This window comes from Cyprinodon tularosa, unplaced genomic scaffold (genome assembly GCF_016077235.1).
Source record: "Cyprinodon tularosa strain WSP-4 unplaced genomic scaffold, ASM1607723v1 ctg116, whole genome shotgun sequence".
NCBI lineage: Eukaryota > Metazoa > Chordata > Actinopteri > Cyprinodontiformes > Cyprinodontidae > Cyprinodon > Cyprinodon tularosa.
This window is the reverse complement of record NW_024037959.1, coordinates 762,501-977,019: the sequence shown is the minus strand read 5'-3', so window position 1 is coordinate 977,019 and position 214,519 is coordinate 762,501. Positions and strand designations below refer to the sequence as shown.

At 37.7% G+C, this 214,519-nt stretch overlaps 12 protein-coding genes across 18 annotated transcripts in view; 3 read left to right on the top strand and 9 right to left on the bottom strand.

Annotated features, from left to right (window-relative positions):
- Positions 1-2,663: 2,663 nt before the first annotated feature.
- On the bottom strand, positions 2,664-18,126 carry rrbp1a (ribosome binding protein 1a). Of its 5 annotated transcripts, none has more exons than XM_038306886.1 (26): positions 17,894-18,126; positions 15,044-16,052; positions 14,242-14,402; positions 14,024-14,146; positions 12,583-12,735; positions 12,322-12,440; positions 12,049-12,202; positions 10,311-10,449; positions 10,045-10,226; positions 9,932-9,969; positions 9,766-9,841; positions 9,634-9,671; positions 9,471-9,552; positions 9,340-9,377; positions 8,873-8,945; positions 8,701-8,790; positions 8,526-8,612; positions 8,351-8,440; positions 8,174-8,266; positions 8,041-8,091; positions 7,875-7,955; positions 6,560-6,658; positions 5,647-5,730; positions 5,472-5,570; positions 3,256-3,390; positions 2,664-3,154 (listed from the first exon to the last, which is right to left on the bottom strand). In XM_038306886.1, the coding sequence occupies exons 2-26, from the start codon at positions 16,032-16,034 to the stop codon at positions 3,116-3,118; spliced, it is 3,315 nt and encodes a 1,104-aa protein (XP_038162814.1). In that variant the 5' UTR covers positions 16,035-16,052; positions 17,894-18,126; the 3' UTR covers positions 2,664-3,115. The 5 variants fall into 5 exon arrangements, with proteins under 5 accessions (XP_038162814.1, XP_038162834.1, XP_038162843.1 ...); XM_038306906.1 differs by having other exon boundaries at positions 9,932-9,966; XM_038306915.1 differs by having other exon boundaries at positions 6,560-6,643; positions 17,894-18,125.
- Positions 18,127-26,734: 8,608 nt separating this feature from the next.
- On the bottom strand, positions 26,735-33,583 carry snx5 (sorting nexin 5). Its single transcript, XM_038306876.1, has 13 exons — positions 33,425-33,583; positions 29,680-29,784; positions 29,470-29,580; positions 29,190-29,311; positions 28,968-29,091; positions 28,544-28,639; positions 28,329-28,434; positions 28,174-28,249; positions 28,058-28,097; positions 27,865-27,951; positions 27,470-27,629; positions 27,290-27,375; positions 26,735-26,877 (listed from the first exon to the last, which is right to left on the bottom strand). Exons 1-13 carry the CDS (start codon positions 33,455-33,457, stop codon positions 26,827-26,829), a joined length of 1,197 nt encoding a protein of 398 aa, XP_038162804.1. The 5' UTR covers positions 33,458-33,583; the 3' UTR covers positions 26,735-26,826.
- A 2,248-nt stretch (positions 33,584-35,831) lies between these two features.
- mgme1 (mitochondrial genome maintenance exonuclease 1) lies at positions 35,832-43,387 on the top strand. The gene is made up of 5 exons (XM_038306824.1): positions 35,832-36,377; positions 37,869-38,106; positions 38,184-38,316; positions 38,408-38,538; positions 42,028-43,387. The coding sequence occupies exons 1-5, from the start codon at positions 35,864-35,866 to the stop codon at positions 42,062-42,064; spliced, it is 1,053 nt and encodes a 350-aa protein (XP_038162752.1). The 5' UTR covers positions 35,832-35,863; the 3' UTR covers positions 42,065-43,387.
- Positions 41,843-44,449, bottom strand: si:dkey-76k16.6 (uncharacterized protein LOC566817 homolog). The gene is made up of 5 exons (XM_038306847.1): positions 44,301-44,449; positions 44,065-44,175; positions 43,873-43,981; positions 42,786-42,912; positions 41,843-42,673 (listed from the first exon to the last, which is right to left on the bottom strand). The coding sequence occupies exons 1-5, from the start codon at positions 44,370-44,372 to the stop codon at positions 42,274-42,276; spliced, it is 819 nt and encodes a 272-aa protein (XP_038162775.1). The 5' UTR covers positions 44,373-44,449; the 3' UTR covers positions 41,843-42,273.
- A 1,070-nt stretch (positions 44,450-45,519) lies between these two features.
- si:dkey-76k16.5 (uncharacterized protein LOC566887 homolog) lies at positions 45,520-49,749 on the bottom strand. The gene is made up of 5 exons (XM_038306834.1): positions 49,558-49,749; positions 49,328-49,435; positions 47,928-48,042; positions 46,631-46,763; positions 45,520-46,550 (listed from the first exon to the last, which is right to left on the bottom strand). Exons 1-5 carry the CDS (start codon positions 49,630-49,632, stop codon positions 46,151-46,153), a joined length of 831 nt encoding a protein of 276 aa, XP_038162762.1. The 5' UTR covers positions 49,633-49,749; the 3' UTR covers positions 45,520-46,150.
- A 3,610-nt stretch (positions 49,750-53,359) lies between these two features.
- LOC119797690 (cystatin-C-like) lies at positions 53,360-54,393 on the bottom strand. The gene is made up of 3 exons (XM_038306865.1): positions 54,068-54,393; positions 53,804-53,914; positions 53,360-53,681 (listed from the first exon to the last, which is right to left on the bottom strand). The coding sequence occupies exons 1-3, from the start codon at positions 54,266-54,268 to the stop codon at positions 53,607-53,609; spliced, it is 387 nt and encodes a 128-aa protein (XP_038162793.1). The 5' UTR covers positions 54,269-54,393; the 3' UTR covers positions 53,360-53,606.
- Positions 54,394-58,287: 3,894 nt separating this feature from the next.
- On the bottom strand, positions 58,288-59,201 carry LOC119797682 (cystatin-like). The gene is made up of 3 exons (XM_038306854.1): positions 58,944-59,201; positions 58,651-58,761; positions 58,288-58,482 (listed from the first exon to the last, which is right to left on the bottom strand). Exons 1-3 carry the CDS (start codon positions 59,142-59,144, stop codon positions 58,390-58,392), a joined length of 405 nt encoding a protein of 134 aa, XP_038162782.1. The 5' UTR covers positions 59,145-59,201; the 3' UTR covers positions 58,288-58,389.
- Positions 59,202-65,298: 6,097 nt separating this feature from the next.
- ephx5 (epoxide hydrolase 5) lies at positions 65,299-75,120 on the top strand. 2 transcript variants are annotated; one of them, XM_038306779.1, is made up of 11 exons: positions 65,299-65,445; positions 65,564-65,626; positions 65,728-65,947; positions 66,121-66,162; positions 66,781-66,961; positions 67,042-67,251; positions 71,564-71,693; positions 71,903-72,114; positions 72,227-72,335; positions 74,468-74,593; positions 74,690-75,120. In XM_038306779.1, the coding sequence occupies exons 2-11, from the start codon at positions 65,604-65,606 to the stop codon at positions 74,889-74,891; spliced, it is 1,455 nt and encodes a 484-aa protein (XP_038162707.1). In that variant the 5' UTR covers positions 65,299-65,445; positions 65,564-65,603; the 3' UTR covers positions 74,892-75,120. The 2 variants fall into 2 exon arrangements, with proteins under 2 accessions (XP_038162707.1, XP_038162715.1); XM_038306787.1 differs by lacking the exon at positions 66,121-66,162 and having other exon boundaries at positions 65,300-65,445.
- LOC119797640 (MAD2L1 binding protein) lies at positions 74,919-77,180 on the bottom strand. The gene is made up of 3 exons (XM_038306800.1): positions 76,774-77,180; positions 76,023-76,288; positions 74,919-75,936 (listed from the first exon to the last, which is right to left on the bottom strand). The coding sequence occupies exons 1-3, from the start codon at positions 77,135-77,137 to the stop codon at positions 75,415-75,417; spliced, it is 1,152 nt and encodes a 383-aa protein (XP_038162728.1). The 5' UTR covers positions 77,138-77,180; the 3' UTR covers positions 74,919-75,414.
- A 365-nt stretch (positions 77,181-77,545) lies between these two features.
- On the top strand, positions 77,546-109,145 carry kif16bb (kinesin family member 16Bb). Its single transcript, XM_038306631.1, has 19 exons — positions 77,546-77,678; positions 77,757-77,820; positions 77,902-78,012; positions 78,091-78,207; positions 81,299-81,396; positions 84,328-84,443; positions 84,534-84,676; positions 84,843-85,011; positions 85,897-86,022; positions 86,167-86,342; positions 86,437-86,490; positions 86,567-86,626; positions 94,717-94,836; positions 96,231-96,282; positions 96,366-96,503; positions 97,846-97,928; positions 98,839-98,927; positions 104,887-104,965; positions 106,658-109,145. Exons 1-19 carry the CDS (start codon positions 77,632-77,634, stop codon positions 108,821-108,823), a joined length of 4,008 nt encoding a protein of 1,335 aa, XP_038162559.1. The 5' UTR covers positions 77,546-77,631; the 3' UTR covers positions 108,824-109,145.
- Positions 109,146-161,918: 52,773 nt separating this feature from the next.
- Positions 161,919-192,111, bottom strand: LOC119797600 (high mobility group nucleosome-binding domain-containing protein 5-like). Of its 2 annotated transcripts, none has more exons than XM_038306750.1 (7): positions 192,010-192,111; positions 191,558-191,590; positions 188,853-188,999; positions 188,610-188,675; positions 166,776-166,811; positions 165,211-165,279; positions 161,919-163,110 (listed from the first exon to the last, which is right to left on the bottom strand). In XM_038306750.1, exons 1-7 carry the CDS (start codon positions 192,074-192,076, stop codon positions 163,088-163,090), a joined length of 441 nt encoding a protein of 146 aa, XP_038162678.1. In that variant the 5' UTR covers positions 192,077-192,111; the 3' UTR covers positions 161,919-163,087. The 2 variants fall into 2 exon arrangements, with proteins under 2 accessions (XP_038162678.1, XP_038162687.1); XM_038306759.1 differs by having other exon boundaries at positions 188,610-188,672.
- An 8,094-nt stretch (positions 192,112-200,205) lies between these two features.
- macrod2 (mono-ADP ribosylhydrolase 2) overlaps positions 200,206-214,519 on the bottom strand; it is a 578,860-nt gene continuing 564,546 nt past the window's right edge. Inside the window, exons 10-11 of the mRNA XM_038306738.1 lie at positions 203,625-203,663; positions 200,206-200,339 (exon numbers count right to left, since the gene is read on the bottom strand). Of these exons, the coding sequence (XP_038162666.1) occupies positions 200,215-200,339; positions 203,625-203,663 (164 nt within the window). The 3' untranslated portion in view covers positions 200,206-200,214. The remainder of the gene's footprint in view (positions 200,340-203,624; positions 203,664-214,519) is intronic.

Below are 214,519 nucleotides of genomic sequence, written 5' to 3'. Positions count from 1 at the left end.
ATGCCCGAATTCTAGCAACTACAAAACGGGCAGCTGGAATCTCCCTAAGTTTTTCTTTAGTGTTTAACATTTTGACAAAAATCCTGGAGAATACCAGAGCCCTGCAAATGACCAGCCTGCTACAGATGTCATCTGTCTGCACAGACAGAAACTGACTCCATGAGGATGGTATGAGGGCCCAACGTCCACTGATGGGGTTTGTGCTCACAGTACAACACCGTGCAGGGTACTTGGCATTTTCCGGAGAACACAGGGATTGATAATTCCACCACTGGTGCCCTGTGCTTCTCACAGATGAAAGCAGGTTCACACTGAGCAGAAGTGACAGACATAACAGAGTCTGGAGACGCCATGGAAAGTGACCTGCTGCCTGGAACATCCACCAGCATGATGGGTTTGGCAGTGGATCAGTAATGGTGTAGGGTGACGTTTCTTTGGAGGGCCGCACAGCCCTCCAAGTGCTTGCCAGAGCTAACATGACTACCATTAAGTACTGAGATGAGATCCTCAGACCCTTTGTGAGACCAAATGCTGGTTTAGTTAGCCGTGGATTAGTTTTAATGCAATGCTAGACCTCATGTGACTTGAGTGGGTAAGAAGTTCCTGCAAGATGAAGGCATTGAAACTATGTACTGGCCCGCCCCTCCCTCAGACCTGAATCTGATTGAGCACATCTGTGATATCAAGTTTCAATTCCATCCACCAATCTCACATTGAACCACAGACTGTCCAGGAGTTGGCCGAAGCTTTATTCCAGGTCTGGCAGGTCTCTCAGGAGACCATCCGCCACCTCATCAGGAGCATGCCCAGGCATTGTGGGGGGGTCATACAGGGAGGTGGAGGCCACACACAATACTGAACCTCATTTTGACCTGTTTTAAGGCCATTACATCAATGCTGGGTCAGCCTGTAGTGTGTTTTTCCACTTTGTGTGTGAATCCAAATCCAGACTTTTATTGATTAATATATTTGATTCCACTGATGATTTTTGTTGTCAGAATATTCAAATTTTTTAAGAACAAATAATTCAATGAGGATTTTTTCCTTCATTTAGCTCTAGGATGTGTTATTTGAGTGTTCCCTTTATTTTTTGGGCGATGTACATGTAGGGGAAATAAACAGGATCTTACAAGGTTATGAGATTTAAAAAGGCCCTAGGTTCCTTTTATGTTTTTAGATGTAACAATATATGTATTGTTACATCTAAACAATACATATATCACACTAAGTTTAGATTAATTTCATGCAGAGTAAAATTTATAATTATTGGTCAATATTGTGGTTTAGGCTTACAACTCATCACAACCCCAAAAATGTATCAAATTATATTACATGAACACAATTTAGTAGCTCAGACATTTTTCTGGAAGGGTAAGGTAAGTCATCAGAACCAGGCTATTTACATATTGGTGTATCTATTTATAGGTATATCAATTTGGGTGAAAGAACCCAATTGGGTTGAAAAGAGGTCTGGCAAAAAACTACCCTGAGAGGATTGTGAGGTTTAGGAGGGATAACACACACAGGGATTCAGGACAGGGTTGGGACTGTCACATTCCTTGTGTTAAGCCACTCCTGAGAATTAATATATGGTATGTCTAATCTGGGCATAGGAGAGACCTGGATCCAAAGTCCTCTAAGTTTCTAATTTAGCATTTTATTCCATGGACAGGCAATTAATACACAATGCTTTAGATCCAATGTGAACTCTCAACATTCAGTGAGGTTTGGGCTGCCATGTCATCATCTGGTGTTGATCCGTGTTTCTAGATGGTCAAAACCAACACAGCACCTAGCAGGAAATGTTACAGCACCAAACGCCTCTTTATGTTGTCCAGAATTATGAGATGTTGATTTCATCTTCTAGCAGGACTTGGCACCTGCCCACATCAACCAAAATATGGTTCACTCACTATGGTAGTGCAAATTAAATTGGCTTGATTTAACCCCCCCCCTGCAATTTATGGGGGATTAAGTAATAGAGGTGAGCCCACTAGATCCAGCAAACTGTATAAAACTTTTAAACAACCTGGGCTTCCATTAGACCCTTGATCCAACACTGCACTGGTGCAGCAATTAATATAGACGTATTGAGGGCTTAATATTGTACAATATCTGAACATACTTTTCATTTCTCTATTTAAATTACTTTGATTCAATGTGACATTACAATTTTCAGAGAAACTTAATGTTAGGCTTTTATATTTAAGCCATAAAGACTGACATAAGCATTAACTAAATATATTATGCATAAGATAGTTTTCAATTACTGAAGATAATGTCATGTTGCTTTAAGGGTAATAGTTTTCATATTTTACAAACCATTCTACAGATTCCGAACGCATCAAAGTTTAATCAGCCCATGTATTGCAGTTTTCTCTGTTATATAAATTTGGGTCTATGTCCATAGCCTTACGTTTTTTCATCCTCACCCCTCAATGCGCTCCTTACGCTCTCCCAGACTGGACCAGCCTTTGTAGTGAGCCAAATCAGAAACAACCAGTCTCAAAGGGGAGCTCATCTGTCTGTAATCCACCTACTGGGTCTTACATGTCATGGAAGATGATGTCATGGGTGGAGGTAACAGGTTAGACCTGAAACTTTCTTTGACTCGCTCAAATTCACTTTTTTTCCCCCACAGATATGAACTCAACAGCAGTAGATAGTGCTAAACTGTAGTTTATTCATTCATACCAATCTGATGTATTGTCAGCCAGATGCAGAGGAAAGCAGGCTCTACAATGAACCATAAAATGTTCCCATCATTCAACCACATAGAAAAGACATACAAGGTAATTGCACAGATTGAAGCACGTCTGACGTGCCTTCATGTTCCCTTTTAACACTGAACTATGAGGAAATGTTTGGAATATAAGGCAAGGGGATAAATAACTTCTGACATGATCAGAATTGTAGATGGAATGTGAGCTTCAGTAAAGACTGCAGCAGGATTCTCTCCACTAATCTTACGCTGAAATCTTCATTACAAAAAAATATTTGATCCCTACAGTTGCAACAAAATGCAAACTACAGTACAAGAAGAATAAATTTGGAATGCATAACTAGGTAATCATAAGGCATATTTGGCAGCTTTATGGTAGCGTTCCCAGAGATTTTAGACAGATGTTCCTTCCTTCAGTTCCACAATTTCTCCCTAAAAAAAAAAAAAAAAAAAAACACAGAAGAAACATGACATATTAGAAACAAAATAAGATTAAAGACAGCCTGTGTGTTTCAAAGCAGTATCAGACCCACCTTGTGCTCCTGTAGTGTTTTCACAGTCTCTCTCTCTTTGGTCAGCTGCTCCTGAGTGGCTTTAAGAAGCTGCTGGAGCTTAGTGGCTGCTTGGCCAAGGTCTTTGGACAGCTTCTTCTCCTTCTCAAGGCGCTCCTGTTTACATAATGGTAAACATCATCAATAAGTGAAATTTATACAACTTTTAGAAATTGTGAGGAAGACTGAATGAACAAGGAAATTTTTAAGGCATTTAAGGTAAAATAATTTGTAAAAGCAGGTTGACATAAATGACTAACCTTTGCATGGTCACCAACTGTGGTGAGAGATGGATTACAAATGGTGCTTTAATGTTAATGTTTAACTCTGACATTCACGTCGTTTAAATTATGCATGTGTAGTATTAGTGTGTAATTATAAAAAGCGTTTCATTTTTTATAAAGCCTATAGTAAAATTCTGATACCTATAAATTCAATCCAAGTTGACGCAGCTTTCATTTAAAGGCTTGATGTGCGTTAGAGGCCTGCGAAGGCCGGCGGGTCAGAGAGAACGTCATGTTTTGATTGTAGAATAATATCCCAAAGTTTTAAATATTTTAGAAAGCTTTGTTCCCCTTCATCTAGAAGGTATCAGTGCTGAATTCCTTCCAATATGTGGACGTTCAGCTAACCTGATCGGTCTAGAAACAAGAGAACTAAATCTGGGAAGCAGCCAAGAGATGCATGGCATCTGGAGGAGCTGGAGAAATCCACAGCTAAGCTGGGGGAATCAACTTTTACTATAAACCTATGGACTTTATTAAAGAGAAGAAAGAAATGAGCCACTGAAAAGCTCCACAGAATGTCCTACTGCAAATGGGGAGAACAGAAACCCGTCACTATTGGAGATCAGAATTGACCTCTCAGGCCTAGGTGCAAAGGTCAAGGCTGATATACAGTAAGAAAGGCTTTAGATACAGTTTAATCCTAGAAGAAATCCTTTTGAAAATTTTAAAGGGATAGTTCGGGATTTTTGACATGAATCTGTATGGCATCCCCATCACCAGTGTCATGCAATCACACTGACTTATCCCTGGCAGCATCCTGTGAGCAGAGTTCTCGTCCAGCTTTGGTCAAGCCGAAAGTAGTCCGGCAGGTTTGCTAGACCCAGCGAAATAAAACGTTTCTCTTCCCAAAACATTATGTGTTCAAAAGAGTGATATTTTTGCATCCCAAAAACATTGTAGTGGAAAAAGTCACACGTCGTTATCACTTGGTCCTATTTTCTCTCTGTTCGTATCAGTGCGCGCGACACCATGACCTGACAGCTAGGGCCTACCTGTTTGATTCGCGATTGTTTACTACTGGGGAAGATGTCTGACTACGAGAGCGACGAGGAAAACATCGACTTCCACTTAAAGCCAAAGGGATATCTTTATGAACCCGAGTACACTGACGATGAACTTCGACAAATGGAGTTAGATCGGGCAGAAAGAGAGAGGGTGGACAGAGAAGTGATGGAAGCTGAAGCCGGAGCCGCAGGATACAGAACCTTTCCATTGATGAGGATGTCGGAGTTGCAGCAGCTGCTGTCTGCATCACAAACAACAGCGACTTCCCTGCCCTCCTCAAATGTCTAATGAACTTGGTTAGCTCTAAAGCTAGCTCGGTGGCGTTGCTTGTAAATGCAGCTGCTAAGTTAGCACTGAAATGAGCTGGAAAAGTTGAGCTCGCTGTCAGAATGACGGCGCGCACTGATACGAACAGAGAGAAAATAGGACCAAGTGATAACGACGTGTGACTTTTTCCACTACAATGTTTTTGGGATGCAAAAATATCACTCTTTTGAACACATAATGTTTTGGAAAGAGAAACGTTTTATTTCGCTGGGTCTAGCAAACCTGCCGGACTACTTTCGGCTTGACCAAAGCTGGACCAGAACTCTGCTCACAGGATGCTGCCAGGGGTAAGTCAGTGTGATTGCATGACACTGGTGATGGGGATGCCATACAGATTCATGTCAAAAATCCCGAACTATCTCTTTAAGTTTCAACAAGACTTGAAAGTAGAGCTAAGATTTATCTGAAAAAGGAGAAATTCCCTGAACACTACAATGCTTTAGATCAATGTTCTCTCACTTCTACAACAGTGCTGACTGATTTTAGTAGCTTCTACTGAATGATGAATAATGTAAAGTGTTAATACAGCAAGATCGGAAGGTGCTCAGCTGATGTGTATCTAGTTCCTTCATCACACACCTTAAGCTGAGCTAAATCTTCTGTGTCCGACTGTGGCGCATCTGAAGAAGCTTTTAAAAGATCCAGCTGGGCTTGTAGTTCACCTACTGTCTTCTGAGCCTGGAAGTCAAAGAGATGGTTCAATGTTGTCAACTACATTTAATGAGAACGTCAAACTAGATCACAGATAACCTACCTGCTCAAATTCCTCTGACAGCTGCTGCCTCAGAGTCTCCTCCCCGTGCAGCTTTACTGTCATCCGACTCAATTCGTCCTGGACCTGAAAGCACACAGAAACACACATCATAAACAAACCTATCCAGACATGCAAGGGTCAAATCAGCACCCACCCATTAACACAGAAGCCGGTCTAAGTTTCTGCTCCTGGCATTTTAGGTGTAATGTTAAAGTTCAGAAAGGGTTTTCTACTCTGATTATGGTGAGGAAAAAGAGTTAAGAGAGGGCTGAGCATGCTAACATATGTAGCAGAGGAAGAGCAGCAGTGAGAGTTAGGAGAACTTAGTCAAAGCAAACAGGTTAGCATACAGAGCCACTGTCAGAGGAGTACTGGACAGACTGGAATTTAAGCACACCCTGATCGTCAGGTCATCTGTGTTTACTGATGCTGTGTAGCCTCATTATTGCACAGATCAGCCAAACTCTAATGACCAACAACTGTTTTTTTTTTATTTCAGGGTAAACCAAGCCACATTAAGGCTTGTTCTAGATTGCTGTTCCAGTCACTGTCGAGTACTTGCTGACATGGAAGTGAAGGGTGCCCAGTGATCCTCGCACCCTCACCTGACTGGTTTCAGCCTCAGCTGGGCCATTCTGCTCTCCCTGAGTCTGCTTCATGAGCTCACCAAGCTTCTCTTTGACCTGAAACAGGAAGCAGTTGCCCATCACTCGTTACATAATCACTTGTGAATCCCTTGTGTTCTTGCATGAAAGCGACACCTTACGGAGCAGGTTGAGAGCATAATGGAAGGATTTCCACAAATCCCTCATGTCATAAATAACACACTCCTCTTAATTTAGTCACTTTATAAATAGACTTGTACATGTTTGCCTTTATAAGGACAAAAAAGGGCATGTTAGATAAAACTCACCTGTTGAAGCTCCTCCTTGTGTGCCTTGACATCCTTCTGGGCCAAATCCAACTGGTTTTGACAATCTGACAACTGCAGCTTCAGCTGAGCAGAGGGGAACTGAGGTTAGGTGGGAATGGCTTTAGTACCATTAATATAAATCATCCCCATCTTAATTTGCAGCTTTTCAAACAAACTGATGTAATTTATTTGGGTTTATTGGGTAGACCAACACAAAGTAACATTTAGCCGAGAATTTGTGGGGTGGGGGGTATTGTATAAGATATTGTGTTCTAGTCAGAAATAAACTTTTTCCTCAAGCAACTTGCATAATTTCCATTTCAAGCTTCCATACATTTTCCAGACTTAAAACAAATTATTTAAGTCTTATATTCTAGATTCTAGAGTACTTTTACCAATCTTGCAGCAAATAAAATTAAAAGGAAAACAATAAAACATTGCAAATTTAACCTCTCACCACTCAATGTTGATGAACAGCCGACTTCAAAAAGTTAATGGTTTCTTCTACACAGGACAGATTCTTTGAAAGCACAGCTTGTGATAACTATGATGTTGTATAAATGTGTAAAAAAAAAGGGCAAGGAATTATTTAAATCACAATTCAACTTAAACATCTTACTAAATGGTTCCAGCAGCTAAAAGAAAAGTTCTTTTTTCTTAATTACTACATTTTTATCTGTGGTTTGATTAGCAATGCAAAATCAAAAGCATTCAATTGAACTTAAATTCCCATGCTCATGTATTCAGACATCTGATGGAGTTGATCATATAGCAATTTTAGAAGCTAAACTACTTCAATGGAATGTGCTTAATATCAAAGCATATTCATGCATCAAATGTGGTCCAGTCAAATTTCAAACCTTAAACCAACTAAGAATTTCTGTCAGGACCTAAACAAATGTATAAAACTTCTCAATTTGGTCTGACTGAGCTTGAGCTATTTCACAAAAGATAAGCAAAAATGTCTGTCTCCAAACATGTAAATTTGGTAGAGATGTTCATCGAAAAGCAAAGGTTGGTTCTACATAATATTGACTGAAGTGTGTAAATACAGATGTAGGCCAAGCTTTTGAGAGTTGTGTGTATGGATTTTAAGTAGACAGAAACTTTTTATTTTATTTTAATTCCACATACTTTGTGTTGGTTTACCTAATAAACAGGCAAGACAATTAATACACTTCAGTGGTTGTAAAATGACAAAATTTTACATAGGTGTAAACAGTGCTGAGAGGCTCTAAATGTGACACAAAGATTCAGCAGAAAACAAATACTGCTTGTATCTGTTTCTTTACTGAAGAGGTTTCTGCTCTTGTACCTGTTCCACTGCTTCTGAGGTCATTGGGTTATCTGATTGTTTTTCAAGCTGAGCTTCCAGAAGCATAATTTGTTCCTTCAGCTACAAAAACAAACAAAAAAAATAGAAAATCTTAACTTTTTATACTACAATTACATAAAAATGGGTTTTATGGTGAGAACCCAACCTGTTCTACACTTTGGTTTTCTGCTTCCAGCTTGCCGACTTTCTGCAACGCCTGCCAGGTCAGAGTCATGACAGTGAATATTTGTCTTAAACAGGCTGAAGGTGCCAAAACAAACAGTCTGGTTTTATTTTACCTCCTTCAACTGTTCTTCTGAGTTTGCCATCTTTGACTTCCAAACCAACTCCTCTTCTTCTACACTTTTCTGCAGATGTTTCAGCATTCCTTCCTGTGTGACAATCAAGCCAAAGGTATTTATATGACTTAAAAAAAGAAAATACTAGTCCATGCAGTTATGGTTTCATTCCCTTACAGTTTCAGCCAGGACAGTCCTGTACTGATCACATTCAGCCTGCAGCGAACTGTAGTTCTCCTCCGATTCCTTCAGTTTCTCCAGGATCTCCTACATGGACAACAAAAATATTCAAACCTACATCTTAAGACATTTTCATCAAGTTTACATTTGAAGAGAATAAAAAGTGACTTACCGGCGAAGCCGTGGTTGAGATGGACTCCTGACTCTGCTGGCTTAGTGTCTTCTGAGCTTCCTGTGTGAATGATTTCAACCAGTTGGACTAAAAGAAGAGAGAAACACAGATCATCATTATGTGGGTTTTTGGCCATAACAGCAGAGTGATTCAGTCAGTAGTTTCCATTTCTTACCTGTTCCGTCTCTACTGGTATCTGTGGGAAGAGCGACTGAAGAGCCTCTTTGGTTTCTCTTCGCAGAGCTGCCAGTTGAGCCACAGCGTCCTGCAGCAGTGGCAGATACGTTGGATCATAAATAAATAAATTGTGCATGTATATATATATATATATAAAAAAGAAGACTTACATGATCTGTAGTTGCTTTTGCTCCCCGGAGCTCCTCTTGTAGTGAAGTAATGAGAGAATCCTTCTCAGACAGACTGGCAAATAGAAAAAATTCCAGTTTTGAAATTTTTGGAAACACTTAAAGCCCTTAGGGTATTTTAAAAAATGCTTTAAGCAAGACCCGGTTAATTATCAGTAGGTTCTGTAAATTATGAGGTTTTTTTTAAACCTTTCCTACCTTATAGGTGTTAAATTTTAATAATAATAGTTAGTATGGAAATTTGGGGATTTATGGGATAATCTAGTCTCAAGTCCTGGCCCTATTTAATGTTCGTGGTTAAACAACCAACACAAGGACTAACATGCATACCTGAGCCAGTGATGCGTTTTATGCAACACAAAAATTTTGAAGACGTGATTAGACACATCACATCCCCTATTAACACCTTAAATGATAAGGAGTGAAGTAAAAAAAATGCAAAAGGTTACCTGTTCTGCAGCTGTGTAATCTCTGCTGAACTGTCAGACTGTCAAAACAGAATAACACGTAGTTTCTGTCAGAAATGCTGCACTGACCATAGAATCACATACATTTACACATATTTCATAGTAAAACTGACTTTTGAGTTTTTAACTTGCACCATCTCCTCTTTGAGGTTTTTCAGTTCTTCCTGAAGTGAAGCGACGAGGGAGGCATCCTCGCTAAAATACACACATAAAAAATTGCATCAGTTAGCATGTAGGATTTGATAGATTCCCGACCCCCCAATCAATCTGCCTTACCTCTTATTTTTTTGCTCAAGTTCAGCGATAGTGTTCTCCTATTGGCACAATTTCTCATTATTAGCATCATAAATAACAGTAGCTTCACACGTATGACCAATGGAGTCAATACTGAATGATTCAAACACTCACAGCAGCTTCCTTCTTAATCTGCAGCTGCTTCAGTTCCTCCTGAAGTGCACTCAACTGGGTGTCCTTTTCTTGAAGGCTGTGAAAGTGAGATGGCTTTTAAAAAGAAGCTGTAAAATAATACACCTTTTAATCTGATACTTTTAGAAGAGAAAGATGATGTACTAACCCCAGCTTTAGATGTTCCAGTTCAGCTGGATTCAACTGCTGAAGCAGAAATGATTATAATCACTTAGCTCTATGTCCAAACAAAAGTTTATCTGAAATACAAATTTGTCCTACCTGCTTGCCGTCTTCATCATGTTTACTCTGACTTGCCTCCAACAGAGAGTTGATTGAAGCTACCTGCTGTGTAAGCTGGTTCTTCTCTACCTGTGTCTCCTGCAGCTGGGCATTGAGGGTATCCACCTGAGCAGACCACTCCTTGACCTCAGCCTCCAACCTCTCTATGCGCACTTGATACTCTGCATAGACAAAATTGCCATTTAATTTTACACTACTGTTTGGCATGTGATAATGAACAAAGCGCTGCAGCGCCTTTCTCTGACCTGTTAGTGCGCCACTGTCTTGTTGGGTCTTCTCCAAAGTGGCTTGCAGGCTGTTGTTTTTGCCTTGTGTTGTCCTGAGCTCCTCACACACCTCCTCTAGTCTCTTCTGCAATGCTTGCTCACTTTCTGCACTGCTTGCCTGGAGGGTTTTGGTTAAAATGTATCAGACAGCAGGTGGCAGCAAAGATTTATCACAATTCTAGATTAAGAAATTTATGTAGAGAAATTATTACAAAACACACAAAGAAGCCACACCTATCGTATTATTAGAAAATATTTGGCAGGAAAGATGTGATTCCAACATTGTTAAGCCACTCTGTTTTTGCAAGACTGTCTTGCAGAAAGTGCAATGAAAGATTTCAGAAATAAATCAAACAACTCTTGGGCTAATAGAGCTTTAACTACTCCTGCTGACAATCTCACAAGCATAAAGCAGCTGTGGTGGTCTGCAAGTTTATGAATAAACAAAAAGGCCTATCAGTTGTGCTGACTTAATCACTTCAAATATCCAGCAAAAGAGGAAGGAGCCACAGCATGTGAGCCACTGACTGTACAAGGCAATGTGCGAATCAACGGTTAAAGATGTACTTCCTATATGTAGGCCATGTGGGTTGAATTCAAACCAGGAAGTTAAAACGAAGAATAAAAAAAGAAAGAAACACCAGTTTTACAGTCTCATTGGAAATTGTTTTTAGTTTGGAAAAGGTTTTCAAGATGAAGCAGTCTTTGGGGGTTATGATAATCAAGTGACATTAAAATAATATTGTTTGAGACAGGACACAAAATGTTTCAGATATCTTGCTTCCTAACAGCATCCTGTGCAGAGAGGTGTGTTAAAGCGCCACCCTGGGGCCGTTTGTGGCATTTTGATCTTGTAAAGCCAAAGCAGCATGTAAAGAATGGTTACATTTTGCCCCATGATGTTGATGAGGGCTACAGTTTTTTAATATTTAAAGGATGAAAAAATTCATAGATGAGATAATGATTTAAAAAATGGGAAAAAACTAAATGGATTTTTGGGATAGCACTAAAGATTTTTTACATTTGATTTATTGTTCATTTCATCTAAGGAGGATGAGCTTTCACTTTCATCTTTAGTTTTAATTGCAAATTTTTGTTTTAAATGCAGTCCTAATTGCTTGTATGTTTTATCCAGTTTTTTAACATGCTCATTTTATTTTACCTTACTTTACTTGTAACATATTTTTATGCATTTATTAAGTATACATTTATTTCTTTATCAAAATATCTACTTTTAAATCCATTTTCAAAAATGACATTTTTATTAGTCTAAGGAATATTTATGACAAAATTGTTATTTTTCCATTTCTGTTCCCAGGTTTTTGTTGTTCTGCTGGGAATTTTGAACAGCTCTCAGTGTTTTGGGGTGAGGCAGGGTCTACTTTTCTAAATTATAGTTCTTATGCAAATATTTAATAAAACTGAACTGATACAGAATCTTACAGCTTTTTTTTCCCCTTTGCAGGTTAATCATCCTACTGTTACATTAATTCTTAAGCCTAACAGGAACCCATTCCCAGAACATGAGAAGGTCAGGGAATAGGCGGCAAAAGCCTTACATTTTTCTTCACTCCATAGCCAAACGGCTGTTGAAAGACGACACTGGGTTTATTAGAAAACGGCAAAAAATAAAAAAAAAACTGCTTCCACGTGGAAACCTGAGAACAGATCGTGTATAGTATAATAAAAATGTGCCGTTCCTACAGGCTGTGCCAACCTGCAGCAGTGTGAGCTTTTTCTCTGCAGCAGAGAGCTTGGACTCCAGCCCTTTTCTGACGTGCTCATCAGCAAGCAGATTTTCAGTCTTCTCTCCGAGCTCTTTGGTCAACTTTGCACATTCCTGACGTAGCTTGGCCAGCTCTGCATTTTGTCTGTGCACAGAATGAAACAAAATGGAGAGTTTTTTTAAATAAAGTAAATAAAACATGGCAAAATTCTGAAATTATCTCCATCATTTAAATTTTATTGTTAAATATAGTTATGAACTCACTTGCTCTCAGCTTGACTAGTTGCTTTGTTTAGGGCATCACGGAGGATTGAATTTTCCTGCTGTAGACGAGCAAGTTGGGCATTAGGACCTTTTTCCAGCTGGTCCTGCAGGCTCAGGATCTGCATTATAAAGATTTGACATCAATATTGCTAGAAAAGCACTGAAAAAAAGACAACTCGAATATAATGCAATTCATTTTAGCAGATGAAGATCCGAAACTCAAGTTCTGGTAAACTTCATCATAAGATGAAAGGAACCAACCTTTGCATTGAGTCTCTGGGTCTGGGCTACATGGTCCTGGTAACTGGCCTGCATGCGAGCTTGCAGAGCAATCATTTCTTGTTCTCTCTTACTCAGCTGAGAGCTGAGCCGGGTCTCCACACTGGCAACCTTTGACTTCTCTGCCGACAGCTCCTGATAAAAAGTAAAGTACAGTCAGACCCATTAGGGTTCATCTAATGCTTTTGTTGCTGCACAGTCACTTCAGAGTGAAGAACCTTAGAAAGCAGCAGTCACTGCTTTCATTTCATACATTACAAAACAAGGCTTTGGTCTTACAATTTGATCATTATTTAACTCCTAATTTAGAAAAAAAATAAGGTTTGAACAACAATTACAACACAGGCCATTTCACAATATATCTTAAATTAATTTCATTATAGTTGCTAAAAAGAGATGCTGTCAAAATGTGTTGTATCCGGAAAGTTTAATGATAACAAAGGTTATTTTGTTCTAAATCTGAGGGCAGCAGTGAGACAAAACTAAATTCCAATTAAAAATATTAAGAAAATATAAGCCTAGGCTAGCTGAAAAGTTGGGTTGATTCTGACTCCAATACAAGGGCTTTTTAATAATTCGATATTTTATTTAATGAGATTTTATTTGTTGAGCCATCTTTTGTTTACCTCTGCTGCCACCTATAGGACACAAAAAAAACCCAATAAAGGCCAAGAGAAATTATAAATCATAATCTTCCACAATTAACCAAAAATAGAAGATACCAAAAATCTGTTTCCAAATAAGAATGGGCTTAAAAAATCAATTCTGCATTGCATTAAGACACCAAGTGCTATACTAAAGTTTTACAAAAGAAAAAAAAAAGTTTAACAAAGTCCAGCTGCTTTTATTTAACCCTTATGGCTCCCAAGACAAGTTTTGTTTGTTTTATTGCTATTCTGTTGGCCTTGTTGATACAAATAAAATAGAAAATGACAATGCCAAAATTTATAAAGCCATCTGTGTCCTTTCACCGTTTTTTACCAATTTGATTTATATTAAAGTTCCATCTCACAGAGGGTGAAGATTGTTTTTTTTTACATGTTCTTGAAATCTGCACATTGTCTAGCATTTTTTTTTATATTGTCTTTAAACTGTCACATGTACAGTGTAATGAAATTCAATCTCAGGCTCAGAAAAACCATAACCCAAAAAAAAAAAAAAAAATCTTTTTCAGAGGAGAATTGTTTTGCTGAATTTGCCTCCTAAATTACAAGGGAAAAGTAATACATCAAAGTACTTGAGAGCAGTTGGGGGAGGGGCAGGACTTTATGGAGAAACCTTTACCCACATGAAAAAATAAAACTCTTCTCACTCCAAAACTTTCTCTTTAGCCAAATTAATAAAAAATCTTAAGTGGAAGACAACCATCAGCTTTAAACTATGCCAACAGACAGAATGGGTGATAGGTATTTAGATTTTGAACCTTAGTGATCTCTCGAAGACGATTCTTTGCAGCAGAAGCATCCTCCTGCTCTGCTACCAGCTGCTTTTCTCTCTCCTCCAGTTGCTTCTTGAGCATGGCAACCGGATCTCCTTTTTGAGTGGCCTAAAAACACACAATGCAAAAAGAAAAGAATACATCTCTCTCTCTTTATGTTAACCCCTCCACCCATCCCAACCGCTGGCTGCTTCATTTCATACCGTGTGCCAGGTATCCTGAATGGTGCCGACTTTCTCAGAAAGGATCTCAATGAGCCGGTGCGCCTCTCTCTCACTGAACATCATGCTGCTGATGGTGGAAACCAGAGCTTTATAGGGCAGGTACAGAGGAGCGTCAGCAGAATCAACCGCTGCTGCTGCTGAAGAGGCATAAACAAAACAAAAAAACAACATCAGAGATAATAACGAATAAATTTATAATTTAAAACAAATCTTAATATTTTATTTTGTTTCATGACATTTTGGAGCTCCAGAGCTGGCCCTACAAGTCTGTGGCACAGGTCATTTTTAGACAGAAAAATGCTGGGTTGTTGTGGCACCAGGCAGAGACGAGCCTCAGGAAAAGGAGAAGGTCAGCCCCTCCTCTCTGCTCATTGTAAGAGGCACTGAAAAGCTTTGTAAGCTAACCAAACAGGGCCAACAGTGTTTGGACAAGCTGCTGTGCTCTATGCCCCTCAGAGCACAGGGTCAGACGTTACCCACGTCTGCCCCTTGGTACTGTGGGTACACAGCTGGTAGATCATCAATACCAACAGGTTGTTTCTGCCTGGACATTTATGTAACCCAACTATGCAGGCATGTCTTCTCTCTTTCTCTCTCTATTCAGCAACACAAAACACCCCGTCATCAGTGTTGTGGCTAATGTAGTTCCTGGTTCCATGACCATTTCCTGCACTTCAAAGGACAAGACTAATTTCTGCAGTGTTAGTCTATAAAGCAATACTGGTCAATAACAGTTTAATAACGGATATAAAGCTATGTTGCGGTTTAGACGTGTGCTTACCGGACTCTGACTTCTTCTTGGAAGCTTTTTTCTTGGGTTCCTGTGTTTTATTTGGAGCAGCTGGAGCCTGCTGAGACCCTACCGGAGGCACAGCCATCACAGGGACATCTTTGGTGACGGTCTCCAGCACTGGGGTAGCCTTCGATGGAACTGGTGTGGACTTTGCTGTGGCTGGAACAGACCTGCTTGGTGCAGGGGCAGATTTATTTGGTGCAGGGGCAGCAGATTTAGCTTGGGTGTTGCTAGACTTGGTTGATGCTGAGGCAGTGGCTGGAGGAGGGGCAGATTTGGTGGATGGATTTGGAGCAGACTTTGTAGATGTAGAAGTAGATTTTGCAGATGCTGTTGCAGACTTGGTTGAAGCTGGCGCAGAGGGTGAAGGGGCTGCTTTGGTCTGTGCAGACAGAGGAGCCTGGGTCATAGAAGAGGCTGCTGAAGACTTTACTGGTGCGGGAGCAGACACCACTGTGGGGGCTGGCTGAGTTGAGGCTGGCTCAATCTTTGCCACTTTCTTCTTCTTTTTCTCCTTAGGAGAGGGCACAGGTGAGGGCTCAGCAGCTAAGCTAGGCTCAGCTCCAGGCTTGGGTTGAGATTCCACAACTACTGGGGCTGCAGATGGTTTGACGTCAACCAGTGGAGCAGGCTCAGTGGCAGGAACAGCAGCTACAGCTGGAGCAGCACCAGGCTCAATGGCTGCTTCAGCTTCAGAGTCAGCACCTTCTTCAGACTTCTCCTGATCTGAGATTTTTCCGTTTGGCTTTTCCTCTTTTTTCTTCCCACGAGTCTTCTTCTCTGCTACTTTGTCTTTTTTCTTCTTTTCTGAGCGAACCGACTGTATTTTACCCAACTCCCTGCGTTGTTTAGCAAGAGCCTCCTCATAGGAAGTTTCCTTCATGGAGAAGGTGGAAACCAGGGCAATCCCTACAGCAGAGATCACCATGAAACCACCAAACACCATAATCCCAAGAGTCTGGGGGTCATAGATATCCATCTTTTGATTTCAGTAAACCTAAAATAAGAAAGAGGAAGTTATTAAAAGAGGTACAAACCAAAGAGGCTGTTTGCAACAATAATCTAGGCCAATAATTGGGTAATGTTGATATCAAGCAAAAAAAATAATAATCATAAAAAAACAGCGTTAGAGAGAGGTGGTCTGTGGTAAACAAACATCCTCTTTCATTTAAACAACCTCAAGGTGTCGCCAAATTCCCTAATACGTTCCAGGGAAGGCTGCAATCTGCACCCCGTTATGGAGCATTGAGCAGAAGCTCCTAAAACCTGGAAAATTACGTTTCCTCTATTTATATAAAGCATCTGCGTTAAGAACCAAATGATCCTGTGTGCACTTGGAACGCTGCTTAATAAAGAGTTAAAAAAATAAATTAATTAATTAAAACAAACACAAAAGGTAAACTAAGCAAGATTGTGTTTTACCGAACAATTTCTTTGCATGCTAAATATGCTTTTTTTATCATTTGGAAGGTGTTGGTTTTATTTTATTTTATTTTTTTTTTACATATACTTGATCTTAAAATTTTAGCACATCTTTATCTGCACAAGAATTAATATTGTGTATTATAGACAGTCTTATATAAATAGTGTAGAGTAGGTTTTTTTTGGTCTGTATGAGTGTCTATTCTGAATTTTGTAATCTCTCTGGTAATATTATTATGGTTATATTGTTAAAAAGTATTTTTTCAGAGAAATATTTATGCAAACTGTTATAAAGTGATAGAAATCCCAATTTTACATCTCCAAAAAGATTTTTTTTTCTTTTTTTTCAGAAGTTGGCTATCTTAACGTCCTGTCCCGTTATGAGGGGGAAAAAAAGGAAAAGAAAAAAAAAAGCCTAGAAGGGCCCTCAACCTGGAACTCCAGTGACAAACTAGAAAGTTGAGCCTGCAGGGCAGGAAAAAGTTGGATTTTCCCCCCTAACTTTTAATAAAGCAGATGTTTCTGCTTTATACGTTTATCTGTATATAAAAGACTAGAAAAGCGTTAAAAAAAAGTTCCAAATGAGGAAATGTAACTAAAACCTTCTACAAAGACAAATTGACGTAAACATATTTAAAAGGCAACCAATGTTAGTGCAATCAGAGTCCAGAGTCCCTTTTAATTGCAGGCTCCTAAAGGAAGAAGAGCACAGAAAAGACAATATGTTGCTTCCTGATCTGCGGTGACACACTTCAATACATCCACTAGACCTAACAGAAAAGCAGGATAAAGAAAACAACACAAACCAAAAAAAAAAACATGATGATTTCAGCCTTTACAAGAGACTCAACCTACTGGAGAGTTACAGGCTACGTGTACTTTCCAAACTCTGTCCTGCATCCGTGTCCACCGGAATTCCTCCTGTCGGCTACTTTGGCAATTAAAATAAATCGCAATTTCTCAGCCATGCGTACTGTAAGCAATATCTCCACATAAATAATCAGTTTTAGTAGCATATAATTTTACAAACTTCCCGACTGTTTATTTAAACACGTTTAAAACGTTACGTGGGGTTCACAAAATATCTAAATCACATCAAAACTATGACATAGTCTGCAAAATAACGCCATACAGATTTAAGACGTCGTTTAACGGTTTGCAGTAGAGCGATTATTATTATTAATCAATGAATTTTGCTAATGTCCAGCATACCAACTGTTGGTCCGAGCAATAAAATGCTATAAAGTCCACGATAAAACCCGAAAAAAAAAAAATGTACGTCTAAATTGTTCTTATTTAGTTATATACAGAGCTATTCTGTTTAAATAGTTACTTAACGGTTTAGCTCGAAGATAGCTGTCCAAGCTAGCTAAGACTGACTCAATGAATACAATTTTCCAAGAATCCCACACTTACTGCTCTGCTGCTCCCGGTAAAGCTGCGTCTGCTTGCTTCAAAGAGGTACTTGTTGAGAGCAAAATAAAAAGGGCCTCTGGGTTTGAGATGAGCTGACTTATGTGGAGAGCTACCTCTATATTCCAGCTAAGTTGACTCTTCTTTTTTTCCCTCTAACGGCGCTCTCACTCCGCTGGATCCGTGGTCTGCTGTGAAGTCGTGGCACTTCGAGCTGGCTAGACGCGCTGGCCCCGTGCCTCTTACAGCTACAATAAAGCCAGAAGGTTTCTGATTGGCTGAAAAGGAGCTCAGACAGATGCGGTGTTTCATGGGAGATGTAGTTATTCGCTCTCAGTCAAACAAAAGAGGTTTGTCTTTTAACCGAGACCGTCCTCATTTATAACAATACCGTGATAAATGCCGTCTGACTTATCAAATACTTTTTTAAACTGATAAAAGACCTACTGGAAGTAGATGTAGAGCTGTGTTCAAAGGAAAAATAGAATGTTTTTTACAGACTGCAGAACAGTTTTTTCATCTTAGGACTGTCAATGTGAAGAACCTAAGGATTTATGAAGCTGCAGTCTGACAAAATTTCCTGATTAACTTTATATTAAAACAGAAAAAAATACAATGTTACGTTTTCATGCTTCAAATTTTTAACATTGAATTCGAAGGGTTATAATGGAATACTAAAAAATGTAAAATTATAATGAAAATTCAAGCAATTAAGCTTTTATGATTAACTGGGTAAAGTAACAAAAGACATAAACAAACCTAAGACACACTTTATATTACAAGGAACTTCATAGGCTTGGAACATTTAGAGCATTATTTGCTTATTAAGGCTCTTGCAGAAGTATTAGTGTCTCACTGAAAAAAAGGAAATTTTGTGTAGAACTATTGCCAACTTATACACCTGAAGGAATTCTTTGGAGAGGAAAAAGCAGAATTTAAAAAAGGAAGGCCTTTCCATCACAACGGGTTTGACACCCTTGGGTATCCTGTACATGCTTGAACTGGATTAGGTTTCTGAACATGCAGCATCTTTGGTCAGATTTTCTTTTTGTTTTTATACAAACCTGACATTGAAGTGTTTTGTGGATTGTCATTATTCTGTTACAATCAGTCTGATACTCCCAAAATACAGTGTAGTGTTACAACTTACCCCAAAATTCACCAAACCATCCATCCATATTCTGCTGCTTATTTGTTACAGTCATTGTTGGTTCGGTAATGTCAGTTTTCCTAACAGTAAAGTTTTTGAGCTGTAGAAAGAAGCTAGAATACCAAAGTGAACCCATGCACGTACTGGGAGAGCAAAATCCATGCAGAAAGACCACAGTAGAAATTGAGCCCAGGACATTCTTGCTGCAGGGAAACCCTGCTACAAACTGCCCCGCGATGCAACCAACTATTTGTCAGATAAACTATTTGTCAGGCATCAGCTGGGATGTTGCTGTGAACAACTTCAATTATAGATGATACTCTGAAAATCTGTATAATTGTTACTTATTTATATGTTCAGTATATTTCTGCAGTGCAAGTGCAATATTCCAAATCAACTACTGTGAAGTCTTTCCGTAGCTCTCTAGTGTGCAGATATGTTTATAGCTAAAGGACCATTCCAGGACATAACAACCTTTCTCTTTTTTATTATATACACTCTTTTTATATTGTCTGTTGTACTCTATACAAACTACTGGAACCAGAATTTCCCAGTACGAATAATCCCAAGGGATAAATAAAGTTGAGACTAAGTCTAAGTCTACTCAGACAGTTTTTCATGGTTTAGTCCTGTTTCTCTGCTTGACATAGCTATTGGCTCAGCATACTGTCTGTACTCTGAACCTTTTTACATCAAAACTGATTTAGGGCTCATCTGCTTATCTGTTTCTTTCCTTGACAAATTTCTTACTCTGACATAGAAAGAATTCAAGCATTCCAAGCATACAAGCTTGGAGTGGATTGCTGAAATGTTAATTACACTTCACAAGCAAATGTCCACTGGCACTGCATGCTTATATAGGAGGAGTGAATGCTGCAAAGTCATCAATTGGGTATAGATATAGAAATAGAAAATAAAATATTTTTAACCAATCTGTCTGTATGATTTGATCAAATGGATTGTGTGAAGTGCCTTGAGATGACAAATGTTGCGAATTGGATGTATATACATAAACTGATTTAACTTTTCTCTTGGCATTAATCCAAATGTTCTTTAAAAGACTCTAATAAACCTTTTTTTTATTTCAGGGAAAGGAGGAACTTTCAGCAGAGCTATCCAAACAAATAAGCAAAGGACACATGGTGCCTGCATATTAAAGTTAGATTTAGCCAATCAGGGAAACAAATGAAAATGTTAACAGAAACCATGAGAAACAACAACATCTTATGTCTGTTACTCTCTCTCTGTTCCTCTTTTTTAAGATTAAATAGTGGCTAGTGATAAATCAGATGTGTTGCAGCAACTATCCATGCATCCTTCTATACTGCCATTTTTTTCTTGTTTGTCTTTGGGCTCAACATCTGAAACTATTGAGGTGGAAGAGGTATAAAACGGATTCTGTTGTGTATCTAATGGCACATACCGCAAGAATTCAGCTTGTAGGGAGGTTTACCAGTTTTGTCCGTTTCTAGCCTCTCATTTTGCTTCTTCTACACATGTTGTTTCTCATTATACTCCTGAATCCTTCCCCTAAAAGACTTCAAAATGTCTGTGTGCAATTTATTTTGGTAGGCATTCACAACAAAGCTTTAGCTATATTACAGCATGTGGCCTCAAAATCTTACTTCTTATCACAAATGAGGAGCAATACCTTCCACACACAAAATTATTGCTTTATCAAACTTGGTAAGCATCATTCAGGCAGCACATTCACATGGTCACCTAAGCTTTAGCCTCTTAAAACAGGAAGTGACTTGTTTCACTGGTGGAAGTCCTCTTTTACTATCTGAGTCATAAGTTCCATGTTGTGTCTGATGACATAGAAAAAGGTGATGATGAATCGTTTCAGTACTTTAAAGCTTATATACAGTTGGCTCTAAATTACTGATGCATTACAGCACCTGCTATGTATTAATTACACATTATAATGGTCAACCTACAACTGGTTCATTGGATTACATATAAGTGCACTCAATGGAATATTTCACACAGCTACATCTCCAAGACAAATGTCTTAAATACTCATCAAATGTGGTGTGCTGCCCCACAGTACAGTTCAAAACATTTGTATTATAATATGGTGGCATCATTTTAGCCCCGACCAATGAGTAGATCCGATGTTTCTCTGATGAATAACCTTCATTGGCTGAATTGTACCTGTACTCAGAAGTTGGAATTTTTCAACTGGAATTTCAAGTTTAAATTATCAGTTTAAAATTTGGGAAACATAACTCCAGAATTCAAGAGAGCTGCTACTTGCATCAACAGTATTGTAACATTTTTATAGTTTATTATAATCAATGTAACATTTAGTCAGTAATACTACTTTTCAGTGTTTATATATCAAGGTGTTTCAATACTGTGTATGTGCGAAAAAACATTGTTGCTGCTGCAACAGAAGCCGTTTTAACCAAATACCAACAATGAATAATGGTGTGTTCCATTTGTTTTTGGAAGTTGAAAATTTCAGACTCCCAATCACAAATTTTAACCTGAAAACCTCAAAAATAAAAATTATGAGTCAGAAAGCTGATGAAAAAGGATGGAACCCGACTTCCATGTTTAAAATGGACAATACTGACATCAACAGTGGTTACATTTTCTTACTTTGACCATTTGAGGCAGTTCTTTATATGCAGCATTAAGTCAGACTTAAGGGGTTATTTTAAGTGTTTATAGTACAATGTTTCAATGCTGTGTATATACACACAACACAGCATAGAACTGTGTTCTTAATCATGATCATGGTCATGGTTGTAACCGTGACCTGTTGGGCCTAGAGAATACAGTGGTTGAAAACTGGAACACCTGCCATATAGATGTTCGAGATCTACCTGTTTTTCAGTGTAGTCCTGTTTTTCTGACTGTGACTGGCTAGATGTGCTCTCTTCATCCTCCGACATGGGAGTTGGCTCGGAGCTCGTCTGCCTGGCTGTGTGTTTCCTGGATGGGGCCACCTTTTACAGTTGCTTTTTTGTATCTCTGCTTCTGTCTCTTTGAACCCCAGTCAGCCTGAGCAGATGGCCGCTCACACTGAGCCTGGTTCTGCTGGAGGTTTCTTCCTGTTAAAAGGAAGATTTTCCTCTCCACTGTCACTACAAGCATGCTTAGTGTGAGGGATTGCATTCGAGTCAATGAGTCGATGCAATCAACTGGTTTTCCTTAGAAAGAAAACTTTGAATTAATTTAACTGTATGATCTGGAGAACTGTAAATGGCCTTGAGATGACATGTGTTGTGAATTGGCGCTATAGAAATAAACTGAATAGAAAATTAACTGAATTGAATTCAACACATTTAACTAGACATTGAAAACGTATCTATGTTTTAGAATGAAAGGGATAAAGTAGACCTAAATCATCTTAAGAATCAGTGTCAGGACTTATAAATTGTTGTTTACAGATGGTTTTCCATTCAATCTGACAGAGTTTTAGGTAATTTGCAGAAAGGTAAAAGCAGAGATGTCTGTCTCTAGATGTACAAAGGTGGTACAGACATACCCTAAATGACTTGCAGCTGTGAATGGAACAAAAGACGTCTCACTAAATGCTAAGCACTTGTGGATGGCACACTTTAAAATTTCCACTTAAAACAAATTTTACAAAGATTTTCCTTCCCTTTTAAATATGTACTGTACAACTTTCTTCAATCAATTAGCTTAAAGATTGTGTTTGTTTGAAAATGCAAAATCGTTCAAAAAGAGTCTGTAGTTCATAGACGTAATTTTGTATAGCAAATTATATTATTTAACCTGGCTTTTATTCAATGGAAATGATGATTTGAAAAGTAAAAGAAAAAACTAACTGAATATCAGATAAAACATCTGATCCTGTTTCACATTGCAAACATAGAGGATTCACTTCAGGTGGTCCTGTAGGTGCAACGTCTCTAATAAAGGTTCTCCAGCGGACACAGTTTCTGTTAAAAAGGTTTTCATATATAGTGTCTGTGAGTTCAGCATGTGTCTATCAATTTTATTTTATTTTTTTTGTGGAACACTTAGACATCAGACAAGTACTTTATTGTAACCTACCAGTATAAGATCAAACTGAAGGTCACTTAACCATGACCCAGACACAGGTAGTAACAAGCTTGGGCTACTTTTCATTTAACAAAATTAAATAGCAGAATAATAGAAATACAATATAATAGATGGGTAGAGAGAGTCACTGTCTTTTTCTTCTTAGCTGCTACCGTTTTTGTCTTAAGTAAATACAATAGCAGCAACAAAAAATGAACATGAAAAAGCTAAATTTAGAAACTTTAAAGACTGAAGCTACAGTCAGGTGAAAACATCTCTATAAATAAAACACTTTGTATCCCAGAGTTAAAAAAGACTGCCCTATTTAATGTCTGCACCTGATTAATCCTGATGTTACAAAAGCAGGCCTTGCTCTTTGGATCCGTATGTTAACGGCCCTTTATAGTTGAGCTTTTAAATGCTGTTTGCTCTGGCCACATGTGGCAAACTAATGTTTACACAGATAATTTGTCGTCTGGTCATTGGTTTGGGACTCTGGTGTTATCCGATGAGCAAAATGATCAAACCTAAGCCTTAGAGGTCACTGTGACTGCAAGACTTGGGTCATCAGTATTGACAAATCCATCAGGGACATATATTTAGCCCCTATGAGACAGTGTCACAAGTTTTTAAGTCTTGTATTCAGCATTTTACCACAATAGAGCTGGAGTTTGAAAGCATTAGGCTTCAATTATGACCAAAAAATCATGAAATTACGACTGTGATATTTTATGACACTGACATTCTAAAATGAATTTAGACTAGTTATGATGTTAGATATTGTAGAAAAAAAACCCATTTGTGTATAGCCTGTGTATGAGCTGCCTATAAATGAGGATATGCAGAGTGCAGTTTGCTGATTATTCCCAAGAGATCCTTGGCATTTCCTTAAAGTTTACCTAACACACCACACTGTCCCATACCGGGATTCACGGTGGTCAATGGATTTAACACACGCATCTACACAGCTGTGTTTAAAGGACCCATATGGTCAAACTTAGTGGGATCAGGATGCATTGGTTAAACAGATACTGCCCCCTGGTGGAGCTTTTAACAACTCTTTTTCTGCTAAATATTTTTGCATCCAATTATCTTTGCTGTTGGAATCAGAAACTCAATCTCTGTAGCTCCTAAATTCATACTATAGTATGTTATCAGTGTTTTTTTTCTTTTAATTTTAGAAAAAATGTTTTGTTTTTTTCAAAAGTTAAAAGAAAAAAAAAATCTTATACCAACAACAGATATATAGAGTTTTGGGGAAAAATATTTTATCACCCTTGTCATGTTAATTGTATTCTTTAGGTAGTATACTTAGAAAATAAAGCACAGTCTAATATTTTATTTCCATGACTGTTTACATCTCAAAGGAATAAAAGGAACATCTAGACCAGTGTTTTTCATATTCCTGGTTCTCAAGTACCTCTGCCCTGCAAGTTTTAGGTGTTTTCTCACTGCTTACGTCAGACTCTTATAGAAACATCATTAACAAGCTTTTGCAGCACTTGATGGCAACTGAGTAGCTTGTGCAATCATCTAAATAAAGTGTGCACAGATAGACTTTTAAAACATGCTGGGCAGTGGTACTTGAGTAGGTTGGAGAACTGTCTTAGATAACACAATGCAACTCCACAATGCAAGTCAATCACGTTTGTGAAATCAAACTATCCAGTTAAGATTATGGATTAATTATATCTGCTGTTGTGCAAAAAGAACAGACAACAGTTGTAAATGAGAAGCAATTAGCAAGGCAACCCCATAAAAAAGGCTGTATGACTAAGAATAATTCCTGACAGTGGTTCAGCAGTCTTATACACTAGGCTATGTCAATGGAAAGTTGAGTGGAAGAAAAAAAAAACCCTGAAAAAACTCTTGAAACCTGATTAAGGCCACTGTGCACCAGAGGCCTGTACAACAAATTTTAATTATAAAGCCCCGTACCGGATTACTTCCAGTCTATCCAGTTTAACCAATGCATAACAATGGCAATCAGGGTCAGCAGTACCATGAAGATGGTTATCAACTTGCAACTCAAAGAATGAATCCAGCTTTGTGGTACCACACAAGTCAGGGTTAAACCTGTAGTTGGCCCACTAACCCAGTAATCCTGCTTCGTGACACAGGTCTGTGGTTATAGCAAGAATAAAAAAATAAATAAAAAAATGTTGTTCATATATATTTTATAGGGTTACTATGGAAAAAGGAGACAATTATTGATGCAGGCCAGCAAAAAGGCAAAAATCTGTCATCAAACAAGCCAGGATGTGCACCAGGATGAGCACCTTTATGCTATGATTCTGCCAATTTAGGCAAAAGGAGCTGCATCCAAAAACTGAGTAAAAATGCTACACATTATGTAAATATGCTTTTCAGATGGTCATTATTTCTTTTTTGCAAACCCATAATTAATCTCATGGAAATAAGATTTAAATTATTTCATTTGACGCAAGCCGAAATCAGCAAAGCTAAGATAAATAAAAATATACCACTGCATGCCATCTATGTTTCCCCTATTGAATAAAAAAAAAAAACCAACAACCTTAAAACGTCTTATTCTAATTGATTAAAATGCATTAATAAATTTCCAATGGGTCATGAAAAGATAGGAAAAACTCCACAATAAATCGAAACGATGACAAAAATATATATTTATGAAAGTAGAATTTATTCAATGCCATTACAAATCCATAAAATGCTGTTTCTGTAAGAAAGGGTAGTATGAAAAAGATTGTGAACAGTTTTAATCTTTAGAAATACATTCCATTTTTTAACAAAAAAAAATATGATTCATTGTAACCCTCCAACAAGCTAGAGCAGGATTGTGAAGAGCCTTTTTCCATCTTTTAGGTGCATATTTTTTAATTTAAAGTAAACAGTTTTTTTTTTACCTGATTTATTTTGTGAGTCTAATAATAACAACCGGGATGAGTAAAGTAACACATTACATTGTCCAAAATACAGAATAAACAGATCAAAGATGTTCAAGATGAATAATAGTGGGGGAGCATGGTGATGTTAATGTCCTCTGATTGCCTATTAATGTTTGTTTATGATATTTGCTTTAGAATTAGTTTCAATATCTTATTTATACAATTAAGTTGAATTTGAGCCATGTTCTCTATGAAACAAGGACCAGGTGTGGAAATAATTTTTAACATACAAAAAACATTTTAATTTCTATTTTTTTTTTTATAAATTCAGTCATGACTTTTTTTTTATATATGTAATGCAGGATGCAGACACTTTTTTCCACTTATAGAAGAGTTGCATTAGAAAAAAAAAAATCTAAACAAAAATCCCAAAAGTACATGAATGATGAAAAACAAACAGTGTAACCTTGTTTTTAAAGTTATCTAAAAGCATAAATGAAGAGGAAGGCTTGGGTCAGAATGGTGGCAAAAATGTGTTTAAGGAAAAGAAGGACCAAAAAAGCTAAACAAAAACTAAGTGCATAAAATTAAGAGATGCTGCATATTTATGGAAGGCCTTAATGATGGCAACCTTACTTTTAGGAGACATTCACACTGAGCTAGAGCTCTACATTAAATAAGACAGGTGGACAAAAGAGCAGGGGACAGGGACTCTGTAAACATGAGGACATTGTGCTTAGTAGATACAGCGTATCTTACAGGGATTTTAAGTCGCTTCAGACCCAGGGTAGAGCAGAGACGTGCCTGGCATCATTTCGATGAAACATCCTGGGAATGTTGGGTTTCCATTTGCAAGGATTGGTCACTTGGTGGTGCTGGGACATTAATACTTTAACGCGTCAGTTGCCCTTGAGGACGTCAACGCATCCTTGCAAAAGAGCCACATTGTTCTGTGGAAATAAAAGCAAACACGTGGTTAATCTAATGATTTTTATTCAGTTTCTAAATTATGACTCTACACAGCAGTAAAATATAACCCAAATGTATTGGGAAAACAATCCTGTACACACCTTAACATTTGCAGTAATATGCTTCATAAAAAAAAAGAAGAAACAAAAAACAGATTTGCTGGGTCAACATATTCAGGCAGCTTTAGACTTTCTTAACATTATGTCATGTTCTAGCTATGCAAACGCAATTTTAATTTAGGCTCATGCTGCCGCTGTAAATGTTTAACTGATTTTATGGCATCACCCAAATTACCAGGGATGTCAATGACTGTTTATAGTGCTATATTCTGAAGCATGATGTTATGACTACAAAAAGCGAGTCAAAGGGAAAGAAAAAGACGATGCTGCCTACCTTAGCATGTTTTATCTCAAGCTCAGCCATTTCTATGAGATTTTTCTTGAAGGCAACAACTCGTCTGCCCTTGAAGCTGGTGAGTTCTGCAACGGTTGTACAGAAGAAAGTCAAATGTTTTATGATTAAAGAAAAAAAGCACAGAATAAGTCTGTGTGTGTAACAAAACAATAGACAAACCTTTTTTAGCAGATTCTGAGAGCTTGTCAAATTTCTGTAGGCACTGCCGCTGGTGTTCCTCTGCTTGGGCAACATCCTTGCCCTTAAGTCTGGCTTTATCCAAGGCCTTGTTAGAGTTCTCGTAATCAACTAATGCTCTGGCTCGTCTGTACAGAAGGTCCTGAAATATTTTAAACATAGTTTAGCATGATGGAAAGGATAATGATGCATGTCTGTAGTAGTTTTTCATGTCTTCCCCATTTTTTCCCCACAAAAGCTCAGTGAAACTCTTTGTAGTATGAGGGAATACCATGACAAAATTTACAGTGGTTTAATGGATATATCTGCAAGGCAATGAAATCTCAGTTGACATATGTAAAGTAAAGCATTTTCTATGAGGTTGGCAAATATCTTACCTTAGCTGCCTGGATGTCCCTCATATAGTATCTCAGCAGCTCTGTGAGTTTCAGCTCCTGATCAGATGCTACCCTTCCCTCCACTTTCTACAGACACATATAAGCAAACATTCAGGTGCCATAAATGTGTAGTTTCATACAATTACAGCATTCAGAAGAGTCTCAGATTGTTGTTCGACATTGTCAGACTTACTCTGAGCTTCTCAAACAAGTCTGACAGCTTCTCCATGTTCCTGAAGTGAAGAGATAAGAATCTGAGCAATAGCAATACAAATCTATTATTATTAGGCATATGTGTTTTAACCTCACTTCTTATTTGGTGTACTGTCCTCAGCGCAGATGCTGTTCAAAGTGGCAGAAATGTGAATGTAATCATCTGCGATATCTGCAACATGGATATTACAGTTAGAATTGAGCAAGAATAACATCTCAAATGTAGATTAAATGTTAATATGTTGAAATACTTTTGTGTGAACGTGTCATTTTCTCAGCTTTGGCAGTGGAATCTTTTATTTTGCTGTAGTAGTCAAGCAAAAATGTTTTCTCCTGCTCAAAAAAGTCATCCACTTCCTGTTCAGGAAACAAAAACATAAAATGTTAAATGAGGAAGTTACTATAACGCCACAACTGTTACGCTGTGATCAACATTATGAGCAGATGATCGTGAACCAAGCTCCACCTTAATTCCTGAGATGAGGACCTCGTCGGCAGACTTCACCATGTTTTTGAAGAATCCTCCAAACATTTCCTTGGCATTTTTTCTCCTCACGCTGAGCTAAAATAAGAGAATCCAGAAAGGACTAAAAAGGAGTCTATATTTGATAAACATGTGATAAAATCTTGGAACAATAAATTCAGATAATGCTCTGGTGTGTAGGAGAGAGTCATCTTGACACAGATATATTTCTCAGTAGCATATGTTCTATTATCTTACGGCTCTCTTCATTTCAGTATATAAAGTGGCTGAGTTCTGCTAGCAAATAGAGATACGTCTAACTGCTGATCACAGCAGGATGCATGTGTCACAAGCCTCTACTAAACTCATCTTCCTTTCTTCCCAACTGACAGCTCGGAAAAGGAAGTCAGCATTAAGAGAAACTCACATCCTGGTCATACTGCAAGAAAATCTGGAAGTTTCTGTCCTTGCTTAAAACGGGGTGCGAAGACAATCTCTGCAAGAAGACTTCGTGCACTTGAACGGTTTTCTTAAATACAGCCAGATATTCACTGGAAGATAAATAGCAAAAATATGTGTTCATGCCTTTTGGCTACATGTCATTAAAAGAATTGATATTTTTTAATCTTGTGTTGAATGGTAAACTCACGCCTCCAGCTCTTGCTTCATTTTAGTGTACTCCTCTTTAGTCATTGTGGCTTCGCCTTCCCCCAGTTTGTGCATCTTCTCCCTTGGGCTCTCAAAATCTGGCTTCGGGGGAGCTGGAGGGATCTAGAAATAATTGAGAAATAAGAGCATAAAAAGGTTTAAAGTGGATTAAAAAAATAACCCTAAATCTTTCATAATTTTCATGCAAAAGATTTGCATATTTTGTAGTACATGCAGGAAAACATTATGGAGTAGCTTTTATCTCTGTCAGTCAAACTCACGATTAGACCAGCATAGTCCTCGGTTTCAACCAGAGTGTCATGCAGCCAGATAAAATCTTCATGCTGCCGGGGAACAGAGGATTCTGGTTTCTGGAAGGAGCTCAAGGTCGTCTGGGAAAATAGATAATGTTCAGCGTTAGAAAATAATGTCAAAAGGGGACATTTATGGAAATCAGATTTTTTTTTTTATTGGCATTTCCTTTTTTTTACCTTTGTATGGACTGTGAACTTGACTTTATCCCTTTCACATAGAGCATCAGGAATATCAATGACAAGCGAGGCATCATTGTTCAAGTCCACAGACACAGAGCGCAGCTGATGAAAAATGAACATAACTTAGTAGTCTGAGACACATTAACATCCAAAGCACACAAATGTGTCTAATATTAACAGGTTAATTTCTGTTAGTTTTGATGATTATTGCTTACAACAGATACCCGCAATTCAGTTTGGAGGAAAATGAAGAACTGATAGAAATATATTTTCATAGAGAAATATCCAACTGCTGAAAAGTAAGTATGTAATAAGTAGGTAATATTTGGTTGCAGAATTTTGTGCACCATAAAGAGTATCAGGGAGACGATTAGCATCTGCCTCTGCTGTGGTGTTAAGGAACCCCAAGCTGCTTTAATGGCACCCCTAGCTTGTCTTCATTAATGGGTCTGGTGGGCGGAAAATCTTCCCACTAAACACGAAAAAAACTGAAGTTCTGTGCCACTAGGGCCTTTGTTTTTAAATGGAATCCTAAATTTACTTTCCTTTTAAGCGGAGGACTTTGGACAACAAATAAACAGCCCAGTTCTTTTAATCATTAGGTATAATTTTTTTACTTTTTTTTATTTTATTTATTCATTTATTTCACGTGTTGCTTCAAATAATGAATTTCACACTTCAAGAACATGCGTTTCAAACTCTTCTTAGGGCTACGTTATCCCCATTGAATCCTTCAGTGCTGTTTTCCTTCCACTCAACCCTTTATTAAACGCTCTGAACAGTCAGCTACGTTGGCCATGACCTTTTGTGTCTTACCATCATTGCAGAGAGCCAACAAATGTCTGGTGCACAACTATCAAGTTTTCCTAAAACTTACATAGAGAATTACATTTCTGAATTAGAAAGTTGCCTTCAGACTGGACTAGTTCTACATCTCTAAGAAACTCAAATTTGACTTCATGAAAACTTAATTCAAGCCTTCTCACTATTTGCATTTGTTGAGATGCATTTGTAAATTTCAAATATGAAAGTATCAGTAGCGCATTATTTAGTTAATGCATCCCTCCAAATCCTCAGTCAGCTGTGTTTAAAAGCCAAACAATAGACAAAATGCTCAGTGGATTACTGTTTACAGAGACTAGTGTTGCAAACCTAAAGCCTTTTCCCACCGTCCCATTCCACTCTTGCTTTAGAAGTTAAATCCCAAAACAGAATATAAACCAGAGAACAACAACCTACTGGTTCAAAAGACTCTGAGTCTTCAGACCCACTAAATAATCTATCACACCATGTATAGTATATGAGCATAAGCAAACTAAACAAGGCTACAAAGGCAATAAAAGCAACAATAATAGCAGCTTACATCTACTGTATGGTAGGATTATTATTTCTAATCTCATTTAGAGTAAGACATGTTATAGTTTAATTTCTGAAGAGGATTTCCAGACCCTTCACTAGTCCAGCTACGACCATAAGAGTTGAATTAAAGTGTAACATTTATAATACAGGTGCTGGTCATAAAATTAGAATATCATGAAAAAGTAGATTGATTTCAGTAATTCCATTTAAAAAGTGAAACTTGTATATTATATTCATACATTACATACAAACTCATATATTTCAGATGTTTATTTTGTTTAATTTTGATTATTACAAATGACAACAAATGAAAATCTCAAATTCATCATATCAGAAAATTAGAATATTGTGAAAAGGTTCAAAATTGATGGCCCCTGGTGCCACACTCTAATCAGCTAATTAACTCAAACCACCTGCAAAAGCCTTTAAATGGTCTTTCAGTCTAGTTCTATAGGCTACACAATCATGGGGAAGACTGCTGACTTGACAGTTGTCCAAAAGACGACCATCGACACCTTGCACAAGGAGGGCAAGACACAAAAGGTCATCGCTAAAGAGGCTGGCTGTTCACAGAGCTCAGTGTCCAAGCACATTAATAGAGAAGCGAAGGGAAGGAAAAGATGTGGTCGAAAAAAGTGTACAAGCAAGAGAGATAACCGCACCCTGGAGAGAATTGTGAAACAAAACCCATTCAAAAATGTGGGGGAGATTCACAAAGAGTGGACTGCAGCTGGAGTGAGTGCTTCAAGAACCACCACACACAGACGTATGAAAGACATGGGTTTCTGCTGTCGCATTCCTTGTGTCAAGCCACTCTTGAACCACAGACAGCGTCAGAAGCGTCTTGCCTGGGCTAAAGAGAAACAGGACTGGACTGCTGGTGAGTGGTCCAAAGTCATGTTCTCTGATGAAAGTAAATTTTGCATTTCCTTTGGAAATCAAGGTCCCAGAGTCTGGAGGAAAAGAAGAGAGGCACTTCATCCACGTTGCTTGAAGTCCAGTGTAAAGTTTCCACAGTCAGTGATGGTTTGGGGTGCCATGTCATCTGCTGGTGTTGGTCCATTGTGTTTTCTGAGGTCCAGGGTCAACGCAGCCACATACCAGGAAGTTTTAGAGCACTTCATGCTTCCTGCAGCTGACCAACTTTTTGGAGATGCAGATTTCATTTTCCAACAGGACTTGGCACCTGCACACAGTGCCAAAGCTACCAGTACCTGGTTGAAGGACCATGGTGTCCCTGTTCTTAATTGGCCAGCAAACTCTCCTGACCTTAACCCCATAGAAAATCTATGGGGTATTGTGAAGAAGAAGATGCAATACACCAGACCCAACAATTCAGAAGAGCTAAAAGCCACTATTAGAGCAACCTGGGCTATCATAACACCTGAGCAGTGCCACAGACTGATCGACTCCATGCCACGCCGCATTGCTGCAGTAATACAGGCCAAAGGAGGCCCAACTAAATACTGAGTGCTGTACATGCTCATACTTTTCATGTTCATACTTTTCAGTTGGCCAACATTTCTATAAATCCTTTGTTTTTATTGGTCTTCAGTAATATTCTAATTTTCTGATATGATGAATTTGAGATTTTCATTTGTTGTCATTTGTAATCATCAAAATTAAACAAAATAAACATCTGAAATATATGAGTTTGTATGTAATGTATGAATATAATATACAAGTTTCACTTTTTAAATGGAATTACTGAAATCAATCTACTTTTTCATGATATTCTAATTTTATGACCAGCACCTGTACTTCATCCTTGTAGTATGCAGGAAGAGCCTGGAGGAGCTTAGAAGCTAGGCCCCACACCCATTTTGTGCAAACACTGCTGAAATCAAGTCAACTCCTTAATCATTAGAAAACCTTACACAAATGATTAACATTAAGTGTTTGATTTAACTTTTTTTCCCAAAAGAATACAAAATAACTTCTCCTGTAGCTTACTCTTACCATTTATTTCTGAGGAAAACAGTTAAACCTTTCCGATAAAACTCAAGTTAGAAGATATGTAACAGATTAATGAAGAAAGAGATTAGCCTACAGTATGACCTGTCCTACACAGATTACTTTTTTTGAATTAATAGTTAAAAAAAAAAATAGCGTTTGATTCTCGCTACTTTACCGCTAATCGGTGATAACAAGAAAAAAAGAAGAGGTAACTTTTCAACTCCAACACCTTAATTCAGCGAGAACTCAAAAGCAAACGATCATTAAAACTTATAGACATCACTTTTTTTAAATGTAACTCATTGATCAGGCTATCGATATACCGTTGAGCAATTTTAGCCAAAGGCTAACAGAAACCAGTCAACAACTTTGCTAAAAAGAAGCGTAACACAGTCTCAAATTACACAGCAATACGGAGTTACTGTACCTTTTCCTTGTTACTGTCATCTATGGACGTCATGATAGCAAGCTAATTAACAAAACAAAGAAACCCCCAGGAAAATAGAAGGTCAAACTAAATCAAACTAGATGCAGGAAGCCGTCTTTTCGGTGGCTGTTAGCTATCTAACAGGCTGTCAAACTGTTGCTCCGCCCCAATCCCGATGATGAAGATTTAAACCCCACCTTACTTCGATGTGATTGGTCAGAAATTGTTTCACTAACGACGCTATTGGATGAATTTTAATCAATCAAATCCATGGTCAATACAACGTTTTTTTTATCCACATAAAAATTTGAAAACTTTCTTAAACCAGTAACGATAATGACCTAGAAAAATGCATAGAGCATAATTTCTCAAGGAAGCGTGTAAACATTACACCTGTAGACACCGACATAGTTTTTGTAAGTGTTCTTTTTTATGATAAAACTCTTGCAAAAGCTTTACATTGAAATAAATCACAAATAACTAAATAATTAAAAGATTAATCTGATGGATACTGCATAAAAAAAAAACATCCAAATAACTATACACACATTTAAAAATCACATTTAAAACTTGTTTGTGAAAGCTATACTGCCAACATTTCCATTCTACAGTTCAATTACCTTATGGGTGAATCAAAGTATATATTTTCGAGCTACAAAATAAATACATTTTAAATACATATATCAGAATTGGTGCTTTAATGGATTTCAGAATTTCTCCAAGTTATCATTAGTTTATCTAAATTATCATAGTTATTGGAACTTGCATAAAATGTCATATTAAATATTAATCAAGAATATTCAATCATAAATATCAATGTTTATTTTTGTAAAAAGTTCTGCTCTCTTTTATCAAAAGTGCCCGTGTTTCATATATTAAATTATATAAAATTATTATATTTATGTTTTTGCTGTAAATATAACTTAACCATTTTAAATTGTCAAAGGGTTCACAATTTATGTTTTGAAACTTTGTTTAACTTTCTTGTTTGAGTTACCCTTGTGAAACACTTTAAGACACAAATTAAGACAGATCTTGATTTTAATGAGTTCTATCTGGTTAGATAAAGGCAAAAAAGTAAAATAATAATAATAATTATTATTATTATTATTATTATTATTATTATTATTATTATTATTATTATTATTATTATTATTATTAATTATTATATTAAAGGAATAGTACACCCAAAACATGATTAGCCTTCATTTTCTACTCACCTCCATGCTGAACAACACTCTGGAGTACTTTTTTGATATCTCAAATGCATCTGGAGATCTGGGAGACTTCTTGCTGTCTGCTGACATTCAAATAATGGAGGTCTATGGCGCCCGAGACAGAAAGGTCCACAAAAGTCCACAAAAACTTGTCAATATTCCTCCATACTGCTCGTCCAATGTAATCCAAGTGTCCTGAGTGGGTAGCATCCAGAATTTACTCGAAACGAAGTCATTTAGAACGTTTTAGAGCCTAAACAGTAGTGTATAGGATTTCCTAATAGCGCCCCCATGCGCGCTCACGATTCTACGGAAGCCGGCAGACCAAACCAGCGCATTCAGCTCGGCAAAGAACTCATGCTCTTCCTCAACACTGAAGTCCTCAGACATTTTTCTTTCGTTGTTTCTTTCTTTGCACAGGTAAACAGCACATTTCTTCTTCTACGCTTGCATTATCGGCAGACCAGACGCTGAATGCGCACTTCCTTCCGGTTTGGTCTGCCGGCTTCCGTAGAATCGTGAGCGCGCATGGGGGCGCTATTAGGAAATCCTATACACTACTGTTTATGCTCTAAAAACATTCTAAATTACTTCTTTTCGAGTAAATTCTGGATGCTACCCACTCAGGACACTTGGATTACATTGGACGAGCAGTATGGAGGAATATTGACACGTTTTTGTGGACTTTTATGGACCTTTCTGTCTCGGGCGCCATGGACCTCCATTATTTGAATGTCAGCAGACAGCAAGAAGCCTCCCAGATCTCCAGATGCATTTGAGATATCAAAAAAGTACTCCAGAGTGTTGTTCAGCATGGAGGTGAGTAGAAAATGAAGGCTAATCATGTTTTGGGTGTACTATTCCTTTAATAAGCAGGCTATAATTTGACAATAAGTATCTATGCTGAGGAACGAAGTCACGGGTCTCCATTCATCTAGTGGGACGTGTTTCAAGGTTACACCCTTCCAAGTTGGGTAATGTAGTTTATTTCTGTATCTCTTTGCTGTCATGAAGCCACTCCAGAAACTTCACTTCCCGTCTACCAGTTTCAGTTCCAGCTTCAGGCGCGTCGTTTAGAAACGCGACTGTTTACATGGGCGGTAGCTGGAACATGTCGAGACAAGTGCCCAAAACAAAACAGTGCTAAACTTTGCTTTAAAACGCGAAACTACCAGTTACGCGTTTCATCGTTCTGTGCTTCCGTTGTGTTGAAACCGCAAGAATGTTCGTTTTGAGCCGCGTTTTGTTCTGTGGAGGCGTCATGGTCCCTGAACGCACCTCCCTCACTGTGTGTCAATTCTCCGTTGTTCACCGCCTCACATCCCCCAGGAAAAACAGTCCCTACAGCTCTGTGGACAGTGAGCGCTATTCCTCTCTTGTAAAATCCGTCATGTCCTCCCGGGTCAGCTCTCAGACCCCAGAAAGCCTTCAGGCTGAAGACGATCAGATGTATGGACCGGTTGTCAAAGCGCAGATGCCTTCACGGAATGAACCCAGGGTACCGAAAATACTCTATTCTCTCTTAAACTCTGAACGAGCTCTAGAAACTGAGGATCCAGAGACCGGACCACCAACCCGGATTATGTTAAATCGGGGACAGGGGAGACCGTTTGTCCCGAGTGTGACTCGCATTCTTCAGCAGACCCTTTCTTCAGAGCAGAGCTTCTACCTGGAGAGATGGAAGAGGAGGATGATCGCTGAGCTTGGGGAGGAAGGCTTCAAGGCATACAGCCAGAGTAAGGTTCTTTTAATGGGTGGACAGAGATCCAAACACTTGTTCTATGGTAGAAAGAGAAATGCATGTGTTTTGAAATATTTTTGGCCAAAAAAAAAAAAAAAAAAACATGACCAGAGAATAATACATTAACATTGTTTTTCTAATCTGACACTAGTGATGGTTAATGAGGCATCCAGACACATTTTTTATTGCCAAACTGTATTAATACTGTGTTGATACTTTGATGACCTTGGGTGCTTGTGGACTAGAATAAAAAAAAAAAAAAATTTAAATACAGTAAATACGGTAAACTTATAGTCAGTTTGAATTTAATTTAAATCCAGATAACTAGAGTGATAACTAAGAGGAACCGGATGACATAACCAGAGGCGTAGCCAGAAAGTTTTTATAAGGGTGGCCAGGCAATAACCAATGTACATTGACCGGTCATGCCAAAGACTATACTTTCCTAAAGCCTTTTCTAACTGTTAAAAGCATATATTTAAACATCCGTGCTTTTTGGATAAAAGGTATAGTGAATAAAATTCTTTCAGGTTTGAGTTTTGGGGAGAATCTTTTCATTTTTCATTACTTACCTACTTTTATCAACATTCTGCATAATATTGATATTTACAAGTACTAATATTTACATAAATTGATTATTTAATATGTTTTTATTAAAATAGTAATTTATAAAAGACTCCTAGATGACTTGCAGAGGCACACGATCTTCTCCTGACCTCATATAACACAAATTTAGTTCTGAAAAGAGCATGAATTCTGTACTTATCATCTTTAATGTTACTATATTGATGTGCATAATTAACCACAGTGTTTTTGTTGTCAAGAAGTTATGAATACATGAAAAAATAGTAAGTAATACATGAAAAATGAAAATCAATATTCTACTTGAGAGTATTACTGCTGCCACCATCTGTATTAGAGGTAAAAAAAAAATGGTTGGGGTTGACATTGATTGGCTAAGGGTGGCTATGGCCACCCCTGCCCCCCCAACTAGCTCCGCCCCTGGACATAACAAAAAACGTAAAACAAATATAAGATAAACATAGTCCCTCACGCCTGAAACTTTTCATTTGCATTGAAGCTGCTCTATATTTCCTGACCGATTTGATAATAAACCGCAAAAGATCAGAGATTTGTTTAGCTAGATGGATCTCATTGTCAGATGAGCTCAGCTTATAAACATAGTTTAGTGCGTAGGTTGGAAACGGCCCCTGTGTTTGACACATGACACATTGTCATGAAACAATGCTCACTTTAAGAGCATGACTCATGCGCAGATGCATTAGTCTAGCTGGATCCATCACTAGCTGAAACCCAGCTACTGCTAAAAGCATTATATCTAGAAAGCATTTAATAATTAGATAAACACTAAAATCTTATGAAACGATGGTTATACTGCCCTAGTCACCAGTGTATCCTTTAATAATAATACTACTAATCAAATGAGTGTAATGCACTGGAAACTAATTTCATGTCTTTTTCCCAGATCTTTTCAAACAAGGGAAAGATTTCCATGCGGCTCTGGAGGGCATTCTGACCTCTGCCGAAAGATGGAAAAGTGGGAATCTCTTGGAGACATCAGAGTTTCCTCCTGAAGTACAAGGATACGTCCAAAGCATCTCTCACGTATTAGAGGACGTAAGAGCAGTGAGGGCCATTGAAAGCACTGCGCAGCACAGTGCCCTGAATTACTTGGGAATTGTGGACTGTGTTGCTCGCTACAAGTAAAACTCTTCTGAAACTGACTTTTTCACTTTTTCGTCTAACCTTCATGTCTCTCATAATATTCTCCTTTCCACAGGGGTGTGTTGTGTGTTATAGATTGGAAAACTTCGGAAAAACCCAAACCATTCCTCAGCAACACCTATGACAACCCTCTTCAAATAGCAGCATATGCTGGGGCTCTGAACAGTGATGACAACTACAAATACCAGGTGATCGATGTAGTAAAATACCCATTATTTTCTCTGAATTGTGAGTCCTTTAAAAAAAAAAAAAACAGTTTTTATTTTCTTGTCACTGCAGGTTGAAAATGGGCTTATAGTTGTTGCCTACAAAGATGGCACACCGGCTCATGCTCACCAGGTAAACGCAGAGCTGATGTCAGAGTACTGGAAAACATGGTTATTACGTCTTGAAGATTTCAGTGAACCCAGGTAGCAATGATTTTTATTTATTTATTTTTTTTTTTTTATTATTATTTTTTTTTTAACATTTTCTTTGCCAGAATAAATGGTTGATCAGACTAAAAATGTGTGATGTTAACATATCGGTCAGAAAACTGATTACCGATGCGGCAGGATCGAAATGAGAAGGGAGGTTTAGGCTGATTGACAGTCTGATCAGCGTGCATATTCTTAAAGAGGCAAGCTGAATTGAATGTGAATGTGCACACCGCTTCAATGTGACATTTAAATAAGAAATAAAAATTACTTCTAATTTGAGCCTGTTTCCATAAATCCCATTTCGAGAAATAAAATAGATTTAAAAATCTGGTTACACAATTTTGGATATTCCCTGCAATCCCTTTTTAAATTAATCTCACTGGTGAAAGTTAAAGCAGATACAGAATGTGCGTTAATTCTCACCTTAGTGCACTGAACCATAAATTTGCTTTTGGTTTCAGTTTTCTCTCAATGAAGACATTTTAAATCTCATAAAAAGCAAGAAAGGGAAGCACAATGGATGTCATCCATGGCGCCATTTTGCAATCTCCATGGCTCACTATTAGAGAACAGACCAGAAAAGTGACAAACTACCAGACAGACCCTGAGGAATTACATAAAAAATACTGTCACGATGACAAAGTGAGCATTTCTCTTGTTCCGTTAAAATTTTTTTATCTTTTCTACACTTCACAGTTCTTACAAATTTATGTCTTTATGTAACCCAGGTAGAATATTTTAAATTCAGTTTTCCACTTCTATTCTGCTCTTTTCACAATTATTATTAACAAAGTGTGTCCTAATTTGGAGCCCTGATGAACTTTAAATATATGTAGTTTGGGTGTGATGCCAGGGGGAAAAAATGTTTTTTATTTTTTCCTACAATCACTATCAAACTGGTGTTGAATTTGCTAAATCCTAGTAGAAAATGCACTTAAAACTGATAAGGTTTTATGGGATTTAGCTGATCTTTTTCAGCATCAAACATGTTTAGTGTGGCGAAAAACAGAACAAATGTCGTTGCACGCTTGCACAATTGTGCACTGCTAGCACATTTTCAGTGCATAAGAAAATCCATGTAGCACAAAAAATAAAATTCAAAACAAGCTGTAAATCAATTAGGCCAATAAGATTTTTTATGTATCATTTTTAACTTAAAACCAACAATGAAAATATGAAAAACAACTACCTGTTTATGAGGTCTTAGATCATCTTGTCTTTATAATCATGATCACAAATGACCTCAGGTCATGCTGCATGTGCCAGCCAGCTTTACTAAAATCAGCTGTTCTGGCACATGATCTAATCTTCCATGCCAGTTTCAAATATCACTATCAAATGAGCTTTATTAATACATTTTAATACATTTAAGAGTTGTATTTGGATGAACATGTTTAAAAAGATATGAGTGTCCCTTAAGAAAAGATCAGTAAATGTCATTATTCAGTGCTTAAAAGAGCTAAATGCACCTAAATAAAGAACCCAACAGGAAGTAGAATATGTGGAGGCCAGAACAATGAAACTCTCACCAATTTGTAACAGCCCTGATATCCGTTTAAGATGCATCTGCTCCATGTCACTTTTGTTCAGCTAAATTCAAGTACATAATGAAGCAAAAAAGTAAACAGTGGTAAATCAGTACATTCTAGTGGCTGCTGAGCTTGATGTGAGGACTTCAAGGAGATCTCACTACTTGTGGATATTTGTGCTACATTTCAATCATCCAGTGCTGAATGTGAAAGAATATTTAGTTTAATGAATATCTACAGCATCCAGAAATTGTCATGAAGTAGCATATTTGGACAACCATTGGAGAAGTGAGGATGACATGTGGAAAAAGCGCAACAATTTTGTTTCTTTCATTTTAATTGTGCCAAATCACTTAAATTAAAAGTAAACCAATTCAAACTGCTGCTGTAATCACATATTCTTTTAATTAACAGTGCAACTTGTTATGATCATGGGTTTATAACAAATTTATTATTGGTGTGTGGATACAGCGTGCATATCAGATGTTCTCACAGTGAGCAGAGTACTCAGGGGCTTGTGTGTATGCCTGGGCATATGAAAAATTAGAGGGAATATTAAAGAGGAACCTCATGTCTATTCATGCATGGGAGCAATCTGTGATGCTGTGGCCCTGTTTTTCTTTCAAAGAAACACTTTTAAAAGCCATCGGTGTCCTTGCTGAATCAGTTTAAAGCTGTTTTTACACCAGAGTCTTGTTCCTGTTTGTCAGGAACAAGAATCAAGGACAAATATGTGGGAACGACCTATGGCACTGTTTGCATAGTTTTTCTGGCATATTTAATACTAATATTGATGACTTTGTTTTTCTGAACACCACTGCAAAGTGATGATCCAGGGATATTTGAGCAGGAAAAGGATCCAAAACATGTGACCAAACCAACATAGAAATGTTCGACTATATACAGAGTGAACCCTGTTTCATAGCTATTTTAGACCACAGGATTAAATCCTAAACAAATCCTGTTGGGTGAGAATGGTTGACTCATATTCTATAGAGAATCAACACAGTATTGGTCAAAGATCACATTGTCTCAATAAGAACCTTGTGAAATGTTCTAGTAAAGGACAAAGTGCTGTTCTATTACAAACAGGGGATGTCTAAAGGTTAGACAGAAGGCTTACCGGGAAATGTCAGGTGGCCATTTAGTTTAAAGACACATGAAGAAATATATTGAAAATAAAGGTAATTTCTTAGTCTAAACCAAAATATTTATTGTAAAAATAATTTTTTTTTTTGCCCATCTGTTGTCTGACTATCCATCCATCCGTCCACTTTCTGTCATGCTTATCCCAAGCGGGTTCACCAGGGGTGCTGGTGCCTATCTCCAGCTGTCTATGGGCGAGAGGTGGGGTACACCCTTGACAGGTCACCAGTCCTTCACAGGGCAAGACGGAGACAAACAATCATTCACGCACACACTCATATCTAAGGAGAATTTAGATAAGCCAATTAACTTAAATTAAGTCATGTTTTTGGACTGTGGGAGGAAGCTGGAGAATCTGGAGAGAACCCACGCATGCAAACTACATGCAGAAAGACCCCGGGCTGGGAATCGAACCTAGGCAGTAGTGCTACTCACTGCACCACTGACCAGCCTGTTGTCTCACCAATGGATATTTAATATGAAGCTATTGGGGCACCATAAGGGCATAAAAAAAAGGAAAGAGTAGCCACAAAAGCTTTGAGCATCTTTGATTGTACTAATGCTTTGAGGTCTAATACAGGGATTAAAGGTGTCTTTGATAGGGATTATCTGCTCTAATCTTTGGTTTTGAATTTATTGATTGTTGTTCAATGTCCACCTCTTGGTTCCTGGGAGGAAAAAAGTCTGATCATTCTACTGTAAAAGGCATTAAGTCCAAACGCTGAGCGATAAATTCATAATTAAGTAATAGTTTTTCCTTTATCTCATTTTTTCTAGTGTAATATATACACATTTTCTTTTTCAGATCAAGTGCTTCATCAAGTCCATCTCCTGAAAAGTGAGACGTGTCAAGAGATCTGCACTGACAAAGTTCCAGCTTGATAACTGAAGCCTGAAATAGAAACTAAAAAATTAGAAATGTTTTTTCTATTTATTCTCAGCTCTTATTGTTTTTGAAACAAATGCAAATAACGTGCTCACACCTTGTAATTATGATTTTTTTTTTAATGTTTCAACTAATATATAAGTTGATGTTCTTGTATGGAAGCATTTATAAATGATTGAATCCAAACCACGCTTCTCTATAGGAGGGGTCCTCTGAGAAGCCCATGCTTTTGAAGAGCTTGTAGGAGACTTTGTTCTCCTCCTCTATGAAGCAGAACACCGGGTATCCCTGACCAATGAGTTTCTTAGCCATGCTGCTAATCAGGACTTTAGCGTAGCCTTTCCCTCTGTGCTCCGGCAAAGTATACAGCATTCCAAGGGCACAGGACACATAGGTCAACATCCAGGACACAGGCTTTCCTTCGGCATCCATCACACAGCAGGACGGGAAGTTTGTAACCATGTTGCGGATCATCCTAACAGCCTCTTGGTTCTTTGAAAACTTCCATGTCTGATTCACCAAGTCGATGTGGGATTCATCCAGGGAGTCGATGCTGATCCCTGAGCTGATGCACAAAAGACAGAAAAACATTTCAGAGAGGTTTCTGTTATGTTAATAAGACATTATTTTAATAACTTTATATACATTGTTTTTGTGTTTTGTAAAGTTGGTTGTACCAGTCTATAGCGGGTAGCTTGGATGCATCGTCCAGGATCATCATGTGACAAATGGACAGTTTGTAGCTGGGAACATTCCTTTCTGATGCAGCTGTTTTAATGATTTCCATGTGTGGAAGACTGATCCCTATAACACAAGCAATCACAGCTCGAGTAAAACCTGGTGTGCATTTTTTCCATAAATAAGATTAATATAACATCTGTCTGCAGTGGATTGCATGGTTTGTCACCTTTCAAACACAAATGTCAATGGTTTTTACTGGAATATTATATTGACAGAAAAAAGTACAAAAAGAACACATGCAGGGTATTTTATGAATAAGATGAAGATTGAGGTGTGAATTTGTACATGATGCTGGATACTTAAAGTGCAATTGCTATCTTTAGTAATCTAATCAGTTAACAGAGCCCATCTGGGTGTATTGCACTGCAAAGACCTTGGTTTGTTAGAGAGATGTGTGAATTCAGACAGGTCAGGGAAAAATTGAAGGGCCGTTAATTGCCATAAGAAATCAAATATTGGTCAGATATTTGTTTCGAGATATACAGAGCTGGTGGAGACAGGTCCAACAATAAGCCGTTTTCCTAAGGATTATAATATGTGATAGGGTATGAATAATTTTGCAAGGCACTCTATTATAAATAAGGAAGCATATTTTTACTCTGACTTTATTGCTTGTCAATAAAACAGAAAAAGAGAATTTGTGCAAATTAGGAGAAATAAGGAAGAAGCATCTGGTTCTGTTTTTTTTTTAATACAGCACAGTTGATTCATTTAAATCATCAGTCCCTGCAGGTGCACTGTTTCTATACTATGTACAAGTGGAGCATTTTAACAATGTAAATATGAAAAGGCTTCTTGAAGACTGATAAGAAAATAAGTTTCTTACAGTTAAGGTGTAGTACTGCATAAAGACTTTGTGATCCATGCAGATGCTGTCTTCATATCTGTGAATAACTGAAAGGGGACTTTGGACTCAATAAAGTCTAAAGCAACATTTTAACTTGAAGTCGTGGAGTAAAATGAGTTAATCGGATCACAAACTGGAGGATTTAGTTTAAACCATAAAGATAAATACGTTCTTACCAAGACAAAGATACCTGCTCCAGTCAATTACAGAGGTTTTCCTTATCGTTTCCATGAGAAGGACTTCATCCTTTGCAAAAACCATTGTGTCTTTGAATAGATCACTTTTCTGAAACAAAGGCAGATGTGCAGAACTTTATGTCCTGGAACACAGAAATAATGTCTGCATGGAGTTATTCAAACTATTATTACCTGTTCATACTTGGGTTTGCAGATAATTACACTGAACCCTGGCCATCTGTCCACTAAAACAACGTATGGATCTGATTTCACTCTGTTTCTGAGGACCAAGAAACCATAAATCTGTTGAAATAAAATAAGGCGCACAGCTTTAATCCAAAGACTGGTAACAGAAATAGGTGGGTTGCAAAGTGTAGGCATGTTCGTTAAATAAATCCACGTGGTGACCATAATTGTAGCAAACGGACCTTTAATGATCGAGGCAGACAGCGACGCAGTTCAAACTCTGCAGCTTTCTGTTGTTCTTCATTCAGCTCCATGATAAATGCTGGATGTGAAGGAAAAGCGTCTCTCCAGGGAAAATGGGCGGGGCTTTTTTTCGCCTCTGTTCGCACTTTCGAGAGAAATTATTTCCAGGCAGAAATGGAAACATGAAAGTTATGAAACAATAATATAGCATGGAAAACTTAATTCTTAATACAACACAATAAGAATTTCAATAGGAGAAGATTTAGATTTATGGTAAAGATATATATATATATATATATATATATATATATATATATATATATATATATATATATATATATATATATATATATATATAAAGATAATGTTAGCTATAAAGTGAGGATTGGGGCCACTGAAAAAGATAAAAAAGTTAACTGATTCTTAAATTTTATTTCAGTTTAATATGGGAAAAAAGTCAGAATTCTGAGATTAAAGTCAGAAATTTTGAGAAAAAATTCATAATTCTGAGATTAAAGTCAGAATTCTAAAAAAAAAAGTCAGAATTTTGAGATTAAAGTTAGTATTCTAAGATTAAAGTCAGAATTCTGAGAAAAAAAGTCAGAATTTTTAGATTAAAGTTAGTATTCTAAGATTAAAGTCAGTATTCTGAGATTAAAGTCAAAATTCTGAGGAAAAAGTCAGTATTCTGAGATTAAAGTCAGAATTCTGAGAAAAAGTAAGAATTCTGAGATTAAAGTCAGAATTTTGAGAAAAAAGTCAGAATTCTGAGATTAAAGTCAGAATTTTGAGATTAAAGTCAGTATTCTGAGATTAAAGTCAGAATTATGAGGAAAAAAGTCAGAATTATGAGATTAAAGTAAATATTCTGAGATTAAAGTTAGAAATCTGAGAAAAAAGTCAGAATTCTGAGATCAAAGTCAGTAAACTGAGATTAAAGTCAGAATTCTGAGAAAAAAGACGGAATTCTGAGATTAAAGTCAGTATTCTGAGAATAAAGTCAGAATTCTGAGAAAAAAGTCAGAATTCTGACTGAAAAAAAGTTAAAAAAAATTAACAGATTTCTGGTTTAAAAGACACATTGTATTCAGAAAAAAACATTTAAAGGATTTTAGAAAACAAAAAAAACATTCTTAGAAGAAAAACATGACTAAAAACTTACCCTTAAAAGATAAATATATACACAGCTATATACAGCTAGATAAAAAATGTAGTATGTACATGGAATCAAGGATCTTTATTGTAATAAGAAAACACAATAACATTTCACAGTGAGGACTGGCTTAGAATACAGATTTATTATGCAGACAGAGATTAAAAACACTTGCAGTATACTCACATCCTTAGAAGACACTCTTAAAAATGTAGCATGTAGTGTCTTTGATAGTGATACTAAATATATATATATATATAGATATATTTTCAGATTATTTCAAAATAATAGATATTCATATTCATAGTGCATGCAATTTCTTTACTATAACAAGACTCTGAAGACATTACTTAATTATTTAACTAAACATTATGTAATTTTAAATAATTACAAAAAGTAATATAAGTGCTTGTTGAATATTGCACAAAAATCAAAAAGGATATGCCTGAAAGGTGGCTGTTGTCCTTATTTTAATTCATTTACTGAGTTTTGAGTAAAAAACATTTATTGAAATAAAAAAAACAGCTTAAAAAGTTGATTTGATTTAACTTGTATGTAAGTAACTGCAAATGCAAATCATTCTTTCAAGGTATGAATTTGTAAAACAGCAACTACAATTATAAAATTTTCTCTTCAAGTTTAATGACATTTTGACCCAGAGGAGTCAAAAAACTGCTGCTTCTTTCATTTCCCAGATCAAAAGTTCAACTCAAACCAGAGTGCCCTGTATGAATCATCCTCAGTGAAGCCCATGTTTTGGAAGAGCTTGTAGGACACCAGGTTGTCTTCCTCTATGAAGCAGTAAACTGGAAAGCCCTCTGCATGGAGCTTCTTGGCCATGGTGCTGATCAAAACCTTGGCATAACCTTTTCCTCTGTGTTCCGGAAGTGTGTATAACATACCCAAAGCGCAGTAATCATACACCAAGATCCAAGCCACTGGCTCACCCTGAGTGTCCATAATGCAGCAGGTTGGGAAATTGCTAATCAGGTTTTTAATGTTCCTGTAACCTTTCTCATCCCCGCCAAACTTCCAGGTTTTATTCACCTTGTCAACGTGGGAGAGATTGAGAGATGAAATCCTTGTTTTGAGTTGGCTGTTTAAAAAAAGAGAAATTATAAAAAATAATCTTATTTGATAAATTGACTAATGAATGAAAAGTTTTTTGATACATACCTGTCAATATCTGGTGTGAGAAGACAGCTGAGGTCAGAAAGATAAAGAAGGTGCACTGATGTAAAGCCTCTGTTGTTCACTTTCTTTTCAGAGGAAACTTCTTTGATAGTAAGTGAATGAGAAAAATCAAAACCTAAAAATAAAAAAAAATACTTTAAATGTGTTTTTTTTCTCGATTTGTTTTAAATCAAAATAGCAATAGAGCATAGAGAAAATTACTAAAAACAGTATGATACATATTTAAATTTCCAATTATTTCTAATTAATTTTTTCAGCTTTTTAATCATTTTGCTCTTTTTAGAATGCATCATATATTAAAAGCTCCTAAGGCTGCCTACTTTGGTTTGATCTGAAACAGAAACAATAGTTATCATGGGCAAAAAACATTGAGAAGATGCAGAGCTTTACAGCTCAGATAAAATTATCTGTCCACAGGACAACTATGAGTTACACACCTAAAAAATCTGGTTTTATGTTTCCTTAACTCACCTTTTTAGGTTTCTCACTTCTCTGTTTTTTCAATGTACCAAAACCAACAACTCTACAGCATTGTTTTCTAAAGTAGGGAATTTATGCTTATTAAATAGTCTACTTTTTCTATTGTTGCTTTCATATTTTTGACCTTCTATGACCTACATGTTTTTAATGATTAAGTATCTGGTTGCAGTTCAACATAAAACATGCAGTGGGACACAAAAAACATGTGAAAGAAAGTCTTCTAGTCCAATCATATAATTAACTTTTAATCAGAAAAAAATCTGCACATCACCCCCATCAAAACTTCCCTAGGGTGGAACATGGGGGTGGCAGCATCATGCAGTTGGGAGGCTTTTATTCTGCAGGGACAGAGAAATTAGTCTTAATTTACGGGGGAGATGGATGGAGCTAAAAGCTGGGAAACCCTTTAAGAAAACCATTTAGATGACAAAAAAGTCTGGTGTACCTTAAATGAAGTGGTTTTATTAAACCATTTATGTGTTTTCTTAAAAGATTAATCTAAAATCCAGCTTGAATTAAATTGAGAACCAATTGTGGAACCAGTTGAAAATGAAAGACCTCCTCTCAATTCGAATTAGTTTTTACCTTGATCATTTTGATATATTTCGATCACAAAAATAGGTTTATTTTATTTAGGATGCATTAATTTCATTATGCAATACATTTTGATCCCTGTACTATTCTACTGTAAGTGCCCTTGGTTGAATTATCCTACTGTCATAATACATCGTGTATTAAAAGCTCACCAAACTAAAATGACCTGAAATAATAACATTTGCTTAATTTTTACAAAACTTACCTCCAATTAGGAAGTAAGCACTCCAGTCCACTTCTTCTCTCAGCATTTTCCTTAAAACTTCCTCATCTCTGCTGTAGAAGGAAACCTTTTTCGTAAAATCCTGGGAATGTTTGTTCTACAGAAAAGGGCCAAAATGTAAACACCTCCATAAATACTTAGTCAAGAATTTTTTTTTACAGCTAATAAACAAACATATCTGTAATTATTTTAATGTTTTATTATATTATGAAATAAAGAACAAATTGGGAATATAATTAGTTAAATGTAAATTAAATATATGTTAAAAGTTTAGAATTATACAAATGTTCTCTTATAATCCTATTTTACATTGTGAATTTATTAATCTTTTCAAGACGTCCAATCACAGTCAGCAGGCAGGACTCAAAATATTATAGATAAGAAGATTGCCTTGGAGTGTTATTTATGAGTAGTAGGAGTAAAATAACTTTATAACATTTAGAATTGAAGATATGATGAATTTAAGTTTGAAAATACATGCATATATTTATTCCTGTATACAATAAATGTGTATTTTTGTATTAAAATATTGCCATACGTATTTAAAAAAGTAATATACTAGAATATATTTTAAAATACATAATTTTGCATTGTAATACTACTACTACTACAAATAATAATAATAAACACGCGTACCTCATAAATACATGACAAAACTGTTTATTTGGACTTTGGTTCTATTGATCCTATAGTTTTTTTAAAAGTTGAAATCATTTAGAATGTATTTCCCATTTTCTTACAGTTCCACCTATAAACTAAAGCAGTGGCGGTTCTAGACCAAACGTACAAGAGGGCCAGGAGTGGGCCAGCGTGTTTTCATGGGGGCACAGAAAAGCATGAAATAAAAAACAGGGCAAGGTATTAAAATATTTTAAGATAGCTGCATGATGTGAAATTTCTATTCAGTTAGGTTTAATTAAAATGTAATGTCTGATTAGGTCAATATTCATTCATAATTTAGGAATTTAACATGCTTTTGACTTAATTTAAGTTAAAATTATAGTTTTTTTTTATTATAAACTAATGATAAATTAATTATGAATTAGCACTCAAGAAAAACTGATAAATTCAGCTGTATAAAATTGAGCAATTTGTTTTGAAAAAAAAAAAAAAATTAGCAGATGAAAACTTGAAATCATATCACTACCACTGAAGATATCGCCTTATTGTTTTTAAATAATTTGTAAAACAGAATTTGTAAAGCAAAAAAAAAAGGGAATAAATCCAAAGGACCTATCAGTAACCATGTCTGTTCCAGCGCATATCATCATTAGAATTTCTTTGATTGTTATGTCTTCAGTACAGGGGCCATAACAGGGTTAACAGGGGCCCCCGTTGGCCCCTCTCTAGAACCCCCCCTGTTAGTTACTAAAGTAACGCACCTTGGGATCAGGGCGCAGGAGGATCACTTTAAAATCTGGCCAGGAATCAACAACAACCTCTAAAGTGCTCGGCTTGTTTCTGTTAATCCCGTAGAGGAAACCATAGACCTAGGAAAAAAAATCATAAAAAAATCAGTTCTGTTTTAGCTGTTGTTTTTTGTTGTTGTTGTTGTTAGAGTCGTTTTAAAGCATAAAGGTGGCGTTAAGTAATGGTATGCAAAACAAAGTACCTTAAAGCTCCGCGGGAAGTGGTTGAGCAGGACTCCTTCAGCCATCTGAAGCTCTTCTTTGTTTAACACCTTCATTTCTTCCTAATTTCCAGATCCCACATATGTTTTTCAGGTGATCACTGGTTCAAAAAACAGCAGGAACTTATGAATCATTGACAGTCGGTTCATTTGTCCAATGTGGTGGAGCTTAAACAACTTCCTGCCTAGTCTTAAGAAAATAAAAGCTTTGGATTTATTTAGGGCCTGCTTCAAAATGACAAACTTTATTGTCATTTTGTATACACAGAGTGTATACAAAAGGATATATTTTTTTGTACAGCTCTCATGACATTTCCATTTCTTAAAGTGCAGCAGTGATCAAAATGTAAAAATTTGGAGAAAAAGAAACATAATGCAAAAAGACATACTGATATGATCAGTTTGATGCAGAGACTGTGACATGATTTAGTGTTTTTTCACGCAGCACTGGGATGACATTTTTTTATGGAAGGAAGAGGAGCCCCGATTATCTTCTCTGCTGTTTTTTTTTTGTTTTTGTTTTTTTTTTTTCAACAGTGTCCTGTCTGGCGATGTGGCAATAAGAATAATTGTCTTGATGCCAAAAAAGAGTTCAACAGATTTTGCTTTCACAAGAGGAGCAGTACGGCTATCACCATAGTGTTCCGCTTGAAAGGAAAAAGAGAAAAAATAGTAGAAAAGATTAAAGAAAGTGGAGATAAAACATATTCAGTCTGCTTCATCACCTGCAAAGAGATTAAGCAGTTCTTACTATTCTTCTTACCTTCTTCCAGTCTGAGGCGCTGCAGTCTCCACACCACGCAGTGAGACAGCTGGTCAGAAGGCTTCCTATGGTGCTTCTGTAGAAGGTGGTGAGGATGGGTGGGGGCAGGTGGGCTCTCCTCATCCTCATACAAGTGCTTTTGTGCCCTTTTGACCAGTGAGGTGATGTTTACAGTCCAGGTGAGGGTGTCTGTAATTGTCTCATTTTAAATTTGATCCAGACTGTGAGAAACTCTAACACATGGCTGTCACCTTGCAATTCTGTTCACACTCCAGCTGTATTTGATGCTATAATTCTCCACCTGGAAGATGAACATCTGCTCCAGTCTCAGGTCTCTCTCTAATGTGTTTTCTCCCACGATTCCCTGCTGCTTAGCTTCATTCATGTCCTGATTAACTTCCACCAACTTCCCAGCTTCCGTGTCTCAGTTGCAGAAAAGCTTTCCCACAGCATGTTACTGCCAGCACTGTATTTCACCACTATTTATAATAGAAAGGAGACTCTGCTGTCCACCTACACCTTAAGGACCAAGGGCACTCATTTGAGGACCTGAATGTTCACATTTTGGACAAAGAAGACAGGTGATTTGAAAGGGGGGTAAAGGAAGCCATTTATGTTAAGAGAGATAAACCAACCTTAAACAGAGGGGGAGGACTCAGGTGCCAGCTCTCAAAAACCTACAACACAGCGATAGAGTTGATTCCTTCCCTCCATCGCTATGCAGGGGACCAAAACATCTCACCTGGTAAGCCAGTCCAACAATGACACTAATGACTCTCTTTTCAGAGGCATGGGCCACTATCAGGTATTGCAGGCAAACAACAACCTCAACAACTCCCATTACTAAGGGTGAACCTGTTTTTTCGGTTCATGTTTTCTAAGCCATTACTCTACTCAATAAAGCTTGGGACTTAACGCAAATCCAGACTCCTTGAACTTGGAAAACAAAGTCCAGTGTTTTTTTCTTTTTTTACTTTTTTAACCTTTTGGAATGATATAGGAAGGGGGAGATCGGAATATCAGGTGTAAATTTGTCTGCTTTAGTATTTTCTGACATATGGGTTGATTTTGGTGTCTGGGGACAACAGCACCTACTTCTCTGTCTTGTTATGTGCCCTATATAGACCAAAAGATTAAGTTTGGTTTCATTCCTTGATACAAACCTTTATACATATGTTTGCAGCGCTCCCTACAGGAAATCAGAATCACTTTATCAAACGGGCATTCATGCCAGTTCACCCACGAAATGCCTCATCTGTGGAGTCCATGACATATTCAATTTGTCTCATAAACAATTGTTTAGCTGGGAATCTTGTCAAATGAGCTGAAAACATTTAGTTGCAAGGATTTGCTGTTAAATTTGAGTAATACAAATATAACGTATTTCTCTTCAGATGAATTCAAAAACATAAGAAATATGTTCACAAATAGAGATTTAACAGCCCCATTAGTTCCTCTTGGTTAATGAGATGTAAGCTGTCAGGATTATTGATACATTGTTTTTTAGGGCTGGGAGAAAATGGTCAGAAGAATCCCTTTTCTGACTATTTTAGGAACTGTGATTACTCAGGATAAAACATTACTCTTATTTTAATTTCTCCCAAAGTTATCACTTTAGTGTGTGTCTTGGTCTTCAGAATTTGCAATTATTTAACTATAATTTGTAGTTTATCAACTAACAAAGGACACAAATTGTATGGTAAAGTTGACAGAAGCGCTGCTGCCAAACACAGGCACTGCCAGGCCCTCTGATCAGCATCAGTAATCAATGAAGTGGAAGGCTTGTTTTGCCTAAGGACACAACTGAGACAGATGAAGCTGGGGTTGGAACTGGCAGTCCACCAGTTGCAGAACAGACTCATGTTTCATTGTTGCCTCAAAGTTTTTTGCTATAATTTGATAAAACACTTTTGAAAGACTGTGCTTATCACCGATTAAACATCTCAAACATTTTCACAACTATGCACTGTTACACACGTAACCGAGACACCTCACATATCAACCTCTTCAGGAACAAATCCACAAGTATTCGATGATTCATGAGTTTATCATTGAACCACAAGCCGATAACCATCCTTTTATTCTGATTGTCCTATAAGCAAATATAAGAACTTTATATCTACAGTCATAAGTTTGCTCTTCTTCATACATTATTCTATTTGTAAAAAAAAAAAGTCTGCCACTTTTCAAAGCAAAGCTATTTGTTAAAAACAAAAAGAACCACTGTCAATAAATAAACTTGAGGTATGTTGTTGTTCAATGGTTTTAACACAAATCAGTCACATAGCAACAACTCAATATGTTGTGGCATCTGGATGTATTTAGGGCAGCCTACTGAACTGGTCACCAGAATGTGGCATGGTTGACAATCTGTCCTGAATATTTCAGAGATTACTAATCTACTGGGATTCCTACTCAAAAAGTAGCATTGAATATAAATATATATTGAGCACAAGCTGTGTGAACGTTACTGATGTCAGAAACATATTGAAGCGGATGGGCTACAGAGGCAGAAGAGCACACTGGAAAATATCACTGCAAACAGTTTCTTGCTCCATATACTCTTAATGTCAGATTCAGAGTTTGGCATAAACAGGATGAAGTCTTGATTTATCCTCCAAATGGTTCAGTCTGGTGGGTGAATGCTGTGAAGAGTATATGTTGGTTAAGAGCAGATGAATCTCTGCCATCACAAGTTAAATCATAGTAGAATCTGGTTACTAATAATGTATAGTATACAACTCCATCCTCGATTACTGTAAACTCTTAACATTTTATTTTTCCAGTGATTTATAAAGTATTTGGATATTTAGAGAAATACTCAGCAATTTGGGAAGCAGAAGAGTTATTTGAATGGACGTTTTCAACAAAAGGTCAAGAGGAACTTTGAATCAGAACAATTTGAAGACCTTACATGAAATGAATAACATTGAAACCTCTTTATTGTCCATCACAACCTGTACAGTCCAAACTAAACAAACATTACGTAATAATCACATGGAGACAAATATAAAAGTTCAAAAACACATTTATTTTTAAACTGTGCAAGCTTTACAAGTTAATGAGCAGCTAAGTGTTTTGTTACTTTATTGCCTTTTCCCATAAAGAAGCTATAGTGAGATTTGAAAAACCTGGAGTTCAACAAGAGGTTAGCGATATATAAGGTAAAGAATTAGACAGAAATGGTTACATTAGTTCATCTTAAAGAAAAACGCATCAAAATGTTAACTGAAGCTGGTTGTGCTAATGGTGCTAAGAAGACCCCTTTCTAGCATTTCTCCTCCAGCAGCCTGATATCATTCATCCATGGGCGGCTCCACACAGTGAAGGTGCACTGGTAAGGCTGAAAAATCAAAATACAGTCAGGGTCATGAGTAATACAATCATTTTGGCTTGGTTCAGATACATTTCCAAATCAGATCACATGCAAATGTGATCTGATTGACAATGCATTTTTTTTTTTACCTGGGCATTACTTGGCCTGCTTTGGGTGTCACATTGCTCAATAGCCACGTTCTTTCTGCAGGCAGTCTTTTCCATCTTCACAGTTAGGATGTACTTCATCCCTGCAACCACCTTAAAAGCAGATTAACACAAATCAAGTTAGAACATACGTCAACAAATCAGCAGGCTGCCCTTTGGAAGTTTCACTTTTGCCTCACTGTTTTCTGTTCCTATGTACAGGTTGTATGCAGTAAGCATACACATATTAATTTAAATTTAACCAACCTGAACCTGAGCCTTGACCACTTCAGCCACTTGATGAAGGTACATGTCGTTGGTTCCTCTGTTGTGTTGGACAACAGCGAAGTTCAGCGCATTTTGAACACCTTCGTCTTTGACGTCTATGTCTCTAAACCCACCAACTAACATACTGGCCTCCACAGCAAAAAGAGCTGAAAGGAAACACAACACCATTTTCCACGCCATCTTTTAGTGCGATACCAAGGAAGAAAGCACAGTGAATTAACACTATTTCTCTACTTATTTCCGGCTGCGTATGACTCGGCGTAGCACAACAGAGAGGCTTAGCTGTTTTATAAAGAGGATTTACTCATAACAGGAAGTGCGCACAGCGCGCGCAGCCTATCGGCTGTCTGTCTGCGACACAAATCCCGCCTCTCTTCTTCTTCCTCTTTGTCAATTTCTATTTATTTCAATTTCAACTTATCTTTATTGTCATTGTCACAAGAACAACGAAATTTAAAATGTGCCATCGATCAGTGCATATGCTTAAAAACAAACAAACAAACAAACAAAAAATAAATAAATTGAAGTCAGATTGGCGGATTGCAAACAACTCATATGTGCATACCGCCACCTACTGTACATGAGTGTGTAGCTCTATAGTTCCACCTACTATATTCTATTTTTTATTTTTGTGTTATGTAAAAATAAAAACAATGCTTTAATAATAACCAAAATTTCCTCCCTGTCATCTGTCCCTAAAATTCCTTTAATACTTCATTCTCTCCCTTTTTCCATAATTACATTACTCATCCTCTCTCTTTCAGTTGCATATTTAATGCAATCCATCAAAACATAATCCAAAAATTTTTTTTCTCAGCCCTCATACATATCATTATTTATCTTCCCTAGTACAAACAAAACCTCAGTCAAGTAGGCGTGTCCAGTTCTTAATCTAGTATAAATTATATTATCTTCCCTTCTGCTTCTTTCTCCTTAACTTTTAACAATTACAGATTTTTGAACCCTAAATTCTGTTTCAATCTTTTTAATTATTGATTTACCTTCACCTTTCCCAAATGGAATCTGGTCTATATATATATATATATATATATATATATATATATATATATATATATATATATATATATATATATATATATATATATATATATATATATATATATATATATATATATATATATCTTGTGCTGGAACCCACCGGAACTGAACATCTATTCCATACCTAAATAACCTAAAGAAACTCTGATTTCTAATACAACATATTTCCTATTATTCCCTCCTGAATGAATGCTTTCTATTGCAGCTTTAGAATCTGTGCAAATAAATCACCATCCGGATCCAGCCTCTCTTTTAACCATCTGGAATGTTGGACAATTTGCAATTCTTTTAAGTATCAAACTGTGAACCATTATTCGACTCGATCAAATTTAAACATCAATATTATTAAAAATGGTATATTATCAGTATTGTTGTATAACCTTTAATTGAATTTCGATTTTCACAGACTCCATTGCAACATACTATACAACTTGAATATAAAATAAAAATGTACGTAAAATAATGAAAAAGAATAAACACGCAGTGCATATTAATATCATAATCATATTTGACAATTAGCACTTAAACGAGACCCTCCGTGTTTTTTTTTAATTCACAAATTTGTTAACAAATACAACTCATTTGCGAGCAGTAGTTTAGGTAGATTACCGCCAGAGGGCGCTAAATAGCCGGCCCTGAAACTAACAAGATATGCATTTATAAAACGCTTCATGTTCGTAAATGAAATCATCAAAACCAAAGCGGGGGCTAAAGTAAATCCGCTATTTGTGGCCTATTTTCTTTCTGCCAGTCTGTTTTCTGCCACTTTCAGGTAGTCCAGTTGGAAGGCTGGATCCCCTAATTCTGTGGCGTCTTGTCAGTTTCCTCTGCATTTTCTTCTGTTTCCTCTCTGACTCTGAAAGCTTGTCATTTAACATACTAACATAATTTTCTCATCTTCACTCCTTTCTTTAGCTGTTGCATCTTCAGTGGCCTCCTTCCCTCCTGGTCTCTCTATCGTCCCTCCTTCCTGAAATCTCACAGTATTTTTTTTATTAACTCTCAATTCAGTTTCTTTATATAATACCTATTCAAAACATGTGTCATGTCTGGGCACTTTAAAGAGAGACTTCCACCAGATCATTAGGTCAGATTTGTTCAGTTTTCTAAGGAAACCAGCATGGACTAATTGACTTGACAGCAATCCTTCACCCCAAGCATGAATGTAGTGACAGTGGAGAGGAAAAGTTCATTTAGTTTATCTTGAACCAATTTTAGTTAAAGGGGTTAAAGCTCAACCAAATTTAAAAAAAACAACAACAGTTTACTCATTGCTAGAATAAAATGTACTAAACTTGAGTTGTTTTTCACTCGCAGAGATTTTATAAAAAAAAAAAACAAATCTAAATTTGCTGTGCAGAGAATGACATAGCTAAAAACAGAAAAAGGTTAATAGGTATAATAGTTTTGTGGTAAATGATATTGACTTAGAAAGACTAAAAAAAAGGAACAACTCACTTTTCAGATTTTGATTTATACAGAATCAGAATAATATTTGTTTCCTTTCACTTTTCAATGATGCACTGTGTGGTCATGGCCTACATAAAATCACCATAATAAACCACAAGGTTTGTAGCTTTAAAGAAACAAAATGGTAAAAAGGGTCAAAGGCATGACACATTTTCAGGTCACCGTCCACTTATCCATCACATGGGCACATTGGTATCAAACAGAGAGAAGTTATTCACAAAGCTAAAGTATGATTTCAGCAATGTCCAATAATGAGTACAAACAATTCCTTTATTGTACTCATTTTTTAGAGATATGACAGATTTTTGGAAAATGCTGATGATTTCCAATGAGTGTTTTGACAAAGAATTCCCTAAAATGCTATCAATAACCCAAAGGTCACAGCATGGTAAACGTGGAACAATTGATTAACTCAATGTTTATCTGGACTTTTAACTGGGTCATTTAGGTGCACGACTATGGTTCTATAAAATTTCATTTCAGGTTGTTGTCATGTCAAACAAGCAAACGAACGAAAATCCCAACAACATGGTTCTGCCATCCTCATAACTCACTATAGCAATGATGCCGTCATTATGTAAGTTTTCCCCTACAACATTTTCCATGCCAGATAGTTCAGTGATAAATACAAGTCATCCCATTTATCTTGTTAATAACTGTAGTTAAATATAAAATCCCCACAAATTGAAAATAATTAAAATTTATAGGAATGAAATGCACCAAAAAACAGTTTTGGCCGTTTATGTTCATACCTTCTTTCTTGTGTTCACCATGTGTTAGGATATGGATAAGAATAATCATCCTGGCTGATGTATGTTTAAGGATTAGTGCCCTAAAGTTTGTAAGGGCTGCAGTTAGGCGGTCAACATAGGAAAATATTAGGCAGCATATAGAGGCAACTTCTGAGGCAGTTGTTTCTTCGTAGGATTGATAATGGAACGGTCTGGAATCGGGTTGATTAGAATGATGCAGGAACACTTAGATTATGTTTTGCATAAAACATAAAACCAGGTATACAACAAAATGGTGACACATTCTGACAACATGTGAGGTATGTAATGCATAGCTCTTTGCAGAGGTGTGGTAAATTACTATTGCAATTCAGAATTTCTTGTTTTATTTTGCTGCAACCCCTTTACTGTGTAGCAAGAGCCTCAGCATTGATCTCTGTAATCCCTGTATGTCTTTGTGTTATTCAGATGAATCTGTCAAAGTCTAGTTTTGATTGAGAGTCATCAATTTAGAGGGTTTCTTTTTATATTGTTAGATTAGTTATGGGGCTAGAAAAGCTAAGAAGAGATGCACACAGCAAATGTGGACCCTTTAACACGTTTCCAACGTGGGTCCTGTCTGATATAAACTAGAATCAGTTTAAATCTGTCAGATCAAAAGGTGCTAAATAAGCACTCTTCTCACATTTAATTAAGAAGATTTTCTTTCCGCTCACCATTATGAGGTTCTTTATTTTGACCTAGAAAAAAACCCCACCAAACATTTACAATAATTCAAATTTGCCTATTAACAAAGCATTTCCCAGCTTAAGCATTATTATTTATATTTATAAGATGCTGTAACTATTTGGATTATAATTGCACCAAAACAATTACCGTAAACGGCAAGTAAACACACAACTAGATCGGCAACAAACTTTGAAACATGTCACAAACACATTCAGGGGATTTAAAATTTATTGAAAAACGTCTTTTATCATCAAATACCTTAATTTTAACATTTTGCTTTTTTATTTTTACAGCAAGGAAACTGTAATAAGGTCAATCGCTTTCAAGAGTGGAGCACTCCTCTTTGGTCAGCTGGGTATTGTTGAGCCATGGCTGACTCCACACATCAAAATGGCACTGGTAAGGCTGAAAAAAAAAAGAAGATGCCCACAATACACTTATGTAAGACAGAGACTCTATGCTCATTTATTGAGAAAAAACATTATTCCTTAGTAGTTCTAAAAACTGGATACATTTCAACATTATAAAATGTTGAAATATCAGATTTACAGTCAGTCTTTTACTCTCTTTTACCTGAGCATGTTCTGGCTCTTTGTGGACGGCACAGTTTTCTTCTGATCCCCCCTTTTCACAATTGGTTCTTGCTAAATTCACAGTCATGATGTATTTCATCCCAGATACCACCTTTAAGGAGAAGCAAAGAAATCCAGAATACTTAAAAACACACCAGCAGCAGAACTTCAGGTTATATTTTGTTATTTACATGGACTACACATTGCTAATTGGTCAAAATTAATTAATTTATAATAGGAAATTTACCCACTAAATTGATTATATACCAGTAAACTATTTATAATGTTACCAACCTGAGAACCAGCTGAGACCACCTTAGTGACCTGGCGGATGGCTGTGTCATTGGTCCTGTTGTTGTGTTGGGCAACAGCAAACTTCAGTGCTCTCTGGAACCCCTCATTATTATCTGCATCTTCTATCTTAAAGATGCCCCCAGGCATACAAGACAATCCAACAAAAAGAGCAGCAAAAAAAGGAAGGACAGCTTTCCACATCTTTGATTTAGGAGTGAAAACTGCAGAGAGTTGAAACAAGAAATAAACTTCTGAAGCTTTCCTGCGCCTTAAATAATAAAAAAAAAAAACATTGCTTAAAGATTAACAGACACATCCCACTCATCAGTAAAACCAACCAACAGCTAAATAGCTCTGAAGCAAGGGGGTCTATCTTCAACTGTCAATGGACGTGAGGACTCTGAAAAAAACCTCTGGAAATAGAATTTCCTGAGGACAGTGGTCCATTTCAGGGATATACAAATATGTACAAAAAACAGGGCATGACTGGGACAAAAAATGGCATTTTAAACAGAGACAGATCCAACTGGTGTTGATGGAAAATGATAAAGCTTATGAATGGAACCAAACTTTCCTCTGATAGAGGTGGCAAACGGTCTTGTTGGTGTTATGTATTTTTCTAATCAATCTACACCTACAGTTAGGTATAGATATTCTATAAAGGACAAAAACCAAATGGCTGCTTGTTCTAGTTAACCTCCTGAACAATGTATAAGAGGATCTTGATGTCTGGACAGAGAGGAAAAGAAGTATGGCGGCTGGTCAATAGAGGGCGCTAGGGTGCCTTTGCAACCACTCAAAGACCTTTATTAAGACACAAAAAAAAAGCTATTATAATATAAATTTTTTTGAAATATATAAAATTATTTTAGATGTGCAAGATAAATCTTTAATGACGAGTAAAGCTGCTTTGTTTGTCGCTGGATTGGCAAAGTATTTCTGCCCTAGGGCGCAAAACGACTTTGGCCATTGACTCTCATAAAACGTTTTACATGCGCAGTAAGTCCTCTGCAATACAAAGGTATAGGAGAGGTGCGCCCTGAGGTGGCAGGAACTGTCGTCACAGTTGTAGTGTGCTTGATTGTCAGGTTGAGTCACGGAAGTGACTGAAATCCCTTAAAGCAAACTTACCAAGAGAAGCTGGAGGTGAAAGCACTTGGAGCTTATCAGCCGAACATCTAATTTAATCAACAGTCCAAAGGCAGATGGAGATGGTACACCCTGTCTTTTTGCAGGACGTGGTTTAGCTACAAGGCTTGGCTGACTGCATGCAGGGAGGAAAATGCATTATTTTGCTCTGAACCAGCATGGATTTTATTTTATTATTATTTTTTTAAATTTATTTGACCAGGAAGTCCCTTGAGATAAAATCTCTTTTTCGAGGGAGACCTGGCCAAGAGGCAGCAGTACAGTAAGACATATAAAAACACATAAAAACAACATAATAAAATCAATCATAAACTAGACTCTAGAATAAGAGTTACAATTCTCTGTGCAAGCGGTTTTCATTAGTGATTTAAAATGCTGTAGCGGAATAAGAGTCCGTAATTGCAGGGAGTTTTGAATATTGTGCCACGACCATGGTGCTGCATAGAAAAATGATGTTTCGCCAAGATCTGTGTTGATCCTGAGAATAGTGAAAAGAACACGACTTAAAGAGCGTGAGTTGTAACCACTGTTAGCTACAGACATGAGGTGACACAGGTACCCCTTATCAAAAAGAAGTTTATTCAAGTATACTAAAAGTGCACTAATTTCATACTTAAAATCCGGCAGTGTACTTAAAGTTTACTTATTCTAAACTATATTTCATATACTTTACAATAGTATAGTCAAGTGTACTTGACTTATACTGATAAGTATAAAAAGAAGTCTACGGGTAAGTAAATCAATACAATGCCTATACTTAAATACTTAATCTTGTACTTGTATTATGGTATATTGTGCTTTTTTTCTTATTTCTGCCACAAAGTACTAATACATGTGCTGATCCAGTAAACAATGAAAGATAAAGTATATTCAAGATCATATAGTACTGGTGTTTAAAAGTTTACAGTATATTGATTTGTATGTAATTTATTTATCTTTGTGTAACTTAAAACATACACAGACACAGGGAAACATTTGACTGACTTTATTGGTCAAGTTCTAGTCTCTCTCACAAGCATTTGGCAATGGTGTTATGTACAAAGCATTATCTCTTTCAACAAGAACACATTTGGTTAGAAGCATGTCAGGCCACACAGCGTTAACAGTTTCAGTTTTTTTAACCTCAAATAAGAAAGTACTTTGTATGTTGATCTGTGAATCTTTACATACAGGTCTGTCTAATTTAGCAAGTACTTCAACTAAAACACAACACATTTTGGTACAAGAACACAAAGCAGAAATTTCATGTGAACATTTTGTTTAAAAATAACCAAGTCATTAATTAAACAAAGTGTTCCATCTTTTAAGCATACTGCACTGTTGTATCTCTTTTTCAATTTGTCATACTTTTGACTATGATACAGAACTCCATTGACCAAAAAACGGTTGAAAGACCAGATGCAGTTGCTTAGATTTCCACACAACTTTGCAATTGCAAGCCTATACGAAATTTTAATAGATTTCTGCATTGTTGGATTACCAAAACCCCTGACACTTTCAGTTAGTACTTTACAACTTTCAGTTTTTCTTTTGTTAAAGTTAAAGTTCCTCAAAAAGATCTGTTGGCATCAAACGCTTTGTTGCAAAAGGTACACTGAGAGTTACAGTGTGCACTATTGCCAAGGTATGCAAGGCATTTTTCACAATAAAAGTGAATTTCAGATTGAGATTAACCTTTAAATTCTTTGTGGAAAAGGTAGGAGGGTGAGGGTGGAATCAGACCTGGAAACATTAGGTTAAAAATTTCCAGTAAGTGAGTAACTGCCTTGCCTGTTAAGTTGTGTCACAGCACATAAGACATTAGCATCAGTATACTTTCTCCCTTTGAAATAGATGCACCAGGATATAGGGGGTTGTCACCATCTGCTTGGTCTTCAGAGCCCTATAGAATCAAGGAAAAGAGAAAATATGTATGCATGAAAATGAACAGCAGCAAACTTGAGCAGTAATCTCCATCTAGCATAAAGCATTTTACCTATAGCAAAATTGAAAAACAATTAATGCATAGTTTTGAAAGTAACTCCCTTCTTTATCATTATTATGTATTGTGTCCAAAGTTTTTAATTTTTTTGTAACAGCCCTACTACTATTAGCACTATGTTTTCGAACTACTTTCTACATACCGCTTTAAGTTTGGGTGTCTTTTCTCCAGCATTATTCCCCTCCATCATGTCTTCATCATCAGCATGGTTTTCACCTTGATTACTAGACGTATCAGTCAAGTTGTCTTCAGAATATGACACAGCTTCTTCATTCTACAGGTTAACAAAGAAAAAAGGAGTAGTTGAAGAAATTAATTAAAAAGAGAAGGCATTTATATAAACTACCACATACAAAAGTTAATTTACCTCTGGAATGTGTACATCCAAAATGCATGTGGTCATGCTCTCAGTACTGAGTTCCTCATCTTCCCCTTCACTAGTGGAAGTGTCCATACAGTGTTCTTCTGTGTTCATTTTGTTATCATTCTACATATGAACAAAAGAAACAGAGTTGAAAATATATTTTTATAAGAATGTTTGGATTTGTGCAGCTAGTGTGCTGTTGTTTTTGCTGGGTTAGGCTAAAGGATAGGTCAGCTACTACAGCAAACTGCTTTTACTGTGAAATGTGTGTACCATTGACAAATTGAGGGTGTAATTAGAACCCCCTGAAGAGTATTACTCTGATAATGAAATTGGCCTAGTGCATTACCCTATCCACTAAAAGAGCAAACAAAAAATCCCAATAAGGCTAAAACTGTAATTAGAAGTGTACCTTTTGTATTATCATATCAATCATGGTAGTTGTGGAAGAGTTGTCATTATTGAGTTCGTCCTCATTGCTGGAACTGCTGGGTTCTTCCTCTCCATCTGTCAAAGTGTTACTCATGGGATCGTCTGTGTTGCTGTCAACATTACAGCCAGTATTCTACAGATTGAAAACATAAATAATGAATACCTAAATGAATTACTTCATGTATATCAAGTCCAATCAAAAAATCCAAAACAGAGCCTTAGCTGCCAATATTAAATAAAACCAAGCATTACCAAGATAAATATAGGAATTTATCCTGGCAACAGAAGATGCTTTGACATCACGGATCTCACCAGGTTGTAAGAGCAAAGTTGGGGGGAGCAATGTTTTTCATCTTATTACTCTATGCTTCACCTATATACGTTTTCTTTCCTGTACCTTTGTTAATTAAGCCCACCCCTATTTCTTTTTCTTTTCTCCATGTTCAGAGGTGACATTGGTGCCTCTCATTAAGAACTATGTTCTTATTTTCCAATGTTTCTTAGTGGCAACAATTTTGAGTCTAGTGCCCTGCTAAACCGATATATTTAGATAATTAAATGTATGTTATAATTTGGGGAAAAAAAATCCCCTTGAGACTAAAACTGTCATTTTATGCTTACCTGTTGAAAGGCCATGTCCAAAGGACTTGTAGTGAAGGAACTCCTGCTGTCTACATCTGTAACTCTGCGTGAAGCAACAGGCTGACTCAAATGCTCTGGTGTGTTGTCCGGTAGGCCCTGGAAAGGTGGAATGTTTTACTTGTTTATGACCACTCAAGGCATTTTATTGTCCACAGGTATACTGAGTGGATCTTTAAAATTGTATTTTGCCTACAAATAAGACTGTATGTAGACCATGGGCAGCTACAGAAAAAACCAAGAAACAATATACTGTGTATATATATATATATATATATATATATATATATATATATATATATATATATATATATATATATATATATATATATATATATATATATATATATATATAGAATTTACCAGGCATTTACCATGGTGGCTAGCATTCCATGCTAGCCACCATGACTAGGAGACATACACACATGAAGTATGTGTCACATCTTGCCATGTGAGTGAAGGTTTTAGTGTTGACATAAAGATTCAGGCATCTTTAATTTTAAACTCTATGGCATCAATGAAAAAAACACTTTCAGATACTCAAACCCTTTTTTCTCAAACATAATGATACTTAAATATCTAGCTTATTATTTTCTGGAGACTAATTAGTGATGATCTTTAGAGGGCAGGCCTGAACAAGGGTTTGGAATAAAATAACTTATCAAAAGTAATGGAGATGTCTGACAATTTGGCATTTCGGCAACCAATTAGTTTCGGAGGGAAAGTCCACAGGAACTGAGCGCTGCAGTTGCATCTAACCAACCAATAGGCTGCCATTGTAGCCTGAAGACACCGCCCCTCATTATCATATTAAAGCAGAAGCGAAGAGGGGAAAATAGAATGTGATAAATTAAAAAATAAGGAAATACTTAATGAATAAGGGAAATTGGAAAATGGGAAAATTTAATTTTTTTCAAACAAATGGTAAATGAAAAATAGATAAAAGAAAAATTGGTAAATAAAAAAGGGATATAATAGATATAGAAATTGATAAATGAAACCGGGAAATAAGAAATTAGGTTAATGGAAAAAGGAAATTGAACAGTGGTTAAAAAGATAGATTAATGAAAAATGGGTAAATAGATAAAGAGATTAATGAAAAATGGGTAAATGAAAAATAGATAAAAGAAAATGGGTAAGTAAAAAAAGGGATATATGAGAAATTGATTAATGAAACTGGGAAATAGAAAATCTGTTTAATGGAAAAAGGAAATTGAAAAATGGTTAAATTAAAAAATAGATTAATGAAAATGGGTAAATAAATAAAGGGATAAATGAAAAATGGACAAATGAAAAATAGATCAATGAAAAATAGATAAAACAGAAATTGAGAAATAGATAATCTGAAAAATAAATAAATAAAAACATTGGCTTAATGAAAAAGGGAAATTGAAAAGTGGTTTAATGAAAATTAGATTAATGAAAAATGGGTAAATAGATAAAGGGATAAATGACAAATAGATAAATGAAAAAGAGAAATTGGGAAATTGATAATATGAAAAATAAATACATTAAAAATTGGTTTAATGAAAAAGCTAAATTATTTATTTAACAAATTTTTTATTTATTTCACTCATTTTCTTCATTTCTTGATTTATTATACTCATTTTTTATTTATTTCACTAATTTATTTATTTAATTTTGGCTGAAATGGCTCTCCATACAGGGGTGAGTCTTGTTTCCTGTTTCTTGTTTAACTCCTTATCAGTTGGTGGCGGTAATGCACTTTAATCAGTTTGTTAACCGCCATAAAACCTTACAAGAAGAAGAACTAAATCAGAGCAGAAGAAGAAGAATCTCATGGGTGAGTAGGAGTGGCGCATCTTCCTATCAACGATCTCTGCAGACACACCCACCCTATCTGAAAATCTTTTTTGTTTTCATAGCTTCAGAACATTCGGCGTAAATATCCGCATATAAACGGAGATTCTGCTAAGGTTTGTTTGCTTTCTAATGTTATAATTATGCACACGATCAGATCAGAAGGAGAAAACGCCATAACAGGGAATGCGTGCTGATAACCACTAAGAGTTGAACTTTCGACCTTTATCCCAGTTCTAGGCAACCTGTGTGTGTTCACGTTTTGTTCTACACAATGCAGAGACTACAGCTTTTAAAGTAAGGATTCTGAAATAATTCATAATAAGCTGACACTAACTTACGTAGATGTGTAATTTATGCATACTTGTTTTTCATCCAGTTTTATTGATGCTTTGCAGGGAAACGTTCTTTGGACTTGATGTTTTGCAGCAGCAGCTTATTGTAGGCTGCGCTGTGGCAGCAGCAGCAGGAGGAATACTGACCTATGTTTTGCAGAGAAGGGGGAAAGTGAGAACCATCCCTGTTGGAGAGGGATGGTGGGGAGCAGGAGAGAAGTCATCCTCAGATGATGAAAAAATCTACCCTTTTACAGTGCAAACATCAGATAAGGAGATTGAGGTAATTTGGACAATTCATACTAAACTGGTGGACAACAATTATTGTTGTTGCAATTTAACTTAATTGAATTTTACTCTAATCAATGATTATAACAGGATTGTCTTGCAGAATTACCCTTTTTAGCTTCTTTTAGCTTTCATTAACTCTGACTAGCTCATTTTTTTCCTATAAAGGAGAATCCCCACAGCATAACACTGCCAGCATCATGCTTCATGGTAGGGATGGTGTGTTTAGATTAATGTAAATGTACATCCCTTTATTGTCCCACAATGGGGAAATTGCCTCTCTTCATTTAACTCCCTCCCTTTAGTTATTTTCCTTAATGCCCAAACACTTCAGTTTAGGTCTCATCTGACCTGTGATTTTTTGCAAGTTAGCAGAATGGCTTTTTGAAACCTTTTTAACATCTAATTTTTTATATCTTACTTTCTTTGATTTCTTCTGAACCAGGGATTTATTCTGGCCCTTTCTCATACAGGCCAGATTTAATAAGAGCACAGCAAATTATTTCTGTGGGAAAATTCTCCCACCTGAGCTGTGGATCTCTGAATGCAGTGTTTGGTTTCTTATTAGTTATTCTTTACTTTTATTCAGGGAGGTCTGAGGGAATACAATCTACATAATCATTTTCAGATATTTATTTTGAATAAAAAAACTAAAATAATCATAAATATTTCCTTTCACCTCCCAAGTTTGCTCTACTCCTTGTTTGTTTATCACATAAATTCCTAATAACAATGACGTTTGTGGAGGTTATGTGGAAAAGTTAAGTTATGATTCATTTTTCTTGGCATTTAATATGTAAAGGGCTCAATAATGATTTTGTTTACCAGGACCTCTATGAGCGCATTGACAAAACCCGCTTCACAGACCCTTTGGAAGACAGTGCCTTCCACTATGGCTTCAATTCCACTTATCTTAAGAAGGTGGTATCTTATTGGAGGAATACATTTGACTGGAAAAAGCAAGTAGAAATGCTTAACAAGTATCCACACTTCAAAACCAAAATAGAAGGTATGCAAGAGTGCATAATAAATCACTTTTTCATTTACCGGTATCTAGCTAAGTGTTTTATACCTTTCGTTTCCATGCAGGACTTGACGTGCACTTCATCCATGTGCGCCCATCACAGAGGGGGGACCAGAGGGTTCTGCCTCTTATGCTTGTTCATGGCTGGCCCGGATCTTTCTATGAATTCTACAAGATTCTTCCACTTCTCACACAGAAAGATGAGAGAGTTACATTTGAGGTTGTAATCCCATCCATTCCTGGCTATGGCTTCTCAGAAGCCCCTCATAAGAAAGGTGTGTTTATAAATATTGTAAATATTTTGCTCCGTTCATGAATAAGCCAACTTGAGGCACTATAATGTAAAAACAACGACGACAACAACAACAAAAAAACATTAATTGAATTCAATTAAATTCAAATTCTGAAATACTTTATTAATCCCAAAAAGAAATTAGACAATATATTTCTATGATAGTAAATTTGAGCATTTCATTAGAAGATAAACTGTAAAATCCTGATTTCAATCTATGAGTTAAAATACAATAATCAAGTGATTAAAGTTGGGTTTGGCCTCCACAGAAAATAATTCAGAGAAGAAATTGTCAGTTTCCGCTTTATTGTAACTAACAGTTTCTGCAGAGCAGAGATTTTAATGCAGTTTTTTTCCCGCCTTGAAGAAAACTTTCCACCCTTTGCAACATTTCAGGTCTAATATGATTGTTTATCTGGAATCTGGTCACAGCATTTTGGACAGGCTGCAGCTTTCAGTAAAGCCATTACAGTAATCTAGCCTCATGAAAATATTTTCAGAAGGTAGGCTGATTTGGTCAAACATATTTAGTTTTTAAAAAAAACACAGATCTGAGTCAATAACAATATATTGGTCTCCTTCATGTTCTTTACTTTCAGGCGACTCAATGGGTTTAACTTATAATTTACTAAAAAAAGGCAGCAAGTTTTTCCTTCTTTAACTTGGAGTATATTCTAGTGTGGGGCATGGATGTAATATTTTAGGTGTAACAATAGAAAGGGGACAGAAGAAGGGGATTCCTTGTTAACTGGATCTGTGCCATTTCTCTTAAGGGGGTCATAGAATGCAAAACCGTGTTTCATAGATAAATAACGATAGTTTGGTGGGTAAAATGGATGTTCAGAGAAGTTCAAACCCCATCGACACCTCCTTTCTCTGCAAATCTCACAATTCCAAACTTCCACCATAAAACGGGCGAATTCAAACGAAGCCCAGAATTGTCGTCAATTCAGGGATTTTGCCTTATTTGGTTCTGACCTGTACTTTTGTCACACCCCGAAGTTGACATACAGACCAGCCCACTGGTTTACGGCCCAAGATCATAAATGGAGGTCGATGTAAGACACCAGTTTAGCTGTTTAGCCTATAGTTGGGTTTACTTCTACAAGAATTACAAAGCATAGATTCTCTATTGAAAATGAGCCACAACCAGGGGCCTAAATGCAGTATTCCAGGCTGCATAGAGAAAGGGAAAATTTTCACATTCTTCCCATGATCCGAAGACTCAACAGACATGGATTATTGTTGTGTATCAGAAGATCCCTGCAAAGTTTGATGCTCAGCTGTTCATTTGCTCTAAGCATTTTACTGAAGATAGATTTCAAAACCTTGGACAGTTCAAAGCAGGATTTGCCAGAGAATTTGACGGAGCGCCCAAACCCGACCCTGTGACGGTAGCTTGGACAACCGTCACAGGGTCGGGGGGAAGCACAGGGACGCCGTTGACCAGGCTACTGTCACAGGGTTCGGTCGCTTCGTCCCCTGCTGGCTCGCTGTTTTTGCTACGTGCTGCATTGTAGTCGACCTAATAATCCTGGACAATTTTTAAAAAAGATGACGTCTGGTCATCCTACCATATCAACAATTTGATGTTTCAGTGAGTGAGTGCTTGTTTGCGATGATGCGTCTTTGCTCAGCAGCTTCGCTCGTTGTAAACCAGCCAGTCAGCGCACAGCTCATCTAAATAATAATGAGCATCCCATTAAAGGAAGAAAACCCGTCGTTTCATTATAGCTTTTAACCAGGCTTGCATTAGGGCTCATAGAACAGCAGATATGCCACACAACCTATTCAGAGACCTTAAGGACCAGCAACAAATACACTATATAATCATTCTATGAGCTCTTTAAATGATGAGGCTGACATCCTTAAAACCTTAAGTTTAGCTTAAATATAAGCTGAAGTATTGGAATCTATCTGTGAGTGGAAGCTATGGGTGCTTCCTGGTCTTTAGTGGATGTTTGTGTGTCGAGTGTAGTTGATACACCTGAGGTGATTGAGCTGTGGGGAGATTTTAGTTAAAAATTACGGCCATTTAGTCAATGTTAGTTGGAAACTACCGGTATCCTTTTGTTTTTGTGTTTGGAAAGAGTATAGCTCACTTCAGCTACTCAATATAGCTGCTTAATTCATATTTTAGTAGTAATGCACATATTAAACATACAGGAGAAAATATAGATATCAAGAGTTATTTTATCCCGTATTCAAGTGTAATAATCTGATTTGAGTCATAGCAGAGCTGGGGATAAAAAAAAAAGGTTTTTCTCTAAAAGCAAAAATGTTTTCAGCAAATCCAAAAAAACAGCTAGCTGCAGTTATATAGAGCTGTAAAAAAGGAATACATTTTTCAGTTTTTAAAATTTTATCAAATTACATCTAAGGCTGCAACTAATCGATTTATCTGTCAATTATTTTTTGTCAATTAATCAATTAATTATTGTATAGCCATCGGTTCCTTAAAGATGATTTTTTTTAAGAAGTTAAACCAGATGACACTAAAACTTTTCAACTTGAGGAGTTCTGGATAGAGCATACTGACAGACAAAAAAGTTTTTTTTATCCTTAATGCAAAATATTTATAGATTTTTTTTTACAATTTTGATATAATTACTACTCTACGTAGGTTACCCTGTCAGTTAAAGGCATGTTTTATGGTCTCTGTAATCCTAGTTAATTACTGAAATACTGGACGATTATTTCAATAATCTATTAATCCACTTAGTTGAGTGCCCTGCTGCAAGTTTTCCTCAAGTGGAAAACTTGCTCTGTAACAGCAAGATTCTGTCTCTTGTTCACAAAGCATGATGCTGCCACTACTATGTTTTAAGCTCGATGGAGGGTTGTTCAAGTTTTTGTGTTTTGGCTAAAAATGTCTGTAGTTTAATGACCAAATATGAAAAAACTAACAAAAAGAATAACTTTGCAAGGCACTACAATTAATTTTTTCCTGTATGTTACTTTGTTAGGAAGTTAGACTGTAGGATAAGGACTGATACTAATATTGATATCCTCCTCGGTGTGCCGGTAAGGAGCACAGACAACATGCCTTTTCTTTCCTTGTTCTTTAATTGTACTCAGGCGATATACAGCAGCCTCTCCATATTCACACTGATACAGATGTCAGCATAGGTGAACCACTTGTGAATATTATTGTATGTGGTGTTTTGTCATCTACGCACATAACTTCAGCTGCACATGCTTATCGGCTCCGTCTTCAACTAATTAAAGTGCTGCACAGTTCTGAACAACAAGCGCACTTACCACAGGGTTCCCGCGGGTCCTTAAAAAGTCTTAAAAGGCATTAAATTCTTCAAAATAAAATTAAGGCCTTAATTGGTATTAAAATGTCTTAAATCAGTCTTTTGTAGGTCTTAATTTTTAAAACATCATAAATTGGATAATTTTTATTACGATTTATTTTTGTAATCTAAATAAAACATTAAAATTGACAATTTTTTTTTAAATTTAAAACAAATAACGGTTCGCCATTATTGGTTCCGTCCCGATAGCGGAACCAATAAAAGCGTTGCTGCGGCCGGGACATTTGGGAGATGCGCCATTAACTTTTTGTCTGGAAAATATGAGCAAGTGTAAATGTAACGAAAATTGGCTCCAGCCAAGAGTTTTCTCCATGGCTAAAACCAGGGAACATACATAAGGCACAGTGGATTTTGTGCAAGAAGCGATTCAAGCTCGGAATGATGGGAATTTAGGCAGTGGAGTCGCATATGCGAAGCACAAAACACAAGGCGTCAAAATCGAGTTACCGAGAAACAGCCGGTATTTCTCGGTTTTCTTCCACCCTTGTCTCTGTAACGCCTTCACTTATCACCAAATCAAACATACTGAGAAAACGATACAAAGAAAAATAGCTGCAAAAAAGACTTAGCACTGGTTATGTTGGGAATTTAAAACTGATTTGTTTTGTTCCCTGCTAACACAAAAATTTGTGAATTCAGTTAAATAATTGTTCAAATATATCTGTCATTTGTGTGTTTTTAGCTTTCTTCCTGTATGGGAAGCTTTTCAAAATTTGAAACATTAGTGCAGTGGTTTATGTTATAATAAACCTTTGGGTAAAGTTGTTGCAAGCGGGTGTTTCTTGTGAATTTGGTCTTAAATTTTTATTTCAAGTGGCATTAAAAAGTCTTAAAAAGTCTTGAATTTAACATGCCTTATGCTGTAGGAACCCTGTACCACTTTTCGCCACTAGATGTCTCCCAACACCTTACTACAGATAAGTGTCTGAATGTTTTACTGCCTTTCCAACACTATATTTTTATAATTCTTTTAAGGATTTAACAGCCTGGCTGCTGCTCGGATTTTCCTCACTCTCATGGATCGTCTGGGCTTCTCCCAGTTCTACCTGCAAGGAGGAGACTGGGGCTCGCTCATCACCACGAACATGGCTCAGATGAGGCCTGAGTAAGTGTCAGTTTGTTAGAAAATGTTGCACATGGCCTTATCTTTGACATGGAATTTACAAAGCTGACTTTGTGTTGTTTGGCTGTGACGCAGAGCGGGCCCTGTGCGCACAGATTTCCAGAAAACTTTGACACTATAAACTCCTCAACAATAGGATTGAATGTCATAGGAAGACAAAAGCCTTTATGACTAATTTCTATCTGTTCCAGCTGTGTGAGAGGTCTTCACCTAAACATGTGCATGACGACAAGGGGACTGAGAGTGCTATTGTCCACGATAATCGGGCCTTATCTACCTTTCCTAGTGGGCTTTAGTCGGGAAGATGTTCGCAGGCTGTTCCCCTTCTTTGAGAAGAATGTGTGGGAAATGCTGAGGGAATCTGGTTACCTTCACCTTCAGGCGACTAAACCTGACACTGCAGGTTAGGAAGCTTACTGATTGCTTTAAAGACAGTTCAGAGTGACTGGAGATTGCTGCCTACTGTTTTTAATATCTGCAGCGTTGCCTCGTCTTACATTCGTATGTTTTTGCAGGACGTGGACTGAATGACTCGCCTGTTGGCTTAGCGGCCTACATTCTGGAGAAGTTCTCCACCTGGACCCACTTGAAGAACAGAGGTCTGGAGGATGGTGGGCTGGAGAGGTAAATCAGTAAACTGTGTGCAGCTTCTTAAATCAGACATTGACCCATCCTCTTAAATTGACCCATCTATGGATATTATAGACATTTTGCTGCTAAACAAGTTTGGTTTATCATCTGCATTTGTTACACATTGGCTTAAATCAGTTCCAGTTTAAAATCTAAAACAATGAACTGTTGCCCAACTTGATGTTTATTAATAAAAAGCCTAATTTGTTACACGCTGTACATTTAAAGAGAAATTAATCTAAAAACATATTACAGCTGCATTAGTGCAATTTTACAGGGATAATTAGTGCTGTAACTTGGTGAATGTGATCGGTCCAGCAAAACCCTGCATCAGTGCATGTATCATTTCAAGAAAGACTCGTGACTGATACAGGAGCTGTTTCTAATTGACTGATGCAGTTGACTGCATTGATTCATTGACTCGCATGCAATCCCTCACACTAAGCATGCTTGTAGCAACAGTGGAGAGGAAAAACTCCCTTTGAACAGGAAGAAACATCCAGCAGAACCAGACTCAATGTGAGTGGCCATCTGCTGAGACCGACTGGGGTTCAAGGAGACAGAAGCAGAGATACAAAAGGCAGCTTTAAATGCGGCCCCGTCCAGGAAACACACAGCCAGGCAGACGAGCTCTGAGCCGGATGAAGAGAGCACATCCAGCCAGTCAGCCAGAAAAACAGGACTACACTGAAAAACAAAGCTACTATGAGAAAAAGCAGAGACAGCACAATGTTAGAGATTGAACCAACATATTTTGCAGAGTGGGAGATTAGAGATAGAATGATGGAAAAGGAGTTCCTATGTCCTCCTGAAGACTTAGTCTATAGCAGCATTACTACAGAGATAGCTCAGGATAACCTGAGCAGCTCTAACTATAAGCAAACTATAAGCTTTATCAAAAAGGAAAGTTTTAAGCCTTCCCATTAAAAAGTATTTAGTGACACTGTATCAATGTGCTGAAATGCTTCATGACGCCTCATGAACTCATCACTACTTTGTTACAAAACTAACAAGTTGTACAAAGAGACACAGGTTCCAGAAGCCTGGGCTAAACATAAAGGCAACAAAGATATTGCTTTTCAGGCATTTGATAAATCTTTCAGAGTTTAAAGGGGAACACCGTTTTTTTTTGTTTTGAGTTGAAGGCACAAACTAAACAATCTATGATTTATGGTACGCCAGCATTTATAACATGTAGGCAAATCACTGTCCCCCAGACATCCGCGGTTATATTTATATTTTTTTAAAACAAAGCGGAGTGTGTATGATGTCATCGGCGCGCGCCAGCTTCCATTTATTCATCCTGTTCGCTGAACTGCTGCTAGTTTTACTCACATGCCTGGAAGATGTCTAGTGCTACTACCACAGATGATCTCGCTCTCAAAATGGAATTCAACGATTAAAATTGGCTACCCGAATGAATAGAAGGGGTGGAGCGTAGCCGCCTGTGGCCCGGGCTGCCTATCACAACTCCAGTCAGGCGCGTGGATGACATCATACACACTCCTCTTTGTTTAAAAAAAATATAAATACGGTATACAAAATATAACCGCGGATGTCTGGGGGACAATGGTTTGCCTACATGTTATGAATGCTGGTGTACCATAAATCATAAACAGTTTACTTTGTGCCTTCAACTTGTTGCCCATAGGAAGACGTTACATGGATTATAAAACTGAATATCTTCAGAACAGCTCCAAATGACACAAAACTAATATGGGTGAGTAGAACATGATGTAATAACGTACAATCAAGGGAACAATGTAAAAAAAAAAAAAAAAAAAAAAAAAAAGAACGGTGTTCCCCTTTAAGGTATTTCTAAAGAATTGACAAAATGCCAGTCTGTAGACTCAGATTTTTTATTTTGTTAGAATGTTTAAAGCTATTTATCACATTCCTATCTACTTTAGAATGACAAACTAGTTTAAAGTAAAGCTGTGGCCTCATTTGTTTAAAGAACATGCAAATTGGAATCTGTAATGCAGGGAATCAAAAATATAATTAGAAAAACATTAACAAATCCATCGGGATCCCAGTGTTTGGACTGCAGGGTAGTGGAGTGCCTGTTTTCTGAAGTGATCAGTGATCTCTGCTTTCTCTTATTGTTTTCCTTTCTTTTTAAACAGAAAATTCACTCTGGACGATCTTCTTACAAATGTCATGATCTACTGGACTACAGGCTGCATCATCTCCTCCATGCGCTTTTATAAAGAGAACATGGGCAGCGACATTGATAACAGAATTGATTCCAAGTGAGGCTGAATAAGCTCTTACTCTCCATACTGATTTATTCGTTTTAACTTTGCTATGATTAAAACGTGACCAGCACCGTTTCTCATTTGTTCTAGGACAGGGATATTTGTGCCCACTGGACTTGCTGCTTTCCCCCAGGAGCTCATGCACTGCCCCAAATCCTGGGCACAGATTAGATACCGGAACGTCGTCTCTTACACCTTCATGCCCCAAGGCGGCCACTTCCCTGCATTTGAAGAGCCCCAGCTGCTGGCCAAGGACATCATCCAGTTTGCCAAAAAAGTAGAAAAGCTCTAAACTGCAGAAGGAATTCTGACTCCAAAAGTTATTGCAAGTTTTTCTTTTAATTATAAATGACATGATCACACTGCACCAGTTCAGATAAACCCTAATCCTTTCAGTTAATCTTTTTCCTAGTTATGATAATTAAAATGTTAATGTTTCAGTGAATGTAAACATGTAGGCAGACACCTGGACATTCATATTTGTTTTCTAGAATGAAAATAAAGCAGTTCATTAAACCATTCAAGTTATTGTCGGTATTATATTGTGCAAAGTTGTGCTCTTCTTAATATGTATGAAAGGCAATGCTTTATAAATAAAAATATGTCTTAAAAGCCAGAAAACATGTCCTTTGCTGGAGACTTTAGAAAGATTCCCTTACATTTCTGCATGAATGAAGAAACATTTATAAATCCACAGTTTTAAAGCCAACTTCAATAAAATATATACAACCTAACTCTAAATGAATGTTCAGTTTTTAATCAAAAACCCAATAAAATAGACTTTATTAAATTCTCAGATTACTCAACAGTTGGGATCAGTGGCTGAAACCCTTTATGGCAATGGGTGCTTGAAACCAGACATAATCCTGCCACTCTGACCCATCTGCTTTATACCCCTTACAGATGCTGGGATCTGTAGACAGGGTAATAATTCGGTTTTGAACCCGCGTTGGGACTTTAAACTGCAGTTTAGGTCTGAACCATCCTACACCGCATTCTCTGTGAGCCAGCGCCAGGACTGTTGTGGGCATTAGGCGAACCGGTTTGGTGTCGGATAGGAGGTCGGCAACGAAAAGAGTGCGGAAGAGCTGCCTCAAGCAGGAGGACACACTGAGAGACTGATTCCCAACAGCCAGAGCCTCCATGTTTATCTCGTACAGCTCTTTAGGAAGAATGAGGGAGCCCCCCATCAGCAGTAAAACACGGGGCACTTTGCTCAAAGAAAACAGCAACTCCAGCTGCTGCAGCACCTCCTCCAGGTCCTGAAGAGTCTGCTGACATTTACGCTGCTCCATAGCTGCAGACTGCGACGGCTTTCGAATCACTGCATCTCTTTCCTGAAAGGCAAAAAAATAAAAATGTAACGTTTCTTCAAAATCAATGGTTTCAAATGAAAAAGCCTCCGAGTAAGCTTCCCTCCCACCTGGACTGAAGCTTGCTGCTTTTTCTGGGAATAAACCAGCTGGTCATACGTCATTGGCAGCTGCTGTCTTTGATAGAGGATGCACTTGAGGATCTCGCAGACAAAACGGTAGCAGCCGTCCTGAGTCACAGTGCCAGGGAAGACCACGCTCACACAGCCTTCTTCTCGAGCTTTTCTCACCACTTCAGCATCTTGTTCCTCAGAGTTGACGTGCCTTTTGCTAACAGCCACACAGGGATCTGGTCCTGAAATCCTTTCTTCTCCGTCTGTGCAGAACCGGTATAACAGGTTAATATTCATTCTAAACAGGTGTGGCTATTCCAACAGAATGAAATCAATGTACAGTAAAAAAAAAAAAGCCCCAGTTAGTTACATTTTGGTTAATATGTAATTCTCACATATTGGTTAATATGTAAATTTCACATATTTCTAAATGCAACATTTTGATTAACTAAAAACAATCCCATAAAAAATAGGGTTAGATGGTTAGACTGAGAAACAGGTAGATAGGAGAGAGACGGATTGATCAGTTGATGGACATGATTGGATTGCTGCTAATTAATGACAAGTCTAGAAATACAAATAATGTTCTCTTATCTCTAAACCTAAAGCAAGTTTATTCATACCTTAGCTAAGCTAAATATATGACAGCCCTTTGCTCTAGGATGCGAACTCAATATGACAATGATAATAAACTCAATAAAAGCCACATTAAACTTAGCAGAGAAGACTGGAAAACAAGCTAACTCACCTTGGATACCATTAGCAGCCTCAGGAGGGTTTTCCTTATCTAGCGAATTAATCCCGCTGTGCTCTTTCAGAGATAATCCTTTAAAATCAACAGCATTTTCTGATTTTAGACATATTTCCATTGTTTCTGTTCGACTTTCTTCGTCTGTTTCCGTTAGGGGAACGCATGAATTTGAGTGATCGAGATCAGTCTGTAAGCTAAGCATGGAACATGTCGCACTGGGCTCTTTTCCCGAGCTGATGTCCCTCTCCGAAGTAAAGGAGAGTCTCCTCTTTACTCCGCTGTCTGGGTTGTGGACAGCAGACGAGTTTTCACTCTCATCTGAGTTTGATACAGGCTGTAAAACACCAGACTGATCTGCCATTATTTTTGAACGTCCGCGCCTGCCTGGTTTTTCGCCGCTAGGAATCATGGGAAAACCTATCAGATGTTGGGTTCATGTTCAGTGACAACAGTCGGAAAATATCCTTTCAATTTCTACATTTTTATTTTAAAGTAATGTTTATATATATATATATATATATATATATATATATATATATATATATATATATATATATATATATATATATATATATGAATGACTGTTTTACGGTATCTGAGTAATATGCGCAACTACGTTTGTGTGTAGCCTGTCAGATTGTAATCTTAGAAAACGAATAACAGCCCACAGATAGTTAACAAATATGGCGTGCTTTGGCGCCCTCTAGTGGTTTGTTTTTGTAGAACACGCGGTGAAAATAAAAACCCAGGTGTGAATAATTAAGAAGACAAACGTTTAATGAGAAAAGTGGGGAACCATACAGGTAGACTGGCGGCTGTACATATATTTTATTCTTCCTTCTGATTTTGCAAACAATGTCTTCGGTGCGTGTAGCGGTCCGAGTCCGTCCTTTGAATAAAAGGTAGGTGTAAAAGGATGGATTCTCATTTTTAATGTTAACTTTCTAAAATTAATCGTCACGCCACTTTACCTTCAACAGAGAAAAGCTGTTATCTTCGAAGGTGATTATTAACATGAGTGGGAACAGCACATCTATTCATAAGGTACAACATATTTTCATGAAAGGTGTTTAGAAATGGCTTGTTTAATTTATTACTGAGAGGACCATTCATTTTATTTTGCAGCCTTTACCTTGCAGAGGGGATAAACTGAAGGACAGAGGGAAAACTTTTTCATATGACTATTCATATGACTCAACTGATGTAAACAGTCCAACCTTTGCATCACAAGAGAAGGTATTTTTGAAATCTAAAATCCTACCTTCTACAGTGTTTATGTATTTGAAACTTTCTCTTTTTTCCCCTCTCAATCAGATTTTCAAGGACCTGGGCTCTGACGTTTTAAAAGCAACATTTGATGGTTTCAATGCCTGTGTTTTTGCATATGGGCAAACGGGATCAGGAAAATCTTACACCATGATGGGAAACAAAGTAGGATTTTTTTTATTTTATTTTTTTATGTATTATTTGTGGTACCTTCCTATAACAGGGATGTCCAACTCATTTTTCTATCCGGTCAGTTTGGCATAGTCAAATCTTTAGCAGGACTAGTTTTAGCTATATGTATAAAACATGATTTCATTATCTGGTGTTAAGATCTTTACTTCCATTATTTTTGACTTTTAACCAGAAGGCAATTTTCAATTATTTGTATGTGTGTGTGTATATATATATATATATATATATATATATATATATATATAGCCAATTCACAACACCTGTAAGCTCAATGTTTTTTTTACAGAGACAATTGAATCAGGTTATACCGACAGGTTGGTTAAAACGTTTCTATCTAAGGAGACCCAACTGTTTGCATGGCGACATTTATTGACTTTGCAGGATTTGCTCCTCCTGAGCATGTGGCTACATCAGACATTCTCTTGCACTGCATCTTTGATTCTAAAGCAATGCCTCACTACATTTTAAGAGCATATGCCTTTTCTTTACGAAATTATGTACCTTTTTGGCTCTTAAGGACTCGATAAATTGTTGTGAAGATCTAAATTCGGTCTGCAGGCCTGCAGCTGGAAACCTGCTCAAAGTTTTTATTTTTTTATTATATAATAAAGTCTGTCTTAGATCAGTGGTCTGAAAGAATGAATTTATATTTATTTCAGACAATTAACAAATAATAAAAATAAAAGGTGAATCAATTTCAGAAAATATTTTAAACGAATAACATCGTACCACAGAAAAAGTGATTGATTATGGTTTAAAATAAATTACATTTTCAGTTTCAAATAACTTAAATTCATATGAACATAGACATTAGCTACCAAAATAAACAGAATGTTCCACTTAATAAACTTGCCAGTATATGTAGCCTGAGATCTGACATTGAATATTAATTCATTTATAATTAATGATTATTTATATTATCTCCACTTTCTGTAAACATAAAATGTCTTCTGGAGTTTTGCTACAAAATGCATATTTACTCTAATTGCTTTACCTCTTTCAACATTAAAGCTTCAAACTTTTTAAAAATATATCAATATAATCATAAATGAGAGACCAAAAATAGATATTCCTCAGTGAGAGTTAGAAGGAAATCATGCCAAATTTTGACTCACTTTAATATTTTTTCATACAGATTTATTTCTAGCCCACTATGTATACAGTAAACTTTCTTTGCAATTTTCCCCACCACATTTGTAAATCTAGAGAATGACCTTGTTTGGAATTGAGCTTGGGCAGAAAGGGCAGTTAACAGGTTTTCTTCCAGGATTGCCCTTTATTTGTAAGAGTCTGCACCGACTCTAGCCAGGTACCTTGACCTTGCAGCATTATGTTGCCACCTATGTGGGTTTGGCATAGGGGAGCTTATTCCCTTTTCTTTCCTTCAAAAAACATATTTTGTCCGTATAGGCCATCTTCCTTTTTTTCCTATATAAACTATACAATCCAATGTACAGACATTTCTGCCAGAACTGTAAAACTCTGCAGCTCCTCCAGAGAAGCTAATTCTCTCCTTGTAGTTTGGTGTTCTTGTTGCCCAGCCTGTGAGTTCTGGTGGAGGGGGTATCTTTGCTAGGCTTCAATTAGATCATACTGTTCCCATTTTTTCCCCCACATCTCCTTCATAATTGTTCCACAGTAAAATATTCAAGCACTGCTTTTTTTAACATTTTTTTTTTATTAAGGCTGTAATCTGTCGATTATTTTTTTCCGATTAATAATCTGAAAGTCCAAAAATTCCTTAAAGATGACTTTTTACAAAATTAACAGGTGAAACTAAAACTTTTCCACTTGTTGAGTTCTGGATGGAGCATATTGACAAAAGAAAATGTTTTTAATGTTAAATCCAAAATGATTTTATATATTTACAATTTTTTCCAATTTTGATATAATTGCTGCTCTAAGTGGGTCGCTCTGTCAGCTAAAGGCATGTTTTAGAATCCCTATACTCCAGTTAATGACTAATCTTTTACTAAATTAGTTGATGTTTATTTCAATAATCGATTAATAATGATTAATCTGATTAATTGTTTAAGCCCTAAAACCTACCCTTGCTTTAAACTTGTCCATAACAATATTCTTAAAAACTGCTTGATTTTCCTCCTTTTCATTCGTCGAACATCTTGAACCTTCACCGAACAGTGATTCATACTGAGATAAAATTAAACATAAGTTGACTCTATTTGCTAGTTCTTCACAAAGCAATGAGGGGCGCTTCTATGTTGAGATACTGGAGTACAGGGGCTTGAACACCAATGCATTACAGCCATTTTCAGGTTTTTAGTTGAAAATAAAAACAAAACAAAGCAGTATCCTCTTTATTATTTGTACCAATTTGTGTTTGTCATATAAAATCTCTGTAAAATCTGCTGAGGTGTACAAGATACTATTGTCTGATAATTGTCAATTAAATGAAACATTCACACATGGCTCTGGGTTGCACATTGACAGACTCTGTAAACATTTGAAGTAATGTAACTCTATTTTAGAGCTACAATCTATAGGCACTTGACATGCTTTAGTTATATAGATTTCTGAAATACAGCAGCTAATGCAATTGGGTGTTCATGCATTGACCTCTTTCCTTTTTTTAAAAACACACTGCAGCCTTGTTATCCTGGCTTCTCTCTCTGCACTTATCAGAAAATGTTATGGTTGGAGCAAACGTCTGTTCCTCGCACTGCAATGGGAATCTCGCATTATGAGTGAGGCTTCTTATGTGTGGACTTGTGCAAGGTCATCAGCAGATTTGCTGTCAGCGTCAGAGATAATTATATATGGCTCTTAATACGTACTGTCTGTAAGTTTGTAATTAAAAACAAGAGGACACACAGCTCAAGCTGGAATTGCTTTTATGCATCAGTGACTCCATATCAGATGAGCTGATGTTTTTGTTGCTCAGCATTCATTGCATGTGCCAAAGTTTTGTTTGCACAATACAGTAAACTCTCAGATTAAGATTATATTATGGGATCTAAGTGTTTAAAAAAAAAAAAAAAAAAAAAAAAAGTTTAATGTAACATTAGTTATTGCTGTATTGATTCTAACAAATTATTTCTTTAAGGCGGATAAAGGTTTAATCCCACGAATCTGTGAGGAATTGTTCCTGGAGATTTCCAACAGAAGTAAGAGTGAGGCCATGTCATTTCATACAGAAGTCAGGTAAGCCACCCTTACATCTGCCAGGTTATTTCAGTTGAGTCTTTTTTTTTTTCAATGTATTGACGACTACTAATGCTTACAGATGACAGAAGTTACACCCCCTGATCTTTTCCAAATAAACATCACAGAATGTTTGCTGTGTACCTACAAATACAGATGATCTAATTTCATACTACTTAATTCCTCAGATGCCATATTGGATGGTAGTAAGGAGATTTTCATTCTGAACAATGCTTCATCCCATTATACACCAAGCATCACTATTTCTTGTCTCAGGGAGTAAAATGAGGAAAAGAAATTCATGGCATGGTTGTCATCCCCTGACCTCAACTCTGCTGGAAAATCTGCTGAACCTTGTGAAAAGTTAATTCTTCTTTCAATGGTGGGGTAGGCTCCAGTCCATCTGCAAATAGCAATACTATAGAAAGAGAGGGGGAGACGGGCATTTATGAATTTTAAACAGAAAATCAAAAACTGGTTAAGGCAGTTGTCAAAATGTTATAAAATAAGGCTTCATTAGTGCATTACTTTTTATGAAGCCATTATTCAGTAAACAAAGTGGTCTGGCTATAGTAGCCATGGTTCGACCAACAAAACTGTAATCTGAATTAGTGTCATCAGCTAGTGTTTTTTTTTTTCTTCCACATTTAAGTTTTGTGAAGATGCATGATGTTTTTTGCACTCAAACATAGGACTAGGCTGCACGTCATCTTCTCTTCCTCATTGCATTTTTTTCCTGTACCATTGCATTTCCCTGATGTATACCTTACTATCTGGACTACTAACTATTCAAGTGATTTTGCCATGAAAGTTGCTGTTTAAGCTGCTTGACGTTGCATTAGCACTTTGGATTACTTTCAAAAGAACGGTGTGAAATTAAACCAAACCAAGGATAAATTCTTCTGCTTTGCCTGCCCTAATGCAGTGGTTCTCAAACTTTTTCTGTCATTCCCCACTTTGGACAAGAGGGAATTTTCAAGCCCCGCCTGTCCCCATCGCCCCAACACAATGCTAATGAAATATGCAACAATCTTAAAATGTTCAAATTTTATTGAAGTAACAAGTAGTATCTAAATACAAACTATCTACATCAAATAACAGCAAGCTCAAAAATAAAGAAAATAAAAATGCAGCTGTGTCAAAATTTGTATCAAGCTCAAAGATAGAAAAAATTAAAGTGCCACTCTGCAATCTGTTAATAAAAGAAAAGAAGTGAAATCCATCTGGCAATACAGGTCTATTTATCCCTGCATTAGTGGCTGCAATGAGCCTGTTTTGCATTGCAGTTTCTCAAAACGGGGTTGCAGGCTTGATACTGCCACTCTCAAGTCATGCTCAATGTTCAGCTGAGATCTGTATTTTGTTTTCAGTGAAGCAACAGTTAAGCCCATCTCACAGAGATATGATGTGGCAAAGGGAAGAAGAATGCACACAGCTCTCTGCCCGATGAGTGGATACTCCCTCTCCACTCCAAACCAGAATTCACTATTAGTCTGAGCATTAAACCTGAGCTTCAGGGTGGAGTCAGACGTCATTTCAATAAACTGGTCCTATTTATTTAAGATAAAATATTTCAAATTCAGTTATTTATGATCAACCTGCGCCGTCAATCCCGGCGCACGTGCGCTTTATTTGCAGTCTGGACGCTGAGGGTAAACATGCTGTGTCTCTGCAGCGCTGAGAGGGACTCCTGTGATAGCGGGGGAGAACGGGGTTGGGATGGGGGAGGCGCCCCACGGCAGCACCTGCCGCTGGAGGACAAGAAAAGGAACGATACGTGCTTTCACGTAAGAGTCTCCAAAAGTCGCTAATTTGTCGCTAGTCGCTTTTTTGATAAAGAGTCGCTGGAGGGGTCTGACATATAGCGACAAAGTCGCTGAGTTGGCAACACTGGGGCGAGAAAGTTTATTCCGTTACAAATAATATGCCGACGTCACGTCAATCATTATTTTGGCACTTCAGTTCCAGGTGAAATTTTTCTAATGTTCTTTTAATTAGACTGCATGTAGGCTAGTAATGATTACTTTGTGGGTTTGATTGGTCTAAAAAGCGGCAACATACAGCTATAAGGACAGTTTGCTCTCACACGTTCTACATTTATAGTCACACACACACACACACACACACCGGAACTTGGCGCGCCCCACCTGTCACGTCTCAATTCCCCACCAGTGGGTCGCGCCACACACTTTGAGAACCACGGCCCTAATGGATCAGTGTCCAGCTCGAACGGGTTTCAGCTGGTGGTTTGAGAGGACGTTGAAAAATTGGTGGTGGCTTTTTAAAATTATGCTATTCCCTTCGTGCAACATGCCATTATCCCTGGGATGAACCAATGTAAAGCCATGATGCTACCCACACCTCACCGTGCTTTAAAATGTTTTCTCAGGTCACAAAATAACCATATCCTCAGTGTATATAGGAATGGATAAATTACTGTTTGACCATGCAGCCTTTCAAGGGTTGGAAATCTGTGGCCTCTTTCTTTGTTTGAACTTCCACTGTGTACAATGACAATGGTCTTCTAATTTATAAAGAGCTTGATCCTTGGTTGTTTCTTAGGTTTATCTTGCCTTGTCATCCAATTCTAGAGGGTATTTCTGCCAAACATGGATCAAACTGGCACTAGAATTGATGAAACAGAGTTCTGTTTACAGCATTCTTTTTATTTATTATTTCATGGCTAAAAGCTTGTTTCTTTGTCAAATAATACATTTTAATGCCAGCAAATCTATTGATTTCACTTGGAAAAAGCAGCTGTGGCATTCATAACTAACAAATATAAACGTGTCTTTAAACCAAAAAGCAGTGGTTAAGTTTTGATATAACTGGTACAAAAAAAACATAGTAAGTCCAGTGTCAATCTTTGATTTTTTTATTTATTTATTTTTTTAACAAATTCTTGCATCTTGTTTTTCTATTTAATACCAGCTATCTTGAGATTTACAATGAGCGTGTACAGGACCTCCTAAAGAAGAGAACACCCTGCTCAGAAACTGCAGGCCTTAAAGTGAGGGAGCATCCTACGGATGGACCCTATGTTGAGAGTAAAGCAAAATTCATTTTTAATTGTCCATCTCGTCCAAAATGTCTTGCAAAAATGCTTGAGTCTGATCAAATATTTACTGTTTGCGAAGACCTATCGAAACATTTGGTGCACAGCCAGAGTAATATGGAGAGCCTGATCATTCTTGGGAATGCCAACCGCACCATAGCCAGCACAGGCATGAATGACTTCAGCAGCCGTTCACACACCATTTTCACCATCACATTTACACAGGTAAGTCCTGAATTACTCTTCTTTTGAGCTATTTATATTTTAATCTCGTTTTAACGTTATTGTTCAACCTCCATCTGTGCTTATTAAAAGTGTATACACTCTTATCTACTGAAATGCAAGTATGCATGCATTTTATGAAATGTGCTTTGATTTTTTTGTATTACAGGGATGGTTTGATGGGGCGCTGCCACATGAGAGACGGAGTAAAATCCACCTGGTGGACTTGGCTGGCAGTGAGAGAGTAGATAGCACTCACACCACTGGCACCAGGCTGAAGGAAGGTGCCAACATAAACAAGTCTCTGGTCACCCTGGGCAGTGTCATCTCGGCTCTCGGTAAAGGAAGCTTTAAATTAGCTTGAGCTCATATTTAGTTTTTTTTTTTTTTTTTATAAAAATATTATATCTTCAAGTTTTTTTTGTGTTGTACACTCATAGCTTTTCGTATCACTGCTACAAACTTCGTAGAAAAACTAAAATTCAATGCATGTATATTTTTTTAAACTTTTGTTCTTCAAAACAAAATCTCAGGTAGCATGCATTTGTATTCCATAGAGTGGAACTTATAACCTTTTAAAATGAAACTCTCCTGTGCGCTTTAACACAACTTTCTCTAACCTGCAAGGTTTCCATTGGGCTGTTTGTCAATCTTTATTTTCATAAAAACTCTTAGACTTTCACAGAACAGCTTTTAGTTCACTGTGATTATGTATTTCAAGTTTTTGGAAGTCATTTAAATGGGCTCATATTATTTTATGTCTAATTGAAGGGGGCTGAAGACAAATGCCAGATTTTGGGTAGAATTATAAATGGAAATTTAAATCCAATATGTTCCACTTTACAACAAAGTACTAATTTATTATGGGCAATTGCATACAATCCTTAATAAAAGGCGTTGACTTCTAATGCTAAAAACAGTCCAGGAGGTACTGTTGACAGGCATTTGACTGCCTGCAAATTCTTTTTTTTTTTTTTTTAATATTTATTCCAATAGAAATGACTGACCTCTCTGAAATAATTGGAGTACAAATCTTTGGCCAAGAAAACTTTATACTTCTGTATCGCCTACTTCTGGTCAAAGACCTTTTTTTTTTTTTTCCTGAAATCAATCTATAGAGCTATAAGAAGAATTTTTTTTCTTTCCCTTGTACCTTGGGTCATTGTGTGTGTGTGTGTGTGTGTGTGTGTGTTTTTTTTCTTTTCTTTTTGATCTAACCTCAGCTGACCTCGCAGTGAGTGGACAGTCGGGAAAAAGGAAGCAGATCTTCATTCCGTACAGGGACTCTGTGCTTACATGGTTACTGAAAGACAGCCTTGGTGGAAACTCAATAACTACAATTGTAACAAGTATGTGTTATGAAGACCTTTCAGCTGTATGTCAGCAGTCTGTGTCCTTTTTTTTAATGCCTTATTGTAAATGCAGTAATGTAATATTTGATATGACTCTTCATGAGCCACTTTTCATTCCTGCACGGTAACTTCTCATGGCAGCCATTTCTCCTGCGGACGTGAACTACGAGGAGACCCTAAGCACACTGCGCTTCGCCAGCCGGGCTAAGAACATAATGACCACCCCAACAGTAAATGAAGATGGCAGCACCAAGGTGATAAGAGAGCTGCAGGCTGAGGTCACGAGGCTCCGATCGCTTCTAGCTGAAGCTGCTCAGGTGCGTTATTTCTTTAGTTTTTCTTTTATAGGAGAAAAAAACAACAAGATAAAATGTAGTGTAAGCCTTTAATTGGTTTTCACCAAATGTAAAGGTATTTGAAGGGGATTGGTGTGCCACTGTGAAGGAAGGGGAAATGAGAAACCAGGTGAGTCAGAGGGAAAGAGAACAGATTCGGGTAACTATTTAAATATTATAAAGGTTATTTCTGCTGCTTCCACCAGGTTGAACCACTCACCAAAAAGTGGAGCACTAAGTGGAGGGATGCTCAGGATGTTCTGGAGGTACTAAAATTATTGACACTTTAATGTTTTAACTTGAGCATCTGCTTGCAATAATTATGGTGCCATTTTGACTGTGTATGAATGAAATGACAGTTTCTTTTTTTTATGTAAGCATCTCTAAATTCATATGTTTTTTAGTGATTTGTCTTTCATCCTTAAATCACCCAATTTAAGTTATAATTGAACTAGCAGTCTTGTTAGGCTATTTGAACTTTTATGACTGCTTGTAGTTACAAGCTCTAGCCAGCAGGTGTCACTGTGAGCCCTTTAAATAGTCCCGGCATGCATGGGTCTGTTGGCCATTCAGTTAGATTTTTTTTTATTTTATTTTTTTTTACCCCCTTTAAATATCGGGATTTAAATGAAATCCAAGAGCAAACATTTTGTGCTAATTGTTGGATATTATGTATTTGGGAAGTTTGTAAGAGGAGTTTAAAACAAACTGCATGTCTTCCCTTTAGGCAGGGACAGAATGGTATCATCCTCAAAACATCCTAAGGTTTCACAACACCACTGCCACTGCCGCCAGCTCTGAATTTACGCTGAACTCTTTTCTTCAGATACATTTTTGCCCAGCTCCTCAACTAACACCAAATGTCACTTTTTGGAACTAGCTGTATTCAGCCATGTCGCTTGTTACATTATGCATCAAACTGAAGTGTGCCAGCAACTCAGTGAAAAGTAAGACAGACTTCTCCATCAGATTTCAAACTGTTATGAAAGTCCTGCTAAAGTTAAAATTGAGCCATCTGAAAACTTTTTAACAGCTTGATTTTAGCGTCCTCCTGCTTTTAGAATCAAATATAGGAGAGATGGTGAAGTTGATTATGTTGTGCAGACTTGTGCATATGTTGTTTATATGTGGATGTTGGATAATTAGCAGGTGACTTTTAGTGGCTTGACAGTCCTGACTCATTTGCTGCTTTCTCCTCACCTAATTGAACGATCTTGAAGATTGATACATGGCCCTTTGATTGTAGAATGTCTTGCATATAAATTAAAGTGCTATAAATGTTTGCATGATCATGTAGTTTGAACCAGCCTCAAAGAATTAGGATATGCTGTATTTTACTGACAGTGACAGTTTATTATGCATGATTCCGTTTTACATCCAGGCAAAAGTGCTGATGACCGCTAGACCCAGAGATGTTGCAGGATCTCCAAGTTTAATTGAAGACTTAATAGATTTAATATTTCTTCATATAGATTTGCATTCAGGTATTTTCAAAAAATATGTTGCCTTCTTTTTGTAAAAAAAAAAAAAAAAAAAAAGTGATAAGTGCTTAAAATAGGCTCCTACGCACCTTTTTTAACTTTAAGGTGTTGTTTCCAAAAAAGTCTTAATATCCTCCTGGATATTACCTTTAATTCTTATACAAAATAAATGGCTAAGAGCTATCCCATCTTTAACAAAATCACTAGTGTCACAATTATTTTTGAGCTCAAGAATCATTTTGATTAAACCCTTTAAAGTATATGAAACAAAAGTGGACACAAACACTTAGAAATAATCTGTATCTATGTACTTCTAGTTGGTAAGAAATTAACTTTTGGTTTCCCTTGGGCAGGGGAATATGTCCTCACTCAATGCTATTCTTCCTCTACTGCTACCGGCTATAGGGCTGGATAAAGTCAGGATGTTGGAAATGCTTGAGGAGTCCTACCAAAGACGGATGCACTGGGTTCAAATGTTCCCTATCAATAACAGTGGTTCCCAACACCATTCTCAGGGACCCCTGTGCTGCATGTTTCATTTGTTTCCATGTTGCATCACAACAGAAAGAATGGATAATTACCAGGTTTCTGCAGCACTTGATTGCACAGGAAGAGCTCTAGTTTGAATCAAGTGGGCAGAACAGAGATTTATCTACAACATGCAGGGCAGGGGGTCCCTGAGGAACAGGGCTGGGAACCATTGATCTTTAGTATCCCTTAAAAACCACTTAGTTGCACGACAGAGAGCGTTAGGAAACCCTTGCAGTATGTTAGCAATTAGTAAAAACATCAAGGCTTCACGGTATTGCAAAATGTCTGTATAGGTAGCCATTAGGGATGCACGATATTGGGATTTTGGCCGATATCCGATATGTCGATACTTTAAAACTCATGTAGCCGATAACCGATACCGATATTAAAGCTGGACAAAATAAGTAGTCATTGAAAATAGCAGTTTTGTTATCCATTTCTGACACTTTGAAAAATAATATACTCAAATATATTTTCATATGCTGATATCAAATTGATTTTTAAAAACGCGGCATCGATCTATTTTACTTTCAAAATGTCGTGAAATTTCATCGTTCTGTTACAAACTCTTGTGATATTTTGCAAATTCTTGTGATTTTGTTAGTAAAATAGATCGATACCGCGTCAATATATCAACATATAAAAATATGGCAAAATTTCGTGAAGTTTTGGGGGATTTTGTAGCATAACGATGACGTATAGCAATATTTCATTAGTAAAAGAGATTGATATGGTGTTTTTAAATGGCAATATATCAGCATATGAAGATATTGTGATATTTTAATGTATCAACACTTTTTCCTCATCTTTAGAAGTTTTTAAGTCTGTAAAAAAGAAGTTTTTGAGGAAGTAGTTTTTTTTTTTTTTTTAGACTTTAGAAACTCAGAAGCTGATCAAATATCGGGTTAAATATCTGTGGGGTGGCCGATGTCCGATATTCAGTTTTAAGGCCGATACAGGCCGATACCGATAGGGGGCCGATTATATTGTGCATCCCTAATAGCATCGTAGATAGACTTCTTTATCAGATGTGCAATGCACACCTTGAGGACTATGTGACAATCAGAATGGTCAAAGGGCCCTTATACTTGCTCCATCTTAGTGAAACGTTAAACTAAGTGGTATACTATTGTCAAAGGATTCTTTACTGCATTGGAAAAAAAAAAACATAAGGCTTTTACATACCTTTTTCAGGGGCTGCAATCTTTCATATAAGAGATTATTCTTTGTTTTAAAATATTCCATCTGAATGTGAATGTTAGGATGTCCTATGCTAAGTTTAGTTTTCCATATGAATAGCATAGTCCTAGCTTCAATTTTGTGTAATTCAGGTGAAGCCGTTGTCACAAGTAAAAGGATTTCTGAGCACTTATGAATAAAGTTGACCAAAAGCATTGTAAACTGAGTTTTGCATTTTGTATTCAAAGCAGATTTGAAATGCAAAGTTATTCAGCGTCAGCTTCCAAAGATTGGTTACAGGGCATGTGGCAAAGAGAAAGCAATTAATATGAGAGAGATTTCAGAGCAGCCTCTTACCAGTCAGAGGCAGTAACAGATTGGGAGAACAAAACAGAAAGCAAGGAGGGTAAAGTAAAATCATGTTCTACTGCCGGCTTATACATCGGTATATTTGTAATTGAGATACACACATTGCTTTATATTAAGAGTTGCATCTACTTCTTGCAGCGATGCTCTCAGGTCCCTTTGTAATGCAATGTCGGAGGATCCTCCATTTCTGTAAGATAAATGAACCAAAACCTTTCTTTGATCTTGGTGTTCATTGCATTTTCAAACAGCTAAAATCAGCACAACTTAAACTTTCAATGCTTTGAGCCTTCCCCTGGTTTATGTCAATTTGAACCACAGTGTCAGCAGTTTTACATCATGGTCTTTATAGCATTTCATAATGTTTGCATGTTATTTCACTTTATCAGGATTACTGGTTTTCTCTCACGGGAGGTTAGTCTAGCCAATCTTAAATCTGCTCTTAATTTGATTAGAAAATCTGATTGCCTATAAAAAAGAACATGCCTATAAGCATTTAAATTTAATTTAGCTGGCCCCAAGTTCAATAGAAAGTTTCATTGCACACACTTTGTCTAAATTATTAATCGATTTGTTATACCAATCACTTTTGAAATTTCAGTGGATCTTATCCATAGATATGCTGACATCTGGTCAGGGGCATGGCTAGATGTGTGTGGGGGGGGCTTTGACTTAGACTCATTGGCTACAAAGTAATTTGTTGTTTACATGTAGATGTAATTCAACCTGGAAATGAGCAGTTCCTCTATAAACCAGACAGTGGCAGCATTGACTTTAATTGTTAGAGTATTAACCATAAACTTCCCAAAAAAAAAAAAATAAACCTAATATACTTTAAATTAATATATTGACATTATAGATGACAAATGTAGAATTAATCCTTTTTTCAGGATTATTCTTGTGTGGGATTTGGAGTCACATGTGGTTGAAGTTTGAGAGGAGTAAAAACTAAAACTTTCTAAATGTATGTATTAATGTACATGTATATTAATTTTATGTAGTTATTTAACATGTGTATGCAATAGCATTAGGTGAGCATCTCGCAAAGATTGGCATGTTGGACAACCCATTCATGATTGAACCGGAACTTAAGGCTGAAAGATTGTCTGCTATATCTTAAAACAGCATACCGGTATATGCGTATATGTCTATCAAGGGCTTTAGAAGAATCTAGTTTTACTTCTGTGATTTCATTGGAAATATAAATTTTCCTGTAGGTACATTGCAATCAGTGCAGATTGACCCTGAAATCGTTCAACACGTTTTTTGCCACCCCTCAATGCACTCTGCCCCTTCCTGGCCACGTCTCTGCTTTTGGCAGATAGTATTTCATATTGTTGTTATCCTTATCTTACGATTATCTTAAGATTGCCAGTATTTTTATCATAGCTTTGCTCACCTGTGGAAAATGTTTATTAAAATAATTATAAGTTATTATAAATATAGATTTTATTGGACACAATATGAAAAGGTACTAACGGGCAGTGGTAACAGAACATTTTCTTCTTTATAATATAAGAAATATTTATGTAACTGACAACCTACAGGGTAAATCTTAGACCAGAGCAACTCTTCTTTGCTCATGGAAAATGCTATGCAGCTAAAAGCTTAGTTGAACCCACTGGCAAGATCCTATTTACACAGTCTTTGCGTTCAACAACATATTACAGACTGGGGTTTACAGTCTTTCAAAACTTGCATCTTTAACTTTAGATGTACATGCAGTTAGCTTTAGATATTGATTTGTGGTTTGTTTTCTTTAATCTATAAATATTTAAACAGTTTAAACATAAAAATATTAAAAGCTTAATTTCTTTCTGTACGTTGTGAAATGTAATTACTAAGCTGGAGTACAAAATCATTTATGCTCATAGTTTTGGTGCAGCTGCAGAAACATTCTGGCCAAAGAAATCCCAGAAATGCTTTCCTCCATTTTTGTCCCAAGTTTAATTACATGCTGGTGGCTGGATTGAAATTTCAATTTAATTTCACAGCAGTTTATTTTACCATCAGGCGCATAGGTTTCTGGTTGAAATTCTGCTCTTGCATGTTACAAACTAATGAAAAGGAGCATGAAAAAGGAACGACTGTTAACAAGGTGGCAGTTCTTTAACACAAGTATATAATCAATCACTGCAAGCAAAAGACCTAGTCACTTTGAAAGCTGGTCACGTAATTGCTCTCTCTTTTATGTAGAAGCCCTTTTAACATTTATAAAGACAAGCAATCTGGGATATTAATACAATTCGTTTTAGGAAATTAACCTTTTAATGTGACACAGCAATTTAAGCATGAAGGTGTTTCCATTGTTCAGGATTCTGTATTATTTTGTTCTCTTGGCAGATTGTTCTACTTGATAAAGTTAATAGTCAGGAGATTTAGCCAGCTTAGTGCTGTGCTGTTTTGAAATGCACTTTGCAGTTCCAAAAGGTCGAAAAAGAATTCAATTAAAATTCTAGCCAAATGCAAAATGATGGCTTTTGATAGGAGTCTAAGAGCTCAGAGTCTGGCTGCTGGTCCAGGCCATCTTTAATTACAGTATGCTCACCAGCTGCTTCAGTCTGAAAGCAAAAATATTTCCCTTTTATTTTGATCATGCAACTTTTACTATATTGGTAAACCATTGTTTTTTAGAATGAATTTTGGTAGATATCATCTGTTCCTTGGGTCTAAAGGAAAGTGACATACTGCATTAAACTGACAGGCTGCTCTACACCTCTAATGAAGGCTGTGAAAAATCCCTTTTAATTAAGTACAAGGGGCTGTGGTCGATGCCTCTCCCTCTTCATTAGAAAAAAGGATTTCTCCCGTCTCACAACTGCCAATGGATGAGGAGGTGCTGGTGGTTGGCACGTCTCTCTCTTTACAGTCTAATCTATAGAACAGAGTGGGTGGGGGGAGGTTAAAGGCAGGGAAGATCAGTTTATGCAAAGCATATTCTCTGTATTGGATGACATTTTTTTGCTCGGCCTCTCGAAGTGTCTTTTATTGTGATCCAAAATGATGTGAGGCGTTTCTCCATCAGCTAAATCAGTGCTACTTCTGATCCCAGCCCTCGTACATTGGAAGACTTTTGACTGAAGATCAGCAATTGCTCTTTGGAGGTTACCTTTCCCTAAACACTTGCTTGAAGACTTCTCTCTTCATTATAGCTTGTATTGTTTAAGTCTTCACTTCACGTCAGGGTTAACCATTTTGCTTGATTCCAGATTCAACTGCTTAAAAGTCTTCGGTCTAAAACATAATAGGTCTTTTGTAGTTGGGGGGGATTTAAAAATAAATGCGGCCCTTTTTCAACTACATGATTTGTAACTTGTGCATCCCATTTTCACAGCAACCATAGCTGAAGGCAAATATTTAGTCCAAGCAGATCAGATGGTTTTAGTTTTGTTCTCTCCAGAAAACTTTAGAGGAATTGAAACGGTCAATGTCATAAGTGCTGTCTGATGTGGAAATGCTAAAAATAAAGAGACATCGTTTGAAAAATACTTTGTAAATCTGAAATGTTTGGCAAATTATGTTGAACTGTGATCTAATTGACCGATTTGCCATTTAAAAAGGCTCTTTTATCCTTTGTTCAACACAGAACTAGGTTGGATTAGTAAAAGTTTAGAATTAAACTGCAGTGAAACCTTTACAGCTTCTATCTTGGTAGTGCTGGATCTCAGGGCTGCAGTTGGTCATAACATAGAGACAGAGTATTTTTTGCCTGATACTGTGCTTAACTGATTCATATCATGGGTCATCCTCTAGGAGGCCTTTGACATTGACAATCATAAATCCTGACAAAAAATATGACTTGGTCCTCTACTTAAAACTTTGAGTGTTAAAGCATCTCTTACCACCCACATGTTGATGAGAACTTTATGTAGTAGTGATCACATTATCCAAGAGAGTTACCAAGTAATCTAACCTCCTGAGGGTTTTTGTTCCCAAATGCATGCAACTTAGGTTATATTTGGATTCTTTCTGTATAATGCATTTGAGCTTTTATTATTCACATTTCTGGCAGATTTTGATTTTGGGCTTTATAGCAATCTTGAAGATTTATGGTTTAATTGTAAATTATCTTTTATCTTAGTGTTTTGTTCTTTCATGTAGCTTTTTCTTAACCTTGGTAGCAAAGATGATAACTGACATTTATAGCGAATTTAAGGTTTTAAAAATCGAAGTACAACCCTTTTAACCCTTACAACCATTTGAATTGTGCTTTGTGATTGAAGGTTAAACACGCCCCACCTTTCCTTGTAATCAAAACTATTACAGTTTTTCAAAATTTCTTTCTGTTCTTTATTATACAATAACATTCTCTTTGCTTTAATGGATTTATTTTTTCACTAACAGAATACAACAAAATTACATGAAAAATGAATAAAGCCAAAGTTTGTTTGCTATAGTTTGAAGCTGACTTACTTTCTATATGGTATTTTAACAGTAACATGCAGCATCCAAAGCAATGTACCAATAAAGGCAATAGAGCATGGCGTATAACCTGTGTGTGAGGACAGGCTGCGGAATTGTGTCGGTCTCACTCACTGAACACAATATGCAGTTTGACTTTCGGCGCCATAATCTGAATGATTTATGTCATCACTTTTGCCGTTAGCCTCTCTTCTGCTTCATGGTGACACATGGCTGGAACCCTGATATTCTGCTTGGCCTTCAGGCGACGAAGAGCAGTCATAAAAAATTTTGTTTTCTGCCAGTTGCCATTAAATGTCTGTCAGCGTTTTTATTGTGTAACATTTCAGCTAAAGGCTACTGAATGGATTTGTTTTTCTTTGGGTGTGTTCCCACAGGAGAAAAGTGTGGCTCTGAGAAAAGAGGGGAGTGGGGTCATCTTGGACTGCCAGTTACCTCATCTGATAGGCATCAACGAAGACCTGCTCACCACAGGAATCATCCTCTATTATTTGAATGTGAATAGATTCCACTTTTTTATTTTTTTTTTAAAAGAAAACTATTTCAAGAGGATATACAAATACTGAGGCGAATAAAGGGAACATGTAAACGACACAATGACTTCAATTAACTCAAACCTCTGTGAAATTAAACTGTCCACATGGGAAGCAACAGTAATTGACAATCAATTTCTCATGCTGTTGTGCAAATGCAATAGACAAAGTGTGTAAATTATTGGCAATTAGTAAGACACACTCAGTGTGTCTTACTAATTGCTGACCTCAGACCACTTCTCAATACCTATGCTTTCTGGCTGATGTTCCAGGCAATGTTGAATGTTGGTGGTACTTTCACACAAAGTGGCTCAGGTTGTGCAGCTGATCCAGGATGGTACAACAAGCTGTGGCAAGATTTACTGCCTGTCAGCATAGACGGCAAGAACAGGATGAGCACTGCTGGAGCCCTGCAAATTGACCTCCGGCCTGCCACAGATGTGCATGTCTGCACAGACTGTTAGAAACCGACTCCAAGAGGATGGTATGAGAGCCTGACGTCCACAGATTGGGGTTGTGCTCACAGCCCAACACCATGCAGGACACTTGGCATTTGCCAGACAACACCAGGATTGGCAAATTCACCACTAGTGCCCTGTGCTCCTCACAGACGAAGGCAGGTTCACACTGAGCACAAGTGTCAGACATGAGAGTTTCGAGACACCATGGAGAGCGATCTGCTGCCTGGAACATCCTTCAGCATGACCGGTTCGGCAGTGGGTCATTAATTGGTTGGGGTGGCATTTCTTTGGAGGGCTGCACAGCCGTCCATGTGCTCCCCAGAGGTAGCATGACTGCCATTGGGTACAAGGATGAGATCCTGAGTCTCCTTGTAAGACCATATGCTCTGGTGGTTGGCCCCGAGTTTCTCCCAATGCAGGACACTGCTAGACCTCATGTGGCTGGAGTTTGTCAGCAGTTCCTCCAAGATGAAGGCATTGAAGATGAAGGACTGGCCCACCCGTTCCCCAGACCTGAATCTGAATGAGCGCATCATGTGATATGTCTCGATCCATCCTCTGTCATGTTGCACCACAGACTGTTCAGGAGTTAGCGGATGCTTTATTCAAGTACTGGGAGAAGAATCCTCAGGAAACCATCTAGCATCTCACCAGGAGCATGCACATGCATTGCAGAGAGATCATACAGGCAGGTGGAGGCCACACACAATACTGAGCCTCATTTTGACCGGTTTTAAAGACATTACAGCAATGTTGGATCAGCATTTACTGTAGTTTCCACTTTGTGTGTCAATCCAAATCCAAGCCTCCATTGGTTAATGCATTTGATTTCCATTGATGGCTCTTGTGATTTTTGTTGTTGGCACATTATACAAGTATCATCTTGTTACTCTATAGGAAGGCAGAACCTTGATTGGAAGTGATGAAGCCCTATGCAGTCAGGGTATCGGTGAGTGAAAGCCCCCATACTAAAATTGCTTTGCCATATTTTTTGCTGCTGTAGCATCAACGCTTTCTAAAACTGTCTTCTAGTGCTTTCTGGACCTGAACTCCTTCGTGAACATTGCCTGCTTGAGAACTGTGCTGGGATTGTTACTCTGCTCCCTAAGGATGGCGCACTGTGTTCAGTTAACGGCTCTGTGGTCACACATCCCTGCCAGCTGAATCAGGGTAAGCATTTATGCTAAACCTAATTTTCCTCCTGATATTCTTGCATAAATATGAGGAGTGGAGGGGGCAAAGCACGACTATAATAATGAAGATTTTTCTCCCAAATTTGCAATTATTTGGCTTGTTGCAGTCAATAACCCTTTTATCTGTTTTGAGTGTGGTGAAATGACATCACTGGATCTCATCTGCAAATGAAATCCACTTTGTGTCGCTGGCTTCCCCATGGAAACACACTTAAGGCATGAGTGGATTGTGAACACTGCTCTTCACAGGGCAGATGCCATTTCTCTTACTAAACATTTTGGAGGGCGAGGGGCCCTGGACAAAGCTCTAGACAAAGCCTGAAGCCCTCAATTTAATTGGCAGATGGAGTTGATAGGGCCAACAGGTTTTGAAGTGGGCCAGAGCATTAACCTTTCAAAGGATAGAGGAGAGTCTAGTTAAAACTCTGCACCCCCCCATCCCTTGGCTCTGTTTGTCAAGGCTGGGAGCTTGAACTGCTTCCTGACTCTTCAACAATATTGCTTTGGTTTTCATGAGATAAAAGCTGCACACTGAACCAACCAGTGTGTAGCCTGGCTATAGTATTCTATTCTTTTTTTTTTTTTTTTTGTAACCTTTTCAATTTATCCAATATTCCTTTCAGAAATGGCTGCATCTAAAGCCATTTTCTTGAACAAATGATAGTAATTTTCTGTCCAGCAGCAGCTAGAATCTATCACAGGCTGTTCTCAGGTGCTTTGTCAATCGTCAGAAGTCATTAGTAGTTGCAGGATTTGCTGTACAGAGAGTAGTGGAGGAGGAAGAAACCTAGTGAAAATCTGTGGATATGGCCGTATGAATGCAGCTCTGATATATAAAGCCTTATATCACCTAAATTCTTCCAAGTTACAATACTTGGAGGCTTCCATGTATCCTTTCTGCTGATAAATTATAGGCCTACTGTTGGTTAAGGCCACTGTCGATCATGTGATGGGATTATGTTCCTCATTGCAACAGATTCATTTTCTTCAGTAACAAATCCAGTTGAGGGAAAAACTCAAATACCAAATACGTTTTCAAACCTTAGTGTGTAGATAAGTTTCTGTAACAGTCATTGAAAGCTTTCTCCTGGGCCATCTCTCTGCTGTTTTATGCATAATGAATACTGCAGATGGAACCCTTTCATTTCCATTTAGGGAAATCATATTAGCAGTGCTTCATCCAGCTTTTAGAGATGCATTCATAATGAATTACAAAATTCAAGATCACAAGTCCAGGCTATGATTGATTCCAGCTGCTTTTAGACTATAATTTTGTATTCTTTTGACTTTTCACGCTTTACTTATTTGGTTCCCTTTAGGTGCAATTATACAGCTAGGAAGAGGACCCATACTGCGGTTTAACCACCCAGCTGAAGCCTCACAGCTGAAAAAGAAACAGCAGGTACAGTCAGTACCCCAAACATCCACAAATAAGCCCAAGCTGCTTTCTGTATTACTCATTTCTGTCAAAGTCTTTCAGAGAAATTGATGTGTAATCTTTGTTTTCAAATCTTAATTTATATAAAGAAAGTAGACATTTGCGCTGTTGCCATAACTACCAGTTGAAAAGCCTGCCACCTACAGTAGAGTTAATAGTGTTGACACTGTTAACTCTTCATGAGAAGCTACAGTGCCATCCATGTGGCTTTCTGTCATCTTCCTAGTTTCAACTTTGTTTTTATTACCTTGCAACAATGCAATTACAATATATGCTACTGCAGAACGGATTTTGCTTGTTACAAAATGTTTGTTTACAAATATATGGGCCCATGTTCAAAATTTGCTTAGCTGACTGTTTTCCCCCTTAGGTACTGTTTTGGTTTTTCGGGCATCCACACAAAGAAGCTGGATGCTTATATCTGTTAGGGCAGTTTTGCACTATTGAAAGGATTCCTCCAAATCAATTTCCATAGCATTTGTTTCTTTTGTCTTGTCATGGAAAAAAAAAGAAAAAAAGTTACACCTTTTTTTTTCTGATTTAGGCCACAAGACAAAAATCAATTACCATAAAAACGATTTTGAATTTTGGCAAACTATAACCCTTATTAACTTTTTTAATGTCTATGAATCACAAGATAAAAATAAAGGGTCCTATATTTTAAAATGCACATGGAGGAACTCCTACAATATTTTGACATTTTTCTAAATGTTATATAATTCAGATTCTGTGAATCTGCCAGGAGTATTGATGATATAGAGTATATACCAAAAGCAAGGCGTTGTATAATTTAATTCCACCATAGACAGTTGTCAGTTATTTCAAACTGTGGGACAGCTTTTTATTCTAGTTGTCTCTTGTCTTTCACCTGCAGAGTGGATTGCTGTCTGCCTCCTCCTCGTCTTTGACTGACTCCTCCAAATCTGCAGAGAATCTATCCAAGGCAAAACTGCAAATCTCAGGGTAAAACATGCAGTGCACTGGCATCCTGTAAAACTCTTCACTTTGCCCCCCCTCAGTCTGCACAATACCTACTCACTGAGCAGTGTTCATCAGGTATGTGCATCAAATCAGAACCATAAATCAAGGCGGTATTATTCTAACAGGAAGGGGGGGACATGCAAAAGGTCTTTGTTCAATGCTTCATGCTGAGCAAGGGTCATCAACTGAGAGCAAGTTCAAGGCTTGCATTTGGTTCAGTATTGAACAGCACAATGTGATATTTTACAGAATCGACACAGAGCACCAAAATACAGTATCTTTGCACTTGACTATGGACACTTTTAGTTGTCAAGACTTTTAGACTTCTCAAAATGTCTTATAGTGACAAAAATTGAATTTTTACCTTATTATTCATGAAGTATGTATGTTCTTTTTTGGGTAATTTCAGTCCAATCTCCTATAGCTACCTTTTAAGCCCCCCCATCCCTATTGAACTGAAATAACTTTCCTATCAAAATGTCTGACTGATCCGAACCAGTTTTATGAATATATCTGCCATAAATGCATAAAATCAAACCTGAAAACCTGGAAGCTTTTTAAAATGTCAAAGGTTTTTAGTGTTTTGATAAAGGGTTTTTTAATGCAGTCCTGTGGTTTAAACAGAACAAGCAGTGTGTGTTTTGAAAATTGTGATTTTCTTTGAAAATCTAAAAAGCTTTTTAAATTCTTTCTTAAGCATACTCTACTTTAAATATTTGCATACCAAACATTTCAAATAACAAAATTGACCCCTGTCGAGGTTTATTTTTGCTGTATGATAATGAGCCAATATCTAGAGCCCAGGCTGCAGATTTTATAAGGTCTATATCATGTAAAATTAATTTGAGCATTTTTTTTGCTATGTTAGGTTATTCTTTCATCGAAATCATGCCCATAGTGGTATTTTCCTTGAATTATGAATGTCTCTGTAATCCTTGTGGGTTCTGCTCTCCCTGTGCTGAGAAAATTAGTTGCTCTCACCTTTAGTTTTTTGCTCTGTTATTATCTGCCCCCTCCAGAAGGTGCCCACCTCCCTGTCTAGTAAACAATAGGCCCACTTAATCCAATCAGTCAGAACTGACATGAGACAGAGTAGTCCAGCCTTTTTAAAGAACAGCCAAACTACCAGAAGTTGCGCGACTCTGTCCTGAAGGGGCTTTTAGGTAATTTTATTGAAATGGATAGGGTTTACACCAGAAGAGACTAATGTTGTAGTGAAGGAAATTGTTTTTCTTCTAGGTTGGGGCAACAAGCCACCAGAAAACAACTCTTTTGAAAGCATAAAAGCATGATTATAGAACCTTTAAATAAACGTATCAAAAAGTTGGTAATTTCATCACAATTTTCATGTTAGAAAAAACTATATTTAGTTTATCAAATGTCAAATGGTATGGATCTTTCTTTTATGGACCTCTGCAAAGTATCCTGATTTCCCTTTTGACATGGAGCATGTACTGTATTCATAAAATATCAGCCTCAAAACCAAGGTAGTTTTTATTTAGAAACTTAGAATTCTATATTAATTCTCTCTCATCTCTCGAATACATGTACCATCACAAATACAAGCTGAAACTTGTCTGATTGCAACATTTAAGAAAACCTTGCTCCATTACTGATCTGTGTCTATGATGGTTTGCTAACTTCCTGTTCATTACAACAAAGTACAACAAAGTGGGACTTAAGTGTCTTATAACAATACTCTTTATATCATCTGGTTAATTAACTCTAATGTATGGAAATCTGCCTACTTCACATTCTTTTTTTCCCTCTACACTTTAAAAGTTCACTCAGAATTTTCATGACATTTGGATGGAAACATGGTTACAAGCAAGCCCTGGACTGGATGCAACCAAATGCAGAGCTTAGTAGTTTTAGGAGGCAGCTGAATCAGTACTTAAAGCTGTGGATGATTTGATAAATGGTCGATATGGGTGCACTCTTTCTAGCAGATGTCCTTTTTCCTTGGATGCAACGGTAATTTAAATAAGGCTCACTTTCAAAGACTACTTCCTTTCAAAAGCATCAATTCCTTTTCCCCACATCCGCTAACTTCTCGTAAATTTTCATTAACATTGCCATTGATTTTAGCTTTTTGTCTGATTGCTCTTAAAAGCCACATTGAAGATATGGCCTGTTCAGGAAAATGTCCCACTTTAAAACTTAAGCAGTAATGTTTTTTCACATGCATTATTTGATAGTTTATACAAATTTGTCACTGTAGTTGTTTTAGGTTTGTTTGTTCTTCTCAAAGCATTTGACTCCTTTGCCAATCCGTATCGATCCTCAGGTCTTATAGTCTTGATGAAATGATAAACGGAAACATACAGATAAAAAGCCCCATTAAAAAGTGTGATCCAACCTTTTTATGTGATTATATGAAGTAGCCTGACAGTTTGAATACCCTGAGATATAAATTTGATCTTAGAATACTTATGCTTTATAGGGTTTCCTTTGTACATCATTTTAAAAAAAAGGATCATTTTATTTTTACAGCGCATTACGTCCCTTGAGCTTTGATTAAAAACTGTCAATAACACATTTTAATGTTGGATCTGAATAGTACATGAGTTTGGGTTAATTGTATCACTAGCTGCAGCCGTTATTTCTATTCACATCAGTGGTATTCTGTGACATCTTTATGCCATGGCCTTGTGTGACAATTCCTTGATCTGCCACTGTTCAGTGAATTAGTGTCCCCAATACTCTCGTCAGTGATTCACCACTGCCTGAGGTAGTGAGCAATTTGAATCCCCTTCCCTGGCCTTTCTTGATCTGCTAAACCTGATGTTTTACAGCATATGAAGCAGTTTGATGTGTAATTTCCTTTACACTGCATCAACCTCCACTAGAACCGTGAACCTTCTGCTGGTTTGATTAATAAAGCTTTCACTCAGACACCAAGAGTTCTCTTTTACCCCTCGGTTAGATTTAGATCTAAATGGTTAATCATCTCAATGTTGGTTACTGCAAGGAAGCCATTATGGTGATTTGCAAAAGTATTCACACTCCTTAAAATACTTTTACCACAGCTACAAAATATGTGGAATTTAATGTTGTGGACCACTTTGTGGCGCTTGTTCATGAAGTCTAAGGCCCCGTCCACACGAAGACGAACCCTGGCCTAAACGCACAAATTTTTCACCAAACCAGCCTCTCATCCACACGAAGCCGGCGTTTCGGGGGTCTGTAAACGATCTTTTTTTTATTCAGCCTTCAGAGTGGGAAGATTCTGAAACGCCGTTTTCGCGTTTCCATCTTTACGCTCTAACCGCATATTTTTTTTTACACGCATGCGTCATAGCGTCGCCTCTAAACACGCATGCGCGACACATCACAACAACAATGGCGCCGTTGCTGCTAATGCTACTCACCCTGCTGTCGGGCTTACAACAGAATCTTCTTCTTCTGGAATATCTCCAGGAAGAACAGAGCAATATCGACGACATAGTTCAGCACCTGAATTTGACTTAACCACGAAAATGGGCCCGCAGGGCAAACATGTATAAATATTAGTGCGCATGCCCAACATTTCGTCGCTTATTTTTGCTTTGGCACCACAGCGCCACTTACAGGCCTGGCATACATTTTGCAGCGTTTTCATGCATTCGTGTGGACGCTCACATTTATTTTACTTCTCCGTCTTTACGGCAAACGTTTTGGAAAATATCAGCGTTTCGTGTTCGTTTTGACTTCGTGTGGACGGGGCCTAAGAAAGTTAAAATCATTTTCTTAAAACTACAAGATTATGGCAGCTTTTCACATACATTGTTGTTAATTCTTCTTTGAAAATACTGTATCTCAATAACAGACAGATGAAGAGTACTTGTCAACGTCAGTTGTCTAATCTTTCCACAGAAAACTTTCTAAATGTTTGCCATATTTCCTACAAGATACCCGAAGCTTGAGATATTTTATAACCTAATCCTTCACTAAAGCTCTCCAAAATCCCTAAACGTTTGCGTTCAGAAGTCTTCATAAAGCCATTAGTTCACCGCCTTTTCCTGATTCAGGTTTCCCCTCTGCCAGTGTTCTCACAATGATTTCTGCTGCCTGCTCATCATGCCTGGTGCTGCAATTCCATTTAGCCTAAACAAACAAAAAGAAAAAAAAAAATGCAGCCCTGCTACCAAACTTTCTTAGTCTTGCCAAAATACATTGAGGCTAAATCCTTTCCTGCCTATATACCCCAGAATGCAATGCAGTTCTGATCAGATTTCAGCAAAACTATAGATTCCCAGCTCCAAGTACTCTTGTGGAGTTTTGTACCAAACATCCATCTTTCAGCATTAAACTATTGCAGTTATTTGTTTTCCCTCTCTAACCTCTATCTCTTTAAGCTCTGGAGATCAGCCAGGAGTGTATGTGATTGATAGATAGATAGATAGATAGATAGATAGATAGATTCTATTCTTGTTTCACTTCATGCCTCACTTGGTATGAACTCCCTTGCAGCAAGGACAGACCCGATCTCAATAAACTAGGAAATAAACCTCGGCAGTAAGTAAGAGCAAATCATTTAAATTCAAAAGACGGCTGAGAATATGTTGTCGGGGAGCAACGTGAGATGTCACTGGACCAGAGGCTTCTTAGGGAAGAGCTCTGTCACAACAAAAGCATCTTTCCCATTATTCACCACATCACTTAAATTCAAGAAATTCCTAAGTTGAAAGTTGAAATGAGGTAACATAATTTCCAACCTGCTGCCAGAGCAAAATTGTGTTTCACTTTTGTGTGTATCCAGATATGATTAAAGCTAAATATCCAACACAGATTGACTTGCCTTATTGTGCCTTAAGGGATGGCATGCATGACAATTTAGAAATTATGTTTGGTCAGAAATTTAAAGTATTTAACAGTTTAAACAGTTGTGTTTGAAAATAATGATGTACATAGTTGGGTTTCTTTTATTAAAGTGGTACCTTACAAACCATCCTTATTGTGTGCAAAAAAGCAAACGTTTTTCTCTGCATTTACATACCAAGACCTAGAAAGCAATCTACTTGTTGTAATGTGTTATGGTTTTTTTTTTTTTTTTTATATAAAATTCTGTGGGTTTGAACAATTTTGGAGCCATATCAATATAGACTTAGACAACTTTTATTTACATTTTGTATACACAAAGTGTATACAAAACTAAATTTAGTTTTGTATATCGAATTTTCAATTTGTGTAGCTTTCCATGACATTTCCATATAATTTCCACTTCATTATCATTATATGCATCAAGATACAGTTGAAGCAAATGAGAGAGAGAAGTGTTCTGTGATGCTTTTTAATGAATGGCTGGTTGTCGGACCTAAAGTGAACGTCTGTTTAAAAAAATTAAATAAATAAAGGTCCAGATTTCAAGGCTTTGATGCAAACTGACAGGCATCATTGGATGCAGGACATCCTCAGAGCTGATCCTTAGGATTTGCAAAAATCCTTTAATCGTTACCAGGACCTGAACTGTGTCCCTCTTGTTGACGCTGCCAGTGCTTTACTTCTGCTGCTTTCACACTTTGGCAACCTGCTGATGCACACAAGGCTCTACTAAAGCTGATGTTTACTGTCAAAAATTATTCTGGGTTGTAGACTTGCATCCTGCCCCCTCCCTGTAGAGTTCTCAGCATTGTATGTAAATCCTCAAATCAACATGCACAGATTCTATTTAATTTCACAGCTAGTAGAGTGTCTCTAATCTCATCCAACCATTTGGGTGTTTGCTTTTCAAATCTAATGAATGTTTTTTTTAATTTTTAAATTTTTTTTAAGGAAAGTAGTGTTGAGGAATATTTGTTTTCTTTTGCCAACTGTTCAGAGTCTTCTGTGTTTATGTCTATATTAAATTACATTTGCTTCTTAACAAAGAGCATAGCAGCATAGCAACATAACAATGGAACCTCAGAATGCAGGATTTTAGTCCCATGAAAGAGTTTTAAATATTTTTTTTTTATTACAGTGATATGGATATGTCGGCCACAGAAGGCAAGTCCGGTGACCCAGATATTTGTCTTCAATCTACAGAGAAAATGACTACGGTACGTTTTTGACCTTTTTTCCCTGCACTTTAAACAAACTACACTGTAGGGAAACATAATCCTAGCCATGGGTAAGCTTACCTGTATTATTGTATTGCAAGTTTCTAAAAGTAAAATTTTTCAAGACTACTTGATAATTTTTAAGTAAATAGCAAATTAACTCAAACACAAAGTAATTTTATGAAACTTTCCATAATTCTGAGATAACACGGCCATTTAGAATGTTAGGTTTATGCCAAAAGGAATATTATTTAATGTTGGCTTTATTCTTTCATTCTCAGTCTTAAACAATTCGGTGTATTACAAAATAACCTTTATTTATATCAATTTATTTTTCAAATCACTGACTGAAATTATCTGACGATACATTATGCTCAGGGCCGTATACTGTGATTTTCATAATAGTTGCAAAATTGTGTTTGTATTTTAAGACTGTACACAGGTTATGAAATGTCCCAGCTTCTTTTTTTATTGCTTGTCAGTAAAACACAACATTAACACTGCCTGAATGCATCCACATCTGCCTCAGAAAATTCAAACCCATCTGTCTGACTTAAACTTCAGCTAGGTTAGTTTCTCTTACAATCCAGACTTGCATGTACAGGTGTGACCAAGAGATTTTTGGTCCAACATGTCCTACAGACTGACTACAACTACCATGCTTTTACGCAGACTTCCCCAGACTTGAAATTGGAGTTTAAACCACGGAGTGTGGCCTTTTAAATTTTGTTGTGGTAAATGCCATGCCTTTGAACAGTTTTGGATGTGACCCCCAATATAAAAAAATTATCTAAGAGCCATATTGGACCAATAAACAAAAAACAAATCTGTCTGGAGCCGCAAAAGTGTAAAAATCTTATATAGTATAAAGTTCACATACCTGCATCAGAGCACTACCCGTTCGACCAGTTGATAGTTTTCGATGCTTCCAACAAAACTAGCAGCTGTAGAGAAGTTTGGAGATGCAATCCACTTCTTAATCTATCTTCGCTCTCCTGTAATTTATCCAGAAGTTCTGCAATCACACATTTCCTCTCACTACCACTTTCTGGATACAAATACAAATATTTTAGCAGCAATGTCAAAATGTATAGCTTTTCTGTTTTATTCTGAGTTTTCTTAACATAAACTAGTTGAAAGAACTGTGAAATCATCACTTTACTGCTTTTACTGATTTATCAAGCCTTGAGAAATCTATTTTGGAAAACATGTAGTTAAGAACATCGGAATTGGATTTAAAAGTGTCTGCATTTACTGAGCAATTTCAACAGCTAGCTCACGTCCAGTTTTGTCCAGAGAGATTTATGAGCCATGAAATGTTCTCCTCCATTGCCTGTTATGCATGTTTATTATGTATATATTCAAACCCCTCCATATTTTTTTTTTCAGGGGTTTAAATGATACTTTGTGAAAGTACAGCACATTGATTGCACTTTGTTTTCATAAATGTAGCGTGTAATTCCTCACTTCATTTCCCCTCATTTTGTCTTTGTGCATTCAAATGTAATTGAATGCATAAATAAAGGTTAGCCCCTAAAGTGAACTGAATTAAATTGGTTCCTTCTCAGCTGTACCAGAAAATTGTAATAACCTGGATAAATCATGATTTGTTTTGTTTTTTTGGCATTTTAAAAGTTTAAATTTCCCTTCTTTTTCTCTCCTTTTCTCATCCACCTACACCACATAAACTAGGCCATTCCTAAAAGAGATCCTGTCCCTCAAACACGTTTCCAGTTGGGCACAGATGCACTTCAGGGTCAAGGAAGCATCTGGGATGGCCAGGAACAGGAGAGGGACTCGTGTCATAAATCAGGGCCAGGGCTTGTGTCTGAAAGTCTGCAGAGGACAGCTCAGAGTGGAGCTGGTGTAGCAAGTTCTGAGAGGGGGGATGTTTCGTCAGGGGATGGCAGCCTCCAACAGACATGTGTCCTGGGCCCTGGTGATAGATGTGGCATGAAGCCAGAAGGGAATGCTAATGAGATCCAAGGTGTCGACGCAGAATGCTATAAGGGGAGACCCTTCTCTGGTGGGACCTCATTAGGCATTATGTCCCTCCTGCAGAAAAGTGGAGGAAGTAGTTTCTTGTCGGTCCTCCCACAGACCAACACTTATTCTCAGGCCAACAGAAAATCACTTAGCAGTCAGGTGGCCTGCTGTCCACCCAAAGATACAGCTTTCCAGGACCAGTACAGTAGCAGTGGGATGGATGAAAGTGAAAGTTTGGGGGAAATTAAAGGAACTGCAGAAAATGCAGGTAAAAAATCAATGTTAGGCTCTTTGTTTGGCAAAGTTTCCTGTTTTGTTCTCGGTGCACGGCAACTCCTTAGGAGGTCTCCTGCAATTGTGCACAAGTTGACAACTGCAAAATTACAACCTGTTGTCTGCTTGTCCAGTCGCATTCTATCTATAGTGAGGGACAGCTACATCCTCTCCAAGGTTGAAGGGAGCTTTGCTTTTTCTCTCATCAGTAAGAGTCCAATTTTCTCTGTTGTGAAAGCTCTACCTATCATACAGCACATCCAAATGAATATAACTCATCACCTTCAGTCCAAAGAGGCAGCTCTTATGATTCAGGACTGCAATAATCTCAACAAGCCCTCACAACTCTCACCCCTGATGCTACAACAAACCGTGACTGAAAAAATGGTAGATGGGCTTCAAATCTCAGAGGATTTCAGCAAGCTGGATTTGGATTCGCCGAAAAAGCAAGTCGAGAATAATATTCAAATAAAACAAGACAAAGTTATTCTAGAGCCTTTGTTGCCTAAACAAACACTACCTGTGCCTTACAGCAAAGGCTGCGAGACTGAGGTTATCCCAACACCTGAAGCTGTAGATCAAGCAGAAACTGTCGACATCTACATTCAAACATTGATCAAATTTCCTAATCCACTTCTAAAGCTACAGACTCTATCACTAAGAGATCTGACAGGTGTTTTACAATCAGTCTCTCGTTTAGAACTTCCCTCCCAGAAGATCATAGCACTCCACTGGTTGAACATAGCCAAAAGTAGTGAACCTGATCCCCAGCCCGGCCTCCTGATTCTGACAAAAATGGGTCTCTACACGCTGACTGCCAGCTCTGGGGCCATGGTCTTGTTCCATCACCTCCCTTTGTTGCAGCTGAGGGATATACGGATGGGCTTTGCTGGCCAAAGTTTACGTTTAATGGGCACAACAGAGGAAAGCATCCTGGGTGTTTATGCCCACAGCCAGAAGCAAACCAAAGAGCTCTGCTGGGCCATACTGAATGCTCTCTGTTGTGGGGACAGCAGAATATATCAGTACCGTCCGCTGAATGAAAACTTGATGAAGTTATCCCTAGCCTGTGATTTCTATGCACCTGACCTGCAGCTGAACTCTGGTTTAAAGCTTTGCTGTCGATTTCAGAAGAGTCTCACTGATCTGCTTTATCTTATCTATTGTAATATAGATGAAGAGGGAGTCAGTCTTGGAGAGTTGAAGCTATTAATGTACACAAGTGTGTCTGTGCACATGAGCTGCCAAGTGCATAGTGAACAGCTGGCCCAGTTCTTTCTCACAGATACCCATCTTGGTCTGGCAAGAGAGGATGTTGTGTTCCCAAAAGCAAAGTTTCCTCAGTTTGACATTTTAGCTCTTTGTCGGTGCTCAGATGTGCGCTGTATACTGGTGCACGATGAAGACGGCAGTGGATTTGTCAGGCTGGATGTTGTTGTTGCAAAAACAAAGGCCAGGGGTCACCCTGAAAGCGTGAAGACGCCAGTTACCCCATTAGAACATCCGTTCAATTCATCTCCACACTCAGAAGTGTGGAAATTAACTTTCAGTTGCACTGCAGAGGCCACCTGCCTGATTAATCACTTGTCAAATGTCTGATCAAGGACTGAACGGTCTGTAATGAACAGCTAAGCTTGAAAACTCTCACTTACTGGGAGCAGTGGCAAAAAGGGCATTCTAACCAGACACTGCAAAGGAGGAATTTTCTACTGAATGAAAGTAAAAACAATGTCTTAAAGTTTTCCCTTTTTATATTGTTGTCATAATGTCACATGGCTCTTGCACTCTGTTTTTTTTCTTTAAACTCAATCATTTTGTTGTTGCAATGATTATTCACTGTTTGATTTGCAATTTTTTAAATATTTCAAGTTTTGGCAAGGGTAATCAAATGTTGTGTTAATTGCTTTTGTATTAATATTGTTTTTATGACTGATAAGATGGAAATTAATGTAACATATTCTGCTGCTGTGTATTATATAAAATATGTTGGTGTATAAAATAAAAGTTAAATGTTCTCCTAATAAGAGGTTTATCTTTATTTTTTACTTCTGTACTCAGGATGAGCTCTGATAGTTTAGCTTTTAACATCAAAACAAAGAGAATTGAGTCTGAATCCCATCTTCTCAGTCAAGCTTTTTGCTTTCTACCCGTCTGTCTACTTTCTTCTCTGATAAGTAACCTAAGAATTGTTTTTTTACTTTGAGCCTCTTCCTTAGTCCTTTCTGGCATTAATCTGTGATAAACTCCTGATGTTGAAACTGGCTTTGTTGAAAAGGTACACATTCTTGGTATTCTGGGTAAATATTCAGTGCAGGTCAGATGTATGCATGCTGGAACTCTTATTAGTTTGCTTTTAAAAGAGCAGTACACTCTTTGTCCTCACACTTCAAAAGTATAGCACAAGGTTGTCAATTGTTTTTACTAAACAGTTGAGCAAATTTTTTTTTTTAAACCCTTTTTTTTTGGCATAACCAATGAGTTTTCATTCAGGTTTAGGTCATTCTCTGAATAGGCTACACCTGTGTAGATGCGATGGGTGTTGGTCTGTGTGCAATGCACTCCAGTAGATTTGTTAGACTTACTCCCGTCTGCATCCAATGTCGGGAAAACTGCGGCGGCTTCACAGCACAGTGCTTGATGGGTAAAATGTGGGTGATTGCATCTAAGCATGTCCTCTCCATTCATCTGTGATGAATGTAAAATCAATTAATTCAAGGTATTATTAACAGATTTACCAGAACTGTGAGTTACTTCAATACTTGCTGTCTCTGCTATTGAGCTCATATTTGACTTTGGTTTTTCAAAGCAGAGCGATATCTAAAAGTTACAGGACAATAGCCCTCATGAATTGGAGTTTTAAACCATTAGACCCAGTCTAGGCTTTGAAGCCGGAAATGCATAAAGTTGGAGATAATCTCTTTGAAGGCTTTTTACTTTCTGAGATTTGAGGTGAGGTTAAAGAATGTACAGGTCACCATCAATCCTATTTATTTCATATGACACAATGTGTTAAAGAATTGGCATTGTTGGATAGGTTATATAATGGTGGGTATCCAAATCTTAATCTGTGTTGCTGCAACATTCTAATTATCCTAGTTACAGACTACATTATCAAATCGGGGAGGGGTGCACGACAGATTGTACATTGGGCCGAGTTGTTTCTCGCATTTCCATTGTTGGGTTTTATTTTTTTTATTTGTTGGTTTTAAGTTTAAAACGAATGATATATGGATTCAAAATGATACAATTTTATTTGACAAATTTATTTACATGTTATATCGGATTTTATTGTATGTGTTGCATAAAGCATTGAGCAAGAGCACAGCTTAAAGGAAACATTCAATTTATTTATATAGAACCAATTCACAGCACGTCATCTCAAGGCACTTTACAGTTCACCAGATCAAACAGTCAAATTGGTTCAAAGTTTTCTATCTATGGAAAATCAGTTGATTGCATCGATTCATTGACTGGAATGCAATCCCTCACATTAAACATGCTTGTAGCGACAGTGGAGAGGAAAAAAACTCTCTTTTATAAGGAAGAAACCTCGAGCAGAACCAGACTTGGTGTGAGCGGCCATCTGCCGAGGCCGACTGGGGTTCAAGGAGACAGAAGCAGAGATGTAAAAAGGCGGCCCGGACCAGGAAAAACACAGCCAGGCAGACGAGCTCCGAGCCAACTCCCATGTCAGAGGATGAAGAGAGCACATCCAGCCAGTCACAGTCACATTGCTTGTTGGTGTCTTCTTTCTTTCCACTTGCACACAATGGCTCAGAACCAATGAGAGCTAAGGAGACCCTCAGCATGATGCTGCCACCCCTATCATCATTATTACTAAAATGTTATTTTTCGAAAGACAGACTAAAACATTCTTTTGTTTTTGGTAGAATAGCCCAGTCTTTATTCCTTACCATTAAACAGTTTTCCTGAAGGCCTGTGGTTTGTAGCATTGTTTGTTGTAGCTGTTGATGTTGTAGCATCTTCTAGCTTTGACTGGTTGAAGCCTTGATGGTTCCTTGTTATTCTCGACCAACCTCTTTAAATGAAGACCAGTTCTGCTATGTAGAGTTGTGAACAATATTTTTTTTACCGTAATCTGAAGGTTGTAATTGGTTTGTTACTGGGATACAGCTGGCTCCATGATTATAAATAATTTCAAAACTGGATTTTGAATGGATAAAAGCTGTTTGACATCAAGCCTCTAGAATCGTATTATCAAAACCCAAACTCCACAGTATCAACACCTCATGGGTAATGCCTGAAAGCTGTTGGTGAAAGAAAACCAACCGGTTTAGAGGCTATCTACAAATTCTGCAATGAAGAGCTGTCAAAACGTCAGCTAAATTATTATGAGAGACTTCCTGATGGTTCCAAACTTGAGGTGCAACCTCTTGATAAAAATATATACAAAATTTGTAAGGCTGTATATATAATTAGGGGGGCCACATGCCGAAGGCATGGCCCACCTACTACTATCTCACATATTTATTCCGCGTATTATACTAGCTTATAGTTCTCCTCGCCACCAAAACTTCGGCACCTAACTAGTCCCGCACGGTTTGGCGGATCGGGCCCAAAGTTGGCACACGCGTCGGGACCAATGGTGCGATGCGTGCTTGTATAAAACTTTCTCATTAGTCCGAAGGTTCGCGAATTATTAGCGAAAACGTCGCAAAAAAAATCCCATAGGAAATGAATGGGGAGAGGGAAAAAAAAGCATAAAAAACAGCACTTCACTGTGTCGGCATACATTCATGTAGAAAAACAGTTTAAAGCTCAGTTTGTAGATAAATCCTTCGTCTATTTAAAACTGAAGACGGCATGTTGATAACTGCTACGGTTTTTGTATAATCAGACCTCAAGCGCCACAAAGTTTTAGCAAAATCCACCCTTCTAGAGTGGAGAGACTGAAAAGCTAGAGTGTGAGGCAGCCGTTTTTTTAAGACCAAAAAACATTTTAAACTCGCCCTCACGGCCACATATTTATAGCTAGAGTCACCATTTTTGGTCAGTTTGTAGACTGAAATCTCTGGACCCACACAATGTCTTCGGAATTACGGTAGGATTAATACTTTTCCTTAAAAACCCTCCAGACCGACCTAAAATCGATCAAAATCAGAGCCGTTTTTCATTGGTTTTGGAGCAGCAGTGGGGAGAAAAACGAATGACATTATGTGTTTTCAACTCGTCATAAATATTTTTCTGAAAGACACACATACACCAAAGTTGGCATAGTTGGAGTCGAAGGATGGCTGACGGTCACGGTGAAAGAATCTTTTGAATAACTCATACGGTTTTTGCTCAGCAGTCGTTTGTTCGGAGGACATTTTAAGCACCAGAAAGCTGGGTGACAGTGAGCTGCTGTAGCTAGCTCAGTTAGAAGCTAAGGACTGAGGACCCGTTTTTTCTTATTCTTTCTCTTCCCATTCAGGTTGTAGATGACCTACAGCCATGAAAGTTACTCCAATTGAAGACAAGATATAGCTGTCGCTTAGATAAAAAGAATTTTTCAGATATCATTTATGGTTTTTACTCAGCAGTCGTTTGTTCGGAGGGGTGCTTTAGCAGCAAAAAGATGAGAGAGGAGCTGCTGCAGTTAAACCAATGGTAGGAGCAGGTGGGACCCACCATTTTGTTTGTGCTTCGTTTTGGGTTGTGAAAGACCTACAGACATGAAGGTTACCCCAGTCTGAGACAAAGGATAGATGTTTCTTTCACTGAAAGAATTTTTCAAATACCTTTTACGGTTTTTGCTCAGCAGTCGTTTGTTTGGAGGGTAAGCACCTGGAAGCTAGCTGACAGTTAGCTTCTGCAGCAGCCTGCTAGTGTGCAGCTGCTGACATCTTAGTGTGAGGCGGCCGTTTTTTTAAGATAAAAGATTTTGTTCTTGCCTCACGGCCACATATTTGGAGCTACAGTCACCATTTTTGGTCAGTTTGTAGGCTGAAACCTCTGGACTCACACAATGTCTTCGGAATTACGGTAGGATTAATACTTTTCCTTAAAAACCCTCCAGACCTACCTAAAGTCGATGAAAATCAGAGCCGTTTTTCATTGGTTTTGGAGCAGCAGTGGGGAGAAAAACGAATGACATTATGTGTTTTCAACTCGTCATAAATATTGTTCAGAAAGACACACATACACCAAAGTTGGCATAGTTGGAGTCGAAGGATTGCTGACGCTCACGGTGAAGAAATTTTTTGAATAACTCATACGGTTTTTGCTAAGCAGTCGTTTGTTCGGAGCTGTTGCTCCCATTCAAAAAAGCCTGAGAGCTAAGGAACGATAGTGCTGCGCTTTTCTCTCTGTCACTGACAGGCTCGTTAAGCGTTGTCAAGGTAACCGTGCTTCAAAGAGATTTTACCTCTGCTGTTTTAAACAGCACATATTAATCTAATGGAGGGTGAAAGCACTGATTTAACATTGGGAAATGGATACTATATGACTGCTGTCCATGACACTTCCCTTGCCACTCAACACTGATAGACTTTCAAAATAAGACTCCAGGGACCCTACAAAATAAAAGCCTCTATATTTTTTACATATATTTATTGCCCTATATGGCTCAACATTATGACCCAAACTCAACCCCATTTTAGAGAATAGACTCTAGGAGACTGTTTAAAACACAACCTAAGGCAAATTTCAAAATAAAAGCCTCCCATTTCATCTTCATCTACTGCCCTAATAACATGGAAAAAGAGTGATTTAACGATTGGAAAGTCATCAACTATCATTGCTGGGTCTGAACATTTTCTCTAAACACAACTCTGTTGGACTTTCAAAATAAGACTACAGGGACCCTACAAAATAAAAGCCTCTAGATTATACTAATGCAATAATTGATGCAAATGGCTCAACATTATGACCCAAACTCTTCCAGGTTGTTTTTATTAGACTCTAGTGACCTTTTCAAAACACACCCCAGAGCAAATTTCACAATAAAAGTCTCCCATTTACTCTGTAATACAGCAGCTATTCACCTAATAACATGGAAAACCAGTGATTTAACATTTGGAAATGGATTCTATATCACTGCTGGGCATAACCCATCTTTTGATGCACATCCATGATAGACTTTCAAAATAACACTACAGGGACTCTACAGAATAAAAGCCTCTTCCTTATACACACTCATACATTCTGGCATATTGCTCATAGCCATTGGTGATTTCATCACTGCAATGGCTCTTAGAAGGCGGGCGAAGCCCGCCATTGGTGATTTCATCACTGCAATGGCTCTTAGCAGGCGGGCAGAGCCCGCCATTGGTGATTTTTTTCATCGCTGCAAGGGCTCCTAGCAGGCGGGCGGAGCCCGCCAACTGCGCTTTACCCACTGCGGTTCAATATGGACAACCCATATTACCCTTGTGCATCATATGCTGTGCACGTCTATTTCCCAGATTTCAGCACAAGTGGCACACAGCTCTCTTTGCCCATGACCTAGCCCTCTTTCCTTCCCTCAGCAGCCCTCAAAGGCGTAAGCAGTTGGTCTGGGGAGCCCCAATGTCACTTGCCAGGGCCGTATTGGCCCAGTTACCCAGACGGGCAGTAGGTGGCCCCCCTCAAAATTTCTTTAGAAATTTTCTAGTTTACACTGTTATTTCAAAGTTGTGCACCTACTTCTGTGTTTGGTGAAATGTTTTTTTTTATTACATGATTTGTCTAGTGAACAGCTTTTACTAACAAGTAAATACACTGATTTAAAATAAATCCAATGTCTGAAAAGATTCTGCCTTCTCTTCTAAAATTTGAGATTTGAATCCATTTTTCATGTAGTAGACCCATTTAAGTCTTCTTGTTTTCCTTACTTGCTGACCCCCTTGAACATAGTAAATTGCAGGGGCAACCCAGTCCAATCAGTCCTCTTGTCTGCTGCTCAAGCATGAAGGATGCAGATCTGGCCTTGATTTGTAAAAAATAAAATCTCACCTTGCAGCAGTCAAGTCTCTCACAGGATAGAAAAAAAGAATACAATTTTGTCATTTTTCCTCTTAGATATTACATTAACATTTTTACCATTTGTGTTAAACTTTCGTGAGTGAAAAGCCAGGTTCACAACTTTATAAATTATATGATTAAATGCTTAAAAAAGCAGGCAAGGCATAACTTTTTATATCTCATTTTTTGGGGGTGGAGGGGTTTTTCATTATTAATGGCATCATTAGACTCCATACATATGGCATCTACTTTGTGTCGCCTTATTTTAGAGTTATCAGAATTAAAGTAATTTATTGGGTGTTTTGATGATTCATTTAGCAGTTTTGTGCACTAGTTTGGAATAATACAACTTCATTAAACTTTAGAAATAATCTTTTATACAATGTATTATCCATTGTCCACACTATGGTCAAAGCTAGACATACACACTCAAGTACATACTATACAGCAGTGGTTCTCAAACTTTTTCTGTCATTCCCCACTTTGGACAAGGGGGAATTTTCAAGCCCCGCCTGTCCCCATCGCCCCAACACAATGCTAATGAAATATGCAACAATCTTAAAATGTTCCAATTTTACTGAAGTAACAAGTAGTATCTAAATACAAACTATCTACATCAAATAACAGCAAGCTAAAAAATAAAGAAAATAAAAATGCAGCTGTGTCAAAATTTGTATCAAGCTCAAAGATAGAAAAAATTAAAGTGGCACTCTGCAATCTGTTAATAAAAGAAAAGAAGTGAAATCCATCTGGCAAGACAGTTCTATTTATCCCTGCATTAGTGGCTGCAATGAGCCTGTTTTGCATTGCACAGTTTCTCAAAACGGGGTTGCAGGCTTGATACTGCCACTCTCAAGTCATGCTCAATGTTCAGCTGAGATCTGTATTTTGTTTTCATTGAAGCAACAGCTGAAAAGCCCATCTCACAGAGATATGATGTGGCAAAGGGAAGAAGAATGCACACAGCTCTCTGCCCGATGAGTGGATACTCCCTCTCCACTCCTAACCAGAATTCACTATTAGTCTGAGCATTAAACCTGAGCTTCAGGGTGGAGTCAGACGTCATTTCAATAAACTGGTCCTCCTCAGCAGACCTAAAATCAGCAGGTGCTGCAGACAGAATAGGAAAAAATAGACTTACTTTATTTTTCATTGCATAATAAACTAATAAAATATTTCAAATTCAGTTATTTATGATCAACCTGCGCCGTCAATCCCGGCGCATGTGCGCTTTATTTGCAGTCTGGACGCTAAAGTTAAACATGCTGTGTCTCTGCTCTGACTGCAGCGCTGAGAGGGACTCCTGCGATAGCGGGGGAGAACGGGGTTGGGACGGAGGAGGCGCCCCACGGCAGCACCTGCCGCTGGAGGACAAGAAAAGGAACGATACGTGCTTTCACGTAAGAGTCTCCAAAAGTCGCTAGATTTGTCGCTAGTCGCTTTTTTGAAAAAGAGTCGCTGGAGGGGTCTGAAATATAGCGACAAAGTCGCTGAGTTGGCAACACTGGGGCGCGAAAGTTTATTCCGTTACAAATAATATGCCGACGTCACGTCAATAATTATTTTGGCACTTCAGTTCCAGGTGAAATGTTTCTCATATCTAATGTTCTTTTAATTAGACTGCATGTAGGCTAGTAATGATTACTTTGTGGGTTTGATTGGTCTAAAAAGCGGCAACATACAGCTATAAGGACAGTTTGCTCTCACACGTTCTACATTTATAGTCACACACACACACACACACACACCGGAACTTGGCGCGCCCCACCTGTCACGTCTCAATTCCCCACCAGTGGGTCGCGCCACACACTTTGAGAACCGCGGCTATACAGTATATCACCAGTGATATATGGTTGAGTAACTGTTGCACATCATAACAAATAGGAAGTTTATCACACATTTCTTTTTAGATGTTTAACTGTTTTTGTCGGTTATGGAAACTTGATTTTCATTGGTTTAAACTTTTTTTTTTTTTTTTTTTACAGCAAAAAAATCCAAAATTACTACATGGAAAACACATCTAACTCCTGCTACCATACAGAATGGGCAGAGCTGATGCAAAGATCCACATTCTCTATTAACCAATTTGATAGTTTTGCAATGAGCCAGGAAAAGGGTCTCAAAGTTGTAATTTTCAAAATGCTTGTCCATTTTATTAAAAGAATATGTCTAAGTTGTATCACAGATGCCATTTCCCTGAGTCACTGTTCAAAACTTGGAGCACAATGCTTTTCTGCAACCACCTTAGTTACAAAGCTGCCTGCAAGTCAAAGTTAAATTCCAGGCTCTAGGACAGAGGTCACGGATTAGCCAACCGGATCCAGACCCACCTGCTGGCTAACCTGAACCCAACATGATTTAAAACATTTATAAATTATCGCATGTTGTCCAATGACAGTGTCTAACTTCACTTGTGCCACTTCTGTTAATATGGTAAAGCCATCCGGAGCGCCGAGACCAGGTGACACATGATACACTTTAACCAATGAGGTGTGTCAGTTTGAGTCACTGCTGCGAGCTACTTTTAGACACAGCAGGCAAACCTGTGGTAAGCCTGGTGTTGGGAAAGAAGAGGACGAGAAAAACAAAGCAGAGAAAGTGTGGACTGCTAGAAGAACTGCGGTGAACTAGTGTGCTCAAAGATGACCCTGCACATTTTGAGTAAGTTTGGCTCAACCTACTTGTGTGAAGCAGGATTCTCCACCATGAACATATTCAAAAATAAATATCGATCCAGGCTCACGAATGAGTATCTTGATATGTGCTTGAGAATGTCTTTGTTAAGGTTAAATGATGCATGATAGCTAGCCTGATCTCTTGAATGCAGCTTATTAGAATTGGGGATGAACTGGTAAAAGAACCAATTTTATGCTTTCATGGTAGCTAAACAATGAAGTTGACCTAAACTTCAGCTGTCAAAAGGAGTTTCCCTGATGCAGTACCCACTCATTACCCTGAAATCCCACATACTCCGTCAGCGCTCCGCTCCGCTCCGCCCCGCTGCGCTCCAGACCGCCTGCGCAAAGCAAAGCCTACAGCCGCCGCTGTGGTCCCCTCCGCTCCGCTCTGAGTTCCTGGGAGATCGTAGAGGGCATGCGCGAGATGAACCAGGGTTTCCGCGGATCATTAAAAATAATTACAATTCATTCATTTTTTCTTTAAATCAAGGCCTTAATTGGCACTAAAATAATTTAAATATGTTTATCGAAGTAGGCTATTTATAATTCTTTAATAAAAAATGCTTATAAAAAAAATTTCGTCTGATATATTATATCGCTATTAATTTGCGTGGAACTGATCATAAAGCCGTATGTTTGGAAAGGAAGCTCCAGGCGGAGAAAAAGCTAGAGGATATATATATACGTATATATGTGTGTGTGTGTGTGTGTGTGTGTGTTTACATACATACAGGAGTCATGGAACTCTGCTTACAGTTCCTTCATATTTCATGTACACTAATAACTTGTGTACATGGTTCTTGTTGATGGCATTAAAATCATTTCAAATAGCATTAAAATAGCATTAAATTAGAGTCACTCATTCCTGTATGAACCCTGTGAGCGCTTAATTTAATATGACATATTAAAAAAATCCCACCATCATCCAGCATATGTTCAGTTTCTGCCCAAATATATAAATATATATTTGTAGATTTTTGTAACGGGGATAGGGATAATTCAAAACAGCTTTTTTTTAAATTAACCTGTTCTCTACTCCCAAACTCATCTCTTTTCATTCTTGTAAGTTTCTTTTGAATGATTAAACTTTAAGTCCCTCGGTATAAAATAAATATTTTGATGGAGATGAGAAATCTGCTTCCTCGTTGGTGAATAACCAATAGTTTGGATCCAATCATTTAAATAAACGGCGTTAGATTTTTTTTTTAACATATAAGAATTGTGCTATAATTTCTAGTCACCGATCTGTTGCTGCTATATTTTAATTTGACGAACCGGAATTTGTCGATGTTCTTTTTCCTTTCTGGTGTGATTGCAATTGCGGATCTTGACCTGGCCGGACCGGAGCGGAGCAAAAAATAGCTCGGCTCCATAATTTGTCGGTGACAGACGGAGAAGACGTACGTGGACGGAGACGTGCGGAGGAGTAGCAGTGGATGTGGAACAGCTCTCATTGATTTCCATGAAAGACAAGCGCTCCGCACGACGTATGTCAGCGGGGCGGAGCGGAGCGGAGCGCTGACGGAGTATGTGGAATCTGGGGGTTACTCTACCAGACAGTTTCTTGCCAATGACCGAATTCGACTAAATGAGAAAAGAACAAAGGAGTAAATCATAAAAATCCAATTAAAATTAAAATTACTCAAATTGGAGAAAAGTTAAAACTATTAAATGTGTCTTAGACAACGTAGTCCTTTTTAAAAAGAAAAACTAAAGAATAATCCTAGATTTCTTTTTTATACATTTCCCAAACTCCCCAAGAGCCATAGCTCTGTTGACCTGTCCATCCCAGTGCTTTTAGTAGTAATGATTTTATGGGTATCTTTCTCAATAAGATTGATTCTATTAAAAATAAAGATAATTGACACCCATCTAAATATGATTGTTATATCTCTGGAACCTTAGGCAGCTTCTGATGTAACCATAGAATATGTACTAGGTTTACACTGTTATGATCAAGTTGAACCTTTAGAGTTGGCAAAACTTTATCTAAGCCTTCAACTTGTATGTTAGATCCAGTTCGAACCGTGTAATTTAAGGTGATATGATATTCCCTTCGAATTCCACCGCCGTTTTAGATATATGTACCTCAGGCTTTTAAGGTGGTTGTAATTGTAAGAATCCGTCTCTTGACCCAGATAACTTGGTCAATTATAGACCTATAAATAATCTTCCTTTCTTATCTAAAATTCTTAATAGTTGCCAAACAAGCATGTGGCCAAACACACCATAATTAACTTTTTGAAGAGTTTCAATCTGGTTTTAGAGCACATCATTGCACTAAAACAATGCGGGGAGTGGCGACCTAGTGGTTAGGGCATCGGGCTTTGAATCTTAAGGTTGTGAGTTCGATCCCCCACTCCCACAGACTGCCACTGTCTTAATTTCCACTGTTATCCTTATCCTAATAGCTAGATCTGTTCTGTCTGTAAATCCTGATGGAAAAAAAACAATTATAAAGAGAACAAGTATGTCTGGAAGACACGAAAACCTGGATGACTCGTTACTTTCTGCTCCCGTATGCAGACAAAATACATGCTATTGTCTTTGGACCAGAGTCTTTGAAAAAGAAGACGAATAGTCAGTCACTTCATTTTTATAGGATAAAATTTATTTCAGATAATGGACTCCACAAACTGTAGTTAAAAGCTTTTAGCAGCTAAAGGCTTTTAACTACTCTTAATTGACTTCCTTTTAAATCTCCACGTTATATCAGAGATCTCATTGTAACTTAACAAAGCATGTTCCTAACAGAGCACTTCTCTCAATCAGCATGTTTACTAATGATTCCATGAATTTCTGAAATATAATGGTAAGCAGATCTATTTATTATCCTGGTCATCTCCTGTGGAACCAACTACCAGTTTTAGTCAATGAGGCTACTGTCTACTTTTAAAGGTAGGCTTAAAATTTACATTTTTGATAAAGCATATAGTTAGAGTGGTTCAAGTTATCCTGGGCTATCTCTATAGTTATAGGCTTAGAAAGCTGGAGGACATAGGGAAAACTTTTCATAATTCAGCTTCATTCTATCTCCATTCTCCCATTCTGCAGTATTTGTATCTGTCTGCTTTTTCTCATCACAATAGCTTCATTTGGTTAGTTCCTGTTTAGCTGTGACAGCATCCTAGACAGAAATATCAGCTGTGCTGCTGACATCAACATCTTGGTTTATAGATATTGGAGCTTGGCCTGTTTTTCAGTGTAGTCCTGTTTCTCTTAATATGTCTAACTATGTGCTCTCTTTTATCCTCTGACTTTGGAGCTGGTTTGGGGCTTGTCTGCCTCACTGTACAGTATCTTTTCTGGATGGGGCTGACTGTGGAGCTGGTTGACAGTTGCCTTTTGTATATTTGCTGCTGTCTGTATGTCTTCTTCTATCTCCTTAACTCCAGTCGACCACTCACTATTAGCTTTGTTCTGTTGGAGGTCTCTCCCTGTTAAAAAGGAGGTGTGTGTGTGTGTGTGTGTGTGTGTGTGTGTGTGTGTGTGTGTGTGTGTGTGTGTGTGTGTGTGTGTGTGTGTGTGTGTGTGTGTGTGTGTGTGTGTGGGGGGGGGTGCTTTAGTCAGTGAGTCGATGCAATCAGCTGGTTTTCCTCAGATAGAAAACTTTGATCCAATCTGACTATGATATTGTTAACTGTATCTATAAAATGCATTGCGGTTACATGCGATGCGATTTGTTGCTATAGAAATAAACTGAATACATTTGAATTAAATTCAATAATAGGCTTGTCTGAGTTCTTAGCATTATGAACTATGCATATTTGTATACATTGAAAAAAAAAATAGATGATCATACCCACAAATTAAAAATGAATCCTTATTGTTTTGAAAGGAGACTAATTTAACCTTGTTCTCTGGTCGTCTCTAGATCTAAATCATATAAAATCCTGTAGGTTAAACCAAAGATCATTGACTACAGGGGAAGCCCAAGAGTCTGAACAACTGAGAGTGTGCACACATTAAACATTGTCAAAGAAGAAGATTCACTTATGTCATTTTGGCAAAAGATTAAAGTTAATCTTATTCAGTAATAGGTAAGTAACAACTAGAGTTTGTCAACATACGGTCATTTTAATATTCTGTATTTTCTTTGTGTGAGATAATGATGCTGCAATAAGAAAGGCTCTTTTAAAAGTATATTTAAAGCAGTGCCAACAAATTTGGCCTTTTTTGTAATAATGTGGTAAAACTTCCTTTTATTTTCTTTCTCCACAAAGGTCATATCCTGTTGATTAGTAGTACTATCCCCAGGACTTCACAGCCTGCTAAATCTTCCTGAAAATCTTTTTTACTCAGCTAGTACTTTAATTAGTTGCATTTTTTAAAGCATTTCTATCCAGAACTACTTCTTGGTCTTCTAAAAATCAGCTTTGCCTCCAACAGTCTTGTTAGATGGAATTTCTTTATCAGCCTGTATTACAAACTGAAGAATAGAGAACTGATAACCCTATATCTTTTTTTTTTTTTTTAGCCTCATCCTTTTTTTAGGGCAATTGCAATTTCTGTTTCAGCCAGCTCAGATGGGCTTTAGAATGAGCCTTTAGGTGCTGCTTGTTTTAGAGGCTTAGCATTATAGTCTTGAAACACCTTGGCTTCCCTAATGAAGTGTGTGAACAGGTCAAAGCTCTCTAAGCTAATTAAGGAGTAAGGCCTTGCTAAAAGTGTTTTTTGATCATTATTTTATTTATTTATCTTATGTTTTGGGTTTTTAATAGTTTGGAAACATTTAGTTCTCATCCTCTCCACATTAACTAAAAAAAAAAACAAACAGGAAGAATAATCATGCAATTTGTCCACATTTTGTGGCCAAATTAAAGCCTTTTTGGTTGGAAAAATTATGTGATGGACAAACCTACAAAAGTTGTGAAGTTGAAGAGAAACGAATTTATACCGTACCTAAATTTTATTATTTCATAAATGAAAAAAATACAATTTCAGAATTTGCATCCATTACCCCTGAGAAAATAAAATACTTGACAGCCATCTCTTGATGCAAATACAGTTTTTTGTTTGTTTTTTTTTTTGCTCGTTAGTCAGCACTGCAAAATTTTTTATCTAAATAAGTGATTTTTTTCTTAAGTGTATTTTTTTTTTCTTGAACTGAGGATGTGAGGCACTCAAACAGCACTCAATTGTAGTTTCACAAATGCAAACCTTCCTCTGCACTACATCAGTGCCTGGCCCGGCCGGCATCTTCCAAATTGGCTACGGGATGCTCTGCGTTTAGGTGGTACTTGAGACTGAAAAAAAAATGGTTAGAACTGTAAATATACAGTCATATGTTTATATTACAATTTTTTATGCAATTATTACTGTTTTCAAGGCTGTACTTTAAAAAATGAAATTGTCTAGAGCTGTTTTAAGCAAGATTTCTTTTTGTTCACACTCGTGTATACAAAATGACAAAATAAATCAATGTAAGACTGGAAGAATTCCTGTAGTAAACTAATTCCACATTGCACAAGGTGCAAACAGCTTTAGTCTTGTCGAGGTTTCCATGGAGAAGCTTCTTAAAATTAATTTTCCCTAAAGCAAAGACAGTAGCTTTATAGCTGCATCCATGTCAGCACGTCACAGTCGATGTCGTTATTTCACAGTAGTCTTACACAGGTTGGAAGACAGATTCGTTCTCGCCCTAGATATACATCCCCGCTTAAATATCAAGGTGAAAGTCATCTTAGCTTACTTAGTATAGACCCAGCTCCCATCCCAACTTTGAGAATAGATTAACGCCGATATTTTGTTATCGTCCGATAAGAGTCTGCCGGTAACGCAGCACTTTAATGCCAATAACGGCTCACCATTAGTAAATACACTAAATTTAAGACATTTTTACTTATTTCTAGATAGTTTTTGCTGTGACAGTGAATGGTGTCTGTGTAAATCCAATTTTCAAGGCTCTAAAAAGCGTATCCATCAGGATTTAACTGTATTTATCTGTATCCGCTTTTCTTTGGTAGCCATAGTGTTTAGTTTTGACTCAAATCATCTTATACACGCTAACTGCATTGTCTGAATTTCTTTTGGCAAATCTTAAATGGGAATTCCAATGGCTTTCTTACAGCTCTCCAAAAAGGCCTTCAGATTTAAGGCTGACTAATAATTATTGTAAAAAAACAATTCAGCTGCCAGAGCTGTAGATCTCTGCAGCCCCTCCAGAATTAATTGAAGTCTCTTGGTTCAAACCTTGGGAGGTTATTTCATAACCTAATGTGGTGGGAAAATTTACTTCCACATTTATATTTCATTTGCTCTATTATAAAACCTAAGTGTGAGCTTTAGTTGTTTTCCAAATTGGTCAAAAGTATTTATTCTGGCTGCACACCTGCTAGACAAGGCTAGAATTAAAGGCTTATCTTACTGACATCTGAGAAATTGTTAGATGTTTTGGAAAGGGAGCCAGACTCCTTAGGTTCAAGATTTTTCAACATCGCTCTGGTTGTTCCAGACTTACTGTAAACTACCCTTCCAGCTGTTTAAGTGTTAATTGGTGCAATTCTTGGACTGACCAGAAAGGACAGAACATTAGCAAAAAAAACTGCACCTGTTCTCCCTTGCAAGCATTAATTAACGTTGCTTAAATGACAAACACTGGTATAATCTTTGTTGAATAATTCTAAAACCTTTCTCTGGTAAAAAACAAAAAAACAAAACAAAAAAAAAACACGAATTTGTAAGTTTTTAATTGTGAGGAAAAAGTAAGATATCCTTTTACTAACACTTCAAAAATGCATACTAATTAAAGTTCCTCTGCAACATGTAATTCAAGTGAAATATATTAATGCTTGTGATGTTTGGAATCTTACAAGTGTGGATATTTTTTTAATTCTGCACCTTTAAAGTATTTTCTATACATTACATTAAACAAAGTTGTTGAGTACAGTATGTTATACAGTAGTTGTTTTCCGACTTTTTCAGTAAATGCAGTAAACTACATCGTAGTTGTCCTAAAAATGCTTTCAAAGCCAATTTTCAGGTTCTGTTCTCCTAGATTGAAGGTCATTAAACGTACAATGTATATCTTAAAATGTACCCCTGTTCTTGTTTACGGTAAATTCATTTTACTCAATAGCAGTACAACACAATTAACATCATATCCATGAGGGCTATTTTTTTGCCAGCAATGGCAGGTGTTACCGAGGCCTGTGATGGAATGCATTTGGAAGGGCGACTCTTAGGGGACAGACACAATGCAATTCTACATGCTACTAGATTCTTGTTTATTTGTGTGTGAGTTTCTGTATGCAGCCCAGAAAAAAGATCTCTTCCCGGGAGGAAGAGATTGTTGGTGTCTGTTTTAAATTGGACTTCATCTTCACCCTGTTCAGTCCCTGCTCAATTTTGGACTTCACATGAGCTCCATTAGCATTAGCAGGAACCGTGAGACATTTACCACCATGGATTGTGACAGATTTCACAAGCTCAGTTTTACTGTTGCCCTGGGGTGGTGGGCAATACTCACCATCTGTTGATTGTGACTGTACCCAACACATTCGTAAGAGGCAAGAACCAGCATACCACTAATTAAGCTGGTTTATGCAAATGAAATGAAGAAGTGTATTTGCGTTGGCAAAAAAAATCAAATATTGAATGTGATGCACAAAGTTCATCGTAAATTTTTTGTCAATCTGGTAAACTAAATTATTCACCATTGGGGGGTTGCTACATATTTACATATTTGAGCAGTGATGGTTTTTAAATGTAAGTCTTTGCTTTTTTTTAAAGATTGTACAGACAAGCTCAGGAATTTACATGCACTCATGCTTATTAATTTTATTAATAACCATGGGATGTTAGCAGTTTTTTAAATATGATACTGTTATATTCTTTTTTTCCCTAATTAATCAATGAATAATACAACATGTGATTTTAATTAGTTAAAAAAGAATCTCAAACAAGCACACATCAAAAATAGATTTGAATAAATAAAGTATTAATACGTTTTTGGAATGGCTGCTATTTTAACGCCATTGAACAAATTATACGCTGCGCTTAAAAGTCAGGCTATTAACTAGTTTAAATTAACCTATATAGATAAGAGTGGTCACATGTTCACCAAGGATTAAGGCAGAAGCTCATTAACAAACACAAAGTTATTTCTCAGCCACTTGTGAGAAAAAATATTAACCAAATATATTGCTATATGTGTACATGTTGTGTTCATAATTTGTGAGCATTAGTTTAACTGTACAAAACTTCCTTTTATTTCAGTTAAAAATGGAAATGAGTACGGTTCTAGAGTTTTGATTGGTAGATTAGATAACCTGCGATAAGTTGACATTTGCAATTCTTGTTTTTAAAAATCCCTGAAGTTGTGTTTTGCAGGCTTATTTAGCCAAATATACCAGAAGCCTCAAAATCCACATAACATTTAGGTATTGTATACATAAAACCATTCTGTATGTCGAGTTCTGATCAGACTATATATTGTAAGATTATTTACATATATGTATATATATCCTAAATATTACAAAGGAAAATTAGAGTTAAAAAAAAATTTTTTTGTGAATAAAAAACTTAGTTTTTCATTTATAGAGGCTACTGTTTTGTTACTATAAAAATTTACACCAACAGATCGTTTCTGTGAAACTGTGCAAATTCTGTTTCAGCTTAGCAAATTCCCTTTCTGGTCTGTTTTATTTAGTTCCTTTAATCATGAAATTAAATGAGAAATGTGCCAACTACCACCTTGACAAGGCAGCTCTCTTTATTTGAACTAGTGGCATTGAAATTTTATGAGAGCTGAAATATTTCTGATTATGTGCGAACAAAAGGGGTTAGTGCTGTACAGCCCGTCGCCCAGATGAGAGTGATCATGGTCTTCTGTTAGAGAAATAATTAAAAGCACTGGAATTTGAAATATATATGTCTGAGCAGGGCTAGACAGAAAGTCTTTGCTCTTATTCCACAGAAACATGCAAGGTACTCAAGGCTTGTTTTTGTAAGAAACAGACATCAGTTCAGTTATCTAAATGAACATGTCTTTGACTGCTTGGTATAAAGAAGCTGAGATTAGTAAGTGATAAGTATGCTTGACAGTCAGACAGCATGGCTGTTTGCATATGCTCCTCATGTCACCATCTTCCATTTAGGAAGACGACTCTTCGAGCAGCAGCTGGGTTTCAGCGTCTCGCTTCATTATGAATCAAATGATCACGCCATTGCTGTGTTAATGCTGATTCAGATGGGACTGAATTCACTGGAGCGCTGCTGAGTTAGATCAGTAAATTGTGCAGAAGAATACTCTCAATTGTCCCTCTTTTTTTTCCTTTCATGCAAAACCTCATATTTTGAAGTCCACGCTTAATAGGGAAATGTTATGATATGGTCTCACTTTTTGAGTTATCAGGTGAATGTGCAGGAAACTCATGGAATTTATTAGCTTCTAATCGTGTGATGCTTAGATAATTAATAATTTGATCCCGATATTCTGTTTCTTTGTTTACAAATATGTTTTAAGGGCAATAATGGCATGTAAGAACGAGATGAGGGTGAGTGGGAATTAATACATGCTTATATTTAAAAAAAAAAATAGAAGGCCATTGGTGCAGCAAAGTCACCTAAGCAAGAAGGTTGTTGGTTTAAATTTTAGTGAAGTCTTATAAATTACATCCCTAACCTTCCTGCTTTGGTGGGATAAAAACAAACTGATCTGTGGAGAAGAAAAGCGGGTCATCAAATAATCAGCAACAACATTGATAAATCTGCTCATATAAGCCTGTAATTGAAACAAAATGATAACAGCACATGCTAACAATGGAGATGAGTAAGCTGCTTATAGTGCTAAGAGATAGAAAGTGGGGGGTAATGCATCACACAACCTGATTCTATGCCCTTTTATGCAACAACCTCCTTCCACTGATGAACAGGTGAATTATTAGAAATTATGTTTCCAAATAGAACCACAGGGTGACTTACCGAAATCACCATGAATAAAGCTACCAGTTAATTGACAGTAATGGTATTGATCAACCACCCTATAAGAGCAGTGCTGATTTGATTCATCGTTGTCATTCATTGAAGCTGCAGATCATCACCTTGCACTGCAACAAATTATCGCTATCTGGAACAATCATTTGCACCCGGTGTAGCTGGCACCAGCAGATGAGGTGCTATGGCGATGATGAGCGCTATCACCACAGCTTTGTCCTTTGGGGCTCGACAAACATGATATTTACGACAAGTCCCCCTCCCTGACAAACTGGACAAGGCTGTTTTCCAAACCTGCCGCATTTTACTTTTATGGGAAGTCGAGGAGAACTGATGACAGAAGGAGCTGATCCAGAGTGCTGATGCTGGCAATGTGAGTCTCCTTCCCCACACCTACTATTTCTGGGCTCCCAGCTTCCAGCACGGTGCCATTAATCAAGCTCCAGAAGTTAAGTGTTACTGGAGGCATAGCTGTGTTATAAATTGCATGGGAAATGCATAATTAGTTAGCAACAAATCTATTTTACAGTCATGCTGTAGTCAGTTGGGGATGCATTTTGTTCCAAATGTTTTTCTGCAGAGATAATGATCACTCCTTTGGATCAGAAGTATTGTGAGCTCACCTGAAGCAATTCAGTTTTAAGAATATTTGGGAGTAAAACAATGGTCCTCTACACAGAAAGACACCCTATACAGATCTATATTTTGTGTAAAACAGGAAGCATGTTAGCACCCAGCGATTCACTCTTGACAGGATGCAGCTGAGATGCATTTTCTATGCTCTCTGCAGTGTCACAATGCCAGATTTAACTGACGTAAAGTCGGGGAAATTGCTTTTGTTGGCCAAGATACACAGGCAATTTTTCCCAATAAGTTTCTGGTTTCTTTGACAACTTGACAAGGTATGTCCACTTCTGCAAAGTTTTTATATTTCACAGGATCATTAAGATCTGTGTTCCACTTTTCATGCGTGCTCAGAGATGTCTGTTTGGCTTAAAGTGAAAAGGAGAAAACAGAAAAGCATTCGCTCATTATTCCACGCCGTCTCAAGCCCGTCACTGGAACCTTAACCCAGCCTCTGACGGTTTTCATGTAATTGGCACGGGTGTTGCTCCTGCTGCCATTTTTGTGTTTTGATATAGCACGGCCATCTGAACAGAAGGAACAGGGTGCAAAGTGTCCCGCACTGCAGGCGGCAAATTACTTCTTAGAACTTCACTAACACCCCGGCGCGGCGCAGAGCTGCCGTAAAGGCAAAACAATTTGTCCAACATGAATAAGTTCCCCAGAGACTGTCTTAAGTGTTAAATGACCTGAGTGAACTCAATACTAATCCAGGGCTGGGAAGATATTCAGGCTTAGATGGCTAACACTTATACCCTCTGTGCAGCGGTTTGAAGGCTGTTTATGCAAATTCAAGGTGATCTGATTTTTCTCATGGTTTAGTTTACTGTCTCTTTCAGCCCCCTGGAGACTCCCCACAGTCACTTCTATTCTTCTTACTCCTCTTCTAACCAAACATGTCAGAGAGAGTGGGACTGAATATAATATGATAAAGCTGCTCCATACTTAATTAAGCAGCTCAAGTCATAGTTTGAAAATTTCTGAATTTATTTGCCAGTATAAATAACCAAAGCTATGGAAGATCCTTTCTGCCACTTTGAAGGAAAAAAGCAAAGGTTAGGAGATGCCCTGATCAATATTTTGATAAATATTCTTCATTTATTGCTTGAGTATTTATGATTTTGAAATAAAAGTATAGCACCAAACATAACATTTTGTACCTTATAATTATTTGACATAGTATGTTTGTCTCATAACTAAAGAATAAAGTGTCTCATGACATCAGATGACTTAAATCAGTTCAATGAGATACATGTACATATCTCATAGTTATGATATAACATGGGTTCTTACAATTATCAATGTTTTTGAAAGGAGCGCTGCAATGTAAAATGAATTTATAAGGTTCTGCACAGGTAGCTTAAGTGTTTGCATACAAATGCTTTCCGATTAATACATGAGACCATGTTGGCTTTTTATATATTATTTCTGCATCATACACTCTGTTTTTGGTCCATTTGTTATTTAACTGAAGCTTTTTTCAGTATTTTCCATTACAAGACAACATGACTAGAACGATATTGTCCAGTATGTGGCTTTTGGTGTTTTTTTTTAAAGGGCCTGGTATGTGACACTGCCCTTTATAATATATTATACATAACTTTTAGAAATATAAGATTACAAGAACCCAAAAAAAGCTTTACTAATGAGTAGAGTAGAGGGGTTTCGTGGTGGGATGTTCTGGCCCTGATGGACCAAAGTCTCCTGCCATACGGGAGAGTATTAAACAGATTTTTGTCCAGGGTGCGAACGGTCAGCTACAATCTTTCCAGTTTGCCTCTTGGTTCTGGAGGTGTACAATTCCTGAAGAAAAACAAAAAGATTGCAGAAATAATTATACTTTGCGGTCTCTTCTTGTCCCTGGTGATAGCAACAGCTTGTCAGATGGTGATGGAGGAAAAGAGAATGGACTCAATTATAACAGAATAGAAGTCCACCATCCCTGTCTTTCGCAGGCTGAACTTCAATTACCTCAGGAAGTAGATAGTCTGCTGTGTCTTCTTCCCATTTAAGTTACTAAGTGATGATGTTAGCCAGGAAGAGGAAAGAGTACCCCGGTAGCAGCTAGAGAGTCACATAGGATGATGGTGGAGATTGGGACTGTTCTTTCTAAAGTTCACAAGCATCACAGCTGTTTCGAGTGCTGAGCACCAGGTCACTAGTTGATTACTCTCGAACCTGCATGCAGACTCATCCCCCTGAGTTGAGCCAAAGGATGATGGGGTAATCCACAAACTTTAGGAGGTTGATAAACTGGTAATTGGACGAGCAGCTGTTGGTGTTCATCAAGAATAGAAGAGTGGAAAGAACACACCCTTGAGGAGAACCAGTGCTGCAGAGACCTATTTTCCCAGCTGCACATGCTTCTTCCTGTTTGTCGGGAAATCTGTGCTGGTGCAGTCAGGCATGCTCATGTCATATCTTCAGTAAAGTGCTAAAAATGTCTGTGAACACCAGATGCAGCTGATCAGCACAGTGTTTGAGGCTTGATGGGCATAGATGCTCCGTAGTGGATCTTATAAACATGAGACAGCCAAGTGCAGGTGTAGGTACTATTCTAGGTGCTATATTTATATGCAGTTAATCGTACCTGTATAAATAAATACTGTGCTTGGCTTTATAATATAATAATTAGAGCTTATCCTGACCCCTTCTCATCATCTAGTTCCCATAAACATTCTTTTAAAAATCTTGATTTGTCATCAAAACCATTTGTTTAATTTTATGTTAAATTGTGTTTATTATGTAAGCTGAAGACATATTTAGAGGGGCATTTTTTAATACTGCTTACACCAAAACTTAGAGCCCAATACTGTTTTGGGGTCTTTGTTTTAAGGCTGTATTTAAAAGAAACTGTAGTTACTGTAAAATAGTTAAACTCTGTTCTATCAAATCTATGTATATCAGTTTTATATCAATCTGAGGTGTTCCTGCTGCTTTTGTGTTTTCAGAGTAATAGAGTAATCCAGTTCAATTGTATTTTAACAAAATACAAAACTTGTGTGTCATATAACCTGCACATATAGCAATTTTATTCAGTATACCACAATTTGCATCTTAAATACAGCAGATTAGCACATAGTGGACTACTGTATGTCTGTTTTTGATTATCATTCTTCAGGATATGAACAAGAAAAAAAAACATCCCTAGCTTGTAATTTAAATTTCTGATATGGATTATCAAGATAGCACCAAATGTAGTTTCAAGGAAGGTGGCAAAAAATATATATTATTGGAAATGATAGTTTGAACAAAAACACTGACTTTCTTTAATAAATATAAATGGACCCAAACACACAGATAAGAATATATGAAACTGAAAATAAGGACATACTTCATATGAAAGCTAATGAAACAGCACATAGTATCTTCACAGTTCTTCATCCTCATAGTAGTCAAGAATTTTAGTATTGGGTGCAATAAAACTAAGGAAGCAACAATAATGTGACCAGACGGAATTACGCTTTAACAGATGTATTTTTAAATTGTAGACGGCAATCCTGAAGCTAATTTTAGATTTATTTAGACCCCTTTTGTAAATCCAATAAATAACATTTTTGGGAAGTTCTGTTAATAACCTTGTTGTTGATCCTCCTGGCAGAGTGGCGCCCTGGGAAATAAGATATACCAGTTTACCTAAAAACAACCCTGATCTTTACAGAGAAGCATGTTCTGTGTGGTAGAAATATGTTCGACAAATGTATGCACAGAAAAAACAAACCTGAAGCCTTAATCTATACAATTGTGTTTTAGATGTCCGTGTTTGACAGTGTTACAACTTCTTTAGATGTATTTAGGCTAGTTATTACAGTAGGGGGCAGCAATGAGCCACACTGTAGAACAGGTTTGACTTTCCTTTCTTACTCTCTTTTTCCTCTTCTCTCATAAACCGGATTGTGCTCTGCCCTCCAGACATCTGCTGGGTTGTAAAGGGAACAAATAAATAAAAATAAAGGGTTATGAATGATGCTCTGAAAATTTATGTTTGCCTCGAACGTATAAATGTGTTATGTTTCAATATTATAATTCTTATTGGTACATGCCATGTTTGTGTCAGCGGTTATGTTTAAGTGTGTCCCCTGTTTATGTGGTTATGTCTTTGTAAAATAAAAAGAGGGAAGAGGTTAGGGATGGGGAAGTTAGACAGGAATCATAGTGTGACAGGCAGTTGCTGTGCAATACAGAGAGCAGATCATTAATTAATGCTGCCGACGGTGTGGAGTGAATCGATTCACCCCCTGAGCATGACACGCACTAGCACCCCTGTCTAACAGGCATGGGGGGCTAAGGAGTGGTATGGGGTGGGGGGGCTGTAGCTTGGGGAATCCACACTCCCCTTGTTGGTTCACCTTCATTTTAATCACTTCTGATTGTTTCCAGTGGCACTCAGTAAATATCCAGCGGGAACACGGGAGCGCATTCATTCCCCCTCGGTTCTCATCATCAGGCCCCTTTTCTGTCTTTCATGTTCTGGCCCATTCATCCCTTCCCTCACTGAGAGCTTTGATTAAAGCAGTTGTTTGGAAAGTGTTTTGTCATGCTTCTGTTTTGTGTTTTCACTGAGCCCGAGTTAGCGCACACGGTGGAGTGCCTTTGCTCCTGTCAAGGGGTGACAGCTGGCTCCCCCACCCAGGACACAAAGAAAATGTGGCGACTGGTGTGTGACCAGAATCTAACCCGCCTACCCAACCTCCTTTCTCTGTGGCTGGCCTGCCTTGCTTGTGGCCTTCTCTCTCTTTAGAACCATACCACATATGGGTCTGGTCAGCCATGGAATCCTGCTCAGACCAATTAGAGGCAGTCACAAGCTGGGCTTCTCCTCCACCCCGGCCCTTCCTCATCCCCTCTCTGGTCCTCTCCAGTGGCCTCATGCTCCAGCTTTCCCAAAATCAGAGCTTCTCTCATGCTCTTAATCATGCTAAGCTGATGGGTACCCTGTCCTCAGCGCGTCGGTGGAAACAACGATTTCTGACACATCTCTTCTCTGTGGGCCACAAAAGCGTGCACTTCCATGCCATTCTGAGGACACAAAGTAAGACAGGCAGATGCACACAGGCCTACAGTTGCCGCTGCCAGATGCTGTGTTTTGTCTTTAGCCACACCAGCTGGTTTGAATCAAATGGTTGACGAATAAAACAGTAGGTGGTTTAATTTTTGTCTCAGTTCCCTGCCTTTTGTGAGGGCAGCCTTGCTCGACTCTGACACAAGTTTTCAGTCTCTTATGAAAAATGAAACAATTTATTTTTACTGGGCCATTATGAAATATGGATATTTACTCTTTAAGGGGGTCATAGAATGCAAAACCGAGTTTACATAGTCATACTGTAGATGAATAACGATAGTTCAGTGGGTGAAATGGACATACAGAGAAGTTCAAACCCTATAGACACCTCCTTTCTCTGCAAATGTCACAATTTCTAAACTTCCACCATAAAATGGGCGAATTCAAACAAAGCCCAGAGTTGACGTAAACTCTGGGGTGTTGCCTTATTTGGTTTTGGCCTGTGTATTTGTCACACCCTGGGGGGGCAGGTATGAACTGTCGACTGCTGGGCCGCTGGCTTGACCAGACCTCAACAGAGAGTCATGAGCCGCCCGTCCATAGCCGGGCACCGCTTTGGGTTCAGTCGCTCCGTCCCTCGCTGGCTCCCTGGCTTGCTTTAGGGCTCTTAGAACAGCAAATATGCCATTTTCAGCCCAACAAAGGTTACACACCTTAATCAGGGACCTTAAGGACCAGCACCAAATGCCTATATAATCATCCTATGACCCCTTTAAATCAAGATTTTTTTTTTCATTTGTAGTCACCTGGTTATATTTTATTATGTCTGATAGAACGATCTATTTGGGAGAAAAACAATTATAATACATAGTGACAGCCTAAAATCATTTAGAGTCTTCTAGCAGGAAATAATTAGTGATTTCAAGTTATTTTCTCCTGCTTTTAGCCTTCAGTTAATTCCTGCTGCCTCACCTGCAGCTCAAAAACATGGCAGGTTTCACATCACATGACAAAGAAACTGCTTTCTGACAAATAACATGACAGACCCTGCTAACATGTTTGACAATATATGTCATTATCGCTCACGCAGGAAACAATTGTTACAAAAAAGAGCCATTCTTGCTTTACTAACATAAAATAGAAACAGATGGATAGTTGCAATATTTTATTCAAAAATATTGCTTTTAGAAAGCTAGAGAAATTGTAGTATAAAGGGCAATTTTGTTTTAGATTTTTACAAATATGCTTCCTCCCTGCTTTAATATATCTGCTGCAGTTGAAGCTGAAAGCCTTTCTAAGTATCTATCGACCAAGTTGCAGATATAAAAACAAAATGTTTCCACATAGTATGCTCTGTTGGGGGTTAGCAGCTCTACGCATTAATTTTTATGTTTTGCAACAGATTCCCATTAGGATTTTGCAGTCTGGACTTAATTTTTTACTAGGCCATTTTAATTTATTTCCCTAACATTACAATTGAATGTCAGGCCTGGCTATATGTTAAAGGTTACTGTCCTTGTTTAATGCAAAGAACCATCCCAGTCTTTAGTATTTTTTCAAGCGTCTCTAATTGTGAAATTACAGGTCTTCGTCTGGATTGTCCTGTAGTTTCCCTGAGTTTTTTTTTCATGGCAATTTAGGAGTACAGCATTGTGGAACTGGTTCCCTTATAGCCTCAGAGGTCCCCTCTAAATCAGGGAAGATCTGAAGCATTCCCCTGCTGCAAAACTGACTTCATTCACTTATTGGCATGACCGGCATACCTAGTACAGCCAGTCTGAAAAGGGCAGCTGGTCTTTAAAAACAGCAAGAAAAGAACATTAGGGGATATTAAACATTAAACAACCACATCAAAACAATTGTAATATTTCAAATTGAATTACTATCACAATCTATATGGATAGTAGATAAAAAATAGAAAAGTAGGACCGAATTACCCAAATATGTATTTTTCCAAAAAACTTTATAAGTACGTACAAGCTATCCACACAATGTGCTGGATGTAGAGTTCTGGACTCTTCAGACCTAAAACCTTGTTTCGCATTTTGTTTCGCCAAATGTAGCTTGTAATAAACTGCAAAGAAAAAAATCTCTGGTGTTTATTTTCCTCAACACTCTACCGTAAAGATCTGATTAGTGAAGTGCATGACAAATAGCTGTCCTGTGGACAGATTCTCTCACCTGAGCAGTGGATCTCTGTAACTCGTAATTGGTTTTCATGGCTCTCTCGGCTGATTCTTGATTGATGTCCCTGACCGGCCTGTCAGTTTAGATGGATGGCCATGTCTTGGTAATTTTGGAGTTGTGGAATACTTCTTCTAGCTTAAGACAATGCTTTTGTAGGTGTTTTCAAAGCTTGTGATATAGTTTTATAACTTTAGTTCAATTTAGGCTAAACTTATCCTTAAGATGCATTGTGTGATCTTGACTTTTTAGGCTGTTATTAGTGAAACAAAAACAATACTTTTCTGTTGATTTGATAATTCTTCTCTTTTTTATTTTGGTCTCTAACAAAAAATATCAAAAAGTACAATGAATTTAAAAGTTGTGTCAAAGTGTAAAAAAAAAAAAAACTTAAACCTACTGAAATATAAAAGTTTTTATTTAGCTTCTTTCAATAAAGTTTGCTGTATTTACAAACTCAGACGGGTTTCACCAAACTGTCTCTGCTATTTTTCTGCTGTCTTGCCTCATGTTTCACTTTTGGTCATCAATCACAGATCTCAGACTGATTGCTCATGAAGTGGCCCATTCTGTGGTGTGACAGGAGCCTATTTTGCACTGCGGACATTGATGGCTATGTGTCAGAGCTTGTGACAGGATGCTCTCTGCCCCATCTCCAGGGGGGTTTTGGTCTGAGGGGCCACCAAGCCCCTTTTTGTCCTCTTTTTTTGTAGATGCTCCTCGACACGGCTTGTTTTAGGCAGAGGCGAAGGCAGTAATTGATTTCTCTCTCATCTCTGATGCTGCCCCGGGCTCTTGGGCCCTGACTGCATCTCTCCTCCAAGAAACAGATGAATAAAAAGACAGAGCATGAAGTTTATAGCCAGCAGCCTCAGCACTGACAGATGGTCAAAACTCACGTTATCAGGGCCTGATAGAAGTCCGGAATGTGGTGGTTAGCTTTTGAATTGGCTTCTGAAAGGATCGGTCATATATATTAGAGCAGTGTGTATTGAGCCGTGAAGAGCTGGGGAGATAGGAGATATGGAGGAGTGCAGATGCTGAAAGTATGAGGGACCTCAGCTTATATCTGACAGGCTGCATTAATAGATCGGTGAGCTGGTAGATGCACAATTGAATGCTGTGATGAACAAACTTCTTCAACTGTAGAATCAGCTGCATGTAATTAAACTACATCAACATCAAAGAGTTAATTTATTTTAGCAAATTATTTTGAAACTAAAACTCAGATTTATTTGATTGGAATATCTCAGGTGTTTTCATTTCAGTTAGATTTTTATGTAAAGAAAAAGGGAGTCTCATATTTTAGATTTTGGGAACATGTAGGTAAAGGGCCATTAATAGAGCATCGCCACCCATCCTCTCCTTTTGTGTTGTCTTACTGTATATAAAACATACATCTTTAGCAACATGCAGAATGTGAACATGGATGAACACTGATAAATGAAACTAACAGAACACTCTAATTTCCTTATTACGATCTCCCTACCAGCTTTACATATTTTATTCGATTAGATTAATTTACATAGACCTCATTTTTAGCTCACCAAATTAAATTTACATGGAAGACAACAAATATCTCCAGGTTGGCAAAGTGCTGTAAAATTCCCGAGTACACAAATGCGATGACGTTTTACTTGATAAAGAACAGTTGACACACACTGGTATGGAACACACCTCCTCATATCATTATCTACTGTTGACATTTCAAAAATAATCTTCACCAGGTTATATTCTCCGCCTCTACACTATTTCTTCAATGTGAGAGTATTGTGGGTGCTATTGTGTGAGCAGTAATCTTCATTATTTTGTTGGCAATAATATGGATATAACATTTAAATTAAAAAAAACATGGTGTTCTGTTTTATATCCCAAGTTTATAAAAATCTTGAAATTTTATTTTCAAATTGATAAACATAAAAAATAAAGAAATCAGTAGATTTATGCATTTACTCAGTCTGTAAAGATGCAGCCATGTATTCCTCTGATTGAATCAACAGAACCAAAAATGTCAGCACATTTGATATTCATCAAAACAAATCTTCCAAAAAATATATATTTTCCCAAATAAGTATGTGAATATGCTACGTTAATGCATGCTGACTGCAATTTAATAAAAGAAACACTCTCCCCCGGTCTCTATTATCAAAGGAATCAGCGAGGCATTCATCATAATTGTGACCTTGTGTCTTCTTGTCAGAAAGAGTCACTTAATCAATTGCAAAAGTTGTCAGCAGTGACAAGAGGTGTTTAGCTCTGTGACAAGAAAGACGTGTGGTGTGGACTGTCCGCAGACACTCAGGCTTCCCTCCATTAATGTCAACGCCTGATACATTCCAGGCAGCTCCTCCATGCAGACGTGCTCTACAACTTTGTTGCCAAAGTTTGTTTAATCCCCCTCTTTGTCTTTTATTTCTCGCCATGAACAGGAATAAATAAGCCAATTAACAGTGAATGGGAAAATTTCCCTGCATGTTGTAGTGTGAGGTGTTTGTGGGTTGCATCTTGCAGAGAAAGTGTGGCTTTGTGTGACAGAAAAGCCTAAAAAATGCTATTGGTTGTCTTCAGCTTGTTTGAACTGTTAGCACTTTTGTAGCAGGCTGGGCTTTTTGATAATGATGCTAAATGAATGACATTTATTAATGATGTTCATAACTCTGGATCATGAGAATAAATCAACACCACAATTTGGCATTATAATTTTATTCCCCTTTAAGACTGAGGCAAAAAGTCAATTTTCTGTGAAAAAAAGATCCAAGGAATAAAGAGGACAATGCATAGGGGTGATGCGCGTTAAAAAGAAAGAAGACATAAACAAATCTTCTCATTTTGTTTTCCTTTACCCACTATCTACCCTGCAGCACCTCTGAGACAAGAATGCCTGTCTGCAACCATCCACACTTCATTGCAGAATGATGTGGCAAAATGGCACATTTAAATTACATGCTGCGCTCAAGTGATTTTTCTGCCTACCTTGATGCCTATTTTGTTATGGAAATTCAGGATACATTAACATAACCAGCAGGAGTTCAGAACAGAAAATAATGAATCCTGGTGGGAAGGAACAGTGGTATCCACCCTTATCTGTGAATCAATAAATACACATACAGTGCGTGCTCAAGCATGGGTCATACTATGCGTGTATATTTCAGTTTCTGATTGTTACTTTTCTTGAGAAATGAATGTGAAGTCAATAGTATAATACACTGAATAGCTATAACATCAAAAAGGGAAATTAACTCCTTTCAATAACTACATAAAAAAAAAAAAATAACAACAAGGTTTTGCATAAAAATAGGTATATCCTGAAAGTTTTTGTATTCACCAGGCCTTATTGTAAATCCTCTTGAAAATCCTCAGAAACTCATGACAAATATGGATTTACAAGGATTTTATGTTGATCTTTCTGCTTGTTTTTTGGCAAAATTAACAAATGCCCAGTTTGGATGACTTCGAGTGATATCCTGACATTTTTGTGTTGATTTTGTTTCTCCCCTGCAACTAAGGACATTTTGTCAGCCCGGATGCTCAGACTTCTGATAACAGAAAGTCTGTATTTCAGTTGAATTGAGTCAAAATGCAGATATTGGTCAGTATTTGTAGGATTGTGGTAAACCCCAGTGTTAAGACTTTGTTCTCTTTCTGTACAGCACAGTCCAGAAGGGAAAACCTGTTATTCGTGGCATCCTCTCTGCTGAATTTGATCTGCACTGTTGTGGCTGATGAACTTTTTAAGTTTAAGTCAACAAAACTGAAAGAGACAGAGAAATATTTTTAGAAAAACTGAATGAAAGCTGTTGTTGCCTTCAATTTAAATCTGATTTATATTTGCCATGACCTGAATGAATGCGAAGTTGCACAGACAGACTAAAACCTGGAGTTTATAAAATGATAATTTTTAAAAACACAAATTGAATCCACGTTGGCTTACTTTGTTAAAACATCACAAATTCACAACAAAAAGATTTCTAAGATTAACAGGACCACTTCTGTGAAAAGTATTAAGTAAAGTCCAACTTAAATCTAAGTAAATCCAGTTAATTTACACAAAGTTTAATGATATAGAGTAATTACATTCAAACAAGCAACAAACTAACTTAATTCAACGAATTAAAAATGACAATAGAGTTCTGTTGAATTTAGCTGTTTTTGTAATTCCAAATTGAAGGCGAGTTAGTCCCAGTTGAATGTATTTAGTCACTGACTGCAATTGCACACCCCCATCTTGAGGAGGCATGTAACAAATGTGAAATGGAATGACTGCCTCTAACAACAGAACCTTCTGGGAACCACTAGGTTTAGTATGCCACTGGCTGCTAATGATTGAAGGGACAGAAAATATATTGCAGCACAGTGTAGAAATAGTTAATGTAACTAACAGGGGCGCCATAACATTTGACGGTGATTGTTTAACTAGTTGTTTTTTTTAATGATTCTGTTGAAGCATGGTTGAAAATCAATTACTCACTTTAATTTGATCACTTTGATAGAAATAATTTTTTGTATTTGTCATAATCAAGTTATTTCTCTGACCTTAGTGGGTTTTGAATGTATTAAACAAGGGGTACCAACAATTTTGTCCACTTGTATGTATGATATAAGGAAATCAACATTTTAACTTTTTGAAGCTTGTGGAAATTGAGAAAAATGCCTCTCACTTTTTTCATAAACTCAATTAACCTGTCTCTGAAAACATACATGATTTCTTATCTTCTTCAATCTGTTGCTACAGTAAAACATTATTTGAAGCCCAGAAGGACCCCAACTACTCAGAGGGCTGACAGGTAAGAAGTTGAAATGCAAAGGCAATCAAGCTCACCAGTTGCCTTAAAGTTACAAGACAGTAAACAGGTGAATAATTCATGACAGCATTGTCAGCTATCAACAGCTCACTTACCCAACAGATTTTATAGGATAGAAAATAATCTGTGATGAATTTTTTAAAAATTCAATGCAAGTTTTATTTATTTATTTATATTTGGACATATCAGTTTGCACCAGAAGCCAAGGAGTTGCCTAGAGCTCTGAGGGTATTCACACAAGCAGAGGCTACTGCCAGGATTAATTTGAATAGCTTTCAAGACAGTGACTCATTTTTGCTAATTAGTGTTGTAAGTTGGCCTCTCTGCACCAAAGTAAATTTTCTGTTTCACACAGTTACTGAGTGGCGATGCTAATTTCTGACTTTTAGGCAAACAGTTCCAGCCACACTGGTGAAAATTGGCATAACAAATTATGCAGGGAATATGTTCTGTAAAATCAGAACCCAGATGGATAAGTAACCTTAAATGACACGGTTAGAAGAGAATTAGTGATCATGAAGCAAATACACCCTTGTGTCATAAACATATCTACAACATATATAAGGCGTTGCTTATGAATTGCTAAGAGAAAATGGTTTTCCTATTTTGTTTATTGTTGTCAGACAAAGTTCTTGTGTCCATGAAGACAAGTAGATGTTAAATATAGAATAGAAAAATGTATATATATAAAATAAAGCTAGCAGTAGCAGCAGTAGCACACAATTATGAGTAAGAACAATTATATATAGCTTTGTTGAACCTGTAACCAGTTGGTTGCTTGTTCAATTCTGCCCTTCATATTGTGTCCTCAGCCAAGACACTTCTTCCAACTTGCCTGCTGATGGTGGTAATAGAGGCCATTGGTAAATGGCTGAATATAGTTTAAAGTGCTTTGTTTTCCCCTGACTTGATAAAGTGCTATATAGGTAAGGCTATATATATAATTTCAACATTCTTTACCAATGAAAACCTGAAATGTATTACATTAATTTAGATAATGCCTTTTTAATGTAATTCATTTACTTCTAAATGATCTGTTGAGTAGAACAAGATGTTGTTGTCCCAATAGATACCTAAGGCACCAACGAAACACTTTTTGCCTTTAAACCTTTAAACCTTTTGCTTTCATTAATTTCTGAAGCTATTTCATAGAGTTAAACTCTCTTCAATTTAATTTCTTAATAAAGTGTAAGGCTCTTCCAGGAGGAAAGAACACTCCACTGGACTTTGTTTCCAAGTTTGAAGACGTTCCGCTTCCCATCCAGGAACCTTTTTCAATTAAAAATGACAGCTATAGCATTGAGTTCGAGGCTTTATACAGCAGCCCAACAAAGCCTTGTTTAGAAAAGATGCAAATTGAAACAGAAGAACGGGTCCATCCCTTTGGAATGGGGGTCATTTGGCTTCTTTTGTTAGCCTGCAATGCCCCATTCCTGTCTATGTCTCTGAAAGGGGTGTCGTTTAAGGGAATTGTTGGCCTGGCTGAATAGGAGGGGTCTTGGAAACAAATTCAAGTGGATTGTTTTTTAACTTTTTTGGAATGACTATGACCTGGATGACTGAGAGTCTTCACCAGCATCCAGGAGGGGTATGCCTTGCAATCAAGACTTACGGTATTGTAACATTGGAGGAGCTGCAGAAATCCCTAACTTATGTAAGAGAATCTGTTGATATAACAGTAAGCCACAAAGCTGGCCTTTATGGAGGGGTGACATGAAGCAAAATGAAGAAATTAAACATATCGGAATAACATAGTAAAAGATATGTGTGAAATTAAACTAACATTGCACTTTATCCTGGATACACATTGAAAATTGTCTGGGGAGCAGCAAGCTGTTAAGATGCTTTTTCTTCGCTAGGAGCAGGAAAACATTTCAGAGTTGATTCCGAGATTAACTGAACTAAATACATGGCTTTTTTTTTAAACCTTGAACTGTGTGAATAAAAAGAATGACCCAGCATTTAAGACTCGTATTAAAAACTGAAGAAATAATGAAAGCAAACAGGATAAGAAATATGTGGTTTCCAATGTTTGAGATGCAACACAAAACACATCCTTATGTAGGAAATGATAGAGATTTAGTTGAAACTAAAAACAGAAAAGCATTATTAAAAATGTTCAGAGTTTGCACAGCAAGTAAGGAGTGGTGCTACTTAAAGGTATATTGCAGGATGTTCTTTCTCCATGTATATCATACAAATAAGTAGTCCTCCTATTTGTCATTCTGGTGATATGTTTACGTAAGGCCATCCTACGTGCTCGTCCCCATTTTCACTTACCATGGTAAGTCGGACATAGTGGAAAAATCATAAATCTTCTTTTGGAAAGTAAGATTTGATGAGCGATGTAAACTGCAACTTTTAGTCAGATCGTGCACGAGGAGAAATGGCCTTGTGCCCTTTTTTATTTTTATTAAAGTGGAGAGGGCGGGTTTTTTCAAAAATTCTGGAAAATCCTTCGCTATACTTTAAAAAAAATCAGATACAAAACCAATTTGGAAACAAGTTAAGTGGTATCATGTAAACTACGGAGACCTACTTTTTATCCGTAAAATCTGTACAAAACTACAGTATCTTTGAAATCATTACTTAATTGTGAAATTTATTCTAGCATTGCAGATTTTTTAGTTTATTTGATACAAAGATCTTTGGAGAGATCAAACTACATCACCAAAGTTGCAAAACCAGCCCAACAATGGGATAGGACTCACTGTAAATTCACAATTAAAAAAACTGGAAGCTCCTCCTTGATATCAACCAGATCCACTCGATTCTCTTCAGTCCTAGCTCCATACTGAGGGAGGATAATTTCTTTTAAACATATCCTAAATCTGAGGCCTTCTCAGTACTGTATACAGCCATGAAATCCCCACCTGCAGGAGCCTGGTACCGATGCTCTAATGGGCCATAAACCTCACACACATTCCATTAATTTCCTCACACATCCTATACTTAAAAATACAAAATCTGTCAATATCTAAGAATGCTAATGTCTTAAGTCTGTTTTTAATCCCTGATGTAGAAACTCCAGGGCTATTACACAGCAAAGCTAATCTTACATCAGCATTGAGTTAGAGTGTATTCAAGAATGTAAATTATTTTCTTGATTTTAGACATCCTGTTTTAGAAGTGCACCTTCATGATCAACTTACATTTGCAGATGAAATACAAAAAAAAAAACAAAAAACAGAAGGCATCTGGAATAGAATTTTATGTTACATTGAAGAAGCAAACTATGAACCAGTTGGCATGGCAGGGGCAGCATTAGGCTATGGGGCTTTTTTGCTGCCAGTGGAGGGGAAATTATTGGAGAATTACCTTGTGATTATTCAACATCACATTAAATAAAGGGCTACGAGGACACTTCACGTAGATGGTGGAAACCAGGAAACAGTTGGGTGATCCAACAGGATAAGAAACCCAGACATGCTAGGCCACCTAACTATGCAATGGATAAAGCAGTTTAACAATAAGCTTCCGGTGGGATTCAGACCTCAACCACATTGCAATTTTACTAAACTTTACAAAAAAAATAAAAAATAAAAAAAATAAAAAAGCTAACCAGATTAAATGAGAAGCCAGATATAATGCTAGTGTTAATCCAGAAGCTTGATAAAGGCTACAAACGCTACAGTTTGTGGGATGCAACTCACTAATACCCCATTTCCACTGGTGGAGAAACCTGTTAAAACTAGCTAACATTTGGCTTTCAGTAGCAGTGGAATACAGCTCACTGATCCATGTCGACCCGGGTCAAACAGCTCAGTAAAGTGGCCTGGGTTAAAATTCAAACAGCGTCGCTCTGACTGGCTTACAGAGGGAACTTCAGAGTCGGGTCAACCGGCTAATTTATGTGATATCATTGAGCGCAACATACAGAAATCAACACACCTCTCCTGTTGTTTCTGATCTAACAAGCCAAAACAACTCTGCTTACATTTGATAAACATGACATAGCATTGGTTAGAGGGATTCGGTCAGATAAAAGGGTGAAACAATAAAGCACACTTAGTACTACCTGGCTTCCTTACATTTTGATCTCCATTGTTTACTTTCCAGATCTCTGTTGCACTGGTGACATCGTCAACCATAACCAAGTTCTCTTTCAACATTCGTTTCGGTATCTCACTATGGGACACGCCCCCCAGCGCTGTCTCCAGAAGCACTATAACATTACGCCAGCCCTGACTGGCTCACAGAGGTGACGTCTGCTACTGGGGAGGGACTTATCCCCAGTATAGAAACAGACGTCACGCTGGTGATCCTCAGTCTAAAACCTCTTCTCGCTCCCAGAAGCTTACTCGGACGGCTAATACAGCAAGTATTGAGCTAGCTTAACTGTTCACAGAGCGAGCTAACAACTCGGTCAACGAACGCTACTCAGTACAGTATTCGGCTGTTCCGAGTTCCCTTTCCACTGCTGGCCTGTCACCAAACAGCAGCAGCGGCAACTAGTCACCAAACTAGCTGCTTTCTAATTTTCGGAGCTTACAAGGCAGCTTGAACTTGTTCTCGCCATGGACAAGGGCAAGCCACCTGCTAGAGCCTGCACATGCGGCAGCCTTATAGCTGGGGCAGACACCCACCCTGTCTGCGCTTCGTGCCTGGGGCTGCAACATGCCCGGGACGGCATAACGTCGCCAGCTAGCTGTGAGCACTGTGCTCGGCTCTCCCTCAAATCTCGTCGGCGCAGGCTAGCGCGCCAAGCTAGCCTGTCGGAGGTGGACCCTGTGATGGAGGTAGCCAACCCCCCACCACCAGTGCTCACTGTCACCGAAGAGGGAGAGCCCCTATTCACCGGACCCAGTTGGGCGGACCAGCTCGACGCTGTCGCGCCACTAACTGACCCGGAGGAAGATGAGGCCGCCCTCCCGGATCTTTGCGACCCTGCGGGCGCAGAATCCGACTCGGAGGTGGAATCCGTTAGCCTCGGGTCTGACGACTACGAGCAGGACTGCGGGCCTTTCATCATCCCACTGGCTGCAAAGCCAGTGGAGGTGGGTGACACTCGCAGCGGCTCCCCAAACCCGTCTGCAATGGACCTACACGATGTCTGTAGAAGAGCGGCTGTAAAGCTAGGCATTGAATGGCCTGAGACCTTCACCGAGACCACTACATCCCGGTATGAAGGGAAAAGGCTCCCCAAGGCCAAATCTTCCACCAGGCAGCTCCTGCCGGTTTTTCCGGAGTGCATTGAAGAAGCGACCCGGTCCTGGTCCAAACCTCTCACCGCTAAGAACCCCGTCCTGGGAGGGTCAGCGCTGGATTGGGTTGGCATGGAGGACAGCGGCTTCTCACATTTACCTCCTGTGGAACCGCTGCTTGCTTCTCACCTGCACCCATCACAGAAACCTGCAGTGGCGGCGGCAGGACCCGCTTTCCCTTTCAAAGCAGATTCCTTTCAATCCGCTCTGAATGATAAGAGCTACAAAGCGGTGGCTGCATCGGTGAAGGCGCTTAACGCTTCATCTCTCCTTCTCGCTTACCAAGCAGAGCTACAGGAGCAGATGACGGGGGCACCGAGCGAAAGTCTGTGGGAAGAAGTGTGCGTGGTGACAGACCTATGCCTTCGCCTCCACAGAAGCGCTGTCCAGGCCTCCGGAAGAGCCATGGCCCTGATGGTCACCCAAGAGAGGGCCAGGTGGCTCAACCTGTCCAGCCTGTCACAAAGAGAGAAAAGCCATCTCCTCGACACACCGGTGGACCCGAAGGGATTGTTCGGTCCTACCGTTGCGGCCATGCAAAAGCGCTGTGAGGAGAAAAAGAGAGAAGGCGAAGCGCTCAAACTCTGCCTGCCCAGAAGAACGCAGCCTCCTCCGGCAGCGATGCCCCGCCAAGCTTCCGCCCAGGCAGCGGCCCGTCCGGCTTACCGCATTCCAAAGCGAACACCCCAGTCGCAGTCAGCTGACCGCGACCGTGTGAAGCACATCGAGCCTAAAGGATCGTGGGGAAGGAAACCCTTCGTTCCGCCGGCTGCACCGGACAACCAAACTGCCTCTCCCGTCACAACGAGCGCAAAGAAAAAGAGGCGCGCTACCTAGGGAGCTGGCTTTGGGGTCGGGGAGCAGGCACTGCCAGACACCTGCAACCCCACCCAGAAATGTTCTGTTCCAGTTAACGAAGCCTTGTTCGGGGCTACTGAAACGGCCTGCAGAGCCAGAGTTAGAGCTCACAGTTCAGAGCCGGTTGAAGAGGAGGAAGGTGACCCACCCGGAGAGCTCGTTGGAACCACAGTGGTTTACAAGCACACACCAGTGCCCAAACACTCTTTTTCCCCCCTTCAGAAAATGTTTAATAAAAATATATCCTGGCGCACAACCAGGCCAAGAGCCGAGGGTGCAGCCACAACCAAAAAATATGGGAAACATATTGAAAATGACACAGGAAGAGAACACAGCCGTGCGGCTACACATGAGGCCACAAGGTGGAGCCCTCGCTCCACGTTTGGCACAACCGGCCGCTATCTCTGCAAAAGAGGAAGCGGATTCAGGGCAGCCGCGGATGAACACCACAGCTGTGCTGCAGCTCCCTCAGCTAGTACCGCCAAGAGATCGGTCAGGAGCACACCTTGGCCCACTAGCCGGCAAAAGCCAGCTGTGGCGAGCGTGCGGGGCATCGGACTGGGTAATAAAGACTGTGTCCAGAGGATACAGGCTCCAGTTTGCCGCAGCCCCACCCCGTTTCAGGGGCATAGTACAATCTCATGCTCGGGGGGAACATGCACACATCTTGCAGGAGGAGATAATTTCCCTGCTGAACAAAAACGCAATCCGGCTGCTTTCCCAGGAGGAAAGCGAGGAGGGATTTTACTCCAGGTACTTCCTCGTCCCGAAAAAGGACAGGGGCCTGCGACCTATATTGGATCTGCGAGCTCTGAACACATATCTGAGAAAGTATACGTTCAGGATGCTGACCCATGCAGCTCTGATACGGTTTGTTCGCCGCAGAGACTGGTTTATCTCCGTCGATTTAAAAGACGCGTACTTTCACATCCCTATATACCCTCCTCACAGAAAATATCTCAGGTTTGCATTTCAGGGAAAGATGTACGAGTATCTCGTACTTCCCTTTGGCCTGTCGCAGGGGCGTTGCTAGGCACAAAGCTTTACTGGGGCACTGGCCCCCTAGTGCATATGCCCCTCCTTCCATACATAAATACAGACAAGCACACTGCCCAACCCTGATATATTCCAACCAAAATTACCAGTTGAGATATTAATGAGTATAAGATCATATTTGTTTTAACAAACATGAACATTTTCAACATTGCAGCTATAAAAAATAAGACATTACCAACTTTAAAAATAAAAAGTTTCCTTATACACATTCTGAAGTAATCATTAATTTCTAGGTTTCAGAGTTTTAGTTCAGGGGAAATGTTAACTCATCCTGAACTAAGTTTTTCTTTTATTTTTTGAGCATTAAAGTGTACCTCCTATTTTTCATTTTTGCAAAGCGGTCAATCACTTGACTGTGACTCAGCTTAGAAAGCTCTTCCTTTTCAACTGATAAAATAGCAAGATTATGGAGCCTGTCTCGTCCCATTGTGCACCTCAGCCAAGTGTGGAGCTTTCTCAACACACTGAATGACCTTTCACAACTCCATCTGTAGACTGGGATTGTGAGGGAGATCTGGATGACCTGTGTTAGTGTTGCGAATATGATGTTATCAAGCAAGTTGAAAACACACTGCATATCCTTGATGACAAGGCTTTCTTTTTCAACCATAAAAAGCTTTCAAACCATTTTGAATTAAACAAACGTTTTTTTACTCCAAATTTGTGCTGGGGATAGTGGGATAACTTCACTTGTTTAGGACCATCATGCTTTCCCCCTAAGTCACTAATGTCACCTTCTTTTTTGTGGAAGCTGGTTGTTGCATCCTCATCACCTTCATGGTCCTGTCTCTCCTGTCCTTCACCTGTCTCTTGCCTGTCAGTCTCGCCTCCTCCTCCCTTTCCTACTCCAGCACCTTCATTCTCATTCTCTACAGCAAACATAAAAAAAAACGTAAATCTATAATTATGTAAACATCTATCATATTGCTTATAACGTCCCTAATGTAACTGCTTAGCTTAAATCACTAATTCATCACGGGACCTTACCTCCCTCTCTCTCATTTTGTTTTACTGCTTTCCTGTCTCTGCTTCGTGTGAGGAATTTCCTGATGTCCATCTACAAACCAGTGCAGTAATTTTCAATTTTCAGTCCTTTCATGTGGTTTCACTGGGAAAATATTAAAATTGACAGGTAAGAAACATTACCAGAACTAAAAATGCGTTGCGGCCGCACAGTGTCCCATCCAAAACAGTTGAGAGCAGTGAGTTAATTTACCTGCAGTTCATGCAGTGACATGCGCTGACGTGGGGGCGCTAATACATCCTCAATTTGGAGTTACCAACACACTTGCTGCGCATTTGAGTAGAAATATACGTCTCCTCCCGTTGGAATTATCTAAATTGATGCATTAAAAAAAATGTAATACTGTTGCAAATATTCATGAGATTTATACTGGGGCACAGCTCATTTATACTGGGGCACGTGCCCCAGTAAATGGGGTCTGGCGACGCCGATGGCCTGTCGCTCAGCCCACGGGTGTTTGTAAAATGCACCGAGGCTGCAGTCGCTCCTCTGAGGGAGAAAGGCGTACGCCTGGCAACTTATATAGACGACTGGCTTATTGCAGCTCAGTCCCCAGCGGAGCTCATGACGCACGCAGAGATGCTTACGTCTCATCTGGCGGCTCTAGGTTTCTCGATAAACCGGGAAAAGAGCATTCTAACCCCGGTGCAAACAATCACTTTTATTGGTCTGTCCCTGAACTCCAACGAGTTCAGAGCGCGCCTTTCGGTGGAAAGAGAGGAAGCCTTTCGGGCTTGTCTGGCACTCTTTCGCAGAGGCGCACATGTGAAACTCAGGCTCTGCCACAGACTGTTAGGTCTGATGGCGTCAGCGCTGGCCGTCATCCGGTTAGGCCGTTTACATATGCGCCCTTTTCAACGCTGGGTTGCGTCCCTTCGGCTGAACCCGGTCCGACACGCTCACCGCAAGGTGATGATTTCTCCAACATGCGCACGAGCTTTGAGCCCGTGGAAAAGCCCCACATTTCTCAATACCGGGGTTACCATGGGAACCATCCAAACAAGGAAGGTTATCACCACAGATGCCTCGTTGACAGGCTGGGGTGCCACGCACGAGGGCAGGATGGTGAATGGCACATGGAGCTCTCTGACACAGACAGCTCACATAAATTGTCTGGAGCTTCTGGCCGTGATGCTGGCACTAAGACACTTTCTGCCCTTCATCAGAGGGCACCATGTTTTAGTGAGGACAGACAATACAACAGTGGTCGCTTACATCAACAGACAGGGTGGTCTGCGCTCTCATCAGTTACACACGCTGGCACACAGACTGATAGTCTGGACCAGCTCACGCCTGCTGTCACTGAGAGCGATCCATGTACCAGGAGTCATGAACAGGGGCGCAGACTTGCTATCAAGAGGCAATCCCCGCTACAGGGAGTGGAAACTCCACAGCGAGGTTGTAGCTCAAATTTGGGAGAGATACGGCCATGCGGAGGTCGACCTCTTTGCATCAGAGGAGAATGCTCACTGTCCAAGGTTTTTCTCCCTGACCGGAGAAGGTGCTCCCCTGGGACTGGATGCACTGGCACACAAGTGGCCACAGGCTCTACTGTATGCCTTTCCCCCACTGGAGCTCATTACTCCTACACTCGCCAGAGTACGGGCGGGGAAACATGTACTCATTCTGATAGCCCCCCGTTGGGCGGGGAAACACTGGCTAGCAGAGATCTTCCAGTCACTGTACGGCGAGCCATGGCGGCTTCCTCTTCGCAGAGATCTGCTGACGCAGGCTCGTGGAGAGATATTTCATCCTCATCCAGAACGTTTAGCTCTTTGGGCCTGGCCTGTGAGAGGGTGAATCTGACTGCCAATGGGCTCCCTTCGAACGTCATTAAAACTATTCAGAGTGCAAGAGCTGTTTCCACGAACAGCGCATATGAAGGTAAATGGCGTGCATTTGAAAGCTGGTGCACAAAAACCATGGTGAGCGCCATGCAGAGCCCTGTGCCACTCATCCTGACATTCCTGCAGGAGCTGCTGGATAAAGGCTTGGCATTTTCCACTGTGAAGGTGTACCTTGCCGCTATCTCAGCTTGCCATATTGGTTTTGGTGACAAAACAGTAGGGCAGCACCCATTGGTGTGCCAGTTTATGAAGGGCGCCCGACGACTCCGCCCAGTGTCAAGGAGCTTAACTCCCCCATGGGACCTACCGGTGGTACTTGAGGCCCTATCATGTGCACCGTTCGAACCGTTGCATCAGGCTGAGCTTAAAATACTGTCGTTTAAGACGGCTCTGTTAATTGCTCTGGTCTCTGCTAAGCGTGTGAGCGACCTCCACGCGCTTTCAGTGAATCCATCCTGTATGCAGTTCTTCAGTGGGGACTCTAAGGTGGTACTGAAACCTAACCCTGCGTTTATACCAAAGGTCATTAACCCCGCTCTGTCATGCCGCCCCCTTGAGTTGGTGGCTTTCTACCCTCCACCATTTGCCTCTCAGGAGCATGAGCGACTCCACTCACTCTGCCCAGTACGAGCTCTGAAGGTGTATGTGGAGAAGACGGCTGGTTTCCGCAAATCGGATCAGCTGTTTGTATCATGGTCCCCGCCACATAAAGGGAAGCCCCTCACTAAACAACGTCTCTCACATTGGATAGTGCGGGCTATTATCATGGCCTATGAGGTTAAGGGCCTCCCACCCCCTGTAGGCCTGCGAGCTCATTCCACTCGTGGGATGGCATCATCCTGGGCAATGTTTCAGGGTACACCTTTGGAGGACATTTGTGGGGCTGCCAGTTGGGCAACTCCTCACACCTTCACTAGGTTCTATAGGTTGGATGTTACTACACCCTCACTGGCCCACACGGTTCTGGGTGTAGGATCTTCACCTTTATAAGTTAGGTCCTCGAGTAAGCTTATCTGGCAATACGGGAGTTACAACATCCCATAGTGAGATACCGAAACGAATGTTGAAAGAGAACTTTAGGTTAAGGAATTAACCCCGGTTCTCTGAAACATGAGTGAGGTATCTCACCAGATCACCCTCCTTGCCTGGAGCGAGGAAGAGGTGTGCTTACGAGACTGAGGATCACCAGCGTGACGTCTGTTTCTATACTGGGGATAAGTCCCTCCCCAGTAGCAGACGTCACCTCTGTGAGCCAGTCAGGGCTGGCGTAATGTTATAGTGCTTCTGGAGACAGCGCTGGGGGGCGTGTCCCATAGTGAGATACCTCACTCATGTTTCAGAGAACCGGGGTTAATTCCTTAACCTAAAGTTTGATGGTGTCACCAGGGATGCAACAGTGGGGGGACGGAGGCCATGCAGCTTGCCAGCGGGGGATCAGACAGCATTTTTGGCAATGGGTAGGGAGCCAAATCGTGAATGTTAACAAGAGAACGCGGTTCATTCCGTTAATTTCAGAGGGAAAGAGGCTTAAATAATGTTATGAAAATTTTGGGTGGGAGTAAATATTTCCAGTCGGCATGTATGATTTTGACCCTCTGTGGATTTGAGAAATATTATACATATTTTGCATATGTTGCAAAATATTGTGTTGTACACAATATGCTGTTTTAGCTTTCTGGGTCTAGAAATCAACATTTAAGATAAATTTTATAAGAATGTTTGACCACCATCTTCTGTACCAATTTTTCCTGTGCAGGTTTTACAGTTAAATACATTCCTATTAGACAGCTGGAGTGAAAGCAACAGGGCTCCAAAAGAAACCCTGCTCTGCTCTCTGTGCTATTCATTTATCTTGAAATGCATTGCTGACTCATTTCCTGGATCCCAGGAAGCTCAAGATCCAGGTGACATTTAGTTTTAATGAGAAAGAACATTGGCATAACCAAACTGCTCACAAAGTTACAGCTAAATAAGACTAATGCATTTATTAATGTCCAAATTAATTATGGTGTATTTTAGAGCTGTTGCCTTTCATTTTCTTTCATTAGGCTTCCTAGGTGTTTTTTCATGTTGAAAATGACAGACTGAGAAACATTTTAATGACTTCTGAGGTAAATTTGTTAACAAGAGCAGCAACATTCTTCAATCCTCCGGCAAATGCACTTTGTCAGAGCTCTAAAAAGAAATGTCATTATTTAAGTCTTGTTTTATTTACTATACATCTTCCTTAAAGGACATTTTTCACATGAAGAAACTGCATTAATTTATTTAGAAATCTAAATAGAAGACTGCTTTCCTCTGTAGGAGCTTTAACCTCAGGGGCGTTGCTAGGCACAAAGCTTTACTGGGGCACTGGCCCCCTAACGCATATGCCCCTCCTTCTTCCATACACAAATACAGACAAGCACACTGCCCCACCCTGATACATTCCTACCAAAATTACCAGTTGAGATATTGAGTGTAAAAGCATATTTGTTTTAACAGACATGAACATTTTCAACATTGCAGCTATAAAAAATAAGACATCAACAACTTTGACAAATAAAAAGTTTCCTTATACACATTCTGAAGTAATCATTAATTCCTAGGTTACAGAGTTTTAGTTCGGGGGAAAGTTTAACTCATCCTGAGCTAAGTTTTCCTTTTATTTTTTGAGCATTAAAGTGTACCTCCTATTTATCATTTTTGCAAAGTGGTCAATCACTAGACTGTGACTCAGCTTAGAAAGTTCTTCCTTTTCAACTGATAAAATAGCAAGATGATGGAGCCTGTCTTGTCCCATTGTGCACCTCAGCCAAGTGTGGATCCTTCTCAACACACTGAATGACCTTTCACAACTCCAGCTGTAGACTGGGATTGTGAGGGAGATCTGGATGACCTGCATTAGTGTTGGGAACATGATGTTATCAAGCAAGTTGAAAACACACTGCATATCCTTGATGACAAGGCTTTCTTTTTTAACCAGGAAAAGCTTTCAAACCATTTTGAATTAAATGAACGTTTTTTTACTCCAAATTTGTCCTGGGGATAGTGGGACAACTTCACTTGTTTCGGACCATCATGCTTTCCCCCTAAGTCACTAATGTCCCCTTCTTGTTTGTGGACGCTGGTTGTTGCTCCCTCATCACCTTCATGGTCCTGTCTCTCCTGTCCTTCACCTGTCTCTTGCCAGTCAGTCTCGCCTCCTCCTCCCTTTCCTACTCCAGCACCTTCATTCTCATTCTCTACAGCAAACATTAAAAAAACGTAAATTTATAATTATGTAAATATCTATCATATTGCTTATAACGTCCCTAATGTAACTGCTTAGCTTAAATCACTAATTCATTACGGGACCTTACCTTCCTCTCTCTCATCTTGTTTTAGCCCTACTGCTTCCCTGTCTCTGCTTCGTGTGAGGAATTTCCTGATATCCATCTACAAACCAATGCAGTAATTTTCAGTTAGTAGCCTATAAATCATGTGGTTTCACTGGGAAAATAATAAAATTGACAGGTAAGAAACGTTACCAGAACTAAAAATGCGTCGTGGCCGCACAGGGTCCCATCCAACTCAGTTGAGAGCAGCGTGTTAGTTTACCTGCAGTTCATGCAGTGACATGCGCTGACGTGGGGGCGCTATTACATCCTCAATTTGGAGTTACCAACACACTTGCTGCGCATTTGAGTAGAAATATACGTCTCCTCCCGTTGGAATGATCTAAATTGATGCATTAAAAAAATGTAATACTGTTGCAAATATTCATGAGATTTATAGTGGGGCACAGCTCATTTATACTGGGGCACGTGCCCCAGTAAATGGGGTCTGGCGACGCCGATGTTTAACCTATTGGATAATGAAAACAGTCCAAAACTAATGGGGCCAAATTAACTAAGGTTTATCACCAGATGGTATTAAATGCAAGATTTTATATGGCTCATGGTGGCTTTCTAGCAGCAGTTTAGGCTGTGAAGCAGTAAACAAATGTTTATTGCTGCATGGCTGCAGCACACAATTTTGTTTCATAACTTAGTCAAACGTTACATTTTACACTGAAGCAAGCAATGTTTAGTTTTGTAAGTGGAAGCAAACTGAATTCCGGTCTGTATATCTAGAGAATTATCACCATGTCATTACCATAAGCTATATAAAAAGAGCAAAGAAAAGTGTCCATTTTGATCTGTATGAAGCAAATAGTGCTGAGCAAAAGTATTCACACCTCTAGAGCTTTTTTACATGTTTATGTATTTAAAGGGTTTTTATCAAGGTTTATGTTATTTCATGACACAGTAGGAAATTATTGTGAAGAGAAAAATATAGAAACTTAAATCCTTTTCAATTTTTGGAGCCAATTTGTGTATTTTGCAAAATAATTTGTGGTGAGTCAGATTGGATGGAATTAAGCAATGTAGCAAGAATTATGTTTTGAAGATTTAGGTAGATTTAGGCCCTGGCTGTATTTTGGTTTATCCATCTCTGAACAGCTTTCCCGACTCTGCTAAAAGGAAAAAAAAGCACTCAGAATGATTCTGCCACTATTGTGTTTTACAGTTGCTTTTTTTCATGGATTTGCTTTGCTCATGTGGGTCACAGTGTAGAATTATGGCATCATAATCCATATCTTTGCTGTGGGTGAACTTTCTACCATAAATAACTTTACCACTAATCTATACAGGTCAAATTTGTAAAGTGTACAAGTATCACTTTTTCTGTCTTAAGATTTGCCCACCTGAACTTTAGGTCTCAGTACCCCCTCAAAACTTGCCAAGGGTCTCTTTTTTTAGAATTAATTTGATCTTTTCCTAGCCTGTCAGTGTAGCTGGTGTTAAGTATTTAGTTTATTACGTTGTTTTTGAACAAGGATTTTGTAATTTTGCATTAGAAGCAAACCCCAGAGGCCTTCACATGTAACTGTATTCTAACTACAGAAAATTAGAGAGATTTAGCCTTATTATTTGACTTGGAACATTATCAACTTTATTGTCGAAGTAACAACAGAAATCATACTGGGGTTCTGCATTATACAATTGTGTTTTTTTAGCCAGACAATAAATATTTGCATAAACATCTTGCGCAGGCAGAGTTTAATCGACACAGTTGTTCAAAGCAAACAGCAAGAGCTGCAAGTCAATTTCCCTTCAACTTTTCAGTGGCCCTCATAGGCTTTGAGGAAAGGCATCCATAATGAATGGTGTCAATTTTTATCCCAATTAGAGTGTTTATCTCGACTTAGTTCACCTATACTGATGCCTTCTCTTGTGGGGGTGATGAATTTTGATGAAGGACAAACACTGTACTTCAAATAAAAACAGCTTATCTGGGGTTGGGATTTAAAGCTTTAGCTGGAATTACTGTTCTCCAATTTGTTTTTGCTGTGTTAACAGCCAGCGAGGCTCCGGGTTGTTGTACTGAGTGAGGTTGGAGACAGCGGGTGGGGTTAGCAGTGAATGAGTAGAGAAAAAAGTTAAATGAACAGAAGAGAACAAGGCAATGTGTGTTTATATAAGGAGAGCCATCACTAAGCTTTCATTTGCAAGAAGGAAATAAATAGAGCACATCACATCAACCCGCTGCTGCTTGACAAGACTTGTCAGGTACTGATAAAAACATATCTCATATGTCAATCACTGCGTCTTGGCATGTATAAATACCCTAACTCTTATTTATGGTTCACTTTAATGTGAGGACAGACACAACTTCTGTGATGTGCTGCTTTTAAAGATGTGAGTCAACAATTTGAGCCTCGCAACTCTGATATAAACCAGAAATTCCAACAGCATCAGATGTAAACTGGGACACGGGGTTGTTTTTGAAAAGAAAAGGAGTTTTTTTTTATTTTAGCATTGAAATAATTCGCATGCCAAGCAGTTGGTTTGTAGCAGCAAGCTTGTTTCCTCCTGACACCACCTAATGCTCAGGTTCAGGGAATCCACTGCTCTTACATGCAACATTTAAATGTACTCATTAAAACTTAAATACTCACCAGTCTAGGGAAAATCACTGCAGACCTCTGCTTGACAAGCGACAAGATAATGCAATGCAAACAGCTGGTATAGTGGAGCGAAGCTTGTCTTTTGTTGACTTCTACATTGGAAAATAAATAAAGCTGTTATTGCTTGTTTTTTCCAGTTGTATCATCAAAAATGGAAATGAAAACTAGGAATTTTCTCAGCAGGACAACAATGATAGGTGTTTACATATTTAATTTTGAATCTGGCTTATTTGGTTGTTCTGAATTCTTTAGTTGGGTCATCTGATTGTAATGACATTAAAGTCAGTGCCACCTTTTTTCTGTTTTAGAGCCAGATAGTAGTGAGTTGACCTCTGGAGGAGGTGGGAATATTTAGGTTTTGAATTGACCACGATGTAAAAGGAAAATTGCATTAAACAGTTTTTTCTTAAGTGAAAAACCTTTTAATTCCTACTGTACATAAAAGCTGCTATTACCATATGTACATGCAACTGCATTGGGAGCTTTCAGATAGATTCAGATGCATTGGGTTAGTACAAAAACTTGTCCTCCAATTTTCTTTTTAGCCCACTACCCTCATGAGTGAAATGCATTGCTATATGTCTCCTTCTCATTGCAGATAAAAGCAAAAATTGGTTGTTCAAAACCAAAACACAATCTCTTAAGCTCCTGTCAGACAAGAGGTTCCCACTCAGTGTGACGTCATTGCTTTTGTGGCTGCAGCATTTGGTTGCTTAGGCAGTTGTTCACTAATAATAACCATTTAGTCCTTGCGGTAAAGAAAATCCATTCCTTTTTACTGACTTTTCATCCAATTTCTAAGACTTATTTAATGTTTAAATTGATTTCTTTTTTTAAGATTTACTTTCTCTGTATATCATTGCAGTTATATGTTGTTGCTTATTTCTGTTGCATGAAGTGATCAAATTTACACCTGGATTAATTAGACATCTATCAACTATTCTTCTGCATTTCTAAGCTTTACCTCCAGACAGTATGTTTGATTTAACCTGACAGGTTTTGTATTAGTTAAGGGGTCCAAACCTCAGGCTGGCTAAACAAGGATGTTAATTTTGGTGGGCTTGAACCATGATATTGAAGGATTAGCAGTGTGCTTTGTATCATGAGTTGTTGAAAAGCCTACAGGATGTTTCCTTTTTGGCATACGTGAGCATCACCTTCTCATGTATTATTATGAATTCAAATGCAGCCTAAATATTTACCATATGAATAGCAGTCCAGACATACAGTTTTCAGTATTCAGATATTCAGTGTTTTGTGGTTTATTAAACTGTCTCCAGCCCCTTGAACTTACCCCCAGAAAAGACAATCTTCATCCACAAAATATTGCTTCATTTTCCTTTAGTGTGGTGAATATCTCCTTTGTCAAATGGCAAGCTGGGAATTTGCAGGGTCTGCTTCCTGATAGCTTGGCTTCACATAGGCATACTCTATTTGTTGCCACACAAAAAGGTAACAGTAGTTCAAAGCATTTCAGATCATTTCAGCTGAGCAGCCAATCAAGTTACTGTATGTGCTTCTTTATACAGTTGCAAGCAGATATTTACACAATGTATAAAAAGGACAGCCTTTTTCTTTATTGTCTGAAATGAAATGATATGACACCTGTTTATGTTCAGATCAGCTACAAATAGACAAAGAAAAAAATAAATATTTTATAAATGCCAACATAAGAATACATTTGAAAGTTTTTATTGAATTACTTTCTTCAAAAATCAAAGGTTTACATATGCTGAGACTGCTGTGTCTTTTAGCAATTTCGGGAAAGCTCAGATGATGCTTACAACTGTTTAAGAAGCTTCTGATTGATATATTACAAGATTTGAGTTATTACCGAGCAGAATGTATTTTAAGTATTTTTCTTAATTATGTCCAGATATCTGAATGAACATTGCAGAGACCCAGAAGAAGTCCATCTTTTGGTAATATTTCTAGATACCTAAAATTTCCACACTCATTTGTTCAGGAAAGATAAGTGGTGTCTGTCTTAGGGATGAATAGGTTTTGGAGAACAGATCTATGCAAAAAACCTTGTAAAAAAAGTTGGTAAGAGTGTTTTGATATCCACAGTTATACAAGTCCTATACCAGCATGTGCTGCTTGGTTGATTGAAAATAAAACATTGTTCCAAGTAAAAGATAAAAAAAAAACAGATTAGATGTTGCCTAGTTGAGCAAAAAGGCTTTAATTTTAGAAGACGTGTTCTGTGTTTAGATGAAACTAAAATTAAAGTATGCCATTTGGATGTGAAAAATTTAAAGCAAAAGAGGGATGATCGTAAGACTGCTTTTAGAGGGATTTGTGGGGATGTTTGCAGCAGGATGGAATGGTACCCTTCATACAGTAGATGGCATCACGAAGAGAGAACATTAGCTGGTATCGCAGCAGCTTGGTCAAAATTTGATTCTCTAGCTGGAAAATGACCTTAAGTTCAGAAAAGCAGAAAAAAGTCACTGTTTTGGAATAGCTATCACACAGGCCAAATCTCATTTCTACAGGAAATGTGTGGATAAAAATAAAAAGGCAATCACTTAAGTGTTTATTTCCATTCAGTTTAAGGAAGCCTTGGAATTCAGAATTTTTTTCTTTTGTTCTGGCGAAAGGTTTTAGCAGTGATCTCTTTTGTAATTCAGTTCATAACTCAACTAAAAATGTAAACCAGACTTATATGTATTTATATTTATAATATAGCTGATTAGGACCACATACAGTCAAAGCCAAGGTTGGAAACATTCCACAACGACTTCTTGGCCTGATGTGGGTCCAATCTAAGCAAAGCAGTGGCGAAACCAATCTGCAAAAAACTAGATACAAACCTTCATGTTTGCACAGGAAAGCCAATGTAGACGTCACTTCTCCCTTAAAATGCTTGCACTGACACAAACAAACAGGAGACCTATAGATTTGCACTTGTCTTTGAGAAGCTAATACATTAATTATGGATTTTACAGCAACACATTTAGCTCATCTTTGGCATTCGTATTGTCATCTGTCCATGAGCCACAAAAAAGATCTCTGTCTTGTGTTCTTTATTAAATCCTGCTTTTCTTTCCTTATCAACGTCTACATCAGTGTTACTGTTCTGTGCATTACTTACATATACTTTACTAGCTTTGTTTTGGCTCCTGTAGCTTTGTGCTATTTGTTTTTTTCAACATGGCCTTATTAGCAAGGACTTTCCGGCCAAAGCAGATGTGCCCCACGATTTGCCATAAGTTCTGTTCAAATAGTGTTGTCAACAAGTATGGAAATACGAAAGGGAGCCTATGTGCTTCAGGTCATAGCTCCTGAGCACAATGAGCTTTTGAGGTCCCTCAGTGGTGCAACAGAGCTACAAGGAATTCCACAACTCTTTGCATGACATAATGTATAAAGACATTTACGAAAATAAACAAAAATATCAGAATACAGAGATCAGCAGTACATTTATAGCGAGATTATTGTTTTACGTGTACTGTGTGTGACACATGGAAATGTACACACCTTTAGTTTTTATAATTCTTGAACGGCCACCAAGCTGTTGCTCTGACCCTCTCTCCTGTTGAGCCGATGAAGAAATCGCGCTGAGCTGTTGCAACCAGAAGTTGCCTTACAGGCTCAAAGTGACTGGGAGTGATAAAACTTAAGATTCTATAAAGTCCCTGTGTTGCTGTGTGCCTGTGAGTCTGAGGTCCTTGGAGTGGCTGTGACAGACTGAGGAGCAGGTCTTCTGCAACAGTGAGATCTTTGCTGGTCATGCAACCTGAAATTCAGAATCAGACCACAGATTCTTCCCACAACCAAGGCAAAGAAATAGTAAAGCATAGTTTTAATTTACTCTTTAATTTTTTATTTATTTTTTTGCCTGGATGAGGAGAATTAGCAGATAAATGTGTATTGGTTTATTCAGATGAAAGACTCCTTGAAACTATTTTGCTGATGTGTTTTGTTCTGTTATTAAGAGCAGGGCATGAAGCCAATTTTTTTGGCCACCAGACAAAATTTTTTTACGCCTAAAATAAAGGTGAGCGACTCAGAAAATGCTTTAGTTCTTGAACTTGTACAGAAATCACATTAAAGTGCTGTCGGGTTATTAACCAAGTTAATCTCATTTATAACTCGACCTTCATCATGACAGATGTATCTGACCTGGTTTGACTTACATTTCATATAGAAAATGACAGGAATACAAACAGCCAATCTTCTCAGTAATGGTCTCATTTATTTAGCTAGCAGTCAGCTTCAAATCTAATTAACTGTATAACCGTCTCTTTCTCACTGTTTGGACCCAGGTTCAACTCTGTTTTCCTTTTTTTTTTTAAAGATTTTCAGTTTACATAAATGGTATTCTTTAATTCGTACATATTAGTTTATTTTCCAGACAAGTCTAATATTTTGATTGAATAAAATTTAGATAACAGTAACAATCATAACAACATTAGTGAGATCAACCGAATCCAAACCATATTTTGCTGTAATGTCGAGGTCAGACAATGGTTGAAAAACCCTTTCACAGAGCATAAAATACAAGCATACAAGATTCTGAGTTCCTCTAAAGAGGAATAGTGGACACTTACCTCTGCTTCCTCCACTGCAAAAAACTGAAATCTAAATATTATTTTTTTTTACTTAAATTAAGGGATTTCTTTCTTGACTTGAGGTAAGTGAGATACTTTGCCAATGGAACAAGACAATTTACATTTAAAATAAGAAAAAAAAAATGAATTGTCTCATTTTGAGGGCATATTATTTATCTTATTTTTAGAGTAAAAATACTAATCCCATTGCCAAATCATGTCATTTACCTATTCAAATTAAGGGTAAATACACTTAATTTAAGGATTTGAAATTCTTTACTTATTTCTAGATTGTTTTTGCAGTGCCCACTACTGAAGCATCTGGATTTTCTATGAGGTCTAATCTGATCTCGCTTTCTCTGACCCACACATACTGTGCATTTCCTCTGTTGTGACACCAGCCAGTCTCAAGCCTTGCCATTCCTTCCCATTCCGTATTAAAACGTATTTTTTAAATCTCTTTTGAATTGCTCTCCTCATTTTTCTTTTGATCTGTTACTGCCTGCAGGCTCTTCACGCCACCCATATTTTTCCACATTTTGTTTGAACAAATCCAAAAAGAGTGGGGCTTTCCAAACAAAACAACAGGCTATGTGATTGCACAACACTCAGTGTCGTCTGCTGTTTTATTGGCTACCCGCCTACATGGCAGGTACTGTAAATTGATAGATTTACCTGCCAATCACAAAAGTTACCCAGAATCGGTGTGCAGTTGGGGTGCCAATTTCATGCCCACATTAAGAGACATGATAAATATTCAATTTGTGTTTTTTTAATAATAAAGCCATTGATTTCACCATTAAGCTGTCTTGTGTGATTTTCTTTTTTCCCTTCTGCAGTTCTCTATATGTTTATTGCCAGTCCCTTGTTACAGCAGTTTGGCACGTCGCAGTCAGTCAAATTGTAAGTTGCATGCTTCTGTTGTTTGATCTAAACAAGATGGCCAAACATGTATACAATAGATCATGATAAAAGTAAATCACACAATAACCACAGAATCAGACGGGCTTTGCGTTTAAACTTTATTAGTCGTTTCTGTTATAGTTTAGCAAAGCAAACATCAAAGTATGAAGGCATCATTTCATTTCATAGAGCTGTAATTCGTCTCCTCTTTAGTATAGCATCACCAAAAATAATAATCAATCCTTATCCAACTATTAAAAGAAAGTAAAACCATTTTAAGTTTAACCCAAGAGAACAAAACAATAAATGATTAACAACAGGTAATAGCCATCATGAGATGTAATTAAAAATACAAATCATCTGCAAGCAAAACACAAGAGAAATAAATCATACTTGGCCCAGTTCCTAAAGTCTGACACCTTTTTTTTTTCTGATATGAAATAAGGCAGATTCCTTCCATACAATAATAAACAATCTGGAAAGAAGACGCGCAAAAGCGAAGAGGACTAGTTCCTGTTTATGTTTGAGAAACTCAAAGCAATTTTCTGGCATGCACTGGAAAAGGTGAAGAAAGCAGAGAGAGAGAAAAAAAAAGACCTTGTCAATTTGTCAAGAGACACACACATCCTGGTTTGTGTTCCTGATCTGGGATGTTAGGAGATGAGTTGACTGGGAATGGCACATTGCCTTACAGCTATTGGCTGATTTGACTTGGCGCTTCCCCAGCATGTGATGAGACAGAGCAGGTGTTAGTGTAGTGCACTCTAAAAGCCCCATAAATGCAGAATATTAACCTGTATATTGCCGTGTTGGAATCAAAGGAACAAAAAGGTTGATGTCAAGCCTCATCCAGTCAGGGGTGTCAACATGTACAGTAGGAGCGGGTCTGCTGTCCTCTGACAGCTTGACCGAGCTCTCACAGTGGCTTTTAGCAAATGAAGACTTGAACCTGGTTCGTCTCTTCGCACCCTGCTGGCAAAATGATGGATGACTAACACACAGTGAGGTATGGCTCATCTTTTCTGGTTGATATGTTCAAGTCCCATAGCAAGGTTTTGTACATACATTTACATACAGTGCATACATACTTTAGGAAAGAAAGAGGAGATGGGAAGCTAATTAAAGTAGGGAATGTGAGCATCATGGGAAGTAACTGGTTTTCCTGGGCCAATGTCAGAGCCCATTCTGACATGGGCCAGGCTGACACCAGTGGGGTTGGCCTTTGCACAGTTTTCTGGCTGTCAGATGAGGTTGATTGTTCTCCTCTCAGCAGGTCATTCGTTGTTCTTAATAGTTTCTAGAGCGAGAGAGTAAAGATGGAATAAGAAAATACTGTCAGACACTTTGGTTTTACTGATCAAAGATAACTGAATACAATTCTCATTTGTAACATACTAGCATTTAAAGAAATGTACTGTACTAAGATCCCTCTTAAAAACTGCCACTTCGTTTTGTACCAGATGTAAATAAAAGGTCAAGGCCTTGCATTCTGTTTTGGATAAAATGTCTTTTTATAAGTATAACATTCAAGTTGTGTATTTTATCTGTTTGAATGAATGTCATATATGTGAAATGAACACTGATTGGTTGGATGTGATGAGTTGAGCAGATCCCTGCTTATTACTGATAAAACCTCAACAAACACTAGACTAGAACTCTATGAAATTTGCAACCTTCTATTGCATAATCCAGACAAAAAGGCATATATGATGTTTTATTTTCTTTTTTGTATACATGTCAGCAAAAATTTTTGGTCTGCCGAAGCTAATGGAACACTGACAGCGGTACCAGCATTTAAACAAGACTGTTTTCTAAACCTCTGGAAGATGAAATTAGCTGTCCGATAGGGACGATGTTTGCGAAACTGGTGCGTGGGAAGATAAAATGATTGTTGTACTAACAAGATTATTAATTTGAGGTTATTCAATGTGCTTACTTTGATAAGAACTAGAAATTTATATTAAAACTTCCATTTATATTACTACTTCAATCTACTTCAACACTGGTTATAAGAACTTAGCACTGATTAGATCTTTTATACAGTGTAAAACCTATGTAAACATAAAAATGTAGGCATTAACCTTTTTGTTTGTTTGTGTAATGCTCAAATAAAATATGAATGTCGATGTGTTTAATTACCAACATGGTAATTCTTCATGAAGCAGAAGCAGGATTTGTCACTAGAACACGTCTTGAATTAATTTTTTTGCACTTGTTGAAATAAGTCCATAAGATTCTGTTTAGTATATTAAAGTGCTAAAAAAAGAATACTCATTTAATTACATTAATGTCATTATCATTCAACAAAATACTTATTGACAGCACTAAAATATTCTGTAAAACTGAATCTTTAAATTCAGTAAGAAGAGATTTTTTTTAAACCATGAGGTTGGTCTGTTTTCCAGCTTGTCCACCTTTTGTGAAGCTAAACTAATCCGTTACTTATACTAAGACAAGTGGAAAGCCTCGTCCTCTTAAGCTTTGCTCTAGCTAATTTAAAAGCACAGTATACTCTGAGCACATTCCTAAAGCAGCATCTCAAACTGATTCTGAAGCTTGTTAGACAACAACCTTTTTCTTCCCTGGCGCTTTATCTGGCATTGTTAATGCTTTCTTTTCTCTACACCGTCCAGAGTATCTCTGCCAACTTATTTCATATGTTGCTCCTCTGCCCTATTTATTCAAACCAACAATCTGTTTATAGCAGATGCTTAAGTTTCTTTTTTTCTAGCCGGAAACTTCACGTTGCAGTGCCAAAGTCTCTATTTCTGGCTTAGCAACCTTACTGAATAAGGGGGAAAAAATGTGGAAACAGAAATGCAAAATGCAAAACTCCTTTAGAATGTGTCAATATACAAATGACATGCCAGCCTAATACACTGAAACCCTAATAGAAATCTGAGAGGAACAGGAGCATAGTATCCTTATCAAACATGATTTATTGGCATGATTACTGCCACTGCAGTCTGAAGTTGCTCCATGTTAAAATAATATACATTTTACAGTTGATTTATTAAACATCCAATGGTCGAGTTTTCAGGTAATTTATCACACTCAATCTCCAAAGGCGTGCCAACACTTGTGTGCTGAAATATCAGGGTTAACACTGCAGACCTGAAATGGGTTGAGTGGAGTTACAAATGCATTTGGCCCTGGAGGAGCACATACAAACTGCCTGCCTCAACAGAGCAAGCCAGATGGAGATAGACAAGGGGAAAACTGATGCAGGGAGGATAAACCTGGGCAACAATTTACTGCACAAAGCTGAGGATTCTCTGAATAAAGGTACTTTTAATTCAGCAGCAGTGGGCACTAATAGGATACCTCAAAAATAGAGATGTGTGTGAGATGAGAGTGAGCCCGTGAGAGGTTGTTAATGTTTCCTCCGTGCCCTTACCTTTGGGCTTTGGGTCTTCCGGTTTATTTAAAAGAGGTTCTTCTGAGCTCTCAACAGTTTTCATCTCATCTAAGTGAAGAGAAAAGGGGAAGAAAAGGTTATGAGCAATGGAAATCTGCAACAAATCTAAGCAGCATGTCCTCTTCAAGGTACTCTAATCATGCATCTATCTAAGTTGAATATGAACATTTCATTACCTAAAGGTAGTCATTTTCCTTTACAAGAATATAAACTTTATCATTTAACTAATTTATGATAGCTGCTATCATCTCATTTGCATTCTGAATGCGGATAAAAACTGTGATGTGCCATGAATTAGCAAATGCATATAAGCTGAAGAAAAAAAATATTGTTTAGTGTTTTCACTTCAGTAATACCTTAAAAGTGCATTATCTGGATTTTTTGTGATAGACCAACATAAAGTAAGATATAATTATGAATTAGACAAAAAAAATGATAGCTGATATTTCATTTACAAATAAAACCTAAACAATCAGTCACCCATTTGTATTGAATAAATTAACTTGGATACAATTACTCAAATGAAATCTAGTGCAACCAGTTGCCTTCAGAAGTAACCTGACTGTAACTACAGCACATCTGTGGGTTATTTAGATCCTACATTATTACTGTTGTTATGTAAAGGACTCAGAGGCTGGTTAATTCGCAAAAACATTTAGAAACAAGGAGTATTTCAGACAGGCAGCCCCTGCCTGAATTTGTATTTGGTAGAAACAAATTTAGCTAGATTTACATTTTAAGGTCCTGTGGGATATGTCTAGCTTTGTAAACATAGACACATTTCTGCATATTTTCTTCACAAAAGATTGCTAAGGCAGGACCAAAATCGTCTGAATAACACCACTCAAATCTTTCTGCAGAGTATTTAGGTTAGGGAACTGCTTTGACTGGCCCATTAAAAACATGGATATCCTTAGATCTAGATAATCTTTATTATACTGAGGCTTTCTGAATATGGTGCCTGTCCTAGCGCAAGGTAAGCCTTCAGCAGGCTTTCTTCTAGGGAAGCTCTACCACAGTTTTCCTGAAAGGTACCCCACACCATGATGCAGCCACCATCAGGGTGTCAGTTGTTAGGTATATGGTATTCCAATTGTTGTAGATTATATCAAAGATTTTTCAATGAGTTGCTGTAGATGCAGCAATTGGAAGGATGTAGCGGCCTGTCTTACAGCTGATCTGGAGAAACCTCAGATTAAAAACACTCTTTGACTTTGACAGTCTTGTGAAGAAGATGTTGAGGCATTTTCCATAAGGTTCTTGATATGATCCAGAATCTGTCTTAGTAATATCATCTCGAGACATCCTATAGGAGTTCCAAGAACAAACACAGCTTCCTTTTTCAGCTTGTTAAGCCTCTCTTAGTAATTTGTTCTGATGCTACTCTACAAGGGTCAGGTAGAAAATATACAGCATCCTTGTCCTTTTCCTCATCTTGTAGATGGCTTCACAGTTACATCTCTAATCCATGCTGTTGTCAGTTGAACTAAAAGGTATTTATACTCCACCATCTAGACTTTGCAAGCCACTGTATCACTTCTCACCATCGTTGCCAGTGCCGGGGAGTGTTTCTGATGTATCTGTAAAGCAGAACAGATAAACATATATTCAGGTATCAAAGTTGATCTGTTGCTAAGACCATTGCTATTAAGAAAGGTATTTAATTTATTATATCAATGTTTTTTCAAGGTTCTTAGATAAGCCTCACACTTCTGACCTGAAGCTTTCTCTACCATTGTCGAAATTTCAGTTCCTTCCTAAAGAGTTATACTTCACACAAAGAACAAAAACATACACGCAATGGGTGAAAGACTCATGCAAAATTAATTACAGGCTGCCATCCCTGTAAGGCAGCTTGAGACCCTCCTCCCCCCTACCTCCCCATCCTACTTGTTACCTTTGTAGTCACAAAACTCCTTTATCATCACTCTCTGAGCAAACCTCCACATTTTCTTCTTTGGAACAACAATCATCCCAACAAAGCAAGCCACAAAAATAACTGCTTTCCCCTGGCAGTCTTGTGGTAGTGTAAACAAATACAACTGCTTAGACAGGATAGAAGAATGTGCAGGATTCACAAGGATGCCATCATTTTTGTTTGTCTGCAGTCAAGGTCATTTACCAGCTTGGTAAAAAGGCAGGTTGCTGCTTTTCATTTACAGGTTTTGATTGAAATATCATGCAGCCTTTAAAAGCAGACAAACAATCTGTGGGAAACATATTATTTTCATTGCTTTTTACTATACACTTATGGCTATAGCAAAAAAATACAATGTGCTTTTTTGTATTTAATCTGTTGCAATATTTCTGCGTACACTTTGCCTTTAGTAGACACCACAGGGACAGAAGTAGTGCTGAGGAGCAGAAAATATAAAGCAACAGCCATCTGAGCCTTTTTCAGAGCCTTTTACCTTCCGATTGGAGGCATGGGTGGCTCACAAACGAAAAATAACATAAAAGACAAAGTAGGATCTTTCCACGCTTTTCTTATAGAACAGACAATAATCTTCATACATAGTTTTCCTTTCAATTTTTACCTGTTAAAATACTTCTTTAATTTTGTCTTATTATTACTAATATTTACTCTGAATATCTTAGCCTTGGTATTGTCCGACAATTGTACTTTAACATGTAGAAAATGTATTCCCCGTGAGGTTTTAAACTAGCAAGTGTTGAGTGCTTAGAAATTAACATTCTGTTCAGGGACCTAAAGTTTGAATTTTTAATATTCTTTTTATTCATCTAATACTAAATTCTTGTTTCATAATCAGTAAGTCATAATTATTAGATTAGCAACAAAAAATGTCTGAAATATTTCCCTGTGTAATGAAGCTATCAATGAGTTTCACTTTCTGAAATGAGCAAACTAAAATATTTGATTTTTTTTAAAAGATATTCAAATAAAATCTTTCATCTTTGAAAAAAAAAAAACCAGATGTGGGAAATGTGAAGTTGCTTGATGTTATAACAAAGCATGAATCATACAAGCTAGGAGACAACTGAAGGAGCTCACAAAAGCATTCGCCTAGTTTCAAACACTTCTAACATCCTGCCTCAAAGGTAATAACGGTACAGTCTTGGTGCTAAGGTAGCATCCTTTTCCTCTAATATCCGACAGTAATCAAACACAACAACAGAAAAAAATACAGTTTCAGCTGATTGTGGCCCCAGCCTCCCACTGCCTGCCTGAAGCATGGAGCGAGCAGCAATGTAGTTCTGCCTCACTCTCTAATTTGGCTCCTGTGTGCTGAGAGTGGAGAGGCTATCATTTAGAAAAGGATCTGGGAGTGCTCTGGCAAACACATAAACAAGATGGTACGCGAAAGGAAAAACTGGTCTCTGTCAAGATTATGGTGAAGGAGAGGCACAGTGTGCAGAGGCCAAGAAAAGATGAGTAAAGCCAGCAAGTAAGTTTCCTCTGCAGGAAACCAAGCAGCCATTACATCAATTTTTCTGGAAATTTGGGCCTCCTGCCTCTGTTTCACAAAATCAAACCTTAAAAACTGAAATACAATGTTGAAGAATATTGGATTCAATTCCTTCATATCTGAAAGTATTACTACTGTATATTATTGTGATAAAAAGTTCAAAAGTAAGACTGAACAAATAATCTTGTAAATACATTAGGATTTTAGTACATAATTAATAAAAAAAATAAGTGCACGTGTAACTATGTCAGTAGGAATGCAGCTAATCTTTGAAAGGCCTCACAGGTTTGTTAAGAGGTTTGTTAGAGAACAAAGATCATGAAGACAAAGGAACAAAGCAGGTAGATTAAGAAGAATGTACTGAGTATTTATGAAGCAGGTTAAAAACTCACTCCACGCTTTGAAAAATGTCTGAAAAGTAAACATGTATGACAAAACTGCAAACCTACAAAGCTATGGCTGCCCACCGAGACAGGCATGCTAGCTGACGAGAGCATTAATATGCTAGATAAAAAGGAAAACTCTGGAGCAACTGTGGACTGAGATCCACAGCTTAGGTGAACAAATCTATAAACACAAGTTATTCACTTGTTGTCATAAATGCTAACTAGTGAGTAGTAAAAGGCAAACTGTGTGACAAAAATGCCATATGTGGTCATGTTTGCAGTTTGCAACAAGTCAAACCAACACACAGGTAGAACATCATGTTCTAATATAATAACATAAAAACAAAATCTAATAGCCTACATAAAAAACACAGTGTGCAAAAACTAACAGTGCACTTCAACTTTAAAAGATAATCCTGATATTGTCCCATGGTGACTACATCATCGCAATGTGGGATTTCTCATATGTAGCAGTGACTGGAGGAATAGTCAAATAGGATGAAAGCGAAATACTAGGCAGTCCTAGAAGTAAGCCAGTCAGAGATATGTGCCAACTACTCCAGACCTTAGAGATTTTACACATGCATTCCGCACTTTTCAGATTTAAAAAAAGACATGAAAATATATTTAGTCTCTTTAATTTTATGATTATGCACCGGTTGTGTTGGTCTGACACTCGGTTAACTCCAGTCCTGGAGGGCTAGTGACCTGCAACATCTAGAGGTGCCTCTGTCTCTACAGACCTAATTCAACCGCTGTACTTGGGTCTTTAGCTGGACTCTCTATAACCTCACTGCATGCTGAAGAGGTAACCATTTGATTTTGAATATATTGAAGTTGATGTGGAGATCATCAAGAGGCGTAATGAATTATTCAAACACTGTGCAATAGGTCAGAGAAGGAAATACAAAAACTCTAAAATGATTGCAAAACTTTTGCCATCTTTAGCTCCTCATGTCAGTTGCAGCCTTGGGAAGGAAGTGAAATGTGCATGTGCTCTAATCCACACAGAAGAGGGGGATAGGAAGGAAGAGAGTTGGGCATAAGTCACCCTCATCTGCAGACAAGCAGAAAATTACATTCCCCTACCTTCCATTCATTTATTAGACAAGGGGTAGTTAGCGTTTTGTTGGTCAGCATTAGTGTTCTGCACAACAACAATCAGCCGATGCAGAAAATCTCTTGAACCAGGCATAAATGGCATTTGAAAATATGAAAGTATTAAAAAAACAGATATTTAATTAGTAGCATTGTTTGCTTGATAAGATGCCTATTTTTCTCTTATTTTTACCAAAGCTGATCTGTTACACCACTGTTAACGGTTTTAGTGCTCAGTAAGCTCAACGAGGAGGTGGTCTCTGTGTTCACACAACAGCTTGGGAACAGAATCTGCTTAATGTTCCAGAAGGGAACCTTGGGCAGAACAGGAGGTACTCTTTGTCCTACAGCCATGGGACATCTTAGTGACATTTATTCAACTCATCCTCTTTGAGAGTAAAATAATAGAATTTGTAAAGAAAAGAAATCGATGGAGGTGTGGAGATGTCTAGACCCTGCAGGGTTAGTTCCCCTGGAGAATTTTTCCCCTCCATTTGAACCCCAAGCCATGGTTTTGAAACGGTGGTGTTCAGTGAGTGAGCCGGTCTGGAATATTTGATCTCCAGATCAAACAGGTGTCCAGCTGCTCGCACTCAAACAATGACCACGATCCATCAAAATCTCAGCAGAGGGAACAGCCAAAGGCACTGTGGATGTCTTCTGGTTCACCATTTATAGACACAATTCTTACAGTAAACATTAAGTTCTTCTGGGTCACAGGAGTATTTCTTCTTTGTGGATGTTATTTGGCACCTGGAGACCATTTGAAAAAATAAAAAGATAAAATGTGGAGACTAGCAGCATTATGTGTTTAAGCTGAATTTCCACATGATGAAGATAATTTCCTTAATATGAAGGATCGCTACAAATTCACTGAGCTAACACAGTTTTCCAAGCTTCAGAAAATAACATTTTTACTAACGGGTATTAAATGATGTACAAAAAGTTCACTGCTTTGTAATATAATTTGGAGTAGACTCTGTTGTGTGTAGGAAAAACTAAATCTCACCAAATGGTTGAACTCCAGTGTAATGAACTAGATTCTATTTGGACTATACTACAACATTTTCAGTTTGTAATGAATTTAATCTGTTGTGTAAAAGTCTTAAAGATCACATTTATTATAAAATGATGGTTTAACATACTGGACCGCTACACGTTTTTACTGTTAATTTCCCATAGTTCTCAATAATTTTACGTTTTTAAAGTATAAATACAACCATTCACTTGAATCTCTTGCTGATATTTTTTAATCTCTTCTCATTTATTTAAAATAGAAACTGCAAACACCACTAAAAGTTAAAAAGAAAAGAGGACAGAATACACAAACTGGTGTGGATCGATTGATTGATTGACTTATATGTAAAAATTTCGGGCCATTGAATCAAGTTTGAAAACAGAGTTTTTTCCATAGGTTTGCAGACTTTTTAAGACCCAATGTAAAAGCCCTATAAATAAACGCCATTAAATGAGAGCAAAAATAATTGTAGAATGTGAACCCAGGTGGTCTTTAGAGCCTCTGGTCGGCCCTGTGTTGAGCCATATGAACTAAACAAGTATCAAAGAGCCTCTCATTGAACTTTACATGGACTAACAGCTTTGGGCCAGGCATGCCTACTGCAAAAATAATCAAATACATCCCTGCTGAAGCAAAACAAGAGTGGGCAGACCTCAACAAGTGTCCTTCCAAAAGAACTAATGAGCTGGTAAATGTGGAAAGCAGGCTATTTTCATATGTTAATACTAAATTTGTGGCGCAGGCTTGTGGAAAAAGCCTAACTGCATGAGCTGGCTCTCTTCAAACACAAAGGTGAAAAAAAGGATATTTGTTATAAAGGGAGGTGTGTCGAGATTGGATAGCTGGAGTTTTCTTTTCTTTGAGGTAGAATACTGTCTGACAATCTGAGCCAATTAAAGAGCACTGAGCTGTGACCTTCAGGCCATGGAGATGAAAACAAGCCTGTTCAGTAAACACTGTGACTGCCCCCTCTCAACAGTTATCCTCCTGAAAAAGCCAAGAGTCTTCATTAATATTCTGGCTTTCTTCTCCCAAAGAAAAGGCCAAGGGTTGTGGACACTAAGTAGCATTGTGCTCCCCTGTGGGTTTGGGTAACCTTGCAGTGGTGGTTGGGTTAGGGTCCTCTAAACACGCTGAAAAGACCAAGGCTTATTACAAAACTCTGAGCCATGCCCGACAACATGTGAAAACAAAAGTACTTTGAATAAGAAAAAAAAAGAGAACAGGACACCATCTGCTTTGGGGTTATGCTCCCACTCAGAAGACAGCAAAGATGATTAGAGGGCAGTGAAGGATGGAAGGAAGGAAAATGTTTTGCAGTTGATAGCATATACTACAAAAAATAGAAGATAATGACCAACGGTTTCACTTTGATAATACACTGCTTTTTAAAAAGACAGCAAAACAAAACAAACAAAAAAAAAAATAGCAGAGAAAGCAGCAAAATTGCTGCAGTTGGCAGTTCCTGCCACCTCCCATCATTCCCTACTCTGTCCAAGGTAGCGCAAAACAGTCATCACAGACTGTAAGGAGACAACTGAAGAGATTAAAACAGGACTCAGAGCACTGAGGCACCAGGAGATGAAAGGAATAAGTGAAGAGCTGATTAAGTGAAGGAGTGAATGACGAAGACAACACAAAAATAGACATAGAAAGGAATCATGCAAAAGAGGCCTCCCTGAGTGTGACCTACATACCTGCTAAACCTGCTGTCAGTGGTGGCCTGCTCTGCTCTCATCACTCACTGAAATACTTTACATAATCTTTAGACTCCCCCCATGCTGCTAGAGGGTCCGCTGCAGGCGCCTGCCCGCTGCTGTTTTCAACACCTTTTGTGGTTTCGTACATCAAGACAGAGACTGTCTAGCTCAGGAGCAGTGAATCTGGCACTACACGATGTGGCTAACCACTGTGATACATTAAAATGGGACACAGCACTGCTCAGGGACATGGAAGACTTGCAGGCCTACAGATTTTAGGCATCGTCTCTCTTTTTCAGTTACCTCAAGGTTTTCTACATTATATCATGGATTAGACTGGTCAATATAATCAAAGCGGGAGTCTAGACTGGAGAGAGACCAATAACCCATGCAAAGCATCTACCTGTCAGTGAAAGGGCAGGGAGAGAATAGGTTGACTGATCGACCTACATGAAGCACTGAGTGAATATGTCACCAGTGGAGTCTGACAGTGATAGAGCTTTCTTTTCATAATCAAGACATTTCAAGTAAATTATCATAAAAAACAATTTCTAAATCTTAATTTTAAAGATTTCCTATATCAAAATATATAATACAGAACCGTATTACAGTATACACTCCTTAGATGATTAACTTTGTATTTAAGATTTCAATTATCAAAATATATCTGTATATAAAAAAATATGTGAATATGAAGAACTAGATCCTAAAGCTAGAAAGAAAACAGTTAATTGAGAAAAATAAACATGCAATAATGGCCTAATATTTCCTTTTTTGTAATCTTAACTGCCTGTTGATGAGCTGATTAGTTTATTTCTGTTTGTAGGTACTGTCATCACCTAAGTGGCAAAAAAACCTGAACTATCCCTTTAATGGGACTACACAAATCAGGTAAATACAAAAAATGAAAAGTGTACTGGGCATGCCTTGTTACATATGACATGAGTAATTACATAAAATCTTGCTCATTTAAAAAGTAACGAAAATTTATAAAACAAGAGTAAACGATGTCTTCCTTTTTTTCTAAGATTTTGTGTTCAAATCCAAAAATGAAACCCAAGCAGGGGTCTATAAATGTTATGAATTGCAATTGGAGCAGGTAGGAAAGCCAGAACTGCAACATAATTAATGTGTATTGAATATATTGTATATGTATTAAATAATGCTTTCTAACATCATAAATAAATGAATAATTACACAATATATATATATATATATATATATATATATATATATATATATATATATATATATATATATATATATATATAAAGTTGCCCCTATAATTATAGTTAAATAATGAGTACAGAAGACCACTTTGGACCAGGAGATTGAGAAGTAATTATAGAGAGTTATTTGTAAAGACAAGGCTAAGTCCACCCTTTTGGATTAAATCTAACATTAGAGAACCAAAAATATGTCTGATCAAGTATGTGTCACACCTCTTTTATTGCCTAACAACAACTTTTAGCTTTTAGAAAGACAGCCTGCATGGGGCACTGATACATACCAAGTGCTTTATATTGTTTTCATAATCATTTAACATATCTCTAATCTAGCTAATATTTGGGTCAAAACCTACAGTGCTCCCTTACAGTTTTTGTTTCATATTTCAACTTAAGCAGTTTGAGCATAAAATCATTGCTTCACAAGCCAATAAGTGATTATTCATCAATCAAATAAATATTTCTGTTTGGTTTGTTAAGGTGCTTATAGGCCTTTTTAAGACTCTTTCTGTTGTACTATCTCCTCAGGACAAGAATTTAAAACCTTTTTGGGAATATTTATTTATATACAACCCAGGTGAGGTTTTAGCCTAAGGTTCATATTAGGCTGTACAAAATAAGCAGAAATAAATGGATTGCTCTAATAAGGATAGCTATGCAGGCCTGGTTCATTGTGAGATATATTCCAGACCTTTCAAAAGCACATTTGTTACTGGCTAACAAATTCTGCCTGTGCATAGAATTGATTCATTTGTAATTCAAACAGTGGGTAGAGACAGTGGAAGAGAGCTGATCAAAAGAGGAGCTTCAAAGCAGAACAGAAAACTGTGTCCCTTGCAGCCTGTTAGATGCAGCACCGTCTCTTTGAAGCTGGATTCTGGGCCAGAGGTGACCGGCGTAATGGACGGTATACACATTGTTGGTCTAGTCTCACCAGCAAAAGGAACTAGAGTCCAGTGTACCTCATCAAAAAAACCCACATTATAAGATTGGAGGGGATAGAGAGGGGCATCTGTAATAATACATAAATTGCATGGCAAACAAACAAATTAAGTAAAATAAAAAAAGAAAAAAGTCAAAAATGTTGCCTAACATCACTCAGTTGTGCCTCCAGTTACTGAATAGTTGCTATAGAAACAAAAAGCCTGCCACATGCATATTTATGACCATAGTCTTCCTAAAAGAGGTGGCTGTGCCACTTAGAGTTTTCCTTTGCATTTCCACTGCAGCATAAATGTAGCATGTTGATGAGCCTGCAACTGTAGGAAGCTGTACTCTCATTAACTCAAACGAACAGGCTTGTCTTCAGTCAGCATCACGGTGACATTAAGTGTTTTATTCTTAATCATGAAGCTTCCTATCATGATGCGACTAAATATAACATACAGGCTTTAACATTCAAATAAATTATTTTTATTTCCATAAAGATATATATATATTTTTTTATTTATTAGCCTTGATTTGCATTTATGTTTGTGTTAACAGTGAATTTAAGTTGTTATAATATTTCTAAAAACTAAATTATTTTTTAAGAACACAATTAAAAATGTGAAAGTTGTATTTCTCAGAAAAAAAAAGTGAAATATTTTACTTTTTTTTTATTTTGCTGAGTTTTAAACATATAGGCTTTATATTTACATCAGACTGGTGAACACTGCAATGCCATGGTCATCTTACCTGGTACTGGTAATACTGACAGTATGCTTACAGTGAGCGCAAAGGCCTGCTTAAAAAATAAAATCTGCATCTCTATAAACTTGTTTTAAGAAGAGAAGCAGGAAGTACACTAAAATACCTTGGCAGATGGCTGTGCTGATTTATTACTTCATAAAATACGGTAGACCAAAACCAACCAATGAAGCCTAGATGGAAATTCCACTGAATAAACTAGATTGCTTACCCTCATGCAATCAGAGCCTCATCTGTCTATGAAGCAGCTGTTTTGCGTTCAGCCACACGTGCTCTTAAACTAGTCAGCATCAGAGTCCTGCTTAAAAGACTTCAATCAACATCTCAACCTGCCACCAACAAGAATCTGAGTTGGATCACATCAGACGTTCTGATGACCCTGATTCAACTCTCCTCCATTCCCTTCACCACCATCCTCACAATATCATCCAGCTCCTTCTCCATGCTGCCGCTTTCCCCTATTGAAGTAAATCCCTGGACTCTTCTCCAACAGGTCCGGCAGAAGACCGCCATGTTGAGCCTTGTTCTGCCAGAGATTTCTTCCTAAGGGGAGTTTTTTTATGAGCACCAAAGTCTTATTTCATTGTGCAATAACTACTACTAATTGTATTCCTTCTTTTTGTGAGTTTTTTAGGTAGAAATTACATTACAATCTTACTTCCACATGAAAAAAGGAACTTGGACCACTGAGGACTGGCCAATTCCTTGTTCTCTCTAGCTCAAGTAAGACAGCTCTAACTCAAAGGACCCTAAATTGAAGAAAACTGTTGCAAATGCCTTGCACATTTCTGTGGGGTGGCTGTTGAAACTCTGATTCAAAGTGTAGCCTTAACTTTGGAAAATCTCCCCAAGATTGTTTAATGAGCCTTTTTGTTTTTTTACAATCCCCACTGAAATTAGTTATTTAGTTTTGCTTGTGCTGCTAAGTTTACCGTACTTCTTCCTTGTAGAGATTATAAAACGATCATAGTTGTTCCTTAGTTCAACATACAGTTTATTGAACAATTTCATGCTACTTAGAGAATAATCTTTGAAGTTAATTTCATTTTGAAGTTATTTACCAATTAGCTGTGAGTTAATATACAAATAAGAAAATCTGTCTTTTTTCCTAACAATATATTAGAACATTAATTGCATGATCCATTATTGCATTTTTTTGTTGTCGTGGCATATCAAAATACTAGGGATGTCTCAATCTGACGCTAATATTGGAAATTGATCCGATATCAGTCAAGAAAAAAATAATGGATTAAAATCCACCTGCAATTAAAATCTTCAATAAGCAAACTGATATAAACACTTATCTTCATCTGTTTATGTTAAAGCAATCCATTGGTTAATAATAAACAGGTCAGTTGTTCTCATGCCCACTGTTGACTGTTTTCTCTGTTTGATCACTATCACTATACCCACACTCTTTTAAATTACTAATTTGCAAAAAAAGTAATAAAAGTATGTATGATTCAGGCTGATACTGTATCAGGTCAATATCAGAATAGAGCAACTCTCAAAGCTACAATATGTATACTATATGCAATATATAGTGTTGGATCAGAAATGTAAAAGTTGTATCTGGACATCCCCAAAAAATACAGGACAAAAATATCAGTTTTATATTTTATTTTCAAAATTCATTAAAGTCTTTTTAATATAGACATGTCGTTTATTTAATATACCATCAAGTCCCTTAACAGAATAAACTTTGAAAACTATTTCCAATACAGACAGCTGGTGTTGCATGGTCTGAAATTACCAACACAGTTTAACTGAAGCCACTAAAAAGAGTTTAAGCCAGAGGAGAAAGGCCAAATACATTTAGCGTTAAAAGCTGCTTAATAGGGATAATGATGAGACTGTGGGTATCCACTCATGGCACTCAGGCACAGCTTCAGCTCAGCTGTTACTGTTGCAGCTACCATTACTTAACTTTCAAGGTTTATATAAAAAAAATGAAGGCCTGTGTCTATTAGCCAGTGGCAGCCTGTTCCCTCAAGAGGCACGTAGTGTTACAGTATAAAGTTTTGAGCCAAAAGTTAATTGTATGCTGACAAGCCACCACAGGAAAGTGTTAATTTCCCCTCAGAATCAGATTTAGATCACCAGCACCCCATCGTTCACAAAGTGCTCAGACAAAAGGCCACAAAACAGCCAATTAAATAACCCCTAAAATCCTTTTTGCCTCTGCAGATGTGGAAATATAAATACTGAGCGCATTTCAGCAACAAATTCTGGGCCAAACATACAAATGAGTTCTAAAGGATTAATTATTCATGCTGGTAAAAAGAAGAAAGAAAGAAAATTCATAAGGATTTAAAAGGGATTACTTACTAAATTTACTTTGTTCATAATGCTTCAACAGCAAGGAGAAAACTTAAAGGGTAAACACGTCATCACACTTCTTCACTCTGCCAGTGGAAATCTTTTAGAGGAAAAGCTCACGGTGCTATTACACTCAAAAACTAATCCTCCAAGGAAGCTGAATAACTAAAATCAATAATGTTTTATAACAAAAAGGATGGAACCAATTCCCAAGAAAGTTATTAAAATAGACTTTTTGAACTTCCCCTCTAAAGCATTTTTGTTTGTGGATCTTAAATGGCAGAGATCTTTGAAAACACATGGGAGCAGACACTATTGCTCTTGTGGAGAAAGCTGGACTTTCTGTCTGAAGCTGCAAATACAGTCAGCTCTAAGTGCTTGTGGCAGTTACACTTGCATAAAATGAATGTTAGGATCCCACTCAAAGCATTTTCAAATGACTGGTAGCGGAGTCCCTGTCTAAACTCAACTCATAGTTTGTGTTTGAAAATGTACAGTTTGTCATTTTTACGCCATCTAAATTCTCAGCTGTATTAAAAAGGCTGACACTTATTTTGTTAATCTTGAAAAAAAGAATTTTGGTTTTAAACAATCAAAGCAAGCACATATTTCACTAAAACATTTATTTTCTGTGAGTATGCCTGGTTAAGTCATTTAGAAAAAGAGAAAATATGCCATATATATAATGTTATTGAGGGGAACTGCTAAAAACATTATCATTGCCAGCATAAGACATATACAGAGATTGGATACTTGTAGGAATCCTAACTAGCTCTTTAAACATAAGCTATCTTGCAGAGACTGATATCGAAAAAAAAAAAAAAAAGGCTGCTGCTGTGGAGAAAAACAAAAAAAACCGACATAAATAACCAAATGCTAATGTAATGTAGTATGCCATTTATTTCTTTTTAGGATACTTTTACAAAGTTTTTTTAAGCATTTACATTTTTTTTTTACTTTTAGATATCTTTTTAATAGTGTATCAGACAATAATATGATTACTAAACTTTGTATCAAGTCATCTAAATCAGCGGCTACCAGCCTTTTTAATACCATGGTCCGGTTTAATGTCAGACAATATTTTTTTATGGAGCAGTCTGCCATTGTAGTACTCTCTGCTTCGCTATGGTAATGTTAAACATGCCTTTAAGATAAGACACCACAAAAACAAATTCCATGAAAACTGCATTTTAACAACTCACAATAGCAGTGAATCAGTTAGAGCTGCAAGCTTTATGCTGCAATGAGACGGTGGCGTTTAAAGCGGGAGGTATAACATGACCTACGGTGTCATGGCTGACATGCATCAACATTTAGTCATATACAGACGAAACAGAGTGAATCTGTTTTTCACAATAAAACACCATTCAGTAGGAAAATAAATCAGTAGGAATAATGGAAATTACTTATTTTTTTTCAGTGGCTTTGTGCAAAATAACACAAGGACTGGTACTGGGCCAGGGGTTGGGGATCAATGATCTAGGTTAAACTGAGCATTGGATATCTACGTAAATGACTCTAAGAAGTGATGGTGCCAGACTGGCTGAGAATCTGAGGAAACCATTACATTTACACGTTAACCTGTTAATGACAGCTGTATAAAAAACAAAAACAAAAAAACAAAAAGAGCTGTTGTATACTGTTTGGGGATGATGTCAATCAAAAGTAGCTCAAAACCATCGTTAAATAAAGAACTACCTGGAAGAAGCTGCATCAATGGTAGAATACTAAACCGCGCCACAGTGTTTTCCCCACAGGTGAGGAAACTGAGCATGCAGGTGGCACAGTGGTCTGTGCGATCAACCCATGTATGGGGGCCTTAGTCCTCGACGTGACCTGGGTTCGAATCCAGCCTGTGCTCCTTTCCCGCATGTCTCTCCCCCTCTGTCATACCCCCTTTCCTGTCAGTCTATTGTCCAAGAAACTAGCTACTAGTGCTGTAAAAAAACCCAAAAAGATCAGAAAAGTTACACAATCTTAGCAAAATTGGTGAAGGAAAATTCTGGAAAACATTGACTGGCCTGACACAACTAAATACAGAAAACCGAGAGAAGTTTGATGAACAGTTGAAATGATCTGATCTTTTTGTAACTGTTTATTTGTTTAGTAAATAGCAATGACTTGTAATGAAGTAAGTTTGAAGTACAAAAAATAATCTTTGTTGTAGTTAAGCTACTTTTTGTCATTTTATGGTAGCTTAGTTTACTAAATTTCTCTGTTGAGTTGCTTCAGTGTGGTGATGCTTCATTTCATGTAAAATAACTTGTAGCTTAAATCACCACATTTTCTGAATAGTTCGCTCCACACTGCATGTAGTCTATTGCTTTTTTTTTACGCAAGACTTGCTCTTTAATTGGATTTTTAAAACAAAATTTGGCGACATATAGCTGGCGTGTAGAGGCCGCAGGCTGTAACCGACCTAAAAAAAGGAAAAGGAGGAGTACGATTCAAAAAGGAAAAACTTATATGTATAAAGTTAAAAATACCATTTTGATATTAATATAATGTAAAAATCTAAACAAGTTAATTGGATTTGCAGTTGGGTGTTAACTAAATAAATGAGCACATCATTGAGATAATCAGATGTTTGTATTCCTGTCATTTTCTATACTAGATGCGTGTCACCCCATGTCAGATATAGTTGGGATGCACCGATCCAATTTTTTTACCTCTGATATGATACCAATATTTGAAGTTTAATGTGGGTCGATACCAATCCGATACCAAAAACAGCACTGAATTATTACCTAAAAAATGTTTTATTGTGTGAAAAAAAAAAATTGGGATCATTCTTCTATGCATATGATTTGATATCACTTTTCCTAAAAAAAAAAATAGGAAACAACCTGAATATAAATGTTATGACTCATTTATTTAACAACTGTGCACAAAATCTTAAAGCAAAGGTTCTGACATGGTCAACATTTGAAAAAAAAGTGTCATTATCATTATCAAGTATCATCACTGTGATTTTTTTGGCCTGTATAGTGTTACATTGAAAAATTTCACTTCTTCTTTGCTTCCATCAAAGTTAGCCACTTTCCGCTGCTTCCTTTTTGTTTCCCAAGTCCGATAATCTTAGCATGTTCCTTGTTATGAAACTTCTGGAGCAGTTTCATTAAGTTGGTGGTGTTATAGTTTGAAGATTTAACACCGCCCCTCAGAATATTTCTCCCTCAAATATTGCACACCATTGGGCTAGTAGGCTGAGAGAGCGTGAAAAACCTCCACACCGCAGATCCTTTTGCTCGCTCCATCATAAATAATATGGCCGTGTTGTGTTATTGCGATGCCGCATGACGGCAGAGCATAGCATAGAGTTAGAATGAATAGATCGGCCCCTATATTGAGTCAATTGTAACCGATCTAGTTTTTTTCTTTATATCTGGACCGATAATGATAAAAATCGGTGCATCCCTTGTTTTCATGATGTAGGTCTAATCATAAATGAGATTAAGTTTGTTAATAACCCAACAGCAATTTAATGTGAACTCTGTGTAAGTTCAAGAACCATTCTAAAGCATTTCCTGAGTCGCTCACCTTTATTTTAGGAATAAAAAGAAGTTTTGGCTGGTAAAAAAACCTCTGTGGATGGTGGCCAACAAAGTTAGCTTCAGGTATGGGGTGGTTGTATATAAGCTAAAAATTATAGCCAATACATAAAATATTATTAAAATATTAATCCAAATAATATTTCCCTTAGGGACCCAATTTTGTCAGGGGCATTACTGAGCATTTGTAACAACATGGGAAGACATATTTGATGACGATTTTATGATTACATCATTATAAACATGAACAAGTCTAAGAAAAAATAATTTAAATAGAAAAAGTTATATTCATGAGTCTGATGAGCTTTTCATGAAGATCGGATGGTGTTGACAAGGAAAATGAAATCAATATACTCTATTAAAATTCACATAATACACTTTAGATCAATCGCTTTGATGGCCGATGTTGAAAGTCTGACAGCATTTTTCCAATTAAGTAAATATGGTGTTTTTTTGTTTTTTTTTATCATGTGTGTTTCTAATGATTATGAACTCTTTGAGCCTGGCGTGAACCCGACCATCCTCCTACAGAAAGTGTTCTTTCAGCAGCATTTAAGGATCCTCTTTCATTTCAAAGAAAACCTGCACCTGGGAGCAGCTTAATCAAAGGTAGGAGGAACAGTGAGTGCTCAGATCTCCATGATAAGAGGGCAAATATTAAGGAATAGCTCTGCAACAACCCTTCTGTCTTGGACCCATCTAAAAAGGCTTATCTCGCTAAAGACATATTAAACTGACCAGCGGTGTAATATAGCATTAACAACCAATCAGAAGGGCTTACATGCTTTAAATGTAAAACCTTCAAAAAGGTATTTTTGGAAAAGAACCAACAGCTATACAGATATGATTATAGAGAATCATATTCATGGCAGCTATTGAGTCTTACCTTTAAAACTAAGACAAATGCTATTGATTCCCCCAAGAGAATCTAACTGCATGAAGGAAAAACAATATCTGCTCACAACTCAGATTTATTTATTTCTAGCTTTAGGCATTCCTAGTTTAATTTATGGGTGTTGCACTGAGCTCAGTGAAGCGGCTGCCCACTCTTGCAAGTCACCAGAACGAAACAAACACAATAACAATGTAGCTCCCATTTTCATTTTAAAGTATGTCATGAATATTCATACAAATAGGCTGCCTGGATTCTGATTCAATTTAGTGAGCCTTTTATAATATCCCAACTATCAAGCATAGAATCTCACAGCTTGTGCAGAGCGATATTTTATCTACATGGTGCAAACAGCAGCAAATGCAGAAAGATTAAAAATACAATATATATACCATCCTCTGCCTCCTACTCTTTATATATTTGTACTTCTCAATCATTTTAAAAGAAAAATAACAGCAATTTATATAAATAATTTGCTATCTTGTTTTTGTCACATGCAGAATTAAAAACACCAGGTTGACTAAGTGCCTGGAATTTAATTGATATTTTTATTTAATACAAAACCTGCTAAGTAAACAACAGATGGCATGGTATGATAATAAGAGCCGATGAAACATCAGCAAATGACCTAAACTGAATCCTACCATTTTTATCTTAATATGAAGGAATGTGTGCAGAATGAGCAAATTATAACATTAACACATTATACTGATGTTAGCGGTGAAAATAAATAAAACATAAACGTGTCTTATTTATCTTTGTGTTATTTACTGTGACTGAGTTAGGACTGAGATATTTAACTGTGATACACACTAAGCTGTGTGAAAAAGGCTTGGTGTAAGCAAACAATGCTGACAACGGTGGATAAAAATCTGCAAATTCAAAATTAAGGATGGTGTTTAGTAGCACAGTGGAATTAACAACTGCAAATTGCAAGCTTTTTCATGGGGATTTAATATTAAATACTAAGGGGTGCATAAATGCGAGATAAAAATGCAATAATGCATGGTATTTAAATATTTCTACAAAGTAAAATCTTAGCGTGTCATGTGTTTTTATCCAGCCTTTTTACTCTGATACCCTGTATAAAAAAAAAAAAAAACAGGCTAACCAACTGCCTTGTAAGTGGAAGAGTTACTAAACAGAAGTTATATGTGGGTCGCTTAATCTCTGTATAAATACAGTCGTTCTGAAAGGCTTTAGAAGTTTGTTTGATAATGTGAAAGATTAAACAGTATCTTAAATATGCAGAAACACAATAAATAGTTTGGTGATAAAGTTTAAAGAAGAGTTAGAAGAGGAAACTATAACCCAAGCTTTGAACATCATATAAAGCAAGGTTGTTATATCTTCTAGAAGTGGAGAGAGTATAGACCATTTGACAACTCTTAAAACTTGGCCTTCCAGCCACATGGAACGTTTGGAGAAGCTGCAAATATTCAGAGCTCCTGTAGGAGATTATCTGCACAGAGAACAATTAGGCATGCACTCCACCAATCTAGCCTTACTGGAATTATGGCAGGATGAAAACTATTGTTAAAGGAAACCTATTTAAAGCCCAGTTTGTAGTTTGCTGCAAACCATGTAGGGGACGCTGTTTTAAGGGTTTCTGTTTAAATGCAAAGAAAATAACATTACAATCACAATTCTTGTTACCAGCATTATGCTATAGAGATGTTTCTTGTTCAACAGGGACAGAGAATCTTGTCAAAGTAGATGAGAAAACTGGTGAGCTATATGTAGGGCATCCTGAAAGAAAATGTGTGTTGTAGGCTGAAAAAGACAGACTGGGACTTAACATACAGCCAGATCTACAACGCTAGATTTCAGATCATAGGACATCTTGTTCTAAACATCTTCCAACCAATCAAGTGAAGACCTAAATGTATTTTTTTCTAAAAAATAAAAAACAAGGTTGTGGTTGTAACACTAGAAAAAGAGGATAATGTTTAACTATGGTGTTGATGTGACAAATGGCATAAAAATGGAAATGCTGGAATTAACATGCCAGTTAAAAATGTTTAATATAAAGATAAATAGTTCACTATTTGCATTCAATACATGGTAAAACACCATATTTATAAAACAGCTGTTTCTAAAATTGTTAGCATTACTGATAATGTAAAACGAAATAGTGTTTGAATTCATTTATGGGGGGAAAAAAACATAAATAAAAACCTTAGATGTCTTTTTGTTTTTTTTCTCACTAAGTGAAGTCTTTGGCAAATATACACCAAGGACAGACTTCCAGTAAAATAAAACAACCCTAACATCCACATTTCAGACTAACTTGTATTTCTATGTTACATACATCTATGATTGTTGATGTATAGCTTAAAGAAGGCCTGGATGGCTTGTTTGGTTGGATTGTCTGGAGAAAAATCATGTCTCTACTTACTTTAGGCATAAAACATACAATACACACAAAATCAGGAAACACCAATTTTAAGACAAACAAACAATGAAGTGTATAAAATGTTGCATTGTGCCCGCACAGCCTGTCAAAGCAGTAAAAATAAAGACATTTAAGAAATGTAATTGCCTCAAAGCTCCATGTGACACGAGTCAGGTTTTTACACACTAGTGATTACATAGCTCCTCTTTATGCTTTCTCAAATAAGTTTAGACTTGGCTAAATATAAATCCTATGATGAATCCTAATCTGCTGTTTTACTTCATTTGTCCATAATGGAGCAGTCTTGTTTTCAAACAACTTCCAGAAACCTGATACTTGAAAGTTTGCATCTCTTACTTGCTGCACAAGTTAAACATAGAGAAGCATAGTTATTTATTTTTATTTTAATTATTAGGGGTCTACTTTGTTTTTGCAGTATATTTAATTAATTGGTTGTTGAGAAGAGCTGGTGGAGATAACTCCAGCTGTTTGGAGCGTAATCTGCTGTAAATCTGACTGTTGCTCCTTCCTTCTTGGGAAAAGGTTGAGGACAGCACAATCCGCCGACAAAGACAACTTTCTAATTTGTATATGTTAATCATGATAATACGAAATGTAATGCAACTCTACTAATAGACGATGAAATATTGTTGAGTTGCAAAACCATAATGTATTTGAACTTGCATTATCATTTAATCACATCAAACAGTTAACTGAGTGAAAAGCTTGAGAAATAACATAAATAAATGTTTCACTCAGGCAGAGCATTGATGTGTTACTGCATCTATCATCCATTTTCAGTGTGAACAATCATTCTTCAATGTAAATAAAATCAATAAGCTGTGGGCTTTGGTCTCTAATAAACTATATTTATTCAACCATACACTAATGCATTTGTAAGTGAATTATCTAATGTAGGAACAATATTAACTTGTTATATATTTTCTATTTAATCTCACTTGGAAAACCCTGAACTCTGCCTTTAATAATTGTTTAGGGTAGAAGGGTAATGTTTTATTTCGTTTTTTGCTCATTTCAAACCAGAGTATTCAAGAACTCCAACACAGCACTCATCTACTTCCAACTCAATCCCCAGACAAGAAACATGTTTGTAGGCATAAAAACGAACCAATTAATTGTAAGTCCATAATGATGATAATTTATACTGTGAATGATCTTAGTGAGGTCATATTCTGCTTGATTTCTTATTAATTCCTCTTCCCACTGCGAAGGATTTTATAACTGCTTTCAATGAGGTAGATTTAACTTCTACAGCCGTGTGTTGGCAGCCTGATTACAGTTATTATTTTTAATAAAAGGTATTGGCCCTGGAATCATTTGGTCTTGTCCCGTGAATAGCTGGTTGCACATGGCTAAGCTGTTCTCTTTTAGGCTGAATAGCTTGTTGCGCATGGCTAAGCTGTTCTCTATTGGGCTGCATAAACATTATTATCTGAAACACTTTAGGCAGCAGTCTGACCGAGGCCCCTTCTTTTCTATACAAAATGCAATCTGCTTCCAATCAGAGCTGACACCACTGTTTACTGCCTGACAGTCCTGCCAAACAGTACACAGCTCATGGTATGCAAGACAGTGACAGATAGTGGCAGGCTCAGCCTAGACACTCAACAGGATGGAGTGACGCATTTCAGGGAAAGAAAATCTGTAGTGTGAGTAAGGATATATTCTGCTAGCTTTTCACAGAGGAAAGAGAGGGCTATCTCAGCTCCATCAGGACTGCTCACTCTTTCCCCAAATTAATTGAATGTCAGTCAAAAGGGAAAGTGAAACCGAGGTGAGAATGTGACTCATACCTTTGTATTAGAGTAGAGGTGGAAGATGGGCAGACGGGATTTAAAATTCAAACCTTTAAAGCTCGGGAGAATTCACTTAAGAAGTGAGGTGCCACCTAAATTTGGTTGTAAATATAAATTGATGTGTGGTCAAAAACTAAAACCTCGACAGAGATGCTCTTACAACAAAGCCGGCTTTCAAGAGCATGGACAAATAAGATTAGATTTTCTGACCCTAATTACTTGATATTTTCTGAATCACTCTATCAGTAACAACTTTGTAGAATGAAACCTTTGTAGGATTCAGTCATTAGCCATTTATTTTGCCTAAATTCCACACTAATGGACAAAGTTATTACCTGAGTCAAATTTGTTACACACTGTTGGACTTTGTGGCAAAGACAAATAATTTATAATAAAACTCGGCTATACACACAACACTGTGAAGGGATCAGATGACGAAAGACATTAAACATGATAAAGCTTAAAAAACAAAAACATTATTAACTCAGGGCAGACCTAATGCTGTTGTGTTGTATTATTACTTTTATATAAGAACAGAAATGTTTATATTAGTGAGAAAAAACACATCATTAAGTTGCTTCTTTAAAATGGGAAGGACAGTGTAATGCTACCAAACCTTTGCAAACTTTATAGTTAATTACATAACAAAATATATTAGAAATTTAATCAGTGGAATTATTTTTTTGGAAATAAAGCATAAAACATTAGGAAAAGAAACCTATTTCTGACTTGCAGTTTGATCTTTACCAATAATCATGAGTAAGGATCAATTTCAATATCATATGAATTAAAGTGAAAATCATGATGTGAAATTTCATCTTAAATTCGGAGAAGCTTTTCAAACCACTTGGCACCATGAAAAAATATAATCAACACATTTGAAATTCAGTAGTACTTTTAAAACAATCGGTTGTTATGCAAGCTAATTAATGGTTAAAAAACATGTTTTGGATTTGGGGAAAAACACGAGGGCTGTTAACGACCAAAGGAAAAAACATGGAACACTTTAAAACCTTTATAATACAGACTGGTTGACGAGAAAGACCCAACGAGTTCATTGATATCTTATCCAGGACAAAGGAATCAAGAAACTCTAAGGCAGAGCAGGTCTTATTTGTTTCAGTTTAAGTCATTGTCATGATCTGACAACAAAAACAGACTGGTAAAAAATGGGATTAATGGGGGAGTTCCAATGCAAAAACCAATGCAGACCCAAAATAACAACCAAAAAGAAGTCCAGTTCAATTATTGATATCTACTGGTAATGATAAATAACCGAGGGAACCAGAAATTCTGTTCTATTTAGTTTTTAAAAAGCAAGAAGTATAAAATTATTTTATGTGGAAATAAAGAATAGCCTACATAAGAGAGGAACCTGAGGATATATAGAGAGTTTGAGCAGAGAGGAATAATCTAAGATCCCTCTCTTTATGCTTAAATCCAGTGAAATGGTTCAGTAAAGAAGACTATAGAAGCTCCTCCACAGCTGGAGGCCCCCCATTTTCTTTTGTCTAAACCATTTTAGCACCATACAGACCAAATTACAATTAGGATTTTAATTTCTTTTCTAGAATGATTCTGCTCTGTTATTAAATAGCAATAAAAACATGTATTATGAGCACATTACATAGAATAGAAAGGAACATTTTAAGGGTTTACATTATTCTGTGAAATTTGTTGTCTTTCTTCCAGCCCACTTTTTTGCCACCTCAGACTCTTTGTATGTTTTGTATTTCGTAGCACGTGGGTGAAGAAGTATGTCAAAATGAAAATGAAACTTAACACAAAAAGTCTTACATTTAAACTGCCAACAAATTAACATAAAAGGAGATTAAATTAAGAAAGAAATCCAATCCTACCATCTGTCTCCATCGTGTCATTTGGTGGTTCTTCATTGTTTTTTTCTTTAGGTTGCTCTGGCTCTGCTGGAAACAAAGAAAATATGTTGTCAAATTTGTGACGTGTGCATCACATCAGCTCAAGCCTTCAAAGAACAGCTAAACCATCTGTTTGTTTTAGTAGATCATCTGTTAGGTGCCCTGAAGAAAGAAGCAAATATTGTAAAACTATCTGGTTTTCCAAAGCTCCAGTTGGAAGTATACCTTTGTTCTCATCGTTATCTTTGCTGGATTCTTTGTCTTTATCGACGTCTTCTTTGCTGTCGGTGGACATATTCTGGTCTTCATCGTGCTTTACTTGGTCATCCACATTTTGGTTTTCCTCCGGATCCATATTAGTAGGATTTTCCTCTAGGGGACGAATACATAGGAATAATAAATAAATAAAAGAACGGAGTTTTAATTATTGGAATGATAGATAAATACTGTAAAAAGAAGCAAGTATTAATGATTAAATCAGGCTTGCCAGTGTTAAAACTTTCACATAAAATCTTTCAACATGTGACAGAACCCCAAGCTCACACTCCATTAATGCTGACATATCCCTCTGACACACTTTTACAGAAACATTGTGCTTTTTTTTGTTAAAATAGAGGTTGACGTACAAGAAAAAAAAAGTCCTTGCAGCAGGATTACATGTTTTAAAAGTCAGCGTTCTTGCATCAACTGCTGTAATATCAGTAAAGGGTTAAATCAGTTACAGGTTATACAAAGCAAAAACAATATGAAAGTAAGGAAACATTTCTTAAAATGAGTGTTTTCCCTTATTGTGAGTAGGTAAAATATGGTTAAGGTGCTCAGTCCAAGTTTGGAAAGCTAAAGCAGGTTGACAACAACTGAAAAACTACAAAGACATGGCTGTCTACCTAATGCTACAAGCTGGTAAAGGAGGATAAGGGAGAATCTACCAAGATGTCCACATTAGCTCTGAAAGAGCTAAAGAAATCACCAGTTCAGGAAAAGGAATCCATAGACAGGGCATGTATTTGCTGTAAAGACAGATTATACCAAATACAGGGCAGTCATGCACCACACGCCAAGGAACAATGAATTAAGATTTGTAATGATCCAAATCTTGTGTGCTTGTAACCTATAGGTGTACAGTAAGTCACAATATAGGGCAAAATGTGCTGCTTAGCAGAGGTCTGTGCTCTCACAGGGCTCTTTTAGCTTTAATAGAATTGAATATTTCACCTTGTAGCAGGGCAACAACCCTGAACATACAACCTTAGCTAAACTTGGATATTGATATTGATATGTTAAAATGGCTCAGTCCAAGTTAGGACCAAAATTGCAGAGACAGGTGATTCTACCAATCACTGACTGTCAGAAATACAATTGCATATAACAATTTAAAGATACGCATTTTTGGTTTTAGGATATGTAGCACCTTAGCTGCAACTAATGATTAATTCTCAAATCAATTAATCTGTCGATATTTTTTTTTTCAGTTAATCAATTACTAATCAAGTATCAGTAGCCAAAAGTTTCTTAAAGAAGACTTTTTACAAAATTAACCCAATTAAAACTAAAACTTTCTTACTTTCAGAGTTCTGGATAGATCATATTGATACAGATTTCTTTTTATTTTTTTTATCTTAAATGCAAAATATATACATATTTTTTCCATCTTGACATTATTACTGGTCTAAGTGGGTTGCACTGTCAGCTACAGGCATGTTTTAAAAGTCTCTATACTCCGGTTAATGATTAATCGATTACTAAGTCAGTGTTTCCTGGACGGGGCAGACTTTTACAGTTTCCTTTTCTATCTCTGCTTCTTACTCGTTGAACCCCAGTCGGCCTCGGCAGATGGCCACTCCTGTTAAAAAGGAGTTTTTCCTCTCTGCTGTCGCTACAAGCATGCTTAGTTTGAGAGATTGGCTTCGAGTCAATGAGTCGATGCAATCAACTGGTTTTCCCTAGAAAACTTTGAATCAATTTGACGATGATCTGGTATGATCAGGTGAACTGAAAGTGCCTTAGGATGACATGTGTTGTGAATTGGTGGTATATAAATCAAATTAATTGAATTGACAATTATTTCAAGAATGAATTTATCATGATTATTCAGTTTCAGACGGAATGAAAAATACCAAATAAAAAGTAGAGGCTCAAATGACACAAAATGTTTTAAAAGTAGAAAGGGAACAGTTATCTTCTTAAAAACACTATATATAGAAATTTCAGTTAAATTATTCCGCTGGTCTTTTTTGCTCTTAACTCCCTGTTTGTGTCTCATGAGAAGGTAATTACACATCCTAGATATTGGATTGCATCCCGGGGCGGCATTTGCTAAAACTTGCTCACAGAATGCCTCCAAAATTCATGCAGAGAGAATCTCTATCTGTCAAATCACTGTCAATGGCATGGGATTTGAATAAAACAAAAACAGACGAGATATGAGGCACTGCTCGCTGCCAGTATGCAAATGCCGAATCTTAATTATATACCAGCAGCACAGAGGATATTCGCAAAAGAAAACGGTTCTGGCTCAAAGTTAATGTTGCATATGTGCCAAAAGAAAAATACACAGATAAACTTATATACTTACTGCCCTCACTAACAGCTTCTAGTGTAAGTGCAATAAATAACAAATGAGCTTTGCAATGTTCTACACTGATCCATTTGGGGATTTGCATTATGATCACACTTTATTTTTTTCATTCTAACTAAACTATGCAATAGCTTTATAGTTCACGCTAAATAAGCCTAAAAGAAAAGAAACAAAAACAGAAAGATACACCAAGTAAATTTGCCCTGTCTCAGATTCCAAAAGAGAAACAAAGCATTTCCACATGCTAATTTAGGGTGTGATAGGTAGTGAGGTGGAAATCTACACTCAAGATGATCACATTTAATCAAACCCTCCGTTTATCCTGGAAATTGAAATCCAAAGTGTGCTATACCTGTTTGACTCTCCATCTCTACATCTTGCTGTCCTACAAAACAGAAAGAGAATTCAAGTGAAGAGAAAACATTCATGCTGGAGAATGGAAAGCCGAGTCGAAATGACTCGGTTTTCTATATCACCTCAAAAAGCCTTTTTCATTCTAACTCTTTGTACAGCTTTGTCTTTGTACTGCAGTATGAGAGCAATGGAACCACAAAGACATGCATAAATTAAGAGACAAAAAAAGGAAAAGAGAAAGAATGTCACTTCTAAAGACATACATAATTGAGAGATTTCTTTGTTCCAAGCGTGTGTGATAAGAGAAGTTTTTTTTGTGTTGTACAGGAAGGAAAGGCTGAGCGGAGACGAATATAAAATTCAAATTTTGATGACAAATGACATCAAGAAGCATTGGTGGAGCAGAGAGAGATTGAGAACATGTTTTAATGGTCCGTGGAGCTGCATTACCCTTATGCTTATCCTCTTCTTCACCAGCTTCCTCGTTACCTAGAAAGGAAGGGGAAGGAGCTGTCATACAAACACAAGCATGAATGTGAAAAATGCACGCTATTCATATCTGGAAAACAAAGCAGCGATTCACACTATTCATCAGTGCTCATCTTCTCTCTGTAAATTACTATTTTTAGTAAAGCTGACATCACATTTTACAAAGCACATCACAACAAGATATGTGGAGATATTACATTTACAATATGATATATCAGGTGCTGGCCTTTCACAGAGATGCTTCTTATAATAAGTATGACTGGTTCCAAGAAGCTGCAAAGATTCAGGTTGGAATCTTTTGACACACCTACTTACAGTAATCTTGCTATGTTGAACTCTGGTATTTATGGAAAATTGGTATGAAGGTCATGTTTAAATAGCTTAGAAGTGGTCCATTTTTTAGGGGACATGATGAATGAAGATTAAGATAAAATACTCTTGTATGAGACTAAACTAAACGTCCTCACAATGAATCGTTAGGATGGCAGCATCATGCTTGTTTAGAATATTAATGTCTCTAAAGATAACATCAGAACTAAAAGCCCTAACCTAAATCCAACTGAGAATCTGCAACAAGACAGATCTTGGTGTTGACATTTGCTTTCGAACTAAATTAACTGAGCAAAAGCTATTTGGAAAAAAAAGAAAAATGTTCAGGTTTTGTTTGTGTTTGTTTCAGGCTGTCTTGGTGTTTGTGTTATACTGGTAATTACTGTACATGCACCTAATAAAAAACTGAAATAGCCCCAAAAACGTAGTTCTACAAAGTGTTGCTTTGGGACGGCTAAATGCGGACAGTTCACATACCAAACCTCAGCTTATTTTTTTTTTTCAGAAAACAAAAAAAACATCTGCATTATGTGTATTGTGTTTAACAATCTTCACAACTTCATGTGAGTTCTATCAGATAAAGTATTAATGAAACACATTAAACTTCCTGACTTTAATGTGATAAAATGTGAAAAAGTTTAAGGGATATGAATATTTTTTATGACACTTTAGGGTACAACAGCTGTAGTAGTAATTGTAATGTGAAGCCTCCCTTATTTAAAATACATAAAATGTTTGAATTAGACTTAGATGCACAGTTTACATGCATATCATCACCCCTTTTAACACAAGAGATGCATTTTCATCTGGTTACCAACTTCTAATAATAATAACCTTCTGAAAAATGTGGAAAATATGCCAGCACGTTTTTAATAAAACATTAATCCACCATCCTATCTGTTACTCTCATCCTCCTTGTCCCTTTACTTGCTCTTACACTTTCCCATTTACGCACACACATAAACCAATGACATTTGGGACAAATTGAGTAAAATGAAAGCCATGACACCAATAAGAGAACATGCTTCACAATGACTATTGTGCAGCTTCTATAATTGCTTTTTTAACAAGCTGCAGCGAGAGGCCATTTTTTCATATCTATGCAATTTTGCAATGCACTCAGAACAATAAAAAATGCCAGCCTCTATTAAATGGGGGAAAAGGCCAGTCCTAGCAGTGCCACATGTTTTTCCCAAGTACCTCTGTCCATCACATAGAATACCAGTGACACACAGATGGCAGTGGTTTGTATTAATCATGATTGGCATTTTGAGGGGGAACCACAGGCAGGGGGCTGAAAAGAATACTTCACTGTGGGGAACTATATAAGAATAATTCTTTATAAGCCTCAAAATCATCCTAAACCTTCCCTCTGTGTCAAAAGAAAAGATATTCATGCTTTTCTAAAGTGAGTTATATTAACCATATCAGATACGTCAAAGTACCAAAAGTAATTTCCTCCATGTTATTTGATCATTTGTGTTTGGCTTATTGAATGCAACAATATTCTATTTGTGATAAAGGATGCAAAGGGACAGATTGTGGATTCACACACACAAAAACCCACAGACACTCACACATTTGCAATGTCAAACAGAAAAGATTCTCTGTAGGGTTGATGTGATTGTTTATGGATCAAAGTTAGAAATGAAAACCCAGACATACACAAGTAGGCTAAAACCTAACCCAAACGCTCCTAACAGCAGGTGGCAGCATTGTAGTAGCCAATGCATACTATATGACACTGTCTCAGCTGTGGATCAGTTTCTTACATACTTAACATAGAAGGCTTCAGAAAACACCACAGCATATCCATTGTCAATACATTCCTGAAACCAGATTTAAGGGATAGTAGTAGTAAAAAAAACATACTTTTAAGCACTTTATTGCACTCTTGTAGATAAAAAAGAAAGCAGGGGCGTATTTTAGAGAAAACCACAAAAACATGCTAACTCTGAATGATTTATTTATGTTAACATAAGAGGTGGCAGGATTACAAGGACATTAATAATGCAGTTCCTGATATACAACATACCTGGTGCGTCCTACTTGTGTGACCGCTGAGTAAACAACTGCTGATGATACGTTCAAGGTTGTCAAAGTGGTATTTTTATTCAACAGTGAAGATATATATTAAGTATGCATAAATTAATATAGCGTTGTGAAAAAGCATGTCTTTAAAAACTCTCCTGGTCTTGTTCTTGCTGTTGAAACAAAAATATTGACCTTCACTGCAGTAAGTGTGGCTTGACATGCTTTAGATGTTGTTCTAAGTTTTTTTGTGACCCCCTTGTTGACCTGTCAATGTGGAAGGAGCTTACAGCAAATGTAAACATTTTCCATGTTTTCTCCCTTCACATACAAAAGCTCTGATTGTGGTTCACCAAAAGACTAGAAAATGATCTTCTAATAAACCTATCTCTTTGTGAGAACTGACAATGCAACATGTGTTTATTGTCCTGAAAAACGTTTTGCAGAGTTCCTTGGTTTGGATAGCTTTTCTTCATTGATAAAAAAGATCATATGAAAACAATATTCTTCATTTATTCATGGCCGAAAAGTTTGCTGGGAGAGTTTTTGGCACACTTTATATTGTTAGACAGATACTGGTCAAGTTTCAAATTTTTTAATTTCTAGTAGTAATTTTTCCTTGACGCAGCCAGTGAAACCCTATTTATTATATCTGCTAAAAATTACGATTTATAACAGCACTAAGTCATATTGTGTCATGCTCCCTCTGCGGGACCATTTGAAAACAGTACTGTTGCAAACACTGACAGCTGTAGTGCTTACACTTAACCAGCTGGAAGATGCAGATCACAATCAAATGTCTGCAGAGGTGGGTAGTATTTTACATTATCTAATGTAAAATAGTGTAAAGCAGCCTTCTTTTGCTGGAAAAATGACCCTTATATAAGGCTGTCTCAAGTGACTTGTTTTTTAATTGCTCTCATAAGATGATTCAGCCTCTCCATGTTTTATAGAGTAGCTGCACACCAAAAATCATTTTTTTTTATGTTACAATAGAGCATTTATGAATCCAGTAAAACAATGCCAGGTTTGGATCTGTTTTTATCCTTGTTTCTCTTTGAGGAGTAAATGCTTGCCCAAATTCACCCTTGTTAGATTCCAGTCCTGATCCGATTCATGATTTCTATTCCTTTGGTCTTCGGACAGAGGTTTTCTTTGCCTTTTATGCTGGCTGCGACACGTCGTAAACCTCTTAAACAAAAAGCTATTTGATAATCACCTGGAGGTAGTGCAGTGAAATGTGTTGTAACTGAAGCCAGTGGGTTTATACTGGGCTGCCGTAAAGCTGTTTATCAAGCCGTGAAAATGACAAAGCCACGAAACTCCTACTGAGGTCGGAGACACAGAAAGTTGCAAGTGTGGTTTTCCGATCAGAGCCAGTAGGAGGAGATAAGATACCTCTCAGTCGTTTCATAAATACTAGAGTTATTGTCACAGGTACTTATTGTAGAAGAGGATTTTTTTTAAGGTGAAAATTATAATTAATGCTGCCTTAATGAAGGATGGTAATTAAATTTAGGTTTAGATCACTTTTACCCAAATATTTAAATCATTATAGAAAATGCATTTTATACTGCATTTACTCACATTATCACTTGATGATATAAAACGTACTTCAGAGTGATACGTTTTCACAGCACTGTGATCTAACTCATCATGTTCCACCCCATAGACTTGTCAGTTGTTTCTTTGATTAAAACCACTGAAGCAAAAGACATAAAAAAGATCCTAAAAAATTCATGAGACATGTAAAAGTTAAAACAACTCTTAGATGACCTACAGCAATCATTCTGAGACCTTCTGCATGTGAAATCTGTCTGCAAGCAAAGTGCAAGTTCGCTTGTGAGCAACGTTTGACAGGCAGCCACAATGTAAAGCATGGCATCCCATAGAGAGGCTGGCTGTCAGTCCACACAGTGTTATTAATCTACATATCCATCCACACCAGTAGAGAGATGTGTGATCCTTCACCACCAACCCCCATTCTCTACCTTAGGTTATTCTCAGCATGCTCCCAATGCCAGGCATTGATTTCTGGCTCCACTTTCACATTTTACTGTGTCTTGCCCTGTGACATCTACTAATCTCACTAATTCCAATCTGACATCAGATAATAGACACTGTGAGGTGTACTAAAAGAGATTTTATTTCACTTTAGACCTCTGTGCCAGCATTTGCGCCTGTGGGTGGCCCACCATTTCCTTCCCCCCACTTTTATTTATATAACCTGCAGTGTATGCATGCTGTTCTGATGTTACATGTAGATTATATCACAGCACAGCTCATTGGACACACAAACATAGTTGATCTAAGACAATATTTTTCAAATTCCTTAGATTACTTGGGTTTTCATTCATTTGCTGCATGCATTCCATTATTTATGCCCTTAAAATGACTTATATTATTGTTTTGTGGTATAGTACAATATAGTCTCGTAAACATTAGAAAGGATGATAAAATATTACAACAGAAATTGAAATACTGTGCAATATTTGTTATATTATATAATTTAAAACCCACACAAAGTAAAAACCATACAGTACATTCACCCTATCAACCCTATCAATTTACTTTTTTATGTCTATTTGAAGGTTGCAGAGACAATAAATGGTTTATGGCAAGTAACATAATTTTGTAGAATTTCTCCTGCTATTTGTCAATTTTTCTCATTAAAAGTGGTATAGTTCATTTAAATCCTGTGAATCTGGTTTCTCCATACCAAGTTCAGTTCTGATGTGTGTCCAGGATCCGTGCTCTGTTTAAAATTCAAGTGCCCAAGTTTTTAACCCATAATAGACTCAGATATGCTGAAACTCATATTCAAAATCAACTTATAGGATGTTGACCAAAAAACAGGCTCCTGCTTTAAAATGCGTATAAAATACCATCCAGCTCAAAGGTCCATCAAGTAAGCTGCCGCTCCAATTGCCCAAAATGTTAAATGACATTTCCTCTATTTACAGTAGTTGCCTCTTTTAGCTCCATTAGTCAGTTAATAAGAGAGTGACTTGGGTTCGATTCTGGGTGTACATGTGTTTGATGAGCTGCTCAGTCTCATCCACCTGGCTACGTTGTTGAGTCTCCACCAGGCAACTTTTTAAAAACTCTTTCTTACCTCAGGTGACGTTACTCCTTAAAACAAAAGACTACACTTTCATTCTCCCATACAGTACGCATACAGAACACTAGTGTAATTTCAGCTTGTGGTTAGAGGGTAAAAACGTCAGCAAAAGTATAGGAAACGGTGCTATGCTCCTTTAAAGCTGGACTAAAATTTTTGGCCACAATGGCAGTAAAAGATCAGAGGAGTCAATGTCAAAATTTCTGACATAAGAACACTAGAGAATAGACTACTAAGCATATAGGTGGTAACATCAGGCTGAGGGTCCATGTTGACTCCCAGTGGGTACTGGTGCATTGCACAAAGGAAGTTGATTAATAAAGCTGGTAATTAAATCAACAACTAAATGGCTGAAAGTTTGACACAGCTGGGCATTTGAACGGGACAATGATCACAAACAGACATGAAAACTGCTTTTGTAATGGATAAAGCAGGGAACCATTAGGGGTCTGAAATGGTCTGACCTAAATCCTGATGACAATCCAAGAAAACCAATTCTATGTTTAAATAAGAAGCAAATATATAGAAGCACTTTCAATTCTAATCAGAGTATTTGTCAAACATTGCTGAGATATACACCAGAAGCTGATGACTAGAAAAACGAGAAGGAGAAAATTTAAAGAGTCCCTATCAAAATATTTTTGTGGATATAAGCACAGTATATCAGAATCAGAAATACTTTAATAATCCCAGAGGAAAATTACTTTTGTTACACGCTCCAGTTACAGTTTTATATATACAGTACTGGTCCTTATATGTTTAAACTGGATCATGAGGGGACGTGATAACATTCTGGAAAAATTCTCATTAGGCACAAAGTTCTTGCAGCATGTTTAGTATTTGAAAAATACTTGAAACAGGATATATTATAGTTTTACTACAGATTTGGAATCAGAGGCAGCCTTTTTTAGACTACAGTAATATCACTGAATACATTACATTACAACCATTCATAACATTCACAAGGGAAATTAAACGCAAAATATGATAAAGGCCATATTTTTTTAATAAGAAGTGAGAAATATATCTCACAAAATAATACAACAATTTAAAACTGTCTCACTTAAAAAAGTACACTACCAAAAATGCCATGTTGAAAGGTTATTTATGCCCTTTATAAAAATAAATGGAGTAGGGTAGGATTTTTATAAGGTTTTAGGGTTTAAAACCTTTAATTAATTTTTGCCCAGCTTCCTGGATCTTTCCAGAGATACTCTGAAAATGTAACACCTGTGATTTTCTCTGTCCTCTGGTTTGAAAGACCTTCCCGCCATCTTTAGCTCATTTTATAGACTTTCTATCAGACCCATTCAGACTCTGACTGGATTTCTTCTGTGTTCTTTATGTAGCTGAATTTCATAGTTTGCTGGGTTTTTATTATTACCAGTTTCTTCCTTTAACCCAGGATGGTCAGAAAGGCCTTTGCTTGTAAGGTGAAAAAGTTATTTTATAGGTGTTGTCTATGTAACCAAGGAAACAGGACAGCCCTATAATAACCTACAGTCGTCCTACAGCGAGTTACTCTGAAAGGAACAATGAAGAATACCTCAATACTTTAATGGATGACCTGGTAAAAGGTAAGAGTTTACCCCTTGAGGAGAATGATGGATGTGATAGAGCCACTGTGATATATTGACAGGTACAAGTTTTCCTGCAGTGTAAAAATGTATTTCAAAATAAAAGATCCAGATTGATGATGTCAAGGCAGAAGCCAGCAACAGACAGCAAACGATAAAATACAACTGTGTTTTCAAAGAAGGTAGCTTCCTCTCTGTTGTTCTACAGCATCTTACAGTGCACGTCCCACACAGCTGACAGTGTAGTTTCCAGCTCACTTTTCCTCTGCTGTGTGGTATCTTGACATCTAAGCGTTTCCTATGATTAATCCCTCCTATGAGCTACATTGAACCAAACCAAACCTTTACAGTGCAGGCAGAACAAAATCATTTGATTCTCTTCCTCTGAGAGAGGTTGTCTCAAGGACTGACTGTTCCCAAGCTAGAAAGCTGTGCCAAGGCCTTTTGTGAATGGATTAGTTACTATTAAGCTGCAGGGCCTGATAAATAAGGATTTCTAAAGATTAATACTAAATACTTATGCCCTTCTAATGCTGGTGATTGAATTTTTGAATAATTCTGATTTACAGCTGTGGATTAAAAAAAAAGGTATTGTACATAGAGAAATTAGCATGCTTTGTTTCACAGCAACAATTGTATTGGCGCTATTCATGTGACTGCAATATCCTAGAGGACCCAGAGGAACAGGTTCCCCAGAGAAAACAAACATGACTGTTAGTTTCAAAAAGTTCCTCCAACCGTAAGGCTTGAAGAAAAATTGATGGTGTACGATTTTAATTGCCTACTAACACCGTCCAGTGTTGGATTCTAATTATCTTTGGTCCATCGTATTGGAGAAGCCTATAATTGTTTCAACATTATACATCCAAAGGGGCTGAAACTGCAGAATAGCCAGATAATGGCTTCTTAAACAGGTTTGGCTGAAAGAAAAAGGACCAAGCTTCATCCTCTATTCATTTCCCCAAAGAGGAGGTAGGTATCAGAGAGCAAGAGATTACCAAGCAAAAACAAATTCCATTAGTTTATACGTGCTTTTTTTTTTTTCTGTAAACACATGTCAATGTGAAATGCTCCCACTACAAGTAAATATGCTTGGCATGCTCAACATTAAAAGAGTTGGAGTAAAAAAAAAACTGATACAAGCAGACACAGAGCTTTAGTAACAAGCTTACCCTTCTCGCTTTCCTCCGTCTCTTCGTTGGTTGTGGACTGTGTTGATGGAGGTATGCTTTCTGTAAAGAAAAAACGACATGTGGTGTTTCAATGATGTGGGATCTCTTTCCACAAAAAGCAACAAGATGCAACTCTTTGTCAGGGCCTATCGATGTAAACTGTCACTCGTATTGAAATGGGTAAATAAAATAACCCTACCACTAAATCCAAAATTCAATAGTTTTTTTTTATTTTTCTTAAACTGAACATACTTTAATATTTTACCCAAAAACACATCAGCCCCACATATATGAAGTACCAATGTTCTATAGCGTATCTTTAGCAACAGGGGTGTTTTTACATCTCACTTGTCCGAATACTCCCCAGATATTGAAAAAACAAATAATTCCTAAAACCACTATAAAAATCTAATTTTCCACACTTACTGTAGTTCGGAAGCAGAGTACAAACAGATTTTACAAACAATAATTAAAAATAAATAGATGGGCTTAGATTTCCTTGAAAATTGCTTCGCTTTACGTGCATCTAGGGTTGTCAAAAGTATCGAAACTCAAAAAAGTATTGATACTGAAATGTTGTATCCGGATAGAATACTCGTTTTTAAAAGTATCGATACAGTGCCGTCACCAGTGGCACCTAAGCAGTCATTCATCTAAAGTGCAGAATAGAGGACAATGCACTTTCTGAACACTGTGTGATTAAATAATTCTGTGCTCTTTTCAGTTTCAGACTTTTTTTTTGTAAGAGGTGCAGCTGCTGAGAATTATTTTTGTTTCTTAACTGGTTTGGCTAGTGTCACTGTTAGGTGTGCAAAGCATAGCCAAGGAAGGAACACTTAATTTGAATTTTATAAGTTTTTTATCAAGCTTGCTTAATATTATGCACAGCATACAACCTTTATTGTGTTTATTTATTATATTTTATTTATTAATGAAAATATTTCTGTAGACTTTTGGAGTCTTTGTTTTTATCCTTGTAGTATCGAAAATGGTATCGAGTATCGAATATTTTCCTTAGTATCGATATCGAGCTGAAAAGTTTAGTATCGTGACAACCATACGTGCATCTCTGCAAATGGTTACAGTATTAACGTTTTTATGCATTGAAGTTCTAATCATACTGACAGGCGATTTAAGCTTTAATGTTCCATGTAAAATAAAACTTTAAAAGTTATCATTAGTTGCTATCTGCTTTCCAAACATTTTGCAATCACAGATAAATTTGGTTCTCTTAAATGGTTTTTGTTAAGAGAAGGTAAAATATGTGGCAAAGTCAAATAAAAAAAAAAAAGAAATTGAACCTGAGAGCTATAGCGCGTATTGTTTTCTGTCACCAAAAGTTTTAGCCACCATTAAATAAATAAAAAAAAAGGATTTTTGGGGTAGTCCGTGTGGATAGATGTAGCAAAAGGCTTCTTAGGGCATTTCTCTTGGATAGATCTAGATATTTATTAGTTGCTGAACAGTAAAAGCTAAACATAAACTTGCAGCAGATGTGCTTGATGTATTCAACAATACTGTACGTTATTTAGTTGAGATTTTTTTATTTAACAAAAAAGGTTGCAGCACACTTATAGCTGTCCAGCTGTTTCACTAGCCTTACTAGTCTACCAATATTTTGCTCTGTTAATAATTTCACCTGCTGTACAAATTTCAAAAATGTATGAATTGTGGGAAAAAGAATGTTTTCACAATTACATCCAAAGCTTTGTTGTTATTTCCCAACACTTTCGCAGCAATCTCTCATACTGAGCATCCATCTGAAGATTTTCTAGAAAGTATTTACCATTTTTGAACAATTTAACTAACAATATAGTACAGTTTTGTTTATAATAAAAAAAATGTACATCTTAACACAGAGTTTTGATACCAACACTCTCTTGGCTGCTTAAGGTAGCTATGCCTCTGAGAAACGTTACAGCTCTCGTCTGTGGTTTTACCTGCCTAAAAAAACGCATTAAAAAGGAGACTCCTGAGGGAGAGGAGGAAAGAATGAGGCTTTGAGCCCATCTCCAGACCGCTGTGTGAGCCAAAAGCACCACTCCATGTTAGCATAAAAGTCTTTCGAAGCTGTGAGTCGGTTCCAGGCTGACTGATTCAAACTTGGGCTGATGGAGTGGAATGAAAAGCCCATTCTTGGCATCCATAAAGAGGGAAATCAAACAAGGCCAAACTGGAATAGGACAGAAATGGTATGATAACACAAGAGAGCTAGGAATGATCAGGAATTGTTTCAGCTGGCTTTTTACAGTCTAATGTTATGTTTTTATGGAGTATGCAGTGTAAAACAGCTGGTGAGGAGCTCTTTAGAAATAACATAGCCTGTTTAAACTAAAAATCTCACATGCATTTGGTCTGAGCCAAATCTTTATGATGCAGCCATTATGTGCGCACAGTTTCACTTTGAAATATCACATTTTACAGTGCACTTATGAAACAGCTCTTTTATGTTTGTCATAAAATGGATTCACTTTGAAAACACAGATGTGTGTAATTGGCAAATCATGGGAGTGACTTTGGGAAGAAAAACATTTTGATAGCACCCCGAGCTACCCATTTAGTGTAATGTGGCCACTTTCTCTAACAGACAGCAAAACTAATGTGGTTCTCTGCCTTGTTGGGTTTACGTGTGCAATGAGATTTTAAAAAGCACAGGCAGTGGTCAAATTTGTATCTTCTCCCCGATAGAAAATGCCATTAGGTGCAACATACCCCAGAGAGCAAACTGCTGGAGGCAGAAAGCTGTTTTTCCATTGAAATAACTCTTTTCCAGAGTGACAACAAACTCATAGCTAAACTGTTCTGAGTCTATTGTTTAACCACACACACAATTCCATGAGGCATTTTGTTTGTGCCACTGCTTATTCAGGACATCAGTGCACAGATGAATGTCAATAGTTTATCCCGATAAGCAACATCTGGGAGTTTCAGGCTAGGCACCACATGATGTGTTGGAGATAAAAGCATCATGCACTGACAGTTGTGTTTGTGCTATCATCTGGCTTATGCTGTGGAGGGATGTCAATCCGCAGTTTCTTTGTCACCCGCTTTAGGTGGTCTAAAGGCATTGTAGCCCTAAGCCGGATGAAGGGAATGTTTTCGGGGAATTAGCTCTGGATAACGGTTCTTGTAGTGTAACGCACCTGACATTAAGTATTTTACACAAAGATGAGTCAGGTCAGGGAGTCGGCTTGTCAGCAGATGAATAAACATTCAATTTAGAGTGCCGCATAAAACCTTGCAAAACACTGACAGAAGCCAAAGCTATGGTGCTCACTCACTCTCTGTCTGCTTTAATGGAGGTGTTAAGGTGAAAAGGCAACCATGAAATATTCTGTCACTCACCTTCCTTCAGCTGCTCCTTCTCATCCTCAATGTCATCATCTGGAAACGGAGGGAAATTAAGAGTGTTAAGGCACGTTTTTGGAAAAATTATACAACCTGTGATCGTAAACTTGTACTGTAGCAATGCTAAAGGAAAGTATTTTCATACTTTCAAATGTGTTAATTTTCAAACTATAAAGTTATAGCCTATGTTTGGATCTAAATGTATTTACCAGTATGCAACATTTGCTGTATTACTTTTTTTGTCAAAGTTATACTTTTCAGTTCCCCTTACACATGTTATTATCAGACATAGATAACCTGCATAAACACAAAAATACAGTTTTAAATTAATTTAATTTAGTAAGTATAAAAAAGCTTTTACAGGGGTGCATACTTGAGAAGCTGTGGTAAAAAGATTTTTGCACCATGTTTTTTTTCTCCCACACTGTTTACATTTGATCACTGCTGTACTGCTGGAAATGTTCTAAAAGCTGTACAAAACAAAATTTTGTTTTATATTCACTCGTGTAAACAAAATAACAATAAAAGTTGCCTAAGTCTAACATGCTGAGCCAATGAGAACAGAAGCTTCTCCAACCTGAACCAGAGATTGAATAAAACAAGTGCCAAAAATTGGGAACATAACTTCAGTATAATCTCAGTTTACTTGATTGAAAACTTGTCAAAAACCCTCCTGTTACCATATCACATTAGGTGCAAAGCTCAAAAATCTGAGAGGCAGGTCTGCCTGCAGACCTGCACTGTCAGAACTTAGAGCTGCACTGTCAGGACCCTGGCTGCAGGGCTGCATTGTGAGGTCTCCTGCGCTGTTATAACCAGAAGTTTTTTCAGAGACTTTCAAAGTAAAAGTGAAGTTGATTTGAAGCTTTTCTAAAGTAAATGCTAACATTGATAAACTCCCCATTAAGCTAGTTTCCTTTCACAAACAGGTGTTGTAATGCTGGAAAGTTATGTAGATGCACAATTTTACTCCCCACCAAACTCCTATCTGCAATAGTAGATATGTGCAGTACTCGAGTTGAGGGGGAATGAGGGGGGATGGCATCCTCCTTCTTAAAAAAATCTTAACAATCATCCCCCTTCCTAAATGACCGTCCCCCGATACCATCGCCTCTGGAAGTGGCTTAGTATGACTATGAAGCTGATCCCAGTGAGAAATCTGCATTAGTCCCTAACTACGTAGGGGCAGTGATAGCAATGCCAGTCCAGGGACTGACTGTCAATGACCAGCGTATCCGACATGTAACAACCATACCATGCATATTGCTTTAGGTTAATAGATCTAGGTATAGATATAGGTCTCTAGAATAGAAAAGGGTATTTGGCCTATAAGACATTTTCTAAACAACAATGGAGCTTTGTTGTCCTATGAGGATGTTTGCGTACTGTATAATTTAAACTGCTGCTATGCTCAGTTTAACACTGTTATAAACTAATCTGGCAGCAAACATGTGCTGTGCGCAATTCCCGAAGGCTTCGAATACAACTTCCTGAATAAACTCCCAGTCCTGATAGTGCAGGAGACCCCATTTGCTGGTCTGCAACACAGAGCCCTGACAGTGCAAGTCTGGGTCCTGACAGTGCAGGTCTGCAGCCAGACTCTCTTGAGTAATCCCAACTCCTTCTAATAACACACCTCTATTTTAAATCAGCCTTTAGAAGAGCCACTTTTTATGACAAAGTATTAACTATTTTGGTATTTCATTATGGAGGTCACACTCCAGAAAGATTCTTTTCCCATTAAGTACAGTTTTGAAGACTTTGCATAAAACAATAAAATTAAATCCTGAAAGAACTGCAGGCTGGCCTGAACAATTGTGGATAAAAAAAAATAAAAAATTCCTTTGATTTCTACTAACTCTGCTGTGAGAGAGAGAATTTGAGGTGGGTTAAAGGTGTCTCTGGATGAATAAGTTGAGTCGCACTGCAGGAGATGAGAAGCAGGCTTTGGGTGGTGCTTCTGGAGGACTGAGTAATGAGAGACAAAGCTGCTGGTTCTTTCTTAAATACATTCCAATGCTCAGATCTTATAGAGCACAGTATGCCTCAAGGTGCGTTGTGTCATGCCAAAACAGTTTATGTGCTTGCTTTTTCTAACAACAGTTCATATTAAGGAAGCATGCACTTTTTGCAAGAAATATTCCTGGTATATATGTATATATGGCTGATATGAATCAGAAACTGATTGTACTGTGGTTAACAAGCAAAAGAGTATGTTCACTTTGATGAAAGGCTGTTGTCATCTGTTCTGTCGAAGTGCAACCATCAGAGCTCCCTGCGGATTCTGCGACAGGCTTTTCTTTTGTACAACACTGAATAAAAGGGTACAGTGCATTAATCTAACCCTGTTCGGGGAAACAAAGGAAGGCCCACTAATACAGTGAACAAAAGGATGGAAAGAAAGGGTGCCTCAACTGCTGCCAAATACTATAGTGTGGTTACGGCAGCCAAATACTTGTACAGGCAGGAAATAGATGTGCCTTGGTCATGAAAAACCATATGTGACGCCTTTGCTTTGTCTCGTTTATTTTTTTACACCATCATTCATTCCTGCAAAATTATTTCTACAGCCTTGGACCAAAGTATTAAAACTGACAGGGTGCTGCTTCAATGTTACTTGAGCTTTTTGTCAGACATTTTTATTGTATACTAAAGCTAAATATTAAACATTTTATACATTTCAAAGGGTTTTATTTCAATATGGACCAAGGTTTTTAACACATATTGCACATGTGAAATCACATAAGTGGATTTCATCGGTCACTAACTGCCATGTTGATAGGTACAATCAATTTAGCAATGACTGAGTTAGTTTGACTAATTTTATTATTTTTATGTTATTTTAAGCTTAGTTATCACTACATCCTGATAAGCATAAAATAGGATCACAGTTGGAGGAGTTAAGTGCTAAAAAATGACTAGTGTGGATTGGAAACATCAACTGCAGGGACAAATCTTTAAAAACTGGCAAGAATCTGCTCCAATGACTTTTATTCCAGTAAGCCTTTTGTCATATAGGGTCAGTTTTATGTGCTTAGCTAGCCTGGCCAGCCAGACTGACATACCATGCATACATCATATCAGTCTGGTAAAGAGCTGGTAGAGCTCGATTTCAAAGGAAGGACTAACATCAGAACCATCACTTAACTACGGATTTGACGCAAAAACTCCAAGCAACATGCTCCGTTTCTATAATTCTATAATTGTGTAGTTAGTGAAACATATCAAGAAGTCGAATAAATTCTCCAATGAAGGATTTCTGCTGTTTCTGCAAAAAAATATGACGATATAATGTGTGCCCTCTAGCATGTTCTTAATTTTCATTGCAACATTGCGGTGTTGTGGTCACCGTCTTGCTGTTGCCTTATGGGTAATTCCTGTGCTGAAGTAACGCATCTTTAAGTTCCTGCCTCCTGGGCTGTGATTGGTTTGGCAAGATCAGGCCAGAGTCAACGGAGGTTTAGCAGACTGAATTACGCTCCCTGTAATTGTCTGGCTGGCTAGGCTAGTGCGTAGCCTTACTCTGCAAACTATGAAGGACATTGGAATTAATTAAGGCTCCTACTTACACAAGCAGACTGTGTGCATATTCTGAGTGCAGAGTTGTTTTTTTGCCTTTAAAGGTGAGCATACTTTTTTACCTTTCTCTTGATAAATGCCTATACAGTCCTCATAGCCATGGCACCATTGCACAAGTGCGTCTTCAAGCTTTACATACACAAAAAAGAAATCCAAAGTCAAGATGTGCGCCTTGAGATGTTTCTTCGCCCTCTGGACCTTGTGCGCCTCTTCACTGAGGCGAAGTGAGTGGCCGAGACACAGTGGGTCCTTTCAACTGCCTGCTCCAAGCAATGTATTGCTGCTAGAGGGAGCCATGTAAGCGCTGAGTTGCATAATACTTTCTACAGAAATGCTAACTTTTCCATACCTATATATCTGTAGCGAATTCGTACAAAATGTCTAACCAAATGGAAACAATGGTTTTGTCTGTGATACATTTAACAGTGATCTTATGTTTATTCTATATGCCTTTTTTTAATATCTACACAGTAATATACAGTATATGCAAGCAGGAGGTCAGCAAGATAATGATTCGAGTCAGGGGCCATATTATGTCTTGGTTTAGAAAAAAACAACTCAAATGGATATTTACAGGTTAAAGAAAGGAAGAAACAAACAATTGGGTCATAAATTGGTAAAGGGTCAGTCTGGCCTTGGGTTTGTTCAGTTGCTCTTATTTTGATAGTTGCCATTTTTGTGCAATCTTTGGCTGCTTATGGTGGTTCTGGCCTTTCCAGATTTTTGCTTGAATCTTTATAGTGCCATTAAGTCGATAGATAATTTAGAAACAGAAGTGGTAATAGAATATATTACCTCGTTGAAGGCAACCAGACCCACCAAATGTTATTGTAATAGGAACAAAAAAGGAAATTGGTTTTAATGATTTCGTATCAGTGTAGTTGCTGCAACAGTGAAGTTTTTTACAAAGAAAAATACAGATATAAATCTCATTTTTAGGTACCAGGTAGAACAAATACTGTATGGTTTTTAACTAAGCAAGAAATATATTGGACTCACAAAGAATATTGGGTTATATAGCATAGAACAATATTATATTACAAGAAACATAAAATAAACCTTTGTTAAAAAGGATTTTCCATTAAAAAACAATTTCTACGCAGATGTTTTTATTCCGTCTGTTTATGTTAAAACTGAACTGTACTAAAGCAGAGCACAACCAGTAAGAAATCCTGTCAACACAACAGTGAAATGCTGATAAGGAAATATTCAGGGTAAGTTTTCTACATGTCTGGTTTATGCACAAACATGAACATTTTTTACTGATACCACACTGAAGTGGAATCCTCATGCTGCCGAGAGCTGAGCCTGTGCTTTCTCACAATCACATCACTAACATACCACGGTTTCCTTCCCAAACCTGACGAATAGGTTTGTGAAAATAACCCAGCCTTCATTTTTACCCCTCACAGGTTTCTCATAGCCCTTCATATCCTCCCTAAAGAAATTAAATGTAAGCGATGAAAGCATGCATAGACCATAGCTTTATTTCTTCCTAAGCAGAAGGAGATGGGGGGATTTGAAGTAAATGAGTGTGTATGTTGAAATGCTAAGAACATGGAGTGTATTAAGAACCATGTAAATAAAAGTCAATTGGAAAGTCGGTGAAACAGTTGGACAGAATGCAGCAGCCTCTGCAGATCTGTGGGCTGCGTTAATATTGTCAGCACCATGGCTGATTGAGGAGAAGAGGAGATGGAGCCCAGCTTGTGGGCAGCCACCCGGATCATATTAGGAGAGGAGTGTACCCAGAATCAATTTCTACATGCTTTTTACTCTCTACAACCACAGCTGCCTGACTGCTTCCCTACTAGCAAATAATATGAGCTGAGACAAGCATGCGGTCAGACACCAGAATCAGAATCAGAATATAATCACATGATTAAAGAAATTAACTGAAATGTGTGTTCATACGGCCATTTACACACCCTCCCAACTTGTTTGCATTCAATATTACAGCCAAACTCATAGAAAAGCAGTAAGTAGTAGTCAACTGTAAGAAAAATGATATAGTTCAGCAAACTTTTGAAAAGGTTGGTGAGTATAATAATTGATTTCTATTTACTTTTATAAGTTTAAGCAAAATGCAAAGCAATCAACTGGCTCTGGAAGTCACCAAGTGAGTGAATAAATTCCACATGTACAGGTGCTGGTCATAAAATTAGAATATCATGAAAAAGTAGATTGATTTCAGTAATTCCATTTAAAAAGTGAAACTTGTATATTATATTCATACATTACATACAAACTCATATATTTCAGATGTTTATTTTGTTTAATTTTGATGATTACAAATGACAACAAATGAAAATCTCAAATTCATCATATCAGAAAATTAGAATATTACTGAAGACCAATAAAAACAAAGGATTTATAGAAATGTTGGCCAACTGAAAAGTATGAACATGAAAAGTATGAGCATGTACAGCACTCAGTATTTAGTTGGGCCTCCTTTGGCCTGTATTACTGCAGCAATGCGGCGTGGCATGGAGTCGATCAGTCTGTGGCACTGCTCAGGTGTTATGATAGCCCAGGTTGCTCTAATAGTGGCTTTTAGCTCTTCTGAATTGTTGGGTCTGGTGTATTGCATCTTCTTCTTCACAATACCCCATAGATTTTCTATGGGGTTAAGGTCAGGAGAGTTTGCTTGCCAATTAAGAACAGGGATACCATGGTCCTTCAACCAGGTACTGGTAGCTTTGGCACTGTGTGCAGGTGCCAAGTCCTGTTGGAAAATGAAATCTGCATCTCCAAAAAGTTGGTCAGCTGCAGGAAGCATGAAGTGCTCTAAAACTTCCTGGTATGTGGCTGCGTTGACCCTGGACCTCAGAAAACACAATGGACCAACACCAGCAGATGACATGGCACCCCAAACCATCACTGACTGTGGAAACTTTGCACTGGACTTCAAGCAACGTGGATGAAGTGCCTCTCTTCTTTTCCTCCAGACTCTGGGACCTTGATTTCCAAAGGAAATGCAAAATTTACTTTCATCAGAGAACATGACTTTGGACCACTCACCAGCAGTCCAGTCCTGTTTCTCTTTAGCCCAGGCAAGACGCTTCTGACGCTGTCTGTGGTTCAAGAGTGGCTTGACACAAGGAATGCGACAGCAGAAACCCATGTCTTTCATACGTCTGTGTGTGGTGGTTCTTGAAGCACTCACTCCAGCTGCAGTCCACTCTTTGTGAATCTCCCCCACATTTTTGAAGGGGTTTTGTTTCACAATCCTCTCCAGGGTGCGGTTATCTCTCTTGCTTGTACACTTTTTTCGACCACATCTTTTCCTTCCCTTCGCCTCTCTATTAATGTGCTTGGACACTGAGCTCTGTGAACAGCCAGCCTCTTTAGCGATGACCTTTTGTGTCTTGCCCTCCTTGTGCAAGGTGTCGATGGTCGTCTTTTGGACAACTGTCAAGTCAGCAGTCTTCCCCATGATTGTGTAGCCTATAGAACTAGACTGAAAGACCATTTAAAGGCTTTTGCAGGTGGTTTGAGTTAATTAGCTGATTAGAGTGTGGCACCAGGGGCCATCAATTTTGAACCTTTTCACAATATTCTAATTTTCTGATATGCTGAATTTGAGATTTTCATTTGTTGTCATTTGTAATCATCAAAATTAAACAAAATAAACATCTGAAATATATGAGTTTGTATGTAATGTATGAATATAATATACAAGTTTCACTTTTTAAATGGAATTACTGAAATCAATCTACTTTTTCATGATATTCTAATTTTATGACCAGCACCTGTATATAATTAAACTCAGAATATTTCCAGCTGTTGTTTGAAGGCCCCAAATGTTTGTCAGGGAACATTAAAAAACAAACACATTGAATAAATCAGGGAAAAAGTTATGTAGAAGTTTAGAGCAGATTTATGCTATAAAACAAAATAGCTTTAAGTATCTAATAAAACACGGTTCGGTTTATTATCTCAAAATGAAAAAGGAAGGCAAAATGCAAGCCAGCAAAAACATGCTTGTTCACATAATCCTGCAGTTCAATCCAGAAGAGCAGTATCAGATAGGTAGTCAAGAGGATCATGTCAACTCTTGGCAAAGTGTGGTGGAAGAAAGATCAAGTTTCAAGAACCTGTTGTCAGAAATCTGGCTGTTAGATCGACAACAGGAAAACCTGTTATTTTGATTTTATTTTTTTTACTTTGCTTTGTTTTTTATAGCAATAAGATTGAGTAGGTTCTCTGTTCAACGAGATAACATTTTTGGCAGAGATGAAAACTCTCACACCATCGCCATGGTGACAAATGTTTGTGGAAGTATCAAAGCAGGTGGGAACTCTTAATCAGACAGATAAGCCAGTCAGAGTTGACAGGAAGAAACATGAAGCTAAATGTTGAACCAACCTAGAACATATTAAATATAGTCTGCAAGTTATTTGCGGCTGGGGCAAGAATCATTGTCCAAGACAACAGCCATAAACGTACAAGCTGATTAGGACCAAATGATATTCATATGTAGGAAATTTCTATTCAAAGTGTAGACCTAAACTCGACTGAGAAACTGTAGCGAAACACAACAGTTGAAAAGTCTTCTCCGTCCAGTCTGATTGAGCTTGTTCGATTTTGTGGCCCTAATTAAAATAATTGCAGTGTAATGTGGTTTTGGATAATCAGGAAAAAGAAATTCAAACCTAGGAAACATTTTTTCTGATTTGTATTTGCACAATATATGTTCCCTTTAACTTCTAAAACAGTTATGTGCTTCTTAGCATTAGTCAGTCACATACAATCACAGGATGATAACCTTATGCAGCACTACAAAGTGTAGAGAACTGCTTCTAATGCGATGTAAATCTTTGTTCCTTCTTAATAAAGACAACCATGGCGTATTGTTTGGTTACATTTCTTCAAGCAGGTTGTTCTTTTAACAGGACAGGAATACATAACATAATTAATGGGTCATTAAATCAGTGCTTCCAAACCACGTTACTGTGCTGGCTAATAGAAAGTGATTGTGCTACGCAGGTAACAGATAGCCCTTACGTGCACAAGCCTTTTTGTGTATTTGTATATTTCAGTCTTTGCGTGCTTGAGAGGACTCTTGAGTCTGAATCCACAAAGTGCTCCTTGGGCTGTTAATACATGAGAGACCTTTGTCTGCTTGTATCAGTACTCATTAAACAACCCTGCATGAACACAAACAACATACCAGTGCAAAGCAGAATGTGAAATCATTTGTTAGCATGTCAGTAGTGGGAAATTCAATACTCTACATGGTCTAACTACCTGATTCCAGAGTACGCCTTGGCTGGTGTGCACGATTATTATTGTCAGCAGAGGCTATTTTTCAGTTTCCTCCTTCTGCAGACAAGTAACCATATTTTCGCTCCCTCTCACTGACAGCTTGTGGAGATTCACATTGTAATAAAGCAATTTCCTGTATGCAAATGTCCTGTTTACACATTCTTGCTCCAGTCATTGTCACTTGACAGATTGCTTGAATACAAGGAGAGCAGCAACACAATGAAAAACGGGAGTAGCAAGACTTCAAAATAAAAATCTATTTTGTCTTCTTTTTGCACAAGCATTCCTTAAACTGATGAGAAGGGGGAAGATCCGGACTTTTAACATGACCCCCTAAACACCCCCCCCCCCCCCCACACACACACACACACACACCCACACTAACTATGAAAAGAGCGCAAAGCAAAACAGCACCAATCATTGCACCTCTACAGTGACTTGATGATAGAAGAGGCTATAGAGAGGCCCTTCCTTGATGTAGTAGGAAACAATGATAGAAAGCGAGGGAATAAGGTAATGGGCAAGTGAACAAGCAGAGCCGTAAGTAAGAGTAAGTAGGGAGAGGAGAAGAAAAAAAAAGCAGGTCGATTTAAGGGAGGGTTATTGTGAGCAAGCATGCTGGAGGATACAGAATGATCTTAAGCCTCTGTGTGTGGCTTTCAGTGCTGCTGCAGGATCCACGCCACTGTCTTCCCCTGGCAGTGAGGATGATGAGATGTTCTGAAAGTGCTCTAGCACACCTGCAGAGCTAATTCACAGCCTCTGATTCACTACTACCTTTCTGCACAGACTAAATGCAAGTCTTTTCACCCTGCGGGGTTTTGCATTAGCTTCATGGTGCAATCATACCAATCAGCATTTCTTTCTTTACAGCAAACCTTTCTGCAACCTCTGAGACAAGCCTGGCTGGATTGGCCATATGAATTCAATCCCCTTCCATCAGGATATATTCTACATTCACAAGATATGTAATTTCATGTCTCTGTTCTCCCTGACTGAATAAGTTAAAAGTGCTTAAGTTTTCATTGATGATGTGTTAATGCTTTGATCTTGCACATCAGGTGAGAGACCTGAACAGGTGTAGGTGAGAGTGGAGTAAAAAATGTCTGGCTCAACACTGACATTGATCCAAAGTGGAAAAGTCACACTTACTTATTCTCTTCTGCCCGCACATATTTGCAAAGCAGAGATGAGCATGGCCCAGATCCCAGGGGTGAAGAACAGGTGATTGGCGAAGCATCCTCGATCTTATTTTTATTTATGTAGTTTTATGAAATACAAGTACATATAATCAAATTCCATTTAAGTTTAATAAAGTATTTTTAATTGTAATAATAATAGAACTTTATTGATCTCACATTGGTGAAATTTACCTCTGCATTTAACCCATCCCCTTGGGACACAGTGGGCTGCCATTGTATGGCGCCTGGGGAGCAGTGTGGGGTTAAGTGTATTGCTTAGAGGGCCAGAGTGGTCTGTGAGAGTGGGGCTCGAACCCAGAACCTCAGGATTCCAAGCTCTATGACCTAACCACTAGGCCACCACTCCCCCTGAATTGAAATCTAACCTTTGCTCCGACACCTAAAATTCTACCTCAGTGCAGCTAATTGCTTTAAGCATGTCATTTTAAATCACTGACCAATTGACTGCTGGGGAAAGTTGCATCGGTAAGTAAAGCCAGTAGAACACAACTGTTTGTCAAAAGTTTGTTACGCAACATTAGTGAACAAACCTCATCGTTCAGGTCAACAAACACAACAGTAGGAGTACAAGTAAAGGGTGGTGATATAGGGTAATGTTATAAAACAATATCCCAACTTTGAATGTGTCAACGATTTTTAATCTATCATTTTAAAGTAAGAGAGTATCGCACAACTGCAAACCAACTAAGTAACTGCCATAAAAAACAGACATTTTGAGAAGGGTAAGAATTGATCAGTGAAGCTCCGCCAGAGGACCATAGTAACTCTAAAGGAGCCGCAGAGATCAGCAGCTAAGATGCAAGAATCTGTTATCTGTTAATTTTATTATTTTTGGAAGAAAAG

Bases quoted from the DNA above. Each gene is read 5' to 3' on its own strand.
- rrbp1a (XM_038306886.1), bottom strand. From the start codon at position 16,034: ATGGATATCTATGACCCCCAGACTCTTGGGATTATGGTGTTTGGTGGT. The intron at 9,672-9,765 runs GTGAGTGTTTGA...TTGTGCCAATAG, and splicing joins AGATTAAGAAGGAAGCTGCT to GAGAACACTATCGCTGAACT. The intron at 8,791-8,872 runs GTAAGTCTTCTT...CCACTGCTGCAG, and splicing joins CAAAAGCAACTACAGATCAT to GACGCTGTGGCTCAACTGGC.
- snx5 (XM_038306876.1), bottom strand. From the start codon at position 33,457: ATGACGTCCATAGATGACAGTAACAAGGAAAAG. The intron at 29,785-33,424 runs GTACAGTAACTC...ATTTTTCATCAG, and splicing joins ATGACAGTAACAAGGAAAAG to CTGCGCTCTGTGTCTGTGGA. The intron at 29,581-29,679 runs GTAAAAAAAAGG...CTATTTTCCCAG, and splicing joins AGTTCACAGTCCATACAAAG to ACGACCTTGAGCTCCTTCCA.
- mgme1 (XM_038306824.1), top strand. From the start codon at position 35,864: ATGTTCGTTTTGAGCCGCGTTTTGTTCTGTGGAGGCGTCATGGTCCCT. The intron at 38,107-38,183 runs GTAAAACTCTTC...TCCTTTCCACAG, and splicing joins GACTGTGTTGCTCGCTACAA to GGGTGTGTTGTGTGTTATAG. The intron at 38,317-38,407 runs GTGATCGATGTA...TTGTCACTGCAG, and splicing joins ATGACAACTACAAATACCAG to GTTGAAAATGGGCTTATAGT.
- si:dkey-76k16.6 (XM_038306847.1), bottom strand. From the start codon at position 44,372: ATGGAGCTGAATGAAGAACAACAGAAAGCTGCAGAGTTTGAACTGCGT. The intron at 44,176-44,300 runs GTCCGTTTGCTA...TTATTTCAACAG, and splicing joins GTCTGCCTCGATCATTAAAG to ATTTATGGTTTCTTGGTCCT. The intron at 42,913-43,872 runs GTAAGAACGTAT...CTTGTGTTATAG, and splicing joins GAGCAGGTATCTTTGTCTTG to GGATCAGTCTTCCACACATG.
- si:dkey-76k16.5 (XM_038306834.1), bottom strand. From the start codon at position 49,632: ATGAAGGTGTTAAACAAAGAAGAGCTTCAGATGGCTGAAGGAGTCCTG. The intron at 48,043-49,327 runs GTGCGTTACTTT...CCTTTTCTGTAG, and splicing joins TCCTGCGCCCTGATCCCAAG to AACAAACATTCCCAGGATTT. The intron at 46,764-47,927 runs GTAAGTTTTGTA...TTTTATTTTTAG, and splicing joins TGCTTACTTCCTAATTGGAG to GTTTTGATTTTTCTCATTCA.
- LOC119797690 (XM_038306865.1), bottom strand. From the start codon at position 54,268: ATGGCGTGGAAAATGGTGTTGTGTTTCCTTTCAGCTCTTTTTGCTGTG. The intron at 53,915-54,067 runs GTTGGTTAAATT...TCTGCTTTTAAG, and splicing joins TGGTCAAGGCTCAGGTTCAG to GTGGTTGCAGGGATGAAGTA. The intron at 53,682-53,803 runs GTAAAAAAAAAA...TTGATTTTTCAG, and splicing joins GCAGGCCAAGTAATGCCCAG to CCTTACCAGTGCACCTTCAC.
- LOC119797682 (XM_038306854.1), bottom strand. From the start codon at position 59,144: ATGTGGAAAGCTGTCCTTCCTTTTTTTGCTGCTCTTTTTGTTGGATTG. The intron at 58,762-58,943 runs GTTGGTAACATT...TTCTCCTTAAAG, and splicing joins TGGTCTCAGCTGGTTCTCAG to GTGGTATCTGGGATGAAATA. The intron at 58,483-58,650 runs GTAAAAGAGAGT...TTTTTTTTTCAG, and splicing joins AAGAGCCAGAACATGCTCAG to CCTTACCAGTGCCATTTTGA.
- ephx5 (XM_038306779.1), top strand. From the start codon at position 65,604: ATGCAGAGACTACAGCTTTTAAA. The intron at 65,948-66,120 runs GTAATTTGGACA...TTTCCTATAAAG, and splicing joins CATCAGATAAGGAGATTGAG to GAGAATCCCCACAGCATAAC. The intron at 66,962-67,041 runs GTATGCAAGAGT...GTTTCCATGCAG, and splicing joins CTTCAAAACCAAAATAGAAG to GACTTGACGTGCACTTCATC.
- LOC119797640 (XM_038306800.1), bottom strand. From the start codon at position 77,137: ATGGCAGATCAGTCTGGTGTTTTACAGCCTGTATCAAACTCAGATGAG. The intron at 76,289-76,773 runs GTGAGTTAGCTT...GGTTCTGCACAG, and splicing joins GGCTGCTAATGGTATCCAAG to ACGGAGAAGAAAGGATTTCA. The intron at 75,937-76,022 runs GTGGGAGGGAAG...TTTGCCTTTCAG, and splicing joins AGCAGCAAGCTTCAGTCCAG to GAAAGAGATGCAGTGATTCG.
- kif16bb (XM_038306631.1), top strand. From the start codon at position 77,632: ATGTCTTCGGTGCGTGTAGCGGTCCGAGTCCGTCCTTTGAATAAAAG. The intron at 85,012-85,896 runs GTAAAGGAAGCT...ATCTAACCTCAG, and splicing joins CAGTGTCATCTCGGCTCTCG to CTGACCTCGCAGTGAGTGGA. The intron at 86,343-86,436 runs GTGCGTTATTTC...CCAAATGTAAAG, and splicing joins TTCTAGCTGAAGCTGCTCAG to GTATTTGAAGGGGATTGGTG.
- LOC119797600 (XM_038306750.1), bottom strand. From the start codon at position 192,076: ATGACAGCTCCTTCCCCTTCCTTTCTAGGTAACGAGGAAGCTGGTGAA. The intron at 191,591-192,009 runs GTAATGCAGCTC...TCTGTTTTGTAG, and splicing joins AGAAGAGGATAAGCATAAGG to GACAGCAAGATGTAGAGATG. The intron at 188,676-188,852 runs GTATACTTCCAA...CTTTGTTTCCAG, and splicing joins AGATAACGATGAGAACAAAG to CAGAGCCAGAGCAACCTAAA.